Source organism: Lagenorhynchus albirostris, chromosome 3 (assembly GCF_949774975.1).
Source record: "Lagenorhynchus albirostris chromosome 3, mLagAlb1.1, whole genome shotgun sequence".
NCBI classification, from domain to species: domain Eukaryota; kingdom Metazoa; phylum Chordata; class Mammalia; order Artiodactyla; family Delphinidae; genus Lagenorhynchus; species Lagenorhynchus albirostris.
In genome coordinates this window covers 33,657,924-33,946,281 of record NC_083097.1, presented here as the reverse complement: position 1 = coordinate 33,946,281, position 288,358 = coordinate 33,657,924, and the positions used below count along the sequence as shown (strand labels likewise).

The window sequence follows — 288,358 nt, the reverse complement described above, 5'->3', positions numbered from 1 at the left end:
TGGTAGGGGCAGAAGTGTGAAGCTGTGGAAGAGAGGAGCCTATAAAACTTGCAGTTCAGTGTTGGACAGGCAGCTGGCATGGAGCAGCTGAAAACCCTGGTTAGTCTGGCCTGTTGGTTACTTGGAGGACAGTTAAAGGAGCTTCTACTAATTCATATATTCCAAATTTCTCAACATGCTTTTTCAAATAATGTCTCATTTTTAATCAGAGAATTCCTGATGATCTCTCTGAGCTCAGACATGATTAAGCCTATTTTGTCAAGGAAAAACCAAAGGCACAGAGAGGCTAAATTAGACCCAAAGTCAGACAGTTTGGGTCAAACAAGAACTGTGCAGCAGCTCTGATAATTCCTCAAGCTCTCTGCCATCTTGCCTTCTTTATCCTCTTCTGGGCTTTTACCATGTGTGAAGGAAAAGGGGAAACTTAACCTATTATAAAAACCTTAAAACTATTGATAAAGAGACCACATGGAAATTTGTGAGAACTTCAGGTCAGTATTGTAGCTTGGTTTCACTCGACTCCTGATCATATATGTCAGAGGTATGAATGCATTTGGGGACCACAGGGTTTAGAGAGTTAAGATCCTCTGGGCATCTTAGGTAGCATCCTCCTCTTTATAAAAATAACAGCATATGTACACACACACACACACACACACACACACACACACACACACACATGCAAATGCACACACGTCTCCGTGTTTGGAAAAGAAATTAAAATTATAATCCAAACTGAGAGACAACAAAATATTCTACATCAAGATAAAGGAAAGAAATATCCCATCTCATATACTTTCTCTCAACAACGTTGGCAGGAAGATCAATGAAGGGAGTCACAGAAAAAGAAAGAAAATCATCAATAAAACTGAGCACGCTTTCCTGTCAATGCGGGAGGAGCTGTGTGATAAAGAGACTTCAGGTCATTTGTTGGCCAGGAAGACTTTTAATTCTTTCAATGTGAAAAAGAATTTTGCTTCCTGAAGAAATGAGATGCTGCACACCTCCACTGTTAGTTTTTTCCCTTCCTCTAAGAAATCAACACCTCCAGAAGACCCCCTTGCCCTCAGCACTTAAAAATCGCAATGTTCTCATTTCCGTGTTACTCAAAAACTGTGCAGAGCAGGCAGCATGGGCAGCTGAAGGCCAGTTTGGACTTCCACCTGACGCTTAGTGAGGGAGCAAAGAGTCCTTGCAGGTGAGTCAAATCGGTAGGGAGGGAACAATGCTCTGTGTGCTTGAGAGTTGATGCTCTTTGGAAACAATGTATAGCTTAGGGTCCCTCCTTGACCTAAGCGTGGATTTATTTACAAAAGCCAAAGGCCACACAGAAACCAAAGAAAAACGAGCCCATGTCAATGGAAATCTTAGTATCTGAGACTTTACCATCAGCTATAGGTCTCCATGTTCATGAAAATTCTGAGCCAAATTTCACCAGATGGAATGAGGGTCCTAACAGAGAGTAATAATAGGGAATGGAAATGCATAGCAGCAAAGAAGAAAACCTACCAATTTTCTAAATCTTTATTTTTGCCTCTAACATAAACTTCCTTCCCTACCAAACCTCTTGCCTGATATACCTGCCTACAGCCCTCCTTTGACAATTACTTGCTTACAGAGGCCACTGTGGTTCTGTGGATGCCTGATTAGTCAGATCCAGTCCAGGGACTAGACTGTGTTTCATCCAGGAGGCTCAGGATGTCAGCTCCAGGTTTAATTCAACCAGTCTAAAGCTTCTGTGGATGAGCCTGAACAAAAGCAAAGATAACCAAGATTTCCACTTCCATATAATATATCCAAGTGTTCTTCCTTCTATTTTAATCTCCCTTCCTCTCATACACACTATTCAATTGCTCATCTTAGGTCAAGCATCATTTCCTTATAGATCTTCCTTATATTTCTCAGTTGGATTTTTTTGGTGATATGATCTCCTGGAACTTTATTTTTTCAAAACACCTATCTCTGCCTTTAATTATAAACCCATCACTATGATTGTTTGATTAGTGTCTGTTTTCCCACTATTAGGGGACTACTGCTGTTTTCATTCCATTTTTTTCCACATAACATCCTAATATCTAGAATATCATAGGGATAAATAGCCACATTTGGGAGTTGCATTCCTTCATTGATTATTCTTATAAGAAAAATCTGACTTTCAAGCCATTATCCTCCCAAATCCATTCACACCATTGTCGTCACTGACATCCATATTGCTAAACAGAATAGACAGTATTTTGGTCCTCATCTGCCTTGCCCTCTCAGCAGCATTCAACAGTGTTGACCTTTTTCTGCACATTCGTTCTTTCCCTGGCTTCCAAGACACAGCGCTGTCTGGTTTAGCTTCTACCTCTCTGGCTGCTGCCCTCTATTTTTGGCAGGCTCCTGCCTTTGCATGGACTTTAAATGTAGTTCCTCAAGGCTCAGATCTGTCCCTTCACCTCATGCTACACTCTCCTGCTGGGGAATCTCACCCATACCCATAGCATCAATGATTCCCCCATAGGCTAATAACAAATTTAAATCTTTATCACAGACTTCTCCACTGAGTTTTAGACTTGAATATTCAAATTCCTATGTGTCTATTTTGTTTGGCTGTCTTAAAGAGACTATAAATTCAACATATGCAGAGAGGAATTCTTGAGTCATCACCATAGCTTCCCTACAACTAACATCTTCTAGTATTTTCTATTTCAGTTAAGGCACCAATATCTATTCTCTCATGCAAACTATAAACCTAAGAATTATACTTGGCAGTTCTCATAACTTACCCACAATATGCAATATCATCCATTTTATGTGCTTAAAATGTCTCAAGTTCATCCACTTCTCTCCATTTCCACCTCTAGCACTTTGGTCAAAATTCCCATTCTCTTTCACCCAAACTACTATAATAACCTCATAAATTGTCTATTCTCTTGACCACCATGCCTCTCCAAATTCATTCTCCACAGAGAAACCAAAATTAACTTCTTTTCCAAATCCAGACCTGATTTTGTCACACCACCCCCTGCTAAAACCTATCAAAGACTTGCCACTGCTTATAAAATAAGAGAAAAATCCTTTGAAAGCCCTTTATGACCCTACACAGTCTGCCACACAGCCATCTCTCTGGCTGTACGTTTTCCATGCCCTTGTTTCCCTGGCTTTCTTACAGTTCCAAGAAAGTCACACATTACCTCTCTTTTGACCATGTTTATGCCTGCTATTGCCTTTGCTTCAAACACACTCCCTTTTCTCTTCCCATTTTACTGTTCATAACCTTCCTGGCTACATCAATTTTCTTGATTATATGCTTTCTCTTCAATAGCACTAATAACAGCAGCAATTCTATGTGTACAGTGTGTTTTTTTGATTAATGTCTGTCTGCTCCACAAGACTAGAAGCTCTGAGAGCATGGGATCTGGGTCAAATTTTTCTCAACCCACTATCCCCAGAACCTATGGCGGTGCTGGGAAATCATAGTCGCTCAATAAATGTTTGAATAACAAATGAGCAAAAATTTCACCAATTCCATTTTCTTTAGTTCTCTGAACTTAGCAGCAGTTCTAGGTTGGAAAACGACAGCTCCTAGAGCTAGAAAGGACCTTTCAGATGGACTATTTCATGACAACATATTTGGAAAAGCCAAAATGAATGCTCTAACTCCAAAAGATAAATGAGAACTTTTCACCACTGCCTTTTCTCCTAAATTCAAACTTATCACTTGAAATCCATGGTGTGCATTGTTCTTATCTTCATTTTCTTTTGATTCAGATACCTTGGAACTCTTAAAAGGCAATTGTCAACCAGGACAAAAACAGTTGGGATCTGAATGCATTTGCATGTCTCCAGAAGAAGACTGTGGGTAAGAGATACTCTATGGACTCTGTTTAGAAATGGAAAACCAGTCTAGTGTAACCAACTTAATGGAGGAGCTAGGCTTCTTGAACCATGAACACAAAGCATATTAATTCTTCACATAACCAATACTCCCTATGCTCTGTTGAATTCTTCCTTCCCCACTTGGTAGCAAGCTTTCTTAATTGCCTCTCACCCTTGTCCACTAAGTTTGCATGGCTTTTGTTACTAAAACAGTCTCATTCTGCGGGCACGAGCTGCAACTATCAGTGCGGACCCCAGAGACGGGCATGAAGCGCTAAGGCTGCTGCTGCCGCCACCAAGAATCCTATGTGCGAGCACAGGTCACTATGCACATCTCCTGTCCTGGGAGCCTGTGCAGCCCGCCACTGCCAGGGTCCCATGATCGAGGGACAACTTCCCCGAGAGAATACAAGGTGTGCCTCAGGCTGGTGCAACATCATGCCAGCCTCTGCCACCACAGGCTCGCCCCTCATTCTGTACCCCCCCCCCGTCGCCCCAGCCTGAGTGAGCCAGAGCACCATAATCAGCCACTCGTTTAACTCCGGCCTGTCTGGGTGAAGAACAGATGCCAGAAGGCAACATACATGAAGAGGTGGGGCCAAATCCAAAGCTGAACCCCAGGAGCTGTGCAAACAAACGAGAGAAAGGGAAATTTCTCCCAGCAGCCTAAGGAGCAGCGGATTAAATCTCCACAATCAACTTGATGTACCTGCATCTATGGAATACCTGAATAGACAAGGAATCATCCCAAAATTGAGGAGGTGGACTTTGGGAACAACCGTAGACTTGGGGATTGCTGTATGTGACTGACTAGTTTCTGCTTTTTATGTTTATCTTAGTATAATTTTTAGTGCTTGTTATCATTGGTGGATTTGTTTATTGGTTTGGTTGCTCCCTTTTTTTTATTACTTTTTAAATTTTATTAATATTTTTATTTTAAAAACATTTTTATTTTATTTTATTTTTTTCTTTGTTTCCTTTTTTTCTCCCTTTTCTTCTGAGCCATGTGGCTGACAGGGTCTTGCTGCTCCAGCCGGGGGTAAGGCCTGAGCCTCAGAGGTGGGAGAGCTGAGTTCAGGACATTGAACCACCAGACACCTCCCAGCACCATGTAATATCAATAGGCGAGAGCTCTCCCAGAGATCTCTGCCTCAGTCCTAAGACCCAGCTCCACCCAACGGCCAGCAAGCTCCAGTGCTGGACACCTCATGCCAAACAACTAGCAAGACAGGAACACAACCCCAACCCATTAGCAAAGAGGCTGCCTAAAATCATACTAAGTTCACAGACACCCTAAAACACACTGCTGGAGCAGCCCTGCCCACCAGAAAGACAAGATCCAGCCTCATCCACCAGAACACAGGCACCAGTCCCCTCCATCAGGAAGCCTACACAACCCACTGAACCAACCTCACCCACTGGTGGCAGACACCAAAAAGAACGGGAACTACAAACCTGCAGTCTGGGAGAAAGAGACCCCAAACACAGTAAGTTAAACAAAATGAGAAGACAGAGAAATATGCAGCAGATGAAGTAGCAAGGTAAAAACCCAGCAGACCAAACAAATGAAGAGGACATAGACAGTATACCTGAAAAAGAATTCAGAGTAATAATAGTAAAGATGATCCAAAATCTTGGAAATATAATGGAGAAAATACAAAACATTTAACAAGGATCTAGAAAAATTAAAGAGCAAACAAGCAATGATGAACAACACAATAAATGAAATTAAAAATACTATAGAAGGAATCAATAGCAGAATAACTGAGGTAGAAGAATGGATAAGTGACCTGGAAGATAAAATAGTGGAAATAACTACCACAGAGCAGAATAAAGAAAAAAGAATGAAAAGAACTGAAGACAGTCTCAGGGACCTCTGGGACAACATTAAATGCACCAGCATTTGAACTATATGTGTCCCAGAAGAAGAAGAAGAAGAAAAAAAAAAAGGGTCTGAGAAAACATTTGAAGGGATTATAGTTGAAAACTTCCCGAACATAGCAAAGGAAATAAAGTCCAGGAAGCACAGAGAGTCCCATACAGGATAAATCCAAGGAGAAACATGCCAAGACACATATTAACAAACTATCGAAAATTAAATACAAAGAAAAAATAATAAAAGCAGTAAGGGAAAAGCAACAAATAACATACAAGGTATCCCCATAAGGTTAAGAGCTAAATTTTCAGCAGAAATTCTGCAAGCCAGAAGTGGCAGGACATTTTTAAGGGATAAAAGGGAAAAACCTACAACCAAGATTACTCTACCGAGCAAGGATCTCATTCAGATTGGATGGAGAAATTAAAACCTTTACAGACAAGCAAAAGCTAAGATAATTCAGCACCACCAAACCAGCTTTACAACAAATGCTAACGGAATTTCTCTAAGTGGGAAACACAAGAGAAAGAAAAGGACCTACAATAACAAACTCCAAACAGTTAGGAAAATGATAATAGGAACATACATATTGATAACTACCTTAAATGTAAATGGATTAAATGATCCAAACAAAAGACATAGACTGGCTGAATGGATACAAAAACAAGACCCATATATATGCTGTCTACAAGAGACCCACTTCACCCCTCAGGACACATACAGACAAAGTGAGGGGATGGAAAGAGATATTACATGCAAATGGAAATCAAAAGAAAGATGGAGTACCAATTCTCATATTAGACAAAATAGACTTTAAAATGAAGACTATTACAAGAGACAAAGAAGGACACTACATAATGATCAAGGGATCACTCCAAGAAGAAGATATAACAATTGTAAATATTTATGCACTCAACAGAGGAACACCTCAATACGTAAGGCAAATGCTAACAGCCATAAAAGGGGAAATAGACAGTAACACAATCATAGTAGGGGATTTTAACATCCCACTTTCACCAATGGACAGATGATCCAAAATGAAAATAAATAAGGAAAAACAAGATTTAAATGACACAGTAAACAAAATGGACTTAATTTATATTTATAGGATATTCCTTCCAAACACAATAGAATACACTTTCTTCTCAAGTGCTCACGGAATATTCTCCAGGATAGACCATACCTTGGGTCACAAAACAAGCCTTGGTAAATTTAAGAAAATTGAAAACATATCAAGTATCTTTTCCGACCACAATGTTATGAGACTAGATACCAATTACAGGAAAAAAACTATAAAAAATACAAACACATGGAGGCTAAACAATACACTACTAAATAATCAAGAAATCACTGAAGAAATCAAAGAGGAAATCAAAAAATACTTAGAAACAAATGACGATGAAAACATGATGATCCAAAACCTACGGGATGCAGCAAAAGCAGTTCTAAGAGGGAAGTTTATAGCAATACAAGCCTACCTCAAGAAACAAGAAACAACTCAAATAAACAACATAATCTTACACCAAAAGCAATTACAGAAAGAAGAACAAAAACACCAGTTAGCAGAAGGAAAGAAATCTTAAAGATTACATCAGAAATAAATGAAATAGACATGAAGGAAACAATAGCAAAGATCAATAAAACTAAAAGCTGGTTATTTGAGAAGATAAACAAAATTGATAAACCATTAGCCAGACTCATCAAGAAAAAAAGGGAGAAAACTCAAGTCAAAAGAATTAGAAATGAAAAAGGAGAGATAACAACTGACACTGCAGAAATACAAAGGATCATGAGAGATTATGACAAGCAGCTATATGCCAATAAAATGGACAATCTGGAAGAAATGGACAAATTCTTAGGAAAGCACAACATCCCAAAACTGAACAAGGAAGAAATAGAAAATATAAACAGACCAATCACAGGCACTGAAACTGAAACTGTGATTAAAAATCTTCCAACAAACAAAAGTCCAGGACCAGATGGCTTCACAGGCAAATTCTATCAAACATTTACAGAAGAGCTAACACTTATCCTTCTCAAACTGGTCCAAAATATAGCAGAGGGACGAACACTCCCAAACTCACTCTACGAGGCCACCATCACCCTGATACCAAAACCAGACAAAGATGTCACAAAATAAGAAAACTACAGGCCAATATCACTGATGAACATAGATGCAAAAATCCTCAATGTAATACTAGCAAACAGAATACAGCAGCACATTAAAAGGATCATACCCCATGATCAGGTGGGGTTTATCCCAGGAATGCAAGGATTCTTCAAAATACGCAAATCAGTCAATGTGATACACCATATTAACAAAATGAAAGATAAAACAACACGATAATCTCAATAGATGCAGGAAAAGCTTTCGACAAAATTCAACACCCATTTATGACAAAAAAAAAACCCTCCAGAAAGTAGGCATAGAGGGAACTTACCTCAACATAATAAAGATCATATATGACAAATCCATAGCCAATATCATTCTCAATCATGAAAAACTGAAACCATTTCCTCTAAGATCAGGAACAAGTGAAGGTTGCCCACTCTCACCACTATTATTCAACATAGTTTTGGAAGTTTTAGCCACAGCAATAAGAGAAGAAAAAGAAATAAAAGGAATCAAAATCGGAAAAGAAGAAGCAAAACTGTCACTGTTTGCAAATGAAATGACACTATACTTAGAGAATCCTAAAGATGCTACTAGAAAATGACTAGAGCTAATCAATGAATTTGGTAAAGTAGCGGGATACTACTTTAATGCACAGAAATCTCTTGCATTCCTATACACTAATGATGAAAAATCTGAAAGAGAAATTAAGGAAACACTCCCATTTACCATTGCAACAAAAAGAATAAAATACCTAGGAATAAACCTACCTAAGGAGACAAAACACCTGTATGCAGAAAACTATAAGACACTGATGAGAGAAACTAAAGATGATACAAACAGATGGAGAGATTTACCATGTTCTTGGATTGGAAGAATCAATATTGTGAAAAGGACTATACTACCCAAAGCAATCTACAGATTCAATGCAATCCCTATCAAACCACCAACGGCATTTTTCACAGAACAAGAAAAAAAAATTCACAATTTGTATGAAAACACAAAAGACCTTGAATAGACAAAGCAAACTTGAGAAAGAAAAATGGAGCTGGAGGAATCAGGCTCCCTGACTTCAGATTATACTACAAAGCTACAGTAATCAATACAGTATAGTACTGGCACAAAAACAGAAATATAGATCAATGGAACAGGATAGAAAGCCCAGAGATAAACCCACGCACATATGGTCACCTTATCTTTGGTAAAGGAGGCAAGAATATACAATGGAGAAAAGACAGCCTCTTCAATAAGCGGTGCTGGGAAAATTGGACAGCTACATGTAAAAGAATGAAATTAGAACACTCCCTAACACCATACACAAAAATAAACTCAAAATGGATTAAAGACCTAAATGTAAGGCCAGACACTGTAAAACTCTTGGAGGAAAACATAGGCAGAACACCCTATGACATAAATCACAGCAAGATCCTTTTTGACCCACCTCCTAGAGAAATGGAAATAAAAACAAAAGTAAACAAATGGGTCCTAATGAAACTTCAAAGCTTTTGCACAGCAAAGGAAACTATAAACAAGATGAGAAGACAACCGTCAGAATGGGAGAAAATATTTGCAAATGAAGCAACTGACAAAGGATTAATCTCCAGAATTTACAAGCAGCTCAAAAAAACAAACAACCTAATCCAAAAATGGGCAGAAGACCTAAATAGACATTTCTCCAAAGAAGATATACAGATTGCCAACAAGCACATGAAAGGATGCTCAACATCACTGATCATCAGAGAAATGAAAATCAAAACTACAATGAGGCCTTACCTCACACGGGTCAGAATGGTCATCATCAAGAAATTTACAAACAATAAATCCTGGAGGGGGTGTGGAGAAAAGGGAGCCCTCTTGCACTGTTGGTGGGAATATAAATTGATACAGCCTCTATGGAGAACAGTATAGAGGGTCCTAAAACACTAAAATAGAACTACCATATGACCCAGCTATCCCACTACTGAGCATATACCCTGAGAAAACCATAATTCAAAAAGAGTCATGTACCACAATGTTCATTGAACCTCTATTTACAATAGCCAGGAAAAGGAAGCAACCTAAGTTTCCATCAACAGATGAATGGATAAAGAAGATGTGGCACATATATACAATGGAATATTACTCAGCCATAAAAAGAAATGAAATTGAGTTTTTTGTAGTGAGGTGGATGGACCTAGAGTCTGTCATACAGAGTGAAGTAACTCAGAAAGTGAAAGAGACCGCATGCTGACACATATATATGGAATTAAAAAAAAAAAAAGGTTCTGAAGAATCTAGGGACAGAACAGGAATAAAGACGCAGACGTAGAGAATGTAATTGAGGACACGGGGAGGGGGAAGGGTAAGCTGGGACGAAGTGAGAGAGTGGCATGGACATATATACACTACCAAATGTAAAACAGATAGCTAGTGGGAAGCAGCTGCATAGCCCAGGGAGATCAGCTCTGTGCTCTGTGACCATCTAGAAGGGTGGGATAGGGAGGGTGCGAGGGAGAGGCAAGAGAGAGGGGGTATGGGGGTATACGTATACGTATAGCTGATTCACCCTGTTATACGGCAGAAACTAACACAACATTGTAACGCCATTATACTCCAATAAAGATGTTTTAAAAAAAATAGTCTCATTCTGATGTTAAAGACTCATTCCTGTCCAGTTTAAAATCAAACTCATGTATATCAAAGGCTTTCTCTTCCCCCTAAATATAGGGCAAGTTTGTGCCTCCAAAAGCTTGGAATAGAGAAAGAGGTGTGAGCATGGACTCCACACACACACACACACACACACACACACACACACACACACATCCCTTTGTGAGATTAGTCTTTCATGTGGTGGCAGAGAGCTTGATGAAAAATGATATATCCTTATATGGCTGCCACAACTCTCTGCTGTTATAACTGCCTTTTTTTACATGAACTAACCCTGGCATGTCAAGGGTGCTTATTAACTTAAGGGATGCTTTCAGGGGAATTTAATCCGAAATAACATTAGCTTAAGGTAAAGTTTTGTTTCTCTATCTCACAAAATAAATGTGGGGGAAGGCAGTCTAGGGATGGTCTGGTGATTCTCTCATTTCAGATAGGACTGCTTCTCCTTCCTGCTTTCTGTTCTGCCACTCATTTTTTTTAAATCTAATATTCATAATTTATTTTTTATTGAAGTATAACTGATACTTTACTTATTTATTTTTATCAAAGTAAAGTTTTCTTTTCTGACATTCTTAAATTTATTTCATGATCCAAGACTTCCCTGCTGGAGTACAAAGGAAGGAAGACCAGAAATGGACACAGTCTCTCTTTTTAAGGAGAGTTCCTGGGAAAATTATCATGGCGTCCATCTCATTACTCTTCTCTTATTCACATGGCCCGGTGGACCTGCAAGGGAGGCTACGAAATGCAGTTCTTTGGCTAGAAGCAAAAGCGTTTTTGAATAAAATTAGAGTTACATGACTGAGGGAGAGAATGAATAACGGAGTAGGAAGCCAACAGACTGTGCCCAGCTGTGATATTTCACTTTTTTTTACTTTGAAATATATAAACAATGCAGACTGTTCTAAGGCAATTTTCATCTTTAAAACTGTGTGTCCATAATTGTTACTTTTAAATTTTTCTTCTATTTCTTTGCACCAGCTTTTTTTTTTCACTTTTAACACTGATTCGCTCCCACATTCCTCTGAGCTACAAGTGAACAAACACTTGTAGGGACACATTAATTTGTTTGTTTATTTATTTATGAGAACACTACAGGGTCTTTTTCTGTAACATTCCACTGATAGAATTCAACCCAAGGATGGCTCTATCTACCCTCCTCAGTATTAACCACAAGTGGTCCACTTTGTATGCGCTTCTTGCAGCTGGGGTCCCCTCACCCAGCAAATGGCCTTTTAAGGGAGTACTTAAAATGTTCCCATTGTCCATTTAACCCAGAGGAAACTTCTATCTTCATCTTTGCAATACCCAACCATGAGAATACAGACTGTCCTCTGGAACTGTCTGAATTTCAGCTCAGTCTTACCTCTCTAGCCCCTTTCTATACTCCTCAGTCCTCTTTTATATGGCATTGAGGATGTTTCTGAGAGTGACTGACCCCACAGCTTAAGTTCTCAGAAAGTGGCCTTTTGTTCTCAGCTATGGGCTTCAGTTTCTGGAAACAATTTTACATACTGGTGCACTGATTGTTAACTCTAAAGTTGACATTAGAGAAGAAACTCATATTTGGAGTAATCAAGGGGTTCTTGTCCTCTCAGCAAGAGAAGGACTATGGCTAACCTTTTGTTAGCAGGACCCATCCATTTACTTAGATTTAGCAAGTTACCCAGGGATTAATTGACTTAAAAGCTCATGTTCTTAACCACAATACAAATACACTTACAAAGCTATATAATTATATATATATATAATTATATATATATATAATTATATATAAGACTCTTGTATTACAATTAATAAGTGTTAAAAAGTGTTCAGAGGAGGTACAGGCTACCATCGGCTAGGTCGATCAGGATTAGCTTCAAAATGTAGCCAGGAATTGATCTGGATGCAGATAGGCAGAGAGGAGAGACAATACGACACTGATTGAGTAGGGCTTGGCATGGTAGCAAAGGAACAATAATCTTATTAGTTTAGAAAATTGTCAAATTTTCAGATGATAAAGAGGATGGAAAAATGATTCTAGAAAGAAAAGTTGATTGGGTCAAAATATGGAAGATTTTGATCATCAGAATTTAATAATTCAGACTTTAATTTGAAGGCAATTGGGAGTAGTACCATGCTTAAAGTGAAATTTTAGAAAGAGGAATCCCAATGCATGCCAGATAAAATGAGAGCCTGAAAGGAGAGAAATTGGGGGAAAGAATAGCTGGGTGGTAAGTTAACATCTGAGTTGGCTGCACGCCATCTTTTCTAGTCTTCACATATAAATGCTTGCTTTCCTCTCTTGGACAGCCTTTATTCAGAAGATATCTGTGTGCTTGATACTCGCTCCAGTCATCACTTTACTTCAACCGCTTGTAAGTTTTTGGCCGAGAACTGTTTAAACAATCAGCAACTCCATTTTCTACATATTGGTTCATGCCAAGATGGTCCACAGCTAGAATGGGGTCTTGAAAGGACAAAACTTTCATCCAGTAGCACAAAGAAAGAATCCTGTGGCTATGACACCTGCTACGACTGGGAAAAATGTTCAGGTAAGCTCCAGCAGTGACACATACTAGAAAAGCTCTCACTTAACCTTCATCTCAACTAGTATATCTTACTTGCATTTATACATTCTTTCTTTAAAATAACTTTCCTTAATCAAAAATAATTCTTTTCATTGTAAAAAAAATTTATGAATTGATTGAAATGGAAGGGAAAAGTAGAACCCAGCCCATCCACAATTTTGGTGTAAATCTCTCCAATCTTTTTCTGCACATACATAATCAGTCCCACCCTTAGACCCCAGTTAGAAGAACACCCATCCTGATCTATGCTTTAGGTACTCTTCTTCCCCATCCCCAGCTTTGGAGGGCCTTTATCAAAATTGTCTAAGTTTCCTCTGGCAGTTGGAACCAGCTGGGGCCAGCACAGGTACAGTGCCCTGAGCCTAGACATGGATACCAATTACCAGAAGCATCTGCCTCAAATTTTTTGAAGTCCTCTTGCAGTGCCTGGAATCACCCCAGGTTGGCAGGGTTATATAGGCAGGATGTCTTGAGCCCACACATAGACCCTCATGGGCCAAGGCCCTGTTTCTTCCTTGTGGGACATTCTCCTACCCTCTCCTGCTTTTCTCCCCCACCAGGCATGGGGTCAACCAGATGTTCCAAGGAGCTCTGGGACTCCACCTGTAGAGTCATCCCTCACTCACAGCTAGACCTCGTTCCCAGAGAGAAGCCTGGTGAGCCACTGGCCAGCAAGGTAGTCTTTCTCCAAATTGCTTGAGATCAGACAGCTAGGATGGTGCTGACACTAATTTGAAGTGACTTTAATCATTTATATAAAGAGGCACCCCATTAAAAAATGTCCCTGGGGCCTCACACACCTCACAGGTGGCATTGATTATATTACAAGTATTTTAAAAAATAGGATCATCTACTACATCTTATTTTATATATTGCTGTTTTTCACTAAATATATCATGAAACTATTTCCATGTCATAATATGTTATTCTGCCACACAATTTTCTTTTTTAAATTTAATTTTAATTATTTTTTTATACAGCAGGTTCTTATTAGCAATCCATTTCATACATATTAGTGTATATAAGTCAATCCCAATCTCCAAATTCATCACACCACCACCCCCAACACCGCTTTCCCCCCTTGGTGTCCATATGTTTGTTCTCTACATCTGTGTCTCAATTTCTGCCCTGCAAACCAGTTCATTTCTAGGTTCCACATATATGCGTTAATATACGACATTTGTTTTTCTCTTTCTGACTTACTTCACTCTGTATGACAGTCTCTAGATTAATCCACATCTCTACAAATGACACAATTTCGTTCCTTTTTATGGCTGAGTAATATTCCATTGTATATATGTACCACTTGTCTTTATTGATTCATCTGTCAATGGGCATTTAGGTTGCTTCCATGACCTGGCTCTTGTAAATAGTGTTGCAATGAACATTGGGGTGCATGTGTCTTTTTGAATTATGGTTTTCTCTGGGTATATGCCCAGTAATGGGATTGCTGGGTCATATGGTAATTCTGTTTTTAGTTTTTTAAGGAACCTCCATACTGTTCTCCATAGTGGCTGTATCAATTTACATTCCCACCAACAGTGCAAGAGGGTTCCCTTTTCTCCACACCCTCTCCAGCGTTTGTTGTTTGTAGATTTTCTGATGATGGTGTGAGGTGTGAGGTGACACCTCATTGTAGTTTTGATTTGCATTTCTCTACTAATTAGTGATGCTGAGCAGCTTTTCATGTGCTTATTGGCCATCTGTATGTCTTCTTTGGAGAAATGTCTATTTAGGTCTTCTGCCCATTTTTGGATTGGGTTGTTTGTTGTTTGAATATTGAGCTGCATGAGCAGTTTATATATTTTAGAGATTAATCCTTTGTCCATTGATTCGATGGCAAATATTTTCTCCCATTCTGAGGGTTGTCTTTTCATCTTGTTTGTAGTTTGCTTTGCAAAAGCTTTTAAGTTTCATTACGTCCCATTTGCTTATTTTTGTTTTTATTTCCATTACTCTAGGAGGTGGATCAAAAAAGATCGTGCTGCGATTTATGTCAAAGAGTGCTCTGCCTATGTTTTCCTCTAAGAGTTTTATACTGTCCAGTCTTACATATGGGTCTCTAATCCATTTAGTGTTTGTTTTTGTGTATGGTGTTAGGGAGTGTTCTAATTTCATTCTTTTACATGTAGCTCTCCAGTTTTCCCAGCACAATTTATTGAAGAGGCTGTCTTTTCTGCATTGTATATCCTTTCCTCTTTTTCATAGATTAGTTGACCATAGGTGAGTGGGTTTACCTCTGGGCTTTCTATCCTGTTCCATTGATCTATATTTCTGTTTTTGTGCCAGTACCATACTGTCTTGGTTACTGTAGCTTTGTAGTATAGTCTGAAGTCAGGGAGTCTGATTCCTCCAGCTCCATTTGTTTCCCTCAAGACTGCTTTGGTTATTCGGGGTCTTTTTTGTCTCCATACAAATTTTAAGATTTTTTGTTCTAGTTCTGTAAAAAATGCCATTGCTAATTTGATAGGGATTGCACTGAATCTGTAGATTGCTTTGGGTGGTACAGTCATTTTCATAATATTGATTATTCCAATCCAAGAACATGGTATATCTCTCCATCTGTTAGCATCATCTTTAATTTCTTTCATCAGTGTCTTACAGTTTTGTGCATACAGGTGTTTTGTCTCCCTAGGTAGGTTTATTCCTAGGTATTTTATTCTTTTTGTTGCAATGGTAAATGGGAGTGTTTCCTTAATTTCTCTCTAAGATTTTTCATCATTAGTGTATAGGAATGCAAGAGATTTCTGTGCATTTTGTTTCCCACTACTTTTCCAAATTCATTGATTAGCTCTAGTAGTTTTCTGGTAGCATCTTTATGATTCTCTATGTATAGTATCATGTCATCGGCAAACAGTGACAGTTTTATGTCTTTTTTCCAATTTGGATTCATTATATTTGTTTTTATTCTCTGATTGCCGTGGATAGGACTTCCAAAACTATGTTGAATAATAGTGGCAACAGTGGACATCCTTGTCTTGTTCCTGATTTCAGATGAAATGCTTTCAGTTTTTCACCATTGAGAATAACGTTTGTTGTGGGTTTTTTGTATATAGCCTTTAATATGTTGAGGTAGGTTGCCTCTATGCCCACTTTCTGGAGAGTTTTATCATAAATGGGTGCTGAATTTTGTCAAAGGCTTTTCCTGCATCTATTGAGATGATCATATGGTTTTTATTCTTCAATTTGTTAATATGGTGTATCACATTGTTGATTTGCATATATTGAAGAATCCTTACACCCCTGGGATAAATCCCACTTGATCATGGTGTATGATCCTTTTAATGTGTTGTTGTATTCTGTTTGCTAGTATTTTGTTGAGGATTTTTGCATCTATATTCATCAGTGATATTGGTCTGTAATTTTCTTTTTTTCTAGTATCCTTGTCTGGTTCTGGTATCAGGGTGATGGTGGCCTCATAGAATGAGTTTGGGAGTGTTCCTTCCTCTGCAACTTTTTGAAGGAGTTTGAGAAGGATGGTGTTAGCTCGTCTCTAAATGGTTGATAGAATTCACCTGTGAAGCCATCTGGTCCTGGACTTTTGTTTGTTGGAAGATTTTTAATCAGAGTTTCAATTTCAGTGCTTGTGATTGGTCTGCTCATATTTTCTATTTCTTCCTGGTTAAGTCTTCGAGAGTATAGCTTTCTAAGAATTTGTCCATTTCTGCCAGGTTGTCCATTTTATTGGCATGGAGTTGCTTATAGTAGTCTCTTAGGATGCTTTGTATTTCTGCGGTGTCTGTTAAGACTTCTTTTTCATTTTCTAAATTTATCGATTTCAGTCCTCTCCCTCTTATTCTTGATGACTCTGGCTAATGGTTTATCAATTTTGTTTATCTTCTCAAAGAACCAGCTTTTAGTTTTATTGATCTTTGCTATTGTTTTCTTTGTTTCTATTTCATTTATTTCTGCTCTGGTCTTTATGATTTCTTTCCTTCTGCTAACTTTGGTTTTGTTTGTTCTTCTTTCTCTAGGTATTTTAGGTGTAACGTTAGATTTTTTATTTGAGATTTTTCTTGTTTCTTGAGGTAGGCTTGTATAGCTATAAACTTCCCTCTTAGAACTGCTTTTGCTGAATCCCATAGGTTTTGGATCGTTGTATTTTCATTGTCATTTGGCTCTAGGTATTTTTTGATTTCTTCAGTGAACTCTTGGTTATTTAGTAACGTATTGCTTAGACTCCATGCGTTTGTGTTTTTTACGTTCTGTTCTCTGTAATTGATTTCTAATCTCATAGCGTTGTGGTCAGAAAAGATGCCTGATATGATTTCATTTTTCTTAAATTTACTGAGGCTTGATTTGTGACCAAAGATGTGATATATTCTGGAGAATGTTCCATGTGCACTTGAGAAGAAAGTGTAATCTGCTGTTTTTGGATGGAATTTCTTCTAAATGTCAATTAAATCTACCTGGTCTACTGTATCATTTAAAGCCCTTGCTTTCTTATTAATTTTCTGTTTGGATGATCTGTCCATTGGTGTAAGTGAGGTGTTAAAGTCCCCCACTATTATTGTGTTACTGTCGATTTCCTCTTTTACAGCTGTTAGCAGTTGCCATATGTACTGAGGTTCTCCTGTGTTGGGTGCATGTATAATTGTTGTATCTTCTTCTTGAATTGATCCCTTGATCATTATGTAGTGTCCTTCCTTGTCTCTTGTAACATTCTTTATTTTAAAGTCTATTTTATCTGATAGGAGTAGCACTACTCCAGGTTTCTTTTGATATCCACTTGCATGGAATATCTTTTTCCATCCCCTCAGTTTCAGTCTGTATGTATCCCTAGGTCTGAAGTGGGTCTGTTGTAGACAGCACATATATGGGTCTTGTGTTTGTATCCATTCAGTGAGCCTCTGTCTTTTGGTTGGAGCATTTAATCCATTCACGTTTAAGGTAATTATCAATACATATGTTGCTATTACCATTTTTTAAATTGTTTTGGGGGTGTTTTGGTAGGTCCTTTTCTTCTCTGTGTTTCCCACTTAGAGAAATTCCTTTAGCATTTGTTGTAGAGCTGGTTTTGTGGTGCTGATTTCCCTTAGCTTTTGCTTGTCTGTAAAGCTTTTGATTTCTCCATCGAATCCTAATGGGATCCTTGCTGGGTAGAGTAATCTTGGTTGTAGGTTCTTCCCTTTCATCACTTTAAATATGTCATGCCACTCCCTTCTGGCTTGTAGAGTTTCTGCTGAGAAATCAGCTCTTAACCTTATGGGAGTTACCTTCTATGTTATTTGTCATTTTTCCCTTGCTGCTTTCAATAATTTTTCTTTGTCTTTAAGTTTTGCCAGTTTGATGAGTATGTGTCTCGGTATGTTTCTCCTTGGGTTTATCCTGTATGGGACTCACTGCACTTCCTGGACTTGGGTGGCTATTTTCTTTCCCATGTTAGAGAAGTTTTCAACTATAATCTCTTCAAATATTTTCTCGGGTCCTTTCTCTCTCTCTTCTCCTTCTGAGACCCTATAATGTGAATGTTGTTGTGTTTAATGTTGTCCCAGAGGCCTCTTAGGCTGTCTTCATTTCTTTTCATTCTTTTTTTTTATTCTGCTCCACAACTGTGAATTCCACCTTTCTGTCTTCCAGGTCACTTATCCGTTCTTCTGCATCAGTTATTCTGCTATTCTGATTCCTTCTAGTGTAGTTTTCATTTCAGTTATTGTATTCTTCATCTCTGTTTGTTTGTTCTTTAATTCTTCTAGGTCTTTGTTAAATATTTCTTGCATCTTCCCGTTCTTTGCCTCCATTCTTTTTTGGAGGTCCTGGATCATCTTCACTATCATTATTCTGAATTCTTTTTCTGGAAAGTTGCCTATCTCCACTTCATTTAGTTGTTTTTCTGGGGTGTTATCTTATTCCTTCATCTGGTACATAGCCCTCTGCCTTTTCATCTTGTCTATCTTTCTGTGAATGTGATTTTTGTTCCACAAGCTGCAGGATTGTAGTTATTCTTGCTTCTGCTGTCTGCCCTCTGGTGGATGAGGCCATCTAAGAGGCTTGTGCAAGTTTCCTGATGGGAGGGACTGGTGGTGGGTAGAGCTGGCTGTTGGTCTGGTGGGCAGAGCTCAGTAAAGCTTTAATTCGCTTGTCTGCTGATGGATGGGGCTGGATTCCCTCTGTGTTGGTTGTTTGGCCTGAGGCAACTCAACACTGGAGCCTACCCGGGCTCTTTGTTGGTGCCAATGGCGGACTCTGGTAGGGGTCACACCAAGGAGTATTTCCCTGAATTTCTGCTGCCAGTGTCCTGTCCTTATGGTGAGACCCCCCACCTCTGCAGGAGACCCTCCAACACTAGCAGGTAGGTCTGCTTCAGTTTCCTAAGGAGTCACTGCTCCTTCCCCTGGGTCCCGATGTGCACACTACTTTGTGTGTGCCCTCCAAGAGTGGAGTCTCTGTTTCCCCCAGTCGCGTCAAAGTCCTGAAATCAAATCCTGCTAGCCTTCAAAGTCTGATTCTCTAGGAATTTCTCCGCCTTTCCTAGGTTAGGAAGACTGACGTGGGGCTCAGAACCTTCACTCCAGTGGGTTGATTTCTGTGGTATAAGTATTCTCCAGTTTGTGAGTCACCCACCCTGCAGTTACGGGATTTGATTTTATTGTGATTGCGCCCCTCCTACCATCTCACTGTGGCTTCTCCTTTTGTCTTTGGATGTGGGGTATCTTTTTTGGTGAGTTGCAGTGTCTTCCTGTTGAAGATTGTTCAGCAGTTAGTTGTGATTCCAGTGCTCTCACAAGAGGGAGTGAGAGCACGTCCTTCTACTTCACCATCTTGAACAAACCTGTGACTGGCCTCTTTCCACATAATGTTCAATGTCTGCAAAAGCCTATATGGACATTCTGTGATTTACTTAATCAATCTCCTGTTAGTCCTTCAGATTTTTCCCAAGATTTTGCTATTATAAGCAGTGTTGTAATAGACAAATCTATCACAGATAGATCTATACTCTAAGACCATTTCTTTAGGCTATACCTTAGAAAATGGAATTTCTAGATAAATATTATTTTAAAATATAAAGTCTTTCTTGGTACAATGTATCAACTTGCTTTCTAGAAACGTTTTTATCATATTAAATTCATATTGGCCATGCGTCATAAAGACTGCCTTCCATACCCTCACCAAAACTTGGAACTGTTACCCCTTTATAGCTCTGCCTATTTGATACTTAAGAGGTAGCATTACCTTTCCATTTTCTGTAAGTGTATTGCCTATAGGCATTTCATTTGTGAATTGCTTAAAAACAGAAACTTCACAGCAGTACCTCCGTCTAAGATGAAATTGGAACCTGAAATAGTACAATTAAGCTTCATATAATACATAAATATGGGTTGAAGAATAGGATTTAACAGAACTCAAATAAGCAGCTAGATTTCCCTTATGGCACATCTTCAAAAACTCATCTGAAATCAAGGCATAAATTAAGCAATGGAAAATTATGGAATTGCTAACATCCAACTTTTGCCGAAACCACGTTACTTTTCAAAAACAAAGACAAAAACCTTATTATTACCCTTAGCTTCTCTTTCACTTTTCAAACCAATATTCTTCAACTCAGTCCTTGAAAAGGGGAGAGACCTTATAACCCACATCTAGGTTCTTCCTGATCCACTTAAAACTGATTATCAAGACCCAGCTCCCTTGATGGGTGGTGGGATTGAATCCATGACAGAGGGTCACCATGGGTGGCACAGTCAGCAGGCCATCTGATGGTGGCAACTCAGCAGGTCAGTGTCTGGGGGTTCTGACCTTCAACCATATCGAAACAAGGCAATTTCATGTAAGAGACTGCAAACTAGGGCCAGACATGTACAGTGCCCAACTCTAATCATTATTAAATCATCACGTAGGTAAACATTACTACTCATTTTTTTGCTGCCTGACCCACACCATTATCCAACTGACACCTCTCTCAGAGAAAATAATTTGCAGTAGACAAGAGTTGAAAATACTATGCAACTGTGTATTTATTTAAATAGTGTATTTAAAATATAACTTTTTCTCTAAAAATTATAATGTACAAACATTATTGTCAAATATACATACAGAAAATAAAAGGGATTTGGACAGCAGGGAGGATAAATGGTTCCTGTCTGTACCACAATAGGTAGTACAGGTATTTGGGGATGTGTTTAGTGTTAGCATCTGTTTTCCTTAATTATCATGGAGAAAGAACTTCATGGAACTCTTCTACTGCAAAGAGCTTCTTTTTTTTTTTTTCCTTTTCCCACAAATAATTCTTTCCAAGCCTGTCTAACAATAGGTGGCTTATGATTTAGTCAAAATCTACCTTTACCATTAGCCCTTTGCAGGACGTATATCTAAATACCACAATTCCTAGGAGTCTAAGTTTGTCTTTAAAAAAGAACATAAAGAGAGAAACACCCAGCTCTACCCACCGCCAGTCCCTCCCATCAGGAAATTTGCACAAGCCTCTTAGATAGCCTCATCCACCAGAGGGCAGACAGCAGAAGCAAGAAGAACTACAATCCTGCAGCCTGTGAAACAAAAACCACATTCGCAGAAAGATAAGATGAAAAGGCAGAGGGCTATGTACCAGATGAAGGAAGAAAATAAAACCCCAGAAAAACAACTAAATGAAGTGGAGATACACAACCTTCCAGAAAAAGAATTCAGAATAATGATAGTGAAGATGATCCGGGACCTCCAAAAAACAATGGAGGCAAAGATCAAGAAGATGCAAGAAATGATTAACAAAGGCCTAGAAGAATTAAAGAACAAACAAACAGAGATGAACAATATCATAACTGAAATGAAAAATACACTAGAAGGAATCAATAGCAGAATAACTGAGGCAGAAGAAGATAAGTGACCTGAAAGACAGAATGGTGGAATTCACTGCTGTAGAACAGAATAAAGAAAAAAGAATGAAAACAAATGAAGACAGCCTAAGAGACCTCTGGGACAACATTAAACGCAACAACATTCACGTCATAGGGTCCCAGAAGGAGAAGAGAGAGAGAAAGGACCCGAGAAAATATTTGAAGAGATTATAGTTGAAAACTTCCCTAACATGGGAAAGAAAATAGCCACCCAAGTCCAGGAAGTGCAGTGAGTCCCATACAGGATAAACCCAAGGGGAAACACACCGAGACACATACTCATCAAACTGGCAAAACTTAAAGACAAAGAAAAATTATTGAAAGCAGCAAGGGAAAAATGACAAATAACATAGAAGGTAACTCCCATAAGGTTAAGAGCTGATTTCTCAGCAGAAACTCTACAAGCCAGAAGGGAGTGGCATGACATATTTAAAGTGATGAAAGGGAAGAACCTACAACCAAGATTACTCTACCCAGCAAGGATCCCATTAGGATTCGATGGAGAAATCAAAAGCTTTACAGACAAGCAAAAGCTAAGGGAAATCAGCACCACAAAACCAGCTCTAGAACAAAGGCTAAAGGAACTTCTCTAAGTGGGAAACAAAAGAGAAGAAAAGGACCTACAAAAGCAAACCCAAAACAATTAAGAAAATGGTCATAGGTACATACATATCAATAATTACCTTAAACGTGAATGGATTAAATGCTCCAACCAAAAGACACAGGCTTGCGGAATGGATGCAAAAAGAAGACCCATATATATGCTGTCTACAACAGACCCACTTCAGACCTAGGGACACATACAGACTGAAACTGAGGGGATGGAAAAAGATATTCCATGCAAATGGATATCAAAAAAAAAGCTGGAGTAGCGCTACTCCTATCGGATAAAATAGACTATAAAATAAAGAATGTTACAAGAGACATGGTAGAGCACTACATAATGATCAAGGGATCAATTCAAGAAGAAGATATAACAATTATATATGCAACCAACACAGGAGCATCTCAATACATAAGGCAACTGCTAACAGCTGTAAAAGAGGAAATCGACAGTAACACATAATAGTGAGGGATTTTAACACCTCATTTTCACCAGTGGACAGATCATCCTAAATGAAAATAAAAAAGGAAACAGAAGCTTTAAATGACACAATAGACCAGATGGATTTAATTGATATTTATAGGACATTCCATCCAAAAACAGCAGATTACACTTTCTTCTCAAGTGCGCACAGAACGTTCTCCAGGATAGATGACATCTTGGGTCACAAATCAAGCCTCAGTAAATTTAAGAAAACTGAAATCATATCAGGCATCTTTTCTGACCCTGACGCTATGAGATTAGAAATTAATTTCAGGGGAAAAAACGTAAAAAAGACAAACACATGGAGAAGTTACCTAATAAACAAGAGATCACTGAAGAAATCAAAGAGGAAATCAAAAACTACCTAGAGGCAAATGACAATGAAAACACGATGATCCAAAACCTATGGGATGCAGCAAAAGCAGTTCTAAGAGGGAAGTTTATAGCTATACAAGCCTACCTCAAGAAACAAGAAAAATCTCAAATAAAAAATCTAACCTTACACCTAAAGGAACAAGAGAAGGAAGAACAAACAAAACCCAAAGTTAGCAGAAGGAAAGAAATCATAAACATCAGAGCAGAAATAAATGAAATAGAAACAAAGAAAACAATAGCAAAGATCAATAAAACTAAAAGCTGGTTCTTTGAGAAGATAAACAAAATTGATAAACCATTAGCCAGACTCATCAAGATAAAGAGGGAGAGGACTCAAATCAGTAAAATTAGAAATGACAAAGGAGAGTTACAAAAGACACCACAGAAATACAAAGCATCCTAAGAGACTACTAAAAGCAACTCCATGCCAATAAAATGGACAACCTGGAAGAAATGGAAAAATTCTTAGAAAGCAATAACCTTCGAAGACTTAACCAGGAAGAAATAGAAAATATGAACAGACCAATCACAAGTAATGAAATTGAAACTGTGATTAAAAATCTTCCAACAAACAAAAGTCCAGGACCAGATGGCTTCACAGGTGAATTCTATCAAACATTTAGAGAAGAGGTAACACCCATCCTTCTCAAACTCTTCCAAAAAATTGAGGAGGAAGGAACACTCCCAAACTCATTCTATGAGGCCACCGTCACCCTGATACCAAAACCAGACAAAGATACTACAAAAACAGAAAATTACAGACCAATGTCACTGATGAATATAGATGCAAAAATCCTCAACAAAATACTAGCAAACAGAATACAACAACACATTAAAAGGATCATACACCATGATCAAGTAGGATGTATTGCAGGGATGCAAGGATTCTTCAATATACGCAAATCAATCAATGTGATACACCATATTAACAAACTGAAGAATAAAAACCATATGATCATCTCAATAGATGCAGAAAAAGCTTTTGACAAAATTCAACACCGGCTTATGATAAAAACTCTCCAGAAAGTGGGCATAGAGGGAACCTACCTCAACATAATAAAGGCCATATACGACAAACCCACAGCAAACATCATTCTCAATGGTAAAAAACTGAAAGCATTTCCTCCAAGATCAGGAATAAGACAAGGATGTCCACTCTCACCACTATTATTCAACATACGTTTGGAAGTCCTAGCCTCGTCAGAGAAGAAAAAGAAATAAAAGGAATACAAATTGGAAAAGAAGAAGTAAAACTGTCACTGTTTGCAGATGACATGATACATAGAGAATGCTAAAGATGCCACCAGAAAACTACTAGAGCTAATCAATGAATTTGGTAAAGTAGCAGGATACAAAATTAATGGACAGAAATCTCTTGCATTCCTATACACTGATGAAAAATCTTAGAGAGAAATTAAGAAAACACTCCCATTTACCACTGCAACAAAAAGAATAAAATACCTAGGAATAAACCTAGCTAAGGAGACAAAAGACCTGTATGCAGAAAACTATAAGACACTGATGAAAGAAGTTAACAATGATACTAACAGATGGAGAGATATACCATGTTCTTGGATTGGAAGAATCAATATTGTGAAAATGAATCTACTACCCAAAGCAATCTACACATTCAGTTCAATCCCTATCAAATTACCAATGGCACTTTTTACGGAACTAGAACAAAAAATCCTAAAATTTGTATGGACACACAAAAGACCCCAAATAGCCAAAGCAATCTTGAGAACGAAAAACGGAGCTGGAGGAATCAGACTTACTGACTTCGGACTATACTACAAAGCTACAGAAATCAAGACAATATGGTACTGGCACAAAAACAGAAATATAGATCAATGGAAAAGGATAGAAAGCCCAGAGGTAAACCCATGCACCTATGGTCGACTAATCTATGACAAAGGACGCAAGGATATACAGTGGAGAAAAGACAGTCTCTTCCATAAGTGGTGCTGGGAAAACTGGATGGCTACATGTAAAAGAATGACATTAGAACACTCCCTAACACCATACACAAAAATAAACTCACAATGGATTAGAGGCCTAAATGCAAGACCAAACACTATAAAACTCTTAAAGGAAAACATATGAAGAACACTCTTTGACATAAATCAAAGCAAGATCTTTTTTAATCCACCTTCTAGAGTGATGGAAATAGAAACAAAAATAAACAAATGGGACCTAATGAAACTTAAAAGCTTTTGCACAGCAAAGAAACCATAAACAAGACACAAGGACAATCCTCCGAATGGGAGAAAATATTTGCAAACGAATCAACGGACAAAGGATTAGTCTCCAAAATACATAAACAGCTCATGCAGCTCAATATTAAAAAAAAACAAACAACCCAATCCAAAAATGGGCAGAAGACCTAAATAGACAGTTCTCCAAAGAAGACATACAGATGGTCAAGAAGCACATGAAAAGCTGCTCAACATCACTAATTATTAGAGAAATGCAAATCAAAACTACAAAGAGGTATCACCTCACACCAGTTAGAATGGGCTTCATCAGAAAATCTACAAACAACAAATGCTGGAGAGGGTGTGGAGAAAAGGGAACCCTCTTGCACTGTTGGTGGGAATGTAAATTGATACATCCACTATGGAGAACAGTATGGAGGTTCCTTAAAAAACTAAAAATAGAATTACCATATGACCCTGCAATCTCACTACTGGGCATATACCCAGAGAAAACCATAATTCAAAAAGACACATGCACCCCAATGTTCATTGCAGCACTGTTTACAATAGCCCTGTCATGGAAACAACCTAAATGCCCATCGACAGATGAATGGATAAAGAAGATGTGGTACATATATACAATGGAATATTACACAGCCATAAAAAGGAAAGAAACTGGGTCATTTGTTGAGACATGGATGGATCTAGAGATTGTCATACAGAGTGAAGTAAGTCAGAACGAGAAAAACAAATATCGTATAGTAACGCATATATGTGGAACCTAGAAAAATGGTACAGATGAACCAGTTTGCAGGGCAGAAATTGAGACTCAGATGTAGAGAACAAATGTATGGACACCAAGGGTGGAAAGCCGCGGGGGGGTGGGGGTGTGATGTGATGAGTTGGGTGATTGGGATTGACATGTATACACTGATGTGTATAAAATTGATGACTAATAAGAACCTACTATATAAAAAAAAATAAGGCTTCCCTGGTGGCACAGTGGTTGAGAGTCCGCCTGCCGATGCAGGGGACACGGGTTCGTGCCCCGGTCCGGGAAGATCCCACATGCCGTGAAGCAGCTAGGCCCGTGAGCCATGGCCGCTGAGCCTGCGCGTCCGGAGCCTGTGCTCCGCAATGGGAGAGGCCCCAACAGTGAGAGGCCCGCATACCGCAAAAAAAAAAAAAAAAAAAAGATAAAACCTATTTATTAGGTTTATAGACATGTGTGCAATTAAAAAAAAAAAAACTACTGTTACCTTCAGAAAAAAAAATAAAAGAACATAAAAAGTTTGAATACTTACCAATACTGGTCAAGTTAGCAGAATGTCTTGGGGTAATCATACTAAAACATGAACATTTCTTAATGAGAGATTTAAGTCATTTAAAATATCCTTTGGGGCTTCCCTGGTGGCACATTGGTTGAGAGTCCGCCGGCCGATGCAGGGGACACGGGTTCGTGCCCCGGTCCGGGAAGATCCCACATGCCGTGGAGCGGCTGGGCCCGTGAGCCATGGCCGCTGAGCCTGCACGTCCGGAGCCTGTGCTCTGCAACGGGAGAGGCCACAACAGTGAGAGGCCCGTGTACCGCAAAATAAATAAATGTATAAATAAATAAAATATCCTTTGATCCTACACACAGTTAGAAAACTGAAAGCCTTTTTCCCCCTAAAGATATGGTCTGCCTGTGCCAGCCTTCTTAGTTGGTGAGCAAAAGTCAGTGTCACAGAGATTTCCGTTCCTGTAGCACTACAGAACAGAGTCAGTGTACAAACCACAGCATTTATAAAGAGAGGAAACTAAAAATGTATTTTATACCCAACCCACTCATGGCAAATTGGGATATTACTAATTTTGGATTGAATTGAATGTCACCTTGATTAAATTGTGTTCTTGATTACATTTTGTACTACTTTGTTACTCTTTTCCTTCTCTATCAAAAATGAAATGATAAAAAGTTTAAAATGGAACTCCAAAGTGACATGAAGTTCACTTTGCAAAACTTAGAACACAGAAGCCTCCCCAAGGAGCCTACTTTTATAGCTATGAAATGTTTTATCTAAATTTCAAAAATATCCAGGATCAACCAACAGGAGGGGAAAATGTATTCAGTAAACATCCATTTAGTATCCAATACGCCAAAGTCACTGTACATAGTAAGGTGAGAGGTGTGATGATAAAGGAGCTTTGTACCCTCGAATTGTTCAGTTTGGGGAGTTAATTTTCACAGCTTTTCAAATGATTACATGAATAACTTTAATATAAGACAGTATGTGACAAGAGCGGTAAGAGAGGTAAATACCTTCTGGCCAGGAAGGGTTTCATAAGGATGGAAACAAGAATTAGTGGAGGTGACAGGAAGGGCCTTTTCATGCTAATAATCTGAAAATCATCTTGCTAAAAGTATTTAAGCTATAACCATACTACAAGAGTGGTGACCATGGCCTTTCCACAAGCCTGGGGAACTGACATCCTCTCTAGAGGTAGAACAGTCTCCTGTCCTTCACCAAACCCTATAGTTTCCAACAACAAACAAGACTCTCCCCATCTAGAATTTCTCTAGCTGGTTGGCAAAGGTGTAAAAGGGAAATTCACGCCTGTTCATGAACTATTTCCTACTGAGGACAGGAAGCTTATACGCTTAATGATCATCTCCCCATTCCCTTTCCCTATTTTCTCCCATCAGTTGAGACACGTGGGAAAGAACTGATACCTGCCCCAAAGAGACTAGAGCCTGATTCTCAGGCTGACTCAGATATTTTGGCAACATAAATTATCACAGATCCACCAAATACATTTCTTTTTGAATACTTATACCTGCACCCTCAAATTCAGAATTGAAATCAATTGATGAAGCAGAATTAATTGAGCACCTTGTTAACAACTGAATGGGATAAACAGATGGAAGAACCACAGTTACTGCTCTCTAACAAAGCACTTATAACTGTCTTGGGAGAAAGACATATGAAAAGCTAACTAACAAGAAAGTATGAAAACATCAGAGGTAGTGCTGACAAATTTACACCATTAAAGTTTATTTAAAGGAAACATCCGTCGGGGTATGTGCCTATAAAATGCTTCATGAAAGAGGTGAGGCTTGTAGACATCAGACATGTGGGGAACTGGAAAGAGCACATCAGTCCGGCAAAGGAAGGGGCTAGTGTGGGCAAAGGACACAACCTGGAACACCTTCGGGGTCTTGTTTGGGAAAGAGAGAGGGAGTCACTCTACCTGGGACAGAGAAAGCAGAAAAGATAATGTTGTGCAGGGATGTTGAGGCCATCTGTGGAGGACCTTGAACTTTGACTAAAACATGTGTATGTATAAATGAGCCTATATCCATTTACTTAAAACTGGTTTAATATGCTTGGCTTTGGTAACTTTACCCCTAAATGATCATTTTAAAACTCTTTCATGAACACAAGATTTATATGAATTATGAAGTGTTGGGGTGGTTTTGAAACCAGGCCTTATAAAAGTATCACCCAATTTAACTGCTTATTAAAAATCCAGATCCCTAGTCATAACCCAGGAATATTCTAGAAAGAAATTTAAAATGTGACACAGAGTTATGTTAAAGGAGTTCAGGCTTGCGAGTCATTCACGATTTAAAATATGCCTCTACCACTTACTAATTGTGGGACCATAGGCATATCACTTAGCCTCTCTGAGCTGAGTTTCTTCATCTGTAGAATTAGTATAATGCCATATAGTTCATATGTTTATTGTGAGAATTAAATGAAATAAATCACACAAAGCACTTGGCCTAGTGTGTGGTTTCATGGTGGAGGCTCAATAAATGATACCTTATATAACTGTTCCCAGGTGGTGCCCATGAGAAAAGAACGTGAAGGACAGACTGAAGACATTGTGTAAATGGATTGATTGGATGTGGGCAGTGAGTGAGAGGAAGGTGTCAGAGGTAGCCCAGCTCTTGCACCTTACTGACTTACCAGTGCCCTCTCCTCTCTTATACCCAGATCACTCCATTCAGCCACAGTTGGGTCATTGCCTTTGTTCCAGCATTCTCACTCATTGCCACCAAAGTGCTCACTGCTCTGGGGACAAGTTAGGTAAAATCAAGCCTTAAAGCACTGTGGTGAGTCACACTGTCTCTCTCATTGCAGCTGCCACCTCCAAGTGTGTCTGCCTATTGCCCTCCCAGTGCTTCAAGAGTGGAGACCAGCTCTTCTGCGTCAAAATGGGATCATCAATGAGCCAGAGAACAGTGAACATCTGTGAAGTAGGAGCTGTCAGGTGTGCCAACAGGAAAGTGGAAATACTGCATCCCGGGAGGTGTTAGACCTAACACAGTTACTGATAAACAGATTTACTGCCCCAAAATAATCCCTACAAAAGGACACTCTTGAACCAACAGCAGACTGTCATACCCAGGAGTTACCAACATAAATCCTTTTGTGTTCATTTCACATTATTGTTCTCCCTGCCTCCCATGTCTTCTCCCCTGTCCAGTTCCCATCCATGATGCTCTGTAGCATACCCCTAGGTAATAACGTCCACATCAATCTAATAAATTCTTCTGTTCATGTTGCACTAAAATGATGGGACTTCTGAGGACCTTATGAAGCCTATGGTATTAAGCATCCTGACAAGTAGAAATCAGAACAAAAACTGTAATTTTCTTCAATGAATCAATAAGCATAGAAATCTACAACAACTTGTATAACACATTCTTGAAAACCAACCTTCATGCATTCACTCAACAAATAATTGTGAATGTCTACAATGTTCCCAGTACTGTTCAAGGTGCTGGGGAATCAGCAGTGACTAAAACATACAAAAGCCCTTGCCTTCATAAAGCTCACATTCATGTGGAGGAGGACATACAGAACATAAAATAAGCAAATAAAATATATGGTATGTTTGATGGTGATAATTGCTATGGAGAAGATAATGCAAGGAAAGGTGAGTCCCATCCTTAATCCTCGTCTTACACGAGGAAATATTCTATAGTTAATAAGCATCACAGTAAGGATGATTGGACTCAAGTGGAAGTTGCCTTGCTTGAAGTAGTTAATAAACTTCTGGAGTTTTCTCCTTAGGAGACTCTCTTTGCCTCAGCTAAAGTGCATCAGAAAGCTTTTAAGCTAAAGTGTGTGATGGATGGAAAATCATAAGAGAACTTCAAAGGAATAATTTTTAAGGTAAGGCATATCTTTCGTATTAGGCCATACCAAGTAGACACCCACTTCTTAGAGTATCATTTTGAATTGAGGAAGAGAAACATCTTTGGAACAGCAGTTCTCAAACACGAGTGCACATTGGAATCGCTTGGAGCACTTGCTAATATAGATGCCTGCGACCTAGCCCCAGTTTCTGGTTCAGCAGTTCTGGGGTGGGGCCTGAGAATCTATATTTCTAACAACTTTCCATGTGGGACTGCTCATGATGATCAGAGGTGTCGCATTGTGAGAACACTTAGCCTAGAAATGGAGTCATCAAACAGCTAATACAACTACTGAAATAATGATCTCAAAACTTTAGCCAGCCAATCTCCAAGCAGGTGAGTGGAAGCAGATTCCCTTCCTCTAAAACTCACTGGGATGCCCAGCTAATGGAAGGGGTCTATGAGTCACAGCCACCTGGCAGCACCCTCTTTAGACCTTATACATTAAATCTCACTCCTCCATCTCATTAATCATAAGATCTTGGCAAAAATATAAAACATCTTGGAATATCAAAGGCTAAGTATGAGGAAGGGAAAAACCAAGAAAGAGAAAACACATTTTCCTGGTGTGACGGCAATTGAGTGGGAATTGATCTTTGCCCAGGAGTCAGTGACGCATCTTTTCCCCAGTCATGCCACCCTACACCCCTCTCACTACAAAAATGGTGCAGGCCACTCTTGTAAGCTTCGTGCCTTCAGCACTCCCAAGACGCCAAAGTGAGGGCAAAGTTTAGGCATGAAATATTCCCACATTCAAAGGAGAACCACCAACAACTGAGTCAAGACACTTTGCTCAGGACTGACGATTCTCACACCAGCTCCACACCTTTCCGGGCTGTACAGCAAGACTAGGGGTGGGAGGGGAGCCATAGGGAGCTGCGGGCGCAGGAAGGCAGTGCTCATAGTAAGAGTCCTGTTATCTCCCTCAAGTCCTTTTCTTCTCCTTGCTGAGGAGGAGGATGCTGTAAGTATCCACTGAAGCCAGGCAACCAAAGCCTTGAAAGAATCATTTGTTAGGGCACCGACATCCAGGATATACAGTGCTGCCCTCGACGGCTGGAGGCTGTGGAATCAGAGCTGCCACTGGTGAGCAGGTTGCTGGAGGAGTTTCTGGGAGGCATGGATTCACACCGGGAGAGTTCTCTCTTACAGGAGCACAAGACCACTTCCTGCCTAGGGCATGCTGAAGGCAGGATGATGACAGAGTGGTCTGCACTGTTTCCATAGTGACAAGGGAGTGCTGTGGCATGACTGGGAAAAAGATGGATGCAGCCCTTTCTCCATCTCAGTCCCAGGGTGTAAGGAAAGAATGGAGAACTTTGGTGGTTCCCATGGCTCCCTAGGAAGGAGCAGAGAGAAGAGGAAAAGCAGGTGCTCTGAGGCCACCCTGCATCTTGGACATGAACCTACGGGAAGCATCAAATGGAGACTTAGCTGTCTCTCTCACAGGAAGTTCTGGGGGACAGTGTTGGTAGGAGAAAAGCAAACACCACCCCAGGGAGACACAGGGGCCACCAATAACACAGGACCAGATTCACTGAGAACAAGACCAAAGGGGACACCCCATCACTGACTCCTGCCGTCTCTCTGAGTCCACTTCTTTCCAACACCAGATCCAGCAGATGCAGGGGACAAGGTGTCCTAGAATGAGACATGCCTCTCCATCACTTCTATGAGGGGTAGGAAATTTGCGAGAACAATCCTCATCAAGACCCCAAGTCCTCTGACCCAGAAGCCTGGCTGACACTGGAGGTGGGGAAAGAGATGAGATGTAAATTGGATATAAGATTAGAGACTTAAACTGGACTGACTTTTTAAAATAGTGACTGACCAGCAATCCATGTGATCTGTCTCAGACTTAATTGAGGCAAGAGAAGACAGGGATTTGGCAGAACCTAGAGAAAACCATGACTATTATTAGCTTGCTGGGGCTACCATAACAAAGTACCACAACCTGTGTGGCTTAAAATAACAGAAACATATTGTCTCATGGTTCTGGAGGCCAGAAATCTGAAATCAATCTGTCCACCAGGCCACGTTCCTTCTGAAGACTCTAGGAGAGGATTCTTCCCTGCCCCTCTGGCTTTTGGTGTTTGCCGGAAATCCTTGCCATTCCTTGGTTTGCAGATGCATCACTCCAGTCTTTGCCTCCATTACCTCATGGCCACCTTCACTGCCTTCCTTCTGTGCATGTCTGTCTGCCCAAATGTGCATCATCTTATGAGGAGAGCAGCCTTGTTGGATTAGTGTCCACTCTAATGACCTCATCGTAATTAGATTACATCTGCAAAGACCCTATTTCTAAATAGGTTTACATTCGCAGGTACCAGGGGTTTGGACTTCAACTTATCTTTTACTGCAGACACAATTCAACTCACAGCACTGTGACTGGGAAAAAAATGTTTCCTGTTTATACCCCATAATATAATCGAAGGTTTATACCAGCTATTGCATTCATATTGTTTGATTAAAATCAGTCAAGCTTGCTTGTTTGCTTTAAAGTATTTTATTCTTTAACTTGTAGCAATCTTCCTTTTTAATGGTCATGTTTGCTTTAAAGTATTTTATTCTTTAACTTGTAGCAATCTTCCTTTTTAATGGTCATTGGTTTAATTGGTCATTGGTTTTTACCACTTTAGTTACCTTTGTTTCAAAGGATTTTTTTAGTGCAGGAATCCATTAAAGTTTGCATTAGGCTAATTTGTATACCATTTACCCGTTGAATTTTTCACACTTTGACATTAATATTTTTTAACGTTTTTATTGGAGTATAATTGCTTTACAACCTTGTGTTAGTTTTTGTATAACAAAGTGAATCAGCTATATGACATTAATATTAATATCGCAATTTAGTACAGTAAGTGTTAAGAGCTAGTGATAAAATTGTCATCATGAAGCAGAGCGCAAAACTGAAACATATTAAATACCTGGAATTTGGACCTAGAATCTCCTGCACTGTCCTAGAAGATTAAACAAATTCTAGATCAAAGGTAAAATCTTCATCCTCTTAGGCTATTAGAGATGAATGCTAAGCTTTGGTGCCTGTAGCTTAAATAACTGGAAACCAACTCAGGTCTTTTTTTTAACATGGATTTTAATTTTTGTTGATTTTGCAAGATATTGACAAAATAAATGAGACCCCAGTTTAAAGAACTTTATAAATAGATGCGCTATATATCTCAGATGTCCTAGAAGCACAGAGTTCTAAGACTGTGCTTTTTTCCAGTCTTCTGGTGGGGTGATATTCAAGTTTAAATGATGATTTCCTCTTTTTGGCGGTCTTCAGTAAAGCTCAGTAAATTTTAGACTAAATTGTTACTCTTTCTACAAAAGCCTGCAACTCCCACAACCAACATTCCTTAGAGTTAAAGACTGAGATCTTCTGTTGTTTCCAGAAGAGCACCCACAAGCTAAACAGAACCCACATCCCTTCCTAAATTCTGAGTAACAAGAATCTGACATATCATGATGGCTCTGGTTGGTGTTGGGAACCAAATACCCTGAGGCTTGATTAACTGGATTCTGAATGACTGGCTGTCTCCAAGGTCACCTTCATTCTTTTGGGATATATTGTGTGTGGAATCAATGAGGCATCCAGTTTTTAACCAAATAAATGGCCTGCAAAATTATACTTGTATCCATTTTATTTTATGAGCATGAGACAGGCCACTGCTACACTATTTGTCTTCTTAATAAGTTCTAGCTACACAGCTTCAGCCCCATGTGTCAAATATCAGTTAGCAGAGGTACGTGTCACCAGTCAAGGGACTCCAAAGGACGGATGGTACATTGAAAATCATGCTCACAAAGATTTATATAGAAGATGTTCATCACATTATTTATAATAGCAAAAAAATGACAGAGCCTAAACGTCCAATAATAAATTATGCCCCCTTTATATGAGTATGTCAGTATGAGACCACTGACAAGCATCTTTTAAAAAAGATTTTAAAGGACATAATAAAGTGAAAAGTCAGGCTGCAATACTATATATACTGAGAGTTGTGTAAACTGTGTGTATACACATGCCTTTAAAAACAATGACTGGGAGAACGAATCTCTGGAATTTGGAGTTATTTTTATTTTCTTATTTATGTTTTTCTGCATTTGCTAGATTTTCTACAGTCAGCATGCATTTTTTTAAAAATCTTTTTTGTTTTTATTCCAGTCATGAAGGTAACACAAGCTTATTGCAAAAACTTTAGAAAATACAGTACAAAATTTATTCTTTAATAAGTTATTTTCATTTTGATTTGTTCTCGTGCTCACACATTTGTTATTTGTTGTTGTTTGTTGTTAAATATATTATTCAGCATGCATTTTTTAAATATAATCAGTCATGAAAATCATTCTTAAATCTTCTCTTCTACTTAGGTAGAAAAAACACATAGCTAATTCTGCTTGTTTAGAAAATTGATAGCAAATAGGCCTTGGAGTTCAAGCCAGCTCAACTGGTCTGGATTGGCATGCGTAAAGCAGGTAGTAGCTTTCAGCCAGACATGTGAACCTCACACGGATGCATTCATTCATTCAAAGCATTGTCTGAATACCTGCTAAGTCACAGGGTTAGACCTATAATTGTGCAAAGATTTTGGACGTACTTACAGTACACTGGGAAGATTTTAAAGATATAATTAAATCAGTATTATACAAAATAGAAAGCTATTTAAAAATTACAGGTACAAATAACATCTTTAGGGAATTAAAAAAACTGGACAGTTAATAAAATAAAATCAAGCCTAAATTCTCAAAGTTTTGTTACAGTTGGAGACACTGAGTAGCTGTTTGAACTTGGACAAACATCTGAGACTGTTTCCTCATATGAAAACCAGACGATACCAGCCAACTCACTCTATTTGTGCTGAGGATTGGCTAGAGTGTACTATATATTTGTATATATATATACACACACACATACATACACACAGCAACTACTAAAGAGCCTAGAATGAAATGTGCATTCAACTATTCAAATACTATTATTATTATTACTATTATTATTTAACACCAATGGAGAAGAGTGGCTGGACTTCTCCCTTTATTTCCTGTCACATGAGACACTTCCCCTATTGCCATTCTTGCCATTGAAGCTTGATTTATTAAAGAGTCCATGGACTGACTTAGATTGTTCAGGGGCGAGAAATGGCTGGAGTATTCAGACTAAATATTCAGACTAAGTTTTCAGACTAAGTTGATTAAATGTACTTGTTCACTGTGCTTGCACAGGCATGACCACAATTATCAAAATCAGCAATAAAGGTTTTAAGTTCTCTTTAGAATGAATCACCCTTTATACCAAATAAATGGAGATGGCCCAACATTTACAATCAAAAACCTAACAATCTATGATATCAAGCAATGTGGACAGAAGACCCATGATTAGAAAGTGAAGAGGAAATTAGACTGGGCAGCTGGAAATACACTCCAAGGATTACTTGCTTGATACCACCCTTCCAGTATGCAGTGACACACAGATTTGAAAAAGGCTACATTTTTACCTAACATGAGGGAAAAGCCATACCGCAGTTCAAGTCATGAGATGAGATTTTCTGTCCTTGCTGAAGCTGTATTTGTAGTCATACCAGGGTATAGAGCACCACCCTAACTGAAGCATTTCCATTTTGGTTATAACAACTGAGGACTAATTGTTCCTTAGGGCATGTCTCCCCTCCCGTTGAAAGACAGTGATACACACTGGTACATTGTTGCAGTTGTCAAAAATACTGCTCACCAGTGTTGCTGGCTCTCCATCTCCCAGGGACTTGGCAGGAACATACTTCTTGGCCCCCATGGGTTAGAGTGTCATGTAATTGGTTCTGACAAATAAAATGACTAGAAGTACATGTGTAGCTTCTGGACAAAACGTGTAATTGCTGGCGTGAAGTTTCCCCCAAGCCCCCTTTTCCCTGTGGCACATTTGAAATGCTGGCTCCCCCGTCAACCTGAGTCCCTGAGTCAGTAGCATGAGCAGAGTCCTCTATACTCCATTCAACTTCTATGGGTATATGGCATGAACAAAATATAAACGTTTCTGAGATTGGGGTTGGGGGGGTATATTTGTTACACTGTTATCTAGCCTACTTGTCTGATATTAACTGTAACAGATGACATGATGACCTGGGAAGCTGATCTCTTTCACTTGTGCAAATTTCGGTTTTCCTATGGGCATTACTGAGTAAATAGGAATTGTACTGCTGTGAACATGGCCTATAATCACTAGTATGCTTGGGACAAAAATACAGAAGAAATTAAAATTAGGAAAAGGGAGTGATTATACTTAGTTCTTAAATACATTCTTTTTTTTTTTTTTTTTTTTTTTTTGCGGTACACGGGCCTCTCACTGTTGTGCCCTCTCCCGTTGCAGAGCACAGGCTCCAGACGCACAGGCTCAGTGGCCATGGCTCACGGGCCCAGCTGCTCCGCGGCATATGGGATCCTCCCGGACTGGGGCACGAACCCATGTCCCCTAGCATCGACAGGCGGACTCTCAACCACTGCGCCACCAGGGAAGCCCCTTAAATACATTCTTAATTGCATCTATCATTTTATAGAGAAATTGATTAGTGGAAAATTAAAATTGAAAGAAAATAAATCCTTACATAGAGAGTTTACCTGCTAAGACTATAAAGAAACATAAATGCAAAAATGGTGAACACACTTTTAACAAACTCCTTACTATACTTGGGAAGTTTTTTAGACTCTTAGAAACACTTATTATTTTAAAAAGCATTTCAAAGTTAATTATATCTACTTCATCTTTCTTGATTACCAAATCATTACTATTATGTTTCATGTCAATTGCTTATCAAAACTACATTCTAAAGAACTTCAGGCATTTGCTAATGATGCAGATATACAAAAATGGATTTTTCATTCTAATTTCTAATGCTTGGATATAACAAAATCTAACTAGTATACTGTAGCACAGGGGTCCCCAACCTGTCCGCAGCCTGTTAGGAACCGGGCCGCACAGCAGGAGGTAAGCAGCAGGCAAGGGAGCATAGGTAGCTTCATCTGCCGCTCCCCATGGCTCCCCGTCGCTCACATTACTGCCTGAACTGTCACTCACATTACCACCTGAACCATTCCCTGCCCGCCAACCCCGTGGAAAAATTGTCTTCCATGAAACCAGTTCCTGGTGTCAAAAAGGTTGGGGACCGCTGCTGTAGCAGGTAGTATTTATTGCCCCTCCTCCCACATTTTTTCAGCTCCCAGCCAATGGCCAGTATTTCAGGAGAGGCTGGTGCCAGTCCCAACACCAGACCCAAGAAGTTAACCACAATTGGTTTAAGTCAGTTAATGGGGGTTCCATTTCCCTTCCACAGGTGGTTTGGACATGGGCAAGTGATGCAAATCTGATGAATGAGCGGTGAGGAGAATCTTCTGGAGGGCTTCTTAGAAGGAGTTCTCACTCTCCAAGAGTTCCCAGGAAAAGATGGTCTCTTCTGAATGTTGCCATGTCTGAATGTGATGCTGGAAACTACTGCAGCCATCTTGCCACCATGAGAAGGTTTCCATTTGTGGTCTAGGCCAACCTATGGAAGAGGCTCCAATAGAGGTTTTTGTGGTCTCTTAGACCAAAACTTTTGTGGACCCTTGTGGGATCACTGAGCCACTGAATTACCCAACTCTGGAGCATCCATGCTGCTGGTCTTCCTCTTATAAAATAATACAATTTCTCTATAGCTTAAGCTATTTTTGAGTTGGGTGTTCTACTACTTGTAGCCAAAGGTATCCTGATTCAGAAATTAGGTTTGCTGTACCTTCATGATGCTGGTAGATTGATAATACGTTTTTCTTTTAAATGACTATAACTTGTTTTTAATAAATGGAGAATTCTCTCTCTTGGTTGATGATGCTTAACCTGCATCTAACAAAAAGAAGATGAACCTTCAGAAATGGGAACTCATAAGGCAACAATTTAAGTGTATAATAAATTTCTTCATTATTTCTTAGAAAACCAAAGTCGCCTCTAAAGCTTCCCAGCCAACCAGTAATTAATTGTAGGCCTGTTGAGCGCTCAGTGACATGTTTAATTCTCTGAGGTGAAAGGGAGACCTAAAGCTTACTCAGCCACTACTGGGTGCCAGAATCATCGCGTAAGTATTTTATTAGGCCTCACAGCCCCCCGAAGACATAGGTAGTTAGAGATGAGGAGACTAAAGATCAGAGGCCAGAGCTACTTACCAAAAGTCTATACCTCATAAAAAGCAGGGACAGACTCCAAACTTGGCCAGTCTAACTCAAGAACCAGGGGCCAACGGTACTGTATCAGTGCTAAATGTATTGATTTTATAATTATACTGTGGTTATTGTAGTGGTTATAGAGATTGCTGCAAATCTTCGACACTCTTCCATTAAGATATGGGTTCTACAATTGTCCATCAGCAGATGAGTGGATGAACAAACTGTAGTATATACTACATACAATGGAATATTATTCAGCTTTTTTTTTTTTTTTTTTTTTTTTTTGCGGTACGCGGGCCTCTCACTGTTGTGGCCTCTCCCGTTGCGGAGCGCAGGCTCCGGACGCGCAGGCTCAGCGGCCATGGCTCACGGGCCCAGCCGCTCCGCGGCATGTGGGATCTTCCCAGACCGGGGCATGAACCCGTGTCCCCTGCATCGGCAGGCGGACTCTCAACCACTGCACCACCAGGGAAGCCCTTATTCAGCTTTTAAAAGGAAAGAAATTCTGACTATATGCTACAACTTGGATTAACCTTGAAGACATTATGCTGAGTGAAATAAAACAAACATTGTATGATTCTGCTTGTATGAGTTTCTTCTAATAGTCAAATTCATTGAGATAGAAAGTAAAATAGTGGTTGCCAAGGGCTGGGAAGAGGAAGGAATAAGGAGTTATTTGTTTTACAGGTACATAGTTTGAGATGGGAAGACGGAAAATTTCTGGAGATGGATGGTGGTGACGGTTGCACAAAAATGTGAATGTATTTAATGCCACTAAACCATACACTTAAAAATAGTTAAAATGGTAAATTGTATGTTTTGCATATCTTACCCCAAAAATTAATAAATAAACATAAATTAAAAAGATGTGGGTTCTAATCTCCCTACGCTTGAATTTTGGCAGACTTCTGACTACTTTCATTAAGGAAGTAGAGCAAAAGTGACGTTATGTGACTCTGAGGCTGTCCAAAAAAGGCCCTGACGCTTTCACATTGTTCACAGAAACACTCATTCTTAGTGCCCTGAACTGCCATAGCAGACGCCCAATAGCACTGAGGCAACCCAAGTAAGGAAACCCAGTGAGGAAACCAAGACACAAAGAGGCCACATGTAGGGTCCTGGTCAGCAGTCACAACTTAACCCAGATGTTGAGATAACCAGTCCAGACACCAGACATGTGAATGAAGAAAGTTCTAGGTAGTTCCAGATTCCAGTGTTTAAGACATCTCCAGAGGTTTGAGTCTTCCCCCTTGAGGCTCCAGACAGTGTAAAGCAGAGGCAAGCCATCTCCACTGTTCTCACTCCAAATTCCTGACCCACGGAATCCATAAGCAATACAAAATAGCTGTTGTTTTACACCATTAAGTTGGAACTGGTTTGTCATATAGCAGTAGATAACTAGAATAATTATGCACGAGAATGTCTCTGTCTCAGGAAATATACATTGAAGTACATAAGAATAAAGGATATGATGTCCACGTCTTACTTTCAAATGGTTCAGGGGTGCGAAATATATATATGAATATAGAATATATATATTCCCTCACATATATATTAAAGAATTATAAAAGTGGCAAAATGTTAACAATTGGTGAATCTGGTTGGTGAAATGTGTATCGAGTTCTTAGAGATGTTCTGTAAGTTTGAAACTGTTTAAAAATAAATGTAAAAAGAGAGAAGCCATGGGCTTCCCACCATTACACGTATGAGACATCATACCTTATAAAATCATAGTAAAAACCCAAAGCAATATCTAATTTTTTGTTGTCACATGATACAAACCACTTCATTCCATTTCTGCACATCAATCTCATTCTGGAAGGGAGATATTCAGAAGTAAAACAGAGCTTCTTTTTCACCTCAGAGTAAGAGACAACCACGTAAGCAGAACACAGCATTGTGGTCTGATCTGGAACATAGGACGTATTTTAACATGTACCCATTTTCTATCCAAAATATGGCTTTGTAAAACTGTAACATGCAATTATGGTGTGCTCTCCAAAATGTTTGTTTGAATAAGTGTTTAAAAGATAACAGGCACCTAAGAAACTGAGTAGGGTCTCCCACTCTCCAAAGGAGAGTTGGGTGCTCTTATAAAGCCAAAAACCTAGGTGAGAGCAGATTAAAAAAGCAAACAAAAAGAGCTCGATTCTATTTAACTATAAACAAGAATCAGTTAGTACTCTGCCTGGCTGATGGCAGCTAATCATTCCACACTGAGCATTAGCGATCACAGCCCTGATTGCTCACGAGCCTCTCATTATGGGGCCTGAGTAGACAGAGGGAAAGAGCAGAGCTCTGGGGTTGAATTTCACTTTGTGGACGCTGTCTTCTTCATCCGATCAATATGCCCATTTTACTCAAGACCAGAGATCTCATTTTTCAGATTGTTGTGACTTTCTGCTCTTCTGTCTAAACAATGGCTGTAGTCTTTGGAGGACTTTACTGCTTGCCTCCCTTCCCAAAGAGAGTGGCTGGGCAGGAGCAAAGAAGGAGGATCGGGTCCAAGCCCAGTATCTTCTGTCTGTTAATGCAAGGGTACCAGAATCAATGACCATAAGACATGTTTTCGTGGAGCTATGGGCAACTGAACTGAGAGTAACTCAGGAGTGTGGCTTCTGGGTCCTCAGTCACTGGAAGCCATCCCCTTAACACCACAGGATTGGCCAATAACACTAAGAAAGTCTCAATTGTGCCTTTGTTTTCACCGGGTGCTGCCTCTATAACAAATTAGCATAAACTTGGTGGCTTAAAATGACATACATTTATTATTTTATGGTCTGAGAGTCAGAAGACCAAAATGGATCTCAGCTAAGAGCAAGTCTGCATTCCTTCTTGTGGCTCTAGGGGCAAATCCCTTTCCTTGTCATTTACAGCTTCTAGAGATCATCTGCCTTCCTAGGCATGTGGTTCCCTTCCACCACCTTTAAACCCAGAAATCTCATCACTCCAACCTCTGCTTCTGTCATCACATTCTCCTCCTTATCTCTCTTTTCTCTTCTCACTTTCTCTTATCAGAACCCTCGTAATTACATTAGTCCCACCCAGATAATCCAGGATCATCTCCCCATTTCAAGATACTTAACCTAATCACATCTGCAAAGTCCCTTTGTACAAGTAAGGTAACACAGTCAGAGGTTCTGGAGATCGGGACAGACAGCTTTGGGGAGTCATAGTTCTGTCTGCCACATCTGGTATACCCCACATGTCATTAGCCATAACAGATCAGAGTTCTCCATGAACTTGGAAGTTGTTTTTTTTTTTTTTAATTAAAAAAATCATTTTACAAAGCAGAAGACCAACATCATTCCTGCAAATAGTAAGGATACCCTGCCCTCTTTGCTCCTGACCCCATAACAAGGGACCACAGTTGCTAGAACCTTCCAAAATACTTGGATTTGAATATTATCAAGACTGTCTCCCTATCTCATATTTAAATTTCTATAAGCATTCTGCTTTATTCTCTATCTCCACAGATGAGCTCTATCCCATAGTAGAAAACATGATAGCCAGATTTTAAGGAAATAATGAGTAGATAAAACTTGGCTCTCTGAGTCTCAAGTTAAAACCCCAAGAAAGACTCTCATTAATCCTGCTTCAGGGAACTTCCCTGGTAGTGCAGTGGTTAAGACTCCACCCTCCCAATGCAGGGGGCCCAGGTTCGATTACTGGTCAGGGAACTAAATCCCACATGCATGCCATAACTAAGGTGCCTGCCTGCCGTAACTAAGACCTGGCACAACCAAATAATAAATAAATAAATAAATCCTGCTTCAGTAAGATGGCTACCTCTAGACCAATCAACTGTGATCAAAGAGCAAGGTCATGTAGAGCAAAGCAGCTCTGGCACTAGCACTCTGGAAGAGAGAGAGAGGTGGGGGGGTAGGGGCACAATCCCCTTGAGATTGGATACCATAACTAATACAGCAGTGCAATGTCACAACAAGCTTCGAAAACGATACCTCCCTCAGAAAGTGGAGACACTGTTACCACAATAAGAAATCTCCTAGCAGTGGTTCCCCAACCTGGTAATCATCAAAATCATTTGGAGAGCTTTTTAAAAATATTGACTCCCAGGACTTCCCTGGTGGCGCAATGGTTAAGAATCTGCCCGCCAATGCAGGGGCCACCAGTTCGATCCCTGGTCCGGGAAGATCTCACATGCCATGGAGCAACTAAGCCCATGCCCCACAACTACTGAGTCTGTGCTCTAGAGCCTGCAAGCCACAACTACTGAGCCCACGTGCCACAACTACTGACGTCCACGTGCCTAGAGCCCGTGCTCTGCAACAAGAGAAGCCACCGCAATGAGAAGCCCGTGCACTGCAACAAAGAGTAGTCCCCGCTCACCACAACTAGAGAAAGCCCACACACAGCAATGAAGACCCATCCCAACCAACAATAAATAAATTAATTAAAATATATATATATTGACTCCCAAGTCCCACCTCCATCTACTAAAATAGAATCTCCAGAACTTAAATAAAAGCACACATTCAATTAAAAGCCCAATCAGGAAAACTCTTTCAGATCTGGGCTGAGGCAGGCAATTTATAACAGGAATCATATTACCTACCTGTTCTGAGTCCTTGGACACTGGTGCTAATCCAAACTCTATCCCTCACCCACTTTCTTACACCCACTTTAAAGCCTCCACACCTTTCCCAGGTTTGTACCAGTGCAATAAGATCACTTGGCTACCTGAACCTTTCTCTGAAAGTTTGTTCCCTTACAGATTGTGCTCAAGTCCTCCACCTTGGCTGGATGCACTGGCTGACTCTAGCTTTAAGCTCAGGAATCACAGAAATCCACACCCACTGGTTAAGGGAACTATTTCATTCCTACCCATTTCCTCTAGAATGTTTACTGCTCTAAAATAGCAAGGAATGGAGGAAAAATGAGGAGAGAAAAATGGTGGAGAGTAAAATGAAAGTACTATGACAGTCTGCGATGAAAGAGAAAAGAATGTGTCATTGTAGGCAATTTAGGCACAAAAACAGAGATACAGACCAACGGAACAGGACAGAAAGCCCTGAGATAAACCCATGCATATATGGTCACCTTATCTTTGGTAAAGGAGGCAAGAATATATAATGGAGAAAAGACAGCCTCTTCAATAAGTGGTGCTGGGAAAACTGGACAGCTACATGTAAAAGAATGAAGTTAGAACACTCCCTAACACCATACACAAAAATAAACTCAAAATGGATTAAAGACCTAAATGTAAGGCCAGACACTATAAAACTCTTAGAGAAAAACATAGGCAGAACACTCTATGACATAAATCACAGCAAGATCCTTTTTGACCCACCTCCTAGAGAAATGGAAATAAAAACAAAAATAAACAAATGGGACCTAATGAAACTTAAAAGCTTTTGCACAGCAAAGGAAACCATAAGTAAGATGAATAGACGACCATCAGAATCGGAGAAAATATTTGCAAATGAAGAAACTGACGAAGGATTAATCTCCAAAATATATAAGCAGCTCATGTAGCTCAATATCAAAAAAACAAACAGGGTTTCCCTGGTGGCGCAGTGGTTGAGAGTTCGCCTGCCGATGCAAGGGACATGGGTTTGTGCCCCGGTCCGGGAAGATCCCACATGCCACGGAGCGGCCAGGCCCGTGAGCCATGGCCGCTGAGCCTGCGTGTCCAGAGCCTGTGCTCCGCAACGGGAGAGGCCACAACAGTGAGAGGCCCGCGTACCGCAAAAAAACCCAAACAGACAAACAAGCCAATCCAAAAGTGGGCAGAAGGCCAAAACAGACATTTCTCCAAAGAAGATATACAGATTGTCAACAAACACATGAAAGAATGTTCAACAACACTAATCATTAGAGAAATGCAAATCAAAACTACAATAAGGTATCACCTCACACCAGTCAGAATGGCCATCATCAAAAAATCTACAAACAATAAATGCTGGAGAGGGTGTGGAGAAAAGGGAACCCTCTTGCACTGTTGGTGGGAATGTAAATTGATATAGCCACTACGGAGAACAGTATGGAGGTTCCTTAAAAAACTAAAAATAGAGCTACCATATGATCCTGCAATCCCACTACTGGGCATATATGCTGAGAAAACCATAATTCAAAAAGAGTCATGTACCACAATGTTCATTGCAGCTCTATTTACCAATAGCCAGGACATGGAAGCAACCTAATTGTCCATCGACAGATGAATGGATAAAGAAGATGTGGCACATATATACAATGGAAGAAACGAAATTGAGTTATTTGTAGTGAGGTGGATGGACCTAGAGTCTGTCATGCAGAGTGAAGTAAGTCAGAAAGAGAAAAACAAATACCATATGCTAACACATATATATGGGATCTTAAAAAAAAAAAAAAAACTGGTTCTGAAAAAGGACAGGAATAAAGACACAGATGTAGAGAATGGACTTGAGGGCACAGGGAGGGGGAAGGGTAAGCTGGGACGAAGTGAGAGAGTGGCATAGACATATATACACTACCAAATGTAAAATAAATCATGGGAAGAAGCCACATAGCACAGGGAGATCATCCTGGTGTTTTGTGACCACCTAGAGGGGTGGGATAGGGAGGGTGGGAGGGAGACGCAAGGGGGAAGGGATATGGGGATACGTGTATAGTATAGCTGATTCACTTTGTTATAAAGCAGAAACTAACACACCATTGTAAAGCAATTATACTCCAATAAAGATGTTAAATAAGAAAAAAGAGCAGCCACAAAAAAGGCATTGCTAACTTCCACACTATCAGTAATAAGAAAGACTAGTAACCAAGTGTGAAGACAGTTGTTTGTCTTTTTAAAATATATTATGGCAAGAAAAATCATAAGTATAATGTAAGTTCTCAAATTAAATAAAATGTTGATTCACGCTGCTACTAAAAAAAAAAAAATTAATGGTTTTACAGTTAATGGAGATTTAGAATCAAGGAAATACTTTGATCCCCCAGGCCATTCATTCCTCAGCAACAGGAGTTTTAGAAGGCTTAAGGCCTATTCCTGGCCTCCCACTTGGATAGTAAAATTTAGTTTTCCTTAGATCCATTTTGTGAAGTCCTTGCGAAATCGCCAGTTTCTCTCTCTCCCTCCCCCGCTCTTTTGCTCTCTCCAGCCTGTAAAAATCTTTTTGAAAGTCAGGTGTGCTTGTCAGCGTCACTCTAGCTTCTGGCTTTGTGAAAAGATGAAATGTTCCTTTTTTTCACTATTCCCTGGAACTGTCTCAATAGTTTAGGAATATTTAAAACTTAAGATATGAAAAAAATGTACCTTTGAAAACTTTTTTTTTTCAGTGTCTCCTATGCTTACTGAGCTATTTAAACATTTCACTTCTTTCTGCATCATCTTTTTACAACTATGTAGTCCTAGAATTATTTCCTTTTTATCTAAATTTTAAAAGTTATTAACATAGAAGTCTGTAGAATATTTGTATAATTCTTTTCTGTTCCTCTGTATATATAATGCTCCTGGTGTATTCCTAATTTTGTTTGCTGAGTTTCACCTTTTTTTCTTAATTAGACCAGTTAATGGATCATCTATTCTTTCTCATTTTTTAGGAAAACACAATTTTTTTCTGCATTTTCATTTACTAATGTCTTTCTATACTTATGAATGAATTTCTTCTGCTTTCCTTTGGTTTATATTTCTTATTATTTGCTTCTTGAGTTGACTGCTGGATTCATTTATTTCATTTTTTCTTGTCTAGTAAATGGCTGGTAATCTGGGGAAAAAAAAAAAAAAGGTAGGCAATTTCTCCTCTAACTCAAAAGTTGGTGCCAAGATCACCTGTACTGAAATCATCTCAAGTAGTGCTACTCAAAATGCTTGTCTGTGAATTATTTATTGTGGTCTCCAAGAAGATAATGAGCTAGCACCAAATGTAAATCAACAAACTGCTTCCTTTATCCACAAAGTCTTGCTTAAAAAAAATAAAATAAAAAAGTAGGCTAAACTAAGCAGTGTAATTAGCAATAAAGTTCACATGCATTCTGTCGTAGACTCTTTGTCCCATGAAAACCAGCAAAAATCGGTTCTCAGAAGGCACTTCAAGTATACTTGACTTAGGGTACTTGTTTAAATAATAACAGCAACAACAACAATAATAATATACTGAATGTTTACTATATGTTTCAGTGTTATATATATTGTAAGTTTTATGAGTTGTCTACTAAAATTGATAGCACTATATATGAGGAAAGGAGCTATACTAAAATCCTTCGTAGTAAACCTCAAAATAACTGGCACAGAGCTACTGATACAGCAAGTGATCAAAATATACTTAATTGAATAAAGTAAAAGCATAAGAGAAATAAAGAAAATGTTGGACTAGAAATATAAATTTAGAAGTTATCTACCAGTGACACAAAAAAACCATATAAGTAAATAATTTCCCTAAGAGAATAAAGCCCAATTTTCTTTTTTGAATTATTCATCCACTAATTCTTTTTAGTATTTATTCATTCAATTGAGAGCTTACTAGAAGCATTATTAGGGACAAACATGACTCTTACTCATGGAGCATAAATTATTATGGAAAAAACAGAAAATAAATGATTAAGTATTAATAAGTAAGTTATTACAAACTGCGATGAGATCCAAAGAACTGGAAGAAGCCAGACAGCACGTGAAGTCTGAGGGCAAGTGGAGCAGACAATGAGAACAGCCCAGGTAAAGACCCTGAGACGAGAAAGGCACTGGGGCCTTTCCAAGAAGTGAGGCTAATTTAACTATTGCTTTCAAGTAGGTTGGAGGCCAATATGCTGTTGAAAACAAAAGAAAAGCCAGACAAATTTTAAATTATATATTAAGGCGTAAGAAAGCTGTAGAAGCAACAAGGACCAAACGGGATAACATTTCAGAGAAGGAACTTTCAAGAGGTGAGCTGAGGATTTGCTTCTGTCCCCGGGGACACATGCTGATCCTGACATTGGCTACATGCCAAAAATCAGGGTGAGGACAGGCAGGGGGCGAATGCTGGGAGACAGAGAAACCAGTGGGATCTTTTGGTTGTGCAGGATGGAGTGATAAAACTGGAGAAGTGAACGGCCTCAGGCACATGGCCACTTTCTCCCTCAAAACACTGACATTCCAAAGATACAGAACAGGAGGCTAAAACATTAAACTGAGACCTTAGAAAAGCAGAGGGATTTCTTGCAGTCTCCCAGTGCTTAGGAGCAAAAGACCTGGGAGGAAAAGAACAAGTAAGAGTCAGGAGCCCTTGAGGGAATGATGAGATGACCCTGGCAATATCTTACCACATTTTACATGAGGGCATGTGCCAATACGGAAACATCAGCACTTCTAGAAACTGAAAATCCAGGCTGGTTCCTGGCAGTGTCACAGGTGGGGTATGGAAAAGCCAGCAGAACTTTCAGCAGTCCTGTAGGCTAGGAGAGTGACAAAAATGGAGATTTACGGGCTTCAGCACAGAGTAAGTCTCTCCCTCAAGACATCTGTCAATTCTGAAGCTTCATGGGGTAGGAGGCTAAAGAGCTAAGCCCAAAACCTCTCAAAATAGCCTCAAATTAGATTGCAGTGATGGCTGCACAACTCTGTAAATATACTGAATTCCACTGTACACTTAATGTGGGTGAATTTTACAGCTCAAAAAAAGCTATTAAATAAAAAACTCTCAAAATCAGAGTAGAAATTCCACACCATATCTCTCCACTGAGAAGATGCAGTTCCACAAGACACTCATTAAGAAGCCCCAGAAGACCAAGTCCTAAGAACAGGGGTGACCTGGGATAAACTGTAATCCAACCTCAACCAAGCTCAGTCAATGAGTAGACTAAGGTCATCAGTGCTGCCCTCTATCTCCCTAGCAAAGAAAAGAGTGAAAGTTCCTTGATGAGTTATAGCATTAACTGGAGCCTCTACATTTTTTAAAATATATATATACACTGGGCTTCCCTGGTGGCGCAGTGGTTGGGAGTCCACCTGCCAATGCAAGGAACACGGGTTCGTGCCCCGGTCCGGGAGGATCCCACATGCCATGGAGCGGCTGGGCCCGTGAGCCATGGCCACTGAGCCTGCGTGTCCGGAGCCTGTGCTCCGCGAGAGGCCACAACAGTGAGAGGCCCGCGTACTGCCAAAAAAAAAAAATATATATATATATATATATATATAGTCTAATATTTAACTAAAAATTACTAGACAGGATCGTATAATGGTTATAAAACCAATAACCAAGAGAAAAAAGTAGACAATAAATACAGACTGTCATGTGACCCAGATATTGAAGTTAGGACATAGGACATTTAAATAAGTATGATCATTATAAGTATCATTATTATGATAAGATCATAATTTTATTTTATTATTATTTACATTATTATAAATAATGTATATATTATGTATATATAAATTATATATTATATATTATAAATAATGTATATATAAATTATATATTATTTACATTATTATTATAAGATCATTATAAGTATTATAATAAGTATCAACAAAATACTTTTAAAATAGAGAAATAAGGCCAATGTGGCTGGACCATACAAGAGAATGAAATATAAGATTGAAGATACAAGCAGGGGCTGATCATTCAGGGTCTTTTAAGCCATGGTAGAAAGTCTTAATTTTATTCTAAGTCATAGTTTTAAGTAAGAAAGCAAAACAACCCAATTTGCATTTAAAAAAGAAGAATCAAGGTAATCATCTAAAAAGCTATAGCTCTAACCCAGCTAAGAGATGATGGTAGCTTCGACTGGGATTGCTGTAGAAGATCTGGAGAGAAGGAGCGAGATTCAAGATATATTTTGGAGGTAGAAGCTACAGGACTTGCTCATGGTTTGAATGTAATGGATCAAAGAAAGAAAGATAGCAAAGATCTCTCAGGTTTCTGACTTGAGCAAGATGGAGTAGAATGATAGTAGAATAGGTTAGGGAGCGGAGGGAAGTTCCATAGAAGCTGGGAGGCTTTCCTAAGATTACCAACTAGTCAGTAGCAAAACAAGGACTAGAATCCAAGTCTCTTGATTCTTACTCCAGTACTTTCTACCATAGTGAACTTACTTTCCTCTAGGAATTCTTTTCAGTACTATGATGTCTGTCTGTTTTACATAGACAGTGAAGAGTGTGTTTAGAAGTCTAGTGTCCAAGAGTAGTCAAATATTAATTTTGAAGCTTTAAACATGGGTGGAAAATGCCAGTGCTTTCAGAGCCAGGACATAAGATGGGTAAAGATTGGGTTTTGTGCTAATAGAGAATGGGGGGAGGGCTCTTTTGATGAACCTGCAGCATATACACCACCTACAGCCATTCAAATTCAATTTTTAAAACATTTTTAATTACTCTCATGCCAATGAAAACATATTTATATGCAGTTTACCAACTCCCGCTAATTAGATGCAAATATTTTTGGTAACACCTTATTTTGCCTTTGAACATGAGCAAAAGATAGGAGAGTTCCGTTCAAGGACTTTACTCTTGTCTAGCCACTTATTGGAAATGACAACGTGTTTCTAATTGCATGAATATTTATATGTAAAATAGAAGTCTAAGGTTTATTCCATAAACAAACAAAGAACTAAAAGAAGGCCATGCCTAAACCAGTGATGATAATGTATTGTGATCCAGCGACCATGATTAATCCAACCTTTTACAACCAAAATCCAAAAATCAGTTAACTGGATTATCTTGCCTGATGCACTTATTGTTCTCCTGAGATATGATACCGGGAACCCTCAACCTCATCACTTAGGAACAGACAACAGAAAGAGGAAGAAAAGCATGATTACAAAACGGAAGCTGCCAGTGATGTACTAACATACGGGTATTCAATAAGAAAGCAATGGGAAAAAATTGTGACATAAAAAAACCTAGTTTGTACCTATTTCATGAAATTGTTTAATGCCTCAAGAAAATGTTTAATTTTTGTATGTTTCAATTGGGAAGACATTCAGCTTAAATGTTTCTAGCCAGTTTTATAATTTCTAAACTCATTCATATAGAACCAAATTTGGCAGGATATCAGTGTAGTGTGTTTTTCACAAAATTCCTGAATGTCTTTTATATGTTTAATTTTTGAAAATGTATTTAATGAAAGGACAAAAATTCAATTCATTATATAATCCACAAAGCAAAATAATTAAATAAAAATGAAACATCTTGAAAGCATATGACCCACAGGATTGTCATTATCAAGTTAATATTTTAGAATTTTTATTATCACTTTTGCATCTGTTTTTTCATAACATTTTATCTTTTGGGGGGGAGCTCTCAATATATCTGTTGTGACTTGATGAATTTATTTCCTTCCACTCATTAATAAAAGTGAGCAATTTGATTGATCTATTTCTTCTGCTGTTTTGTTATAAACAGTAACTTTACTGTGATTATATAAACATGACTGTTTCCCTTCATCTGCTTCCAAAAATATATGAATGAACATCAAAAGTATTGTTGTGCATGTAGAAAATCAAAAGCTGTCTTGCCGACAGTTTGTATGAAAATAATCTAAGAATTTACGTGATGACAATCTTAATGGGAGCCTACACAGCACTAATTACTAGTATTATTTCTACTGTTACTATTACTACCACTGATAATAACAGCAATACTTTACCCTAGTCAAGGTAGTATATAAGATTTTCCATTAAATAAACAACTTTAAAATAAACACATAACAATGAAAAATAAAATATTTGCATATGTTTTAAAAGTTGTATTTGTGCTTAAAATGATATTAACCAGGTATTCATGAACCAGAAAGAGAATTACACTGGGTTAGGACCCCAGACCTACTAAACTTGAGGATGGAACCAAACCAAACATCTACATCAATTTCTGGCTGATTAGAAATTATAACGTCACATACATTTTAGACAACCAGGGTTAGTTTTGTGGCATGAATTCAAAGACCAGCAGAGGCTTCTTGTCTCAACAAAGTCTTTTTTTTTTTTTTTTAAAGCCCATCCTATCTGGAGAGAGTAGTAGCATTTGAGACCCCAAACTTGGGTCAAGCTAGCCTGTTGGCTTACAAAATGGGTCTTTGATATTCTCCCAGCATAGTGGATCCATGTTACCAAAGTAAGGTCTGGTTCCACAATGAGGATCCAGCATACGGGGTAAAGCCAACTGGAAAATATTAATATAGAGACATGCGTGAGGCAAGGAAGAAAGGAAACACATACAAGTGCACACACACATACACATACATCCTATACAAGTTAAACTTGCAAGTAAAAATGTCAAAGCACATGAGAATAATAAACATCATAAAGCTCAACAAAACAAGAAATTACTCTAAAATAATAGCAAATACTAAAACATTCTTCTAAGGACTTTAAAATCTCCATAAAGAGGAGGGGAGTGGGGAGAGGAGAATAATAATAAAGTCAACAACAAAATAATAGCAGCTAAAATGAACTGAGTACCTCTGCCACAATTCTCAAGTGGACTGATTCATTTACTGTAACAAATCAATGAGGAGAATAAAGGAAAAAATACAATTTTTACCTGGACCCCATTCTTCCACTAAAAGTAATGCTTAACTTCTCAACTTCTTGACTTTGGAATCAGCAAACACCTCAAGGAAAACAAAAATGTTGCCAAATACTGAACACTCCTTTGTGAACTTTCTCCCCTGAATCTCACTCTCACCTCTATAAGACAAAATCAATCATCATGAAACAATGACCAGAAGACAGGAATCAAGATTTAGTAGAGCAAGAGGAAAACAAATCACAAAAATGAAAAATACAATCACTGAAATAAGAAAAGACAGAATAAGGATCTAACTGACGGGATAACTGGGGAATTGGAGGATAACAGTCAAGAATTTTCCTGGAATGAAATGTAGAGCATAAATAAAGATAAAAACTTAGAAGATGTGAGAGAAGGAGAATAGATGAGAAGCTCCAACATATACCTGACCATTTTCCAAAATTAAAGACTAGAGAATATGGCTAATAATTTTCCTGAATTAAAGGAAGACAGAAATTATCAGAAAGAAAACTCTTGGTGCACAACAGAACAAATCATAACAAGCCTATGCCTATGAGTTTGATTATAATAAGAGTGACATTTCTATAGCACTGCACTGTCTGACATAGGAGTTCTGCTTCTAGCAATGGCAATGAGGACAGCTGGGAAATCTGGATAGTTTGTTAACAAGATTTATATGAAAGCATCAGAGAGCTACCAAGGGGATGAGGATCTGTGGTATCAAGATCCATGCAAAGAGCAGAGGCACAGAAGCCAGCGCCTCCCGTTAAGATAACTGCCAACTCTGAAAATGGCAGCTGAGGGGTTGAGAAGCTGAGCAAAACTTTAGAGCAATTTGTGATGTTACTGCAGTTGAGTTCAGGGATCACAAAAAAAGAGAGCACTGCTAAATATGCCAGGCTTTTGATTGAGCCTGTGAAGAGCTACACCCTAAGAACAATGCTGAATTAGACCACATATAGTTCCTCATGGTCCAACTGCTAAAAACTAAAGACAGAAAAAATCTTTAATGTCATTATGAAAGAAAAAAAGACCCTCCAAGTAGTAACAATTAACCTTACGGCTTAATTCTAAACAGAAATAATGGAAGTCAAAGACAAGAGAATTGTGAAAGGACAGAAAGAAAACATCTATTAATATAGAATTCTATATACAAAAAATACCTTTTGAAAATAAAATGATGTAATTATATTTTCTAAGAAACAAACTGAGATAATTCATCATTAGCAGACTACACTAAAAGAAATAACAAAAGCTGTTCTTTAGATAGAAGGAAAATGATTGAGGTGGAAAAGCTAATATGTGGGTAAGTGAATATAGACTACATAACATGTGTGAGGATTGAATAAAACATGAAGAAAAATAAAGAGAAAATATATGAAAACAACACTACATAATTGGAGAAAAGGGTAAATAAGGTTAAAATGTTCTAAGGTCCTTGTACTGTCTAGAAAGTGGTAAAAGTATTAATTTATAATATAATTTAATAACTTGAAGATGCAGATTGTAATCTCTAAATCCATATTTACTAAATAATAGTAAAAACATATATAACTAACAAGGTAATAAGTGGTATCATGATTAAAACTACAATTTTAAAAAAGTCAAAAGGAGCAAAAGGAATTAAGAATAGTTAAGACAAGGAGAAAGATAATAACACGATAAATTTAAAAGTATATCAGTAATTACATTAAATTTCAAACAACTATATTGTGTCAGTTTGAGCCTTCCTGGAAGCAGGCACCAAGATGGAATGAGAGGTACAAAGATTCATTGACAAAAATAAAAGAGGAGAGGAAACAGTATGCAGAGAGAATCTCAGATCACAATGCAGATCTGACACCTGTGAAAATAGTAGGGGGAAGGAAGGATTGCAGAAGAAGCTCCTCAGACTGCAGTGCAGCTCGGCGAGAGTCTCAGCCAGGCTGACGTGGAGCCCACAGCAAAGACTGCCCGTTATATGGACAGAAAGTCTTGGCTCCTTTACCCTTGCCATGCTTACTCATTGCTGGGAGCCGCCCAAGTAAGGATGACTTTGGGCTGAAGGCAGGGAATTGGATCTACCCAAAGTAGCTGGAGGCTGTCAGCTAATTACACTCCTTGTGGCAGCTTCTCTTTTAAAGACAGATCCGACAACATACCTCTCAGATGCCACAGTCCCCCATCTGTCCTGTGCAGATCCACTTCCACACTTATTCAAAGACCACCTTCTCGTGGGCCTTTCGTCCTGAGGTAAACACGGAAGAAGACGAACGACAGCCCCTGTCATTACTTTTGATCTGGGGGTGACAACTGGCACTCATTTTCTCTCTGCTCTGCTTTGCATTTTCAATTCCCCTCATCCTCAGCCATCACCTGCAGGTTTTAGTGCTATGTGGTAATATTACCCAAAGCCTCATTCTGGAAAGGTCTGAGACCCTGGTAATCATCACCTTTCCTGTTCAGGATTGCTGCTTTTGTCAATTCACAATTACAGTTGGGTAAGGGAGTAACAAAATGGACCCAATTGGATCACTTGGATTCTATACATACCCTTTCCTGCCCCCACTGTGTATAAGCAGCCCTACCTAATGGATCCCAGCTGTATCATTTTGATCCCTACAGTCTCGATCCTGGATGTATCATTCCCATCTTATGATGGACTGCTTCTGGGTCTCTCCGGCTTTAGATCTGACAGAACCTAGATCATAACAGCAAATAAGGGATGGTCACCCGGTACCCATGGTCAAGTGTTCTACCAGGACTCATTAACACTCCAGGAGCTGTTTCTCAAAAAGTGTAATTCTCCACCACACATGACTTTGTCTTTCTCTAGAACACCAGAGTCCTGGATTGTAATTCTTCCAGTGGGGCTTGTCATAAACTCCATAATGAATCGTTTTTACCTTAGACTCTTCAATACCATAGTGTTGACTAGATCATATGGCCCAATGGACAAAGGTGTTTGTGTCAAGGCTGTCAGCCTTCCATGTTACTGTATGTGAGCTAGAGCACAATTCCTAGGTACTGAATGTGCACCTCCAGAGCCTGAAAATGACCATCAGGTAGTGTCCAGCAACTTGTCTTTTACTTTGGATATTCTGACACATCTCTGACTACATCCTCTAAAAACGTCACTGAAGTGTCAAGTCCCTGAATCTCTATAAGATTTATCTCTCATCCTCTGAAGTACCAAGGCTTCAAGCATGCTAGTTACCTCTTGCTCATCTTGCTCAATCAGCGTGGCATCATCAGTGTGGTGTTCTGTGGGATATTCAGATGATACAGGTGGTCCAGATCTCTTTGAAGGATGTTGTGACAGAAGATGAGAGAATTACATAGCCCTGAGGCAAAACTTTAAATGAATTGTCTACATGGATGCAAATTGTTTCTATTCCATTGAAAATGGAAAAGAACACATTCACCCAATAAAAGGCCACATAGTATGTACCTGAGACTTTATTATTCTGGTCTACAAATGATGTCATGTCTGGCATGGCAGATGCAATTGGGACTCCTACAAGGATAAGAGTGCAGGAGTCTATACTCACCAGCATCCATCAGATTTCTTCAGGGGCTGGACTGGCTAATTAGAGGGATAGGTTAGATACAACCACCCAGGCATCTTTTAGATCTTTATGTCCAACATGAATATCCATCCCCCCTTCCAGGATTTTATATTTAACATCTTGTTCAAGGTTTAACACAATTCAGAGTCTTAAACTTGCCCTTCCCCATCATAGTAGCTGTCAACCCACAGGCCAAAAACACAATGTGAGGATTACTCTAACTGCCAAGTGTGTCGATTCCAATCAGTGACAAGGAATGGACCTGTTGTAAGGCAGGCTTTGGCCAGGACTCCATTTATTACTTAGCTCTCGCGTGTCTCCACTCTAACAAGAAAGATTCAATGATGCTTTGAGTCTCTGTATCAACTCAGACCCTGTGTCCTACGGTCCTCAAAATATTTGACATCCCTATTTTCACAGTGTATAGTGACCTGAATAAATGGCTGTAAGTCCTTTGGAGAAGGACTAGAGGTACTTTTATAGTATGCATTTGCCATGGCTTTGTAAGTTCCTTCCTTTTGACCTGACCACCCCTTGATTCATTGAGTTCCAGATCTGAAAATGGGCTCATCAAGGAAAAGTTGGCTGAGCAAGGGATCATGACATTTTATTGGGCAACTGTCCCCACCCTCTTGCTCCTCTATTGTTTTTTAGTTTTTTATGTGCATCTCAAACTTCTTTAAACATAGGATTACTTCATGAAAGAATAAAGCAAACTCAAAACCCATTGATAAAACCTGAAGTAAATAAAGAAGGGAGGATTTTTTTTTTCTCTTGAGACAACAGATTACAGGTCAAAAAAAGTTCATGCTCCAGAAGATTCAGAGAAAGAAGAGAGGTGAGGACACATATCAGCTTTTACTTGCTGCATGAGAAGCCATTCCAAAACTTAGTGACTTCAAACAATAATCACTTGTATTTTTCCCACAAAGATATAGTTTGGCTTGATGGTTTCTACATTGGTCTTGCCTGGGCTCACACATGTGGCTACATTCATCATGTGAGCATATTCCACATCGATCAAATTTCCCCTCCTTTGCTAGAAGTACTCCTCTGTTCTTGCCTTCTTCTGATAGTAGAATGAAGCAGCACCCTCACTGGCTGCCCCTCTTGGGCAGATGGTCTTAATGAGTGGAGTGTTCTCTGGGTCCACCTATGCAATGCAGTCTTCTGGTGGATCTGCTGACCTCACATAATACATCTCCTCCAGCAGGCATAACTCCCTCAGCCTTTTTGCTTCCTCTACAATCTGCCTCAGCAACTCAAGCATTTCAGTTTCACTCAGCGTGAGCTACTACTTTCTCCAGGCTTTTAATAACCAATCCAGCAGTTAACTTGCCCCCATTTTCTGGGGTCCTTGGCGGGGTGTTAAATCCCATGTTTGAGAAAGTGCTCCTAAAACACTGAATTCTTGCTTATGTTGTCTTACATTCCAACAACTAGTTCAAAAACCCTAAGGGATAACACTTTAAAACCTTTAAAAATATATCAGCTACAAAATAAAGTACTTACCACTGAAATGGTTTGACACCTGTGAATTTTTTTAAAACACTCAATAGAAAAGTAAAGGAAATAAAATGCGCGTGTGGAAAGTGATAGATGAAATTAGAATACCAAAATGTTGATAAGTACTGAAGCTGGTTGATAGACTTATGAAGGCCTATGTGTGGTCCTTATTACATGTTTTCTTTTTTTGTGAGTATGTTTGAAATTTTCCAAAATAAAAAGATAAACAGCAACAAGGAATTTGAGAGCTTCAGATTTTTTATTTTCCTATGGAGTTTCAAGATGAAAACATTTTTGGATATTTTTATAGAAGGCAGGAAGGAAGGTTTAAATATAATGGAAGTGGGCAACATGAGAGAGAAGGAGAAAGCCAAGGAAGAGAAGGGGAGAAGGAAGAGACAGAGAGGGAGGAAGGGAAATCTGACATATAATAGGGGATGGAGATCCAAAACTTAAATGTAACTTAAACACTGCCCATTGGACATTCCTTTTTCACAGAGCTGCGGTCTCTGGGAATTATATGCCTTGAGAAGATGCTGTGTGTGAGGGCTCTTCTCAGTCTCATAGGTGACCACACGGCCTTTGGAAGATGAGAAACTGGTGTTCTGAAATCTCCAAGAGCCTCAGGCATGCTACCTTGAGGTACTATGTCTATGTTTAACGTGTGAAATAACTCGCTTTGCATAAGGGATTCTAATTTGGAGTCAGGTTGAGAACCACTGGATTAAGGGATAGAGGTGTAGGCACTGCCCTTCACTGGGAGGCTACGTCGAATTATGATTAGGAGCATTATTTTGGAGTCAGACAGGCTTGTGTTTGGATATAATCCTGCTATTCTTAGCAAGTCATGTAACTTCTCTAGGCCTCACTTTTCTTGGTTGTCAGGTATAAATAGCGATACCTACTTCATAAAGTTGTGAGCAGTGAATATAATACGATGTGCTATTGTTTGAAAAACATCTAACTCTACTTCCTAGATAAGTGTTCAATGAAGGGTAGCATTGCTACTTTACAAAAGGTTCGTGAAGCCAGAAAAGCCTTCAAATTTCCAGAGGAAAAAGTCTCTAATTATGAAAGAGCATTACAGATGAGTAGGGGAGATTTGGGTTGTTGTTTTTTTTTTTAAATAAATCTATGTATTTATTTATTTTTGGCTGAGTTGGGTCTTCGTTGCTGCACGCGGGTTTTCTCTAGTTGTGGCGAGCGGGGGTTACTCCTCGATGCTGTGCAAGGGCTTCTCATTGCAGTGGCTTCTCTTGTTGTGGATCATGAGCTCTAGGTTCGTGGGCTTCAGTATTTGTGGCTCACAGGCTCTAGAGCGCAGGCTCAGTAGTTGTGGCGCACCGGCTTAGTTGCTCCGTGGCATCTGGGATCTTCTCAGACCAGGGCTCGAATCCATTGGCAGGCAGATTCTTAACCACTGCGCCAGCAGGGAAGTCCTTTGAGGGGTTTTCATAGGAACCCTCAAATTACACAGGAGGCGGCATTAATCCCCATGGTTCTAAGTCTGACATCCTCCTCTTTCCACACATGCCTATATAAGGTTACAGAAAGGGGCATTTCAAAAATGTATGAGAGGGACTTCCCTGGTGGTGCAGTGGTTAAGAATCCGCCTGTCAATCCTGGGGACATGGGTTCAAGCCCTAGTCCGGGAAGATCCCACATGCCTTGGGGCAACTATGCCTTGGGGCAACTAAGCCCTGTGCGCCACAACTACTGAGCCTGCACTCTAGAGCCCGCGAGCCAAAACTACTGAGCCCGCATGCCACAACTACTGAAACCTGCACGCCTAGAGCCCGTGCTCCGCAACAAGAGAAGCCACTGTAATGAGAAGCCCGTGCACCGCAACGAAGAGTAGCCCCCGCTCGCCGCAACTAGAGAAAGCCTGCATGCAGCAACGAAGACCCAACGCAGCCAAAAATAATTTTTTTTTAAAAATGTATGAGAAAATGCAAATCAAGAGCACAATGATAAACAAATGTACCTCATATTGTTAGGAAAAATTACTCTGACAATACTGAATGTGAAAGAATAGCTATATCATTGGGATTGTTTATCTACTGCTGATGCGGTATAATTGTGACACTTGGGAAAATACATTGGTATTATATTGGGTAGCTGAGCAGCCATATACCTTACTATCTAGCAATTCCACTCCTAGGGTTGTAACCAGGAGAAATTCCTGCACGTTTTACCTAAAGACATGAAAAAAGTTCATATCATTTCTAGGTTGTAATTAAAAACAACAACAACAAAAAACCTGGAAATAGCCAGGGTGCTAAAAAAAAATTGTAAAAGATTTAGAAAATATGGGCAAAAATAAAGAAAAATCATAATTACATTGTCTTCAGTATTTTTCCTACGTATAAATACAATTTAATGGGATAATACTACACATAGTTTTAGGTCCTGTCCTTCTTAGTTCACATATGAGTTGATATTAAGCTGGAATGCACAGTACAAACATTTCAGTTACTAAAATATTGAAATATTTCCATAGTGGTTGGAAATAGTTGCTACCCCGAGGCTTCCATATGCCCCTCTTGAATTTGGTGTGGCTCCACCCAAGAACTCACTCAGACTCCCTCACATTTCAGAAACTAGAGGAATGTGTCCGACACTGCCAGAGGGTTCCACAACTCTACTGCAGCACAAATACATTAGTACTTGTGCCGCACCAGCAGCATCTGTGCCATACTATACTTCTACCATGCCATGTAGGACTTTTAAATTTTAAAAATGTTTATAATGTCCATGCTGTGGTCATGCCGTAATTTATTCAATTTTTCCCTTATTTTTTAACAATTTTTAAATATTTTTATTTTGTAAATATTACCGTGATAAGCATCTTTGTTTCACTGCTTCTTTGGGAGACTGTGACTAGGTCACACAAGGATGAACAATGCTGAAGCCCTTGGTATATGCTTTCTAACCTTGGTGATGCTATTTAAATACGGCACTGGGTTGACTTGAAAAGAAACTTATATAACAAAGGAACCTCAAAGGCTAAAAGATCCTGAAAATGTGAGACTCCCGAATGAGGGTTTTCCTGACATAGATACAGCACTTTAACCTTTAAAAAGAACTTTCTCATTATATATTGTTTCATTTCATACTCAAAACAATTCTGTAGAAGATATTACCATTGGTAATGTGTTCCAAACGTATCAGTTAATAATCTATATAGCTGAGATTAAAACAGGCCTTGTGAATGAATGCATGTGCACTCTCCTTATTCCACAGCTTTCAACTTGATATAATATTGTATATATATGTGGATCAATACTAACCCTTTTTAAATGAATGTTGCCGAAGTTTTACTCTCATACTTGTGCTTAAGTTTGATATTACCGGAAAAAAGCCACTAAGAACAAGTTCTGACTTTAACCAGATAATGGCCTTACCATCCTTAAAGTCAGATGACTTTTCTTCCATACACATAAATAATTTCCAAGTGCTGATGAGTTTAGACAAAATGTCACGGATAATTTTCACCTCTAATATAATAAAAGTGATTGTGTTACTCCTGCTCAGCACTGGAATAAAAATTGCAGTGCTCCAGGAAAGGAAAGTATGATAACAGATCTAACGATTCTAGTAGAGAGGATGTATGTCCCCAGAGTTATTTTTTCACTTTGAGCAGAACTTTCATTTGGGCTCATCCTTCTATTCTGCCTCAACTGTACAAACTGGCATCCTTTCATAGCCAAAGCCCGTTTTCCTAGCACTGAAAATATTCCTGCTAGAAACTAATATATTTTTTTGTTTGTTTCTTTGATGGGAATTTGATACGGCCCGTGACAATTCTGCCATGACAACAAATTTGATTCCATCCTGTTCTGTAATGTCAGTTTGGTTGCAAGCATACCACCTCATGCACTCCCAGCATGCAGCATCTCTCTGTTATTTCAGTCTGCTGCAGGATCAGAGAACACTGTGGTGTGTCTGTAATTCATGTTTATTTTTAGGGTTATATGGCTTTCATTAGAAATCACAAATCTATCTTAACCCAGTTTAGACTTGTGTTCTGACAAAAAAATGTTCTTTGTCAGGAGAGTTTTCAGTGAGCAGGCTTTGAAAAATAATTGAAGGAATTATTCTTGGGGAGATATGATGATGGTAGAAAATGTTCATCTGCATCCCTCTTGTAAGATTATAAGAGTCCTTCTAGGTAGTTAATTCATGCCACCAAACAATATCAGGTGAGGGTTTCATTAAAGATAGAGATTATAAAATGAATCTGATAAATAAACCACAGTTCCATAAAGCAAGATGAAGAGATATTTGAAAGAAAGCATGTTTGAAGAGGGAGGAACTAGCACTTATTAAGTGCCTACCAGGTTCCAAGCACTTTCTACAGCATAAGTAGATATTGTTACCATCCCCATTTTAAAGTTAACAAAACTGAGCAAATAAAGAGCAGAGCCAATGTGTGAATCCAAGTCTGTTTAAATTCCAAAACCATTTATTTTTTCAGCCTTGAGAACTGTAGTGCACCTGTTGAATGAGAGTGTAATCTATCTCTTAGTGATAGATTGCCTTAATGCTCCCAAATTTTCACCGCTTCCTGTACAACCACCCTTTGCCATGTAGCTCCCAGTTTTTTACTACTTCCTGCATATACACCCTCTGCCAGGTAACTTTATAGGGCCCTCTCACTATAGCTGGAGAGTAAACTCCACATCTCAAGTCTGGTCTCAGCCATGTGACTTGCTTTGGCCCATGGGATATTACTAGACATAATGCAAGCAGGCACTTTAAAGCATTTGCAAGATTGGGTTTGCCTTCTTGTACCTCTGCTAGAACCATGAGAAAGACTCACTGGTCCAGAGGGAGGATGAGAAAAACATGAAACAAATCCACCCAGCCTGGATCAGCTGAACCCAGCAAACTGCAGACACATATGCAAATGTAGCCAAGACAAGCAGAACCACCCAGTCATACTCTGCCTAACTCAGCCACCCTCAGCCAACCTATAGACCTGTGAAAATAAATCCCATTGTTTTAAACCACTGAGCTCTGGGGTGATTTGTTACACAGCAGTTTTGTGGCAATAGCTGACTAATCTACCCCCCAAACCTGTCCCAACATAGCACAGGAATTGGGTTGTATTTTTCTTTTTAATCCTGCAGGTTGCAAAACCTACAAAAGAGTGAATGTTGCTTCTATGCACAATGAAGGAAAATCCTTCAGTCAAACAATTATTCCTAGAAATATTCCCTAAGAGTTCTTAAAATATTAAAATGTTAGCCACACTACACAGTTAAGCAATTATGAAATAATAAGTATCAAGATCAGCAGTCGTTTGACTTCACAGAATATAATCAACATTCCAGGGATAAGGGTGATGTGTTTCTAAGAGACACTGGCCAGCTATGATTCTGAAAGCAGGGGTTATGTAAAAATTTCAACCTATGAAAATCACACTTTAAATACAATAACTGTAGGGAAAGTTTAACTAGTTTTTATCTTTTATTCCTACAGTTTCATAGAGTCTCTCTTCCTCCAAAGAACTTACTTAATGTAAGTAAGAGAAAAATGACTTTATGTAAGAGAAAAATGACTATGTGAAGATAAACAGATTAGTTATATTTTCTCTTTTTGCTTATTATTGCCCCTTATACTAACACCCAGGGCATGCTTTTATTTTGCATATTCTTTAGTGTCTGAAGGCCACTTATTAGGATAAGACTTTTTACCCATGATTTGAGACTCAACTCCAATTTTTGCTCTTTAATAAAGAGTTCCATAGATTGTTCTCTTTCTAGCCTAATGACTTGCCAACTAGCCAAAAATAATCTCTGTCCCAGAGTTCTCCCCTGGAAATTTATTTGCACTTTTTTTAGTAGTTTTTTGATACTTTCCAGTTGGATTTTGAGGTATTTTTGTGCATTCTGACCCATCTGCAATACAACAGGTCATAAATTGAATTGCCTCCAAACACCAGAAGGGTAATGATGAGCAAAGAGAGTTGACAAATGGCAATTCTGGGTGGTGGAGTTCCTGGCTATCTGAAAGAGCACATCTCTTCTGAAGGGTGGAAGCTATACTCGGGTCCACTTAATTTTTGCCAATAGGGAAATATAGGCTCAGAAGAAAAATCTATCAAATTTAAGATTTGAGAATCCAGATTTTTCTATAAACTTGTCCACTTTTATGTGAAAATCACCGACTTTAAATGTTGTGGTAGAGATTTCATTATGGTTCTGAATTACACACCCACTGCCTTGTGGTGTAGTGTAATTCCTATCCCCACTGAGGAAGGGCTTGGCCATGTGGCTTGCTCCAATTAGTGATCATTGTATTCCATGTCTAACCAGAGCTGTAAACATGCCACTGTAGCCCCTGATCTTAAAATGAAAGACACATGGAAGAAACCCCTGACCTGCCACCTAAAGCAGAACCACCCCAGCTGACCTGCAGACTCAGGAGCAGGAAACATAGATGTTTGTGGTTGCATGTCCATGAGATTTCCAGGTTGTATTCTACCCAACATTACTGTACCTGAAATATCACTGAAACATTTGGCCGTAAATTTAAAGAAGACAAAAAGCTTCTCCTTTAATACTCAAGCACCAACCCTAGCTCTCTTTGTGTATCTTTTGTTTTGAGGGAAACACTAAGGGATTCCGAAGAATATGCCACTCAGAAATGTAGCTTATTAGCTTCCTGGCATCACAGTTATGACTTTTAGGCCTGCTCTATTAATATACCAATTAATCTTTACACCAGTCTAGCTCTCTACCAAAAAAGCTGTGTAGTCCATATGAATAGAAAATAGCTCAGGGATGTGTCTGTCCCAAGCCATACTCTCTGCTTCTTTCACAGAAGTCTTGTTGAGCTGCCAAAATGATAATAGACCTCATCAAGAGCATCCCAACAGTCAGTGCTCAGCAGAAATTGAACAGGAGGATGCTGGGAAATTACCACTGCTGTGCCAAGATGCTGGGTGTAAATTAAAAGAAGCAGGTTTTTCCTGAAGGAGAGTAAGGTCCAAAATAAAGTAGCACTTCTGGATTATACATAAGCCAGGATATTTTAGTTAACTATGGTTTCTATTTTTAGGGTTTCCATTCTGAACCCTAATTTTTTTCTTATTTTCTTATTAATACTATTAATATCTTATGGCTATTGCTCTCACAAAACCTCACTCAGTTCCCTGCCTCCTGGGCTAATTGCTCCCTTTCTACACTGCTGCCTCCTCCATGACACCCATAAATATCAATTAAGTCCATCTTGTTTAATGTATCATTTAAAGCTTGTGTTTCCTTATTTATTTTCATTTTGGATGATCTCTCCATTGGTGAAAGTGGGATGTTAAAGTCCCCTACTATTATTGTGCTACTGTCAATTTCCCCTTTTATGGCTGTTAGCATTTGCCTTATATATTGAGGTGCTCCTCTGCTGTGTGCATTAATATTTACAATTGTTATATCTTCTTCTTGGATTGGTCCCTTGATCATTATGTAGTGTCCTTCTTTGTCTTTTGCAATAGTCTTTATTTTAAAGTCTATTTTTTTCTGATATGAGAATTGCTACTCCACATTTCTTTTTTTCTTTTTTTTTTAAGCAGAGGTCTTCTTAGAGGCCCATATGATTTAAATTTATTTATTTATTTACTTATGGCTGTGTTGGGTCTTCATTTCTGTGCGAGGGCTTTCTCTAGTTGTGGCAAGCGGGGGCCACTCTTCATCACGGTGTGCGGGCCTCTCACTATCGCGGCCTTTGTTGTTGCAGAGCACAGGCTCCAGACGCGCAGGCTCAGTAATTGTGGCTCACGGGCCCAGCTGCTCCACGGCATGTGGGATCTTCCCAGACCAGGGCTCGAACCCGTGTCCCCTGCATTAGCAGGTAGACTCTCAATAACTGCGCCACCAGTGAAGCCCTCCACCTTTCTTCTGATTTCCATTTGCATGGAATATCTTTTTCCATCCCCTCACTTTCAATCTGTATGTGTCTCTAGGTCTGAAGTGGGTCTCTTGTAGACAGCAAATATATGGGTCTTGTTTTTGTGTCCATTCAGCCAGTCTATGTCTTTTGGTGGGAACATTTAATCCATTTACATTTAAGGTAATTATCAATATCTATGTTCCTATTACCATTTTCTTAATTGTTTTATGTTTGTTATTGTAAGTCTTCCCTTCTCTTATGTTTCCTGCCTAGATAAATTCCTTTAGCATTTGTTGTAGAGCTGGTTGGGTGATGCTGAATTCTCTTAACTCTTGTTTCTCTGTAAAGTTTTTAATTTCTCCATCGAATTTGAATGAGATCCTTTCTGGGTAGAGTAATCTTCTTTGTAGGTTTTTCCCTTCCATCACTTTAAATATGTCCTGCCACTCCCTCCTGGCTTGCAAAGTTTCTGCTGAAAGGTCAGTTGTTAACCTTATGGGGATTCCCTTGTATGTTATCTGTTGCTTTTCCCTTGCTGCTTTTAATATTTTTTCTTTGTACTTACTTTTTGATAGTTTGATTAATGTGTGTCTTGGCCTGTTTCTCCTTGAATTTATCCTGTATGGGACTCTCTGTGCTTCCTAGACTTAATTGACTATTTCCTTACCCATATTAGGGAAGTTTTCAACTATAATCTCTTCAAATATTTTCTCAGTCCCCTTTTTTTCTCTTCTTCTTCTGGGACCCTTATAATTCAGATGTTGGTGCGTTTAATGTTGTCCCAGAGGTCTCTGAGATTCTCCTCAGTTCTATTCATTCTTTTCTTTATTCTGCTCTGTGGTAGTTATTTCCACTATTTTATCTTCCAGGTCATTTATCTGTTCTTCTGTCTCAGTTATTCTGCTATTGATTCCTTCTAGAGAATTTTTAATTTCACTTATTGTGTTGCTCATCATTGTTTGTTTTCTCTTTAGTTCTTCTAGGTCTCTGTTATATGTTTCTTGTATTTTCTCCATTCTATATCCAAAATTTTGGATCATCTCTACTATCATTACTCTGAATTCTTTTTCAGGTAGACTGCCTATTTCCTCTTCATTTGTTTGGTCTGGTGGGTTTTTACCTTGCTCCTTCAACTGCTGCATATTTCTCTGTCTTCTCATTTTGCTTAACTTACTGTGTTTGGGGTCTCCTTTTCACAGGCTGCAGGTTCATAGTTCCCGTTGTTTTTGGTGTCTGCTCCTAGTGGGTAAGATTGGTTCAGTGGATTGTGTAGGCTTCCTTTTGGAGGGGACTGGTACCTGTTTTTCCTGTAGATGAGGCTGGATCTTGTCTTTCTCGTGCGCAGAACTATGTCTGGTGATGTGTTTTGGGGTGTCTGTAAACTTATTATGATTTTAGGCAGCCTCTCTGCTAATGGGTGGGATTGTGTTCCTGTCTTGCTAGTTATTTGGCATGGGGGTCCAGCACTGTAGCTTGCTGGTCATTGAGTGGAGTTGGGTCTTAGCATTAAGATGAGATCTCTGGGAGAGCTTTCACCGTTTGATAGTACATGGGGCTGTGTGGTCTCTGGTGGACCAATGTCCCAAACTCCACTCTCCCACCTCAGAGGCTCAGGCCTGACACCTGGCCGGAGCACCAAGACCCTGTCAGCCATACAGCTCAGAAGAAAGGGGAGAAAAAAAAAAGAAAGAATAAAATAAAGTTATTAAAATGGAAAAAATTATAAAATTTTTAAAAAGTAATTAAAAAAATAAAGAGAGAAAGAAAGAAGAGAGCAACCAAACCAAAAAACAAATCCACCAATGATAACAGGCACTAAAAACTATACTAAAAAAAAAAAAGGACAGGGCCCTAGGACGAATGGCAAAAGCAAGGCTATACACACAAAATCACACAAAGAAGCATACACATACACACTCACAAAAAGAGAAAAAGGAAAAATATATATAAAGGAAGAGAGCAACCAAATCAATAAACAAATCTACCAATGATAATAAGCTCTAAATTCTAAACTCAGATAAACATAAAACCAGAAACAAATTAGATGCAGAAAGCAAACCCCAAGTCTACAGTTGCTCCCAAAGTCCGCCACCTCAGTTTTGGGATGATTCGTTGTCTAGTCATGTATTCCAGAGATGCAGGGTACATCAAGTCGATTGCAGACATTTAATCCTCTGCTCCTGAGACTGCTGGGAGAAATTTCCCTTTCTCTTCTTTGTTCGCACAGCTCCTGGGGTTCAGCTTTAGATTTTGCCCCGCCTCTGTGTGTAGCTCGCCTGAGGGTGTCTGTTCTTCATTGAGATAGGACAGGGTTAAAGTAGCAGCTGACTGGGGGCTCTGGCTCACTCAGGCCGGGGGAGGGAGAGGTATGGAATGCAGGGCGAGCCTTCGGCAGAGTCCAGCGTGACGTTGCAATAGCCTGAGGCGCATCATGTTTTCTCCCAGGGAAGTTGTCCCTGCATTATGGGACACGGGCAGTGGCAGGCTGCAAAGGTTCTCGGGAGGGGAGGTGTGGATAGTGACCTGTGCTCGCACACAGTCTTCTTGGTGGCTGCAATAGCAGCCTTAGCATCTCATGCAGTCTCTGGGGTCTGCACTGATAGCCGCAGCTTGCATTCGTCTCTGGAGCTCGTTTAGGCAGTGCTCTGAATTCGCTCTCCTTGCACACCCCAAAACAATGGTCTCTTGCCTCTTAGGCATTTCCAGACTTTTTCCCAGACTCCCTCCCAGCTAGCTGTGGTGCACTAGCCCCCTTCAAGTTGTGTTCACGCAGCCAACCCCAGTCCTCTCCCTGGGATCTGACCTCCAAAGCTGGAGCCTCAGCTCCCAGCCCCCACCTGCACCAGCGGATGAGCATACAAGCCTCTCAGGCTGGTGAGTGCTGGTCAGCACCCATCCTCTCTGAGGGAATCTGTTTTGCCCTGTGCATCCCTGTTGCTGTGCTCTCCTCCACGGCTCCGAAGCTTCCCCCCTCCACCACCTGCAGTTTCTGCCTGCGAAGGGGATTCCTAGTGTGTGGAAACTCTTCCTCCTTCAAAGCTCCCTCCCAGAGGTGCAGGTCCCATCTATATTCTTTTGTCTCTGTTTTTCCTTTTTTCTTTTACCCTACCCAGGTACTTGGGAAGTTTCTTGCCTTTTGGGAAGTCTGAGGTCTTCTGCCAGCATTCAATAGGTGTTCTGTAGGAGTTGTTCCACATGTAGATGTAGTTTTGATGTATTTGTTTGGAGGAAGGTGATCTCCACATCTTACTCCCCCGCCATCTTGAAGGCGCCCAGTCAACAAAATTTTTAAACACTCAATCAATCCATTTTCCAACTCATGTTGAGCACCTGCTGGTTTCACTAAAGAAATTAAGGAAGGGAATTTTTCCTGAAGTCAGGAGATGTGAGCAAGTTGCCATGTCAGTGGAAGCCTTGGCCTCCTCAACAGTAAAATGTAGTTAAAAATAGATGCCCTTCTTTACCTTGTGGGGCTTTGATGAGATGAGGTATGTGTAAGCATTGGAAAGATGACAACGTACACTATATAAGCCAAAGACATGAGAAGCAAGGTATCCCCTGAACACACTGGGCATGGGATGTTTTAAAGACTCTGAAAGTCTTGCTGTCTTCATGACTTTACTCCTGCCTCAAATCTCAGAATTATCCAGCTTATCATGATACCTGAAATTTGCACACTTGTCACTTTCAGGGGTCTCAAGAAGTCCCCCTGAAAATACACAGATCTACCCTCTTATCGGTAACATCTGAACCTTGAGGGCAGATGCAGAGAGAAATTTATTGGATTATTCCATTCTGATCTTGCCAAGTGGAAGGCATACCTTAGAGAATGGGATATGACATAAGTAAATTTGGACTGAATTCAAGCTTGAACTACTTATGTGCTTGGGTAGGACACAAGGAGGATAGACATTAGAATCGGTCCCAAAAGGAAAATGTGAAGGCAGTACTATAGAGAAACTTCCTCTACTTAACCACTTGACTCAATTCTAGATCATAAAGACTAAGTTTGCCTTTGAAATTTAATTATCTTTCTTTCCAAGTCCCTTTCATTATATCCTCTGTCAGCCTTGGTTTCCTCATTCGTGAAATAAGAATAGTAATGCCCACTTTATAGTTCTGTTGGAGGATTAGACATTAAAATAATTAAATACACCAAGGTATTGTATCTAGCATCTAGTATGTGCTCAATAAACCTACTTTCCTCCCCTTGTACGCTCTGTGAAATTTTACTGTCTGATGTTTTGATTAGGGGTGCAGAAGGAAGAATGAGCATAAAGGGGAAAAGAAAAAGTGAAAATGAGAACTAGGCTCATAGAGAATCACTTTGATAGATATGGACAGTCATGAATAAATGTACAATCTTTATAAAACAAAACAAAAGCATTAGGAGTGCCTTAAAGAGCATAGTTTTATTTCAACTGAGCAATTAACAAAAACTCTCACAACCATATAGTCAAGAGAGAAAACTATGTAATGGATACATACAGGGAGAAAAATTCATAGAATTATTGAGAATCAATCCTCAAATAGGTGGTTTATCAATGTCAATAAAGACAGAATAATCTAGGGTCCAGCCTCAAATTTCAATTCCTGCGTGATTTTCCTTGCTCCATCTGTCCCATTTCTAGAAAGTGACTCTCCAAATTCTCCCTATAGGCAGTCCAGAACCAGACCCCTTTCCCAAGCCAATCTTGACAGCAGAACATACACCAACTTCTTGTTGTAACCTCACGTGGCAGAAAGAGGGCTAGAGACCTCTCTGGGGTCTCTTTTATAAGGGCCCTTATACCATTTATGAGGGCTCCACCCTCATGACCTAATTACCTCCCAAAGGCTCCACTACCTAATACTACCATATTGGGGGTTAGAATTTCAACATATGAATTTTTTTAATTTATTTTACTGAAGTATAGTTGATTTACAATGTTGTGTTAATTTCTGCTGTACAGCAAAGTGATTCAGAGATATATATATATATATATATATATATATATATATATTCTTTCTCATATTCTTTTCCATTATGGTTTACCACCAGATATTGAATATAGTTCCCTGTGCTATATAGTAAGACCTTGTTGTTTATCCATTCTATATATAATAGTTTGCATCTTAATCCCAAACTCCCAATCCATCTTCCTCCCATCTCCCTCCCCCTTGGCAACCACAAGTCTGTTTTCTATTTCTGCTTTGTAAATAAGTTCATTTGTGTCATATTCTAGATTCCACATATAAGTGATATCATACAGTATTTTTCTTTCCCTTCCTGACTTATTTCACTTAGTAAAATAATCTCTAGGTCCATCCTCAACATATGAATTTTGAAGGACCACAAATATTCAGTCCATAACACTGACACTCTTATCCCTCAAGGTCTTCTTCCAATGAGACCAAGATCTCAAGAACTAGGAGTAAATCTTGGGCACCAGGGTAGCAGTCCTCAAAATGCAGTGCTAGACCCACTCCCTTCCCCATGCAGTCCATCTGTAAACCGATATGACCCTGTTTTCCATTAATCATTATTCTGCTCTCTTCCTTCTAGTAGCTGAGTTTTGTCCATTGGGTTGGGGTTATTGAGGCCTTCAGGCTCCTGCTGTGCTCCTCTCTGGGACAGTCCCTGGTCCTCACAAACTCAATTCTCCTTCCTGCTGACAAGTATGTCTCTCCTCGTGTCATATGTAGCTATGATTTGTTCTATATTTGTATGTCACCTGAAATCCCAGGATCCAGAAGTCAGCTCACCTACCTGGGTAAGTGTAAGCTTATTTTCTTAGTTCTCTAAAAATATTTATCCTTCATCTCAACAAATATGTCTCTGGTCCCTTAATATTCTCTCCCTAGTGGCTGGCCAGTGTTATCAATTCCTAAATATTCCTGTGGGGGGGATATCCAATTTATAGGCTCTAAAATATTTTTAAATGTTTATTTTAATTTATTCATTCAACAAATATTTATTGAGCACTTATTATATGCCTAGCACTATTTTAGGAACTAGAAACAGAGAAATGAATAAGCAAGTAGAATTCCTTGCCTTCATTTAAGGTAGATATATTTAATTTAATTTTTTTCTAAAAACTAGGAAGTATATTCAGTAAGTTAGGAGACAAAATGATCAAAGTAAATTATAATGATAAACCAAAATAAATAAGACTATATTTAACAAAGTAATACATTTGGGGATTGGCTTTTAAAACTCCTTTGCACAAATGTAAGTTGGGGGAGATCTGGTATGCTGGCAGTTCAAGTGAAAAAGCTTCTGTGAGTTAATTACAGCATAGAAACCCAATGTAATGGAGCTGCTAACAACTACCAAAAAACAAAACAAAACAAAAAATCCTTAAATCTTATGCTGAAGTAAGAGAAATTCAATGTTCACATCAATATGAAATATTGTTATCAGTTACAGACAGTAAAGAGGGGCTTTTAAACACTAGAAAGTATTCAGAAGAAAATGAGAAGGATGGTAAGAAAGGTGGAAACCATGTTATTGGAAGAACTATTTAAGAGAACATTTAGAGAATTTCCTAGAAAACAGAAAATCTGTGAGGTGTAGAATGGTTCTGGAAACCTTTCCAAATATTTGATATACTATCATATGGAAGCAAGAACAGAATTTTCCTACTACAAAGGACAGATCTGCAGCAAACATAGGCTTTCCAAAACCAAAGAAATGGACTCATCAGATGGGCTTTCTAATGATTTGGAGTTGTGTCAAAATGGTATAGTCTAGCTGTGTGGAAGCAGTAAAGTTCCTGTCCCTGGGTTTCCCAGCAGAGGCCAAGTTGCCACCTGATAAGAACTGAAAGAGTGAGGAGGAGAGTAGGAGTCCTGCAGTAGACGTAGGTGAGCCTGGACAACCACCTAACATCCCTTCCAATTATAAGGTTGTCTCATACATACATGCTATTCCACCATATGCCAAAGGAAGGAGAGATATTCCCAGACAATAGCAAAATACGCAGCGAAGCCTGATGATCCTCCTGCAGTGGAGAAAGCTAAATCTAACAACAATGCAGTCAGCACAAATTGAGGCAAAATGGCCCTTGTGAGAATTTCTAGTTCAGTCGCTTAAATAAAACTGTCTAAATTTAGATGTGCATATGGTACTCATTTAATAAATCTTATAAGTGACATTTCTTGACAAGCAAGGGAAATATTTAAGTTCCAACTTCAGAGCTACAAATATGTCTAAATACTGTAACTTGTGAATGAGATACTTTGCCAATTTTTAATGCAAATAAGGTATATACATACACACACAGACACAAACATGTAGACATACACACATGCTTTTAAAAGTATGCCTTCTTATGTTGTATAGTTTATCTTTATAAAGCAAATGTTTACAGTTTAAATTGTACAGTTTACAGTTGCTGTCTTTAAGCTTATTTTCTCTTCTTTTCCTTAGTATTGTCTTTTCTACTGCACTAATGTTTTGTAGATTGGGAAAAACAATTATCCTGATATAGCCCACATGTTGTTAAGTTACAGTAGGCAGTAGCAGATTTTGATTCATGTTGGCCTTAAAATCATATGCAATATTGTTATATATAAAAATATGTATTTTTATCGTTCAGATAACCAAAACATATTTGTCATATATATCTGTTTTCCACCCAGGTTCCTGGCTCAGGGCTTCTAAAACCCTTGGAATTTCCTAAGTATTAAGAGTGATAAAGAAGTTTTTGTTATGTTAATAAGGTGACTTTTGGAAAGCATCAAAGGATGGGACTAATTGCCAATAGAGCCAGCTTAAGATCGGAACTTTCAGGCCATGACCTCTGCAGATGGGAGAGGGGTTGGAGATTGAATTCAATCACCATTGGTCAACAATTTAATCAATGAAGCGTAAGCAATAAAGCCTCCATAAAAACCCAAGAGGGCAGGGTTCAGTAAGTTTCCGGGTGGGTGAACACTGGGAGATGTGGGCAGAATGATGCACTTGGGGAGGGCATGGAAGTTCCATGCCCTTTCCCCATACCTTGCCCTATGCATCTCTTTCATATGGCTGTTCCTGAGTTATAGCTTTTTGTAATAAACTGGTGATCCAGTAATAAAATGTTTCACTAAGTTTCCGTGAGCTGCTCTAGTAAATTAGCGGAACCCGAGGAGGGGTTCATGGGAACCTCCAATCTATAGCTCGTAGGTCAGAAGCACAGGTGATAACCTGGGCTTGTGACTGGCATGTAAAGTGGGGAGTGGGGTGTGGGGCAGTCTTGGGACTGAACCCTTTACCTGTGGAATCTGATGCTATCTTTGGGTAGCTATTGTTAGAGGTGGATTGAACTCTTGAACAGAGAATCCAGCCAAAGGGGAAAACTTCATAATTCATGGGACTCAGTACTTAGAAAGGCATCACCTCAGTAATGGGGCCAAATTAGACATACATTAAGGTTGCCTGGTCCCCACACCTTATAAAACTTAAAAGCAAGCTCAGAAAGGATCAAATTGTTTCCAAGTGACTTAGCTGTGTCACAGGACAAAGTTCAAAAATATTCAACACTTGACAAGAAAAAGTTAATAATGCCCATCATCTAATGGGGAAAAAAACACATTCAAAGAAACAGGAAAATATGACCGATAAGAGAAATAAAAATAATCAATAAAGAGAAACAGACTTAGAAATCACACAGTTTAGGTTGTAAAATGATCTGTGTATTTGCTTTTGTTGAATTAATATCCTATCAGGAAGCAGTGAGGATTTAAGGAATATTATTTGACAAAATATAATATAAATGAGAAATGCTTAAGAAGTAACTACTATTGAGTAACAATTAGATTGATTATATCATGAGTGTGATTATTTCATAAAGAGTCCTGGAAAAACACATTTTCTTAAAATCAGAAACCATACTCTTAAAACTTCAATAAGCATAATGCTGCTGGAATAATGTGGCCTGATTAGTCTGTTTTCTGTTTACGTTATAAATTGAACAAGAACAAGAACAACACAAACAAAATAACAATAACTTAATGAAAACTTGATGCCATGCCTTTCCCTTGCATTACCCATTTAATCTTCTCACTTAACCATTTTATAGAAGATAAAAGTGAACCTTGGGTAGATCAAGTAACTTTATTGCTAAACATCTCCCATATTTATTAATGAATATATCTACTTTTCTATTTTAGTCAGCACAAAGTGCTGTCATGGGCTCCAGTTTCCTCTACTTGAACTGTGTGTTCATCTCTGTGCACTACAGAAGCAGAGGAAGAATTACATACATCAACACAAGGACCAGCCATGAAAGTTAGGTTTGTTTCTCAATCCTGGATCCAGAGTATGGTCTTGTGATTTGCCTTCTTTCCAGCAAAAATTCCTACTCATATTTGAGTGTGACTTGTAACCAGAAATTTTATTATTTGAAATTTTACCTAACAGTTTACTATCACTTGATTAAAATGTTTTGAACAGTTTTATTTAATAAGTTGTTTTTAAAAAATTAATTGAACAACTGTAGAATTTTTTTTTTTTTTTTTTAGCGGTACGCAGGCCTCTCACTGTTGTGGTCTCTGCCGTTGCAGAGCACAGGCTCCGGACGCACAGACTCAGCGGCCATGGCTCACGGGCCTAGTCACTCCGAGGCATGTGGGATCCTCCCGCACTGGGGCACGAACCCGCATCCCCTGCATCGGCAGGCGGACTCTCAACCACTGCGCCACCAGGGAAGCCCAACTGTAGAATTTTAAAAGTTTCTTAGTCTAATGTGAATATATCCACATTTTTGAGAGAGTATCATTGACATATATACGCTACCAAATGTAAAATGGATGGCTAGTGGGAAGCTGCTGCATAGCACAGGGAGATCAGCTCGATGCTTTGTGATGACCTAGAGGGGTGGGATAGGGAGGGTGGGAGGGAGGCTCAAGAGGGAGGGGATATGGGGATATATGTATACGTATAGCTGATTCACTTTGTTGTACAGCAGAAGCTAATACAACATTGTAAAGCAATTATACTCCAATAGAGATATAAAAAAAAAGATACCCACATTTTTACAGCATACCTAGAAGCCACTGAAACCATCAAAATCATGAATTAGAAATGTTTTTAATCTTATAAAAATAATAAAATTACTTATTACAAAAAACAACAGAAACGTGATTGTTTCTTCAAAAACAAAAGAGTTTTCTTTCTAAATATAAGATAATCACCCATAGGCAATGGAATTGTCTCTTTTTTAAAGTATTTTTAATTTATTTTCTCTGAAGTAAAAAATAATCATTACAAAAATTAATAAAGCAAAACTTAGAAATATTTGTTGGAGATATAAGAGCACAATGAATGAAACAGCTGAAAAGAATATTGTATTTCTAGAACTATTTTTCTACTCCTTAAAAATATACTGATGATTGTTTCTTCTAAGATTTGTATACTTATGCAGTTACAGGACCCAAGTAATTCATTCTGAAATGCTGTGGTAATGAAAGAATCTTACTTTGAATTATCTAGAAACCATTAAAGGTGAACTCCTCAGCCAAAAAGATGATGTTTCATTTCTCACTAATGCAACCTGAGGGTCCAAGAGGTCACTGAGACAGTTAAGACCTAGTCCTTCTAAAATCTCTGACTAGGGTTGAATAAGCTTCAGAAAGCAGAAAACCAACTCTCATGATGCCAGGCCACCAGGCATGGTGTTCAGAGGTACAAAGGTCTCCTGTCTCTTCTCTCACTACTCCAAATTACAAAGTCAGGCTGTGTTCTTCTCCTGACACCTGTTAGTAATGAAGCTAGAAATGCCTAATATGAGAGGCTTTGGGGAAACAATTTGCTAGAAAATTACTTACTCATCTGCAGAGGCTTGAATTATTTATCACTTGAGAGTGAAACCACTTTATAAATCCATCAGCAAGTTCCCTTGTCAAGACTAAATTCTTAAGCTTCTTCTGAATTCCTGAGGGATGACTTTAAAACCATAGCCTCAATTTTAAAATGCAGCATACTTAATAATATACAGGAGAGTAACTGCTGTTTATACATGTTTCAGATTAGCAATTCATAGCTCATGTCTCTTGAGGATTATTAATCAAGAATCATTAACTGAGGCTCAAGTCATTTTATGAGGCTTTGTGAAACTACATTCATGTGTCTTCCTTTGCTGTCCACAGTGCTGGTTGCCTTGTATTCAATCCCTAGATGCTCCTCCAACTTCCTCTCCCTACATCACTGTCTGCTGCTATCAGTGCAAGGAAGAAGGAAGTCTCCATGCTGGGTTTATGTGGGGAAGAGTATCAGAAATTCCCTATCCACAAAAGGGCACAGTCCATACAATTCATTTATAAGTTTGTTGTTTAGGGATTAAAAACAACAGTATACCTGGTTTTGGTATCACTGAGAAAGTGAAAACAAAGTTGCTTCATGCAGGGAATGATTTTTATGTTAACTAACCTGATCATTTCATCTTTGCAACTGAAAACTCAAACTCCGTCCAGAGAGACTGATTTTTCCCAGAGTAATACAACTAGTTTGTAGCACAATTTAGACACAATCCAAGATTCTGAACTCCAAATCTCATACTGTTTCTTCATTTTATTTGTTTCCTATATGAATTTTGCTCTGAAGAAAAATAAGTATTTTGAATATATATTTTATCATAGTATCATGGCTGAACACTGTACACTTGCTTTGAATAGCAGTCTAAATTTTGGTAAATAAATAGAAAAAAATAGAAAAAATCAAAATGTTATTATTTATGTTCACTATTCATATTGATGAAGAAATAGGTTAATTAGAGGTTAATAGGTTAATTAGAGGGTCTGCTGTCTTCTACTTAGAGAAAGAAGATGAGTTTCTCCGTATGTTGTCCAGAGGCCTCATCTCTACTTTCAAAGACCATCTCAAGCACTACCCTTGTGCTCTGTGGACAGAATTCACAATTCGTTATGCTCTTTGTTTATGCCTTAGCATAATTATCGCTACTCTGGATCATTTCTCAGTTCTGTCAGTGGACTGGCTTCTCCCCATAGACTGCAAATTCCTTGAGGTTAGGACGTGACCTCTCATGATGGTACATCCATGCACCTCCATCACGGGGCTTCTTGCCCAACAAGTAGTCAGTAAATGTGTGTTGAATTGAACCACGCTTACTATACTGGACATCATTCTTTTGTTGTTATTGTTTACTACAAGAAGAAAAAGCAAAGAAAGAGGAAGAGAAACAGGAAGAGAGGAAGAGAGACCAGAGAGGAGGAGAGAAGCAAAGAGAAGACAGGAGAGAGAGGAGAGGGAGGAGGGAGGAAGGAAAGAGGAAGGGAAAATAAAAAGAGGAAAATGGGAGCCCACTTACAACAGAGGCATATTTAATCTACTTCTGTATGAAAGTGCCATCTCATATTTACTGCCTGTTTATGTACTAGAGTACGAGGAAGTAGGCTTATATCATGAAACAAACCCAAAAAATCAGAGCCTAATTTCATTTTTAATACCTTTTATAAAATCCAGCACTTCTTCTAAAGAATAAAAAGATTCATGTTAAGGTTTAAGTGAATTGTACTCTATGATGAAACCATTAAAACCGCTAAAATTTAAAATTTTATTTTCACAAAATGTAAATTTCTATATTTTGATAATATTTTCATATATCTATTCTCCCATAGTTTTATATTTTTCCTTTACTGCCTTATTAGTATTCTTGTCCGATAACACTGCATTTGGGAACATAGTACTCCTAGGGTTGGGTAGTATCGTTTGACAAGTCACACTGAAAGCAAGTGGTTACACTATACCCAGGGAGACACCTCAGTTCTTTAGCAAGTTGAATATCAACTCCCCTGCAATCATATATCTAGAAACAATACTTCATTAGTTAGCACCTGCCATCCTATTAGCTTTGAGAATTAGGGTTTAGCATGCTTCTAGGGCTTCAGAGAAATCAAACCCATATTGTGCTAGCTTAGCATAAAGAGTAGGAAATAATGGGAAAATGACTTTTAAAAAAATCTATCTGCAATATTACCTTATGAAAAGAGTGGTTGATGGGTAAATTGCTTTATCTGAAAGAATATTTAGCAAAAAAGATGTTTTGATTGCCCTGATGAATAAATTACAAAGTCAGTATAAATCAATCATCTCCTAGCTTCCCAAATCTCTATGAAATTGAGAAAATCTTTATGTACAGACACTCGAAAAAATCATTTGTCACAATTCACGAAAAGAGTAAGAAATTGATTATAATAATCACCTAAATGGCTGGCTTTCTTAGTATTGATTCTGTACATTGTTCTTTAAGATTCTAAGGGTACATCATTTCCAACATTTTTATTTCCCTATAAGACATTAAGAGATTCGGGTTACCTCTCTGACCCACTAATTCGTGGTCTATTCTCCAGCGGGTGAGTGAGTCACGGTTCTGGAGATGAGCAGCTGCTGTTCTTGCCCAAACACAATGAACACCCTTCAAGTAAGTGTTAAATTCTCAATTATCGACTAGTGGGTGACTGCACAAGGATCTTGGCCAGTGCCTCTCAGACTTTAGTGAACCTAAGGTTCACTAGGGGTACTCATTAAAAACACAAATTCCAAACCCCGCTGTAATTTACCAGGTGTGAGGTATCCCTGGGAATGGATATTTTAAATACGGACACCAGATTAAATAAGGACAACTGTTACAAGACACTTGTGGGCCACACTCTGAGAAACAGTGATGCTGACTTGGGAAGCTGAAAATGTTTTTAACCACCAGCCTATTGAAGACCTCTGTAATAGATCCAGAGCAAAGTATCTATGAAAAGGAAGATGAGTCCAAAGGTTTAGTTGGAAGCAGTTAACCTTTGAATCGGAAATATCCTTAATGAAGGGAAGATGACAGCTGGAGAAGAAGCAGCAGCTGAGAACAGTCATGAGCCCCTCTCCTTGGCACCTTTCACACCCAGACCTATAGATTGCTGGTACCCAGTTCCTACTCTCTCTGACATCTGCCACCTTAACATACAATCTGGACATACATTGGAAATTGTACATAGATTTAGGATTGGGGTGGGGGGGAGTTGAGAACAGATTGAAGTACTAGTAAAGTTGAAAGCATTATAGCCAAGAGGTCTAGATAAAGAATGATTTGAAAACAAGAAGAGAGAATGGAGTCAGAGAAAAAAGCCTGAGCCTGGAGTGAGGGCAGCATCCAGATCAAATCAGGGATAGGGGACATAGCGAGGGAGGCTGAGAAAGCGAGGGAGGCTGAGAAGGCGGGGGAGGCTGAGAAAGCGGGGAGGCTGAGAAGGCGGGGGAGGCTGAGAAGGCGAGGGGGGCTGAGAAGGCGAGGGGGGCTGAGAAGGCGAGGGGGGCTGAGAAGGCAGGGGAGGCTGAGAAGGCGGGGGAGGCTGAGAAGGCTGGGGAGGCTGAGAAGGCGAGGGGGGCTGAGAAGGCGAGGGGGGCTGAGAAGGCGGGGGAGGCTGAGAAGGCGAGGGGGGCTGAGAAGGCGGGGGGGCTGAGAAGGCGGGGGAGGCTGAGAAGGCGGGGGAGGCTGAGAAGGCGAGGGGGGCTGAGAAGGCGAGGGGGGCTGAGAAGGCGGGGGAGGCTGAGAAGGCAGGGGAGGCTGAGAAGGCGAGGGGGGCTGAGAAGGCGAGGGGGGCTGAGAAGGCGAGGGGGGCTGAGAAGGCGGGGGAGGCTGAGAAGGCGAGGGGGGCTGAGAAGGCGGGGGAGGCTGAGAAGGCGGGGGAGGCTGAGAAGGTCTTGCTTTGCTGCTGTCAGTTGGAGGTTCCATTCAACTGCCCCTGACGGGCATTCCGGTCCACTGAGCATGCCCAGTTTGTGGACTGACTTTCACCAAGTAGAACAATCAACAAGATCACCATAAAGGCTTGACCAACACCAGCCCAGTAAAGTGACCACTGAAAGCCATTCCCAAATCTGTGATCAATGGACCCAGGCTTAGGGAGAAGAACTCCTTTGGTCTACCAAAATTGTTTGAGTTTCAGTCTCTAATTTCTTCCTTCTCAGATACTCTGGTCTCCACCAAAGGGACACTATTCAGTGAGATGAAGCCATTTTGTTGGTCAGCAGGAGCTCAGAAGCAAGAAAATGTCCTCGTGGTAGAATACAGCATCATCTTTCTCAGCAGCAGCCCATCACTGGAAGCTTCCAGATCATTGTGCCAATCAAGTGGTGGAGGGACTTTCATTTAAAGACCCTTATGTGAACCTTATGTGAGAAACTTGCCAACCTGCTTCTTCGATTTGTTAGCCTTATTATTTCTGATACTTAGGTGCTGTCTCTTAGAGAGCCTGAAACAGCCAAGACATGGCCAAGGACACAGAGGAATCTGCAGGTGAGCATCGTCGGATCCTGAGGAATTAGGTGTTTTGTGTCTGTGTGACGATATGCATATGTGAGGTGAGGAATGGTGTACATCACTGAGGGAGATCTGTACACCTTAAAAGGTTTTTGAAAAGCTATGCTAAAGCAAGATTGTTTCTCTCTACTCTCCCTTTATTCCAAAATAATAAAATCACATGGATTGTAAAGGACCAATGATGATTATGTCCTACCTTCCTTAAAAACGTATAGTCTACTCGAGGAGAAAGTGGGGCTACAACACAAAGAAAGGCAGTTTCTTATTTAATCTTCAATACTGGCAGAGTCCTTTGGAAATATTCTGCTTTGCCAAAAAAGACTGTTCTAAAGGGTTTTATGTTGTTTGATTTGGAGGCTTGTGGAAAATCACTACATCGAGAAATATCTCTTCTACCAACTTGCCATGTGGTGTGAAATTGCTCAATTCCCTGGACTCAAATATGTGTTTTCAGTTTTCCAACAAGCTTTATTCAAATAATTCCTGGAAGGTACAAGTCAAAAATATTTAGATCGTTATCAGAAAAGAACAAGGTTGCATGAGCATGATACCAGAAGAGGGACCTGAGAGGGCCAGAAGGGAAGTCAGAGAGAAAGAGGATGTGAGTAAATAAGTTGGGGGGTGGGGGCAATGAGGAAGGAGGTGGAAAATAACAAGCTCTATTACACTCTTGCCCTCCCCTACTCAAGTCAGGTGTAAGGAATTCAGTTCATGGAATCTGAGAGCTGAGCCTGTCTCAAGAGGATATAGGGTGATGCCTACATGACTGGAGAGATAAACAGGGATCTAGCATCTTTTATCTTCCCCTCCACATTTAATTCAGGTTTTGAAACATACTAAGCATCTTCTATTTTCAAGTATGTCAATTATAAGAAATATGAATAAGACACAGTTTCTGCCATCAAAGAGGTGGCAGTCAAGAGGAAGAGAAGAGTAGGAGAAAGGGAGAAGGGGAGAGAGGAAAGAAGGAGAGAGAAGGAAAGAGAGGAGAGAGAGAGAAGGAGAAAGAGAGAAGGACAGAATGAGAAGGAGAGAGAGGTAACCATAGCATAGTAATTCACAGGAGGGCATTTCAGCATGTTCTTAATTCTTCTTTTCCTGCCCATTTTAGAGATTTTTGGAGAGATTAACCTCACTCTCGGCATGCTGAACAAGGAAGATAATATTAGCAAGGTAAGGAAAATAGAGAAAAGTCTCTTCCCCATTCACTTTTTCTAATCCAGTTAATGCAACATTTCATCTACATCGTTCTTTGCTTCAACTTCCCCTTTTCTCTCCTGCTTCCTAAGTGGCATTCAGTTTTTCAGAAAATGCAGTTTTAATGGAAGTCATTGTAATGTTTAAACAATGATATTTGGCATTTGAGGATTCAGAGTATCCAACTGTAGAAGCTAGCAAAAGAATGCCCCCTTACGTAACCTTACACAGATAGATGTGGAAAAAGGGAGATGTCAGACTTACAACCATGTGGATTAGAGCCTCCTCCTGTGGAATTTGAGGGTTAGCAGACATTTGGTCCTGTCCAAAATATGTCAAAGACTTTTTGGTGTGGACCAAATGTCTTATGAACGTTTTGGACAGGACCAAATGTCCTGTAAGGAATTTGAGGGCTCCTATGAAAATCCCCAAATATCTCCCCCTACTCATCTATAATGCTGTTTCACAATTAGAGATTTATTTCTCTGAATCTGAAGGCTTTTCTGGCTTCAGCAACCTTTTGTAAAATAACAACAGTTACTGTTCATTGAACACTTACCTAAGGCTGGAGAGAGCTAGATGCTTCCTAAACAATAGTGCATTGTATTATGTTCACTCCTCACAACATTATGATGTAGGTATTGTTATTTCCATTTGACAACTAAGAAAAGTGAGGCCCAGAGAAGTTACAAGCCTAAGAACAGCAGGATTAAATCCAAACACAAGCCTGTCTGACTCCAAAATAATGCTCCTAATCATTATTCAACATAGCTTCCCTGTGAAGGGCAATGCCTACACCTTTATCCCTTAATCCAGTGGTTCTCAACCCTGACTCCAAATTAGAATCCCTTATGCAAAGCTAGTTATTTCACATGTTAAACATAGGCATAGTACCTCAAGGTAGCATGCCTGAGGCTCTTGGAGATTTCAGGACACCAGTCTCTCATCTTCCAAAGGCCATGTGGCCACCTAAGAGACTGAGAAGAGCCCTCACACACCAGCACCTGCCAAGCCATATAATTGCCAGAGGCTGCAGCTCTGTGGAAAAGGATTTACAACTTCTTCTCCACAAAGGCATGAACGAAGGAAGGGCCTGTAAATCCCCTTTAGGAACAAGTTTCATAACTTAGCAGCCTCTTTGGGAATCGCATTGCATTCCTTAATGCCATAGTCACTCTCTGGTAGTAAGAGCAACAATTGGGTTTTCCATTGCCCTGAGTGCCCTACAACAGTGAATTTCAAGAGACTTTAGTATGTTGGGTAGCCCACGCCTACCTTCAGTTAGATTTTGCCATAGAAATGTAGTCAAATTAAAATAGGTTTTAGAATGAACTTTGCTTTACCTATAAGCCTTTGATTCCTAAGGATAAATATTATGTTAAGGAAGTCCCACTTAGGATATATAAAATCCATTGTGTAGTAGAGATATGTTGCTTAGTTTAACGGTGTTATTCATTTGGATTTTATCTGACTCCTTTAGTTTTGCAACTCAAATTTCTGTGTGTAACCTTATATGTTCACAGGAAGACATTTATGGTCATCTCACTTCCGTTATTCAGAATACTGACATCTTGGACCATGCAACTGTCCAAAGGCTGATTTATTACGCTTCTAAGGACATGAGAGACGACAATGTAAGTTTGATCCTTGATGATGAGTCAGTGTCAGGACCAGCAACAGGTCTTTACCTAACCCAACTGCACCCATGCAGACACCCATAAACTTTTCTACATCACTGCCAGGACCACAGGTCACTTTTATTAGATCTTCATGGTAACCTGGATACAGTTACAGCACATATTATTTACCCCAACACCCCAACACAGATGAGGAAACCGAGGTAGAGTTAAGAAAGTCTTTAGGAGTAATATTCCATCCACTTGTAGATGAGGAAGTTGGTGCTTAGAGAGGTTGTTTGCAAAGTAATACAGCTATCTATTGACAGAACAAATAACTAGAACCAAAGTTTCTTGGCTCCCGTATGAATTCTTATCTCTTCTCATGCCTACTTGTCTATATCTACTAGACATTGTATCTGAAAAATTATTTGTAGAAATAATTTGAGTCTTAAAATAATGTTATTTCCTTCCAGAAAGAATTTTTACTTGTTTACCTGCCAAGGGCACAATCTATGATTAATTTCAGGGCTTGAGATTTTTCCAGGCAAATTCTGTGACTCAACGTTGTACTACAGTCTATGGAGAGCCTATTTAACCTTTCATATCAATGCAGCCCTTTGAGGTCTTAGCCAAAAAGATAAGAGGTGAGATGACCAGGATCTCACCATTGGTTGGCTACAAAGCAGCCTCAAAAGCAGGGCTTATCTCTCTGGATTTCCAGTCTTGTCCAGCTCTCAACTGAGTAATTCATTCCACCTTATATTGTGATCTCTTTGATGTTTCTATGAGTATATTTTTTACAGCACTTTTTATTTTCCTGAGCAGGAAAGTTGATCAAATTGACCTTGTTCACTATTACCAAAAGCAGAAGTCCCTCCAAATATCTCCAACATCAAGGATAATTAGATCAAGACAATACTAAAACCCAAATCTCTAGCTAGCTTTGGGTTTTTCTAGCCCAAATCCTAGCCCATTTTTCGTTCTCCATTCCCTTCAGTAATTCATATCACTTCAACATAAAACGTAAATCTTATGTTCACGGTACCTGATTAATTAACAAGAAAACATGTATTGCCCCAAGTTTATAAGAGTCCTATTAAAACCTGGCTTTGAGGTGCTTTTGAATTACCTCTGCTTTCCCAGCTACTGACACCTACCCTAGAGTCTTACACGCTGGGTTTGTAACAGCCCGTTCTCCCTCTATTGAAAAGGTAAGGAACTTATAAATATTATGTAAACTATCAATATTTCCCCTCTGCTGACTCATTCCGCTCTTCCTAGCTGTTATTGTTATTTTCCTTTTCTTCCACAGATCCTCAGAGAAATAAGAATGCTAACTGGGGAGGTGTTGGTGTCTCTCGCTGCACATGATTTCAACTCTGTGATGTGTGAAGTACAAAGTAACTTCAGGATCCTGGAGCTACCAAATGAATTCGTGGTGCTTGCCCTGGCTGAACTGGCAACGAGCTACGGTACGGAGGGAATAGTGTCCACATTTTCCCTGGGAAACAATCATTCTAATTGTGTAAACCCAAATGGGAGCAAGCAGCAGAAGGGAGAGGATCTCTCCCTTCTTTTATACTAAAGAATACTGATAGCGGCATTTGGGCTGTTGTTTATGAGCATAGATGAGTCTGTTGGCCAGTCACGGGTCCACACTGCTCTGAATTTGTCTGGACTCTCTCCCACCCTCATGTTTCCTTTCGTCTGGCTTTGTGTTTGCAGAAGCACATTTTCCACAAGCCGTATTCTGCAAACCACTCAACTCCTACATGAAGTAAGGGTTTCCTAGGATGTTCTTTTCTAAACCACTTTATTTAACAGATATTTATTGAGCACCTATCACCTGTGCTAGGCCCTGGGGATACAGGCAAGTTCTGGTGGGAGGGACGAACATAAATAATTATTCAAGTAAGTAATTGCTACTAAGCAACAGGTACAGATGGCCGTATAGCCAGTACCTTATCTTAAGGTACTCTAACTACAGATTGATTCTCTAACTACAGCCTGGCATTACAGTGGGGGAGGGATAGAGAACAACTTCCCGCTGCACCTCTTCTGCCTCCCCTATGAAGCCTTGAAATGCTTATCGATTCCTCACTGCAGTGTCCCAAAGCATTCCCTTCATGATGATGACCCTGCTCACCATGCAAACCATGCTCTGGCTGGCCGAGGAGGAAAGGATGAAGGGAGCCTTCTGTATCGGTGGGTATCCCCGTGGTTTCCTCTTTGTTAAGACCAGACTATGAATGGAGCAAATGTCTTATTTTTCCCTTTACCCCAGTCTTGTCCTTTCTAGTAATAGTAGCTACCATTTACTGAGTGCCTACCACACGGAAGGCCTTCTTCAGGAGTTATCTCTGTCAATCCTCACAGCAGTTCTGCGAAGTACTATTAGCCCATTTTACAGATGAGAAACTGAGGGTCATGGAGGTTAAGCGATTTTCTCAGGGTGGTGACAGTCAGTGAGATGGAGAGATGGCATCCAGGTCTACATGACCACCCAGTCCACATTCTTCCCACTGTCTTACACCAGGTCCATTTATACTAGCCTCCTTCTTCAATTGGATCACACTTTTCAAAAACGATTATGAGAGCTTATGAGCTCTTAGCCATAGGCTAAATTTTGGCATCTCTTTGTAATGCAATATTGTGAAAGTGATAAGTAAACAATCTAACCAAAATACAAGCAATTATACAATCAAGGAAAATGGGTAAACAAGCTATGGTCACAAATCCCTCTACCCCAAAACTGAAATACATCTACGGTAATCAACAATCTACAGAGAAAAACATGCCCTTGAGTTCCTGGAAAAAGCATTTTCAGCACAGTGAGAGACTTCTTGGATGAGTCTGAAGACCAGGACTCTTTTCTCCGATCAGTCACTGAGCCATCAGGTGATTCTGCCCTTCTCTCAACCTCAATTTCACCTCTAAAAACAACAAATGAAGTGATTGCTAAGACCCCTTCCACCTCTGACATCCCCAGCACTACTCTTTTATAATGTTTTAAAGCCTATACTGTTAGGAATATCTTCTTTATCTATCAACCAAGTCTTTTCTATTCTATTTTACCCATTTCCTCTTGTCTGTCCTCAATAAAGGTAATATTTGTATCTGATAAATATTGAGAATTTACCACGTGCCTGGGTACTGCCTTGGGTATTTTAAGATTATTATTTCATTTAACCCTCATAGCGACCCCATTAGGTGGCTAACATTTTCTGTTCATTTTACAGATGAGAAATTGAGGCTTAGAAAGGTTAAACAGCTTGCCTGCAATCACACAGCTGGTACGTGGCAGAGACACGTACAGTCAGACTCAAGGACTCAAACTACTATACTAGATTAGCCCACTTTTCAATATTTTTTATTTTCCCTACTTACTATCACAGCAAACATTGTGTCCCAGCAAAAAAATATTGGTGCCACTAAGTGCATTTCTACCTCCAATATTAATAACCAAGAAGGTAAAAGAAAATAAAATCAGAAATCATCGTGGCAATGAATAAGGGAATTCTCATCTGTGTGTTATAAATTTATCTAAGTGCGCTTTAGTCTTAAAGCAACTTTGCCCGACTGCCAGTAAAGAAAAGGTATAAAATTTAATAGCCATCCATCTAGCTATGTGTTCAATCAATCAGCAAATAAACAGACATTGTGCTTGTTGTTTCAGATACCATCAACGAACCAGGCACCATCCCTTCTCATTATAGGGCAGTGCAAGACACACACACATACACACACACACACACACACACACACACACGCAAAATGGATTTGACAAAATGTAACATGAGATTATCAGAGAGAGTTTGGAGGGGATAGGAATAAACCAAAACTGACCAGCTCTAAAGCTAAGATACTTGGGATCTTTTCCATAGAGTTATTTGTAGATGAGGTATTCTTGAGAGAGTAAACTACAGTTTTTTTTTACTATCTAATGAAAGGGATAGCATGAGGGGCTGAAGGAAAAAATATTATTTAATGCACTTGATGCAAATATATATGTGATATATATGATATTTTTGCAGGCCCAAGATTTTTTAATTTTATTAAAGTAAAACATACATGGAGAAAAACATAAAAATCAAAAATATACAGGTTGATGAATTGTCACGAAGTAGCTCATCCATTTGACCAAAACTCAGGAAAAAATTTGGACACTACTAACTCCCTAGAAGTCCCCATCTTTTCTCCCAGTCATCACCTCTCTACCCTTTCCAAGGGTAACCACAATCTTGAATTCTAACACCGTAGATTAGCTTTGCCTATTTGTGAGATTCATACGTTTTGTGTACCTGTAGTCCATTTTCATTTCTGTACACTATTACATGTCTATACTACAATTTTTCCATTCTACCTGTTGATAGAATGGAAATTCTACCAAATATTTGGATCATTTTTTTTGTCTGAGGCTATTACAAAAATAATTGAATGGAACATTCTTGTACAAGATTTTTAGTGCCCCTATGTATGCATATCTAGTGCCCATATATATACCTTGGAGTGGAATTTCTGGGTCATAGACAAAGCATATTCAACTTTGGTTGATAATGCCAAACAGTTTTCTAAAGTGTTTGTAATCAATTCACACTCTCACCAGCAGAATGTAAAAACATCAGCTGCCCCTTAGTCCTGTCAACACTTGACATTGACTATCTGAAATTTTAGCAATTCCAGATGGTATGTTGTAGTATTTCATTATGGTTTTAATTTACAGTTCACTAAAGTGGCTTGAACACTTTTTATATATTTACTTGGTGCAGTCAAAAGATTTTATGGAAACTATTACACATTTGCTAATCATCAGTACATTTTTTTCAAATTACATTATGGTCCTACCTACCTTGATATTTTTCTCAGTCTGTGGTTGTTTTTTAAATGCAGCCCTTGAGAAGTTCAGCAGAGCCATTTACAAGTATGTCAACCACTGGAGAGACTTCCCCTACCCCAGATTGGATGCTAGTCGCCTGACAAAATCTTCATTATGTTCCGGTATATCATGGACAAGTGGGCCACCACGACCTTGCCCACACAAGTGAGTGAGGTTCAGCATGCCTCCAGCTAGCTCTCCTGGCATACTGGTTGAACTTCCTCTTCTCTTTTTGACATGATAATTCATCTTAGTTCTGTTGGAAAGCTGTGGGTTGTATCTTATCATGTTTATAAAATCTTTTGTTTTTCCTGTTTCAAATCACTATTTACTCATTATTTCAACTAATATTTATTGAGTCCCCATGACATGCCAGACATCATTCCCATACTGGGGATACAGCAGAGATTAAACAGACCCAAATCCCCACTCTCATGGAACAGACATGCCAAAGTGTGCAGAGAACAATAACTAACTAAAATGAGCAAAATATATGGAATTTTAGCTACCATATTTGGGCTGTCACTGATTAGGGAAAACACCAGTCCAGAGAAATTTCCTGTGTCTGTGAATATCACAATGCATTAAAATGATATCTAAAGAAGGAGCGTGTCTGCTTCAAAATACTGTAATGACTTATAAAGAATAGATTACAAAGTGCATTCACATATATAATCCCATCCTTATTTTGCTTAATTGCTATGATTTTTTTTTTTTCCCGTACACGGGCCTCTCACCATTGTGGCCTCTCCCGTCGCGGAGCACAGGCTCCGGACGCGCAGGCCCAGCGGCCATGGCTCACGGAGGGCCCAGCCACTCTGCGGCATCTTCCAGGACCGGGGCACGAACCCGTGTCCCCTGCATCGGCAGGCGGACTCTCAACCACGGCGCCACCAGGGAAGCTCCAGCTATGATTTTTTAAAGTAGGTGAAATTATATTCTATTTCAATCTCTTTATTGCTATATTATAAAAGATTTAACACTTAGCTACCTTCTCTAGTTCAGTTTCTTTTCTATATTTTGAGCTTTTAAAGCATTCATTTTTTAACATGCTGGGATAGTTAAATCATTAGCAAACATGAAATTTTTAAAATATTCTGAGGAAGTCTTTTCTTCAAGCCACTTGAAAAACAAAATTCAATGCAAATTTGCTGACTACTTTCCTAGCCTACCACAGGAAGTTAGGCAAGTAACAAGAAGGTGCACAAAGTAATAAGGGAGCACAGGGAGAGAAGCACTTAACCCCTGGCGAGCACTGGAAAGGCCATGGCATTGGAACTGAGCTTGCAACCCATGAAGTCATCACTACAGGAGACATGCAGTCCCTAAAGAGGGGATAAAACCCACTGGAGCATAGGTTAGGGATGGGATAACGTGATACTTGAGTGAGTCCAGTGGGAGAAGGGGAAGTGTGGAGAGGAAAGGGGATATAAAGAGGCAGAAATAAACTCAGAAGGTGGTCTTGGCCACATAATAAAGAATGCTACACAGTACTTTTTTTTTTAAGAAGTAAGAAACCTTGGGGGACTTCTCTGGTGGTCCAGTGATTAAGACTTCACATTCCAGCGCAGGGGTGCGAGTTCGATCCCTGGTCAGGGAGCTAAGATCCCACATGCCTCGCGGCCAAAAAACCAAAACATAAAACAGAAGTAATATTGTAACAAATTCCATAAAGACTTTAAAAATGATCCACATCAAAAAAACTTTAAAAAACCAAAAGAAAAGAAACCTCAGAAAGGCTTAAGCAAGAAGAATGAGATCTTAGAAACTAAGAAAGGAGTGATTTTCAAGAAGCAGAGACAGATCTACAGAGGACATTGCTATGGTGCTCAAGAAAGAAAAATCTTGAACCGTGTCTACTGCATAGAAATGTGGTAGAACAATTCTTCCAGCTGACACACAGTGTTGAGTGAAATAAATGGTTATTGTTATTAGCCACTAAGTTTTGACATGGTTTGCTGTATAGCAAAATTTAGCTAATAGGAAAAAAAGCACTTATTAGGTAGAAAAAGCAGAATACAGAACTATAGATTAAATGGTATCCATTTTTAAGAAATTAAAATACATAAGAAAAAGATAGGAAAGAATAGGTCAAATAAAGAAATAACTTATTAAAAATACACCAGACAGTGCTTATCTATGAGTACTGTGGGTACTGTGTTTTCTGCTTCCTCCTAATTTTTGTGATTTCTACATTTTTTTAAATAAATTTATTTATTTAATTTATTTATTTATTTTCGGCTGCGTTGGGTCTTCACTGCCGCGCACGGGCTGGTTGCGACAAGTGGGGGCTTCTCTTGTTGCGGTGCACGGGCTTCTCATTGCAGTGGCTTCTCTTGTTGCAGAGCACGGGCTCTAGGCACGCGGGCTTCAGTAGTTGTGGCATGTGGGCTCAGCAGTTGTGGCTCGCGGGCTCTAGAGCACAGGCTCAGTAGTTGTGGCGCACAGGCTTTGTTGCTCCGCAGCATGTGGGATCTTCCCGGTCCAGGGATCAAACCCGTGTCCCCTGCATTGACAGGCGGATTCTTAACCACTGTGCTACCAGGGAAGCCCATGATTTCTACATTTTATCATCAATATATTGCATTTATATTTTGTACTGGTTCATTTTTCATGTCGTGTGGAAGCCAGATGACAGTGGATTGAGAAATAAAGGGGAGGTGGGGAGTGGAGGTAAAAATGGTAGACCACTCCTTCCAAAAGCTTTGCTCTGCGAGAAAGGAAAGAGAAACAGAATTGGATGAGGATAACAGTGGGGCTAAAATGATACGGAATCAAAGAATTTTTTTTAATATAAGGGAAATTTTAAATTTGTTAATATAGTAAAAGAAAGTGACCATTAGAGAGAGGTTAAAGAAATAGAAGAGCGGGACAAATATTGAAATGAGCATCAATATAGATAGAGATGTAGATACAAATAGAACTCTCCTTCATACAATGATCTTAACCTAAACATTGTTTGAAGAAACCTTGCTCGGTTGAAAGCAGTGAGGAAAGTTTCTTGGGGGGTTATCTAAAGCTTCTGGTATACTGAGAAATGTACAAAAAGCATAGTGAAGTGTGAGAAACGGTATTTGTTTGCTGCCTCTGCAGATTTTGGCCATCATTAAGGCTCACGGCCCCACAGTGAGCCTGCTGCTGCATCGGGAAGACCTCTGTGAATACGCCCTGGGCCAGGTCCCTTGGCTCCTGAAGCAGTATAAAGACAAAGAGATTGATTTCCACGTCACTCAGGTGAGAGCCACACCCACAAGAAACCGATTCTGACAGCTGACCAGCAATCATCCTGGAGGATGTTAATTTTCAAGAGCGGGGGGGGGGGGGGGTCAAGGAACTCAAACACGTGTTTGGGCAGCCGAACTTAAATACCTCTTGGGAAATATGAGGTAGAGAAGCGGTCGGTGGCATAGCTGGATGGTGGAAACTCCAGAAGGAATTTCTGTTCAAGCCGCTGGGGAACTAAACAAGGTAGAGGAGCAGAATCACTAAAGACAACTGGTAACCACAGAAAGGTGATGGGTTTGTTCTCCTCACAAAAGGTAGTGAGTAATGATTTGCTTTCCACATCCTGTGCTGTTGCTCCGTAGGCAGCCTCCAGCTAACCTTAGAGAGCTTCCATTCCAGAGTCTAAGACAGATAGTGACTGCGGCAGTCCTTTATGACGTTAGCCTTCCAAAGGCCTTGAGGAAGACCATCTTTATCAATTTACTCCACCAGGTAAGAAGACCATGTTGTCAGATCTGATTGTTTCATTTTCAACAGCTTTCTCTTTTTAACATCTACCACCTGAGTTTTTTCTTCTCATTCAGGTGTGCAGAGTTCTAGATCCTCCAGTAAAGGAAAATGAAGTCAAAGCTTCAGACTGTTTCCTCATTCTAGGTAGGACCCAGCATCCAGAGGGTTTTTAATTAAAATGTCTCCAAGTGATGATGACGACAAGGATGAAGTGCGTGCAAACTGTCACATCTGTTACTTTCACACCTACACACAAAATGTTTCTTCAACTCAAAGTATTCTGTGCCTTTCCCTATCTTCCCTGCTCCCAAGAAGAGTGCAGCTGGTAGAGTGACCAGTCATCCTGATCTGTCCGGGACTAAAGGACTTCCAGGAAAATAGAACTTTCAGTTCTAAAACCAGAAAAGTCTCAGACATATTTTGGATATTAACTCCTTACTGGATATAAGGTTGGCAAATATTTTTGCCCATTCCATATGTTTTCTTTTCATTTTGTTGGTGGTTTCCTTGTCTGAGAAGAAGGCTTTTGGCTTCTTTGATGTAATCCCACTTGTTTATTTTTGCTTTTGTTGCCTCTGCTTTGGGTATCAAATTCAAAAAAATTCACTGCCAAGACCAATGTCAAAGAGCTTCTTCCTATGTTTTGTTCTAGGAGTTTTACAGTTTCAGGTCTTATGTTCAAGTCTTAAATCCATTTTGCTTTAATTTGCATGTTTGGTGTAAGGTAGGAATTCGATTTCATTCTTTGGCAAGCGGCTGTCCAGTTTTCCCAGCACCGTTTATTGAAGAGACTATTCTTTCCCCATTGTTTATTCTTGGCTCCTTTGTTGCAAATTAATTGACTATATATGCATGGGTTTATTTCCAGGCAAACCTGTAAGAGTTGGCAACCCTAAGGCTAGGAAATGCTTTTTTCTTTGCATTTGAGATTATTTGAAACTCTATCAAACCCCAGTCATCTTTTTTCCTCCTTGTCATTTCTTAGTATCTATCCCTTGTCTCTCTCTCCCTCCTTCACTCTCTCCCTTTTGTTCTTGCTTTCACATCACGATCCCACCCATCACCTGGTTAGAATACCGGACACAGGTTGTCGAGGAAGCACCAAGTTCCCAGGGTCAGGATACCAAACTATACTCTAATATAGTCCCTCAGGGCAAGAGACAAGAGCAATCCTAGACCTCCCACACCTGCACCCTCCCAAAATATGTCATTTCCTCGACTTCACGGCATACCTTTCTAGTATGGTCTAGTTCTCTCCTAACTGACCACCTCTGTTTCTATAGCTTCCACTTCTCTATGCCCCAGCCTAATTAAGTTCTTCACTTTATCTCTAACATTTCCAACCCAAACCTCTCTACTCCATCCAGGTCTTTCTTCACTCTTCCCTGCTTCCTTCTTACCCTTGCAAGTCACCAGCTGCACAGCTGGTGAAGCATCACTTTGATCTCTGCCTCCATGTTCACAAGGCTTCCCTCTGTGGCTCTGTCTGTATCTTCTATCCATTTATTATAAAGACACCAGTCATATTGATTTAAGACAACCTCATCTTAACTTGATTTCATCTACAAAGAACCTAATTTCCAAATAAGGTTACATTCACAGGTATGAACAGACGTGGGTCTAGCTCTCTTAGTGACCAAACTGTTTAATTAATTCTGTGATACTAAAGAAGTATGGACATAATAAAATCTGGTTACCAACCAAAGAGTGACTTTGACAATCCTCATGGAATGATCCTCTTCCCATTCACAAGTATTTTACCTAAGGTGAAAATGAGTTCTTATGACTCCAGTATTTCTTAAACCCACAGCCCATTCCAGCCCTGCAGACCTGATAGAATTTTTTGATGAACAAATGAGAAGTAATAATGAAGCCACTCGAATGGGAATCTTGACTTTGTTAAGATCGGCTATCAGTGCTGAAGGTAAGCAGTAAAGATGACAGCAGACTTGTTTATTTTGTACCAAAAAGCAAACTGAAACTTGTGCATTGTCTCTAATTCTATCCCATGTCTTTGGGAAATTTATAGAGCATCATATTCAGGTGAAGCTTGGTTTTCTCAGTTGTCTACAACCTACTACTTCTAAACAGGCATTTCCAGTTACCTCTCTTCTTTCATGATATTTACGGATGCACCCACTAAATCAGTAGAATATTTGAGAATTGAATCTAGAATTTAAAAGAGCTAGTAAACTGGTTAAGTAGCCTGATAAACAGGGAGTGGGTGGGAAGAATGTACAATATTCTAAAAATTAGTACATTTAGAAGAGGAGAATTTAATAAATTTTCATATTTCATTAATTCCAAAAGGCACATATTTTCACAGTATCAGAATGCATCTTATAATTGATAGCATCTTTAATTATCATCAGCCACTAGAGTTTTTCACTTGGCACAATATGAGATAATGATGCCTCATAAAATTATATCTTGGATTCAATAAAATATGACAATTCATTTTTCCACAGCATTGTAATAGTTTTTTTAACACCTTTATTACAGTATAACTGCTTTACAATGGTGTGTTAGTTTCCACTTTATAACAAAGTGAATAATTATAATAGTTTTTTAAAATTCAGTTTACCCTGGGATTTACTGAAGACTTGGCAGAAGAAACATGAAGTTGTCTACGAAATTTAAAGCCAATCCATTAGGCATGATGTATTGAATCCACTTAAGAATCTAACATTTTAAACAAGGTGAAACAAAATGTAACAGAGAACAAAAAAAAAGCAATAAACATGTGTAAAGAGTTGGAAAAGGAGAATGTAGGAGGGAACTGAATAACATAAAACGTTAAGGACCAGAGACTTTGCAACTATGTACCATAACTCTTTGCAACTATGTACCATAACTCTAATGGGTTTTCATCATTTCTAGAACATACTGTAGTCCTTCTGAAGTGGGTTTCTCAATTTCTCCCTCTGTCTTTCAGAGCCCAAGTTGAGGGATCACATCACTTGAATAGAAAAAACAGTCAAAGTCGTCATGGGCGACCTCAGTATTAAAGTAAGAGAATTAATGGGGACTTTTATTTGGATAATGATAGTTTTAGGAGTAAATGAAATGGTTTTGACTGTTTAAGAATCTGCTTATGAGATTGCTTTATAAAGAATTCAGTTATCAATTCTACTTTTAAAAGAACTCCATCTTTCCCCAAAAGATAAACTCTATCGAAGTAAAGTTCTAAAGCACATTCAGTTCAAGGGCTTCTCAGTAGAAAGAAAAAGATTTTTGCCCAGAGCATCACTCTGCCATGCTCTTCAAAAAGTTTTAAATTTAATTAGTTGAAAACTTAATTGTTAATTATAAAGATAATACTTCTTCCTCCAAAAAATAATAACCCCTGAACCCTGTTCTGAGCAGAGACATCCTATTTTCCAATCAGGAAGCACCTAGAGCAAGTCTTGCACACAATAGATTTGTCATTATTTCCTGATTATTTGATTAAAGTATTCCACGTTGGAAAAGACATAGAACTTAAATGGGAACAATTTTTAAAATTAGCAGTTGTAGTATTATTTGTATGAAAACCATATTTTGTTTGGATCAAAGCCCTACACAGAAGCCAATGAAGAGGAAAAAATTCCCCTAAGAGGCTTTGGTCACCAATAACTATGTTTAAAATAACCAAAGCTATGCAATAAATAACAATGGAGTGATTATATATAAAAACCTGACCCAGTAACTGACCAAGCCAATCAAAGAATTGCTAGGATTTAGGGTAGAATAAAAGAGCACAGAAACTTTAAGGAAGGCCAGTTAATCAGGCAAAAATAAAGAGAAAATATACCTCTTTCTCCTTAATTAGGGAGATTACTGAGTCCCTGTATGCTAATTGTTAATTGCCACCTTGTGGCCCTTCCTCCCTGTGCAAAATTATTTTCTTCCCACCCTCCATTAAAAGACCCGTTCACTAAGGAATTAGATCTGAGATTTCTATCCTCCAGGGAAGCAATCCAATAAATTAATTGAAGCCAAATTATTAAAATCTGTGACACAGGTTCATAACTCTTTATTCGAATCCATAGAGCCAGACTTATTTCAGAATTCACAACTTCCCAGATTTCAGAAAAACATTACTGTGACAGTAGCCCACAATCAAACCTATTAATATTTTTTCAAGAACATGTATGCATATCACACTACATGAAAGAGGTAGGGCTTCCCTGGTGGTGGCAGTGGTTGAGAGTCCGCCTGCCGATGCAGGGGACAGGGATCCGGGAAGATCCCACATGCCGCGGAGCGGCTGGGCCCGTCAGCCATGGCCGCTGAGCCTGCGCGTCCGGAGCCTGTGCTCCGCAACGGGAGAGGCCACAACAGTGAGAGGCCCGCGTACCGCAAATAATAATAATAATAAATTTTTAAAATAAATAAATAAGAGGTAAAGACTACAAATAGCTTTAAAACAGTTCAGTTTGGGTTTTGCTACCAATGAGTTGGCACCAAATTTAAGAAACAAAATTCCAGTTTTCAGAGTCATTTAGTTTGAATTTGTGGATAAGGAATTGTGGAACTTTATTTCAGTGTGGTATCTTTCACTGAGGATTTTTAAAGCGAGGCCATGTTTTAGCCCAAAGTTACTAATGTTTCATAATATATAGTAATAGAGAATATGTCTTGGGAACTAGGAAGAAAGATTTTGGTTAAAGAGAGCTTTGCCAGTGACACTTAAATCATAACCTGTAGATTACTTCCCGCTCCATATATTACAGTAAGATCATTCAATTTATACTCTTTTTTGGAAAGATTCCACTGAATGATCCATGAAGGTTACAGAATAGGAGAATCTAATTTCTATTCAGAGTAAAATGTTGTGAATGCGTTTTCCTTACTCTAGGTGAGGAATTCCGCCCTTCTCCTCATCCAAACCATGTGTGAAAAACGCTACATTGAAGCCCAGGAAGGCTGGCCACTGATTGACTACATCTTCTCGCAGTTTGCAATGTCCAACAAGAATCTGGTACGAAGAGGGCGCCATTTTGAGTGCTGCCCTGTAGCAAGTTCAGTTGACTCAACTGGATTTTTAAAAAATATCTGTGGTCCAAGTTAGAAACTGACTTAGAGGTTACATTTCAGCCTTACCACTTTCACTAATAAATTTGTCAGCTTCTAGTGTGCTCGGTTTTCTTTCAGTGATACCCTTTTTAACTTACAATAAACCCAAGGTAGGTTAAATCAGTTTTTCCTAAAAAGGAGGAAACCTGGCCTCAAAAGCTTGGGGGTGGTTTGGAGACAGGCAGAGAAAGTGAATTGTTTCTAGAAAACAAGAAACATCCATACTTGTTACACCGGTTCCTTTGGATGAAGAGCCTGAAAAACATGTGCTTAAGATCTCAGTAATCTTAGCAAATTCATTGTAGCTGAAATTACAGTCCACTCCACTAGGAAGCAGTGTCATTGGAAATTTTTGCCCCAGAGATAAAAAGGGGAAAGGCCTGAGGGAGGAAAGGAGTAACTGCAGTCCAAGGATCCTCACAATGTTTGTTTTTCTGCTTCAGCCAGGGGTGTTTTTTTCTAACCCATTCCTCCAAAGAGCACTTTATAACAGGATTAGATACTGGAGACCAAGATTGCTGGATTCCACAAGCCCTTTAAGTTGAGTGACTGCATCCTCCACCCCAGAGGCTAAGAACACCTCCAAGTAAGGTCAGAGGCGACCGACAGCAAGGATTATGAACAAGTCACCTATTTCATCTTTCTTAAAGAGAAACCAATAAAACCTAACTCCCAGGAGACCGAAAAGGGAGAGAAAGGTATCCAAGAAACAAGCCTGGAGGTCTTAAAAACCCTGGACCCACTGATCATTGGAATGCCTCAGGTAAGGGGTCTTTTGTAACCACTCATAGTTAATTTGATCACCTTTCTAAAGCTCTGAACATTTAGGAGTAAAGATACGAGTTGGTACTCCATGTGTCATCAGCTTTTTGATGCTCTGACTAGAGGAATTATGTTGGGACGCTCAGTGCCAGCACATAATAGTTGCTCAAAAACAGGTGTAAAATTAGCTAAATAATCTTTTATATCTGGATGGCAAATGGCAGTTTATAAGCATCTTAATATATTATTTTTCTTCTTCCCCTGACATACTTAGACACATACTGTAAGTGGTGATTCTAACACAGTGAATGCTAAACTTTCCCCATTTATCTGGGAAGGTGTTAAAAGCACACATTCTCAGACCTCACTTGAGGCCTAATATAACCTGAACCTCAAGGGGATGAGCCTTAGAATCTGCATTTTGCTTAAGCAAAACAACCTGGAAAAGGATTTAATGGCCAGAAATACATGGCACAGCCAGGAGACAATCAGAAGGCCAGTTTAAGGGGATCACAGGCTTTGTCTAGGATGGTTTTTTAAGGTGTGGGTTTTGGATTACCGGGGCTGTTTATTTAAAATGCACATTTTCAGGCCACATGCCAGACCTAAATGAATCAGCGTATCTGGACATGGGGCCCATAAATCTGCATGCAAATAAAGTCCAACATTTCTGATGCATATTAAAGTTTGGGGAATTCTGATCTAGTAGTGAATGATGAAAGAGTAGTATAAGGCCAGACTCTGAAGGGTCTGAAATGCCAAATTCCTTCCTTGTCCTTGATAAGCCAATGAAAATTTTAAGCAAAGGCTAAACATTTTAAATGATAACTGTAGGAAATCAGTGTGTCGACACTGATTTAAGAGTAGACACTGATTTTAGAGTAGACTAAGCACAAAGAGTCTATATATGAGATGAGATGAGATTCATAGGGACTGGAACTGGGTCATAATAGTAGGAAGGGCGTGAGAAATCTTACAATTTAAGAAAGACTAGGGGGCTTCCCTGGTGGCGCAGTGGTTGAGAGTCCGCCTGCAGATGCAGGGGACACGGGTTCGTGTCCCGGTCCGGGAAGATCTCACATGCCGCGGAGCGGCTGGGCCCGTGAGCCATGGCCACTGAGCCTGCGTGTCCGGAGCCTGTGCTCCGCGCAACGGGAGAGGCCACAACAGTGAGAGGCCCGCGTACCACAAAAAAAAAGAAAGACTAGGCTTGGGACTTCCCTGGTGGCACAGTGGTTGAGAATCTGCCTGCCAGTGCAGGGGACACGGGTTCGAGCCCTGGTCTGGGAAGATCCCACATGCCTCAGAGCAACTAAGCCCATACGCCACAACTACTGAGCCTGTGCTCTAGAATCCATGCTCTGCAACAAGAGAAGCCATTGCAGTGAGAAGCCCGCGCACCACAACGAAGACCCAACACAGCCAAAAAATAAATAAGTAAAAAAATAAAATTGTTTTTTTAAAAAAAGAAAAGGATTAGGCTTAGTCTTGGTGATTAAATACAGATGCCAAGACAAAGGGAGGAGTCCAAGTGGACACCTAAGTTTCCATTAGAGGATCAGCAGATCAGCACCTGGGGACTTCCCTGGTGATCCAGTGGTTAGGACTTGGCGCTTTCACTGCGGGGGCCCTGTGTTCAATTCCTGGTAAAGGAACTAAGATTCCGCAAGCCATGTGGTATGGCCAAAAATAAATAAATAAATAAATTGAAAAAGAAGAAGGAGAAGATTAGCACCTGGAGCACAGCCAGCAGCAGCAGCGCAGTCGCCATCCACTCCCCGTCATTCTCACTCTGGACAGTTCCACTCGAGTCTTGGAGTTTGGAGAAATATTTGGGGGCATTTTTGGTTGTCATATTGACAAGGGGTTTAACGGCACTTGGTGAGTGGAGCCCAGCCCTCCCTGCAGTGACCCACAATGACGACTTGTCCTGTCCCAAATTCCAGCAGCAACCTCACGGAGAAACACTGACCAACACTCACTGCAAGTGGCACCTGAAAGTGAATGTGCTGTGCAGAGACTGTGTTTCATGATTTCATTTTGATTTGGCCTGAAGAGCAAAATAATCACACGTGAGAGAAAGTTTTCTAAATTAGAGGGAAACACACGGAGAGGACCAAAGAGGAATAATGAAAAAGAATAAGCAATCCTTGCATCTTGCCTTGTGTTTTCCACAGGTGCTATGGCCAAGAATCCTGACTCTTGTTACCACAAGAGTCAGAATATACAGGAATGTTGTATATATACGCAGAATATATGGGAATATACGGGAACGCTGAAATACCTGTTTAATATCATCAGAATTCTGTTTATGGCAGAGGAGAGGAAGAAGAATAATGCCAAGGAGTCAACAGCACTTGTCATCTCTACAGGAGCTGGTGTGTACATTCAAAAACAAAGCACAGCATTTCTCTTATGAGAGACTAGTTTCCGGAAAGGCTACAGGGCTTTGCTTGTAAACCCAAGCCCCATCTGATTTTTTCTAGGCCCCATAGCAGTAATGAAAATTGCTTTCTCTTTCTAGTGAAACTTCCTTCACCACAACAGCTACTGGCCAGACTTCTGGTGAGTGAGTTATGAAAAACCAATGTGGTATGAATTTAAACCAATATAGACAATTCAGCTCCAAATAAATGATAATAAAAATTACATAGATATTCCAAAACAAAAGAAACACTAAAATGGCATAATAAATGTTCTGCTATACTAATGACTCTGATGAAGATTTATTATTCACAAGATTATCTTCTCACTCTGAAATGTCTGTTAAACTTCATTTATGATTTTTTAAATAAACATAGACTGGATCTGATCCATAAGAACCATTCAAACAAATTCCACATCTGTTGTTTAGATTTCTCTCTCTCTCTTTCTGGCCATATATGTGCTTGAGCACTATTTCCACATGCCCTTATTTAATTAATAGATATATCTAAGTGTTGGTATGTTTCATTTATTTTTGGTTGATGGTTTCCATATATTTTTACACTTTTATCCTCAGAAGAAAATTGGGCAGATGGATTGTCTAAGTATTAGCTTTGATCTAGAATAAGTAAGAACAGACTGTGATGGTTTGTTAAAAGATTATCTAATGAAGGATTCAAGAGAATCCAGAACAGTGATAAAAAGGAAAAGGTAGGTGAGCCTTCTAAGTATCCCTGAGTTGATTAACAATTTTTCTTCCTTCCTCCAGGTAATATCTATGCTTGCCAGTTTAGGGAAATTACATGGGGTCGGTGCAATAGGACTTTTGAAGATATTGCCTGAGATGATTCACCCAAATTTGGTAGAGCTATGGAAAACACGCATACCTGAGCTCCTGCAGCCTCTGGAAGGTACAAAGGAGTGGGATCAGGTCTTTATCCACGGAGGCAAGAACACAAGGAAATGAGGCACCACTTCTATGTCTTAAGCCATTAATGTTCACATTAGGCAGTAAAAACAATGAACTTGACATGCAAGGTAGACCGCTCTATTTTGTCCTGGACTCCTTATGTTCTATTTCTCTACCAAATACTTATATTGATATTTTAAGAGGACCAGGTGTGTTACATATTTAGCAGGAACTTTTACTTTTGCTCTGGTCTTTTTTTTGTATTTAGAGAAGTTCTCTTTTGGTATTGTTCTAAAAAGTTATTATTCATCCATGCTAGAATATTAAGATATGGTAATTCAGTAGTTACTGTTGAAATTGGCAAAAAGCCTGGATTTTTATCGTGGATTGAAGACCCTCTGTCCGGCTGACTAGCAATTTAGGATTGCCAACATAGTAAATTTAATCTGAAATAACCATCCTGCATAGGGAGAAAGCTTGAAATGGAACAGTAGCAGTCAGTGCTGACCTGGATACTGGGCTGGGTTTTTTTTTTTTTTTTTTTGGCACTTACTGCATCAATTTCTATTTCTAGGAAAGAACACTAGTATCGTGCTGTGGGAGACCATGCTGCTTCAGGTAAAGCTGGCTCCTAGACTAATTGTTGATGATGGGGTGATGAAATCACCGAAAGTTACCCATCTTTATGAAAAAGAATTAGATTCCAAAGGACAGGAAACAACATTTCCTTTTCTTGAGAAAATCACTAGACTGTTAGACATGATCACATAAGAAGTTTAGGCTCTTTAAATCACAATTTGAACAATAATCTTTAGTCTTCAATTTGATTCAGAATTTAAGACAGTTTTGAAGATATCACTTACTAATATTTTTCTTACTAATATTTTTTTCCCTGTCTTTCTTAAATCTTCTCTAATTTTCAGTTTTTTTCCTCTCCTTGCAATTGCATTATTTCACCATTCATAAAAAGAAACAGAGATTAACATAATTTCCACTTCTTTGCTCCTGAATACAACTCCATTTCCTCCTCTATCTGCTTCTCACTATCCTTTTCCTGATGTCTAAACACCAAAAGGCCATGTTGTATCCCTTCTCCAGAAGAGAATCTTTCTCTCATCCATAACTTTTTGGACCTTGACAACCCAACAGTGCCACAGACAATGTCAAATCCCCAAGAGTAAATTGCAGACAGGAGTTGGACATTGGCTTTACAGAGAGCATTTTGATTTCAGGAGCCCACAGGAGATCAAGGAACCCATGGGCAGGGAGCTTTTAATCCAGCAGAGTTTTGGTTCATAAGCCACCTATACAGGAATTAACTATGGCTTCTTTATTTTTTTTTAATTGAAGTATAGTTGATTTACAATGTTATGTTAATTACTGCTGCACAGCAAAGTGATTCAGTTATACATATATATACATTCTTTTTCTTAACATTCTTTTCTGTTACAGTTTATCATAGGATATTGAATATAGTTCCCTGTGCTGTACAGTAGGGCCTCGTTGTTCATCCATTCTGTATATAAAAGCTTCCATCTGCTCACCCCGACCTCCCACTCCATCCCTCCCCCAAGCGCCACCTGCTTGGCAACAGCCAGTCTGTCCTCTATGTCTGTGATTCTGTTTCTGTTTCATAGATAGGTTCACTTGTGTCCTATTTTAGATTCCATACATAAGTGATATCATATGATATTTGTCTTTCTCTTTCTGACTTACTTCACTTAGTATGATCATCTCTAGTTGCATCCATGTTGCTGCAAATGGCATTATTTTGTTTCTTTTTATGGCTGAGTAATATTCCATTGTATATATGTACCGCATCTTCTTTATCCATTCCTCTGTCGATGGACGTTTAGGTCGCTTCCATGACCTCCCTATTGTAAATGGTGCTGCTATGAACATAGGGGTGCATGTATTTTTTTGAATTATAGTTTTGTCTGGATATATGCCCAGGAGTGGGATTGCTGGATCATATAGTAACTCTATTTTTTGTTTTCTGAGGAAACTCCATACTGTTTTCCACCAACTTACATTCCCACCAACAGTGTAGGAAGGGTCCCTTTTCTCCACACACTCTCTGGCATTTGTTATTTGTAGACTTTTGAATGATGGCCATTCTAACCAGTGTGAGGTGGTACCTCACTGTAGTTTGTTTCTGTTTTTTTGTGGGGTTTTTCTGTATTTATTACTATTTATTATAGAATAGGTAACTCTTTTATTTAGAGAAAGTTCAGGGTATTTTTAATGGTTTTTAAATTTATATTTAAAAAAATACCTGTCAAATGTTTTTGAAGAATTTGATTATAAAATTTGTTAGATTTTTAAAATATTTTAATTTTATTGGATTATAGCTGATTTACAATGTTGTATTAGTTTCAGGTGTACAGCAAAGTGATTCAATTATTCGTATACATATATTCATTCTTTTTTTAGATTCTTTTCTCATATAGGTTATCACAGAATATTGGGAAGAGTTCCCTGTGCTATACAGTAGGTCCGTGTTGGTCATCGATCTTAAATATAGTAGTGTGCGTGTGTTCATCCCAATCTCCTGATTTATCCCTCCCCCTCCCCCCCAAATCCTTTGGTAACCATAAGTTTGTTTTTGGTATACATAAGTCTGCTTTTGTAAATAAGTTCATTTGTACCTTTTTTTAAAATTAGATTCCACATATGAGTGATATCGTATGATATTTGTCTTTCTCTGTCTGACTTACTTCACTTAGTTTGATCATCTGTAGGTCCATCCATGTTGCTGCCAATGGCATTATTTCATTCTTTTGTATGGCTGAGTAATATTCCATTGTATATATGTACCACATCTTCTTGATCCATTTCTCTGTTGATGGACATTTAGGGTTGATTCGTATTTCGCTAATAATTAGCAGTGTTGAGCATCTTTTCATGTGAACTATGGCTTCTTTAAAATGTCAGATTTCAGTGACCTCTCCACAGCACCCCACCCCCAACACCCCCCTTCCAGAATCAGAATCTCTAGGTGGGGTACCTGCGAGCTCACAGGTCTTAATGATACCCACAGTGAATCTTATCCCATATGAGGTTTGAAAGCAACGGCTCTATGCTTCCTGGTCCTTAACTCTTGGATCCACCTCTCCTCCTATATTCAGGCTTCTTTTATCTTCCCCTCCCTCTCTCAAAATTTTTATCTTATTTTCCCCTGCTACCATTTTTTTTCTTTTCTTTTCTTTTTTAATTTTTTTTATTTTTAGCTGCATTGGGTCTTTGTTGCTGCGCGCGGGCTTTCTCTAGTTGCGGCAAGCGGGGGCTACTCTTTGTTGTGGTGCGCAGGCTTCTCATTGCAGTGGCTTCTCTTGTTACAGAGCACCGGCTCTAGGCGCACGGGTTTCAGTAATTGTGGCACGTGGCCTCAGTAGTTGTGGCCCACAGGCTCTAGAGCACAGGCTCAGTAGTCATGGTGCATGAGCTTAGTTGCTCCGCAGCATGTGGGATCTTCCCTGACCAGGGCTTGAACCCGTGTCCCCTGCATTGGCAGGCGGATTCTTAACCACTGAGCCACCAGGGAAGCCCCCCTGTTACCATTTTTAAATAACTGTTCTTACTAGGAAGGAAGGTTCTTTCTTGAGAAGCCTTGAGAACAGTTCTTTTCCTTCCTCCAATCTTGAGTATACTTCTTGGCTTCTTTTTCCAAACTGTCTGCATTTGCTTTCTTCCCTTATACTGCCAAGGTTGTACAATTTTTTTCTCTTCAAAGGATCCACTCAATGAGTTTCTATTAAGAAAATGAATACAAATCTTTTCATTGGTTTTGACATTGTGTTCTTTCCAAGCTTAAGGTAGAGAAAACACAGGAGAAATTGTAGATTTTAGAAACTGCAAATGGATTTTGTCCTCCAGAAAGACAAAAACACCTTTTTATGTATTGTTCAATGAAGAGGGACATGGGTTCAGACAACTGATTGTGGCCCTGGCTCAAAATAATTGATGAAATGAGGAATATTTCACTACTGGAGTTGAAGTTGGCAACTTGTGCTTGTATATCTAATTGGTTCTTCAAGGCATTTAATTCACTATTCCAAAAATGTCCCTTTTTCTTAGTATGGTGTAAAGCAAACTAACTTTGACAAATGGCGTTTTTTTCCAAATCTACCCAAACCTTGAAAGATGTTAACTTCAATTTTAAGTTTCAGATTGGATGAGTTCCTATTTTACGTTTTTTGGCAATTTTTATTTAAAAGGAAAAAGGAAGGCACTTACACGGAGTTACTTGCCCTTCCTGTGCATCTAATTCTTAATGGGAATTCGGAACAGGTTGTTATGAGAAAAGGAATAATCCCATGTAATATATACTTTATGCTTTTAGAATACATTGTAACAAAAAAGCACCAAGAGGGCTTCCCTGGTGGCGCAGTGGTTGGGAGTCCGCCTGCCGATGCAGGGGACATGGGTTCGTGCCCTGGTCCGGGAGGATCCCGCATGCCGCGGAGCCGCTGGGCCCATGAGCCATGGCCGTTGAGCCTGCGCATTCGGAGCCTGTGCTCCGCAACGGGAGAGGCCACAGCACTGAGAGGCCCGCGTACCGCAAAAAAAAAAAAAGCACCAAGAAAGCACATTAAACCGTCACATTAGTATCTGACTTTCACCTCCTACAACAGTTGCTCAAAGAGTCGTTATGGAAGATCAATGACGTAGCCTGGACCATTCAACTGAGTCGGGATTTCAACCAGCAAATGGACAGTTACGGCAACACCTCTGTTGAGAAGGTTGGTTTTTTAGCTCAGAGACCTTAGCTTCTACTTTATGAACAAAAGGAGGGAGAAATGGTTAGAAAAATGCTCCCTTCTCTTCACCTTACATTTGACCAAAAGTTACAGGGCCACACCTATCTGCAAGGAAAACTGCCGAGTATAGCGCCTTCAAGATAAATACATGCCTAACTAAAATTCAGGGGTTCTGTTCTAGAGAAGGAAGAAAAATGGATACTGGAAGGCAAATAGCAGCCCCTACCATAGCACTAGTTTAATGCAGCTTATGCCTTGGTTTACATTGGGCCAGTCTTGTGAGGCTGGCTACGAGAAATAATCTACTACAATTTTTTAAAAACTTGAAAAAAAAGAATGCTCAAAGGCCACTTCTTTCATTCCTCTCTCTCCACATGACCTCTACCAAACCCTCCACATTGTAACCATCCATTCCAAATGGGGTTTGAATCCAGCTTCTGCTACTTACTGCTTATGTAGCTTTAGGTAAATTTTTTAACCTCTCTGGAGCCTCAGTATACTCACCAACAAAATGGAAATTTTATCTACCTCTGAGGATTGTAGTGTTACGAGGGTTCAATGAGATAAAGTATATAAAGTCCCAAGTGAAGTGCCTGGCACATGGCATGTGTTTAATAAAAAGTAGAGACTTCCGGGAAGATGGCGGAAGAGTAAGATGCGGAGATCACCTTCCTCTCCACAGATACACCAGAAATATATCTACGCGTGGAACAACTCCTCCGGAGCACCTACTGAACCATGGCAGAAGACCTCAGACCTCCCAAAAGGCAAGGAACCCCCCACGTACCTGGTTAGGGCAAAAGAAAAAACTAAACAGAGACAAAAGGATAGGGACGGGTCCTGCACCAGCGGGAGAGAGCTGTGAAGGAGGAAAAGTGTCCACACACTAGGAAGCCCCTTCGCGGGTGGAGACTTCGGGAGGCGGAGTGGGGGAGCTTGGGAGCCGCGGAGGAGAGCACAGCAACAGGGGTGCGGAGGGCAAAGCGGACAGATTCCAGCGCAGAGGATCGGGCCGACCGGCACTCACCAGCCGAGAGGCTTGTGTGCTCGCCCGCCGGGGCGGGCGGGACTGGGAGCTGAGGCTCCGGCTTTTGTCGGAGCGCCGGGAGAGGACTGAGGTTGGCGGCGTGAACACAGCCTGCAGGGCGTTGGTGCGCAGCGGCTGGCCGGGAGAGAGTCCGGGGAGGGGTCTGGACCTGCCGAAGAGGCAAGAGACTTTTACGTCCCTCTTTGTTTCCTGGTGCACGAGGAGAGGGGATTAAGAACGCTGCTTGAGAGAGCTCCAGGGACGGGCGCGAGCCGCGGCTAAGAGTGCGGAGCCCAGAGACGGACATGGGACGCTGAGGCCGCTGCTGCCGCAGCCAGGAGGCCTGTGTGCGAACACAGGTCACTAGCCACACGCCCTTCCGGGGAGCCTGTGCAGCCCGCCACTGCCAGGGTCCCGGGATCCGCGGACGGCTCCCCCGGGAGAGCGCTCGGCTCGCCTCAGGCTGCAGCGTCACGCCGGCCTCTGCCGCTGCAGGCCCGCCCCGCACTCCGTGACCCTCCCTATCCCCCGGCCTGGGTGAGCCAGAGCCTCCGAATCAGCGGCTCCTTTAACCCCGTCCTGTCTGAGCAAAGAACAGACGCCCTCCGGCGACCTACACGCACAGGCGGGGCCAAATCTAAAGCTGAGCCCCTGGGAACTGTGAGAACAAAGAAGAGAAAGGGAAATCTCTCCCAACAGGCTCAGAAGCAGCGGATTAAAGCTCCACAATCAACTTGATATACCCTGCATCTGTGGAATACTTGAATAGACAACGAATCATCCCAAATTAAGGAGCCCTGTGGATGAAAGGCTCTTGGTGCTGCAGCCAGGAGTCAGTGCTGTGCCTCTGAGGTGGGAGAGCCAATTTCAGGACACTGGTCCACAAGAGGCCTCGCAGCTGCACATAATATCAAAAGCAAAAATCTCGGAGAGATCTCCATCTCAACGCCAGCACCCAGCTTCACTCAACAACCAGCAAGCTACAGTGCTGGACATCCTATGCCAAACAACTAGCAAGACAGGAACACAACCCCACCCATTAGCAGAGAGGCTGCCCAAAATCATAATACGTCTACAGACACCCCAAAACACACCACCAGACGTGGACCTGCCCACCAGAAAGACAAGATCCAGCCTCATCCACCAGAACACAGGCACTAGTACCCTCCACCAGGAAGCCTACACAACCCACTGAACCAACCTTAGCCACTGGGGACAGACACAAAAAACAACAGGAACTACGAACCTTCAGCCTGCAAAAAAGGAGACCCCAAACACAGTAAGATAAGCAAAATGAAAAGACAGAAAAACACACAGCAGATGAAGGAGCAAGATAAAAACCCACCAGACCTAACAAAGGAAGAGGAAATAGGCAGTCTACCTGAAAAAGAATTCAGAATAATGATAGTAAGGTTGATCCGAAATCTTGGAGATAGAATGGACAATAGAATGGACAAATTGCAAGAATCAGTTAACAAGGACCTAGAAGAACTAAAGATGAAACAAGCAACGATGAACAACACAATAAATGAAATTAAAAGTACTCTAGATGGGATCAATAGCAGAATAACTGAGGCAGAAGAACGGATAAGTGACCTGGAAGATAAAATAGTGGCAATAACTACTGCAGAGCAGAAAAAAGAAAAAAGAATGAAAAGAACTGAGGACAGTCTCAGAGACCTCTGGGACAACATTAAACGCACCAACATTCGAATTATAGGGGTTCCAGAAGAAGAAGAGAAAAAGAAAGGGACTGAGAAAATATTTGAAGAGATTATAGTTGAAAACTTCCCTAATATGGGAAAGGAAATAGTTAATCAAGTCCAGGAAGCACAGAGAGTCCCATACAGGAAAAATCCAAGGAGAAATATGCCAAGACACATATTAATCAAACTGTCAAAAATTAAATACAAAGAAAACATATTAAAAGCAGCAAGGGAAAAACAACAAATAACACACAAGGGAATCCCCATAAGGTTAACAGCTGATCTTTCAGCAGAAACTCTGCAAGCCAGAAGGGAGTGGCAGGACATATTGAAAGTGATGAAGGAGAAAAACCTGCAACCAAGATTACTCTACCCAGCAAGGATCTCATTCAGATTTGATGGAGAAATTAAAACCTTTACAGACAAGCAAAAGCTGAGAGAGTTCAGCACCACCAAACCAGCTCTACAACAACTGCTAAAGGAACTTCTCTAGGCAAGAAACACAAAAGAAGGAAAGGACCTACAATAACGAACCCAAAACAATTAAGAAAATGGGAATAGGAACACACATATCGATAATTACCTTAAATGTAAATGGACTAAATGCTCCCACCAAAAGACACAGATTGGCTGAATGGATACAAAAACAAGACCCATATATTTGCTGTCTACAAGAGACCCACTTCAGACCTAGAGACACATACAGACTGAAAGTAAGGGGATGGAAAAAGGTATTTCATGCAAATGGAAACCAAAAGAAAGCTGGAGTAGCAATTCTCATATCAGACAAAATAGACTTTAAAACAAAGACTATTAGAAGAGACAAAGAAGGACACTACATAATGATCAAGGGATCGATCCAAGAGGAAGATATAACAATTGTAAATATTTATGCACCCAACATAGGTGCACCTCAATACATAAGGCAAATACTGACAACCATAAAAGGGGAAATCGACAATAACACATTCATAGTAGGGGACTTTAACACCCCACTTTCACCAATGGACAGATCATCCAAAATGAAAATAAATAAGGAAACACAAGCTTTAAATGATACATTAAACGAGATGGAGTTAATTGATATTTATAGGACATTCCATCCAAAAACAACAGAATACACATTTTTCTCAAGTGCTCATGGAACATTCTCCAGGATAGATCATATCTTGGGTCACAAATCAAGCCTTGGTAAATTTAAGAAAATTGAAATTGTATCAAGTATCTTTTCTGACCACAACGCCATGAGACTAGATATCAATTACAGGAAAAGATCTGTAAAAAATACAAACACATGGAGGCTAAACAATACACTACTTAATAATGAAGTGATCACTGAAGAAATCAAAGAGGAAATCAAAAAATACCTAGAAACAAATGACAATGGAGACACAACGACCCAAAACCTGTGGGATGCAGCAAAAGCAGTTCTAAGGGGGAAGTTTATAGCAATACAAGCCCACCTTAAGAAGCAGGAAACATCTCGAATAAACAACCTAACCTTGCACCTCAAGCAATTGGAGAAAGAAGAACAAAAAAACCCCAAAGCTAGCAGAAGGAAAGAAATCATAAAAATCAGATCAGAAATAAATGAAAAAGAAATGAAGGAAACAATAGCAAAGATCAATAAAACTAAAAGCTGGTTCTTTGAGAAGATAAACAAAATAGATAAACCACTAGCCAGACTCATCAAGAAAAAAAGGGAGAAGACTCAAATCAATAGAATTAGAAATGAAAAAGGAGAGGTAACAACTGACACTGCAGAAATAAAAGAGATCATGAGAGATTACTACAAGCAACTCTATGCCAATAAAATGGACAATCTGGAAGAAATGGACAAATTCTTAGAAATGCACAACCTGCCAAGACTGAATCAGGAAGAAATAGAAAATATGAACAGACCAATCACAAGCACTGAAATTGAAACTGTGATTAAAAATCTTCCAACAAAGAAAAGCCCAGGACCAGATGGCTTCACAGGCGAATTCTATCAAACATTTAGAGAAGAGCTAACACCTATCCTTCTGAAACTCTTCCAAAATATAGCAGAGGGAGGAAAACTCCCAAACTCCTTCTACGAGGCCACCATCACCTTGATACCAAAACCAGACAAGGATGTCACAAAGAAAGAAAACTACAGGCCAATATCACTGATGAACATAGATGCAAAAATCCTCAACAAAATACTAGCAAACAGAATCCAACAGCACATTAAAAGGATCATACACCATGATCAAGTGGGGTTTATTCCAGGAATGCAAGGATTCTTCAATATACGCAAATCTATCAATGTGATAAACCATATTAACAAACTGAAGGAGAAAAACCATATGATCATCTCAATAGATGCAGAGAAAGCTTTTGACAAAATTCAACACCCATTTATGATAAAAACCCTGCAGAAAGTAGGCATAGAGGGAACTTTCCTCAACATAATAAAGGCCATATATGACAAGCCCACAGCAAACATCATCCTCAATGGTGAAAAACTGAAAGCATTTCCACTAAGATCAGGAACAAGACAAGGTTGCCCACTCTCACCACTCTTATTCAACATAGTTTTGGAAGTTTTAGCCACAGCAATCAGAGAAGAAAAGGAAATAAAAGGAATCCAAATCGGAAAAGAAGAAGTAAAGCTGTCACTGTTTGCAGATGACATGATCCTATACATAGAGAACCCTAAAGATGCTACCAGAAAACTACTAGAGCTAATCAATGAATTTGGTAAAGTGGCAGGATACAAAATTAATGCACAGAAATCTCTGGCATTCCTATATACTAATGATGAAAAATCTGAAAGTGAAATCAAGAAAACACTCCCATTTACCATTGCAACAAAAAGAATAAAATATCTAGGAATAAACCTACCTAAGGAGACAAAAGATCTGTATGCAGAAAATTATAAGACACTGATGAAAGAAATTAAAGATGATACAAATAGATGGAGAGGTATACCATGTTCTTGAATTGGAAGAATCAACATTTTGAAAATGACTCTACTACCCAAAGCATTCTACAGATTCAATGCAATCCCTATCAAACTACCACTGGCATTTTTCACAGAACTAGAACAAAAAATTTCACAATTTGTATGGAATCACAAAAGACCCCGAATAGCCAAAGCAATCTTGAGAAAGAAAAACGCAGCTGGAGGAATCAGGCTCCCTGACTTCAGAGTATACTACAAAGCTACAGTAATCAAGACAGTATGGTAATGGCACAAAAACAGAAATATAGGTCAATGGAACAGGATAGAAAGCCCAGAGATAAACCCATGCACATATGGTCACCTTATCTTTGACAAAGGAGGCAGAAATGTACAGTGGAGAAAGGACAGCCTATTCAATAAGTGGTGCTGGGAAAACTGGACAGCTACATGTAAAAGTATGAGATTAGATCACTCCCTAACACCATACACAAAAATAAGCTCAAAATGGATTAAAGACCTAAATGTAAGGCCAGAAACTATCAAACTCTTAGAGGAAAACATAGGCAGAACACTCTATGACATAAATCACAGCAAGGTCCTTTTTGACCCACCTCCTAGAGAAATGGAAATAAAAACAAAAGTAAACAAATGGGACCTAATGAAACTTAAAAGCTTTTGCACAGCAAAGGAAACCATAAAGAAGACCAAAAGACAACCCTCAGAATGGGAGAAAATATTTGCAAATGAAGCAACGGACAAAGGATTAATCTCCAAAATTTATAAGCAGCTCATGCAGCTTAATAACAAAAAACCAAACAACCCAATCCAAAAATGGGCAGAAGACCTAAATAGACATTTCTCCAAAGAAGATATACAGAGTGCCAACAAACACATGAAAGAATGCTCAACATCACTAATCATGAGAGAAATGCAAATCAAAACTACAATGAGATATCATCTCACACCAGTCAGAATGGCCATCATCAAAAAATCTAGAAACAATAAATGCTGGAGAGGGTGTGGAGAAAAGGGAACCCTCTTACACTGTTGGTGGGAATGTAAATTGATACAGCCACTGTGGAGAACAGTATGGAGGTTCCTTAAAAAGCTACAAATAGAACTACCATAGGACCCAGCAATCCCACTACTGGGCATATACCCTGAGAAAACCATAATTCAAAAAGAGTCATGTACCAAAATGTTCATTGCAGCTCTATTTACAATAGCCCAGAGATGGAAACAACCTAAGTGTCCATCATCGGATGAATGGATAAAGAAGATGTGGCACATATATACAATGGAATATTACTCAGCCATAAAAAGAGACGAAATTGAGCTATTTGTAATGAGGTGGATAGACCTAGAGTCTGTCATACAGAGTGAAGTAAGTCAGAAAGAGAGAGACAAATACCGCATGCTAACACATATATATGGAATTTAAAAAAAAATGTCATGAAAAACCTAGGGGTGAAACAGGAATAAAGACACAGACTTACTAGAGAATGGACTTGAGGCTATGGGGAGGGGGAAGGGTAAACGGTGACAAAGCGATAAAGAGGCATGGACATATATACACTACCAAAAGTAAGGTAGTTAGCTAGTGGGAAGCAGCCGCATAGCACAGGGAGATCAGCTCGGTGCTTTGTGACCGCCTGGAGGGGTGGGATAGGGAGGGTGGGAGGGAGGGAGACGCAAGCGGGAAGAGATATGGGAATATATGTATATATATAACTGATTCATTTTGTTGTGAAGCTGAAACTAACATACCATTGTAAAGCAATTATACTCCAATAAAGATGTTAAAAAATAAATAAATAAAAAATAAATAAAATTAAAAAAATAAAAAGTAGATGGTGGTTATCATTGTGGTTATAGTATTCCTAATTTTTTTTCTGAAAAAACATTTCCTAAGTCATTAAGTGTTCCCAGTATTAAGTGTCTCTTCCCCCAAATTCTTTATTAGCAACCTCTAACTCTTCTATGTAATTTTCAAAATTCCTCTCACTGATTGACTCTCTAATTTGGTACAGAGTACTGATTCTCCAAATTGGTCTATCCAGCCTGCAGACCCACCCATCAGAAAAATTTGGTGAGCAATGACTCATCTTCTTATACACGAACTAGCCTCGTGCATCTCAGGTAGTACCATTCATCCAACAGCTTCCAAACCCACAAGATTAGTCCAAGATAATGGTTGTATGAGTAGGCAGAGCAATTCAAGCAATGAGCTGCTTAGATGGCTCTAAACCTTTACACTTAACACCAGTAAAGTAAGTGTACCAACTAGCTTTAGAAGCATAACAAACTACCCCTGCTGGCTTAAAATAACAGGCACCTAGTTAGCTTACAATTTTGCAAGTTGACAGTTTGAGTTGGGCTCAACTGGGCAGTCTTCTGATCTCAACTAGCCTCACTGCAGTGCACTGGGGATTGGCTGGTCTGGGATGATCTTAACTAGGACAGCTTTTTTCTGCTACTTGCAGTCCCTCATCCTCCAGCAGGCTAGCCCAGGCTTGCTCTCATGGTGGGGGCAATGAAGTATGCAATATCTCCTGAGGTCTAAGCTCAGAAGGGGCATACTATTGCTTCTACCAATTCCATTGACAAAAGCAAGTCACAAGACCAGCCCAGATGCAAGGAATGGAGAAATAGAGTCGTCTTGATAGGAGCTGCAAACTCCCATAGCAGGGAGGCGTGGATAGAGGTGGGATAGAAAGGTTATGGCTATTTTTGCAATCAATGACATTTTTTCCCCAATTCTGGGTTTCTGATTTCTGGGATTCCTAGCCAAGTCCCCAAGTAAGAATGCACTATACATTGAACCTGACCAAATTCAGCAGAGAAGCAACAGATCAGCAGTACTGGGGGCCACTAAGGCTAGCTAGCCCTTCACACGTAAGTCATATTTCCCCCTGATCAAATCAGTTTTTTCTCAGCACAAGACTTTTCCAGACTCTTTCCTGTCCTTCTCCCAAGATGGAGTTAAATAGACTCTAGCAGCTTTGACCCCAATTAATATTTACTCCAGTTCTGTCGACAGTTTTCCTCATTATGATTCCATGATCATGGGGGTCTTCTGCCTGGACAACCGAGAGTGAAGTGGCTGCTACCTTGTCAGATTCTTACTCTGGTTTTACTCTTACTCTGGTAGTTCTTCCACCTGTTTTATCACCTTAGGTCCCCCCTCATCCCAAGTCAGACTAATGCGTACAATTTCTCCTGAATGTACTAATTTAACTTCATTTGTTACTACTAGATTTTCCTTTCCTCCTGTGCCATACATCCTTTCTGATCAATAATGACCACTCCATATCGGAGCTCTGCAGGGTCCTTAGAGTGGACTTCCAACTGGCCACTTTACTCTCCTGTGTGTAACAAGATGGACAGTCTAAATAAAGAGATGCCAATCTGGTATTACATAGCTATATATACACACATGTTCATATACCTATTTACATCTAGGAGTGTGCTATACTGTTCAAACACAAGCCACTGAGGGGCTGCCCCACACCTCCAGGCATAGCTCTACATCATACATGGCCTCTAACAAAAGATGACAGGAAGACACGACTTTCCTACTTGCCTTTTCTCCATCCCGACACTGCAGAAGTAACCAGGGTAGGGCTGGCATAATGAATCCAACATTCTCACCACCTGTAAGGGAGATGGAAGCCACAGAATGATTCCCCACATGCTCCGCCTCCAGTGTTCCTCCATGGGGTGCTTTCCCTCCCCAGTTTAGAGTTCCGTACTAAAGACACAATGCGTATGCAAAAGTTCCTATGTGAATTTTCTTTTTCACTCCTAATACCATTCTGGCAGCACTTCTGGACAACTCACTCTACTCCTGGGAGAGAGATAATAGTAGAGCATACAAAGTATTATTTTCAAAATTACTATACTCTAAATCTCCTAAACTATAAACTAAGTCAATATACTGTGGAGTTTGAGAATATCTGATGACATTATCTTCAAAATTACCCAATTTTATTGAGCATGTTAATGCAATGAGCACTTATTAGCTACCAGTGACTGTCCACTGGAAATAATCAATAAGACCCTCTGCAACCAAGAACTGAAATTCTGAGCATAGAGACAAATAAGAAAATTAAAAATTACAGTAGAGTGAAAGGTATTATGATGGTGGAGCACATGGCATAGAGGAGAGCAGAAGAACACAGGTGGAGGACAGAGCCTTGGCGGGGGGGCGGGGCGGGGGGGACACTTTGAAGAGACAGTATAGGAAAGTACATGGTTAGTAAGCAGTCATAAGTTACCTCAATGTCTTTTCTTCAAATGACTGTTTTAACTCTTTCCATTTTTCATCAGTCTTGCTTTCCAACCTTTAACTGTGTTGCTTGTCCTTTGTTTTCCAGAAATTTCTTTGGAAAGCCTTGGGAACCACCTTAGCATCCTGCCAAGACACAGACTTTGTAAGCTCACAGATTAAGGAAGCTCTGGCTGCTCCCAACCACCTGGGGGATCAACGCCAGGTGGGACCCCTTTCTTTCAATTTCCTCTCATGATAATGGTAATGAATTCCTTCTGGAAAACCTCTGACAGTTCTTATGTTAATGTCTTACTCATTCAGAATTATCCATGCATTCAAGAGAGTCCAACAGAATTTTTCAGAAAAATGAAACTTCCTTATTTAAATATCAGTGCTTCATTATCTAACCAGGTTTGTGAAAATATTGAAAAATGAATTTTAATCACTCACTTAACAAGAGTATTTTAAATATATTTTGACCTTGGCTTTATAACTTAAGAGTATGATTGTAAGTATCAAAATCATTAAACTTGTAAGCTGAAAGTAAGCTTATATACGATTGGTTTTCCACCTAGAGAAAATATAAGTATAACCTGAAGAGCTTTTGCAAAGTGTTTTTGCCTCTTCCCTACCCTAGCCTAAGCTGGAGAGCATATGTGAATGTGGAAGAAAAAGGAGAATGTCTGTTTAAAAAAAAACAAAAACAAAACTCTGCAAGGCTAATAAAGACCAGCTAGTAAAAAATATATTTTCATAGTCTGTCTTGTTATATACTCTTCTCAGAAATTCTCAGATGTTTAGGATCCTTTCCCCATCGTAAATGGCTAGAAACCACTAGACTTACTGAACTTTTGAAACTGTTCCTTCTCAGATATTCAGTCATCACATTTCTCATTGGCATTATTCCTAGCACCATTTTTCCCATCCTAATTGCCCTTTTAGTTCTGCTCTGGGCTAGGAAACAATGTCAGTTTATTTCAGATATAAGCATACAATATGGCCGTCATTCAACGTCTGAGGGGTTCACAAACTTTAAAAGATGAACTTTGTGACATCCATTTGAGCTTCTCAAATTCCTCTTTTACTTAACTTTACTTCAAGTTCTTGAGTGTGTCCCACACACTCAAGTCACTTAGTGAATGACCTCTGGATGGGTAAGGTGTTAACGCGTAACTTTCTTAGTCTCACTGAGCCTGCTGGCCTTCCATCTCCCGAGCATGACTCTCTCTCCCTCAGGTGACACCTGAGCTCTGATTCTGATGTCAGACTAGCTGGATTCAAATCTTGCCTCTACAACATGCTACCTACAACCCTCAGGTTCTTCCAAGTAAAATAAGGGAAAATAGAACCCTTCTCAAAGTCTTATTCATGGAGAGTGCTTAGTGAACAGTTTCAGGAGAAGAGAGCTGAGGTTGCAACTGTGAGGAACTGGAGAGGGAAAATGGACTCAGGGAAAGATGTAGGACATCTGTGCAGATTTGAGGGCCCCACTGGGGGTTGAAATCATCTTCTACTGGCACCTATTTTCTCCGTGGGGTCACTTTTTTTTCCAGTAGCCTCCTGCAGATGACGTGTAGGGATAGGTGATCGGCAAATGGGGGGTCAGATTTATCCAGGGCTTTGCCAGACTTACATGATAGAAGGACAGTGGGACATAGGTGGAAAAGTAGGGGAAGGAGTTAAGACATTAGGAAGATGGGTTGGGAGAGGAGAAACACGGAGCACTGTGGCGTGACAGGACCCAGAGACTGAAAGACACAGGTTTATATCTTAGGCCATGACCAAGGAACACAGAGACATCAGGCCACAAGCCTTTAAAGATCTCTTCCAAGCATCTTCTGACAATGGAGAGTATGTGGCCTGGTATCTGAGGACTAAGAACAGTGCTGGTTGAGACCTTGGTGACAGTGGTCATGGTGGTTCTAGCCGGGTTATACAATCAGATGAAATGTAACAGGACTCATAAACAAACTGCCATGAAGGTACAGTGGTGAAGTGAGCCTCGAGCAAGAGAGGTGGGAAGAATGTGGGCAAGGGGGGAATATGACCACAGAGCATGAAACAGGAGCTACCAGATTTCAACATTTTAGCCACTTGAGATATAGTAAGCGTTCAGCAGGAGAGGGATCCTATAGAAATGACAGTCAACTCTAGCTCAAAAAAACCTCCACTGGCTTCCCACTAGTCTAAGATTAGAAATCCAAATGACTGGCTGTGGCCTGAAAGGCCCTACTCAGACCAACCCCCACTTCCTCTCTCACCTCATCCTGCACTTCCCCTTGATTGTTCCTTCTGCCCTCCTCGGTGGACCTCAGGGCCTTTGCACTTACTCCATCTGTTTAGAATTCTGCTTCCCAGGTAGTCCAATGGCTCAGTCTCTTGCTTATTTCAGGACTCTTCTCCATGTCACCCTTGTATTGAGGCCTTCTCTGGGCACCCTATTTATATTGCCAACTCCCCCCAGTGTGCAGCTTTTACTCTTTTTTTTTTTGCTTTTCTTATCTCCAAAGCACTTATCACCTTCTGACATACTATACATTTACATTTACATGCTTACCAAATTTATGTGTTCACTTTATGTCACTTCTCAGTCACTTCCCCGTCACTTCCCCTGGCTGCACACTCAAAAGGTTGGGGAGTTTGATGTGTTTTGTTCAATCCTGTATCCCCTGCACCTAGAAGAGTTCCTGACACATAATGGGTGCTCAGTATATATTTGTTGAATAGATGAATAAACTCAAAATGTCCTATCTTCTAATTTTAGGGAATAACATGTATCGTAGTATACTGTGCCAAGAACCACTTTGAAATTGTTTTAAAAGTTCTTAAAACATTCCAAGATCGGGAAAAGTTTTTCATGAATCGATGCAAGGTAAAAAGAAGAATTTGCTCCTCCAAAGCCCTTGGTCATTGCAAAGGCAAATGACACTGACTGCTTCAGTGAATATCCTTTCTCCATATTATACTTGCTCCCGTCCCCAGGTCTTTATTCCAGGTCAGAACTGTCCGAACCCAGGCCCTGAAGAATGACCAGCTAGGTAACAAGTCTCCTCCACTTTCTGTCACTAACGCTGACCTGGGAGGCCCTAAGAAGCTCCGTGTGTGCCTAGGTTTGTCCCAGCTGCTCAGGCCTCATGGAGAGTTTCCATTGTGTACACTCTGCTTCCCCTAAAGGAGAAGAATTTAATGAGTAAAAATTAATGCAAGCCTTCTCACAGGTACCTCTCTTAACGCCTGATAGATCCACAACACCGTCCTGTGTGTTTAAATTTATATAGGTAAGAGTGTCAGCTTTAGACTAATTGTAATAATCTCAGTCCCATTTCTTAACTCCCTAGTGGCCCACAGAATTAAGAAAAAATATGAGAGAAAAAGAAACTCCTTCAGTCATATTTTTTATGTCTCTCTTTCCTCCTCTTCAGGGTAGTTTCTCTGGGAAAAACAGCCTGACCAAGACTGATGTCATGGTAATCTATGGAGCCGTGGCCCTCCATGCTCCCAAGAGGCAGCTCCTCTCCAGGCTTGATCAAGACATTGTATCCCAAGCCGTTTCTTTATGGCCAGTGCTCTCAGGTAACAACCAACACAGGGCCACCTCGATTTCCAAGGCTGGGGTTCCCAAAACTTGGAGGGACTCAGCTCTTGGAAATCTTCATGCTCAAAGGACACAGACCAAAGGAAAGATAGGGTATGGTATAGTATGTTTGGAGGATGAGAACTTACGGAAAGAGAACATTTTATTATGAAACAGAGTTGAGTGATTTGTTTCTTTCTTAAGACCTTGGGCAGTTCACATCCCACCACTCCCGCATTGCCTTCCTAGACCAGTTGTACCCACCATGATCTCACCCTCATTTAAACTTAAAGCAATGACTCCTGTACTACTTTAGGGCAGCTGGCTTATTACTTCCCTGTAATAGTCTCTGATGAGCTGCTAATGGTAGCTGTTTAACCTTTTATAGGGTAATACTTATAAGCCATCTAAAAGAGTGTCTCACAAATAGTAAGAGCCATTTATGTATTTTTAAGTGAATAAAATGCATCACTTGTCAATCTACTCAATCCACCTCAAGTTGTACTAATTTCCCCCTCCACCATCATCCCAGCCACGCTGACCATCCTTGACACTCCTCAACATGCCAAGGATGCTTCTGCCTCGGAACCACAAAACCGAGTTGGAATTCATCCAATCATTTCTGTCCCCCATAGCACTTTTTGTATCTTTAATAAAATGCTTTCTACAGGTTGTCAGTTCAACCACTTTGCTGATTAGTACCAAGTTAGCCACCTAAGACCCACCTAGCCATCAAGTTGAAAATATGGCTTCCCAGAGTCATTATCCAGGGAGGTTGCCTCAGTGAGTCTGGGGTGGGGTCTGCCATTTGTATTTTGTAAAGGTTTATGAATGATTCTTATTCACAGCCAGGTTTAGGGGTTTTCGTTGATTACCTGCACATCTGCTTCTCCCATTAGATTGACAGCACCTTGATGTTAGGGATTGTACACTATGTTCCTTTATCTCCTCTTCTGTGTCCTCCACAAACCACCTATTTGATAAATCTGTGCTCTTGACATTTATTCATGTGTGTAGGTGAGAAGAATGGACTCATAGGGAGCTCACGGTATTGTAGATATAGGTACATGCTAGTGGAAGGATGTAGGGCAGTGATCCTCACACCTCAGCTGCATGAGAATTACCTGGAAAGCCTGTTAAAAATGGAGATCCCTAATGAATCAGTCTTCAGGGATGGATCACTGAATCTGTAATTTTAACACCTTCCTCAAAAAGTGATTCTGACATACCCAAAATTTGATAAGCAATGATGAGAACTGAAAACAAAATTTTCAAAGACGTTTTATGTTACATTAATATTTAGTCCATCATTGAGGAAAATCATTATAAAAATAAAAAAGGAAAGAGACAAAGATGTTTCAGATAAAGATCACTGGACACTTTGAGGTCAGTTCTGCTATAAGGCAACATCTGCACAAGATAGTACCAGAAAAACCACAGGGATTATGGGGGAAATGGGGTGAGAGGAACAACATTCAAAAAAACCCCATCAATGACACATTAAAAAAAAACGGAATTAAATTTTCAAAAGTAATTTAAAAAACATTTAGGAAATATATAAATACTACCAAGAAATGACGGCACGTTTCCTTGAAAAACACCTGAAGTCAGCTGTGCAATTTATGAGCTACTATGAAATGGTGGTGGGAAAGAGGGTTATCTGAAATCTGACAAACAGCTGTAATGCCAGACTTGAATGAGAGCAGCTCATCACACACAGTAAACGAAGGCAGCTGACGGATATTCGAGGTATGTGCACAAGTCTTCCTATGCGGCTCAGTTCAACTGTTGCACCTTTTTGCTCTCACGGACAAAACTGTTCATAAGCAAACTCAAAATTCAGAATATGCTAAAAGTATTCCCTCATGTATCAATTTCGTTGAAAAAAATTTGCATTTTCAACACAGGCGTTGTCGCAGAACTAACTATATCTCAATTCCAAAGTCAGCTGCCCTATTAACTTTCATTTTATAACTTTTCACCGCTTTTTCTGCCAAGAGCTTTAAACCCTTTTTCTTACCAAAGTTACCAAAGTCTGATAGAGCCTCTTTAAAATGAGAAGGCTGAAGCCCAAAGGCTTGACATCTTTATGCTGCTTTCTGTAGTTTAGTCATGATTCACCCAGGGCAAAGAATCTACCAGTGTACAGGGTCTCCCTTTGAAACTGGGGGAGGGAGGCAACAGCTCCCACCAGTTGGAAGGACTCGGCATCCTGCTTCACTGTTGTCCTTCAGGTTGATGGGTCGGTCTTTTTGTTGGGATGAGGGAACTCTAACTGCTGCTCTAGTGTCTGCTTCTGCCTTTGATTTTTTTCAGGTTCTGGGCATGGCTGTGATGAACAAGGTATGCAGCATATGTGATATATTTGAATACCTGTGTTTGAGTATAAATATATTTGAATACAAATTATGCTCCCTGGAAGTACAGTAAGCATAAATGTTCTCTTGATTTGATTCCACAGGAAAAGATCCCAAAATATAACTAATTAATCCAGTTCTGAAGCCAGGAACCCTGAACCTAATTTAAGACAGAATAAGGAGCTGTATTTGGTTCTAGGTGGTTTGGAAGTTAGACTGTAAACTAGAACAGTGTTCTTAGAACTGTGGGTTGTAAACCACCCGTAGATCATGAAATCAATTTAATATATCTAATAGATCAAAACCAGCAAAATGTTTGTAATGAAATAAAAGAGAAATAGAAGAGTACATTGCACATAGCAATAATAAATATCATAAAACTTTTATTTCAGTTATGTATTTTATATATATATATTCACTATATTGTGCATGTAAGTACTGGGTAGAATCGTAAACTGTTTCCTATTTTGATTTCTGATCAAAAATGTCTGAAAGCCACTGCTCTAGAGAAACCTCAGTTTATGATGGGAGCTGGAGGGGCTGGAGATTGACCTTAGTTTCTCAACTTCCCTGCAACTTGGATCCGAGACTAAGGTGGAGATGGCAAAAGGAGCAGAGTGTCACTCCTGTTTGGGCACATATTTCAACCCTATTTGTAGAGCCGGGTGTGGTGCCTAAGACCCTGGCTTGCACTGTGAGTCATTCTGCTTTAGGACATGGATCTGCAGATGAGTTTTATAAGAAGTATCACGGAAACTGGCATTGCTGTCCAAGATGCTGAGGATGAGAAGTTCAAGTTTTCCTACAAGGAGGTGCTGCTGAGTTACATGCTGGTGAGTGTGCAGGGAGGACATGGGCAAAACCCTGAGAAGTTCATTACCAAGAGTGCAGGTAATGGGTAAAACTTGCCGGTCCCGAAGAACAGACCTTGGGCGTATTTCCGCCTGAGGGTGCCCAACGGTCCGATGAGGTTTCCACCTCTTTGTGTCTAGAAACTCCCCTGGTCCTTCCTGAGACAGTTTACCTCCTTGTCTGTGTTGCAGGACTTCATCAGGGATGAGCCCCTGGATTCCTTGGCTAGCCCTGTTCGGTGGAAAGTCTTAATCGCCATCAGATAGATACCTCAGGTAGAGAATTTTTTGTTTGTTCTCATTGAAAAAATATTTCCTCCCCCATATCCTCATTCTGATCAACTGACTTATCGATCGGTGCAGACTCTAGTGCACCGATCAAACATGAACACAGTTCATCAATAGGTTATTTCAAATGGGGGCTTTTTCTCTTTCCAGAGTGACAGAATTGACTGAGAGCCTGATCATTTGTTGACTCACAGGGACTAGCGGAGCTGCTTACAAGAGTCAGACTTATTGATATATGAGGACTGAAACTTCTGTGCAAAAATAATTTATCTTGGCCTGTAGGCAAATTTTAATCGTCCCATTAGAAATATATGAAACTCTTAATCACACCCTAGTTTGGTTAGCAGCAATAAGCCTGAAGAAGATAATAATTTTAAGCACTTTTTAAAATAGTATTTTTCCCCTGCAGTAAAAGAAATAGAAGTTCACTGTTAAAACCTGGAAACTATAGAAAGTTTTTAAAAATGATAAAAATCATCCCAATCCTCCCCCCCTTATTATCAACATTTTGGTATATTTCCAGGTCTTTATTTCTAGTCTTCCATGTTGGTTACAGAGTTGAGATTCTACTCTGCATATGATTTTTTTATCCTGTTTTTTTTTTCTCACCTCATCTTACATATTCCAATGTTATTACCAACTCTTCACAGACATCAGTCGTTTTTTATTAATTTTTTAAATTTTTGATTGTGGTAAAGTATACATGTTTATCATCTGAGCCATTTTTAAGTGTACAGTTCAGTGTGTTAAGTACTTTTACATTGTCGTGCAAAGCAATCTCCAGAACTCTTTTCATCTTGCAAAACTGAAGCTCTGTACCCATTAAACAACTCTTCATTCCCTCCTTCCACCAGCTCTGGCAGCTACCATTCTACTTTCTGTCTCTGTGAATTTTATACTTTAGGTAACTCATGTAAGTGGCATCATACAGTATTTATCTTTTGACACCTGGCTTAGTTCCCTTAGAACAATGTCTTCAGGGTCCATCCATGTTGTAGCGTGAATCAGAATATCACTCCTTTTTTAAGGCTGAACAATATTCCATTCTATGTGTATACCATATTTTGTTAATCCATTCATCTGTTGGACGTTCATCTGATGGGTGTTTTTCACATTTTGGCTATTGTAAATAACGCTACTATGAACATGGGTGCACAGATATTTCTTCCAGACCCTGCTTTTAATTATTTGGGGTATATACCCATAAGTGGGCCTGTTGGATCATATGTCAAGCCTATTTTTATCTTTAGAGTAACCACCATACTGTTTTCTCTGGCAGTGACACTATTTTACATTCCCACCATCAGTGCACAAGGGTTCTAATTTTTCTGTATCCTTGCCATCACTTTGTTATTTTCTGTTTGTTTGTTTTTACAGTAGCCATCCTAATGGGTATGAGATGGTATCTCATTGTGGCTTTGAGTTGCCGTTCCCTAATGATTAATGACTTCCAGCCTCTTTTCATAGCCTTATTGCCTATTTGTATATCTTCTTTGGAAAAATGTCTGTTCAATCCTTTGTCCCTTTTTTTTGGTTCTTTCTTTTTGTTGTTGCTGAGTTGTAGGAGTTATTTATATATTTTATATTCTTTCTATTCTCTATAAGGTTATTAACCCCTTATTAGATATATGATTTGCAAATATCTTCTCTCATTCCATAGGTTGTCTTTTACTCTAAATTGTGTTCTTGATGCACAGAAGTTTTTAATTTTGAGGTAGGCCCATTTGTCTATTTGTACTTTCATCATCTGTGCTTTTAGTGTCATATCCAAGAAATCATTTCCAAATCCAATATCATTCCCCTCTGAATGGTCTTGGAACCCTTGTTGGAAATCATCTGACCATATATACTAGAGTTTATTTCTGGGATCTCTATTGTATTCCATTGGTCTGTATGTCTGTTTATTTATGCCAATACTATACTGGTTTGATTGCTGTGGTCGTGTAATAAGTTTTGAAACCAGGAAGTGTGAGATCTCCAACTTTGTTCTTTTTCAAGATTGTTTTGGATACTTGGGGTCACTTGAGATTCCACATGAGTTTTAGGATGGATTTTTCTATTTCTTCAAAAAGTGTCATTGGGATTCTGATAGGAACTCCATTAAATCTGTAGACTGCTTTGTATGGACATCTTAACAATAATAAATACTCAAATCCAAGGACATGGAATGTCTTTCTCTTTATTTGTGTCTTCTTTAATTTCCTTCAGCAACATTTTGTGGTTTTCAGTGTACAAGTCTTTCACCTTCTTGGTTATTCCTAAGTATTTTATTCTTTCTGATGCTATTGTAAATGGAACTGTTAATTTCTTTTTTTGATGATTCATTGTTTAAGTGTATAAAAATGCAACTGATTTTTGTGTGTTGATTTTGTATTCCGCAACTTTTTTTTTTTGAGGCTGCGTTGGGTCTTTGTTGCTGTGCATGGGCTTTCTCTAGTTGCATCAAGCAGCGGCTATTCTTTGTTGTGGTATACGGGTTTCTCACCGCGGTGGCTTCTCTTGTTGTGGAGAACGGGCTCTAGGCACATAGGCTTCAATAGTTGCAGCACGTGGGCTCAGTAGTTGTGGCACTCAGGCCCTAAAGCACAGGCTCAGTAGTTGTGGCACACAGGCTTAGTTGCTCCACGGCACGTGGGATCTTCCCGGACCAGGGCTTGAACCCTTGTCCCCTGCATTGGCAGGAGGATGCTTAACCACTGAGCCACCAGGGAAGTCCCTGTATTCTGCAACTTTGATGAATTTGCTTATTAGTTTTAATATTTTTTGTAGATTCTTTAGGATTCTCTATGTATAAGATCATGTCATCTGCAGACAGAGATAATTTACTTCACCTTTCCAATCTGGATGCCTTTTATTTATTTTTCTTATCTAATTGCTCTGGCTGGAACTTCCAGTATTATGTTAAATAGAAGTGGCATCTTTGTCTTGTTCCTGATCTTAGAGGGAAAGTTTTCAGTCTTTCACCATTGTGCATGATGTTAGCTGTAGGCTTTTCATATGTGGCATTTATTATGTTGAGGTAACAAACATCATTTTTAATGGCTGCCTAATATCTTGGTACATAGATATGCCTCATATTGTTACATTTAATTATTAATCAACCTCCTATTGCTACATTTAATTATTTCTTGTTTTTAAAAACTATAAGTAATACTTTGGTGAACACCCTTGTGCAAAAAGTGTTCTCTGAACTTCTAATTATAAAAGTTGACAATTCGTTTCAATAAATATTATTGACTTGCATCCATGTATCAGACACTGAGCTAGGTTCTAAAAGGACAATGTTGAACAAAATACGGCCTTGCTCTGAAGGAGTTTTAGTCAACTAGGGGAAATAAATGCAAAACACATTCACATAATTTCTCTAAAACTCGATAAGAAGCAAAATAAGGGAAGGCACAAGTTGCCATGTTTACAAAGATGAGGGAGGTTTAAAGAAAGTGCAAATAAATCTTGAAGATCAATTAAGAATTAACCAGGCTCCAGAACAGTATTGTCAAGTAGAAATAAAGTATAATACAAGTTACATATGTCAGTTAAAATTTTCTAGTAGCCACTTTTAAACGTGTAAAAAGAAACAAGTTAAATTAATTTTAATAATTAATTTTAATCTAATATATTCAGTATATTATTTCAAGTATTTAAAATAAAGAATAAGATAATTTACATGATTTTCATACTAAATCTTCAAAATCCAGTGTGTTTTACAATTACAGCCTATTTTAAATCAAACCAGCCACAACTCAAGTGTTCAATAGCCACATGTTGCTAATGGCTATCCTCACATGGACAGGACACCTGTAGAACTTGCAAACTAATCTCTAATGGCAGAAAGCAAATCAGTCGTTGCCTTGGGCCAGGGTAGAGGAAGAGACGAGCTGCAAAGAAGCATGAGGAAAAACTGGGGGATGATAGCAATGTTCTATATTGATTATAGTGGTGGTTCCATGAGTATAAAACCCATTTGATTGCACACTTTAATGGATGCAGCGGTTGTGCATAAATTATAGCTCAATAAGTTGAGTTTTTTAAACAGCCAGCCAGACGGTAAGGATGAGAAGATTGTTCAGCATCTATCAACACATTTAACACTTTCAATAGAGTTGTCCCAGCTGTTACTGACTTTTACTCTCCAGTGAGAGAACCAATTTCACCTTTCTCTGACAGTGTCATCATTTTTAACTTCTTTGTTAATTTGGTTGCTGACAAGTGGTATTGTATTGTCTTAATTTACACTTATTTAATAACAAATGGAGTTTCTCATGTTTATTGAACATTTACATTTTTCCAAGTTATGTCCAGGTTTGTTTATATCCTCGTAATGTCTATAGTATATGTCAGAAAGAAAGAAAGAGAGAGAGGAAGGAAAGAAAGGAACAAAAGAAGGAAGATTCCATTATCATTTATTCACTTGTGCATTTATAAGAACCTATAGTATGTGTGACATTACATATAACATGAGAGGACATATGAAATTTATAAAACTCACTGCTCCAAACTTAGAATCAATCTCTCTCTCTCTCTCTCTCTCTCTCTATCACACACACACACACACACACACGCACACACAGTCAAGTGCTGAAGAAAACAAGTAGATTAATGTTAGATCATATAGTAAAGGGTAAAGTAATGCAAAGCAAGTGATGGTTTGTTTATCACTCTAATAAATTAGACCTGAAGCGTGTGGACTATGCCCACCGCTACAGTCTGGTTCTATGTCCCCAATCTCTCTCTACTTCCATCACCACCTCCCTCAACATCCCAGCCCATCAGAAATGTACCTGACCCCTTCAGCCCCTTCAGACTGGCAGTTCTTGGGCATTCTACTGGGTTATGTTTTGTTTGTCAACATAATATCCACTCCTCCCCGTGGTTCTCGTTTCAGTAAACTGAAACCTCAGCTCTCACTGAATGACCATCTTAATATTCTTGAGGAGAACATCCGGAAGCTGCTGCCCCTTCCACCTCTGGAAAAACTCAAAAATGAGGGCAAGACAGACAAGGACACGGAGCACATTCATGTATGAGAGGGCGAGGCCCGAGGGGAGTGCAGAGTGGAGTAGAATGAATGAACTTGCTCCCCTCGGCCTGACCCTCACACTCACTTTGATTTCAGTTTCTCTACGAACGATCCATGGATGCTCTGGGGAAGCTGCTGAGGACCATGATGTGGGATAACGTGAAAGCAGAGGACTGTCAAGAAATGGTCAACGTGAGTAGGGCCACTGCTCAAACTGACTCCCATAGTCCCTAATCGGTGCTCCAAGGCACCCTCCAAACTCTGCCTCATCCTCGTCACAGGGACTCGTCCAGCCCGACCCACGTGGCCCACCAGGTAGGGCCAGCCCACTTAAAAAGGGTTTGTGGGGAGGCCAGCACCCTGTTCCAGAGGAGGCAGAGCGAGAGCCAGAGAACGAGAGCGAATGAATACGAGGATACTAAGGAAAGACTTTTACTTTCTGACCAACAGCTTCTCCGAATGTGGCTTGTTTCACAAAAAGAGTGGGAAAGGGAAAGAGCCTTCCAGATCACCACGAAAGTGCTGACAAACGATAGTGAGGTAAGGAAGTCCCTAAAATGGATGGATGGCATTGCCTGCTAACAGCAGGGACCCCTGAGGCCGCTGGAATCCAAAACTCGTGCGTGACGGTTCTCCAGTCCCGGGTGGGGTCTTTCCGGAGAACCACCAGCGAGGTCTGTCCTAACCCAGAGCATCTTTGCTCGCTTGCTCACTTACTTGACCACTGCCCTTAAAGTCCAAGAGTCCATTCTATTCTAAGGGCCTGCACGGAAGGAACAAGGGACTTAATATCCAGCGTTGAGACTATCCTGGGACATCGTCAAGCCACCCCGTCCCCTTGGGGTCCCCCTTTGTCCCGCAGGCACCAGAGAACTTTAAAATCGGCTCACTCCTCGGCCTCCTGGTTCCTCACTCCTGTGACACCCTGCCCTCCATCCGCCAGGCGGCTGCTAGCTCGGCTATTAGTCTGTTCTGCATAAAAGGTGAGGGAAGGATGTGAAACTCACAGATGCAGAGAAGATACCTGTTTTCTTTTGTTCTCAGCTTTTCTCCTCGTCCATCTATCTCTCTCCTTCCTCCTCTCTCTCTCTTTCTCCTCCCCCAGTTCAGCCATTTCTGAGTTCTGATACCTTAATTATGTCACACAATTTGTCTCTCTTTTAGATCCTTTTTCCTCAGTGGCTCTGCTTTCTGGTTTTTTAAAATAAAGATAACACCACCAGAGCATGATAAAGAGTCATTAAAGCAGGTAAAATGTTTTGAGAGAGTCTGATTTAAATCACACAGCAATTGGGCATATTAGCAAAGCTTTCTCTATCACACGGCTTTCTTCCAGAGGAAATTGCACTATTATTATGGTGCTAAAGTGCGTTTCAGAGTTTCCTAAGAGAGATAACTTTGTGGAGGTTTTTCCAGCTTGCATAGCAGGACCTCTGTCTGCTCTGCCAGGACACGTGAGTAACTGTCAATGTCAGGAAATATAAGGAATTTTTAAACATCAGTCTCAGGCTGAAACCAACACTCAGGGCTTCCTGATTAAATCCAGGTTAAATAAGCAGGTGTTTGGCCGAGCTGGGCCCTGCATCGTATGCACAGTTCTCTGCAGACCAGGTGCAGCCAGGAACACTCAGCCAGGTTGACTGCAGCTCATGCCCACCCTCGGCTCCTCACTCTTAGGTACTCGGCAAACATTTCTTGAATGACTTTTCATGTGTCAGGCACTGTTCTGATGCTGGAAGCACAGAGATATTATAATTCTAAGATTCGCATAAGAAAAGTCTGTTAGGTTTGCTGTGCAAAAGCTTTTGAGCCAAAAGGTGGAATTTGGTTGGGGGCAGAGGGTAGAGTCAGTCAAAAAGGCCAAACTATTCAACAGAGCCCGAACAGGTTTCTTGGGCTATGGGACAGTCAAGGGACAGTCCCTTGGGATATGGGAAGATAATTCATGAAGGGTATATGCTTTTACCAAAGCCAGGAAAAAAAAAATGAATTAAGGAAGTGAGAACTAAAGGACCATTTTAATAAGAGAAGAAATGTGCCAGAGAGGGGCCTCACAGGAAGAAAGGAATTAGAATTCTATTATTGTTCTACCCATTCTCCCTTTAGTGTCCCTTATTTTCCTGAAACATGCAAAGTTCAGGTCCTTAAATATTCTTTGTTAACAAGAAATCCCATACTTCATTATTCACGGTAACTCTTTTTCTTGGTTGACCAAATAAATATGGTAGAGAGAGAGAAAAATGATGATGATTATTGTTTTTTTACTAGATAGAAGTAACTAGTGTGATACTAAATTAAATACCCATTTAATACTCATGGGTGTTATTCAGTCAGCTGTTAAAGCAGATGAGGGATCTGAGGTTAAGAAATTTACCAGTTGCTTGGACAATTGAAAGCAGTGGAGCTGGACTTTGAGCCCAGGTCGTCTGCCCATTGGCTAGGCTGCCTTCCAGAGTGGTTCAGGTGTGCGTTTCCACAATTACTATACTCCATTCAAACAACAAACAGAATATCATTACCGTTTAGGTCTGCATTTACAAATTGATATCAACAGTCACTTAACACAGTTGCTGATGTTCCTATTACAATGGTTGCCTTACCATTTCCTCCAAAGTGGCTCAGTGCAGAATGGAGCTCCAACAGAGACAGCAGTATAGCAGAGGAGTAAGAGCCTGGGCATTGGTGTCAGACCAGGGTTCAGGTTCCAGCTCTCCTATCTTTACTAACTGCGTGATCCAGCCAAATGGCTTTACACCTCTCTGCCTCAGCTTTCTCAACTGCAAATAACCTCAGATCATTTTTAGGAGCAATGAGATCATTACATGCAGAGTATTTAGCATGCTGCTGGCATGCAGAAACTACTCAATCAGTGTTTGATCTTATGCTCACCATCTAATCAGACAGGCTTCAGTGGGTTTGTTAAAGGCATCCAGCAGCTGAATTAGTGTCACATCAAAATACAGACAGCTTCTTCAACCCCTATCAGCTCTTTGAACTCCTATGCCACCCTTCGTTGATTGTAGGCATTCGCCTGGAAGTGGAAAGACTACAGGATTTGCAGGAAGGGCTGCAATGTGATGATGTGCAGGTCCAGATCAAGATTTCCTCCAAAATAGCAAAGGTGAAAGATATGGACGACTGGCCAAGGGATGTAAGGATGATTCCGGGTTGATTTCCACATGAGTCAGCTGTGTACACCCCGCTACCCAGGAGGGCAACAGCCTAGCCATTCTAGCTGAATGAAAGACCTTTGTCCACTCATTTATTAACTCTGGGTCCATGTGCACAGGCAACACCTGCTACTGATCATTTCATACTCTGGGAAACCTGGGGAACCAAGTGGCCCTCTCCAGGGTGAGGGAGGCAGTGGGGTGAAATGGAAGGAACAGGACTTTGGGGTCGATCAGACGCACTCCGTGTGCACTGCTTGAAGTGTGTGCACTGGGTGATCAGTCTCATCTTAAAAAAAAAAATGCATAACCTCCCTCTCAGAGCTGTTGTGAGGACTGGTCTATCAAGTCATTCATTTATTCATTCGCCTAATATGCCCTGTGCACCTACCACATGCCACACTTTTTTCTAGGCTCTAAGGATAGGAACGCCTGCCCTCATTGAGCTTGCATCCTAGTAGATGGAGCAGCCAGATAAATATGATGTCAGGTAGTGACAACTGAGAAAAATAAAATCAAGGAAGGGAATAAAGAGTACGGGAGGGGTGATCCCCTAGGAAGACCTCTCTGAAAGGGAGAACCATGAAGACATCTAGAAAAGAACATTCCAGGCAGATGGAAACAGCATGTGCAAAGGCCCTGAGGTGGAGAAAGAAGTGGGTCATGAGATCCAAGAGACAGCCCAGAGCTGACTGAAGTGCCTTCCAGGACTTGTTAAGGATCTTGGCTTTTATTCCAATTGGAATCAAAAGCCAGCAGAGGGTTTTGAACAGAAGAGTCAAGACCACTAGGTACACTGTGGCAGCTGTGAAATGTACAAGGGCACCCTTGTGTGAGGCAGCATCATTCCTAACGTGGACATTATAGGTTTATATGTGTATTATGGCAGTTACCCACAGAGGGCAGTAAAGGGTCCAACAAACTCAGTCACTGTGACAATAACAGAGAACTCTCTCGAGAACAGGGCACTTTTCCTAATTTGCAAAAGCTCCTTATGGGCTAGTGGTGGTTCTGCGAGGAGGAATGTGATTGGACTTATATTTTCTGAAGGGTCATCGGGCTGCCATGTTAGACTAAACTATAGGCTGGCAAGACTGAAACTAGTGAGGTTAGTTTGAAGGAAACTGTAAGAATCTACATATGAGATTAGGTGGCCTGGACTAAGGAGGCAGCAGCGGGGATGAGAAGGTGATGAGGACATAGGAGACAAGCCCGTGGGGGACAGGGAGGGAGCATATATCAAATGCCTAAGAAAGTGTCTGATGCATGAGAGGTGCTCGAAAACATGAATTCCCTTTCTTCCTTTCTTCCTAAGCCAATATCCATCCCAATATGAAAAAAAAAACATAACTGTTGAGCTTGGACCCAGGCAGGCATTTCGTGTTATACAGAACAGAGGCACGAGTCTAGGCCTTGATCTTGGAGCCATGGTAACTCAGAAACCGGCTGGGATATGCAACTACTCGTGAAAAGGAACTCATTTCCTCTCAAAGATGGTTCTACCAAACATCATCGGGCCATTTAATACTGGAGGAAGTCGGTTGTGAACAGGAATGTTTTCATACACACAAACTCATAATCATGACCATCTTGCTTGGCTAAAGCCCCAGATAATGCTCCTGGACTTTACTCAAACTTCTAACTTTTCACCTCCCCTGCCTGCCTTTTCATTCATACACACGGAGAGACATATACAACCAAACATTGTGTGTAGTTCTTGTTTAGAGACCAAAATTGCAAAGTTTTTCTTTTCTTCACTTGTTATTGACTACTCTTGATCTTGAAACATGCAAAAGCAAAAGACAGCGTTCATAATAATTCACCCTCTGTGTGAAGTAAGTCAGAAAGAGAAAAACAAATACCATATGCTAACACATATATATGGAATCTAAAAAAAACCAAAAAGGTTCTGAAGAACCTAGGGGCAGGACAGGAATAAAGACACAGACGTAGAGAATGGACTTAAGGACACGGGGAGGGGGAAGGGTAAGCTGGGATGAAGTGAGAGAGTGGCATGGACATATATACACTACCGAATGTAAAACAGCTAGTGGGAAGCAGCCGCATAGCACAGGTAGATCAGCTCGGTGCTTTGTGACTACCTAGAGGGGTGGGATAGGGAGGGTGGGAGGGAGGGAGACGCAAGAGGGAGGAGATATGGGGATATATGTATATGTATAGCTGCTGATTCACTTTGTTATACAGCAGAAACAAAGCATTGTAAAGCAATTATACTCCAATAAAGATGTTAAAAATAATAAGAAGAATTCACCCTCTGTATGGATGCTGTGAGGCACCGGGTATTCAGCACAGCACTTAGTACACAGTGATAGATTTCCTGAATTTTCAAGCCTAGCTATTCTTTGGCAGACACAAGACTTAATTCTATGATACATGAAATGTATGTGAAAGTACTTTACAACATATCAAATGGCATATAAACATTATGCATTATTTTTCCTTTATGGGGTATGATGTAACTTCATGTTTGGAGAGGAAATTGCCTTGGCAGGCCTGAAATTTAATAAATAATGAAATGATCAAGAGATCAAGGGAAGTTTACTTAAAGTTGAAAGGTGGTGTCTATGTCCTATTTTAGTATTCTCTCTGGTTTCTATGGCCCCAGTCACATGCTAACTTTGTGGAAATCCCAGTGGTTTCTATTATCCTAAAACCAAGAATAGGTGTCCAGATATGAAGTGAGGTGGCTGATGACATGAGTCTTTCTGGTTCATTCTCAGATTGTCAGTAGACTCATTCCAAGTGAAGAAATGCTCATGTTCCTGGGGGAAACCCCGGACGGTCTGGAGAGCCTCAACCCCACGTGTACAAAGGCATGTGGCATCTGGATGATCGCTGCCCTGAAGGAGCAGGGAGCTGCTTTAGAAGATCAGGTGAACCAAGAGCCAAGCTGACAACTGAGCGGAATTCTAACACTTCTGAAATGCCAATACCAGAAGCAGGTCGCCACTTCTCAGTTGGTCCTCTGATGGGCCACAGGCGGGAGTGCGCACGGCCTCAAGAGGCCTCAACAGAGACCCAAGTTGCGTGTGGACAGCCAGGCTCACACTGAGTGCCTGTCTAGGCACTCAATTGCTTCTCTAGTCTGTGATGATAAGAACTTTACAGACTGCCACTCTCTGGTCAGGGGCATGTGGATCATGGAAAACTGGGTTGTGAGGTCTGCAAGGATGAGCGTGACCTTGTAAACGAATGCCTTTAAGATGGCCACTGAGGGCCAAGAGAATTTTCTAATCCCACTGCCACTCTGCGAGCTGCTCTTGAACACCCCTTAGGTATTTTCTGGTAAAGAAGGCTGTCATTGGGGAATTGACTGAAAGAAAAGTCTCAGTCCCTCCTACCAACTGGACAGCAGAGAGAACAGGATTTAAATTCAGGAAGCCTGGTTAAGAGCTCCAAACGGAGATACTCTGTTCTCTCTCTTAAAGTCAGAAACAGAACACCAGCAGTTCAGAGATTGAGGAGGAAAAGAATCTTTAACTCAATAAAGGCTTTCCAAGGGGAACAGGAGGAGGAAGTTATGGTCCCCATAGCCCAGAATCAACCACCCTAAATTTAAAATTTTTCCAAAGCATGGCTTTTAGAAATGACCTCTGTGCTAATTACTGTCCAATCAGCTTTTTTCAAAATCATTCATTGAGTACATACTACGTGGCAGGCCCTGGGCCAGTCATGAGAGAATCAAAGGTTAATAGATTTGGAATGTCCATGTATTTGTGTGTTTAGCATAAAAGGGGAAGTTGTTCACACACTAAGTAAAGGCTTATAAGAGGGACCTAAATCCTCTCCAAAAATCACTGAAATGGGACTGTGTGGTATTCATGTTTGCAGGATATTTATGATTAAGGAATTATAATTCTGAGAAAATATTATATTTACCTAAAAGTGTCTATCCAAAGTAAGCGGAAAAAATTTCCACTAGAAGCAAATGTTCTTTAGCATGGAGACATGCCCTTGCCCATGTCAAAAGCCAGATGTGTAATATCATTCCCCACTGCACACAGATTAACACCCAAACTCAGAAAGGTGGCCCTCAATGCCCTTTAGCACCTGGCTTCATCTTTCCTATCAAGTTATCTTCCTTTTATCACCTTCGTTCTTTCTTTGCTCCAAACTGGACCATTCTCCTATTCCATAAACCTTTTCCACATTTGCCTCTACCATGCTCTCATGACATTTTTCTATATAGAGTTTATGTTTTTACAGCCATCACATTCACAGCAAAATGGAGCTGAAGGTACAGAGTTCCCGTATACCTCCTGCCTCCACACTACCCACATCCCACATCACAGTGGTACATTTGCTACAATCGATGAACGCACATTGACACATCATATAATCACCCAAAAGTCTCAGTTTACGTTAGGGTTTAGTCTTGGTGTTGACAAATGTCTAATGACACGTGTTCACCACTGTAGTATCATAAAGCTTAGTTTCACTGCTCTCTAAACCCTCTGTGCTCTATTCTCATGGTGTCTGATTTTACATCTTTACCTGTGCTCTTCCTTCTGATGAGGATGACCTTCCCCACCATCTCCTCCTTGCCTTTTGGAATTGCTATATATCCTTTGAGACCCAGACCAGATGTCCCTCCACAGTAACCTCAGTTACTTCTGGATTCCCCTATCAGTCCTGTACCTCTTGTACACCATTTGCCATACAGAGCCTTCTGCATAGCCCTTGGGTATATGGCTGATGTCCTTTATGAGACCACCCATTCCTTTTGAGAAAGGGCTACATCTTATTCATCCCTGGTAAATGCCCCACAGTGCCCAACACAGCACCTGGCATAATGCAGCCTTTCACTAAATGTTTGCTAAATTGATTTAAGAATAAATGCCCAATTTATCGATAATCGTCCTGAGCAAGAGATAGGCCATGTGTAGAATCAATTGCTTTTTTAACATTATTTCTAATTCATCAACCACCGCCTACAATATGCTGACCGTACGTGACCTAAGCCATCCATGTAGAGGAAAACTGGCAACTCAGTGTTTGATTTGGCTTTTTCTTTTTAGCTGTCGGAGATCTTGGGCATAATTTACCATCACATGCCGGTCCTCAGACAAAAGGAGGAAAGTTTTCAGTTTATGTTGGAAGCCATCTCCCAAATAGCCAGCTTTCACACGGATGCAGTTGTTGCCAACCTTTTACAGAAGCCTCTGCCCTTTGACAGGTAGATTCTAACTGAGTTGGTCCCTTTTCCTAGGGAAGGCCACTCTGTAAGGTATTGGGGAAGAATCTGTGGTTTGAGAGAAAGATAGCAAACAAAAGTTGAAAACACCTCACCTGAATAATTTCAAAAATGGTGTTTGAATCACAGGTAATGGTTTTCCAAGTATTTTTCAAATATATGTCCTCACTGGATGATGAGAGTTTTAGGAGTGTGTGTGTGTGTGTGTGTGTGTGTGTGTGTGTTTATTTAATAGGAATAAGTGAGTATTAGAAAGTGAATACTTCTTCCCTTTCTGGTTGCCTAACATGAATCTATATGAGAGGTTTCTGTCTTGATGGACATTAGCAAACCTCAGCAACCCAAGGCCAGAATGCTAGATTGTTAAATAAAACATCCTTATTATCCCAGGCATGCTGGCATGTCCATCCGTCCTTGCAACTGTGATTAGTCATAATGTGGTTTTAGAGTGGATCAGATGAAAAAGCTCACATCCCAAGGAGTAGAGCCTTATCGGCTTCCTGCCGTGCTTCCCTAGTGAGACAAAGACACCGTGGAAGGCTCTGGCTGAGATCCCAGCCTCCAGTGGCAAACTCTTGCGAGCCTTAAGAGACAAACTGGAGAATGAGTTAGAAGATGACCTCCCGGGGACAGAGGCGATCTCCGTGAGTTGGACAAACTGCCACCTGCCCGGGATGCCGCCCCACTCCATCCCACCTGGCACTGGGTGATGTAGCATTAATCGCACTTCTTCCCCTCTCATACCCCGGGTTTAAATCAATTCCAGTTTATATTGGACAAATATGGCAGTGATTTTGTCTGCAGCTGATCATGTTCAGAAGGAAATTTCTCATCAGCCCAAAGAAAATCTGTGTCTCTGTATTTCCAAATTAGTCTTCAAGATATCCACTTGTTATTGAAAGACCCCAATACTGGTGCCCCCTGGAGTTTGGAGTCGCCCCACACGGTAGCCCTGAGAGAGAAACACAGCAGGAGTTAAGAAGTTTCCAGACAAATAAATCCTCCCTTTTCTATGTGCTTTTACCGCAAGTGTGGTCAACCTGGAAAGCAATCCTTTGTAGAGAAAACAAACTGGAAGATCAGCCCTGCCTGACCACAGGGTCCTTTCTCCCCTCAGGTGGCCTGTGCAATTTGTGAAGTGGTGTCGACAGGCACCCCTGTCGCAGGCCTGTACCCAAAGCTGTTCGCCCTTTTCCTGAAGCTGGTCAGCTGCACACTGGGCCAGAAGATGCCCACGTCGACCCTAACCCGCCGCCGGCGGGTGATGCAGCAAGGGGAGCGGCAGCAGATCGCAGACCCCTGCAGGTAAACAGCCAGGCAGAGAGGGACTTCCAGAGCAGTCCTGACCCGACTCCAGAAGGGGCTGGCATGGCCTCAACTACCCGTGAAGAAACAAGGCCCCTCCATCCTTGAGCCTCGTAGCTCTTCTTCCCTGGGTACCCGGCATAGTTGCCCAGAACGGTCATACAACGAATAAGCAGTTATGTCCTCTTCCCTAGAGGGCCCAATCCGCTTCCTTTGTTTTCTTTCAATGAGACCTTTCAAGGAAAGTTGGAATTCTGTGATTTTCAAGGCCACCAAGGAAAGAATATAAAATAAAAATAAATACCACATTTCCTCAAAGCTAAGACTTCTCCAGTTGAAGGAAGCAACATTATTTCGTGTAACATTGAGAAAGGAAAAAAAAAAAGAGTCCCAATTAAGTCATGAATCAGTGCTTTCTTATACTATTAAATTTGCATTTTATATTGATCCAAAAAGCTCTTTGAGGATTAGTAGGTATAGTTATCCTTTATCACACTGCTCTGCTTTCCTGTTTTTTTGCATTAACTTTTTGTTCCGATGTCAAATCAACCTTTTTTTTTTTTTTTTTTTTGCGGTACACGGGCCTCTCACTGTTGTGGCCTCTCCCATAGCGGAGCACAGGCTCCGGACGTGCAGGCTCAGCGGCCATGGCTCACGGGCCCAGCCGCTCCACGGCATGTGGGATCTTCCCGGACCAGGGCACGAACCCGTGTCCCCTGCGTCGGCAGGCAGACTCTCAACCACTGAGCCACCAGGGAAGCCCCCAAATCAACCTTTTTAAAGACATTTTAAATAGCAGTTAGGCTCAGCACATGTAGTTCCAATAGTACATGTAACTTTACTAAAATGCCCACAGCTCAGAGCCATACCTAAATCCATGCATGTACACGCATTGTATACACAGGCAACAGCAACTGCATCACAACTACTGTCTGGCCAACAATTGCAACGCACTGTCCATTGCGAGATGCATCCTGATTTCCAAGGTGCTGTTTTGTTTTAGAATCAGTGAAACAACCTCCATTCATCCAGGAGTGAGCGAACATTGTAGGGAACATTTTTTTAAAAAAGAAACACAATGTGCTATATTTATTCTGTAGAATACAGTGTTTACGAGTGACCAGATCCACACATATCAATACAGAGCCCCAAGACATAATAAGTGAAAATACAGAATACAGACAGCTTGATGATATTTATTAAGGACTTGGGGATTCACACTTCCTTGCATGGTACTGACTGACTTTTGTGGTGCCAACTGTCTCCTTCAGGCTCTCGACTACAACTCTGAAGTGTGTGCAGGCCCAGGCCACGAAAGAAGGGCTGGCCAGAGAATCTGACGACGGGGACAACATGTGGACCCTCCTCAGCAGTCCCAGTAGGCACCACACAGGAGTCTGTGCACTGGCCAGGTAATGTGCAGATACTCCAGAACTGGATACGAAGGAAAACACTGAAGACAAAGTAAAAATGCAACGCAGGCAACTTCACTGACAGCAATTGATTCAGTAAGGACTTAGAGTCCAGGAGAAAAAAACAGGGAGGAAAGAGCAAAGGGGTTGGGAAGAGACAGTAGGATCAGCCCCAAACTCACCAACCCCGCAGAAATTAGTGATACAATGAACACTTTTAGGCAAACTACACTTCAGTCGGGCACTTGGATAGGCTATTATAAAGTTAAGCCTTGGTGCTCTTTCCTTTTTAACATTCCTTTTTGGATCATTTAGTTTCCTGACAGAGAAACAGAACTAAAGTGTCTTCCACTGTTTAGAAAGAAAAAAGCCTCTGCTACAGTGGGAGCCTTGGTTTTCTAGGAGCATGGCAGCGTGGCAACACAGACTCATTCCGGACATCACGGAACAACTCTTCCCATCCCTGACCTCCTCCTCGGAGAACTACCGGATAACGGGCGCAGCTTCCTTCTCTGAGGCAAGGGAGCACAGCCATCCCAGCAGGCTCGTTCGGACCCAGTGGCGTATTTCTCTCAGGAGTTCAGTGGGAATTTGAGCCACAGAAGAGGGACCGTCTCTGGGATCTTTGGCAATGGAGAGATCCAGCTATTGCCAGAGACACAGTACCTGAGCAGAGAGAGGGAGAAAGAGAGAGGAAAAAGAACCCAGCCTCATCCTCTTCCTGCCCTGTGGTCTGCAGACATCAACTCCCAAGACAGAGAAGGGTAGAGAATCAACCTGGAAGGGACAAAACAAAATGCAACCAACAAATATATTATGGTCCTTTCAAACTCTGGGATAAAGGCTGACCCAGCCAATGCAGAGAAGGAAATTGTCAGTAACTCCTGTTTTCCCTGCTCCATGTTTCCATTTAGATTAGAAATACCTTCTTCACTAGGTATTTTGGTTCTCATCACCACATAACCTTGACCTGTGGGGTGCTCACTTCCAGAGCTTAGTTCCCGCCAGACATTTGAATTCACCCGAGGGCTCCCTCCTCTGCCCCACAAGCAGCTGGGGCCCTACTCTTTAATCATAGCTATAATGCCTTTGGAACTCTCCTGAAGGGCGGCCCTCCCCTGAACTAAAGGGGAGGAGTGTGTCGCTTTCGGCTCAGGAAGGAGCCAATCCTTCGGAAGCACGGGAATCTACGGGACGTGCTGATCTTGATGGATCAGGGTGCCTGGGGCTCCAACGCCATTCTGAGGCAAATGGCCATCCGGGGGCTCGGTAACAGCGCTTCTGGAGCCCCTCACAAGGTAAAAGGAGTTTGGGGGGCTTGCAAAATAGTCCATCTAAGTAGAGTTTTAAAACCCACACCCTGTGGTTGCATAGAAATTAAGTGAAAATCCAAATAAGTCGCTGAAGTGGTGGCTCTTGGGTTGAAGGACATGTGACCCTCAAAGAATGTCAATCCCCTCATCTGGGGTCTCCTACCCTATTCCAGATACACATAGAACAATTTTCGAGATTAAGAGACCTTATTTCAAAATAGTAAAGAAGCACAAGCAGATAAAGTTAGAATCTATCGTCAGAGGCCTCTATCACCTGGCCCGCACCGAGGTCGTCTGTGAAAGCTTGAAGGCTCTAAAAAAGATCCTGGAGCTGCTCACAGACCGAGATGTAAGCTTCTACTTCAAAGAAATAGTGCTGCAAACAAGAACCTTCTTTGAAGACGTAAGTGAGCCTGTTCAGGAATCTTCCCTCCCCAGAAGTGAGTGCAGGTAGTGCTTATAGCAGAAAGAGGTTCAGGTAGTGCTTGTAGCAGACCAGCTTGGTGTCCATTTGCATGCCTTGGCCTGCCCTAGAAATCACCTGCCCCAGAGGTCACCTGTCCCAGGGATCACCTGTCCCACAGATCACCTGTCCCACAGATCACCTGCCCCAGAGGTCACCTGCCCCAGAGATCACCTGCCCCAGAAGTCACCTGTTCAATTCCTATGCAGCCTGTTGGCTTCCTGTGTGTCTGCCTGAGGGTATTCTCTGGCCCAGGAATCATGATTGGTTTGAGCAAGGTGGGCCGGATGTGTTGGGAAAGGACCCTCAAACAACAAGAAAAGAGAGTTTGTAGATAAACTCCCTGGCTTCCTCAACCCCTCAGAAGGATGGTGCTCCACTTGCCCATAGGGGTACCACACTCACTAATGTTCCCTTTCGTAGCTCTCCTCTCTTGCCTATCATGCTTCCTGGGCCCACCTCCCAGATAAGTGACTTACACCTAAATCCCCATCTCAAAGTCTGCTGCTGGGATGAACCGGTTTGCAGGGTACAAATAGAGACATAGATGTAGAGAACAAACGTATGGACACCAAGGCGGGAAACGGGGTCGGGCGGATGAACTGGGAGATTGGGATGGACATATATACACTAATATGTATAAAATAGAGAACTAATAAGCTGCTGTATAAAAAATAAATAAAGTTCAAAAATTCAAAAAAAGGAAAAAGAAAGTCTGCTGTTGGGGGTACACAGCTTATGACAGTACTCCCTACAGGGCTAGATGTTATTGCCTCCAACACTACCTTTTCCACGTGCAAGATTTCAAAGACTCAAAATGCTCGCGCAGTTGATTTCATCCAGGAGTCAGTATACTGCCCCATGGCTCATCGGCCAGATTCGACCTGGAGCATCTTTTTGTAAATGAAGTGTTATTGGAACACAGCCATGCTCATTGGTTACATATTATCTATGGCAGCTTTCACACTTCATCCCGCAGAGCTGATTAGTTGTTACAGAAACCGTGTGGCCCGCAAAGTCTAAATTATTCACTGTTTGGCCTTTTACGGAAAAAATTTGTCAACCCCTGACATGGTTTATAGCCCTCATTTAAAAAAAGATCAGTTGGGCTTCCCTGGTGGCGCAGTGGTTGAGAGTCCGCCTGCCGATGCAGGGGACACGGGTTCGTGCCCCGGTCCGGGAAGATCCCACATACCGTGGAGCGGCTGGGTCTGTGAGCCATGGCCGCTGAGCCTGCGTGTCCGGAGCCTGTGCTCTCCAACGGGAGAGGCCACAACAGTGAGAGGCCCACGTACCGCAAAAAAAGATCAGTCAACAACAATCCTAGGCAAAGGAAGGTCATTTTTCTTTATACCTTCTGGGAAACCAGATTTTATTATTTCGTTTTGGTTTATTCACTGACATCAATGTAAAAAATCTATTTCATATCTAACTTAAACCTATTTTTTATGATCTAAACCTGCCTGCTCCTGTTATGTGGTTAGAGGAGATGGAAATTTCTGGCTGCCTCCTCCAATGCATCCTTCTTAAACATTAAGGCTCTATTAAATTACCTATTCACCTGATAGTCTCCAGACTGAAAAGTCCTTATTTCCTTCATTATTTACCATAAACCTAATTTTTCAGCTCCTTAAATATTTTACAAGCCAGTGACTGTGTTGTATCCCTAAATGAGACCTGAGAAGTATTAAATAGAATCTAAAGAAAAATTGCCTCTCAAATCCAATCTTTTCCTATTTATTCACTCCAGATTTTTTTAATCTTGCCATTTCTTCCTGACTCTTTAGCAATTTATTAACTACACCAACCTCCAGACTGCAGTCTGCAACACTCGCCCTCAGTCAAACGTCCTCCAGCACTGTATTTTTCAGTTTCTCTCGTTTCTGTACTAGCCTAAACCTGGCCTTTGAGAGCAGTGTTCTGCTGGTTTCCAACTATTTTCTCCAGTGTACCAATATTTACTTTTAATTCTCATCTTGTCCCCAAAAATACTTACTGGGCTCTCACTCAATTTAGTATCTTCTGTAAAATAATGAAGATGTTCTTTTTTTCATTACACAAATAATTGATGACAATCTTTAACAACAAAGGGTTAAAGTCAGCCCTACAGAGCCCCATCTGTTAGGTTTCCCTGGACTGTTGCTGATCCAATGATAGTAACTCTCTTGGATCTGAGCCTCCAATAATCACAAGTCAATCTACAAGTTTTGTGGTCAAGAGAATATTTCTCAGTCGTAATGCATAAGAAAAAAAAGAACAACTAAAGTCTATCTGGTTGTTAGGTTAGACCTTTCGCATTCCTAATAGGTATCGATTTCATCACATTTGCATAAACGTAAAGTTTGACAAAAATTGAGTCTTAGTCATGACATGCTATTTACAGTCCTGTAACGCTCTCTTTCTGCAAATATATTCAACTATGATACTTTGCCCCTATATTTTCCTGTAGATTCAGCATACAATTCTGTAATCTCTAAGTTTTCCCTTTCTTCTCTTCAATATTTAAGTACTTTGTTGAAAATCTAAAAATATGGCTACACTTTGAACAAGTGGTAGAACAGAAAGTACTGGCTGCTGCCCCGTGCTCTAGGACCTGCTTACTGCTATTTCCCACGCTGGCCCCTGAGTAAAACTTTAATCTCTCTCCCAGCACCCAAAACACTTTACCCCTTCTCTTTTCTGTTTTTTCATCATCCCGACTGGTTGATTCTCCCTTGACCTATCATTAGGTCTTTGATTTTAGAAAATTCAGAGGACTCTTTTTAAGTAAATACCTCTCTACCTTTTAGATACTTTGTTACTGGTTTGCTTTCTTTTTCTAAAAAGAGACCTTTAAAATATATACCTTGACCTTACTCCTAGTACATTTAAAGAACAGTTCTACTTACACTTCCCTTCTATGAGGTCACATCTCATGTTATTCAATTAACTTTTCTAGCCTTTTCCTAACAAGCCATCTTTATTCTTTTATGGAAGATCTTTGTTAACTTCCTTTTTCATGGCATTTTTGTGTATGTGCCCACTTCTCACACATTTTATTTTGCCATTGAAACAAACTCCTCTATCTTCTCCCCCTCATATTCATAGGAGTGCTTTTTTATTGGCCCTTGTTTGTTGCTAATCTGAATAATATTCTGGGGAATTCCCTGGTGGTCCAGTGGTTAGGGCTCTGCGCTTCCACTGCAGTGGGCATGGGTTCGATCCCTGGTCAGAGAACTAAGATCCTACATGCCGCGAGGCGCAGCCAAAAAATTTTTTTTTAATTTTTTAAATAAATAAATAATATTCTGCTACTCAGAATGGCTTTTCCTCTCATCCCTCTGCCTTTCTACGAGTATTTGAAACTAGTTTTCTAGATACCCCCCAAAAAAAAGAATACTTCCAGAAAATTCACCAGAACTCTGAACCATATCAACGAAGTGTCTGAGATAATAGAAGGCCATCTTTCTCCACCACCTTACCCTTTGGCTCTAAAAAGCATTGCCATACTCTGGTTCCTCTTCACATCACATACATCCTTCATCTTTTACTAAAAAGCACTGCCCACCCTCCTGGACAACAAGCAAGGCAGTTCCATAACTTCACATACAAGAGTAGGGCTAAGCACTTGTTTGTTTATCTGCTCTCTCTCTCTCAGACACAAGGCCCACATTTCTGAGCTTCCTGTAACCCCTTTGGAAAGTATTTGGGATCTTGGAGAAGAGTCCTAGGCCTTGGGCAATTTAGATCAGAGGCCCCATAACTCCAGGCTAATGACGCAATCAGGCTAATTTGTACAAAGCACAGAACAAACAAGCGCCCTCCCCGGCCTTGTGCTGCCAGCACTCCCTGTTTATTACTCCTGTGGTCACATTTCCCCACTAGCTCGTCAGAGTCAGAAACCAAGTCTCCAGCTCTAAATTCATGTCGTGTGGGTAGAGAGCTGCTGGGAAATGAAAGGCATTCTTGGGACACCCAGGGGCTATGCCAAAGGTGCGCCAGGGCTCCAGCCTGCCTCTACGGAAGTGGGAAAGGGCGGGTAAGGTAGGGGTACCAGCTGGGAATGGCCTGTGTGGAGGACTCACCCACAACACGTATCTGTCAGCACAGGAGCAGGAATGATGTGAGGCTGACTGCCGTCCTCTTATTTGAGAATCTGGCATCCCTAACAGGAAGAAGGTGGAAGATTTTTTTTTGCTGAAGAAATAAAAAAGAGCATGATTTCATTCCTTCTCCACCTCTGGGATCCCAATCCCAGGATTAGAACTGTAAGCGGCCCTTGTACAGACACCTGCACCTCCTCCTCTCCCCATGGCCAAGAGGGTGCCAGGAAGCCCGGTCTAGCTGGACCGGAAGCCAGGTCTGAAGGCACCACTCGCAAATGAACCTGAAAACCAATTTTCCCATCCTGGGTGCTCTTTTGCCATCACTTCCCGAGTTTGCGCTTCCATCTTTGAAACTGGGAAGGTGGCAGCACTGTCTGTAAAGCCCTCACATCACTGACTTTTACTGCTCCTTTCCCAACACACAACCAGTCAGTGTGTCTTCCCATCTGGAAGGGGAGCCAACATTATGGACTGTGTTGCAGGAAACTGTTTTTCAGGCTTGCCGTGATGTCCTGATCATCTGCATTCCTTTTCTGGGCCTCCAGGAACTCTATGGGGTATTAGATCATCTCCTTGATGGTCAGGATCTACCAAGGGCCAGGGATTTCTACAGGCAATTCTGTGTGAAGCTGGTGAGTGTGCAGTAGGTGCTGCTTCCAAAAACATGCAGGCCAAGAGTCCAGGCAAATCCCAGAAGGCAAAGAGCATAGCAAGGAATCCCAGCCAGAGCCAGAACCATCTGGGAAGGACAGCAGTGATTCTGGGTATCCTGTCACATCACCTTCTGCTCTGTCCCCAAGTCCCAACTGGGATCTGTTCTCGATTCCTGAAACTCATCTGTTGATTAGCCCTATAAGCCCCAGTGCCACCCTGATTAAATTTAGAATGAACTAGCCATAACACACCTTCCAACAGAACAATTAATGGCTGTATGCGTGCTCACTCCTTTAGATGTGAGCACACATCTAAAGGGCCTATAGGATGCTGAATTTCGTAAAGTGTCGCTTCTCAGTTGCCCTCTTTTCTTTTTTAATTTTATTGAAGTATACACCTACACTTTACATTATTGTGTTAATTTCTGCTGTACAGCAAAGTGACTCAATTTTACATATATATATTCTCTTCATATTCTTTTCTATTATGGTTTATCACAGGATATTGAATACAGTTCCCTGTGCTATACAGTAGGACCTCGTTGTTTATCCATCCTATATAAGAGTTTGCATCAGCTACCCCAAACTTCCAGTCCTTCCCTCCCCTCCCCCCTCCCCCTTTCAGTTGCCCTCTTTGTAACACACATCTCTTCCAGGCAAAGAAAAACCAAGAAATCCTGTGGATCCTCCACACACACTCATTCACCTTCTTCAGCAGCAGCTGGGAGCTGATCAGGAGCGTGGCCACCAAACTCACAGGTGAGGGCACGTCCACGCTCTCCACTCACAGGTCTGCTCTCTGCCATCCAGTTTTGCTTTGCCTGGAAGCTACCCCAGCGTGAATGCCGATATGACTGGGAAGACCAAAAAAAAAAAAAAAAAAAAAAAAGAAAACAGGAAAGCCAGAAAGAATTCATTTTACATCTTACAACATCTTCCCTCAAAAGAACCTGTTCTCTTTGCAGACTTACAGTAACAGCTTCTGAATTGCCAACACTCACTTTCTTTCCATCAGACCATTCTACATGAAGGACCTACTGGGTCCTTCATGCTTCTTCTGGTTCCAAGTCATTGCTCCTTCTTTTCCCCAAGTCTTTGATCCAAGCCTGCTGCCCCTGCCTAAGTGTTTTCCTTTGCATCATCCCTTAATATAAACCATAGTCAACCTTCTAAGCTCAGTTCGAGCTGACAGCTTTAGCAGCAATGTGATACTAGTGGAAAGTGTGTGGGCGTGGGGACCAGCGGACCTTGGCTCTGCTGTGTAATTCTGGACAAGTCACTTAATTTCTCTGTGCTGCCTCTCTGTCTGATCTATAAAATAAAAGAGGAAAGTAAGTGAATCTCTGAGGATCCTTCTATTAGGAAATTCTAAGTCTTATCATGAAACCCATTCCAACTAATCCAGCCCCCAGCAAATAGGCCCACTTGGTTGGCCACATTTAAGATTGAGTTAAAACCTAAGGACTCTTACTGGATCATGTAGAGGATCCCCCTAACTACACTGTAACTTTTTGGAAGACAGGGACCATAGTTTATTCACGTTTGAAACCCTGACAACTGGCGCCCCCTGGAGGACACGGTGTGAGTTTTCCCAAATACATGGTGGGTGAGGGACCACTTCCAGACGTGGCACTCAAGACCCCATAGACATCACCCTCACATCATCCTGGGGGTGCAAAGGGAGTCTATAGCTTGTGCATTCACTAGCTAGATCACTTAACTTCTTACCAGGTGCAGTGTGCCCCGACCTGCTTTCTGTGGCCTGTTCCTCTACAGTGAAATCAGTAACTTTCTCTCCTGTTGATTTTAGCTGCCATTGTTCTCAATTTGACCTACCAATATGTGGAGTTAATAGACAGAGAACAGCTGACCACACGCGAGTACCAGCCCTAGCTTCTGCCCAGGGCACTGTTACATTCTTAGAGAAAGAGAAACTAATGCTGCTCCAAGTCCCATGTCAGCCGTAAAATCGTAGTGGAAAATCGCAGTGCACCCCATTATCAATCATCTCTGACGCTCCCTAGATACTGGAATTTCTCCAGAGTGTAAGGTGACCCCCAGCTCCATCCCACTGCAGGCATCATTCCCAACAGACTTCGATTTTCCAATTGTTTATAAACCTACTGCTCACAAGGTCAGGATCTTCTCTTCCCTTATCTCAGTGTTAAAATAAATGCTCAATTTGTGGATCCAAATCCTACCTCTTAGGGTAAAACGTGAGCATGGGGGCCTGAGCCCCACCCAGCACTGACCCTAAGTGGGAGCCTTCCTGTGCTGCACAGCTTGGGCCTTGGCTTTCTTCATTCACTGGACATTGCTATTCTCTCCATTTCAGGTCTCCAAGCACTTCGAAAAGACCCCTGCATGAGTGTCGAGAGAGCAGCCGAAGCTGCCTTGCAGACCCTCTCGAGAAGGTGCAAAGAGATGAGCATCCATCCGTAAACCATCAGGGAATAAACCGCTAGACCTTTTCTACAACTGACTCTTGTCTTCATCCTCATAACTCACAAACTTGCAACATCTTGAGGAACGAGACGGCACCTAGTGTGGGGATGTTGAAGTGGTGGTATCTTCCTTACCCTCCAGGCTCTCCCTGGTGGCTTCTGTTAGCAAAAACCACGCCCACCAATTCACTTGAGGAATAACTTGTGATTTGAGCGGTGACAGCCCCACGGCTTTGCATAGGACAGCCCTCTATCTTGGGAAGCTTACATCCCAGCAGATATCAAAAAATGACAGAACATGAAACAATTCTGCCACCATTAAGAGGAGAACCACTGCCATTTCCCACATGGAGCCGTTTTGTCTCATATCTTTGCCAGCTTTGGCTTATTACTCACACTCTTTTCTCTCTAAAGAACAGTCTTACGACAAACTTTAACCTGTCTGTTCTTAAGCTGTAATTTACGTGTCGAGACTGTGCCAGGTACTTTTCTACAAAAGCCCCTTTCTGACATTCTATTAAATCTCATAGTTCCCTTTCCATTTTTATCCTAGAACATTGATCCCTTTGAACTGTGTGTATGCGGGTGCGCATGTGTTAACCTTCGTAGCATCTGAACAATAACTCTTCACTCTTATTTCACAATGCACACCTGAAAGGTTACATACAGGCAATCATGTACAGACAAAGAAGTTTCTAACACAGAGCCTGGGACTCATTTAACACCACCGCTATCAGGATCATTCATGAGCAACATTATTTTTTTGCTATTATTTTTATCTTATTGACATTTAAATTTCAAACACTGAACTCAAGTATATGCTGGCCCTTTGTTCAGATTTTTGAAATAAAGATAAATGGACAGACAGCTTTAAGGGTGCAATGTATTTAACACTGCATGTTAAATAATTAGAGAAAATCTAAGGGGTGGCATAACTATATACCTTTATACACAAGTATAAGTATAGAGACAAGCCATGCAATTGGAGGAAAAGACCTGTTCAGGATCGAACAGAGAGGTCCTTGGCTGCTGACAGAATCTCCCCTTAACTTCAGACTTGAGCAAAACCAGGAGTCTGTCAGTATACAGAAACCACTGAATTCAGGACAAACAGTAACAGGATATTAAGGAATTGGCTCTAGCCAGTTGGGATTGTGGAGGCCAGTCTGAAGTAAGCAGGGTTGGCTGGAGGCTGGAAATGCTGCAGCTCAAGTCGAGGATCTGTAGATTAGAACAGCAGTCTAGAGACAGAATGGTTAGTGCATTCTTCAAAGATCCCCAGTTTTCCAAACAAGTTCTAAGATGCTTTACTCAAACAGCGGCAACTTATTAAACTGATGTTCCTCTTTATAAATCCCTATTACCTATATTCTAACCCCTTCATCCCCAAGCTCTTTGGAAAAGCATCTTTTCTTTCTACAAAACATTTTAAGAACCAAAGGAATCTTTTAGGTCAGAGATTTTAGGCCAGAGTCCCATTTATTCATTCACTTAACTAATATTTGTTGACTGCCTATAATCTACAAAGCACTGTTATAGCCACTGGGGCTACAATCGTTGAGGAGAAAAATTCTACCCTCGTGGAGCTTATTCTCTATGACATCTGTGTAGAAATTCCTCCTGATGGTTACGTACCCCCCTCCCACAGTGAACAGAAATGCCCTGTGCAATCAATACAACAGTTCAGAAGTAACAGTGTAACTTCCAAGCCAAGGTCATCGTATTGCACTCTCTTGAATCACTCACTCTGGGGAAAGCCAGCTGCCAACATAAGGACACTCAAGTGGCCCAAAAAGAGGTCCATGTGGCCAAGAATTGATGCCTCCTGCAAACAAGCAGAGCTAACTTACTAGGCTCGTTAATGAGCCATCTTGGAAATGGATCCATGAGCCCCGGGTAAAGCCTTCAGATGACTGAAGCCTCAGTTGACACACTGACTGGACTATGGGATAAAAGACAGACTGCCCAATTAAATTTGAATTTCAGGTGAACGATGAGTAATTTTTTTAGTAAAAGTATGCCCTGATTATTGCATGGCGCACACTTCTACTAAAGAATTATTTATCATTTTTCTAAAATTCAATTTTAACTGAGCATTTTATATTTTTATTTGCTAAATCAAGCAACCCCAGTGCAGTCTAACGGGAGTCCTGGGCCGGAATCACTAAGCTAAACCACCCTTGAATTCCTGAACCACAAAACTGTATGAAATAATAAATCCATGTTGTCTTAAGGCACTAAGCTTTAAGGTAATTTGCTACGCACCAGTGGATAACTATTACACAGAAAGTCTGTGATTCCACTCAAAGTTGTATGCAACTTTCTGTGCAGAATTGCATAGGTGTATTTTCTGGGTAATGGCTTTGATTAAATTCTTAATGGAGTCAGAAGCTATTCCCAAGCATAACATACATGAAACAGAGCAAGAAAAAGAAGGCAAGAGACGCAGGTTTAGTTGACCTCTTTGGCGGGTTAAGTCAAATGACATTTCCAATAGAACTTTCTGCAATGACGGAAATGTTCTATATCTGCACTGGCCAATATGGTGGCCACCAGCCACGTGTGGCAACTGAACACTTGGAATGTGGCTAGTCCATCGGAGGAATTAAGCTTTTAATTTTAAGTTTAAGTAGCCATATGTAGCTAGTAGCTACAGTATTGCACAAGACGATATCAGAACATGGGGCAAAGAGTCGGAACAGAATTTGGGCTGAGCCACGCAGGACTATAGGACGTTCTCAAAAAGTATAAATTCACTGACACAAGACCTTGTCTGATACTTCTTTATATATCCATCCCCACTATTACTCTCCACCCATCCTAGCAACCAGCAGAGCCTTCCTTATCATTGCTTTGTGGAAATTAGGTAGAACGGCCCCGAAACACGCATCACAGCTAAATCGTTGTCTAAACCCTAATCTTGGAAGGATTCACCCTGACAAGAATTTCCGAGTCTCTTTTTATCATATTCCAGCTTCACCCCTTACTAGCTGTGTGACTTGGTAAAATCATTTTACCTCTCTGTACTTCAATTTCCACATCTGTAAATTGGGATCATAATTATCTACCTCAAGGTGCTATTGTGAAGATTAAATGTATTAATGTACATGTAAAGCACTTAGAAACCCCGCACAGAATCATTTTTAAGCAAATGTTAACTATACAATGTATATAGTAACTGTAAGGCGAGGCAGGGGAACGCAATCAGACTCACAGCTTGCATCAGACCGAAACTTTCCGGACCACCCAGTTCCAGAAACTGACCTGGAGACTTTCCAGACCACCCAGTTCCAGGAACTGACCTGGAGACTTTCCACTCGGCCCAGCCTTCCCGCCTTTCGAGGGGCGGGACTAGTGGTCCCGAGACTGATGCAACCGGCACCAGATATTCCCACGATACCCGAAAAGACCACCAAATAAGGAATACCCTGCGCCCTCCCGGATTCGCCACACCCCTTTCCCTTCTTCCCCTATAAATTCTGCCCAAACCCTCGCCCGGGCGTGACTTCTCTGGCCCCTTTCTCTCGGACCAGTGAACCTCGCCCGGGAGCGTTCCCAAATAAAGCTTGTTTAAGCTCTCCTCCGTTTCTTGGTGCCGTTCCTTACAGTAACAAATGTATTATTAGAATCACAAATTTTAACATAAACTCAGCGACTTGCACATAAAGCCAGCTGATTATCCTTACCCCACGTGGCCACGTTCCTGGCTCGGCGAACGTTGCTGCGCTTCTTGAGAGGATGTAGACAAGGCGGCCCCTCTAGTCAGAGGATCCCAGCTCAGCTGCTCTGGCGGCCTCTTACTGACTGCAATTCCCCATCGCAGCCTTCTTACTTGCTGTCTTATCATACAGAATAAGCCACAGTCAGGCTGTGTGACAGGGGAAATTTAGACCTATTTGCTCTCCCCAGCAATTATTTCTCGTAATGCCGCCCAACCACTACCTTCCGCTCTCAAAGAGTTGCCCCCCCCGCCCCCCCCTTGATGCCTCTCTTTCCGTCAGTCCTCCACTGGCCTCCATGGTTCATCTCTATGGTTCAAACACAGCCATGTTACTTGGGGCAGAGAGACTTACTGAGGGTCTTAGGGAAAAAGAGTTCCAGAGAAAAATTATGTTCAAGAACTCGTGAACAAATTACAGATTTGTTTATCATTGTTACTCCTGCTGCTTGCCTCACTATTATTTGCACATGTAATTGGTTTTCAACTTGTGTTTACTTTAGGATAGAGATTCAACGATGTTCACAGACTGCTTAATGGGCCAGCGCTACTTTGAAGCGCTCTGAATCACATTATTTTGCAATTCAGCGCTCTGCCCTTTAACCCAACAATGAGAGCCAGTGTTCTGCTGGTAAATCAGGGACGTTTAGCTTGGCTGACCTTGCTAAGAAGGCAGTTTTACCAGAAAAGAGGAAAATAAAAAATCACAGATGGGAAGAAAGAAATAGGCTTCCAAAGAAAGAAGCCAGGGGGATCGCTTCTTGGAATTGTCCCCTTGCCGCCATAGTTTTAAAAGTTAAAATCAAGACCAGGCACTTCTTCTGGAGACCTCAAGAGACTCCAAGATTGCAGCAAATTACTTTCTAAAAGTGTTTTATTATCACTTGATTTAGTCCCCAACTCTGCCACTCTCCTTCAGATTACCTAAGTATAAAAGTAGAGAATGCATGTCAGTCACACATGGTAGCATCCTGTGAGCTAATCAGGAGATTTGATCTACACCCCTGACAGAAAGCAACTCTGACAAGCAATCTTCTATAGCTGCAGTCTGGGAATTATCATTTCTTGGAATTTCTCTTTCTTTCTAATTTACTGCAGGTGTCCCTAAGACTGGGACAGTAGAAAACATGGGTAGAGTCAGGAGCAACATGAGGGAAAGACAGTGGGGTTCATTACAAAAATGTACGTGTGTTTGCGTACATATGAAAATCACCAAGTCATGACCTGAGAAATGGCGTTTACTTCTTAACTCTACTCTGTCAAACTTTATTTACTCAAAAAAAAATCTTACTTATTTGTATTCCTTCTGGACACACCATCCTGGATTTTATTTATTGAATTATGTGGTTATCCTGAAAGCAAGATAAATTTGGAGAGCACGATTTTCTACATATATGTGACTCATAGTTTCTTTTTCAATTTGGGAGCCACTGAAAAACACAAGATAAGAAATCCTTCCTTCTACCCTACCTACCACTTCCTCCAAATATTCTGAGGTAAATCTTGAGGATTAAATTGACCAATGCCCTAATACTTCAATTGAACATTGGTCAAAAAGAAGCTCAGTCTTAAAAATGGGAAACCTAGAGAATTGCTTATTAGTCTGCAGGACAGTTTAACCAGGACTTTTAAAATTTTTCTGGGAAAGATGGGAGAGTTGAAATTTATCTTTACCTTGAGTCCAGTGGAATTATAAGAAAGTCATTAATTATCCCACATCCAACCCTCAGTGACTCTGCTTAGGGCTGGGATGGTAAGAATGTGCCAGACCCGTGGATGGAGGTAGACAGGCCTGTGGGGCTATTATCCAGTCTGTAACTTCCATAGAGGATGGAATGGAGCCCCGTGACAATAGCAGAAAGGTGTTACTAAGAGATGAAGATGGCTAAATAGCAAAGGGCCAAATATTGAATGACAAATCAGGTTACACTATATCTGGAAGACCCTGGGTAGCCAGAAGAAGTTCTTGAACAAGGTAATAAAATAATAACTTAGTATTTTAGCATGTAATTACCAGAGTAGATAAACTGGTAAGTCAGACAGTAGGTGATAGACTTTTGGACTCAGGAGCTATTATAAAAAGAAATGACAGGGTTGTAAATTACTAGTAAGGAGATTGAATCAGTAATCAGAAACCTCCCAACAAACAAAAGTCTAGGGCCAGATGTCTTCTCCAGTGAATGCTACCAAACATTTAAAGGAGAGTCAATACCAATCTTTCTCAAAAGCTTCCAAAAACTAGAACACTTCCAAACTCATTTTATGAGGCCTGCATTACCCCGATACCAAAAGCAGACAAGGATGCTACAAGACAGGAAAGTTACAGACCAATATCCCTGATGAATATAGATGCAAAAGTCCTCAGCAAAATATTAGCAAATCAAGTTCAACAGTATATTAAAAGGATCATACACCATGATATGCTTGAGTGAGATTTATGGCATAACTTAGTTCATAGGAATCTAGATCAACTTTCTCTTCTATGAAATATCATGTCAACCAACTGCATCGATGACATGCGGATTGGACCTAGTGAACAAGAAATAGCAACTACTCTAGACTTACTGGTAAGATATTTGTATGTTAGAGGTTGGGAAATAAATCTGACTAAACTGAGAGTATCTCAGTGAAATTTCTAGGGGTCCAATGGTGTGGGGCCATGTGGACACATCCCATCTACAGTGAAGGATAAGTTGTTGCATCCTGCCACTCCTACAACCAAGAAAAGCACAACGTCTAGTGGGCCTCTCACTTCACAGCAAAAAAAAAAAAAAAAAAAGTGCTACAACAGGCCTTAGTATTTTGGAGCCAAGCCCTGCCATCCTTTGCAAATAAATACTCTTCTTTAAAGAAACAACTCTTGGCTTGCTACTAGGCCTTAGTAGAGACTGAACACTTAATTGTGGGCCACCAAGTTACCATGTGAGCTGAGCTGCCCATCATGAACAGGATGTTATCTGACCCACCATGCCAGAAATTTGGACATGCACAGCGGCACTCCATCATCGAATAGAAGTGATGTATATGTGATTGGCCTGAGCAGGCCAAAGTGCATAAGTAAGTTATGTGAAGAAGTGATGCAAATGCCTATAATCCTTACTCCTGCTACACTGCCTTCTCTCACCCATGTTCACCTATGGCCCCATGGTACACGATGAGCGCCATGATCAGCCGACAAAGGAAGAGAGAACTCATGCCTGGTTTACAGATGGGTCTGCACAATATGCAACCACCACCCATGAGCAGACAGCGGTGACACTACAGCCCCTTCTCTGAAAACAGCAGTGAAGGGAAATCCTCCCAGTGGACAGAACTTTGAGCAGGGCACCTCACTGTCCACTTTGCTTGGAAGGAGCAGTGGTCAGACGTGCGATTATATACAGATTCCTGGGCTGTGTCCCATGATTTGGCTGGATGGTCAGAGACTTGGAAAGACATGATTGGAAAATTGGTACCAAGAAAATATAGGGAAGAGGAACATGGATAGACCTCTCTGAATTTTCAAAAAATAGGAAGATATTTGTGTCCCATGTAAATATTCACCAAAATGTGACCCCAGCCCCAGAGAGCTTTCATAATCAAGTAGAGAGAATGACTTGTTCTGTGGAACCAGTCAGCCTCTTTCCCCAGCCATTCCCATCATAACCCCATGGGCTCATGAACGAAGTGGCCATCGTGGCAGGGCTAGACGTCACGCTTAGACTCAGCAACATGGAGTTCCACTCACTAAGGCTGACCTGGCCACAGCCACCACTGAGTGACCAGTCTGCCAGCAGCAGAGACTAACACTGAGTCCTCAATATAGCACCATTCCCCAGGGTGATCAGCTAGCTACCTGATGGCACATTGATTACATTGAACAAAACATCTAGTATGGAAGGGGTAGTGTTTTGTTCTCACTGAAATTGACACTAAGCGTGCATATGGATTTGCCTTCTCTGCATCCAATGCTTCTGCTAAGACTACCATCTGTGGACTTACAGAATGCCTTATCCACACATCATTGCTTCCAATCTAGGAACTCACTTCACAGCAAGTGCTGCAATGGGCACGTGCTCATGGAATCCACTGGTGTACCATGTTCCTCACCATCCTGAGACAGCTGGTTTGACAGCATAGTGGACTGGCCTTTTGAAGATTTAGTTACAGTGCCAGCTAGGTGGCAATACCTTGCAGGGCTGGGGCAAGAATCTGCAGAAGATTGTATGTGCTCTGAATCAGCATCCAATGTATAGTGCTCTTTCTCCCATCCACTGTTCAGAAATCCAAGAACCAAGGGATGGAAATGCGAGTGGCACCACTCACCCACTGGCGTCACTCACTGTTATTATCCCTAGTAATCCATTAGCAAAACTTTTGCTTTCTGCTCCCATGATCTTATGCTCTGCTGGCCTGGAAGTCTTAGTTCCAGAGGGTGAATGCTTCCACCAGGAGACACAAAAATGATTCCATTGAATGGGAAGTTAAGACTGCCACCTGGCCGCATTGGGCTCTTCAGGCCTCTGAATCAACAGGCAAGGAAGGAAGTAACTGGGCTGACTGGAGTGACTGATCCTGACTACCGAGGGGAAATTGGACTACTGCTCCATAGTGGAGGGAAGGAAGAGCATGTCTGGGATACAGGAGATCCTTTAGGGCCTCTCTTAGTGATACCACGCCCTGTGATTAAGGTCAATGGAAAACAGCAACATCCCAATCCAGGCAGGACTACTAATGGCCCAGACCTTTCAGGAATGAAGGTGTGGGTCACTGCATCATGTAAAGAACCACCAGTAGCTGAGGTGCTTGCCGAAGGCAAAGGGAATACAGATTTTGTAGCTGAAGAAGAGAGTTAAAATACCAGCTACAACCACGTGACCAGTTGTATAAATGAGGACTGTAATTGTCCTGAATATTTCCTCTTTATTTTGTTATGAATTTGTGTGTGTATATTAAGCAAATATCATTTTTTTCTTTCCTCTCTTATTTCCTTATCATGCAACATAAGATTATTTACTTTATATCATAGTATTTAAGTATTGTTCATTTTACATCATAGTATTTAAGTTACAGGATATCAAGGGGAAGTGTAAACATCCCTCAAGTTCTCAACCCCTTCTTCTGGGGAAAGGGTTAGTATGTTTTCAGTTGTATGTAAGATAGTTGTATCATGTGAGATGGAATTCTGACCTTATTATTATCTTTATTTGGAGATTAAGTATGGTTTATAGAAATGTGTATGGGGGTTAATAAGTTAAGCCAAGTTAATAAGGGGTGGACTTGAGATGATTAATTTTCTGTGTCAACTTGACTGGGCTGTAGGATGCCCAGGTATCTAGTTAAACATTTTTTCTGAGTGTGTGTGTGACGGTGTTTCCAGAAGAGATTGACATTTGAATTGGTGGACTGAGTAAAGCAGATTGCCATCCCCAATGTAGGTAAGGATCAGTCAATCCATCGAGGACCCAAATAGAACAAAAAACAAAGGAAGTTTGAATTCTCTCTCTCTCTCTCTACCTAATTGCTTGAGCTGAGACTGGTCTCCTCGTGACCTTGGAATGAGGCTTAAACCATTGGCACTCCTGGTTCTCAGGCCTTCGGAGTTGAACTGGAATTTACACCAGGGGTTTTCTGGATCTGTAGCTTGGAATGGTAGATCATAGGACTTCTTAGCTTTCATAATCACATGAGCCAATTCCTTATAATAAATTATATATATATAATTATAGGGTTCTCTGAAGAACCCTAACTAATACACTCTACCTATATGTACAATATTTATATACACTACTTCTAAAATCAAATGAAGACTGAAGTAGCTATATTAATACCAGACAAAGTAGACTTCAAAACAAAGAATATATCAAAGAGACATTTGATTGGCAACAAATGGGTCAATTTATCAAGAGGACATAATAATCCTAAAAGTTTATTCACCTAAATCTACACAAAGTTAGAGATTTCAATACTCTCAGTAACTGATAGAACAAGCAGTCTGAAGATCAATAAGGATACAGAAGACTTGAACAACACTACCATGTTGAACTTACTGACATGTGTGGAACACCCCACTGAACAACAGAAAGCAACTACTTTGCAAGTACACATGGAACAGTCACCAAAATAGACCATATTCTGGGCCATAAAACAAATCTGTACAAATTTAAAAGGATTGAAATCATACAAAATATGTTCTCTAATCACAGTGGAATTGAACTAGAAATCAATAACAGGAAGATGTCTTGAAATCTCCAAAATATTTAGAGAATTAAATGTTATTCAAGAAAGAACAAGCCAGTGTTTATTAAATCTCCATATCCTCAAGATCAAAATCTTGGCAGTCCCATTCCTAGGTGAGTATACCCCTAGACCCATCCAAACACACACACACACACACACACACACACACACACACACAGTAGATTCATGGAGCATTAGAGCTTTAAAAATTTATTTCAATCCATTTTAAAATATCAGTTTGAGAAATTCATCATATTTATATAGCTGAATCTTTCTGAAAAGTTATGGAAATTAACTACTGTGTTTTTATTTCAGTAACCAAATCTTATCTTGAATGTTGGCTTATTTTTGAATAGGACCAAGTATTGCAAAAAATTTAGAACCTGTTAACGTCCTATATCAACAAGAAGTTCTATTACCGTCTTCAACATATCAGAATAGTGGTTAAGAGTATGATCTACTGAACCAAAGGGCTTGGATTTGAATCCTGTTTCCTCCATTTGTTATCTGTGTGAAGTTGAGTAAATCACTTACTTAGCTTCTCTATGCCTCCATTTCCTCATTTGTAAAGTGAGGCTAATAATAGTACTTATTCCTAGTGTCCTTGAGCTGATTGAATGAGTTAATATAGGTAAAGTGCTCCCAGCAGGTTTAGGTTTAAATATTAATGTTGCTCTTTTCCTGTATTTGTGTCTTTGCAATCCACAGCCCAAGACTAAGTTCCAATGTTCCTGCTCAGAAGAGATGGTATATCCTAGCCTGAGTTGCTTGGGACTTGTATTAGGCATTTAAAACACTGTCATTATAATGTGAGAGAAAAATGTCTCCTAGAATATGTAGGGAGAATATATCATGTTCCATAAATTTACTTTGCTCTCTTTACGTTATTTGCCAAGATTGCCAAAGGGCAAGCTCGTGAGATAAGATTCCTCACCAACCCATTGGATGAAGCAACAGGTTTGACCAATAAATTACAGTAACTTATGGTCCCTTCTATGGGCTAAATGTGTCCCCTCAAAATTCATATGTTGAAGCCTTAATCCCCAAGGTGATGGTATTTGGAGATGGAACCTTTGGGAGGTAATTAGGTTTAGATGAGGTCAGAGGTCATAAGGGTAGCACCCCCATGATAGGATTAGTGCTCTTATAAGAGGAAGAGACCAGAGCTCCCTCTGTTTCCACGATGTGAAGATACAGCAAGAAAGCAGCTGTCTGAAAACCAGGAAGAAGGCCCTCACCAGACACCCAATTTACTGGGACCTTGATCTTGGACTTCCCAGTCTCCAGGACTGTGAGAAATAAATGTTGTTTAAACCATCCAGTCCATGGTGTTTTGTTATAGCAGCCAGAACTAAGACATTCTTGTTCTCTCTCACACCAACATGGGAAAGACTGTTGATCACAGATTAGAATTCCCAGTCTGCGTTCCAGGGAACTGTTAGCTGCAGCCACCCCCGCTGTTAGAAGCAGGAAAAACAATCTCTTAATAAGCCAGCATCCCAAGATCAACTTTTCCAGAACTTAGCCTTGCTTGTCAATATCATTTTGATCTCAGGAATTTCTGTTTCTTCCTTAAATCCTCTGCCTCATTCTCTATTGCAATTCTCAAGAGCGAGCATCCTCACCCTCCATCAATCTTCCACAGGGGACATGAGACAAAATCTCCTAACTGTATTCAAAAGCAAAAAGGGAGAGAATTAAGAGGCCCACACTTCCATGGCACAAAAGATTAGTATTTCAGAATACCTGCCCTGTGGGTGTCTCAAGAGAACACTCCCACACTGCACATGAACCTGCCCCTGCCTGGCAAGACACAACTCAAACATAACAGCCACGTGTCCACAGGACAGTAAAGGGGCCAGCACTCTAGTGAAACGAGATGAGCACCACCCTGGGAGGCAGAAGAGCCATTTCTACAGTAAACCAGCTATGTCACAATGGATAATAACTGTAAAATGGCCGTTTTATTGAGTATATACAGCCAGTGTCCTGAGTCACAGCGGGCACAGAACCATATCGTCAAGTCCCTGCCCTCACTAGTCCAGAGGAGGCTTGTAGACCAGATCTCCTCAAAGGTGGCTTTCTCTCACATTTAATGAATCTGTGCACCACGTCCGTGGGAAACAGCCAATCACTGCATTTTTAAGAGACTCCAGACACTTAGGAAGTCTCCTCATCATCCTACCAAAGTATTTAATCCACAATCATCCCATTAGAGAGCTTGTCCAGGTTTACATCACACCTGACATCAGCAATTCCCCCCTCAACACCCCGGTGCTCAGTGTCTGTGCAGAGAAGAGTTTCTGGACTTAGAGTCCAGTGGGGGCCCTTTATGAACTACCGTTATGGTACACACTGGGGATGCATATGATCTAATAACACACCAATCCTGAGACTTTCATGTTAATCAGTTTCTCCTGAGGGTGTCTGGTAAAACTTTCCCTTGATGAGAAAATTCCACTTCACTATTACAGAAAATTCCTTTGACCTGTCTGTGTTCCCAGCCCACTTGGTCAGCTGATTATTGCATAACAGACCCTCATCCAGCAGCACATCTGCTTTATTCTCTCAATCAATTGCTTCTCTGTCTTGAGCATCATTGATCTGTTATGTACTTGAGGCCCCTCCCCTGGGATTCAGTACCAGCCCCCTCTCATAGGGATGCACGGAAATAACAGTGATAACAGAGTAGTTCTTAATGTTTGTCCTTTCACAGGAAATTGTCCTCAGCCTGTGAATCAAAAAGAACATTTTATTGTTCCTTCTTGTGCCCACCTTTTCACCTTCAGCCCACCCCTTCTGAAACGACAGTTTTCCCATCTAGTCTTGTTAACCCTTGGATGAAAAAAGCAAATTTTTTTACATGATTGATGTTTTGAGGATAAAGCTGGAGCTTTGCCTGACAGGAATAAATAAAAAGACAAATTGTAGGCACTATGGTGGTCACAGCAGGGACTCCTATCATGCCATCAGCTTCCTTGTCCCCAAATGTGTGAACTGCCTGAAAGACCAAGGTAATTGAAAAGCATGCATATACCTCGGGTTTCTCAGATATTAACGGAAATTGCCTCCTACTGCGGTTGCTTTCTGGCTCAGTGATCTGAAAGAGAAGAGGTCATTCCATTCCTAGCTAAAGTATTGAATACACTTTAACTAGTCCATCAAGGAAGAAAAGTCTCAGTGGACTGGTAGGTAGCAGGACTAATGCAGCGGCTCAATTCTGCCACTCTTGTACTAAGGATGCTCCAATCTTCCCCTCCCTCCCTCCCTCCCTCCCTTCTTTTCATTTCTCTTCTCTCCTCTGTGTCTCCTCCTCCTCTCCTACCTCGGAGAAAGAAAGAGTCGTAGATACACCTGAAAACCCTAAGTATGTAACATCTTCCTTTATCTTCAAATTTAAGATGACCACCTTCACTAGCTATTATGCTCATTTTACAAATAATCCAAACGCCTGTGGTGGGTCAGTATGTGTGTGAGTATGAGGGTGTAAGAAATGTTGGTAGGTATAGAAAAAAATATAGAACAAATGATAAACTGTGGGGTCGGTCCAAACATATTGATGAATCCACATATCTTAACCAAAAGGAAAAGTGATTAATAATTTATGTGCAGCTGTTTCAGGGAATGTTGAGTAAACCAGCTGCTCAGCACCTGCAGCTCTGAGTGGCTACTTAACAGGATGGACTCACAAGTCCCATATGAAGCTGAGATTAGCAATGACCTGCCTAGCTGAGAGGGGGAGCTCTCAATCAAATGAGCCCGTTACCTGGCTTGTTGCTAGGCAACTCAAGAGTTCCAGCTCAAGAGTTCGCGTCCCCACTGTACCCCACCTGAATACCAAGAAAATTCCCTCTGTTTCAAGGGACTTACAATCACCCTGGACTGTTGCTGTTGGGAGGGAGGTTCCATACAGAGCAGTTAAGATGGGGCTCAGTAAATCTCAGGGCATTGATAAGCAGCACTTCTGTTGGTCAATTATTAGGAAATGTGTAGAGTGTCACAAGAAGGCACACTCCGATGCAATTAGAACTTCCAAAGCAGCGTCTCTGCCCAGGTGACTTACAGTGTCCACTTAAAATGTGAGTGATGGCCAGTAGGATGTGACTGAGCTCCCATGGAGCTCCCTGAAACTGGTCAACAATGCACCAGCTGATTCCCTCCTCTCCCTCTGTCCCCTGCTAGGTCCAGATGACTTTAACTTCAGCACTTTCTGCCTTCTCTTCCAAGGCTAGATCCCATCCCATCCCAGTCCACCTGGGCTGAGGCAGACGGAAGGGCAGATGGGGACATTCTCACACTCCCTCTGCTCTCATTGCAGTCAATTTTCATGGCATAAACAGTCCTCCCAGCTTTCCTCAAAGCCTTCTCTTCAGATGTTCAAGAACTTATTTTGGAAGTTTCAAAACGCGTTTGAAGTCTTAATGTTGAAAGTTACTTTCTTCTTGCAGCCCTGCTGCCACGATCCTAATTCGCGCATAGACAATGTGAAGGTCTCTGTCCAACTAGAGGAAAGGTCAAGTATAAGGATGTTCGGAAAACTTAAAAAGGCATGAAATTTCGTATTTCAAGACAGCAACTCTCTGCAACCTCATTCACTGGTCCCCTCCTTCTCCACCAACTATTCACTCATCCCTTGGATAGACCTGGAGGACATGATGCTGAATGAAATAAGCCAAATACAAAAAGATAAATACTGTATCTCACTTTTAGGAGGTATATAAAACAGTCAAACTCATGGAGCAGAGTAGAATGGTGGTTGCCAGGGGCTAGGGGCAGGGGGAAATGGGGAAGTGATGGTCAAAAGATATCAAATTTCAGTTATGCAAGGTAAATGAGTTCTAGAGATCTACTGTATAGCACAGCGCCTGTAGCTATCAATGCTATAATGTACACTTAACATTTTCTAACAGGAAAGATCTTATGTTAAGTGTTCTTACCATAATAATAATAATAATGAGGGTGGGAGGAAACTTTGGGAGATGTTGGATATGTTTATGGTCTGGATGGTGGTGATGGTTTCACAGATGTATACTTATCCCCAAACTCATGTACAGCTCTTTACATGTCAATCATACCTCGATAAAGTAGTTCGAAAATTTTAAAAATATAAAAAAGAGCACATTAGCCATCCTTCATGGAAAGTCTTTAAAATTAAACATAACACAGATTTTAAAATTCCAAAGTATAGTATCTTTAATGAGTTTTTTAATCATTGTCATTTAAACTAAAGTTTCATTGAAATGTATCAGAAAAATACAGAGATATTATTTGTATATAAAAGCATATTTTAAATTCCATTGACGCCCACTCATTTCATCAACTACAGCTGTTATTTTGTTTTGATGAAAGATGAATAGGGAATAAACAGAGCGCTAATGTCTCAAATGGATCTACCTGTAGGGCCCCCTGAAAAATCTAAGTACGTATCCACGTTAGAGAACACTTCCCCCAAATACGCAATCACTCAATAGCTCAGGCATGAATGATGCTTCCTACAAAAGGAAAGGGGAGGAGGGGGACAAATTACAGGTCTTGTGTTTGGAAAACACAAGAAAAGCTCCAGAGAGAAGCCTCAATTGTAAATACTTGTTCTCAGACAAGAAAGTAGAAGGTGCCCCTGTGACCGTAACATGATGGATTCCACTCTGATAGCAGTGATTCAACCTCCTGACAAGATTAGGGAGCTCTAGGTGTGGTGCTTGGCATGGAATCATTGTATCTGTCTTTTTCCATTCAAGGTCCCCTTTGTATTCAGTTTCACTGAGCCGAAGCCAGCCTCTCTAAACTTTCTGTTTTCATAATCAATTTGTAGGGTGTGTTCTGGTCGGTTCTTTTAATCATACTAAAAAGAATCATAGAGCATTCAGATTTCTCTAGTCCAACCCTCTAATTTTCAGATTAAAAAAAAGTCAAGGTCCAGAGAAGTCAGCAATTTTTCCAAGAACATACAGCTCCTTCAAAGGTTCATCAATATCCTTCAGCCTGACTGACATTTAAAAAGAGAAGAAAAAGAGGATCTGGATTCAGGTTTGGGAGAACAAAGGCTTGTGTAATTATGCAGGGCCTGGGGATTGGGAGAAGTGGACCCGGAGTGGAAGGAGAAAGAATGGGCCTGCGTGCTGAGAAGCTGTCTACAGGACCGGGCGTGCAGAGGTTTTAACTCGGCCACGCGGCTGCGAGCAGGCCCACCGGCGCCGGGAGCTACGGGGCTTCGGCGGCGCAGGGCCGGATGCTGGTGACGGAGATGCTCTGACCTCGGCACCTCAGGACGCCGGCCTCACACTCTGTCATCGTCTGCTCCCTGCCATTCGCCTCCACGCAGACGCTGAACCCTGTTTCCTCGCACTCCGAGGCGGCTCTGCAGACACATTTGCTGCTCTGGGCTGGAAAAAGAAGCGAGAGAGGCTTGGTGGCCCATGGTGGAGGTGGGGAAGACAAGGCGCATCACGTCCAAAGTCGTGATGTTTGGTAATTGGAGAGCTATAGACGCTCCTGCCTCGCGTGATGCAATCAATTACCCTCCCCTCTCCCGGACCCCCAGGAAAAGCTGCAGGATTGGGCAAGGGAGGCATTTCACTCCACTCCGACAGAATAAGCAGGTTTTGAGGCTGCTGCCAGGCTTCCTATCAATGGGACCCCCGCGGAGCGGTTCTCTCCTCCACGAGCTGCACAGGGGGGGCCCAAACCCCCGGTGTGACCCCTCAACGCCCAGACCAAATGCAGAGACCTCAGCAAAACGCCGGGCTGCAAGGCTCAAACAGAGGGAGACAAAAGAAGAATTAACTTGCTTTGAGAGAGAGAGGGCATGAGATGCAAAAGGCCTCATGCCCCATAAAGACCCATCAGAAACGAGTCGGGGAGGAAAGCCGTGTGTGCGCTGAAGGTGCGAGGCTGGAACACACCAGCCAGGCGTCCCCAGAAGGAGGGTAACCAGGTCTGCCAGACCACTGTGGTGACTGCCAAACCGAAAGTGACCCAGACGTGCCTATATGTGTCATCGTCTCTGCTGCAGATGGGACGGGAGTGAGGGGAAAGGTGCCCAGCGGGTACCGGCCAGGAAAAGGAGGGCCTGAGGATCTATCTAGCAGAGACCTTACAGATCAAGATCGCACAGTCCGGCTCCCAACTTGACAGATGGGGAAACTGAGGACGGTGACTTGGCTCTGGCGACCCAACCCTTCCCCCCCGCGGAGGAGGGCTGGCCAGTGCTGGTTGTCAAGATCACTGTTAAGTGCTACCTGGACACAGCACCAGCAAGTATGGAATCACAGCTTGAGAATGTAGTACCTCCTTTTCTATTCTCTTCACATCCTTCTGATTGCTTCTAGGAGAAAGTGTCAGCTTGGCACAGGTGTGCTTTCAACACACCCCTGACACTTGCTAAACACCCTTTATCACAAGGAAGCTTCATCCTCCAAGCTTTGAGCAGCATCTGGCTAGAATCTCCTACCTTGTTTTGTTTCATTGTATGTATTTTCATGGTTACCTAATATTTATGGCAAGGGACATTTCCTATTAAAGAGGTGATATAACGTTTCTTCTTTTAAAAATTGTTATTTTTATGGGAGTCTGTTTCTTTTTGAATGAGTACCTAATATGGCTAATACAAGGACAGAGCAAAAATCATGAAGGTGGAACGTGATGTTTGGGAGGACATTCAGACCATCAGGGAGAGTTCTTGATCGACCCCCTCCCCGGGGAAGGCAGTCAGGGAGGATAGTTCATGCTCAGACCAGTCGGAGTCTTTGATATCCTCAGGGATGTGCTTTGATCTGCCGCTAAACTAGAAAACTTCACTTCTATTACTTGAGCATTTTTGTAGCTACAAATATGAAATGCCCCTTACCGTCACATTTTCCCCATAGTGGACACACACCGCAAGCTTTCTCAGCTGAGGCAGGTAGAGTACAGCTCTCCCTACCAGCAACAGTGTAATTTCTACCCTGACATTGGAGAACATGCATCTTGCAAACTGTCAGAGGCAGTATCCTTTTGCTTCTCTCATCTCGAGCACACACATCCAAGGAGGATCTGAAACAAATTTTTTAAATTACTTTATTTACAAGATTTTCTTTCTTCAAAGCTGAGAATGAGAAGTGAAAGGTGAGGCTCTGGGTTCGATGACTCAGATGTTGTCACCTACAGCAAAAAGATGGAACAGAAATGCAAATGCCCCTCATTACTAGGGCCCAACCCCCTCCAATCTTCAAAATGAACATATTTTGCTCTTTGTTTACTCACAAGTTTTACAAGCTTAGATATCTAGTGTCAATGTAGTTTCATCTAGAACAGATCGGATACAGCAAATTAGAAGAGAAGGCAACGTCTGCTAGCCACAGATGGTAGACTGACGACAAAGAAGGAGACAGAAAATTAGCAAAGGTCAAAACACTCAGAGGAATGGGAGTCAAATGGGACCACTGGCTGCAGAAGAAAATATCTCCTCCCAAGCCAGCAGCCCTGAGAGTTCAGGTCCATATTATAGCATTATCCACAGCTGATGACTGAATCCTCAAGGGAAAATGAACTCTATTTTTCAATGCTATTTTTAGAGTATCTACGTTTACAAAATAGTTTAGAAATATCTCCATAAAATGGGTTACTTTTTTTCGTATGCATTGGTGTTAAAATAGTGCCAACTATTTGAAATGTCACTAATAAAAACAACCACATTTCTGAATGCTGATGGGTAAGGAAACAATTACTGTAGCGAAACCCTAGACAGCAAGGCTTTTTTGAATAGTAAACAGAATCTATATTTACTTATATATATTTAGCTCTAATGTTTACTTCTCTGACCAAGAGTTAAATTTATTTGGACATTTACATAACAGAAACAAATCCTACTATTTCTTTTTTATCTGTTTATTTAAACTTTACATAGAAGTACGCAGAACAGCTTAAAGGGCAGAGAACTTAAAAGGCCATCTATCTTGTTATCAGTGTCTGATGTTAAAACTCTTACCATATTTATAAACAGGCTGCAGATAAACTCAATGAATCAGAGAAGTTGGAAAGAGGATGAAAGTGAGTCAAAGCAAACAATGATTAATAGAGAATAACAGCGCAGTCAGAAGATTCTGGGCTGACCATTTCCACTTATGCTATTCAGTTTTATGTTCTCCTTCACATGAGAAGTTACTTCTTATAAGATACCACCATAGTCATCATTACCCAATGTAGGTGTTCAAGGAGATGTGTTTTGGTGACCATACTAATTGAAAGCCAAGTAATTGGCTAATAATTTGTGTTTTGATTCTTAACCTTAAAGATGGCCAGTAAGTCCTGGGCACTGGATATCTTCCATTTGCCTCTCCAGATTCACCCTCCACTCTTCTCCACCCTGCCTGGGAGGCTGACACGTATGGACCACATCAATAGACTTCCTTGTCCTCTAGCTTCAGGGGTGTTTGATCAATGGGGGAGTCTGGCAAGAGACTGGAGGGAGAGAAGAGGGTACAATGGGGGGTTTTATTCCCCTGGCTCACTGCTGGGGATCTCTGAGGGCCCCAAATGAGGGACTCAACTCTTCCTCGACTAGCGCTCTGTCAACAGGTTTTCATAAGTGCTCCTCTCTCACACCTCCTGGCTTGGGCACAGAGATACTATAAACCCGAACTGCTACCAGTCCAGGAGTACTGCCCCGTGGCTTGCAGTTTTCTTTACTCTGCCCACATTTCTGTAAATAGTTCCACCAGTAAACCTCCTCTTGTCTCAATTTAATCATGCCCTCTGTATCCAACAACCAGTAATTACTCCAGATATCTTTCTACAGTGGAGTGATTTCAAGTGCGGTGGTGTTCTTAGAATGCAAATCTAGAAATAAACATATTTCAAGAATCAGAAAAGCGGCTGCATTTGTTTCTCTTGGTATCTTTAAGAGGTTATGTCTCATGGGAACTTCAGCCCTAATCTCCTCAAGCTCTAAATCCTCAGGTGACGGTTTTGTCATTTTGCCCCATTTTATGTAGAGAACAAGCGGTCTCAAGCAGTCCTTCAGCCTTTCTCACCAGCCAGATTAGATCACTGCCTAACACCACCAATGGTCAGCCCTGGTGACCCAGGCAAATAACAAGCAGCAAATGGACTGGACTGAAATGCAAAGACCCTTAACCCATGGTAAGTAACACCTTTGAGCTAACAGAGACTAGCAACTAAGAAATCATCCCATCTATTTTTTTTAATTTAATTATTATTTGTTAACTTTTTATTTTATATTGGGGTATAGTTTATTAACAATGTTGTGTTAGTTTCAGGTGTACAGCAAAGTGATTCAGTTATACATATACATGTATCTATTCTTTTTCAAATTCTTTTCCCATTTAGGTTGTTACATAATACTGAGCAGAGTTCCCTGTGCTATGCAGTAGGTCCTTGTTGGTTACCTATTTTAAATATAGCAGTGTGTACATGTCAATCCCAAACTCCCTAACTATCCATCCTCTGCACCCTTTCCCCCCGGTAACCATAAGTTCGTTCTCTAAGTCCGTGAGTCTGTTTCTATTTTGTAGATAAGTTCATTTGTATCCGTTTTTTTTTTAGATTCCGCATATAAGTGATATCATACGATATTTGTCTCTCTCTGACTGACTTCAGTTAGTATGACAATCTCTAGGTCCATCCATGTTGCTTCAAATGGCATTAAGAAGTCATCCCATCTATTTTAAATAAAACAGAGAAGAAGACAGAGCTTACCCACATTCATAAGGCATTTTACAAACACATCTTGAATTCTGCAGTTTCTCCCAGCGCTGACATTCAGGCACTTCCGGTGCCAAAGGGGCATCTAAAAGAAAACGATAATGGAGAGGCAATTATTAGGTGAAAAGCTTCTTCAGAGCAAACAAGGTATTATTTTAATTGTTGAACCAGGCTCTGTAATATTCTCAACTGCAACAAGTTTGTACAGTAAAAAATAAAGCTATAAAGCATTTTACAAGAGCTAGAGCATTCCTAGGACCACCCAATTTCATTGGTCATAATAGCTACCATTTCTTGAGCATTTACTCTTGGCCCTGCCCTTTTTATACATTGTGATATTTAATCCCCTTAATAAGTGCCCGTTTAAGAGATGAGGAAACTAAGAGACAGAAAAGTTAGGAAATTCATGCTAGTTAACAAATTGGCCAAGCCAGGATTGAAGTCCATGTTTGTCTGAATTGAAGGCCCATAGAGTAGGCTCCCTTTCATCAAGTACATGGGGGTTTAAAAACTGTTATGTGGACGTATTTTGCCCACTATGCCTATAATGAGACAGAAAGCATACCATCACTTGACCTATACAAGAAGAACTCTCAGTATCTCAAGGACAACTATAATAACCTCTTACATGTAAATGTCCAAGTGGTCTCCCCTCAACAGTGACTAAATGTCTGGAGGTACTTACATTAATAAAATCCTTTCCTTTATTTTATGTTTCCTACAAACTGATAGAAAGCCAATCATCATTCCAGTTTTGACAGGAAAACACTTTGGTCCAACTTACAAGAGCATAATTTGCCACGGCCTAGGCTATGCCTGCCTACAATGTGAACAGTCTACACAACCCTGCAATTTCCACCTCCTGCCAGCTTCATTACAATGGAATTCAGTGGCATATACTTTTGCATCATAAAACTAGCTACCTGCTGGATATATCTATAAAGGTCATTTGTCTGAAGGATGTGTTTTTATGGGTGCACAAACTATGGAATACTTCCTTACTTCGGAAAACATAAGAGCTTTAGACATGACAGGAAAATCTCATGAACAAGGAAGGCATAAACTTGTAAAAATGGTAGAAAGGTGAAGTATGCCTGCCGTGTCCAGCAAGGTCTCTAGCAAGTACTTATTCTTTAAACATTTTTCTTTGAAATGGTATTATCTTTTATTTCTTTTTACACAGCAGGTGCTTGTTAGTCATCAATTTTATACATATCAGTGTATACATGTCAATCCCAATCGCCCAATTTGAAATGGTATTATCTTAAATGCAACGTAGTATCCTGAATTGGATCCTAGACCATGAAAAGGATATAGGTGGAAAAACTGTGATGTATGAATAGAGTCTGTAGGGTAGTCAATAGTATGGTACTATTTAATATTAATGTTTTGGTTTTGACCAACTAAATTGTGTCAAGGTATGTAAGGTGTTAATATTATGGGAAGATGGGTAAAGGGTATATGGAAACTATACTTGCAAATTTTCTGAAATCCTAAGTAATTCCAAAATAAAATATTTTAATGGTATTATCTAGATCAATGCTTCGCAACCAGGGGCAAATGTTTGCCCCTGGGGACATCTGGCAATGTCAACAGACATTTTTGGTTGTCACCCCTGTGAGACGCTACTGGCATCTAGTGAGCAGAGACCAGGGATTCTGCCAAACATCTGATAAGGCACAGGACAGGCTCCCACAACAAAGAATTATCAGGGCTCAAATTCCAGTAGTGCTGGGGTTGGGAAAGTCTGATCTAAATGGACCAAAACTGAAGTTCAGTGATTAAGCCATGTACATTAGTTCTGCATTATTATTAGCAGTTTATTTGCTAACCGTTCATAAGGATTGAATTTCAGATTTTAAATATTTTCTAAAAGTTATTATAATTTCTTTGCGGAAAATCGCTTGTAGAATTACCTACACCAAAGACTTTTGCATTTAAAAAGAATATAGCTTTGTTATCTTCATGGCTTGACTAACCAAGTAAACACACTCTTAGGACCCACCTACAGTATGTACATTTACTATTTTAAAATCAAATATCTTCCCATCAAGACTAAGTACTGATGCGGGTGCAGATAAATAACGGGCTAGTGTTTAATGGACACAGAGTTTCAGTTCGGGAAGATGGAAAAGCTCTGGAGACGGAGGACAATGATGGTTGAACAATAATGGGAATGTACTTAATGCTACTGAACTGCACATTTTTAAATGGTTAAAATGGTAAATTGTATGTTGTGTATATTTTACCACAATATAAAAAAGACTAAATACTTGTACATCAGGTATTTTCAAACTCTGGAGGCTGACAAACCTGGAACTTTTGGTTCCATAGGCTTATGTTAAGGGTAGTTATTATTGTTATCTAAGTCTTCTGAAAAACACACAGATCTGAAAAACATCCTTAATTAAAACCTTAATAGGATTTGCTACTGAGTGGGAGAAAATTCATACCAAATGTGTTATAAAGTGACTGAAAAAGACATTTCAGAAAAAAACAAGTATATAAAGTATATAATCTCATTTGGAAGAAAAGAGCAACCTCATCAACTGTACATTGTTCTCCTTAATTTTAGCATTATTGGTACAGGTCCATTACTTTATCCCAAATAAACTCATAGTTATACCTCAGTGCATGTAGAAAACAAAGCAGCTGTCTCTGCTCTGACAGCTACAGAACATGTGAGAACAGGCAGGGCAGCCATTCCACTGGACACGCAGCCCTCCCATTCTGTCCTCTGTGATCTATTTAACACAATCAGTCACAGAGTGCTCTCTTTTCAATTGTGAAGATCTAATTCACCTAATATTACTATTCATGGAATCAACTACTTCATCTTCACTATAGAAGAAAAATTTCAGCATCGAATTAAAAATTATATACTCAAGAAATAAGAATATCATATAAAATAGAATGCAAGTGCGATTTTCTTCTTGTTTTTAATTGTTACAAACATAATATTTTCCATTTCTTAAAAAAAATGTAAAGAAAGAGGAAGTTATTCTGAAAACAAATCTATCCCATTTTAAGTATCTCTAAAAGAAATAGTTTGGCTTTCTAAATCTCTTCCTGCCTTAGTTTCTTAAAAGACCATTTTATACCAATGGACTTATTTACAAAACAGAAATAGAGTCACAGATGTAGAAAACAAACTTACGGTTATCAGGGGGAAAGGGGGGAGAGGGATAAATTGGGAGATTGGGATTGACATATACACACTACTATGTATAAAACAGATAACAAATAAGGACCTACTGTACAGCACCGGGAACTCTACTTAATACTCTGTAATGGCTTATATGGGAAAAGAATCCAAATAAGAGTGGATATATGTATATGTATAACTGATTCTCTTTGCTGTACACCCGAAACTAACACAACATTGTAAATCAACTATACTCCAATAAAAAATTTTTTTAAAAACTATTTTAATTTGCCATGTGTTCAAAATACTGGATATTTGGATTTCTACCTATAAGAACAACTTCACAAACCACACTACTTTTCCTTCAATAACTCTGCTTTGCAGGGTTATATGTAAGTGCTTTTATATTTTCAATTTCAATACCACTAATAAACTCTAAGAGCCCAAAAACAAAACATACAGAATTTTATATAAATTATGATCTCAACTCTATAGTTCATAAAAGTACATTTTTAAAAATCAGGAGGAAACCAGAAATCAGCTTTTAGAAATTCTTTATTTTCTTGGCACCTTAACAAATATAAAACTAATCTTTGATATGAAGGATTTAAGTTAAAATTTCAGAATCACCAGGGCTATTCTTGCCTTTCCTTGAATTCTGTGAGTCTATCTGTGCCATGTGCAAAAAAGTCTGTTACCCACTCTATGAACTGACCTTCTTGTAGCAGGGCAGGGATGGAGGGAGTGATTCCGCTTTGGAGGTTCAGTGCCTTGAGGAACTGCCGCAAGGACTCTCATTCCCTGAGTGTACGTGTCCTTGGACAGACCCAAGAGCCACTCACCTTTTTGCACACACTGGACGTTCTTCATCTCAGGGCTCCACTTAAGGCTGGATCCGCAGAGAAATGTCGAAGGACCTTCTAAGGACCTGCCACCTGAACAGGAAAAGGTCACCTTCTCACCAACGGTGTAGAAAGGTTTGTGGGGATGACTCTGTATGCCATCCATCAGTGCAGGTAGAACGCAGGCAATTTCTAAAGAGAAAAGAGAGAAGAATACAAGGGTCACTGCTTTCCTAAACCATCTTTTAAAAAAAAAATGACAGCCTTGAATGGTGCTGATACACTTGTTCCACTTTTTCTAATTAGAGGACAAGGAGGAAGAGGCGAGTTCACTCTTAGGATGCCCTGAAAGACATATCCCAACATGCCTGGCATGTTAATGACATGAATGACTGAAGGCCAAAACAGTTCCCATTCTCTCACCCCTGCCCTCAAAGCCATGTGACAACTTAAAATGAATAAGCCTTTTAGAGTCCTGAAGTCCAGCCTGCTGTTAAAACCAGATTTTTTACAGCTGCTACTTCTTGTCTGGTGAAGTCCCACCAGAAATTTCCCAAGAGCTGTGTTCATTTGCATATCATTAGCATGTACCCAATTAGATATTTTGCCATCTGAAATCTTTAAAGAACCACCTTTAACCTTGCAACCATAAAAGTGTTAAATCATTTTTGGTTTCCCAGTTCTATCTTTTCTTATTCCATCACATTCATTAGCTCAAATCTTCTACTTGAAAAAACAAGAAGAATGAGAAACATGCATAGTCATGGAAGGCGAGTCAGAATTCATGATTAAAAAAAAAATCTTGCCAATCTCTCTAGTGGACTTTGGACAATATTCTACAAAGTACTGCTTTATTTCTGCACCATTTTAATCAGACAATCCATTCATTCATTCAAAATCAGCATTTATTGAGTGTCTATATTTTGCCAAATATGCTGTGTGCTACTAGGGACACAAAACACTAGTCACATAATCTGCCTTCAGAAAGCTAATAATTTAGCTTCAGATTTGTTTATTTCTGGCCATGACACATTTGCTGGTTTCACACGAATGCTCCCACTAAGACATATAGAAAGGCTGTACAAAGTTAAAGAAAGAGTATTTCTGAGAGCAACAGACAACAATCAGAGCAATGGAAATTTGAAGGCCCAAGACTCTAGAAAAAGGGAAGTCTAAAGTAGTGATTACAACGTTTGGTAATGCTTCTGTCCTTGAGGTTATTTGTAAAGTTGAAAAAAAACATTTTTTTTTAATGTGCTGAAGGGCTGCTAAACTAAGGAGGAAGCTGCAACTCAGAGGCTGAATAGCTGCATAGAGTTTTTAGCAGTCTCACAGGGCTAGGAGACCAAAAATTAGAGTCCAGTCCTGTTTCAAAGGAGGAGGCTCAGTAGAAACCCCATACTTTCCCTTATGATCCCTTAATGGATACCTAAGATAAAGGTAAAGCAGACATAAACAAGCCTTGTTCTTGCCAGAAACAAACCTAAATCTTTTCTAGAGGAAGATAACATCATCCATATGTAATTTTTTTACATATAAATCTGGCATTCAACCAAAACTAATCTAACATTCAAAAATACAATAGAGGGGCTTCCCTGGTGGTGCAGTGGTTGAGAGTCCACCTGCTGATACAGAGGACACGGGTTCGTGCCCTGGTCCGGGAAGATCCTACATGCTGCGGAGCGGCTGGGCCCGTGAGCCATGGCCGCTGAGCCTGCGCATCCAGAGCCTGTGCTCCGCAACGGGAGAGGCCACAACAGTGAGAGGCCCGCGTACCGCAAAAAAAAAAAAAAAAAAAAAAACAGTAGAAACATCTACAGCAGATCCAGATGATGGGGTTAACAGACATGGACCATGAAATAACTATGATTAATATGTTGGAAAAATGAAATTAGAAGATGGAGAATATCAACAGAGAATTAGAAAGTATAGAAAAGTAGACAAATGGAATATCTAGAATTGGAAAATGAAATTAAGAACTCAGTAGACGGGCTTCCCTGGTGGCGCAGTGGTTAAGAATCTGCCTGCCAATGCAGGGGACACGGGCTCGAACCCTGGTCCAGGAAGATCCCACATGCCATGGAGCAACTAAGCCCATGCACCACAACTACTGAGCCTGTGCTCTAGAGTCTGCGAGCCACAACTACTGATCCCATGTGCCACAACTACTGAAGCCCGCATGCCTAGAGCCCATGCTCCGCAACAAGAGAAGCCACCACAATGAGAAGCCCACTCAAGGAAGAGTAGCCCCCGCTTGCTGCAGCTAGAGAAAGACCGCACACAACAACGAAGACCCAACGCAGCCAAAAAGAAATAAATAAATTAAAAAAAAAAGAACTCAGTAGAGTTCTTGAAAGCAGATTGTCACAACTGTACAGAGAATTAATAAACTGGAATATAGATCAATAGAAAATATTTAAAATGAAACAGAGAGAGAAAAATTGATGTAAAACAAAGAAATGTAGAGAATTCCCTGGCAATCCAGTGGTTAGGACTTGGCACTTTCACTGTCTTGGGCCTGGGTTCGATCCCTGGTTGGGGAACTAAGATCCTGCAAGACACAGGGCATGGCAAAAAAAACCAAAACAAAACAAAGAAATATATATATATATACACACACACACGTATGTATATGTATATACATTCTAAAAAATGTATAATTTGTGTCTCATGAGGAGACGTGAGCAAGAATGAGACAGAGCAATATTTGAGGACAAAGGTGAAGAATTTTCTAAAACTGACAAAAGACATTAAAGCATAGGTTCAAGAGTGCTTTGAAGATCAACCAGGACAAAGACAAAGAAAATCACACCTAGGCACATCAGAGTAGAGTTGCTTCTGGAAAAGAAAAAAAAATAAAAAATCTTAAAAGCAACCAGACCAAAAAAATACGATTTCCAAAGGAGAAACAATAAACTTGAAAGCTGACTTCTCACTAAAAAACAATGAAGTCAGAAGGCAATGTAATAAAATCTTTAAAGGTTTTAAAGAAAATAACTGCTAACTTAAAATTCCTTATCCAGTAAAACTATCCTTCAAAAGTAAAGATAAAATAAAAACGTTTTAGATGAACAAATACTGGGACAACTTTTCACCAGTAGATACACAATAAAGAAAAAGAAGCTTTTCAAGCAGAAGTATCTTATTAATCTTTTAAAAGAACTAAAGTTTGGTTTTAATACTCTTAGCTAGGGAATATTTATATTCTATTTTGGCAATATTGATAGTTTATTTCTTCCCAAGGACTCTAGGGCAGAGAGACAGAAAGACAGACAGAAACAGAGAGAACAAGAGGAGACCTTACAAATCAGTAAGAAAAAGACTAACAAACCAACAGAAAAAATGCCCAAAAGATTAGACAGCCACTTCACCAAAAAAAGTATCCAAATACCCAATAAATATATGAAAACAGGCTTAACATCATTAGTCATCAGAAGAAATACAAATTTAGAAATACAAATTAAAAAATAAGATATTGCTACACACTCACCAGTATAGCTAAAAAAAAAAAAATTAAGATAGACAATATCAAGTGTAGGTGAGGACACAGAGCAATCTTGACTTCTCAGATTCTGTCCGGGATGTACAACCACTTGAAGACTGGTAGCGTCTACTAACTCTAAATGTATGTATACCTGACAACTCAGAACTTTTACTAATATGTATGTACTCAAGAGAATAAAATGTACCTGTGTGCACTAGGACTTTCCTCATATAGCCTAGACCAACTGATATAGGATAAATACATCCCTGTAGTGCTGTCTATCCATCTGCTGAAGAATCTTATATTGTAGCACAGCTGAGATAGAAACCAGAAAATAGCGTTAGGGTGATACAACATGCAGAAGCACTTACTCAGATGCTATATCTAAACAAAATAGGATCAAAAGCATTTAAGGAAGTAGATTGTGGTAAATCCCTGGTAATTAAACTCTAAAGAACATCCTGATGGTCTTAACCAGAACTGAACTCCCTGACCCATTCTAATTTGCACCAGAAACTTTAAAATTGCAATAAAATGTGCCTCACCTAACAGGAGCACTAACAACTAGAGAAAGCTGAGGGGTTTTTCAAGATATTCCTGAAATTTGGACAGGATCATATAAGCCTTTCAGGAAAAGGAGATCAAGACATGGGCATACGGTAAGTGGTTATTTATCCTGATTTATTCCTTTCCACACTATTCTTTCATCTTGAATTATATACTATAATCAAGGCCACTCACTCTGACAATGCATTTTCCCAACAAGCCACTGTAAATTTTCTCCACATCTGGCAACAGGGTCTCCAACAAGAGAGTATCCTTCATTGCAAGTATACACTATGTTTTTCCCAACAGGAAACATGGCACCTTCATCCTAAACAGAAATAAAAGATGGAGAAAGGAAGAATATCTCTTTTGCATTAACAAAATGTTTTTTTAGATATATTCAGCCTATAAATCATGACTTCTTTAATCATCAGGCAATCTACATTCAAATAACTCATTTTGGAAATTGTCTGTAAAATTATTTTTTCCTGTAGAGTCCCAGCCAACAATACTGGTACCACCATTAATTGAAATAAAGCTATTAATGCCACTGTACTATAATTTATTGACAGCTCCCCAAAACCAAGCATTATACTAAACATTTTACTAAAATTACGTTAGTGGACACTACTCAAGTAACTTCTATTATACTTTCAGGAAAGCATCGGATTTTGGAAATGTCCTTATCAGTCACCTCTTCCTAGTGAGGTGTTATGGGCTGTCCATTGGCAATATTGACCAATAAATGTCATTATGAACAGGCAGAAATGTTCAAATGTCCTATCAACATGTTCACGAAAGTTTGAGCTTCCCACTGATGACTTTCAGGGGAAGCATGATGTTGATCTTCACCCACTACCCTCCCCAGCCCCTTCACTGTAAGGGAAGTGACGCTGAGGCTGAGTCAGATTCAAGGACATGTCATTAGCCTATAATGCCAGGAGGTGAGATTTCATTGGGAAGCAAGGAAGAATCTGAAGTCTGAGCCTTGAGGGAGTCATCATTCTTGTTTGGTGTCTCTCTTGGTTCCTTTCCTTATCCATCTAGTTCTCGGCTACTCAAGAAGATGGGGAAGAAAACTGGCCTGGGAGAGGGCGTGGAGCTGGACCAGCTCTGCTGTAGGCAATAGAACAAAATTCTGTGGCACCTTCTTCTCACAGACAGTCTTGCTCTTCCTGGCCCAGTCTGGCTCCATCATGAGAATTGGTAGGAAAAAGAGCACCCAGATTGGCATTGTGATTTGAAGAAAATGGGGAAAGATATTTGATCTGCCTTGGTTCTAGCCCCTAGGCCTTCCACTGCCTTGCAGAAGGGACTTCTATATGAGAAAGTCTAACTCAACAGTGTCTAAACCTGGCCGTCTCTGTCAAAACCATTAGTAACAATTAAAAAAAAAAAACAACTCTCAGGCTCTACACTAAACTTACAAAATGAGGAAAAAAAAAAAGGAGAACAAGGGGCAAGCAGCAATCTATTGTTAAGTTTCCTGGGTGCCTATGATGTAGCCAGTCCACGGGACAGTGTTTGGAACCCCCAGCTCCTTACAGGACACCACATGCACTACAGTTGAAGACAGCAGCTTCGTGGTTTGCTGAAGTCTATGAGTCTGCCTGGCCTCATTCTATAAGCATATTTCCTTCAGGAACTTCATGGATTGTGGTGGGATAATATGAGTGTTAGAGAGTCTAGGTTCACTTTCTCTCTCTCTCCATACACACACACATACACATCTCCCAACAGTACCTACATTTGGGGAAATTTCAGCAAACAAACACTCAGTGAGTATATGTTCAAGGGTCTGGCATTTGAGAGGCAAATTCTTCACGGAGAAACCAAGGCTGGTGGCACTGAGAAAATCCTGATGAACAATAGCTCCTATGTACCATGAAGAGATACTTCCTGGTGTTTGGAGCCAAAGCCTCATCGTAAGAAGTAGTGAGAAGAGCACACAAATTAATATGGCCCCAAAGCCATGTTAATTTCCCAGAATGACAAATGGCAGATGACTTGTGCTCCCTCCTGAACAAGAAAATTGCTCAAGTATAATACAGTGACCCATATCTCACCAGACACTGGCTAAATGTCTTACTGGCCCCTGGAATAAACCTAATGCTTTACCCCAACCCTTGTATTTATGAAAAATTTAAAAAGACTCCTTGCAGTGAAAAGAACCAGGTAAGTTCTCTATGCTGAAAAACTTGCTTATAGATTCCTACTTTCGTGTTCAGAATGGAAATGTTTAGCTACCCTCTGGCATGATTACATTTCTAATTCATTGGGTGGCAATATTGATTTCCTCCTGAAGATATATTACCTCCTGAAGAATTCTAACCACCTTGGGCCAAAGAAGAAAACTCACAAACTAAAATCCTCACTGCTAAACTAAAATGCACACTAAAATGTTTTTGGCACTGTTTCATCATGGAAGGAGGAAGCAGATTATGACATCAGTAGAGAGCTATAACTTGGAATGAACAGTGTATGTAAAGGAAAAAAGTATCTTTTATAACCAACTTGAACATATCCGTCTTTCAAGGCAGGAGGTGATGGACAGAATTCTGTTGGAACCAAAGGCAAAGGAAAACAATGTGGTTCAAGCAATCTGAAAGGAAAAGGAAACAAAACATAATTAACATGATGGATTTTCCACAATTTAACAAATATTTTACAGCACAGTGAATTTTTCATTTGCAGCTGAAGTAAGTAGTGGACACTGCTCTGTGATGTGATGTTTTTGTCATTCTCAGAATAAAATATCTGATCACATCCCATGATAGAAAACACATATCAACTCACGCTTCCAAAAGATAACTACCAGATCAGTAGTATGGAAAACAAACAAAGAAAAGAGAAAGAAATAGAGCCATTGGACAACACATGTGATTTATGTGATTCCTACAGGTCACCTGTCTCACACCCACTTTTTCTCCTGCTATTTGGTTCTTAAATACCTTTAACACAAAATTAATTCTGTATTGAAAATAAGGTAATTCAAGTTTGTGATCCTGCGAGAGGTAACACAAAATAATAACTATTTTTGACTGAGTGCTTACTATGTGCTAGGCATCGTGACAGATGTTCGGCAAATGTGCCTCAGCTCAATTCACACTCACAGTAACTCCATGAGATATGTGGAGAAAGGCTCAGGAAGTTTGAATAACTTGTCCAAGGTTATAGAGTAAAAAATACCAGGGCTAGATTCATGTCTAGTTAAGCTCCTAAAATCATGCTATTTCTACCTCTCACAAGGCAATCTCTAGGGGAGCTCACAGTAATTGAAACCGAGCAGGGCCCTGTGGGGCTCCAAGGCACAGAGGCCTTTTTTCATTCCCCATTTCTTGTAGGCAAGACTCCAGCCTCCATGACCTTCCCTGAGTTCCAAAGGGCAGATGTGAACAGTTGCTAATCAAGGGAGAAGCATCCAAGCAACCACCTGAGGCGACATTAAAGGGACCAGAGAGACTTCCCTGGTGGTACAGTGGTTAAGAATTCACCCTCCAACGCAGGGGACTTGGCGTTTGATCCCTGGTCAGGGAACTAGATCCTACATGCTGCAACTAAGGAGCACACATGCTGCAACTAAGACCTGGTACAACAAGGATAAATTAAATAAATACAACTTAAAAATAAATGTTTTAAAAAAATTTTTTTAATGTTTCATTGCTGAATCATACCCCTGGGTTAGAGTTCTTTATGCCACACCCCACTCTTTAATACTGTGCTTATTAACCTTTTCTGATCAGGTATTGGCAAAAATTCTAGAAAGATAATTTGAAGATCATGTGAGTTGAGGAAATGTGTAAGATGCTTGGGTGTCTGGTATTAGCATAGGGAGGTGATGTGCCTTATTCCTGGGTCTTGGGTGCCTCATAATCCAACAATAACCAATATCTCCTGGCTGAGGAAGCTGGCAAACATATGAGATTCTGGTAGGAGGAGAATGTTGCCTTCAAGGGCACAGATCTCTGGGAAGATGAGGGTCTCTGAGGAGACCTCTCCCTCCGTGGGCATATTTCCTCTGCCTGTAGACATAAAGCTGGATGGACAGCAGCATCCTAAGGGAAGCACTGAGAGAATTCTCACTCTTCTTGGTGCTCAGAGGAGAGGAAATATCCTCTTCTTCCTTAGTACAAAAAGGAAAATTATGCTTATACTTCACATCTGAGTTTCCTCAGTGTGTGGCAAGAATGTAAGGAACTCAGCTCAGAAGGCGGCAACATTCACAGGCTATTTGTAAGGCTTCCCCTCAGATGTCCTGTTTCTGGAGTGGAGATAATACTGGTGTAGAGTGACCTCAGAGGCACTGCTGAAAATCATTGTTTAATGATAGATGTCATTGTTATCATGATTATGATGCCAAAATCTCGGCATCTCTGTACACCAATGCCGAATCAAATCTCAGAGACAGAGTTTTGGGTGAAGTAGAAAAGGATAGCTTTTGTACTTTGCCAGGCAAAGGGGGATACAGCGAGCTCCTGCCTTGAAAAACTATGTGTGTTCCCCCGCCATCCCTGCCAGAGGATTTGATGAGGGGTTTATAACAACAGTCCAAGGGTGGGGTTTCTGACAAGATCAGGGTGTGTGCAGGGCTTGTCCTCCCTCGTCTCCAGTAGTCGGGCTCCTAATCTTTTCTTTTTTTTTTTTTTTTTTTGCGGTACGCGGGCCTCTCACTGTTGTGGCCTCTCCCGTTGCGGAGCACAGGCTCCGGACGCGCAGGCTCAGCGGCCATGGACCACGGGCCCAGCCGCTCCGTGGCATGTGGGATCTTCCAGGACTTGGGCACAAAGCCGTGTCCGCTGCATCGGCAGGCGGACTCTCAACCACTGCGCCACCAGGCAAGCCCGGGCTCCTAATCTTGATGAGCTTCTCTGGTCCCTCCTACCAGAATCCCATATGTTTGCCAGCTTCCTCAGCCAAGACATATTCGTTATTGTTGGATTACAAAGCACCCTAGGAATAAGGAACAAGGCATCTCACCTCCCTATGCTAATACCAGATACCCAATCATCTTACACATTTCAACTCACATGACCTTCAAATTATCTTTCTAAAATATTTGCCAATACCTGATCAGAAAAGGTTAATAAGGACAGTATTGAAGAGTGGGGTGTGGCATAAACAACTCTAACCCAGGGGTATGATTCAGCAACGAAGCTTTTTTTTTTTAATATTGATTAATTGATTGATTTTTGGTTGCGTCGGGTCTTAGTTGCCCTGTGGCATGTGGGATCTTAGTTGCCGACCAGGGATCGAACCCGCAATCCCCTGCATTGGAAGGCGGATTCTCAACCACTGGACAACCAGAGAAGTCCAGCAATGAAGCATTTTTGAAGATAGCTTTTGCAAGGTCCTGGCAAACAGGAAGTTAGTATCAGACACCTGGGCTAATCAGTGAAGATGTTAGCTGTCTCAAATGTATGCTTCATGCTTAGTCCAAAGTAAATAAATAAGAGGGAGTGGGGGCTTCCTTGGTGGCACAGTGTTTGAGAGTCCGCCTGCCGATGCAGGGGACAGGGATCCGGGAAGATCCCACATGCCGCGGAGCGGCTGGGCCCGTGAGTCATGGCCGCTGAGCCTGCGCGTCCAGAGCCTGTGCTCCGCAATGGGAGAGGCCACAGCAGTGAGAGGCCCGCGTGCCGCAAAAAAAAAAAAAAAAAAGAGGGAGTGGTATATCTGAAAAATAATGCAACTATTAGTGAATGCCTACTATATGCCAGGCACAGTACAAATCACTTTATATTCTTAACCTCAGGCAATATCCTATTATCATTGTATCTACTCTTTTTATCCTAACTTGCCCAAGTTCACAGAGCAAGTACGTGGCAGGTCTGCCTGATGCCAAAGCTGCTGCTCGCATCCACTGAAGCAGACTGCCTTCCAGTTCCCCACCCTTTTGTAACACCTGCGTCAGGAAAGCTTGAAGCACACAAGTGCAAACTGGCCACAATACGCCTCTCCTTCAACTGACCCCAATGCTAAGAGCACAGCACTCCCTGATAAAAATCACCATTTAAGGTTTAAATCTTTCAATAGCAGCAGTCGTGCATTCCGTGCTTACTGCAGAGGGCACTGAGTTTTACATAATTGCCAGGAGGTCTGGTCTCTATTACCGCAAATGCTCCAACTCCTGGTCTTCGCATTGTCTGGTTTCTGACGTTTCTCCAATGCAGGATTTCCCACCCTCACTGGGAGGTGGGTTATTGCATTCTCGGCTCCTTGTTTTCTTCCCTTGAACGCAGGGGCCCCAAGAGGACCAGCAGCTCCACCCTCCATCAACCCCTCCTGTAAATAAGAGAGACATGGTTCAGAGAGTACTTGGAGAGGAAGATTTCAGAGTTCAGTGAGCTAAGCTTCCTACTATGTGGTTATTGGGGGAGGGGACGATCTGGGGTTTGTTACCTTCACTCTGTTCACTGAGGTCTCCACGGTGGCCAGACTGTCTCTGCACACTGACTAGGATTGCCCGTATTAAGGCTGCATTAACGAACTTCTTGCAATACTACCTTAAATTTGTTTATTATTTTACAACGGTTTCAAAGCACTTTCACATGCATTTTATCATTCATTTACTTCTCACAAGAACGAATGGAGGTGACCAAGAGGTCTGTTAACATTCTCATTTGATAGGTGTGGAATCCAAGACAAAGTGGTTAAGTGATATGCACAATGCTGTAATGGTGGGCAAGAACCATATCCAGACTGTAACCTGGTCTTATGGCTGAGTCCAGGCTCTTTTTATCACCCCACAGTCTCTTAGTAAGGCAAATAAGTTCCTAATGTTAAAGCAGTGATTGGGCATGAGAAGAGCATAGTCTATTGCAGTGGTCCCCAACCTTTTTGGCACCAGGGACCGGTTTCATGGAAGACAATGTTTCCACGGACTGGGGAGGAGGGGACGGTTTGGGGATGGTTCAAGAGCATCACATTTATTGTGCACTTTATTTCTATTATTATTACATTGTAATATATAATGAAATAATTATACAACTCACCATAATGCACAGTCAGTGGGAGCCCTGAGCTTGTTCTCACTTGCCACTCACTGATAGGGTTTTGATCTGAGTCTACAAGCAATTGATTTATTATGGTCTCTGTGCAGTCGAACCTCTCTGCTAATGATGATTTGTATTTGCAGCCGCTCCCCAGCACTAGCATCTCCCCCTCAGCTCCCCCTCAGATCATCAGGCGTTAGATTCTCATAAGGAGCGCACAACCTAGATCCCTCACATGCACAGTTCATGCTGTGAGGGTTTGCGCTCCTATGAGAATCTAATGCCGCTGCTGATCTGACCGGATGCAGAGCTCAGGTGGTAATGAGAGCGATGGGGAGCAGCTGTAAATACAGATGAAGCTTCGCTCCCTCGCCTGCCACTCACCTCCTGCTGTGCAGCCCGGTTCCTAACAGGCCATGGACCGGTACTGGTCCGTGGCCCGGGGGTTGGGGACCCCTGGTCTACTGGGTACTCTAGGCTGCCAACCCCAGGGCTGGTGCTGTACAAGATGAGGAAATATGTAAGTAGGAAAAATGCTTCTACCTCCTGTCAGCACCCTTCTTCAATCTACAGGCACCTCCTCAACTTGCTCTGGCCACCTTCTACCTCAGGGCTGGTTCACAGCTCACAGGTTTTAGTATTTTTCCCATCATATTCCTTGGAGGACATTAGAGAGAATTTGAAGCATATTCTAAGAGCTTTGCTTTCCTAGTTAGAAACTGATCTCAGGAACTATTCCCCCAAAGCATTACTTCTGATAATAAATGGGTGTGTTTACTGCTCCTTAGCTATTTCTACTGTGTGACCTACATCCCTCTTCCCTCCACAGCCACTCCTCAGTATCACACACAAAAAAACTAAAATAATTTTTCCCATGATCTTCCTTACCCTTTCTTCCACAATTAGAAATCGAGTTAATAATATAGTCCCCTGAGTACGTTAATAGTAGGTAATAAGAGCTTGAGGTATTATGACTGCTACTCCACTCATCAACAGCAGGGGGAGCTTCCATTTTATCAAATAGCTGTAAATCTAAGCCTCAAAGGAATGAATCGCAGTGGTGGCATTTTAGTTTACCAGGACAGGCCACTTGGGGAGACATTTGGAGGCAAGGATGCTTTCTTGATGCTTGTCTATAAGCAGCCGTGGTTTAGTCATGTACTTATTCATTTATCAAACATTTATTAAGTGACTTTATGAATCAAGCACTATGTCAGGCTGTGGGAATAAACAAAGGAATCAGACAGTTCCGAATTTAAGAAGCTTTCTAGAGGAGAGAGACACACAAATGAATATAAAAATAAATATACACAAATCATCTCATACTTTGCCTACTCATAAAGTGAACTTCACATACTAAATACTTAAAACACCAAATGCACTGTTGAGCACACAGCCAATGTTCAACAAATATTTGTGAATGATTGATTGGTGGGACATAACACAAAATAGAAATAGAGGTGTTTCCAAGAGCTTGCCACCAGAAAGGTTAGTCAGTGCAGACACAAGCTCTGTAGACCTAAGTTATGACAAAACCTTACTGAGATGACTATGGAAGGATGGAAGGTGTTTTAGGCATAAATCTGTTCTAATGGAGAGTGGAGAGTAGAAGGCAGTTCTGTTAGTTCAGATGGGAAAATAGAGAGATAGCAAAGGACCCGACCTCAGTAGCTACAACCTGGAGGTGGACTAGGGAGGGAGAGACAAATTCAAAGCCTTATGAGACTTCCCCTTCTCCATACCCGAGGAAGCACACTCTCAGAGGCCAGAGGGAAAGGGTAATTCCCTTTTCATTGTGTCCAGCATAACTTGAGAGAATGCAGCACACTGACCTGCTTGATCCCCTACGAGGGCTCCTTGTTCACACGCCACACCAAACGTGTATGGTTTGCAATGGCACTCACACTGGGTCCCCTTCACAGTGGCCATGCCACCATTTTGACAAGGCCGGCAATGACAGGGGTCAAATTCATCGAGATATTCCTCAATGGCCCGTTTCAGGTATAGCCTTTTCACAGAGGCACAGGGTACTTCCTTTACCAGCTCATACAAAGGTGTCAGCTACACAGATAAAGACATCACGGTCAGTAATCAGGGTTTGGAGCGAGAATATTTTCCTTTCAGCATTTTGGCTCAATCTCCACTAAAACAAAATCAAAAGCCACTCTTATCTTAATTCCAACTATTTCTTGTTCAAATAAAAAGAGAAAGCAATTCACTACCTTTACAAGACAAACCTAGGGAACATTAGAAACAGATAGGGAGGGAATTTTTTTTGTATTTTGTGTGCATACATAAAATTTTAAAAAACCAACAGGATGTTCATTTTCTAGTTACTGAAAGATTATTTTGAAGACAACACATTTCCACTCCTGCAGAGGATAGAAGAAAAGGAAATGCACTTAAATTAGAGTAAAGAAGCAAATGCAATTAAATTTGAGATTAAATATCCTGACTCTGAGATACTTAACATATCTCTCTAATGGAGACTATGATTCTCTATCCCTGAAGCAATTTAAAACAGGTAGGCATTATCGCTCTGTGTTGGACAGTTCTGATGAAGAGCAACTTCAAGACCGGAGATGGATTGGCTAAGCTCTAACAATCTGCTCTCCCAGGAACAAAAAGGCTCTCATTTGTAGCCTTTGCCAATTTCTGCAGTGTAACTACTCTCACCATGGCCAGTTTCAGGCTACCACCATGATGTCCCTGAGCACGGAACTGGGAAGAGACCTGCACCATTGGCTCTTGAGAGAGTCTGAGTGAGTTGGCTAGAGCACCACTGCGAGTACGGAGATTAGCTCAAAGGGTCACATTGCCCTCCATCTCTGCCCAAGCTCTTCTGAACTGAACAGCATTGCATGGTTATCTACCTGTAACATGTCTCTTCTTTCTCTGAAAGGAAAGGTCCTGTCCAACTAATAAGTTAACATAGCTATGACAGTTACAGTCCTATGTGGGAAAGCACATAGTTGAGAATGGAAAAGAATGTCTGTTTTTTACCCTAAACAACAATTTAGGATTTTTAAAGATTTGTATGAGATACTGACAATGAAAATAGATCATTTTGAATATTAATGAATGACACTTTAAGGTAAGACTTCGCAGGAAAAACTGCCCCTCCCACTGTCGCTGTTATTGGGACGCAACTGGGCTTAGTATGGTGTCAGGAGTGTACCTGAGGAGCACTCGTAACTTTTGAGTTTGTAAATGTGTCCAAGTTTCTTAATCTCAAAAGTCAGGTTGGGGCTTCCCTGGTGGCGCAGTGGTTGAGAGTCTGCCTGCCGATGCAGGGGACGCGGGTTCGTGTCCTGGTCTGGGAAGATCCCACATGCCGCAGAGCGGCTGGGCCCGTGAGCCGTGGCCGCTGAGCCTGCGTGTCCGGAGCCTGTGCTCCGCAGCGGGAGAGGCCACAACAGTGAGAGGCCCGTGTACCGCAAAAAAAAAACCCAAAAAAAAGACACGTCAGGTTGGACCTGGGACACTGCCTGACTCCTGTGGCAGGGAATAGATTATAGAATCACTTTTGCTATAACATGTATTTTGAAAATGTGAATTTGTTCCATTGAGATTGAGATATTAAAAAATAAAATGAGTATATCATAAATTTTGTGTTCTCTTATGTACAATTTTGTCCATAAGAAACACGGGGTGAACACAGAAAACTGCACACAACTGAACCAAGCTGCATAAGAATACACAAAACACCCACACACAAGCACACATCTCAAACACCCATCTAGTTCACCACCTGTATAAGAAACCACACCAACCACAAATGGTGTTACGACTGTCTGTCATTTCTGATAGCGCTCCTTCTACCACTTCACAAGAATTCACCATCTGTAACCTCCCATCACCCAGCAAGCTTCAGATCCTCTCCTAGGTAACGTGCCACCTTTATCGTAGTCCGTGCATTCCTTAACAATTTAACATGTATAAAACTGCTACTGTTTTTATTGGTGCCTCTTTTTTTTTTTAATGAGTGTCACAAAAGTTTTTGAGTGTTGTGTTCCTAACACATCTTTTCCCATAAGCCCTGTGGTCTTTATTGTGCAATTTTGCCTAGCTCTCTGATTTTTAGGAACACATATGTTGTGTTATAAAAGAACTGACTGTGCCGATAAAACATCCTAAAATTCTGCCAGCCAAATTGATTCTATCTTTTTAGAACTAATTTGCATGACCAGGAGCCTACAAGCCATGGCCACAGGAAGAAAGGTGATCTGACAAATGTAACACTAGGCAAGCCCTTAAATGCCTTCCTCTTGCAAGAATCTATAACTCCTCTGAATCAGGGACCAAGGAAAACATAATCAAATTTAGGTCAAAAGCTTGAAATGCAAATTTTAGCATTAATTTCTCTTGGGATTTACAAGACATTTAACCTTTACAACTGAAATATGGACATACAAGATAATGAAACTTGTTTCCTATTATGTATGCATTCATTTTACTATACAAAACATAACTGGGATACAGAAAACGCTAATTACAGCCTTCTCTGTTTAACCACCTTAATTTAATCTCATTTTCCCAGTGCAAATAAATATGACTGCTTTCTGGTGCTTTCAACAGAGTGTCACATACCTTTTGTTTTATGATTTGTGGAAGTTCAGTCACAGATCCTGCCCAGCGAGAATATCTCAACTTGTTTCCAGCAGGGTTGTCCAGTTCCAGGTAACTAAGGCCAGACACAAGGCCAGGACGTCCCCCTTTGACAAATGGGACCCCTCGTAACACATTGCCCTGAGTTCCTACTCAAGGAGAAATCAAACGAAATAAGTCTGGATGCACAAATGAAATGAGAATGAGCATATGAAATTGAAAGTCAATGAAGTAACACAACCCATTCAACTGTATGACATTCTGGAAAAGGCAAAACTATGGAGAGAGTAAAAATACCTGTGATTGCCAGGAAGTGGGGTAGGAGGGATTTTTAATATTTTTAGTGGATTTTTAGGATCTTTAGAGGACTTTTAGGGCAGTGAAATTGCTCTGTATACTATAATGGATACATGTCATTATGCCTTTCTCCGAACCCACAGAATGTACAAGAGTGAACCCTCATGTAAACTATGGACTTTGGGTGATTATTATGTGTCAGTGTAGGTTCATCAGTTGTAACAAATGGACCACTAAGGCCTGGATGCTGATAACGGAGGAGGCTGTGCCTGCGGGGACAGCAGGGATATAGGGATTCTCTGTACTTTTTGCTCAATTGTTCTGTGGATCTAAAACTACTCAAAAAAATAATATCTATTAAGAGAGAAAAGAAAAAAGACACAACCATTACCTAACAGTAGATGATTATTAAGAAATTATTATTCATATTCTTAATGTTATTAGTGTAAGAAGAAAATTTGTTATACAGGTGACTATCTTGTTTCTTAGAAGATACATGCATGTATTTAAGGATGAAACATCATGACATCTGAAACTTCCAAATGGTTCAGCAAATATCACAAATATTTTAAATATATATTTATGCATTGCTAAACAGTCAACATTATAAATACTATATGTAGATATATATATATCAAAACATCAAAATAATAATTATTGCATGTAAGAGGTGGGTACGTTGGCGTTTTTTACTATGTTTTTTCAACTTTTCTGTATGTTTGAAAATTTTCATAAGAAAATGTTGGAAGGAAAAAGTTCATTGCATCTGGAATACTAACAGTAACCAAAATGCTGTTAACAGGCATATATTAACACATAAAAAGTGTTCTAAAATGTTTGAATACTAATCAAATCCTTTTTCTCATTTCTGTGCCTTATAATTTCAGAAATATTTTCATCTCCGTGTCTAATTGATTTCCACACTGGTCATGACGGGAAGTTCCTAACTTGCTGATCAGACTTACGTTTTCATTTCCTTTTTTTAATTAAATTTTGCAATTTCATAACACTTTCATAAAATTTTGCAAATTCAAAAATTACACTTTTATCATCAGAAGTTATTTAAGTCTCATATTTTTAAAGAACTGCCTGAGTGCTTCCTCATCTTCCTTGTTAGTTACATTTTAAGATGCAAATAGTCACACTTTTAACGCAGTGTATTGCCAAGTTCAGTCCCTGAACTACTGGAATCAGAATCACCTAGAATGACTGCAGATTTCTGAGCTCCAGCCAAGACATAGGACGTAGCTGAGAGAAAAGTCAAGTACTCAGCATTTGAACAGGCTGGCCCCGGTAATCCTCTTGCATACCAAAATTTGAGAATCACCACCTAAACTGACATGCTTGTTTACAAACTACAGAGTCTAAGAAATCAGCTTTTATATTTATTTTTAAGCCTGTAGCCTCTCTCTCTACACCTCAGTGAGCTCTGTGCTCCAGCTGGCCCTCTTCCCCTAGACAATCAGCCTGGGGCAACAGTGAAGGGCCCAGATTGTGAAGCCAGACATTGGAATCTTGTGCCTGACCCCAACTGTGGTCTTGGGCAACCTTTCTGTGCCTCAGTGTCCCTGTTGGTAAAATGGAAATATGAATAATACCCAGTTCTTAGGTAGGAGTACATTGGTTAATTTTTGTAAATCACTTAAAATTGTGCTGGGCACATCATAAGTGCTACATGTTTGTGAAACATAAAATAAAATAAGATAAAACAAAGCAAAATTAAAATAAAATAAAATCAGAAAGCAGCTTCCAATCACCAGCCCAACTGATAACTGATGTCAACAACTTCTCAAAGCTCCCACTTTCATTTCTATTTCCAGATCAGTGTATTTCCATGTTGTTCAGAAACTTGTCCTCCTCCTTTGTCATGTCAGGTCCAAGAAGACAGGCACTTTTCCTGGCATATTCACTGCTGTATCACCAGTGCCTAGAACAATTTCTGCGTGCACTATAGGTTCCGTAAATAGTTGATGAATAAAGTAAGTGAATGAGGAATTAAGCCTGGCTTAACACTCTGTCTCCCTCCTTCTTGCAGTCATCTACTAAAGGATCCTCACTTCCTCAATGAGGACTTTAGCACCTGGGTCAGTCTTCTCCTTCATCCCAATTTCTGCCATCACCCCAAGAGAACTTGAGCTCTAATGCTGCTCCATGGCTTCACACAATGCACCACAGTCTCATTTCCATCCCTACTACACTAAGAATCTCTTCATTTTAAGGCAATTAAGTCTTAATCACCAAATCCAGTGAAGTCTTCAGACCTCCTCTTACGTCACTTCGCTGTAGCATTTCTCGCTGTCGATTTCTTCTCCTCTACCTTCCATGTTACTCATCTTTTCTGGTTCTTATCCTATCAGATTATTCCTTTTCAGTCCCTCTTCTTTCGCTGCAACTTTATATTTGTCATCTTTCATTTAATCACTCCCTGTATTAACGGCATCCCTTGCCATCAGGATGAAACCCAAACTCCCTAACACGGCATCTAGACACAGTCTAAATCAGCTTACCCTTCCAGTTCCTTCTTCAATCACTCAAGGCTAACACACCACCTCCCGCACTCTGCCACCACCGTCACCACCACCACCATGCACCAAAGACTTCTAACTGCACTGAGCACCCATGTCACAGAGTGAAACTGAAGCTTCTCCTCTTGCTGTCATTTTTCTAGGCTTGTTTGTCAACCTTCCTCACAGGAAACAAAGATGGTGTTCACTGAGGACATAGTTACAGTACACAGAGGTACCCAGTGAAGTTTCCACTCTGCATGATGGATCACCGCCATGACATATGACAGAGAGATCAGAGGTAAAAATAACCAAGTATTTCAAAAACACAAAATAGAACACCCGCTAGAATTTCAAAGGCCCTTGGAGACCAGGAATTAACCACAAGAAAGAGGGATGGAGGTAAGTTTGTAATGAAAATTACCCCCTTCTCATTTACCTGCAGCCGATTTTAAGGCCTCTTCCATCTCCTTGCATGCGTGCTCTGATGATTTAAACAAAAACTTGATATGTGAAGAAGCACATTTCTTCTTCTTCTCTGAACCAAAAGCTGGGGGGAAAAATTTTAAAGGTGCTTAGTTTCCACATTTGTTGAAAATCTCCTTTGAGATGCTGGCCAGGTGTGAGAGTGGCATAAGAGGTTGTTTCCTATCACTGGGGCCATATAATCAAAAATATGCTATACGTACATTTTCAAGTGCTCTAGAAGGGTCAAGGGGCAGAAAAAGTGATATTTGATGTTTGTTATAAACAAAATAAGATACATGCATTATATTTAGGGGTAAAGCATCACATGTCTGAAAATTACATTCAAATGGATCAGCTGCTCTTGGCTTCTATTAACTTTGACCAGAGGGTGGGGGTGGGTGAAACAGTGGAGGGAGCAAAAACTGAGCACTTCACAGAGTGATACCTTTTACCCAACTGCAGTCAGCTTCTCAGGCATAAGGCAAATAGGTAAAAGTAGATGTGCAATGGCCTCCAGCCCACCCACGGGAGACCCCAAAAGCTGGGTTCTGGTTCTACAGCAATTAATTCCTAAAATCTTAGTTCTAGTGCCTCAGTCTCTCCATCTTTAACATCTCCGGTTTCTACATTTTCTTCCTATGACATATAATCTTAGATGGTTACAATTTCTACTCATTATCAAATGGAGTTTTGCCAATGCATTTTTTTAAAAGAGGATAGAAAATAATAAAGGGTAGAAATATATTTTTATATAATTTTACTAACTATATTATTACAAACTCAGTATTTCTTAAAGAACAATTGGGGGCATATAACATATCCCAGAATCCTTGATTAATTTCACTTAAAACTTTTAAGAATAAAAACTGCTCAAGAGTAAAATTTTTACTCAAAATTTTTTTACCAACTCAGAAAGCTTAAAAAAAAATCCTCTTCGTTTCTTTTTAAGCGTTAAAGAAAAAAAAAATGGTCATGAAACTGAGTTTAGATCAAGCCCCTTTCTGGATTAATTCCTCAAAGAAATATTCCCTCTGTTGTTGCTACACAAACCTGTGCTTGTGCATTCATTCCCAACCTGCTGAGGTTGGAAAAGCTCACATTCTAATTAAATTTTAATTGGTAAAAATTAAGCCCAATAGAAAAAAAAAAAAGTCAATGGAAACACAGAAAAATATTGTAGTTCACTCACAAGAGAAGGCTACAAGACCTCCTCTGAATCTCAGGTAAGCAGTCTTACTCTCCTTCAAGGTGGTAAGAAAGTCTCGACTGAAGAGTAAGATGCTAACAAGATGATTTGGGATAGAGAAGCAAGTGTGGCCACGAGCTTCAGGACAAAGTTGGAAAGGAGCAGGTTGGACTTGGAACGTAAATAAGCCAAAAGGTCTCTGGAAAGGAGGAATGGATACTAGGACACACACTCTTCTCCAACATGGCAGCAGCTGGTGAGGAACATCCTCTCACTGTGAAGTCAACCAAGTATGAACTCAGTAGCGTGCCCTGAGTCTAACAAAAAGCAGGCAATTCCTGCAGCAACATAGCGTAAGGAAAAAGCTAAGTTGATGCTGGAGCCAGTTAGACCGGCTTACAATCGGTATGCCCTTGGATTTCACTCGGTAGCAGTGAGGATTATTGCTAACATAGGTAACCTGCCTGTCTAGAAGAAGGCATCCAATAAATTTAAGCTATTGTTACAACTTTTAGGGAGTAAGCAAACTCACGATATCCAGAGCAGATTTTTTTAAAAGGAATGTGAGTGGTAAAGAACAGAGGTAAATAAGAAAGGACTTCATTGAAACGTTTTGATTTCTGCAATATCAGTAAACTCCTCATTAGTTTTCCTCGAGGAATATTACTTAATCTGAGAAACGGGGAAGATTAAGAAGTATTCTAAAAATCCAATCAACACCCTCTAGAGATAGCAATAATGATAATGGCTTAACTCTCACTTCAGGGTACTATCCAAAAGAGTAGGCAGGCTTTTTCTTAAACCCTGGAAGATTCTGAGTAGAGTATAACAGATTCTTGCAATTTTGGATTCTTTTGCAATTTAATCTCTATTTGTCATATTTCAAAGCTCTAAAGTTTAACTACTAATTAAAATCTCTGCGATGCTTGTATATAACAATATTTTTAATACTCTACCGCTTTGTTTGATTTTTTCTGAGTCCAAATAAAAGATAACTTTGTATTCTCCTCCTAAGGACCCAGACTGAAGATAATGTGTCCCATACTGGTCGATCAGTCTTCGATAGGCGCTGTAATCATACAGAGACGGAAGGTAGGAGAGTTCCTTCCAGAATGACTCAGCAAGTTGTAAAAAGTCGGGATTGTTATTGATAAACTGAGCCACTTCAACAGTGTTCTGAAGAACCAACAACTGATAACTCTATAGGAAGAAGAAAGAGTAAAAGGAGTTTTAGGATGAAGACTAAAAGGCAATGGAAATAGTTCCTTGTCCAATGTCTCCATCAATAGCCACCTCCATCAATGCAGACTAAATGAATTTTTATTTTGGATGCATAATGAGGTCTCTTCTGGGCCCACCCACTTGAAGCAATCTAAGGAATTTTCAGAATCCCAAACAGAAATAACATCTGAGTGATGACATGGTAACTGGTTTTATACACACCTTTTAAAACCCCCAAGACCAAGTTGTTATGCCCTCCTCAACTAGGAAAAAAGATTCAACATTGTTAACTGCTAAATAATCTCACAAACAGGGATATAATATCCCTAGAGTCCACAATCGTAACAATGACTTATAGGTAAGGTGACCATATAATTTATCTCCCATACTGGAGTATTTACAGGGTAAGCTACTTTATAATGAGGTCTTTAAACCCTTCCTAAGCATCTTTTCATGTCCAAGACAGAGCTACCTTACACCAAATCCTCACTTATGTGAACAATATAATATGGGTATAATAAATGTTTTTACAGCTCATATTTCCACAATCAACTTCTTAGTCATAAAACAAAATTATATTCCTTTATACCTCGCTTATGTGATCTATTAATCAAGTTACTGACTTTAAGAATGAGATGAATTATGTATATTATGAATGATGATCAGCCTGAAAAATTCTTCAGCAGTAAGTGTGAATCAATTAGAACAATTCATTTCAACTGTTCAGGTTGCCCATGATGAAAGTTTTAGTATCTCAGTACAACAGAGTATCTAAAATTAAGGCTTTTAACCTCCTCGGATGAAAATGTTGGTATCTCCAAAGTAATAAAGTATTTTAACATCTTTTATTTTCATGCACCTTCTTTAAAAAACTCTAGTATTAGTGTTTCGGAAGCACATTTCATTGGATTTTTGAAATTGTATATAATACTTAAAATAGTAGCATCAGTAATCATGAATTAGAGATTTAGGCTAGTTGTAACTAGAAGATTTGAAAGTAATAAGTTTTTTTTTAGATTTTTAAATAAGAACAGATACTTCAATGAGAAAATAAAAAGTGTAAATAAATGTATTATCAAAGAGAATTAACAAGACAAAAACCATACCTTTTAAAGAAATATATTGGATTATCTCTTTGAAGAAGATACTATGCCCTAATTAAAAAATGAAAGCTGATTCTTTTAGTAAATGCACTTCTGTTAATGTTAGAAATACCTAAACCAGTAAAATATGGAAAAGTTAACTAATATATTTCATACTAACCTTTTCCTTAAGGATTTTTTCAGTACCTGAAGAGGAACTGTACGAAGAAGATGAAGAACTAAAAAAGAGGAAGCGTCCTCGACTAGATGATGAATGTTCTGTTGATGTATGTTTTACATAAGACCAGGTACTATTGTAAAATTCATAATTAAAATCATTATTTATTTTCACCTATAAAGAAAATGAAAAAGTTAGATCTCTGGGGCTTTGTTTTTGAAATGTTCTATGTGATCCAGTAGTGGATTTAAATTTCTAATTCTGTTCGACTTGAACAAATGTTAAGATTGGAATTGTTTTTCCTATGCTAGACGGTAGAAGAAAAAGTCATCCCAAACAAATTTAAAAACAGACAACAGGATAGTCACATGTGGTTGAGAAGGGACAGCTCCAGCATTCATGAAGACTACTATTTCTTTATCCTTTATTTTGTCCTAGATCAAGTGTCAAAATGAAATGCCCACAGAGGACTGGCAAGTAATATAAATGTTGGAAGCATCCAGTGGAAGGCGGGGTAATGAAGAAGTGAGCACACACCCTGTCTAAAAGGGTCTAAAAGGTACCCAACACTCAAATCCATCCGACAGTCCTATACATTACTACAGGTTCTAGCACTGACAGATACCTGATTTTTCAAGAAAAGAGATATATCTGAATCTTCATGAAAAAATCTTAAGTTTTTTTAAATCATAGGCAACTATCTTGCTAAAAATGTCAGTCACCATGAGAATAAAACAACATGAAATATGACTCTCAGTCTGTTCTATATAAATATTCAGATCAGTAACTCTCCTTTCACAAGTATTTGTGTTTTTATTATATGTCCATACACATCTGTATTTGAGATCAAAGTATAAATAAACACAGAGAAAATTTAAATGATGAATATGATACATTTTAAAAATAAAGCTAAAATCTAAAAAAGAGTGAATATATGTATATGTATAACAGATTCACTTTGCTGTACACCTGAAATTAACACAACATTGTAAATCAACTATACCCCAATAAAAATTTTTTTAAAAATGCTAAAAAGAAAATAGAATATTATGCAGCCATCGTAAAGGATGAGTGTGAGGACAAATTGTTCATGTTAAATGAAGAAGCAAGTGTAAATGCGATATTTACAAATCCTATTAACCACAAATATGCAAGTATATGCCCAGTCAAAAAAAGACTAGAAGGAAATTCAACAAAATGCCAGAAAATATTAAAAATACTTTCATCACTACCCATGTTAAAAATTAGGCATTCATGCTAGAAGAAAGACAGAAGAGAAGAAAAAATAGATTTAACCATACCTTTTATTCCAACATTATTTTCATTATATTATGAAATTGGTTTGTTTAAAAGTCAAACGCAAAAATTCAGCTCAAGTCAAAATGAAGAATATATTATTATTCTTAACTACAAAGAGGACATTATTATTATTGAATACAAAGAGGACATTTTTTTTTAATTACTTTATTTTATTTATTTATTTATTTTTTTTTTTTTTTTTGCAGCACGCGGGCCTCTCACTGACGCGGCCTCTCCCGTTGCGGAGCACAGGCTCCTGACGCGCAGGCTCAGCGGCCATGGCTCACGGGCCCAGCTGCTCCACGGTATGTGGGATCCTCCCGGAGCAAGGCACGAACGGGGCTTCCCTGGTGGCGCAGTGGTTGAGAGTCCACCTGCCGATGTAGGGGACACAGGTTCGTGCCCCGGTCTGGGAGGATCCCACATGCCGCGGAGCGGCTGGACCCGTGAGCCATGGCCGCGCATCAGGAGCCTGTGCTCCGCAACGGGAGAGGCCCGCATACCGCAAAAATAATAATAATAAATAAATAAAAATGTACTAGAGATTTCTAGAGTCACTAGATAGTGTCTCAGTCCTATTTGGTTTTGGACAGACACAGAATTTAGTTTTTTCTCTCAAGGAAGAAAAGTTACCTACCTTTCTTTCAATGCAAAAAAAAAAAAAAAAATAGCCTATTTTTTTCTCTTCTTCAGGTGTACAATTCAAATACTTGATTCATGATTTATGCAGATAAGCCTCTTAAGAACTTTAGTTCAGCGTCTCCTCACTCCCATGTACTCTACACATAGCCACAAGAATCCTTTCTCAAGGTAGTGTGATCTTAAATTTTCTTTAATACCCTCTTCCTTCCAGCTAAGATCCTGAAATTTCCCCACACTGAGTCTTCCTCTGAAGTCACAAATTCAAACATCCTACACTCTGACATCTCTTACTCTGTTGACACTCATTCTATTATTGCCATATCTATTATTCAACCTCATAGAGACAGCCCTTCAACTTACTTTCCCTTCTCTTTCCCTATCAGCACCTTCATTTTGTCACTTCCTTCATGTTGTAGTTATGCTTCATGGCTCATGACTTATTATTCTCTTGCCAATGAACCTAACTCCTGCCAATGAACCTTGCCTAGGTATATTCTGCCACCATATTTGCCAGGCAAAAACTCAACCTTTGTTCAGTGCTCGCAGCCAGGCACCTTAGCACTGCTATAGAAAAATCACACAACTATCGATTGGTGTTACTGTAAGTCCATTCATAATTTCCAACCTCAGTGGAATCCTCAATACATTCCAGCAACCCTAAATGTCTAGCCAATTCTTTCTCCCATTCCCTACAGTATCTATTTCAAAAGTTCTGCACCCATCTCAATCCCCCAATCTTACAATCATTTCCTTCACTCTCAGAAGATAAACTTCTTTCTTTACAAACATTCCCACTATCAGACACAGACTTCTTACACTTCTGACTAACAAATTTACAGACTTACGAATGTCTTTCACTTCCTTTCCTGTGCAGGTGTTCCTCCCCCTGTCTAAGGCTAATTTCTCTGTCTTTTTTCTGTATTGCATTCCCTCTCACCTCTTTTTTTTTTTTAACATCTTTATTGGAGTATAATTGCTTTACAATGATGTGTTAGTTTCTGCTTTACAACAAAATGAATCAGTTATATATATACATATGTTCCCATATCTCCTCCCTCTTGCGTCTCCCTCCCTCCCACCCTCCCTATCCCACCCTTCCAGGCGATCACAAAGCACCAAGCTAATCTCCCTGTGCTATGCAGCTGCTTCCCACTAGCTATCTACCTTATTACCTTTGGTAGTGTATATACGTCCATGCCTCTCTCTCGCTTTGTCACAGCTTACACTTCCCCCTCCCCATATCCTCAAGTCCATTCTCTAGTAGGTCTGTGTCTTTATTCCTGTCTTACCCCTAGGTTCTTCATGACATTTTTTTTTTCTTAACCCTCTCACCTCTTCAAAGGACTAATTAAATTGACTGATTACTCCCTGTCTTACAGCTTCAACTTTTCTTTCTCTACTGGCTCATTCCTATCAACGCTTATACATATTCTAACCCCACCTAAGTACAGTGTGCTGCAAGGGCTCTGAGCCACACTTCTAGGGTTCAGACCCCATAGTTGTCGTCTACTACCTCTGTGATTGTAGGTAAATTACTCAGCATTCTTTTTTTTTTTTTTGTGAGCCCAGCCGCTCCCGGCATGTGGGATCCTCCCGGACTGGGCAGAACCCGCGTCCCCTGCATCAGCAGGCAGACTCTCAACCACTGTGCCACCAGGGAGGCCCCTACTAAGCATTCTTTGTCTCAGTTTCCTCATCTGTAAAAATAGTAGATGACAGTACCTACATACTTAGGTTATTATTAAAAAAAAGTTCTATTTAAAGCACTTGAAACGTGCTTAGTATATAAAAGGTTCTTAATATATGTGAGCTACTTTTATTATCATTCAAATTATTTTCTATTAACAAAGTAGATTTAGAAATCTCAGATATCTAGACACATACCAACAGAGGAAGCAGAGGATCAGATAACTAAGCATTAGTTAAAATTGCCTTTAGAATACGTTTTTGTTATTCATTTGATATACATATAGGATCTTGCTTTAAAAAATATAATGAAGTATACTAAGTGAACTAATCAGAGAAAAACAAACATCACATATCATTTATATGCGGAATCTAAAAAAAGGATACAAATGAACTTGTTTACAAAACAGAAACAGACTCACAGACATAGAAAACAAACTTATGGTTACCAAAGGGGAAGGAGAGGGAGGGATAAATCAGGAGTTTGGGATTAGCAGATACAAACTACTATGTATAAAATAGATAAACAACAAGGTCCTACTGTATAGCACAGGGAACTATATTCAATATCTTGTAATAAACTGTAATGGAAAAGACTCTGAAACAGAATATATATATATATATATGAATCACTTTGCTGTACATCAGAAACTAACACAACATTGTAAATCAACTATACTTCAATAAAAATTTTTTAATATAATGAATTATATTCAAGATCAAAACAGGAGGATCCAGGAAGTTATTTTCTCCACCTTAATCTTTACTCACTCCCATCTGCAACTCATTACATGCTGAGAATAAACAAGGCAGTCTTTCAGCATCTCCCAGGCTAAACTAAGCAGGGTGGCACCTTCCCAAAGTGACCGGGGAGCTGGAATGTGCTTATGTTTCAAAGGCTTCCTTGTGGTATGAAAAGTATGAGCAAACAGAGAGTGTGCATGGCATCAAAGTGAGTGGCTTACTCAATAAGCAACTGGGTTTGTCCTGGGTAAACCACCATGCTGATTTCCAAAACAGAGATTAGAAGAGAGATGGACTGATTATTCTGTTTTATGTTTATTTACTAACATTTATGTTCCAACAAGCCAAAAGTCATGTTCCACCTGTAGAGGCCTGAATCCCCAGTGGCTCCCCTTCTATTTGAACTGAGGAGGACATTGACCGCCTCCATATTCGCACCTGGGTTTCCCACTGCAGTGACTGACTCACTGCCTATTGCTTCCACCTCACTTCCCTTCGGCTGGATCCTAAATAACAGGCTATAATTTCCCTCTACCTCTGACAAACACCTTCACATGCAGTGACTGGCAAGGCATTTCAGATGTCAATCCAAAAACCAAGCCATGCTGTAGAAGACGAACGTCAGAATTATGCTTTTATTAAATTATTTTTCTTCTTCAGAAGCTGCAGGTTTCCAGCATGTCTCCTTTCCAACCATGCCAGAAATTCTCTCCCTTATTACTTCCTCTGTTCTGTAACTTTCTAAATTTGACTACATACACACACACACACACACACACACACATATATATGCATATATATATACATATATGCAATTCTCCCCCTTATAATTATGAAAGAATTATCAACACATCCTCTTAGTAATATGAGGAGAAAAAATTCTCTTTATATGCCTATCTCACATTCTCCCTTCTGGCCAAAGGGTAAATTACAATATAGGTTTTTCACCAAGCAGAATTTAGAGTCAAAAAAGCAGTTAATACAACACATTGGGAGAGTAAAATATACTAGAAAAATGAAGGGCTGTGAAATCTGACAGACTGGATCCAAGCTCTACTGCTTATTGATTTGGTGACTTGAAGCAAGTCTGCTGAAGTCCTCTGAGCCTCAATTTCTATATATATAAAACAGTAAAATATTACTTACTTTCCACAGATGTCGTGAGGATTAAAATTACACAAATTGCCTAAAATAGTGCAGATGCCACAGGAAATATTCAAAAATTGGTAGCTATGATTATTTTTCAAGTCAGTTCCACTTTCTACTTTCATGATTCAGTAACTCTTAAATGTAATTTAATTCCATTATAAGTCGGAGGTTGGTGGGTTTGCTCCTCATAATCAGAACTGCTTTCTGAAGATGACTAATGTTGGTAAACTAAAGCCCCTTCCTTCTGAATATCCTAATAGTTTTGGTTTACAAATTTGGGAGTCATCAGTAAGGAGGGCTGAACTGGAAATTTTTGAGCTCTGGGAAGATGGGAGGAAAGGCATGAGAGAGGAGATCTTGGAAGAGATGAGCAAGAAAGAGGCTAAAACAGGATGAGACCAGAAACTTCTTTTGGCTTAGGTTGTGGAAGGACAGACAATTTAAGATAGAGCATCTCAACTGTTTTCGTCGGATGCATTGGCACTATGAGGTAGACAATCTCTCCTCTGTGTTCCCTCTAAATCTTCAGGAATTTCCCCTAAAGCCATTACTGTTTTGTGTGAGTAGATTTTGTGTTGAAATCAATCAACAGGATGAGTTTACGTGTGTATGACAGAAACAGCCTGCAAGAAGCAGAAGCCTGCAGAGGAAACCTTGAGACCATAAACAAAATTTTAAAGTGTGGCAGTGTGGATGCGGGCAAGGATGTGGAACACAGGCCACTCTTCCACACTGCTGGTGGGGTATATAGATTGGTCATATATAGGTTTTGGAAACTTTAGTGAAGTGTAACCTAAACATAGCCTATAAAGCAGCAATTCGAGTTCCTGGTGTCTGCACTAGAGAAGCTCATTTGTATGATTAATACAAAATATAAGATAGTGGTTGTATGGGCAGTACAGGTAGAGAAGATGTGACAGAGAGAGGGAGATAGGAGCCTTTAAGTCGCTGGTAATATTCTATTTCTTGAGGTGGGTGGTGGGCATATATAGTCCTGTTTGTATTATTAGTTTTCTCCAAAGTGCAAGTATATGTTATTCACAGGCTTTTGTACATAGAAATATTTCATAATTAAAAAAAAAACATTTTTAGGTAAGGTGACACTGTGGCAGTGGTTAGGAGACTATCACAACCAGTCATGAGCAGGTCCTTGGGTTTTAACACCCACACAGGGACAGACCATCAGGTTCTAGACCCACATGGAGTATGGAGTTCAAAATGGGACAATGGATATTTCAGCTTGAATGACATAAATTAAAAGTATCATTGCCCTATAACACAGATTTAAAGAATATATATTCCTAAATAGTGAATGTAACATAAAAGAAGAAGACTCACAGATATAGAGAACAAACTGGTGGAAAGGAGGGGGGCAATATAGGGGTGAGGGGGTGGGAGGTACACACCACTGTGTGTAAGATGGGCTCAAGGATGTATTGTACAACACGGGGAATAGAGCCAATATTTTGCAGTAACTGTAAATGGAAAGTAAGCTTTAAAAATTGTATTAAAAAATTTTAAGAAAAAATAAAACATTTCTTAAAAAAAGAAAATGTATTCTTTTTAAGTCTATATAAGACATTTCTAAGAATTGACCACATATGAGGCCACAAGTAAATTCTCAACAAAATACCAAAAAAAACAATATCATATAAATAACGATCTCTGGCAACAATTCACAGATTAGAAAGAAATCAAATCAATGTAATTAAGTACCTGGAATGTATAGGAGAGGATATTTCCGCTCAGTCTGTAGAAATCTCTCCCATCCCCGCTAAACACCTTTCTGCATTGACCACCAAAACTTTTAGTGTTGAGGACTTTGTTCCTAAACTGGCCTGTGAGCGCATTGTAACTGTTTTTAAAAAAATGAAAGAAGAAAAGGCTGTTAAAAACTAGAAACACCACTTGCTGAAACAGGCATCATTAGAGAACTCTAGATATTCTTGAAATACATTACAATTAAACATCTCTGGGAGAGCTCAAATAAAAAGCCTCCTAGAGCACACTATGCATTACCCAACTCCCCCTGCTTGCTATAATGGTTAAAACTAATAGCTGGGGAAACCCAACATCCTTTTAGCCTAAGAACTTATTTAGGAAACATACAGCCCTTTTGTATCTATGGCAACAGCTGGTTTTGAATTGAATCTATAGAAAAAACCAAACAATTAAGATTACTCTTGAAGAGAGAGAACTCTCTACAATGATTTACAACTAGTCGGCCTCTTAGCATGCTAACTGGTATACTCTATAAAGTAACTTTACCATTTTTCCATTAATGAATTTCATAGTAGTATAGAAAAATCACATCTAAGCAAAGAGATTATCTTAAAACCTTGAAACTTTAACTTGGGTCTGACCGTTAAAAGTTTTTCAGAATTCTTTTTAAAAAGGCTAACAGGATTGCCTCAACTTCACTTGAAAGTTCCCAGCTAGTTTAGGTGATTACTTTTCAGTCTGAGTGTTCCAACACACTTTCTCTCTTCTTCCGCTGCTCTCATTCTGTTGTCTCTTCGTTCCCTTAAGTAGCCCCACATCATTGAATTAGTTCTCCCCCCTTCCTTCCCATAGGGGGACTGACTGGCCAGGATTTCCCAGGTCTGAAGGATTTCCTTAGATGCAGATGAAGGATTTCAGTGCTAAACCCAACAGTTAAGGGACAACTTGTCCCTCTATGCTTTACCACATATATTTACAGGTATATAGATAGGAATTTTTAAATTGTTTCAGGATGTGGCAAAGAGCTGTAAGCAAAGTCTTGACTATTAGGTGATTTGTTATTAGCCTTACCAAACCACAAAATAAAACACAACAAAATAAAAACTAGAACCCATCGATGTGTACAGGAAGACACCCAACACCTTACCCCTGTCCAGTAAGTTCTATGTTGGGAGGAGGTTTATCGAGGTCACAGGAAGGCCTGCTTTCTGAGTCCTCACACCTGTCTTCATCAGCACTGTCCTCTTCACAGTCAGAATCCCCATTGCAAACTAAAGATCTGCTGATGCACTGACCTGAACACAAGAAAAGCCACCACACAAAAATAAAAGAGGTGAAAAGGAAAACGCTACTTGGGATCAAAAGATTTCACCCTGCACCCTCAACACAACACTGATACTCTAATGTGAGTTTGATATACACCCTCAGTGCCCAGGCAAGGACTGCTGATTATTTTGGTCCTCATTTTTCAACATGCAAATTGATTCTGACCTTGGCTGGACACAAAATTGAAAATAGAACCTGAATTCAAATTCCAGGCTCTCACCCATAGCCATTAAGCACTTGGTCTGAATTCTCCAAAATCACTCAATGCCAATCAATCACTGGGAAGACAGATTGACTTCCTGCCCTTCAACTTTCCATTTCTCTTCTGTAATCACTGACCAAGATGCCAAAGTGCTGTCTTTCTTGGTGATTTAGATATATATGCTTTGAGAGCATGAGAACTGGATTAAAAGATTAAAATTCGACATTTCTTTAGCACCTTCTCTGTTCAGGACACTCTTGGGTGTTGGGATACAAATATGAATAAAAAGGGTATTCACCAGGGTTTTCATATACTTTACAATCTAATAGGAAAGAGTATGAAGTTAGATCATTACAATTCAGCAATGTAATTGTGATAGATATAAGCCCACGGTACCAGAAGCACAAGGAAGCACTAGAGGGTACCAGATGATCTAGCCCCGGCCTCCCTCCGCATTATATCCAACCATTCTCTTACTAGCTTCCTACGCCCTAGTCATACTGGATCACTTACATAAATCAAAGACCAACCTTTTTGCCATCTCCACTGACTTTGCACCTACAGTTCTTCAAAAATCAAATCACACGTTACCTCCTCTCAGAAACCACCCTTGCCCCACAAGCTACAATGTATGGCCTTCATTTGTGCCCTTATAGTATGCATGGCACAAAACTGTCCTGATAGCACATTCCACTATGCTGTCTCTTGATCCAATGCAGCAAACATTTGTTGAGAGTCTACTATGTACCACACACTCCAGATGCAAAAATAAAAGAAATATAATACACACCTTCAAGGAGTTCAGTCTACCAAAAGATATCCAGGGCAACAAATACTTCAGATTACAGATGATACAATGTACATAGAGAACACAGAAAAGTAATCTGTTAAATAGCTCTATCAGTTGGGCTTTTAGGATAGGTCTCCCTAAGGCGGCATCATCTGATTTGGGTTTTGAAAGTACAATAGGAGTTTGACAGGTATTGTTAAAAAACACGTCTAACACAGGAAATATTTATGTACTATTTTGCCCACAAAACTTTAAGAATTTTGAGGGAAGAGGCTATGTGTTTCATTCTACATCCACAACCCTCATTTCTGTATCTGGAACATAACAAGAATAATAAATGTTTGCTGAAAGTTGTTGAATTAACCTTTCTGCACAAATGCAACATAGACAATAGGTCAAATATTATTCAATCCAAAACTGTTTCATTTCCCCAATGCATAGAGATGACCCGTATTGCTCCTTGATTAACTAATTAGAGTTGCTTTTCTTGTAAAAATAAAAATAATTTGGGCAGTAATATTGTTTCTGCCCAATTTCAGTCTTCATTCCAGACTCATTCCACATCTTCACCAAAAATGCAATGTCAAGAACTGCTTGGGTCTGTCAATAGCCATATTTCTTTTTCAAAGAAGCAAAGAGTATCCCCACCTTTATTACCAGATGACACCCATGCATTTAAAAGAATGACAGTTAAGTGTGTAACTAATATGCCAATAAAAATCCAACTGATTTGGGGGAAAATTAACTTATAGGCTAATATAAATGCAGTACAATTCAACAAATACATACTGAGCAAATTAAACAAATAGCATTTGAACTTACACTCTGCGTGCCGAACCTATGGGAAGCAAATACCTGAAAAACACCTGAAACGTTCTCCACATCCCTCTTCTGTTGGACATCCTCGTGTAGGTTCACACGATTGTGGTTCAAAAGCACTTCCAACACAGGGATGGCCGCCATACTGCCCATAAACAGCAACTGACCGCCTGCGAGTCTAAATACAAACCAAATAGCTTTTTAATATCTCCAGTTTCCTTTATCTGAGAAATAAAATCTGGGATAAATTAATACAATTGGAGAAATAATGTTTGTAAAATTGTTCTGGTGTACTACAGAAGTAAAGCCTACAAAATCAATGCACCCAGAAACCCACTTGTCTTTGAGTACAGTGACACCTGGGTTATTATTTATAGAGCACTCCCAGTTATATATTTACTCTTAGGGTTGAATGAAAAAAAAAATAGTGAATCTTTAAGAAAGTATGCTGGATAGACCAGATCACAACACAAAATGACTAATTTTTTGCCAAAGCAATGTACCAAGAGCTAATTAGAAAAGGTGAAGTGAATTTTGCTGGAGAAAGAGTAAGCATATTGGGAAGGGAAGTTAAGATGAACAGGAGTAAGGGAAACCTTTAGAAAAGTGGTGGTAATTAATTTGAGCTGAACCTTAAGCCTTCCTCAGGAAGGCAAGGTGAGGCAAAACAATCCAGAGAGACATATATGCTAACATGGAAGTCAAATTTACAAAACAGAAGCCTAAGTGGTCCACAGGTGAAGGTACATCTACAATGATACTTTACTGGACAACCAAAATTACTGACCTCTGAAATGGGAAAGATGTCAAAGGCCTATCTTAGGGTGGGGTGAGGTAGGAGGGGGTAGAAAAAAATTTGAGGAAATCTCTAAGGCAAATGAGAAAACTAATTCATTCTAAAATTCATTTACTCAATATGAAGACATGTATCTAATGTTTAAACAAAAAGAAAGATCTGCAAAATCATTTTCCTCCCCAAAGGCAATCAAAGGTGCATCTTTTAAGCCTCTTCCTATAGTCAACTCTTACCAGTTAATAAAAATGCACAAAATCTGAGATTCCAGAGAATTTAAACCTTTAGCAGCAGGGAAGACTAGATATACAAACCAAAGTTGAATCTATTCATTCATCCTAAATTGGAACAAAGGGTCACAGATATGTAATTTGAACTCTGAACAGGTTTGCAACAGCCTGGGGCTTTCACTGCGTCTAAGCAGAGGAGTCATAGAGAAGTATGAGTGAGGAATGGAACTCAGTACAGTTTCTTAGTAAGTTTTTGGTTTCTGTATTTAATTGATGAAGACACCTCTTATACGTGGCTTAGTAACATTGTGCTTTTCTGAAGTTCCAAAGCATAGATTGCGTTGTCGTATAAGTAATGTTTTCCTTCTCCATAGACACCAGGATGACCTTGATGGCTGTCTGCTCTCAGGGTCTCATTCTCACCTATCAAATTCTGATCTTATGACCCCTTTTTCATTTTCACTTGTCTTCTTCTGGGTGAAAATTCTGTTTTTATAATCTAAGCATGATGACCTTCACACAAAAAAATTACTCATATGAAAAATACCTTCGATCTACCTCTATTTAATGTTCTTTCTTAACTTGTTTTTAAACTATAAAAATGTTTTCTGAAGTGGGTGTTTGTTTGACTTTTGTTTTGTTATTCATGTACCTGTTTGCCTGTAATCAGAGTTGTCATCTAATATTATATTTGCCAGAAACCAAATCCTAGTTACTTGTGTAACTTGTTTTGTAAATACCCCTCATGTAGATACTAAATAAGAAAAATGAGCATAATGACGATGCTTCAAAACACAAGTTATCTTCTATAATATGGTTCTGTTATTCTAATAATTTTAAAATGATTTTAAGTGCACATTTTTATCTAAACTGAACCACCTTTAAAATCTTTTACAAATATTAAATCATGTTGTACACCTGAAACTAATATAATGTTATATGTCAATTGTATCTCAATACAAAAAAAAAAATTTAGCCATTCAAATGTTCAGAACCTTTGAAACCAACATTGTATTTTTGGAATTTATCCTAAGATGATTATCAGAAAAAAGACATATCTATGTGCAAAAATGTTCACTAAAGGTTTATTCATAATAACAAAATATATAAATAACCTAAATCTCAAACAATAGGAAGTGGATAAATAAAATTGGTATATACATATAATGGAACATAATTCAGCTGTCAAAATTCACGCTGATAGTATAATGTTAAGTTAAAATAGAATATAAAATCATGATCAAATAATCCTATTTTAAAAATCATAAGCACATAGAAAGAAAATAAATTGAGGAAACACCCAAATGCCAGTCAGTAGAACTCTAATTAAATTTTTTAAATGTACATTCGTACAATAAAATGCCATGTAGCTATTCAAAAAGAATAAAGCAGATCTGTGCTTACATGGAATAAAAAGGAAAAGAAGAGAAATTGAAAGAGTAAATACTAAAATGCTGACATATTGGTTTCTTCTAAATGGTAGAATTATAAGTAGTGTTTTCTTTATTTATATAGAAATAAACCATTTTATTTCATTTATAAAACTATAAATCATTTTCTCCAATGATTGATTTATAATAAGGAAAAAAACGGACATTTTTAGAAGTACTCTATAATCTCTCAGTCAAGTCTGGTATTTTATTTATATTACTTTTGTATTAAACTTTAAAAATGTTTGACTTTCCATGGTCATTCACTATTAGTTAGGTAAAGCGAAGCAGCTATTTTGCTACTCTTTAGTGTTTGTTTCAAATGAAAAGAAAAGTTGAATCCAGTAAATATGAAATTTTGAATTATCTACTAACTTCATGATATTCTTATTTCTCTGATAGTGAAAGAGTTAGTGAGTTGCTTTTAGTGTCTCTCCTATGTATATTTCTAGGCTCAAATGTAAGATTTAGAAAAGTCCTACAAGAAAAATGAGAATGCAGAAATTTTTTATTACAATATTAAGTATGAAATAAATCATACTTTTTCCCTTCAAAATTACTAATTACATTTTCAAAAAATAAAACAACATTCAAAAGTTAATGCCATTGTGTCCACACCTAAGCTATTTCTACATATAAATAGTAAATACAAAGTTTTCACATGGTCCTACCTGAGTCTTGGTACAACCATTGCATTCTGACCAAGGGGCATAGGAAGCCCACTGGCAATTGACTGGCGAGGAGGCACTGTCATAGTGTCAAATTGTCCATCATGAAGCCGACAGAAAGGTAGGAGAGAAGACAAAAAATTGGCAAGAATAGTCAAAAATTGCTTCACAATTTTTTTCCTAAGAGGCACCAAGAGGATCCCAAAATATATAAAAATATATGTGGGAAGGACTCACTTTTTCAGAGATTTATTAAATTTCATTTATGAAATATCTAGAATGTACCAGGCACTATTTAGACACTAGAGCTATATACATAAAAGAGATAGGATACTGGCAATTGGTAGAGGGGAGGATGAAGACACAGATGTGTAAACAAATAATCATAACACAATAATCATGATCCTTTGTACAGTAGAGCTAATGAGACAGATTTCCTAACAGAAATGTGTACAGTATAATGCGTTGTGGAAATACACATAAGAGAGTGTCTAAAGTTGGGAGGCTAAGTGAGAACATATAAAAGGAAGGTATTATGGCCTTTGACAGGATTTTGGACGATGAATTGAAGAGCTATACAGAAATTTAACTGAGAGACAACAAGCTCTAAAACGACCGTATGAGAAGTAGGAAACCAAAATCTGGCAAAGGCTAAATGGACGAGAATTGAGTTTTACGTGTTCCCCCTGTTTATCTAGGTCACTTCTCAAGCACACACCCAAGTACAGTAGCGTCAAGTTGAGCTCAAAGAATTCCACCCAATAAAATACATGTGGAAGATGGCAAGCTGACTCTCTTACAATGCTTAACTCTGGCTGTGTCCAAGAGGTCATGTTGCTTAGTCCAAAGAGATTAAGGAAGCCTTACCTAAAACCACACTTTACAAGGGGTAGAGGAACCAGGACTCCTGCTTTCTGGACTTTGAGTACATTCCTAACCTGGGAGACATCTCAGGTCAAGGTGATTCCTGCTTAGTTAAGCATAGCACTGCCAGGTGCTGCAGATAAGGAGTGCCGTTTGTGGCTCAGGTGCCCTTATGGGGCTAATCTTGCTAACCTGTCATCTTGATATGGCATCAGTGATCCAAATGCCTTAGTGTTTTTGACCTTTAAACAATCTGAACTTAATGCTATGTGTCTATTTTGTCTCCCAGAGACAGGCAGAGGCCTTCCCCAAACACCGAGGCTTGGGAAGGGAAGCTCGCTTGGCCTCACCTCCTCTGTGCACCCTGTCCAGTCCCCTCACAGAGCCCTTATCACACCTGCATTGAAATCAACTCTTTCAGGATCTCAATCACCCCCTCTACTCTCAGTACCGTCTGGCTCCTCTGTGTCCCAGTCACTGGCACATCTCCAGACACATGTTCTGACAGTTCGATGAGGTAAACCGACCTGGTCCTCTCCCATCAGACAGTGAAAGCAAAGCAAGGCCGTGAGTAAATGATGCTGGCTTTTTTCCAGGTCTCAAGAGCCGATAAACCTATTTTCTTAAAAAAACTCTCAACTTTTAAAATCCCAAAGACTATTTTGCAAAGATTACATTTAAAAATCAAATTCTGCTCTAAGATGTGTAAGTCAGCTGCCATTCCCTGAATTGCAGGTAAAACCATGGTACTGGGAGAAGCAGGAAACCTTGAGGTGTTTTTAGTCTTCAGGTTTCTTCCTTATAGGGAATAAAATAACGTAAAATAAGAATAAGAATAAAACACACTTTCTCTATAATTGCCTTTTCTAAAAAAGGGAAAGAAAAAAAGTGTTGAAGGGTTAAACATGCTCAGGCTGCAATGTAAAAATCAGACCATAGTTAAGAATTTCCTTAAAATAAAAGAAATGATTGTTAATGATTTCCACACACAATCCAAAAAATTCTCACCTTGAAAAAACTTGGAACTCTCCTATAAATCCCACCAAGAAGAATAAACTTATTGCCTAGGAGGGGAAAAAAAAACAATAAAGCAATATTTTAGTTAGCATTGCTTTAATGAGTCAAAAGTGAATACATCTGTACAAGTCAAGATTTGTGAGTTGGGAATAGAAAGAGTGAAAGAACCATGGAGAAGCCTTGATGATTCTGCTTGACTTTTAAGTTTTCATTTTACATAAAAATTTAATACAATTCTCTTATTTATTTATTTATTTTTTTGGCCGCATTGGGTCTTTTATTGCTGCACATGGGCTTTCTCTAGTTGTGGAGAGCAGGGGCTACTCTTCGTTGCGGTGTGTGGACTTCTGATTGCAGTGGCTGCTCTTGCTGCAGAGCACGGCCTCTAGGCACGCGGGCTTCAGTAGTTGTGGTGCACGGGCTTAGTTGCTCCACGGCATGTGGGATCTTCCCGGGCCAGGCCTCAAACCCGTGTCCCCTGTATTGGCAGGCAGATTTTCAACTACTGCGCCACCAGGGAAGTCTCTAATACATTTCTCTTGAGTTCACCTCCCATTATTCATTTCTGGAAAGACAACTAGGGGCTAGGTGATGTCATTGACAAATAAATTGAAAAGACTCCCCAGAGTTAAAAGTTCACAAACATTTCTTTAGGGTCCCATCATCTTTTAATTCCCTACTCCACTCTCTTCTCTAACTTTGGTACCCATGTGGACACCAGAGAAGAGAATGCCTGGAAAGAAGAACAGTTTCAAGGGCTGAGAAGCTAAAAGAGAAATAGCTTCCTAAATGGAAAAATCAAAAGTGGAGGTACATTCCTAGCCAGAGATGCCATGATACTCATCACAGTCCTTAGCTCTGCGGGTGGTTCCTTCAGTCTTTAAAACACCACAGAGGCCTTTTATAATCACATTCATGTGATAGCAGCAGCCTAAATATTGAGCATCTGACAGGTTATGAAACTGTATGTAAAATGTGATTACATTTTGTTTGAAAATCAAATATGTATTGAAAATAAATCTATAAAGAAACATAACAAGGAGAATAGTTCATTTCTGGTTGTGAAATCATAGGTGACTTTTATTATTTTATTTTCATTTCTATGTATTTTCCTACTTTGACAACTGAAGGTGAAAGGAAATACAATTCAAATCTGTACTGGAGACTCCTTAAAAATACCAAACACATTCAATTCATAACCCAGTAAAAAAAGTCCTTAAATCATCTTACCTCACATTTTACCAGGCCAATGTTCTTTCTCTTCTCTTGATCTCCCCAAACCTCTTTTCTCTCAGGGTAGCTGTGGAATGGCTTCCCAACACTTTTTCCAGATGCTTCTACTCACCTTCCTAGAACACCCATCCTCTTATTAGGTATCTTTTTTTCAGTTGTAAAATCCTAGTTGCCTACTTCTGCCTTTTACAGCCTTACAGAGTTTTCAGCCTATAATCTGACTAACATATAACCAAAAGGGCAGAGAGGTTCCAACAGCTGTGGGCGCCCTGGAAATGGGGACAGTGGTGGGAGAGGCTATGGATACTTTTCTGATTTTTCAACAAACACGTGAAGCACATAATGGAAAGCAACACCTTTTAAACGTTGGGTGATTTTTTTTTAATTATAAACTGCAGTGGGTTGTTTCTTTTCAACAATATGTCTTTTTTTGTACTGTGTCAACTCATTTTTCCTGCCCTTGGGCCAGGCTATCTCATAGCTCTTTTAGTCACTCCCAGGCATTCTGGAACAATCTAACAGTCACATTTCAATGTATCATCCAATTTTAAATGTCTATCCTGCTCCCAGGTCCTGCGGGAGGGGTGGGGTCTACTTCAAAATTCCTCTGCTTTATTCTCCTTCTTCTCTTCCCCACCTCCCCAGGATGCCTGTCTTCTCCAGAGTCAGCGCAGCACGAGTGAGAGGGGCAAAAGCCAAAAGGATCTTGCTTGCCCGACGCAGCTGGAGTCCAGTGCTGGTAAATCAGGGTGTGTTGGGTGTTTGAATGCCAATTCTTTATCTCTCGTGGTGTTTTTGTCATTCTTTGGATATCCCTCCTTTGGGAATCTACAACCACTGTTTTCTGGCACAAATGATTCGTCTCTTTGTTCAGCTCTCTTGAGTCTCACCAGTGCCTGCTTCCTGATGCTGTCTGCTGGGGTTGCTTCATCCTGCAGGCGTCTCCCAGGCAGAGTCCCTGACAACCCAAGTCTGGCCCCTTTCTAAAGGTCCACATCTGGTCCATGGGATACCTGCACACATCCTTGCCCTGTCAAACTCTGGATGTCAGGATGTAACCAATACTGCTGTGTTGACTTACTTGCTCACCACAGGGCAGTGAACCAGCCTATGCCTTTAGATTTTCTCAAACGTGAGTAGGGTATCATTCCCTATACACCCTCGTGCTCCAAGGGACACAATAGTGCATACTTTTGAGGATGGAGACGGCCAAAGGGTCACAAAACAAATTTAGGGCTACTCTTTTGGTATTGCAATAATACCACATTGAATGTACAATATCTCACTTTAAAATGTGAGGGTACTGAGCACCTATTATTATTGGCCTTTGACTCTCAGGCAAAACAGGCATCGTGAAAAAATCCATTTTAACATTCTATTACATATTTTTTTTAATGTCAACGAAGTTTTAAGGGATATACTTTTTCATCAGAAAAGATAACCTTGCCACCATCTTTCTTGTATATATATTATAACCCATGAAGATGTGCTTATCACAAGTTCATGAGTTATACAAGCTGAATCTCTTAACCAAAAGAATGTCTTGAAAATTTGCTAGCTGAGTACCTGAAAACTGAAGCAGTTATCATTCCTTGCCTTTGGAAAGAGTATCTCATCAAATGGACAAGATAGAACAATTATAAATTAATAAACAAATTAATGACAGATATAGACATACATCTGAGTTAACTCTATAAAAGAATTGCTTAGTTGAAAAGATATCGTATCTTTGCAGTGTGTAATGTAGCTAAGCTGGGACTACATTTCCCAGAATTCTCTTCTCTTCTTTCTTATGACTGAATGAGCATTAGCTCTACCTCCTTCCTCTAAAGTGTTTCAGCTACAACCATTGTCTCTATGCTTCTAATTTCTCCACATCTGGTCCTTTACATTTGTCTGTTGAATCATGAGCCCATTTGAGGTAAAAAAAAAAAACATTAATTTCTGTAGCATACACTGGGTTCCAAATTCCAAGAGAAAAAAGTATGGAAAAATCAAATCTAATTTCTTAGCATGCCCTAATTAATATCTTGATCAATAAATTTAGAACATAGGGCACCAAACAGATGAAGAAGAAGGTAGATTTTAAAATCAATTTACTTACATCTTTATCAGAAGTAGACATCAATTTGCAACACTTTTAGCGATAAAGAAATGCAAAAGGGCACAATAATATGATTTGAGTACTTTGTAGCCATTAGAAGCACGTTATAGATTGAACAATGACAGGAGAACATGCTTATGATATAGTGAGCAAAAAGATTCAGATCTAGATTGATAGCAATTTCATAAAATATATTTTGTACATGCTCATATAAAAGTCTGAAAAGAAATAGATTAAAATGTTAATAGTGGTTATCTCTGAGTGGAGAAATAATCGATATTATCTTCTCTTTGAACTTATTTTTGCCAAGATGGTAGTATTAGAATCTGGAAAAAGACATTTTTTTAAAGGCACAAACACCATCACAGTATAATTGACAGAAGACAGCTGATAACATCAGATAAGCTCTGGGTGTGGCGAGGAAGCCGAAAAGCCCTCATCTGAGACATCTCTGTGCCTGACCACATCCCAGCACCATGTGAATCATGCTTTAGGTTTACAAACCCCAGGTTCATCTCAGTCCATGGAAGAGAAAGTGAAGGTCTGGACCACAGCCAGCTCAGAGGGAAACACTTTTTGCTCTAAAGGCCTGAAACACTTCAGACCCAGTTATCTCCTATCCAAGGGATACAAAGAGAATGAAAAGAATTCTGGGACCACCTCTCTGAATTTAGTTCACATGAATGGTGGGGGGGCGGGCCGCGGGGGAGAAAAAAGAATACTTCCTCTTAAAAGGCCAGACCTGAAAACCACTTCTAGTGGTGTCTTCATAGCCTAAGTTTACCTTCTCTGAAATGTATCACAAAAGCATACCCTTCAGATTTACTGTAAAAATATGAATCTCTACTTTCAAACATAGGTGAGAACTCTGCATGCAACTCACAAAGAAATCATTTCTTTATTTGTTGATATTTTATCAACCAACTGAAAGATAAAAGTAAATATGTTACCCCAGCAGAAAAATGTCATAATAATCAATGATCCATCTTTAAGCACAAAACAATTATTAAGATGTCTCATCATAAAATAAGTAAGGAAATTGATTGATGGTTAATACTAATATTAGGTGAAAGTATACTAGCTAGATGACTCTAGGAAATGCATCCTATTCTTTTTGAGCTAACAAGCATTTTAAATTTTTAAATAAAAATACAAGATAGAGTGATAGAGATTAGATTATATCCTAATTCTAACTTTGTATGGTTACTTGATGTTCTAGCATCATAACATTAAACAAATTAACTTTATGATTTGTGTGTAATTTTCAATAACTTAATTAAATGTAATTTCACCCATGAGTTACTCAAGACCCGCCTCTCACTCCGCCTCCAAAGCCCCTGGAAAGTGAGCGTAGATTCAGTATTGCAAATCGGTGGCATAGTGATGACAAAAGCAATCTAGCAGCTGACAGGGCTGAGAAATTATTGTTCCAGCATTATAATGTAAAATGTTTAAAGTTTAAATACAAACCTCTACAATAATAAAATTGTAATAGCAGGTTCAACTTATTTTTGCATCCCAGAATTCTAGTCTATGATAGTGATTTCTGTCTTCAGTCCTGCATTTCTTTATCCTTAACATTTGGCCATTTTCCATTAGACCAATATGTGTTTTTGGTAAACCTTTAGTTTCATTCCATTTATCTGTATCTTCTACTCTCACAAGCCTTATCTTCTCATCCAGATTCCAAACTCTAAAGTTGCAAGTCTCCAAATTCACTTTTCTATAAAGCTGTTAGATAAGTCAGATCATGGGGGTTCATTGCGTGACTCCAAATCAAACAAACAAAATCCGTGGGAGGGAATTTTTCCCTAAGGAATAACAATTGTATTATTGTATTTTATTTCTTAATGGCTTTCTTGGGACTTTCATAAATATTGTCTCCAATCTCTGATTCCCAGACCTCTAAACCAATAAATTAACTGCAAGAAAAGAAAAACAAATTCACTTTGGCTGAATTGTTAACTATATTTAATTAAGGATTTTTTTAAAGTCACCCTCGGAGATTTCTCTTTCCTATTTTCCCATGTATTCTCTTTTTTTTTTTTTTTTTTGAGTTATTTAAGTTAAGCCTTACTCCCTTTTGAGTTAGCTTTGTTCACAAAAATAATGAAGTTATCTTACCTTCATGTTTGGGAAAACATTCAGGGCAGAAGACAGAAGGAAAATTTCCTCCTCCAGTGCCCAGTGAATTTTCAACAGGAGGAAGAGCCCAGCAGTCTACTCCTCGCCTGTCTCTCCCTGCTGGGGATTCACTTGGCACTCATATATAGAGCAAGTGGTTCCAAGACTTAGCTGTGACCCCAACCAGGTTCTCTGGGGACACGGAGAGCCTGCCCTGTACTTAGTCTGTGTCTTGAAACCAGATGCATCTTATCAATTTACCCAGGCCTTAGCTACAGTCAGCTGGGACTGTTTGGAAGTGTAGTTCTGAGAAAACATCTGTAAATCAAGAAAAGCAGCAAATGTTCTCACTTCAGTGTTTAAGTGATTTTCAACCAAAGGAGACTCTGTGTAAGGCAAGGCATAAGCCTCCTTCCCGTTTCAATCTACCACGCCAAGCAGATGTTTTCATGATTCTCTAAAAGGGTGTTATACAACAGACTTTGAGATTAAACACTTTGTGGAAGAAAAAATTTAAATGCAATGCTGTCACTCAAAATGTAAATGGAACATTCTGGAGTGGAATCCCCCCAAAATATATATATCCTAACACAATATAATGCACATCCCTTCATGCTTGACTTTCAATGATCAAATGATCATTGAATGATCAAAAAGAGCATCTTTTTTTGCAAACATATTTAAAGGCATCACTAATTTCCCCAAGAACAGCCCTTAATCCTATGATATTCAGATCACTCTGTTGGAAAATTCTTGTCACAGTCATCAACCATGTCTCTGTTCTCTTCTTCAGTTGCCTTGTCTTATTCTGTCAGATCTTCACTTTCCATGGCTTTGCATTGATTCTAGCACTTCTCCAACATCATTTTCATAGATTTCACAAAAGGCTGCATTTTTGCAAGATTTCAGATTTTCTATTAAAGTTGAGCTACAGTTTTTGTTTTTTTTTTTTTGGTTTGGTTTGGGTTTTTTTGTGAGCTACAGTTTTATTTGCATGGCTTGGCCAAATATTCTGAAACTTGCTGTTAGGGCATTATGGGTAGGAGTGACAGAAGTGTGAAGGAGGAAAGGAAATTTGAACTGAGAATAACTTTATAACTAAACATTCCATTCGTGAATATTTTCCAGTTTTAATATTTTTTCTTTTTATATCCAAAAAATTTGAATAATAAAGAACGACCCCCACCCTCCGTTTATAAATTAATGGTGGTCTTCCAGAGGAAAAACTTCCACATCTTTTGTTCAAACTGTTAGTGCTTTGTGTGGGAAAAAAATTTGCCACAGAGAAGATGATGTCTGATTCCTGAAAGAGTTCTTTTTTTTAATTCAACTCCAGTTGCATGAATTCCAGACGTCATGGGCTCTCCTTAAACACTCAATGTACAATTCCACATTCAGTGGCTGTCTTAGTTTGGGTTCCCCCAGAAGCAGATCTGAGACAAGAATTCAATTGCAAGTAGTCTTTTTTTTTTTAGTTTTTTTGGTTTGGGGGTTTCTTGTGTTTTGGGGGTTGTTTTGTGAAGTGAAAGCACTGTTGAGGGATAAGAAAGTGAGACTGGGAAGGAAAGGAAGTCAATACAAGGTACTTTAACATGCAAGATACTGAGGCAATTATAGCTCAGTCCCAATGAGGAAATCTGGGAGACATTGTAGAGCACATCTCAGAGTTATTCCAACGAGGGAGTAAGGCTATATTTACCAACACCCTGTTTATCATTGGTTAAGGGTGGCTTCTGGACTCATCAACTCTTTGACACTTCCAGCTTGAACTGGGGGTAGGTTGAGAACACATCTGTAGCCAGGAAAGAAAGAAAAAAAAGACTTCCAGTAGAAAGGTGCAGGTATTTTCAGTATTTGCAAGATATAGGCAGGACACCACCAGCACCTGCCACAGTAGTTTTTTCATTCATTCATGCATGCGCTCATTAATTTGTTCATTCTAAATTCAACAAATATTTACAAAGGTTGCATAATATGATAGGCTAGGGGCTTTGACAGATGGGATGCTTGAGCAACATCCTTCTTTATTTTCATCGTTTACATGCTGTAAAGGTCATAGTAGCCCATTTATAGAGTTTCCTTAGTCTAGAGGATGAGTCACACACATACAGATGTATCTGCGATAATTTAGAACTTGCATTGTTTGGCTTCCAGAGATTGTATGCCAGAAATTAAATCTAAAAAGTTTACAAAAACTTCCTTTCACCAAGTGCTTTGCACTTGCCCCTCTCCACAGCTTTGCTCTCATATGAACAGTGTTTTTTCTTTCTGGAATTTCAATGGAGGAGCCATTGGAACAAAGGTTTCAAATATAGGTGGGAGCCACACTGTGGGAAATTTGACTGCCGGAAAAAGTTGTGTAGACTTTATTCAAAGGACAATGGGAACTCGCTCCCTGGAAGTTTTAAGGAAAGAATCAAAGTGATGTTTTAGGATGATTTACACACTGGTAGTGTGCAGGCTACATGGAAAGGACAAGGAGAGGAAACAGGAAGTGTGATTTGGATTTTATTTCAGTAATCAGACAAGGGGCAATCAAGGCCTCATTTGAGAAGAGAAAGACGAAGGACCAGAGGGTTCACCAGACTTAGTGATTAAACATAATCACATATCAGATTGACTGAGAAAATTGGAAGAATTTAAGAACAAATCAATGAAGGAGGGAAATAGGAAGTTGATGAGAAAGAGGTAGTTTTAGAAACGGGACATTTTTATTTTGAAGAAAATATCCAACACATAACTGGAAATGTAGATCTCTTTGGGACAAAATATCTTGGCATGAGGGAGAGAGGTTACAGAAGAAGGAAAACCAAAACAATTCATTGTCAAGCCAATTGAGGGGAATTTCAAGGAACGGCCAGTCAACATAGACAAGTGCCACATGGAGGTCAAAGAGTAGTACTAAGGGAAGCCCACACCACACAGCAATTAAAACATTGTGGATAAACTGAAGGCAAAGTTTCCCCACAGATTTTCCACTCTAGTCCTACAAGACAATTCAAGAAGAGATAATTAATTTCGTGGTTGAGTGAGTATAACAAGCTGTGTATGTTATAGAGCAGGGTTTCTCAATCTCTGAATTGCTGACCTTTTGGGCTTGATCATTCTTTGTTGGTGGAGTGGCGGGGGTTGGGGGGGGAGCTGTTCTGTGCGTAGACGGTCAGCAGCATCACTGGTGTCTACCCATTCGATGGCTATAACACCCTTCCCCAGTCATGACAATCAAAAATGTCTCCAGGGCTTCCCCGGTGGCGCAGTGGTTGAGAGTCCGCCTGCCAATGCAAGGGACACGGGTTCATGCCCCGGTCTGGGAAGATCCCACATGCCGCGGAGCGGCTGGGCCCGTGAGCCATGGCCGCTGAGCCTGCGCGTCTGGAGCCTGTGCTCCGCAACGGGAGAGGCGACAACAGTGCGAGGCCCGCGTACGGCAAAAAAAAAAAAAAAAAAAAAAATGTCTCCAGACAATGTCAAATGTCCCCTGGAGGCAAAATCACCACCCTCCACTGAGAACCACTGTTAGAGTATCTACCCCTAGCAAATCCCCAGCCTTAGATTCACAAAGAGCAATGCACAGGGTAATGTCAATTAAATGTTCTGAAAGTTCTACAGCAAGTAAAACTTTTTAAAACTTTTTAAAACCAGAATTTCCCAAATTCATGTGACCACAGAACTTTTTTTTTCTTTTTCTTTCTTTTTTTTTTTAAATTAATTTTTTATTTTTGGCTGCGTTGGGTCTTTGTTGCTGCACGCAGGCTTTCTCTAGTTGCGGCAAGCGGGGGCTACTCTTAGCTGCAATACGCGGGCTTCTCATTGCAGTGGCTACTCTTGTTGCGGAGCATGGGCTCTAGGTGCACGGGTTTCAGTAGTTGTGACATGTGGGCTCAGTAGTTGTGGCACATAGGTTCAGTAGTTGTGGCTCACGGTCTCTAGAGCACAGGCTCAGTAGGAGTGGCACACGGGGTCAGTTGCTCCATGGCACATAGGCTCTTCCGGACCAGGGCTCAAACCTGTATCCCCTGCATTGGCAGGCAGATTCTTAACCACTGTGCCACCAGGGAAGTCCCAGAACTTTTATTTTTAACAACCCCAAAACTGGTACATGTGACAGGCTTTGGCAAATTGTGTCTGAGCCAACACTGAATCAGTAGAAGGGGAAGCAGATTTCTGCCAGACTGTGGAAGAGTCTGCAAGGACCCAGTCCTCTCCCCTTCTGCTGCAGAGACACACTCCCTGTTCCCCACTAGTCCCCACTTCCTGAAGTAGCACTTCAAAAACTGTTACTGTCCCCAGACCCTAATGAAACTGTTAGACCACTGATGATATCAAGAAGCTGTTCTGGTCCATCTTGGAGAGATACTAGAAAACATTTTAACAAGCCTATTTCATTTACGAGTTATTTTGTTTTGTTCTGAATTGTTCCAACATATTCCACTTACTCTGGGACATACGAGGAACACACTCGGGAAGGATAAAACCTCCTTTTTTCTGTTAAGTCTGATAAAGTCAGAATTGAAACCGCCAGAGGCTGGAGTAAAGAAGCAACAGCACCCCCTAGTGGCAAGCATGCTCCAGTCCCTAGAGTTAAACAACAGCGTTAGGCTCTGGAGTCAAACCACTCAGAGGGAATGAGAAACATGGAATCGTCTTAGACTCCCAGTCAAGGGCTTGTTAAGCTAATAAGTACTCCAGATGGTATCTCTTTTTCCATTAAATTGTCACTGTGTGAATAGTTTGAGAAAGAAAAATGGCTGCTAGGCAATGACTTAGCTAAAGGAAGATTTCAGCAAAATTATTGTTAATGCTTTATAATTACACCTTTGTCATTACACCTAAATACTGTGATTTGTGCATTAATTTTTTTCTAATAAGACAGTTTATTCCAATATTATTTGTATAATTTTTACTTTTCTATTTTTTTAACATCTTTATTGGAGTATAATTGCTTTGCAATGATGTGTTAGTTTCTGCTTTATAACAAAGTGAATCAGTTATACATATACATATGTTCCCATATCTCTTCCCTCTTGCGTCTCCCTCCCACCCTCCCTATCCCACCCCTCTAGGTAGTCACAAAGCACCGAGCTGATCTCCCTGTGCTATGCGGCTGCTTCCCACTAGCTATCTATTTTACGTTTGGTAGTGTATATATGTCCATGCCACTCTCTCACTTTGTCCCAGCTTACCCTTGTGCATTAAAGTGAGGTCACTAGATGAGTATTCTCTGCTGGCATCAAGTCCTTCATAAGAATGTTGTTTTAGGTTTAAATATTAAGTAGTATGAACAGGGCTTCACACTTCCCTTTTAGGTAAGATATGCTTGCCCTTTACAACACTGGACACATTTTGCCCTGGTGGTCCTGATGGCTGCAGATGGCAAGGATCAAATGACAATCAGAAGGCGATAAGACATTTTGTCATGATGGTTTTCAATAGTGGCAGGCACTTGCTAAATTTAGGAGAGGACCCGGATTTGTTTGGGTTTCTAGCTATCATCTGGGTTTTTCAGTTCTTTGCAGTACGTGGCAGGAGCCTGCAAGTCTAAGAAACATTTCAGTTGGTTTATACTTGAATGAAGTCAAACAGCTCTGAGAAAGCAGATACGAAATGCAAAGATTTCCATGGCTCTACAACTGTATTGGGTAAAATCCTGCAGAGGAAGTGTGAATATCAAAGGGCAAGGTCATTTATTTGCTCTTCACTTTAAACTTGTGGTGCCCAAGTAAAAAAAGGTGGTTTGTTTTTTTTTCTCAGACTAAGACTTCAGCATATTATACCCTAAAATGAAAATCAATCACTTTCAGAAAATGTCAGTCTATCCCATAATTTTAAACACTACCTCCTTAAACTGTCTTTAAACAGATATATTTTGATATCAGGTTCATCATTACATACTCCACAGGTCAAGAAAGAGTAAAGAATGAGTGATGGAAAGGAGTAAAATCCTGAATTGTACAAATTTTTCAAATGTTTGTGATAAAATCTTAGAAACCAATGGAAAACAGTTGTAAACACAACAACTAGAGACTTTTCCTTAAAAGTAGGACTTTCCCCGAAAGCAATAAAGGGTACTAGTTTGTGTTTCACTAGTACAAATATGTGCTCTAAAGGTTGACAGTCTTTGTTCAAAATCTTGAGAAAGTTGCTTAGCCTCTTTGATCCTCTTGTTCCCTTATCGGAAAAGTGGAAATAATATTATCTAACTCAAAGGGTTGTTACATTAATGAACCCGAGTAAAGCAATTAGACAGCACCTGGAATATAGTAAGCTTAGTCCAATAAATGTGAGCTAGCATACAAAAGGTTAGAGACAACCCAAATATTCATCAGCAGTGGCTTGGTTAAGTAACTTGTACAGTATACACATTAAAAGAAATATTTTGCAGCTATTAAAAAAAAACTGAAGGAGTTTTCTATGCACTGATATGGAAAGATCTACAAAATACACTGTTAAGAAGAAAAAGAAAGATACAGACCAATAAGTTACTTTGGAGTTAAAAGGATGAAGGAGAATAAGAATACATTTGGGGGAGGGGGGTCTCTGCACCATCCCCAGGTGCAATGGTGCTTCTCTGGGTTTGTGGGGCTCACTGAGTGCCCAGGGAAAGTCAGGAGCACAGCTCTGCACCAGCTGTGGAAGTGGACTGTGCTTCAGTTTGGTCTATGTACCCAGATGATTTTCATCCACCTTGGGTAGTTATGCCCTTTGATAATCAGCACTGCTATATGTTTTATATGAAAGTTGTTAAGGAAGTCCATTCTAAGAGTTCTCATCACAAGGAAAAAAAATTTTTTTCTGTTTCTTTAATTTTGTATCTATATGAGATGAGGGATGTTCACTAAACTTATTGTGATAATTATTTCATGATGTATGTAAGTCAAATCATTATGCTGTACACCTCAAACTTATACAGTGCTGTGAATCAATTATATCTTAATAAAACAGAAGAAAAAAAGTTTAAGCAATTAATTCAAAAAGAATACTTTCATACTTCTTTGTATTTGCTGAAAAAACTCTGAAAGGATACATGAGAAACTAATAAAAATTATTATCTGACAGGGGATACATGGAGAAGAGGACTAGGTTGTCGACTGAAAAAAAAAACAAAACGCACAACCTAGAAGTGGAGAATTACATTTTATTCAGAGGATCTTCTAAGGGCTTAAGCCTGGAAGACAGCCTCCCAGAGCACCCTCAGGCACTGCTCCAAGGAGGCAGAGGGGAGCCAGGATATACAGGAGTTTTGCAACAGAAACCAGACAGCTGGAACATCAAAAGATTACTGTTAATGAAGAAAACCAGACATCTCAAGTTATTGAATTTAGCGCTGTTCTGTGTATGGGAAGATGCAAGAGTCTGGGCTCACTGAAATCATTCCTTTGCCATGCACCTTAGCTACCTAGGGCCAGTATCCTGCTTTTCTCCATGCTGAATACCCTCAGGGTACACAGTTGGGAGGTGGCTGCAGTGGCTGCTGGCTTGGTGGCTGCAACATCCTTTGTTTACTGATAACATTTTTCACCCACAAGGTGAAAAGATGGAAACAGGTTAGATTGAAAAAGAGATGGAACTAAGACTTTACACCTTATACTTGCTTATATTTTTAATATGTTAACGAATGCATTACTTATTCGCAAAAGAAATTTTAAATTATTTAATTTTATTTTGTTAGCTGCTATAACTTTTTTATTCACAATGCAATAAGATAAGCATCCTAAAGATGCTCTGTCTTTTGTATGTCTGCTTGTTTGTTGGTTCTTTTGTTTGAAGGAACCAGAGTATATTGTGATGATACACAGAGCCATGATAGAAACAGGAATCTTATTGAAATGCTTCATGGGCACCAGGGGCAAAAGGATGGTCTGGATGCAAGGTAGGTCCGGTGATTCATAGATCTTCACTTTAATGCACTGCTGGTATAGTTCCTTGATATTTACGTGACCGTGTTTCCAATGTATGCTCTTTAACAGTGAGTATATGGGACTTCCCTCGTGGTGCAGTGGTTGAGAATCCGCCTGCTAATGCAGGGGATATGGGTTCGAGCCCTGGTCCAGGAAGATCCCACATGCCCCGGAGCAACAAAGCCCGTGCGCCACGACTACTGAGCCTGCGCTCTAGAGCCTGCGAGCCACAACTACTGAGCCTGCATGCCACAACTACTGAAACCCGCGCGCCTAGAGCCTGTGCTCCACAACAAGAGAAGCCACCGTGATGAGAAGCCCGCGCACGGCAACGAAGAGTAGCCCCCACTCACCTCAACTAAAGAAAGCCCGCGGGCAGCAGCGAAGACCCAGTGCAGCCAAATATAAATAAATAAATAAGCAAATTTATTAAAAAAAACAGTGATGGGGATATTTGTATAGCTGAATCACTTTGTTATAAAGCAGAAACTAACACACCATTGTAAAGCAATTATACTCCAATAAAGATGTTAAAAAAAAAAGTGAGCGTATGAGTGAAGTGCACTGATGGTATGTATTTAAATATACATTTAGATGTAACAAGTTACTTGTACTCGTAAAGAAATTAGTTTCACTCTCTTTTTTCTCCTTCTTCAGCTTCTACTAGTATGAACCTGCTTCTCGGGAGAAAATGTGGCTTGCCAGAAAGACCATCAGACAAATCTTGTCTCAAATGTAGGCTTTACTGTTTGCTATCTGAGTTATACTCTTAAGCTTCAATTTTCTTACCTAAAGGATAATGAAACCTTCTTTATAGGGTCGATGAAATCAAGATATATAAAATACACACTGCAGCATCTTGAACACATATAGTCTTCCACACCCTCCCCACCCATGGGCAATAAGTCCAGAAGGAACCTAATTAATAATTACCAGGGAGATTACCAACTATCTGACGTTAGATTCTTATGAGTCTGTGAAGATAGTTACTGGGGAACCTAGGGCTACTTTACCGGTCTAAGTTTATATGATCTAAAATGAGAATGTACAGGCTTATCAAAGTATCAAGACCCTTTTCTTTAGACTGAAATTATATCAACTAGCATTGCGATAGTAATGGTACAGTTCACGCAATGGGAAAGGCCAGTTGACAGTTGCATTACTATAACTTTGATTAGGCAAACAGTGAAACCAGTTATGTTAATAAATGCTTTTATTGTCAAAAATTCTTTCAAAACCTGTGGTCCAATGCAGGGTGAAATGAAGAGGGCACCTCATTTGTGAAAATATCAGGAAGAACTTGGCAGAACATTTAGCACTTAGAGTCAGTAGAGGTTAGCGGCTTCTCCCATCAAAACTAAAGTGGGGAAACCTCAAAATGGGAAGTAGCCTTTCAACACTGTCCAAACACAGGAAGTAACCTCTCAGTTCACAGGGGAAATTGAGCAACTCTCTTGAATTGTATAAAACAGACCCACGAAAATGGACGTACTTAATGTTTGCTCTGAAGTGTGTCTAAAACTGCCATTTACTTTTCCCCCAGAATAGACCCTATGTTTTTAGGTAGCAGGTTGAGAAACACATATTTTAACAGGATGGGCACATACATAAATGAATCCGTGCAATACAAGGTGATGAGGCACCTCAGAATCATTCTTGACTTTTTCTTCCTTCTCACTACCTCCCACACCCAATTAGTCAACAAGTTCTGTAGAACATACTTCGAGTTAGACACCCCTTCACTCTGTTCTACTGTCAGTGCAGAGCCAAGCCCTCCATATCTTTTACTCCTTATCTTCTGTCTGGTATATTTGCTTATTGGGATATAATTCACACAGCATAAAACTCACCCTTTTAAAATGTATAATTCCGTGATTTTAAAAATATTCACATGAGTGTGAAGCCATCACCACTCTCTACAGAAATCCTGTAACCCTTAGCAGTCACTCCCTATTTTCCACAGCCTTCTAGGTCCTGGAAACAACTAATCTACTTTCTGTCTCCATGAATTTACCTCTTCTAGACACTTTATATAAATAGAATCATACAACAAGTGGCTTTTTGTTTCTGACTTCTTCACTTAGCACAATGTTTTCAAGGTTCACCCATGTTGTGGCATGTATCAGTACTTTATTCCTTTTCATGGATGAATAATATTCTATGGCTGTACTGCATTTTGTTTATGCATTCATCAGTTCATGGATATTTGAGTTGTTTCACTTTGGGGCTATTATAAATAATGCTGCTATGAACATTCGTATAGAAGTTTTTATATGGACACATGTCTCCATGTCTTTTGAGACTATACCTAAGAGCAGAATTACTGAGTCATATGGTAACTCTTTGCTTAACATTTTGGGGAACTACCAAACTGTTTTCAAAAACAGCTGCACCATTTTACATTCCCACCAACAATGTAGGAAGGTTTTAATTTCTCCACAACTTCAGCAACACTTCTTACTGTCCAACTTTTTACTTACAGCCATCTGAAAGGGTACAAAATGGTATCTCACTGTGGCTTTGATTTTTATTTCTCTAATAACTAATAATATTGAGCATCTTTTCATGTGCCTTTTGGCCATATGTATTTCTTCTTTGGAGTAATGTCCTTTATACATTTTCTTAATTTGGTTTCTTGTTTTTTTGTTATTGAGTTCTAAGAGTTCTTTACATATTTTAGTTACTAGACCCTTATCAGATATATAATTTACAAATATTTTCTCCCATTCTATAGGTCATTTTTCACTTTCTTGATAGTGTCCTTTCATGGACAAAAGTTTCTAGTTTAGATGAAGTCCAATATATCTAATTTTTTTGTTCTTCCCTTGCTTTTGGTGTCATAGCTAAGAATCCACTGTCAAATCCAAGGTCATGAAAATTTAGCCCTATATTTTATCAAAGAGTTTCATAGCTCTTTTTAGGTCTTCATTCATTTTGAGTTAATTTTGTATATGGTCTGAGGTAGGAGTCCAACTTCATTCTTTTGCCTATGGATATACAGTTGTCCTAGTACCATTTGTTAAAGAAACTTTTTTTTTTTTTCGGTATGCGGGCCTCTCAGTGTTGTGGCCTCTCCCGTTGCGGAGCACAGGCTCCGGACACGCAGGCTCAGCTGCCGTGGCTCACGGGCCCAACCGCTCTGCGGCATGTGGGATCTTCCCAGACCGGGGCACGAACCCATGTCCCCTGCATCGGCAGGCGGACTCTCAACCACTGCGCCACCAGGGAAGCCCTAAGGAGACTTTTATTTACCCATTGAATTGTCTCAACATCCTTGTTGAAAATCCTCATCTTAGGAGGAAAACTTATTTTATTCCTTTACCATTAAATGTGATTTTAGGGCTTCCTTGGTGGCGCAGTGGTTGAGAGTCTGCCTGCCGATGCAGGGGACACGGGTTCGTGCCCCGGTCTGGGAAGATCCCACACGCCGCGGAGTGGCTGGGCCCGTGCGCCACGGCCGCTGAGCCTGCGCGTCCGGAGCCTGGGCTCCGCCACGGGAGAGGTCACAACAGTGAGAGGCCCGCGTACCGCAAAAAAAAAAAAAAAGAAAAAAAAAAGTGATTTTGTTGTGGGTTTTTCATAAATTCTCTTTATCATGTTGGAGAAGTTCCCTTCTACTCCTATTTTGTTAAGTATTTATATCATGAAATGGTGCATCTCACCTGCATCTACAGAGATGGTTGCGGGCTTTCTGTCCTTTATTGCTTTAATATGATATATTGCTTTTACTGATGTTCATATGTTGAACCAACCTTGCATTCCTGGAATAAACCCTCATTTGGCCATGGTATGTACTCCTTTCTATATGTTGTCAGATTCAGTTTACTAGTATTTTCTTGAGGAACTTTGTATCTATACTAATAAGGGATATTGTTCTGTAGCTTTCTTTTCTTGTTATATCTTTCTCTGGTTTTCATGTCAGAGTAATACTGGCCTCCTAGAGTGAGTTGGAACATGTTCCCTCCTCTTCAATTTTTGGGAAAATTTTGTGAAGGATTGGAAGGACTCCATCTATGTCACCTTACCCCCCTATTAGTAAACATTTGTATAAGTAACCATTTGTGTTTGTTTGGGGTGTCTTTCCAGTGTTTCTTTCATGCAAATGTAAGAAATACAAATATATGTTCTTATGATTGCATGGATGAAAAGAGAGAAGAAAGATGAAACAGTTATCCACAAGTCTTTCAGTGTAAGAAATCTTTGATTCTTACAGTCAAAACTACCCTTGCCAATTCTCCCCATTCCACCCTGTCAATTATCCTTAATATATATGTCAAAACCGCAACGCTTATTAAATTCAGTCTGCCTGTTCTCTTCCTGTACCCCGTGATTGGTCTTACTTTAAAGTGATGATTATGAACCTCAAGTGGGCCTTTAAATGGTAATCACACTACTTTGCCTAGTCCATTCAATTGTTCATCCTGACTATTTCACACTTCTTTTTCTAAACCTTTTTCCACAAATTCACTCTCTGGTAATAACCTTCTTCTCTACCTCCCTGAGAAAACTGAACCAAAAGAGAGAGCTTCCACATACCCTCACTGAACCAATGTATTTTCTCTCTGGTTAGTGTGTTGCTTCTTTATAGTCCTAACTCAGTAGCTAGAAATTCTACCTCACGTTTCTCTGCTAGAGTCCTGAAGAGAAGAAAGATAACTTTGGACTCATACTGAGTCTTTTTTGATCTCTAGAATCCCTGAGATGCTTATCAGAGAACATTGGTTCAGAATACTCTCAGGCAGGCATTCTAAACAAGAAAGGAGCCTCTGCCCCAACCTCAGACCTGGAACTAAACTGGAACTAAACTGGTGTCTTTTGGGGCAATGGGATGGATGTGAAGATGGGTGAGTTGATGCTAACAAGATTTTGTGTGTGTGTGTGTGCTTTAAATATTTGTTTGGGGAAGGGGGTCACACACTTCTACTCAATTAAGAGAAACATTTATACAGTCCAGGTCTTTTATTTTCTTTACACCCATTATGCCATGAATTCATAGGGAATGGGCTCCAACAGTTCAGGCTCTTTTCCATTGGTTCTAACGACGTGTGCTTCTCTGGGTGGAGCAGGCTGGCGCTTCAGCTGAACCCAAGTACCTTTCTCTTTGGCTTCCTTCTTTTACTGATTATTTTCCTTCACCCGTTTCAGGAAGCTATCTTGGCTCTTAGAGTGCTTTATATGCTTGATACGCACATTAATTCTCTTGGCAAGAATCTTGCCCTTAACTTGTTTGTTTACAATGATGCCAACAGCATGCTGGGTAACATTGTAGACTCTCCCAGTTTTGCCATGGTAACATTTGTGGGGCATTCCTTTTGGAACAGCGCCCATTCCCTTGATATCTACAATATCACCTTTCTTGTAGATTTGCATGTATGTGGCCAAAGGAACAACTCCATGTTTTCTAAAAGGCCTAGAGAACATGTAGCGGGTGCCCCTCCTCTTTCCCTCTGTGTTGGTCATTTTGGCGAATTACGGGAAGATGGCGGTTCCAGCTGAAAAGCCTAACAAGATTTTAAGTGGCAGGAACAGAGCTCTCTCTTAGCCCCATAAGGCTTAGTAGAATCAATACTGGGCTTAACCAGTGTTTGTCTTGCATGTCTATGCCCTATGACATTCCTCTCTTATTTGTCTTGTCATGAATCTTTCTTTACTGGTTTTTACTTAATATTGATAAATTGGGATGCTAGGGATAGGTAGGGGGTGCAATGGGGAAAGCTGGTGCATACAACTTAGACTGAAAAAATCCAGGAATTCTTACACTGACTTGTTGATAACTATTTCATACTTACTTTCCCCCTCATAGTTTCAAGATCTACTATCTCACATTTGTTCTTAATCAACTGCTTTCTTATTTCATTGAAAAAATGGAATCAATTATAAAGGACTTCCACACACTCCCACTGTGCAACGATGCACCTACCAGCATCTAAGCCCAAATACTCTGTCTTACCCTTTGTTACCACAGGTGAACTCTGCGTGTTACTGAGGCCAACTCCTCCAACTGTTGACCAAATTCCATCTTGTTCACTCACATTTAGAACCTGCAGAGCCAGCGTTCATTACCCTTAAAAACTCTGCTTAGAAACAGTCCTGCACTCAGTGAGATCACATCCCCACTCTCTTTTACCATTAAGCATTGCATGATGGAGTGATTATGTGACCCTTGTTCCAGCAGAGATATTTAAGTGTTTCCCCAAACAAGTACATTTCCAAGACCCAATGATTCTCTGCATTTGGGCCCAACGTAGGTACTCAGAGCATTTTGCAGAATGAATAACATTCACAGACACAACCCCAGATCCCAGGGTTCAACTCCAGCCAGAGAGTTTCTAACTCTCTCAGGAAAAGTTTTGCCTAGCGTTTGATTCATTATTGATGAATGCCCCCAATAAAGTACAATAAAGTATGTTGATTAGGCCTATTTCAAGAAGAAAGCTTATTATCCTTTTAAATCCAATAGGTTCCCCACACCTTACACCAGAGGAACTTTTTTCCACTCTCATAACAACTAAGCACTCTGCTGAGTGATACGCCCCTTTGGTTAAAAAAAGAGAAGATAAAATTGACCCTCTACTTACCCTAAGTTTCTTCAGCAAGAGTATAAAAAATATGATGCTGCCCATAAATAAAATTGAATTTCTAAAACGTTTTATATTCTATGTGAAAGCATCTTTCAAAAATATATGGGAAAAAGATGCCACTCATGATTTAAGCTCCCAGGTAATGAAAGGAGCTATTGAGCCTAATTCTTCTAGGATAAATTCAAGACATTAAAGCAGTATTTCTCATGAATTAGTGGCAACATTAGGTCATTGAAAAAACTTTTCCATGTGTCCCAGCCTCTGTCATCTGCCCTCTCTTTTTTCACTTCTTTTTCAACCCCAAAAAAATTCCCCCACGTCAATTTTCAGGCATATTTTCCAGATACCCTTAACCCCAATATTTATCTCTCATGACACCTGAAATTACAACTTTAACAATTTATTCTTTGCTTCAAACCATCCTCCCCCAGGCTGGACAACTTAAAAGTCCTACTTGAAAGAATACTGACTATGTAGAGGGAAAGAGAAAAGAAAGGTAAGGAAAAGATATAAGAAAGAAATTAAGCATATTAGCCTTTCAGTCTGTGTCAGGGCTGAGCCAGTGATACCAACATTCCTGGATCTCAAAGCACCAACTCTGGCCTTACAAGCTCCTCCAGCCCATTCTGCTGCCATGAGTAAATAGGTCACCTCCTGTCTTTGTATAGTGACAGATGGTAACTAGACTTATCATGGTGACGATTTTGAAATGTATAGAATATGGAATCACTATGTTGTACACCAGGAACTAACATAGTGTTATAGGTCAATTATACTTCAAGAATAAACAAACAAAAGAACTCATAGAAAAAGATATCAGATTTATGGTTACCAGAGTCAGGGGATGGGGGAGGAGGAATTGAATGAAGGCAGTCAAAAGGTACAAACTTCGTGTTATAAGATAAATAAGTATCAGGCATGTGATGTACAATGTGATTAATATAATTAACACTGCTGTGTGTTATATATGAAAGTCATTAAAAGAGTAAATTCTAAGAGTTCTCATCACAAGAAAAAAAAGTTTTTTTCTTTTTCTTTTATTTTGTATCTTTAGGAGATGATGGATGTTTGCTAAACTTGTGATAATCTTTTCATAATGTATATAAGTCAAATAATTATGCTGTACACCTTAAACTTATACAGTGCCTTATGTCAATTATGTTTCAATAAAACTGGAATAAAAAAAGGTTAAAAGTTGGGACTTCCCTGGCAGTTCAGTGGTTAAGAGTCCGTGCTTCCACTGCAGGGGACACAGGTTCGATCTCTGGACGTAGAACTAAGATCCCGCATGCCACACAGCACGGCCGGAAAAAAAAAAAAGGTTAAAACTTGAAAGGTCGTCTACTTTACAAGGGGTTTCTTGACTGCAGCATCACCGCTGCCATCTCCAAGGCTGCAGTGGTCCGATCAAGTGGGCGAAGCTGCAGCATGGGAACAGAGAGGTTACTGCTAACTCCTTCTACAAAGGCAGAGTGGACTGTATATTCCATCTTCCCAAAGAGTAGGAGTATGTTCCTTCTGGAAGGGCACCATGACAAGTGTCAACAGATGTTTCCTTACTTGAGCCCTTCACTTTGCTTGAAGGATAACTACAAGCAGAGGTTCTGAGGAGGAATACAAGCACACACAGCACCAAGGCATTTTGGTCCTTCGTGCAACGGCTGTAGCCACTTCACTCTTCTTCTTCCCCTCATCAGATTTTCCCAGAACCCAATTTGTATCTGATGTTGGAAAATCTGCCAAGGCAGCAGAATTTAAAAGCCTAGGTGGTTTCCTACCCCCGTGATACTGTGAGCCAATTGTTGATGTTGTAATGTGGGCACAAAGGAGTTGATGTTGTGTCTCCTGGGGTCCTTGAATGCCGGAGGAAGATTTTCAGAAATGCAGGCGGGGACATCCCTGGTGGTGCAGTGGTTAAGAATCTGCCCGCCAATACAGGGGACATGGGTTCGAGCCCTGGTCCAGGAAGATCCCACATGCCACAGAGCAACGAAGCCCGTGCGCCACAACTACTGAGCCTGTGCTCTAGAGCTTGTGAGCCACAACTACTGAGCCTGTGCTCTAGAGCTTGTGAGCCACAACTACTGAGCCCGCGTGCCACAACTACTGACAGCCATGCACCTACAGACTGTGCTCTGCAACGAGAGAAGCCACCGTAATGAGAAGCCCGTGCACGGCAACAAAGAGTAGCCCCTGCTTGCTGCAACTAGAGACAGCCCACGTGCAGCAACGAAGACCCAATGCAGCCAATAAATAAGTAAATAAATAAATAATAAGTTCTTTAAAAAGAAAAATGCAGGCACATAAGCCTTTTTCTAGGCACTTTATTCAAAATTCTTAGGAGCTGCATGGAGCCCCTGTGTTTGTCCTGTACGATAAATTGAAGAAAGCCATCTAGATGCTGTCTAACTAGAAATGGAAACCAAGGGAATCATGTAGAGTACTCATCATACTTACCATATGAAACACTGGCCTTTGAGAAATTTCTGGTGTCTTTTTATCCAAGGCAGGTTGCTAGGGAAAGCTCTAGAAACAAGAATCAATTATGATCACACCCAACCACTGGCTCTGATGCTTCTACATACTGACTATTTCAGTTTAGGCAGGGAAAGAATAACTGTAATTTGGGGTCTAGATATAAGGCAGCTCAGCCAATTGGATTTAAAGATAATCTAATTGAAATACTATTCTGTAAGACCTCAAATTACGTTCAAGTATTTATCTTGACAAATTATGTTTTCCATTTGAACTTAAGTCCTACATACCATTTTGCACAATTGAATATTTTCAGTTATGCTCTACATTGGACATTCTGTTGTAGAAAAATAAATACACAGAACACACTTTAGAAAACATCTATTGAAAAGGAAAGCACAAGTTATGAAAGAAAAGCTACCTTACTTATCACCTCACACTGGTCAGAATGGCTATTCTCAAAAAGACAAGAAATAACAGGTGCTGGTGAGGATGTGGAAAAAATTGGTGCAGCCACTATGAAGAACAGTATGGAAAATTCCTTTAAAAACTAAAAGTAGAGCTACCTTATGATCCAGCAATCCCACTCCTAGGCATATATCCAGAAAAGATGAAAACTCTAATTCGAAAAGGTACATTCACCCCAATGTTCATAACAGCAGTATTTACAATAGCCAAGACATGCAACCTAAGTGTCCACCAACAGATGAATGGATAAAGAAGATGTGGTGTATGTATATATATATATATATTATATATATATATTTATATATATACATACAATGGAATATTACTCAACCATAGAAAAATGAAGTATTGCCATATGCAGCAACATGGATGGACTTAGAGAATATCATACTAAGTGAAGTAAGTCAGACAAAGACAAACATTACATGATATCACTTATATGTGGAATCTAAAAAATGGTACAAATGAATCTATATACGAAACAAAAACAGACTCACAGACTTATGAAACAAACTTATGGTTACCAAAGGGGAAAAGGAAAGAGGGATGAATTAGGAGTATGGTATTAACAGATACAAACTACTGTACATATAATAGATAAGCTACAAGGATTTACTGTATAACACAGAAAACTATATTCAATATCTTATAATAACCTATAATGGAAAATAATCTGAATATATATATATATATGTATATATATATGAATCACTTTGCTGTACACCTGAAACTAACACAATATTGTAAATTAACTATACTTCAATCAATAAATAAAATATTATGAAATGCAAAAGGAGAAAAAGAATAAAGAAAAGAAACGCTACTTTACTTACCATTTTGCCTATAGTTGACCTTGGATGAGAGAACTCTTTCTTATTTCTCTCTTGGCTCTTCCAAATGAGAAAATATATGTGAAAGTATCCATTCAGGTGCCTGGCACATTGCCAGAAATAAATAAATACTCTTTTCCCTTAAGCGTTATCTCCTCAGCTCACCGAGCATTGCTATGGAACATAATAAAACCCAGAGTAAGGTACAAAAATAGCAACCTTTGGAACACTAACTAGAAATTATGAGTAGTAAACTATACACGGATGACTTGAAATAATTGATGTTACTCCACCTAACGTCTATTTAGTTAACTGGATCAGAGACTGCTTCTGGTCCCTTTATGTTCGTTCTCCCCTTGTTATATAGTAATGGAACTCTGATGTTGAACTGGACACACTATGACTTGAAATAAAGACTACATGTTATAATCTCCCTTGCAGTTAGGTGAGGCCATATTGCTAACTTCTGGCCAAAGTGATATTAGCAAAGGTGGTGTGTGCAACTTCCTGGAAGAGGCCTATTCCAGCCCCTCCCCCTAAACACAACAAAACCCCAAGCCTCTCTCTCCCTGCTCTCTCAAGCCATTTTTGGACCAGCTGGAAAGCCTGCCCAGGTCTTTTTTCCCCCAGAAAGCTTCACTACGTATTCTGATACTCTCTTGATACGTGTATGCATCATCAGTTTTGATGTCCAAACCAAATTTTGGGGTGGAGGTCCATTTATGAGGGTATATAAATACATAATGGAGCTTTCTGAGGATCTACTTTTTTGGGGGTATCTACATGTTTAGCAAGATCCCAGGAAGTTTCATAACCACTAAAACTTGGGAAGCACTACTCTGAAGTGTACAAATTATACAGAAGAGCAAAACAATAGTAAGCTAACATGGCACAGTCAAAAAGAAGAAAAAAGGAGCAAGAAAATCTTCTGGTCTCTCAATCTAGGTGTCAAATGTTTGCTGAGAAGTTAATATGAGCTGTCTTATAGGCCTCAGGAGATAACAGTGAACATAATAGAGAAAACTCCTGCCCTCACGGGGCTTATGCTTCATATGAGTGTGAAGACATTACAATGCAATTGAGAATTTTCAATGGAAGTGTTGAGTGGGAAGGATGCTTGCCTCTGTCACTGTGCCTAGTCAATCTTTTATTGTTAAATAATAAAGGTAAGTAAAAAGACATTGCATTGTAAATTTGGCTTCATGGCATGGATTTCACAGAGTACTAAGTTTTTCTCCCCGTTAGTTTAAACTTTTCTTGAGTAGAAACCACAAAATATAACTTACACTCAAACTATCTTTATCTTATTTATTGTACCATTGATTATGAAGCTAAGATTGAGGACTTTATTGCCTCATGTTCCATTTTTTAAAAGCTGAGTTTATCACTCTTTTAGAGGCAGAAATCCAAATGTAGTTTTTTGCTACATAAATATCTGTTAGTAAAAAATATGAAAGAGTATTTAATTTGCATAGCATCTTCCAGTTCTAGGCCAAAATATTTTAAACAAACCTCTTAGAATATCAGTCATTATTCGTTATTATTACCAGTGTATTTAGAACTACACCATTATTTTTAAGCACCTTCAAAGAACCACATTGCATAGATGTAGTAACATCATTTACTTAAGCATGCTGGGTTTTTCTAGTCCTTTATAAACAAGGTGAGATTATACATCTTATTCAAAGATATATACATCAAAAAAGTTACAGATAGTTTATTTTTACTTTTTAAATAAGCAATCAAATTGCCTTCCCAAAAGACTGCGATAATTTATACTCTCACCAGCAGTGGAAATGCTTTTCTAGCCAACACCTCTATTAACATTAATTTTTAAAACTGTCATTGGTTGAATGACAGTTGAATTATTTGTAAATTTTAGCTATGTACGTTAGCCTCCATCCCCTAGAAACAAAAATAACTGACCTCTAAATACATCTACTTTTTAGCCTCTATATTTAATATGTATTAAGTTGTTTAAAGAAAATTTTTCCAATTAACTAAAGAAATAATTTTAATTATACAAAGTTTAATATGTCAGCCCTAGATTAGAGTTGGACGGATGTGGTTTTAAATATCTATAGTCATTGATGTGTTAGCATTCAAAAGATCCAGAAGATGGCAGTATAATGATGTTTTCCCTAAATTTTAGAGAAAAATTTAAGCAGGAAAATCTGAAAATATAGATTCTTCCCATTTTTATTTTCTCTTTTCTTAAAATGTTGCAAGATCACTAGATGTAAGGCACTAAGGAATGTGTAGAGGAGACCTCACACTTACAGGAAAGAGAAGTCATAATGGGTGGAACGCACAGCAGACAGGGAATTTGAGGACTCTCCCTTCAAATTTCAGCCCTTTGGGCCAGGACACTCTAAACCTACACTTTCCTGTAGGTGAAATCATCTAGCAACACCCTCCCCTCAAGACTATTACGAAGACTAAATGAGATAAAATATATAAACCCGTGCAGCACTGAGAATGTAATGAGCATTTTGGTTTTAATTTTTAAAATCCTCCTCTGTTATAGATATCTACTGAAATATGCATGGTTGAAATAATATGGCATCTTGGGGCTTCCCTGGTGGCGCAGTGGTTGAGAGTCCGCCTGCCGATGCAGGGGACTCGGGTTTGTGACCCGGTCTGGTAAGACCCCACATGCCGCGGAGCGGCTGGGCCCGTGAGCCATGGCCGCTGAGCCTGCGCGTGCGGAGCCTGTGCTCCGCAACGGGAGAGGCCACAACAGAGAGAGGCCCGCATACCGCAAAAAATAAATAAAATAAAATAAATAATATGGCATCTTAAATTTGCTTTTAAATGCTTTTTTAAAAAAGAAAAATGTTGAGATTAAAAAAAGATTGACAAGTTATTGATAATTTTTGGAGTTGCTATGATAAGATTAAGGGGATTTGTGATACTACTCTATTTGTTTATATGTGTTAAAATTGCCATGTGTATACACCATGTGTGTATACCTCAGTCTGGCTGAGATTCAGAGACTGGGCTGCAGGGCGGCAGCAGCGGACGCAGAGAGGGCAGGTAGAACGCTACTGCAGTGGTGCAGTGGTCCACGTAGGAGGTGATGGTGGCTTAGATTGGACTAGTGGGAGTGGAGATCTTAGAGAAGTGGATGGACTCAGAATGTTGTGGAGATAAAATTGACAAGACTTCTTGGTGATTTGGGATGGAGGGAGGTGGAGGGAAGACACTGCCAGAAGTCCTGGGTTTGGGCATTATTATAATTAAGGGAGTGGGCTATGGAGGAGGGTTGCAAGTTTGGGAAGGGTTGTCTTTTGCCCATGATAAGTTTGAGATTTCTATCAGGCATGCTATGGAAATGTTAAGTAAACAACTGGATGGAGTTCATAACACAGGTCAGGACTAGAAATGTAGATTGTGGGGAGCGGGTGGCGGGGGGGACTTTGCAGGCAAAGTCATGTAGATAACACTCACAGTCAGGGGACTGAGTGATGTCACCAAAGAAATGAAGAAATAGAGAGGGAACCTCAGGATAGATGTGCAGAGACTGAGCAAAGGAGAAGCCAACAGAGGATTGATCTCCCCGTCTGTATAATAGGACTGTCTTAGGGCTATTGCAAGGAGTATATAGGCTTTTTGTATGTAACACCCCTTGTGGCACATAGTAGGGCTTCAATAGCCATTATTCCTCTTTGCCCCATTCGTTTTTCACAGAGGGCCTCTCCTCCTACTTCCCTGGGGAAAGCAGAAAACAAAGGCCATCAGGTGGCAATACCATCAACTTCCAGTTTCCCCCACAATTCAAACCTACCTGCAAGTCTATCATTCATTCCCTCTTCCTTCCAGTGTCCCAAGAAGACAAATTTCCTTTTCTTTTCAAAGTTCATTTTTCCCAGCTGCCAATTCTATCCCTCCTACCTCTTCTGGGACATTGTCCTACCAATTATGACATTCTGTCTTATACTTTCTATTCTTTCCCCTTTACAGATTCTTCCTCTCAGTAACTCTGTAAGCATGAGTTCATTCCATCTTTAAAAAAAAAAAGTCTTCCTTATTTCTTTTAGTGATTTTTCTCTAAAAAGTGCTGCTCAATTTTCATTGTGCGTATGAGATACAAATGAACTTATTTACAAAACAGAAATAGACCCGCAGGCATAGAAAACAAACTTATGGTTACCAAAGGGGAAAGGGGGAGAGGGATAAATTAGGAGGTTGGGATTAACATATACATATACTACTATATATAAAACATATAAATAACAAGGACCTAGTGCATAGCACAGGGAACTATACTCAATATTTTGTAATAACTTATAATGGAAAAGAAACTGAAAAGAATATATATATATGTATATATATATATATATCACTTTGCTGTACTTCAGAAACTAACACAACATTGTAAGTCAACTATATTTCAATTAAAAAAAATCAACTGACCATAAATGTAAAAAAAATTTGTTGTGCATATGAAATATCAAGGGATATTGTTAGCATGCAGATTTCGATTCATTAGGTGGTTGCAGAGTTGAGGTTCTGCTGATGCTGATACCACTGGTCCACAGGCCACACTTCGAGTAGTGGTTCTCAACCTTGACTGTGTGTCGTTATCACCTAGAGAGCTTTAAAGAATGCCGATATCTGGGTGCCACTCCCAGAGATCTCTGTATCTTTGACACAGGCTGTGGGCTCAGCATCAGGATTTTTAAAAATCTCCCCTGATGATTCTAATATGCAGACAATATTGAGAACTCCTGCTATCCAGAGGGTAGAATTATGAGGGACTTTCTACACCATATATTTCTATATTGTTTGAACTTTTTGTCAAATATTATGTTACCTTGGACTTAAAAAAAAAAAAAAGAATTAGAAGAAGAATGAGGATGGGACTTCCCTGGCGGTCCAGTGGTTAAGACTCCACATTTCCAGTGCTTCCACTGTAGAGGACATGGGTTGGGTCCCTGGTCAGGGAACTAAGATCCCACATGCCATGCAGCACAGCCAAAAAAAATAAAGAAGAAGAAGAAGAATGAGGAGGAGAAGGAAAAGGAAGGGAGAAGAGAAGAAAAAAGGGGGGAGGGTGAGGAAGGAAAAATTTTCTTGATCCAGTAGGTACAGCACTTTCCTTTAAAATCAAATTTCTTGAAGTGTCCACTTCTTCACTTTCCATTCACATCTCAACCCTCCCCAGTCTGGCTTCTGTGCCCTTTTCTCCCTAAAGCTGTACTGACAAAAACCACACAACGCAACGGGTTACGTCTCAGTTCTCACCTTACTAATCTTTGGCCAATGTTGCAAGAGGTCCCAGGAACCTAAAGCAATATCCCAGCACACACCATATCATTAATGATTTTTTTCTTCTTTCTTGTGGGCTACAAATGAGAATAGTAAATTATGAATGATTCCTCATTGTCATTAAGCAAGGAACACAGCTGACACCTGGCAACAGATGAAATATGCATGCATGCAAAGCTCTTGTTAAAAAAATACCTCCACATCCAAAATTAATGTCCATCCTAAAGGAACTAAAAGAGTCAAAACATTTCTCCCTTTTTGGAGCAGACTCTCAAGAATTATAGCAAAGCTTCCCTGGGTCTGCTTTCTCACAAAGGGGGAGAGGGAGAAGTAGGTGTGTCGAAGACTGCTCAGACACTGAAAGAAGAAGAAACAGTTTTCACAAATAACTTGTGCCAGTTCAGGTCCTCCAGGAAGCAGACGCTAAGATAGAATTCAAGTCCGTGAAAAGTCTGTGACACAGAAAGGGAGGAGGGCGCAGAAGTGGGGAGAGCTCATACTGCCTGCAGGTCAGACAAGGCAAGAAAGAAGGGAGTGGGGACTGGTGAGGGAGAGCATAGGACTACAGTGCAGCTCAGAGAAAGTCTCAGCCAGGCCAACAAGGAGCCCCAGAGCCAAGACTGCCTGGCAGGGTCCCCACACGTGGGAAGGACTGGCCCGGCTCCGGGACCCTCACCATGCTGAGTCCCTGACTCGGAAGAGCCTGCCCAGAGTGCGGTCTCTGGACCACCGCGGTGGGTCCCTACAGAGGGCTCTTGGCCGGCAACTCTGCTCACAGCAGGATCCCCAGCAGCGCACTCCCAGTTTGCCCAGGACTGCACTCGGCTGGTTAGTATTGGAATAATTTTAATATGGTTTCGGCAGAATAAAGAGGCAACAGAATAATCCTTTGACAGTTCTATCTCTTCGTTTCTGAAACTTTCATCTCATTCCTTATCTTAAAAACACCAAAAGTAGGTCTAGTCTAAAAGTAAGGAAATTGGCCCTAATTTGATAAGACAGTCTCTGCTGACTTCCTGAAACACCCCACCCAGAGCTTCCCCATCCAGTCCTCCTCTGTATACATCACTGATCCTCTGCCTGTCCCTTAAATTCTGCCCTTCCTCAAGCTGCGCTTGTCACTCTGTCCACACTACCTGGGCTACTTTTGTGATGGAATGATATTTGAAGTATTAACTGATGCAGTTTTTTATTAATAATATTTCCTCCTCTCTTGCATGATCCCTTCACCCATCCAATTATGGGAAGTGTGAGAGATACTAAAGACATGCGGTATTCGAATCTCTCTTTGGGTTTTATTGCTCACCTGGGGCCTAGGGGTAGGGTTGGGGGTTTACCCAGAACTGGGGATAAGGGGCAGGGGCCCTCTGGACGATATGCACGTCTCAGTATCTTCATCTATTCTCCTTTCTCTCTGCTTCTGCATCCCAGAGAAATTGATCTGGTCTGCGAGGCATAGAGAGGCAGGGCTGTCAAATCAGGACCCGAGCCAAAAAGTATAGTGCATTAATCACTAGTAAAGTTGTCTTCCATTAGTGACAGAATGATACTACATATACAGGTGACACAGGACAAAAGGAAGAAAGAATTGGGGCTTGAGCAAAAAATCAAGTCTTAGCCATGGAACAAAGAGAAAGAAGCACATTTTGAAAAATAAAAGGATGTCTTTTAGATTTAATCAGATACAAAACTTGCAGGCAAAATGAGAAGTGCTCGATACAGAAGCCTATAGGTAAAACAGCTCTAATCTTTTTTTTAAATTTATTTTTGGCTGCATTGGGTCTTCATTGCTGTGCGCAGGCTTTCTCTAGCTGCGGCGAGCGGGGGCTACTCTTCGTTGCGGTGCACGGGCTTCTTATTGCGGTGGCTTCTTTTGTGGAACATGGGCTCTAGGGCGTGCGGGCTTCAGTAGCTGTGGAGCACAGGCTTAGTTGCTCTGCGGCACGTGGGATCTTCCCCAACCAGGGCTCAAACCTGTGTCCCCTGCACTGGCAGGTGGATTTTTTTTTTAACATCTTTATTGGAGTATAATTGCTTTACAATGTTGTGTTAGCTTCTGCTGTAAAACAAAGTGAATCAGCTATACCTATAGCAGTCAAATTCTTAACCACTGCATCACCAGGGAAGCCCAAAACAGCCCTAATCTTAAACAGCTAAAAGTTTCTACCTCATTATCATATTACACCAGCTTTTCAGTGCCAGATTTTCCAGCAGAAGAGGAATAATGAGTTTAATAAGAATGATAATGAGGAGAAATTATCCCAGCCTGGATTTCTGGCCCAGATGAAAATATCTTTCTCTGAGCACCGGAAAAAACAGGTTTGCAGCCCAGTCTGGATCTGGGTTTTTCAGAATGTGGCCCCAGGATCTTCTGCCTCAGTGAGTTCCTGTTAAGAGGCTATTGCATAGACCTACTCCAGACCTCCTGAGTCAGAATCTCTGCAGGGAGCCCCAACAATATACAACTTTAACAACCACCCGAGTGATTTTTACACACACTCTAATTATGAAACCTCTGCTTTAAAATTTAAGAAGATTTGCGCAAAGGGCGTGAAGAATGTTAACACCTTGGATTAAAGAGACAGTCTATTTTATAGTCCCATTATAGAGTAATAGAAAACTTTATGGCTCTTGTGCAGTCTAGGGTCAGGAGCAGGCAATACCCAGACCAGATTACAATGGCAACCTTATATTATTTAAAAGAGTAGATACTCTAAAATCCTCTCTTCATTGCAGCGCCATTCAAAATCTTCTCTTCAGACAGTTGAAGCTGGAAAACGGGAGAGGGTTTGAGTCGGTGGCTCTTTCCCCTCTGTGGGACATGGAGAGAGTAGCTGCGATAGATGACAGGGCCTCGGTCCCTGCCACCTCCTGAAAAGACTTGCAAGTGCGCTGCACCTCAAAGCGGGCAGTGATGGAAATGCTAGAACTGGTGGCAGCTCTGCGCAAAACCTCGGGGACGCGCTGCCAGAGGAGATTCGGGAGCCCCTGCTGCAAGATGCGCAGTGGACTTCTGAATCAGCTGTGCAAGAGAATGTCAACATTCATGGGCAAGCATGGCAGGAAGCTTCAGACAATTGCTTACGGATTCTGATATCAAAGTCCTTGAAAACCAGTTTGATGAAATCACAGTCCATGTAGCCACAAAACAGTAAGCAGTATCCCAGAAAGATCCTTCAATGTGTCATTAAAATCATAAAAGCAAAACAAGAAATTCTGAAGCAGTACTAACCTGTTGTACATCCACTGGACCTAAAATATGGCCCTGATCCAGCCCCTCGTATGGAAAACTTGAAATGCAGAGAAGAAACAATATCTAAGGAGATGAGTGAAGCTACGAAGTCCTTGCCTGCATTAATTGAACAAGGAGATGGATTTTTCCCAAGTTTTAAAGATGCAGCCTATTATCCGGCTCCAGAAAGTCCACCAAGAAGTCTTCTTCGGGTTGTTATAGGAAACCAGATGTTAAACCTGAGAGCTTTATAGCACAAGTAAAAACCACACCAGTGGAGACTTCTGCTAGGAAAACCACTGACTTGGTACTGAGAAGGAAGGGAACTAAAGACTGCCGCCAGAGAAAATGGTATCCGTTGAGGCCAAAGAGAATCAGTCTTGATACATAGCTCTTTCTGTTTATCTTGGGAGTTGAAATTAGGCACTATCAACATTTAGATTACAGCTTAATGCCTAGACAGGACTTCAATTAAAACAACAGATAACTAGTGACTCCTTTATACAAATATAGTAGCTCTATGCTGGGGTATGATGTAATATTGTGTTTCTTCCCTCACCTTTTCATCTATAGTCAATGAAAAGCATATTTTTTTAAATATTTACACAAAGTCTGTCAATGGTCATTAAGAGTGTAAATTTTTACTGTCCTTAAATACCATCAACACTTGGCTGCCTTACAGGTTGTTGTTGTTTTTAATAAATTTATTTATTTATTTATTTTTACATCTTTATTGGAGTATAATTGCTTTACAATGGTGTGTTAGTTTCTGCTTTATAACAAAGTGAATCAGTTATACATATACATATGTTCCCATATCTCTTCCCTCTTGCGTCTCCCTCCCTCCCACCCTCCCTATCCCACCCCTCTAGGTGGTCACAAAGCACCAAGCTGATCTCCCTGTGCTATGTCTGCTTCCCACTAGCTATCTATTTTACGTTTGGTAGCGTATACATGTCCATGCCACTCTCTCACTTCTTCGTCACAGCTTACCCTTCCCCCTCCCCATATCCTCAAGTCCATTCTCTAGTAGGTCTGTGTCTTTATTTATTTATTTTTGGCTGGGTTGGGCCTTTGTTGCTGCACGCGGGCTTTCTCTAGTTGCTGCGAGCAGGGGCTACTCTTCGTTGTGGTGTGCGGGCTTCTCAATGTGGTGACTCCGCGGCATGTGGGATCTTCCCGGACCACGCTCGAACCCGTGTCCCCTGCATTGGTAGGCGGATTCCTAACCACTGTGTCACCAGGGAAGTCCCAGCCTTACAGCTTTTTGTGGAATTTCAGAAGTAACGTGTTTCATTGTGTTTCCTGGATATACATCTTTCTTTAAAAAAGAGCTGTGTAGGGACTTCCCTTTAATTAGCACTTAAAGGACTTCCCTTTAATTAGGACTTCCCTTTAATTAGCACTTAAAGCCACCCATTAAATCAGATGCCTGAATCCTCAGCAGTCAGTGCCATGTTTATCCTCCCCAACACACACTTTGTTTACATGGGTCCTATATAGCAAATATTGGAAAAGGAACTATACCTTAATCACAAAAGGAGACTACAAAGAATTCCAAGACATGAGGAAATGAAGGAGGTCACCATGAATGCAGGTAAAACCTAGATGTATGAGACTAATAAGGATTTATGAGACAATTTTGTCCCTGTGGCCAGTCTTTGTGTCACATTGGAGTACACTCCAGCATTGAAACAAAGAACACACTTTTTAATGCTAAAAAAGAAACAATCTTTATTTGCTTTCTTGTTCAAAATGTAAATTGATTTAAGGTGTTTAAGAAAGGATTTTCAGGTGTTGAAAAAGATAAATCATTGGGTAGACTCTTCAATCGGCTAACAGCAAAAAAAAAGTCACGTACAAATTGAATGTTTTCAACTTAGTTAAATTGTACACGTGGCTAAACAAATGGTTCTGAATTTTTGCATTTGACTTAAAACAATCAAGACTTGGGACTTCCCTGGTGGTCCAGTGGTGAAGAATCAGGGGGCAGGTTCAATCCCTGGTCAGGGAAATAGATCCCACATACCACAACTAAGAGCCTGCATGCTGCAACTAGAAGATCCCGCATGCTGCAACTAAAAGATCCCACATGCTGCAACTAAGATCCCGCACGCGGCAGTGAAGATCCCACATGCTTCAGCTAAGACCCGGCGTAGCCAAATAAGTAGATAAATATTTTTTTAAAAATCAGACTTGTGCATTATACAATAACACCCTTCCACTATATTTCATGTCCTGAATGCAGACTTCCTTTTTTTTTTTTTTGCGGTACTCGGGCCTCTCACTGCTGTGGCCTCTCCCGTTGCGGAGCACAGGCTCCGGACGCGCAGGCTCAGCGGCCATGGCTCACGGACCCAGCCGCCCCGCGGCACGTGGGATCCTCCCGGACCGGGGCACGAACCCGCGTCCCCTGCATCGGCAGGCTGACTCTCAACCACTGCGCCACCAGGGAAGCCCCATCCTTTTCTTTTTTTTTTAATCAATTATTTTATTTTTGGCTGCGTTGGGTCTTTGTTGCTGCGCGCAGGCTTTCTCTAGTTGCAGCGAGCAGGGGCTACTTTTCGTTGCGGGGCGTGGGCTTCTCACTGCGGTGGCTTCTCTAGTTGCAGAGCATGGGCTCTAGACGCGCAGGCTTCAGTAGTTGTGGCTCACCAGCTCTAGAGCAGGGGCTTAGTAGCTGTGGCGCACAGGCTTAGTTGCTCTGCGGCATGTGGGATCTTCAGAGACCAGGGCTCGAACCCGGGTTCCCTGCATTGGCAGGAGGATTCTTAACCACTGCACCACCAGGGAAGCCCCAGACTTTCTTAAGACATCTGGAAAACCAATATTTCATCCCATTTATACTGCCTGCCCCTAACACTATGTTTGACTTTGCCACAGCAACCCTGGTACAGACGCAAAAATGTAATAGAGTACTGTCTGTAAATTCATTAACAGAAAAAATACATGAAAATGTTATTAGTGAGTCAGAGGACTATATTACTAGCTACTCTAAGTGATGAAATTACAGATTACTTTTTTTTTTTTTGGCCACACTGCACAGCATGTGGTACCTTAGTTCCCCAGATGGAACCCGCACCCCCTGCATTGGAAGTGTGAAGTCTTAACCACTGGACCACCAGGGTTAAGGGTTACTTTTATGTTCCTTTCTTCTTTGTCTATTCCTGCATTTTCAAAACCATGTATAATGAGCTTATAGTTTTACAATAGGGAGGAACCACACAGATTTACAGGATCTCACAGCTATAGTAGGATTCTCATTCTGTTTCCATGTCTTCTCAGTTCTGAGTCCAATGACTCACCCATAATAGATGCTCGATAAATAAATATGAGAGAAGGAAGAAAGTAAACAAGAGGAAAAAAGGAAGAATGGAATGGAAAGAAGAATCTGTTGGTTAACCTCTGTTTGCCCCTCTGGATCCATTCTCCACCCTACTCTGAACCCTAAAAGGCTGACCTACATGAACAGCCTAGATGGCCTCCTTGTTCTGTTTTCTGGTTGGGTTTGGTCAAGGGGGTGTACTGGCAGATCAGAGGTAAGGAATAGATATTTAACAGTAAGTCTCCTACATAACGAACCTTCAAGTTGAGAACTTTCAAAGATGCGAACGTAGGACTTCCCTGGTGGCACAGTGGTTAAGAATCCGCCTGCCAATGCAGGGGACGTGGGTTTGATCCCTGGTATGGGAAGATCCCACGTGCCGAGGAGCAACTAAGCCCGTGCACCACAACTACTGAGCCCGCGAACCACAACTGCTGAAGCCCACGCACTCGTGCTGCAACTACTGAAGCCTGTGCTCCTAGAGCCCATGCTCTGCAACAAGAGAAGCCACCGCAATTAGAAGCCCGCACACTGCCTTGAAGAGTAGCCCCCGTTCGCCGCAGCTAGAGACAGTCAGAGGGCAGCAACAAAGACCCAGCACAGCCAAAAAATAAATATATAAATAAATAATTTTTTTAAAAAAAACAAAAAACAAAGATGCGAACGTGCATCCGGTTCCAGCAAGGCTGTGCCATCAGCGTCAGGCGTGAGTGAAATGGCAGCTCGCCCTCCATCTCCTATTGCTGAGGATCCTTCAGCTCTACCATCTCCCACCTCCTCTCCCTCCTCCAGTCAGTAACTCTTCTTGCCTGTTCACTCGATGCCAGTTCCTTATGCCAGCTGTTGTACTGTACTACTGAACTTTTCATGGTACAGTATTATAAGATTAAAAATGTTTTATTTTTTGTGTTTGTTTCTTATGTATTATTTGTGTGAAAAGTATTATAAACCAATTACGGTACAGTACTATATAGCAGATTGTGTTTGTTGGGTACCTAGGCTAACTTTGTTGGACTTACGAACGTGCTCTCAGAACAGAACTCATTCATTTGTAGGGGACTTACTGTATTCCCTGGAATACCTCCCTGTGGGTCACTGCAACCACCCAGACCCAAGACCCTTCCCACACAGCTCCTCTGATCAGGGAAAGCACTCCCCCCACCTTCCCTTGAGACCTTGGAGTAGTAATGTGCCTTGCTTTTACTAGATCCGGGGTACTGCACTCTCCTTTGTACTGTTTTTACATATTGCCTAGCCCTTTATAAATAGTCCGTTTATTAAACTCTCCTGAAATTGTATAATTTGAATGTACCATATATATATTATTAACCCCAGGCTGATACAGAATCTATTAGTGACAATAACCCAACAAGTTCTGTCCTCCAGGAACTAATCTTGAAGAAGGATATAGAGAAAAGTTTTTAAAAACAGCACTACTGGGCTTCCCTGGTGGCGCAGTGGTTGAGAATCCGCCTGCCGATGCAGGGGACACGGGTTCGTGCACCGGTCCGGGAAGATCCCACATGCCGCGGAGAGGCTGGGCCCATGAGCCATGGCCGCTGAGCCTGCGCGTCCGGAGCCTGTGCTCCGCAACGGGAGAGGCCATGACAGTGAGAGGCCCGCATACCGCAAAAAAAAAAAAAAAAAAAACACTATTATTGCTCATTTCAAAAGTTTAAACAACAAAAAGGTTATTTTTGTGAGAAACTTCACTTTTACACCAAAGATTTTGTAGTTTTGAACCTAATAGTTTATTATTATGCTTTTTTGCCTGCCAGAAGACAAAAATTCATATGCATAGTCCTCTATTTCTTTCTTCACCCTTACAGTAACCTTGAGAGAGACTGAACACCTTCTAAATACTCAATATTGATTGTTTAATACATGCACAAATGAAGGATACCTATTGTCATATGGAAATGTTTAATTAAACATTTTTAAGAGATTAATTATTCCTTTTCAAAGATCATTTCTCATCTTTTTGTTAATAGGATTTTTTTGTGTATCTTTGAAGACAATTTTTGATTTTTTTTTACCCAGAAAAGACGTGGGCCTATTTTAGTACTTAAAACTAATGTTAATTTTATAAAAGTTACAGATTCAAAAAGCAGGGCTCTTTATTCAACTTACAAACCCTATTATTTTATTTCTAAATCTAGTGAATTTTAACATCTTTCTTTAAAGTAGACTTTTAGATGTTGCAAGAATAAAATTAAGATAATATCCATGAAGTCTTTGGAGACCCTTGTAACAGAGATATTAGATAAATGTTTCATTCTACTGAGAAGCTAGAGCAATCTGCTAAAACCCCACAAAATTTATTTTTTTTAATTAATTAATTAATTTTTTGGCTGTGTTGGGTCTTCGTTTCTGTGCGAGGGCTTTTTCTAATTGTGGCAAGCGAGGGTCACTCTTCATCGCGGTGCGCGGGCCTCTCGCTATCGCGGCCTCTCTCGTTGTGGAGCACAGGCTCCAGACGCGCAGGCTCAGTAATTGTGGCTCACGGGCCCAGTTGCTCTGCAGAATATGGGATCTTCCCAGACCAGGGCTCGAACCCGTGTCCCCTGCATTGGCAGGCAGATTCCCAACCACTGCGCCACCAGGGAAGCCCAAAATTTATTTTTTAATTGTAGAAATTTGAAAGCTATTTGGTTTCTGTTATAATTATAATACTTAGATTAAACACACAAAAATCAAATTAAAGTTAAACTTATTTGCTAAAAATAAATAAATAAATAAAGTGGTCTTTTATTAATATTTGGTGTCACTCACAAACTTGGTTAATTAAACCTCACTTAAATATTTTAAATTTAATATTCCTTCTACTTACTGCTTCTAACTAGGAGAACTTAACCAAATGTTTAGAATAATGTATCTAATAAATTAAAGTTGAGAATTATGTGAATCTTAAGTTCTCTTAAACATTTCAATGCTTTTTACAAACTGTGTAAACCTATCTTAATCTTTTCAACTTAAAAAAAATCAGAACTCTAAAATTAAAAATTCGATTATACATTTTAAGTTAGAGTCATGAGGCTAATATATCAGATCCTCTAATTAGCCAAATTATCTTAACCACTACAAACATTTAAAATATGAAACATACACAGATCATTCCCAAAGTTAAGGCAAAATAATTAATTTCGTTGGTTGTTAGTTCATTATTTCTATATGTAAGGGTCAATTGAGTTTTATCATCCGAGCAATTTGGGGCTATTATCACAAGCAAGTTGATTTAAACATTCCAAACAAACAAGGTTACCTGCTTAGCAGCTGATATCAAACCAAAAATGTTTGACCAAAACACCTCTAGAGCAGCCAACATCTAGGGCAGTTTTTCTTGCAACACTGACGCAACTTGCGCCCTATTTTATGGTCACTTTGCAACTAAAGGCATCATCCCCACTCTTTTCCAAGTGAAATTGTCTTACAGCCCCCATTCCCTGGATTCAGGTTATATATTACCTAATACTCAAGGTTGTATTCAATTTGTTTATTTACTGCTTGATTCTATTCTTTACTCTTTTCGTATTTTTCCTTTTTTTTAGGGACACAATTCTTATAGATATTTTTATGATATCCAATTAGGCTGTGCATATCTTGCTATCTGTGTCATGCTAATGATAGTACTCTTTTACCATCACTGCCACTCTTCTTCAGGTTACTATATATATGATAGGAAAGGCCTGGGCAAAGGATACATTTCATAGGTCTCCAGAGTAAGGACTTTAATGCTTCCCTACCCTCTTGGGCCCTGCTCTTGGGCCATATGCCTTAGCCTGAGAAGGACCAGTCAGAAATGACTTGGGTTGAGTGGGTCTGGGCTGGGAAGGCCTAGAGTGGGAGGATTGGGGCTGGCATGGCTTGGGCTGAGTGGGTCTGGATGGAGAAGGTTTAGCTTGGGAGGTCTAGGGCTGAGAAGGCTTAGATTGGGAGGACTGGGACTTGGAGGGCTGGTGCTGAGTGGATTTGTCTGAATGAGTTTGGGTTGAGAGCACACAGTTGAGAGGGTTGTGCTGCGACTGCTTGGCCTGGCACGACTTGGGCTGATTGGATTTGAACTGAGAGCTGAGCATAAATTTGCTGTTGGACATAGGATTGAATCCCATTTGGAAAGATGGATTTGAAGGCCCACCTCGTGTCTTCAGCTTAGCTCCTTGCTGAGAGGCAGTCTCTATGGGTTTTTGTATGGCTCCTGCTGCTTGAAATGCTTGATGGTGAGGATTTTCAATATGGGATTTTGTTCTCATGAATTTTCTAATTGCCTCATTTGGCCGTGTTCCCTAGGCACAGACTTGCCTAGGCTGTGACTTCCCAACCGCTCTTGCTGGCTGTGAACCCAGGGAACGGAGGTGACCTCCCTGGGAGTCCACTTCCCCAGATCTTTCAAGGGCTCCCATTTTCTGTGGTCTCTCAGACCAGGCCTGTACATGCTGAGAAATGGGTCTTGGTGGTCTCCCAAAAGTTTTATCCATGTGACGTCCCTGAGCAGTTCTTGAAAATTTCATAAATCTTTCACCTGAATAAAATCTCTGAGGTTGGAATTATTGAATCCCAAAACTTTACCCGGACTATGGGCCCTTGTATTCTGAAAGGGTGAAGGATGGAAACTCTGAGACCTCTGCTCTAACCAAAACTGGGAGACCATAACCCAGGGGGCTGTCAAAGAAACACGGTTAAAATTACCTCCATTTCTGGTTGGTAAAGGACAGCAGTTTTTCAGAAGAGGCATGAATACTGGGGTGAGATGGAAATTCTGAAGATTTGGGCTGATCTCACATCTAGCCTCAGCCTCTCTTACTGACATCTAAGCGGGGCTTTCAGATGAGCTTTTTGGCTGACTGTGTCTTTGTGGTCCCTCATCTTCAGCTGTTCCAGCCAAGTTTTCAGTAGGGGAAACTTGAATCCCCTGCATGTTCTCAAAGTCGTGGTCTCTCTGTATCCCCAACTCCCTGTCCAGGGGTGCAATGTCCTCCACAGACATACATCTGAGTGAAGAGGACATCACTTCTTTCAGGGCAGCTTGAAGACCCTCCATGTTCCTCCCTGTCTCTCCAGCTTCCTCCTCCTCCCAAAACAGCAGCTGTGATGGCTTCAACTTCAGGATCCTCTGGGAAATCTGAGCCTCCTCATTTCCCCTGGCCTGTGGACTGAGGCAAAGTAGCATCTTTCAGTGGCAGCTTCTCCTAAAAACATTAGCAAGTCCCATTCCTTCTCACCTAAGCAGTCAATGAAAAAAAAACACAGCAGAGGAAACTTCCATCAAGAAACCAAACTGTGTCCAAAAACTTTCTAGATCCCCACGAAGGTTGGCCACAGCAACAGCTTTCTGGAAAAAACTGGGGTTTTCCTTTAGACCATCACTATCAGGAAAACTCCATGTTACCTCAACCAGGCCATCAGAGATCTGCTGGGGAAGCACCAGAACAGGCAAATCCTGATGGAGAAAGAGTTTGTGTGATTTCAGGTGGGCAGGGCTGAGCAGTGTGTTGAGGATTCTGGACTTGGAGAAGTATCCTAGACGCACAAAAGAGATGACAGGCATCTTCATGAGAGTCAGAAATTTTCTGTATCCCCTGTAGGCCTCCCTGAAGACTGCATTGACTGCTCCTTCACAATGTCCTTAATGGCCCCCAGCATTAAAATGCTTTTGTGCTTTTCTGCATCTGGCAGTAGCAAGGAGGGCAAACTGGCACTGATACGTGTTTGACATGACTTCACGTCGCAAAGAGCTATCTGAATACAGCACAGAGGCACAAAGGACATGAAGGGAATTAATGGTTTCTGTTTGTCTAATTTCCAAATTCTCTACTCCAGTCAAAAATTCCCCTTTGCTGGGGCTTCCCTGGTGGCACAGTGGTTGAGAGTCCGCCTGCCGATGCAGGGCACACGGGTTCATGCCCCGGTCCGGGAAGATTCCACATGCCGTGGAGCGGCTGGGCCCGTGAGCCATGGCCGCTGAGCCTGCACGTCCGGAGCCTGTGCTCCGCAACGGGAGAGGCCACAACAGTGAGAAGCGCGCGTACCGCAAAAAAAAAAAAAAAAAAAAAAAAAGTCCCCTTTGCTATCTTCACCCAGAACCTGTGTCTGAGGACTGAATCTCTGACTGTCATATCCAGTGCTTGAACTTTCATCAGGAAGTTCCAGGCTAAGTCACCTGGAGTCTCAGTCACCCACCTACATCCTCAGTCTAAGAAGAATTGTTTAACGAAATCTGGCAGAAGCTTTCTGTTTGTATCCGGGTTTAAACAGGACAGGACATCTTTAAACAGTTTTTTCTTTCTGTAGGAAATAAGATAGTCAGGGAATGTCGTGTTCAGCATCTAAGCTTCCTTCAATGACTTTTTAAATTAAATAAGTTATTGACATTTTCATTGGAAAAAAAAAGATGAAACAATACAAGTTCTCTTTCATTGCTCTGTCAATTCTATTTCCTTCTAAGAGATGTGTCAATATCGTATGGTGTGTTTCCTTCCCATCCTTTTTCTATGCAAGTACATAAGTATGTTTGCATATGTAGAAATACACAGTTTGGTTTAATGGATGCTATTTTATTTTATAAATGATATTATACTGAATGATTCTTCTTCGGTATAAAACTTTTTACTCAGTGGTATTCCTTGCAAATTCTTCCAAGTAAGTATATATAGACACCTACTTAATTCATTTTAGCTAATCCGTTGTACTTCATGGTTTGGAAGAACCATTATTTATTTAACAATTGTCTACTGGTGATCATTTAGGTTTTCCAATTTTTTGGGCTAATGTTTGTATGCAGCAATGAAAAACCCTGTTAAAGCTTCATTACACACATGTATGAGGAATTCTCTAGGTTGATACCAACTTATTTCCTAAATGTTAACTCTTGCTAAAGTTTGGAGAAATGGAACATTTTGTTATCACTGAACTTTTCTCAGAATTTACATGTTGTACCTAATTTCTCCTGATGTCATTTTCTAATTTATCTTCTAGCCACTTCTTGGGAATACGGAGACAGTGCTTAGTAGAGAAAGAAAATCAGAGAGCATTCTCTGCTCCTGATGGATAGCAAATTCGCATAAGATTCTTGGATCCCCTATAAAAATAGCCTAGAAGAAACAGTAGAAGTGAGAGAAAGTATGGATTTCACGAATTAACAAAAGTAAGGATTCCCTGGTGGCGCAGTGGTTAAAAATCCGCCTGCCAATGCAAGGAACACAGGTTCGAGCCCTGGTCCAGGAAGATCCCACATGCCGCGGAGCAACTAAGCCCGTGCGCCACAGCTACTGAGCCTGCGTGCCTAGAGCCCGTGCTCTGCAAACAAGAGAAGCCACCACAATGAGAAGCCTATGCACTGCAACGGAGAGAAGCCCCCACTGGCTGCAACTAGACAAAGCCCACGCACAGCAACAAAGACCCAATACAGCCAAAAAATAAATAAAATTAAAAAAAAAAAAGAATTAACAAAAGTAACTCTAAGAAATCCTTGGATGGTCTGAAAGTTGCTTGAACTGATATATATGATGGATAAAAAGGTGAGGGAGGAGTTAAGGCCAGCATGAAGGAGTCCCAGAGGAGGCACTGAGAAGATGGGTTGCAGAAAGCATTTGATTTCTGCTCTTGCCTATCCCCTGCTTTTCCTTTGGACAACCATCCTCTGCTTCCTCAGCACAGAAATCAGTACTCACACAGCCCAAGCCAGATGCCTAACGTTGACAAGGTAATAGCAGGCTACTGTGGAGCAGTACAGGGATATACCTAATAAGCATAGAGATGGATGAAAAATTAAGAAGCAATAATGTCTAGAACCCAATACCATTTATGTAAATTAAAAATTCATGAAAATAGCCCATGTGAGGCAAAAAAAAAATGATCAGAGATTTTAGCTGCCACCCACTGAAAGGAGACTGAGTTTTGAATTTGAGTCCAGTCAGGTTAATTGAGAACTAAACCAACGAAAAACACCCAAGATACTTTGGAGAATTTCACAATCCAGAGTCTCTATAACTGATCATACACAATGCATAGGACAAAATCCAAAGTTACGAGACATAGGAAGAAACAGGAAATGTAACGCACACTTGATCAATGGAGACCCACTCCAGGATGACCCAGATGTTGGATTTAGCATATAAGAATTTTAAAGCAGCTCTCTTAACTATTTTCAAGAATGTACAATAAAATAAACCCATAATGAATGATTAAATAGCAATTCTCAGGGGGAAAAAAAAGCATTTAAAAATTGAAATTCTAGAATTAAAAGTGACAATACATGAATTTTTTCAAAAATCAGTAGATGGACTGAAAAGGAGATTGGAAATGACAGAAGAAAAATTCAGTGTACTTAAAGATATAGCAGTAGAAATGACCCAATCTAAAGAATAAAGAGAAAATTAAAAAAAAAAAAAATGAATGGAGCCTCAGGGACCTCAGGAAAGATATCAGAAACTCTAACATACATGTACTTGGAGTCTCAAAAAGAGAGGAGGGAGCAAGTGGGACAGAAAAATATTTGGATAAATAACAGCTGAGAATTTTCCAAATTTGGAAAAAAAATTCCAAATTTATAGATTCACAAACCCTATAGAAGATGAAAACAAAGAAAAGCACACCTAAGCATTGTAAGGCCAACTGGCCCGAGGCAGGGGAACACAATCAGATTTACAGGTTGCATCAGAACGAAATTCTCCGGACCACCCAGTTCCAGAAACTGCCCTGGAGACATTCCGGACCACCCAGTTCCAGGAACTGACCTGGGGATTTTGAAACCAGCCCAGCCTTCCCGCCTTTCGAGGGGCAGGACTAACCGTCCCCCAGGATACCCTAAAAGACCACCAAATAAGGAATACCCTGCGCCCTCCCAGCTTCACCACACCCCTTTCCCTTCTTCCCCTATAAAATCTTGCCCACTCGCCCGGGCGCGACTTCTCTGGCCCCTTTTCTCTCGGACCAGTGAACCTCGCCCGGGAGCGCTCCCTAATAAAGCTCACCTGAAGCTTTCCTCTGTTTCGTGGTGCCGTTTGTTAAGATCCGACCTTACCGCAGAAAAAAATTTTAAGAAAAAAATTTTGAAATCAACCAGAAGAAAAGTAACACAACACTTAAGGGGGAACAATGATAAAATGACAAGACTTAGCATCAGAAACAATGCAAGCCAAATGACATGAATGACATCCATAAAACACTGAAGGCAAAAAATCTCCAATCTGAAATTCATTACAGCAAAAATATTCTGGATTGAAGGCAAAATAAAGACGTTTCAATAAACAAAAAATAAATAAAATTCTTCAGGATAACAGGAAATAACATCAAATTAAGACCTGGATCTTCAGGAAGAAGAAAGGGCAGAGGAAATGGTAAATATATGGGTTCCTACCATCGACTGACCCCAACTAGTATAAGCTAGAAGGGAAGGGAGTTGATTGATATAGTCTATATACAAGTTGACCTTATACATTGCAGAGCACACGGGCAACGCCTTAAGTCTTCCTGAGACTTTGACTTGAGACACAATGATGGGCCTGGGGGGCATAAAATTTAACATGACAAAAAGCATTAAGATCCTTGTCCTTTGACTCAGATGCATTTGGATTCCCCCGCCACCCCCACCCCCACCCCCACCCCCACCCCCCACCCCACCCCCCAGCCCCCCACCTCCCCCCCCACCCCCAGTTCCTAGCTGCATAGACAAATATTACAGAGGAAAGAGAGAGAGGATAGCCACATGCCTCCAGTCAACTACAGTGGATTGGTAACCATTAGAACTATATTGCAGGTCATAACTACATTATTATTGAGATTTTTCTTGACCTATTTTCTTAAAGGTGTTAAATTGATTGCAAAAATAGCCCCAATTAATGGCTTTCTGGCATCGATACTTTTTGCAATACTACTTCACAAGAGGTGGAGTCTATTTTTCCCCAACCCTTGAATTCGAATTAGCTTTGTGACTTGCTTTTGCCAACAGGGTGTGGCAGAATTGTATGTGTGCGTTATGGGTTGAATTGTATCCCCCCCAAAGAGATATGTTGATGTTCCCAGTACTTCAGAATGTGGTCTTACTTGTGAATAAGGTCTTTACAGAGGTCATCAAGCTAAAATGAGATCATTAGGGTGGGCCCTAATGCAATCTGATCAGTGTCCTTATAAAAAGAGGAAATTTGAAAACAGAGACATGCACCAAGAAGATGGTCTACAAGCCAAAGAACACCTCAGGCTACCAGAAGCTGCGAGAGAGGGCTGGAACAGCTGCTTCCCTAGTGTCTTCAGAGAGAGTATGACCCTACCAACACCTCGGTTTCAGTCTTCTGGCCTCCATATCTGTGAAACAATGTATTTCCCATTGTTCTAAGCCACCATTTTGTGGCAGCCCTAGGAAACCTATCATACAGATGGCGTGATAGTTCTGAGCCTAAGCCTAAAAATGCCTTCACTACTCTCTCTCTGTCTCTCTCTGACTACTCTCCCTCACCATAAGAATATGCCTCGCGGAGTCTGAGAACAAGTCCAGACTAGCTTGCTAGATGAGAGATGAGCCTATGCCAGCTGACCACAGATATAGGAGTAAACCCAGCGAAGACCAGAAGAACTGCTCTGCCAACTACAGACACATGAACAATTAGACACTCTTACGGTTTTAAGTGACCCTAATTTTGAGATGCTACGTTGAGATACTATTATTGTGATAAATAAATGATACAGAAAAATCATGTAAAACGAAACAATATCATGCAAGAAACACATAATATTAGAATGTTACCTATGGGGGCTTCCCTGGTGGCGCAGTGGTTGAGAGTCCGCCTGCCGATGCAGGGGACACGGTTCGTGCCCTGGTCCGGGAGGATCCCATGTGCCGCGGAGCGGCTGGGCCCATGAGCCATAGCCGCTGAGCCTGCGCGTCCGGAGCCTGTGCTCCGCAACGGGAGAGGTCACAGCAGTGAGAGGCCTGCGTACCGCAAAAAAGAAAAAAGAATTACCTGTGGAGGAAGGTGAATGGGAAATAGAGAAAAAAATGAAATAGATGAACAAAAGGGGCTTTTTGCAGAATAATGAGGGTAGTATGCAATGACTAATTAATTCAACCCTATGCAACAACTGTAATATATTTAAAAAATTAAGAATGAGGTCTAAAAGCAACTACATATTGGGAAGGTATGGGGGTGGGACAAGAGCTGTGTTATGGGTTGAATTATGTACCCCTCAAATTCGTATGTTGAAATCCTAAGCCCCAGTACCTCAGAATGTAATGGTATTTGGAAATGGGGTCACATGGTAGATGTAATTAGTTAAGATGAGGTCATTATGGTGAGTCCTAACCTAATATGACTGGTATTCTTATAAAAAGGGGAAATTTGAACATAGAGACATGAACCCAGGAAGACAACCATGTGAAGATGAACGCAGATTGTGGGGGTAGGGTGAGGGGGGCGAGGGTGGAGGGGATGCTTCTACAAGCCAAAGAAGCCCAAAGATTTCCAGAAAACTACCAGAAGCTAGGAACAGATTCTTCTTTACAGCTTTCCAAAGGAACCAACCCTAGAGACACCTTGATTTCAGACTTCCAGCCTCCAAACTGTAGGACAATACGTTTCAATTGTTATTGTTTAAGCTACCAAGTTTGTGGTGCTATTTTGTTACAGCAGCCCTAGTAACCATGTCAAGGTGTGCTGAGGAGGAAATTACTCTTTTCTGACCCATAACTGGATTATGAATTCCCAGGATTTGGACTGAATGTGAGTTGGTAGTTACCTTCCCCTTCTGTACTCAGAACTTGGTGATGTTTATTTTCCCAGAAAATATCTCTCCAAATTAAGCATTTCTCATATTTTTAATTTTCATTGAGAAATATTCAAGACTTCCTCATCAAAATGGCAATATTTGGACTGGATCAAGACAAGCTTTATTTTGGGATTTTATCCATTTATCACAAATTCCTCTCCTGTGCCCACTTCAATAGTCAGGTTCATAACCCCCATATTCCATTGGTCACAAAGGAGCTAAAATGATTAAAAAGGCTTAATCTGAGGAACAGAAGGTAACAGCTAAAATTAGTGGTTATATGTATGATGGAGGTGACTGCAGAAACCTTTAAGTTGATAGTCAATATTTACTTTAGCTTATACTGTCCGCTGTTCCTAGGTCCTGGGTTTTCCTCCCCGTCAACACTCACCTCTGAGGAAATTCCAAGTTAGAGAGGTCCAAGAAATTTTTGTGTAGCTGCTTTTCTGCTGCCATCTGGTGCCTTTCCTCAGCCCCTCTCCCCATTATGTCATGGCAACCTGAAAATAAGTTGTTGCCTAAGTAACTATACACACATCATTCCCATACCTTCCATACTTTTCTCCTCTTCCTCCTCCAATGACATGCCAGTTTCTGAATCCTCATAATTCTGTTCTTCATCAGAGAACTCCATGGTTTCAGAATACAAAGAGTCCTCTTTGCTGTCATAGATAATGCACTCTGGGTCATCATAAGCATCCTCTTCCGGGGGTGTCTGCATCTTCAGAGTACCCAACAGATTCTAGATATTCCTCTTTTCCTAAGAGTAAAGAATCATCTGGCTCCTCATATCTCTGTTCATCCTGTAAATACTCAATAGTTGCTGGAAATTCACATTCAACATTCTCAACCAATTGCAGAGATGTGAATTTTGGTGTGTTGTATTCCTTCTCATTTTCCCTTGAGGACCAAGCAGTTTCCCGATAACCAGCCTTCTTGTCCGTGAAAGACTCAGAGGTTTCCAAATCCAAGTGTTCTTTCTCTTTGAAGGACATGGTGATCTCAGGATTCTCAGGCTCTTTCTCTCCAAGAATAAAAAATACCTTCCCTGCTTACCCCCACAGGTTGCGGTGGCTCTATATACTCATGTTTTAAAAGTTCTGGAAAGAATAGGAAAGGTTGGGGGATTTTTATTTTCTTTTTTTGAAATTAACAGATGTTATATAATAACTTGACTTTCCATGACCTCAAAGCATCATCTCCTTTATTTCACTGTATAACAGGAATACCTACCACCTCCTACATAAATGGCAACGACTCAACTGTCAGAACTTCCTCCCACTGAAAAATATCAGATCACACTCCTGCCTTGCTCAAAAGTTCGAGTCTTTCACAGCAAACTCAAAGGGTAAATAAGTGAAATAGAAAACTTGAATCCTGTGTTTACTTGTGGATTTACTGTGACCCCAAACCAGCTCAGACTACATAAGGCCATTGCTAATGAAATCTGATCCTAATAATTTCTAATCAAGAAGCAAATAGCTCTGATTTGGAATAAGTCCTGGAAATAACAAGACCTATTTCTCTAAGCATACGGGTCCTGTACTACATTAGAGACCATTAACATTAATCTTTTTATCTGAGCCTCTGCCTCTCTAACATCTCTTAAAATAATCTTCACTATTTTTTAGAAAAGGAGCTACACCTGTCTCTGGTAGTAATTTACAAAACTGCTAAACAATTCATTCTGGAAGAAGTGCGCCCTCATTTGCCACTAATTATCTTTGAACGTTGAAAAATTAGAATTTGATTTGCTCCAGAAAACTTAAGTTCTGCTGGCATTCTTCTCACAGAGAAAACGAAGTTGTGGACTTTCCTGGTGGTGCAGTGGTTAAGAATCCGCCTGCTAATACAGGGGACACAGGTTTGATCCCTGGTCCGGGAAGATCCCACATGCCGCAGAGCAACTAAGTTCGTGCGCCACAACTACTGAGCCTGCGCTCTAGAGCCTGCGAGCCACAACTACTGAAGCCCGCACGTATAGAGCCTGTGCTCCTCAACAAGAGAAGCCACTGCAGTGAGAAGCCCATGCACCGCAATGAAGAATAACCCCCGCTCGACGTAACTAGAGAAAACCCATGCGCAGCAACGAAGACCCAACACAGCCAAAAATAAATTAAAAAAAAAAAATGAAGTTGCTAATCTACTACATATGTGTGTTAAAAATTATTTTTCCTATATTTTCAAAATGGCTATACTAAGTGAAAGATGCAGCTTTTGGTCTTGAGGTTGTTAATACCCATGAATTCACTTACTTCATAAGGAAATCCTGATGTGTCACTAACAGTAGTCTCTTTCCAACTATGAGTATTTCAGAATGTCACTGCCAGAATAATAAGTTTATACTACCACTAAAACAAGTGCAGGTTTTGGGGACATTCCCTGGTGGTGCAGCATGTAAGACTCCATGCTCCCAATGCAGGGGGCCCAGATTTGATCCCTGGTCAGGGAACTAGATCCCACATTCATGCTGCACCTAAGAGTTAGCATGCCACAACTAAGGAGCCCACCTGCCACAACTAAGACCCAGTACAACCAAATAAAATAAATAAATATTTAAAAAAAAACACAAAAACAATTGCAGCTTTTGGATTGAGTTTGAACAAAAAATTATAAATCCCCTAAAACAATAAGATACATCATTCCCTGCATTTTAAATCTTGGACACTTTTCCCTTTTATCATATTTCAGTGAAAATTATCTCCAGGAGAATGACAAATGAAAATAAAAGGTAAAATTTTTCTTTTTTTCAGGAAATCTGCCTCCTCCCTCTCAGCCCAAAAAAGTGTAGAAATTTAACTTACCGTGATTTAAGTCCCAAATGGTAGCTGACTCTGAAAAAGTACTAAGTAGGGCTTCCCTGGTGGCGCAGTGGTTGAGAATCTGCCTGCCAATGCAGGGGACACGGGTTCGAGCCCTGGTCTGGGAAGAGCCCGTGAGCCACAACTACTGAGCCTGCGCATCTGGAGCCTGTGCTCCGCAACAAGAGAGGCCGCGATAGTGAGAGGCCCGCACACCGCAATGAAGAGTGGCCTCCACTTGCCGCAACTAGAGAAAGCCCTCGCACAGAAACGAAGACCCAACACAGCCAAAAAGAAATAAATATTAAAAAAAAAAAGTACTAAGTAAACAGTTGACAAAAAGCTGACCGCTTACTTCTCCCTTTTTCTGTACCAAAATTAATAGCTTCCAACTTTTCTTCATGGGATCTGTAATATTCTCCAGAATCTCATACTCTTCCTCAGAAATTAGCCTCTGAGAGGTTAATGTATCTAAGATACAATCAGGATCTTGTTGGAGGAGTTCAAGTAACTTTTTTCATTCTTTTTCTATGATTTCTGAGGGAACACTCCCAGTAGCCAATGTTCCTGTTCTCTGCAGAGTAGGAAATGAACTATGAAATAGTTCCAATGCATAAATACAAGTTTGGGGGGAGTTTTTTTGTTTTTGTTTTGTTTTTTTTTAAGGCAAAGAGTAATTCTATTTGGCAAAGATTAATTATGTCAATGATGCCTAGTGTTGGAGAGGGTGGATAGAAACAAGCCAAAGCAGAGGGGGAACCCAGCCCTCAGCCCCCACGGACCCTGGCTCCCTGTAGGTTATTTATCGTTTTTTGACGACTTGACTCAGTTTCATATGACTTAGCCCCTGAGAACTCCTCTGAGAAGCCTCTCTTGAACTTCAGATTGGACTAGGTATTCTCTACTCTGGGCTCTATCTGCGATAATAAGAATGTGAATTGATTAACCGTTTTGGAGAGAAATCTGTCAATATGCAGCAATAAATAAATAAATGTGACCGATAAAAATCAAAATTCATACCATTCAGTGCAGTAATCCCACTGCACTGAATAGGAAATTATCTTATGGAAATAATCAGACAAATGCCCAAAGATGTATGTGCAAGAATCTGCATTACAACATTTTTATAACAGCAGAAAATTGAAAATAACTCAAATATCCACAAATTGGGGGTTTATGGAACAAATGTTGATACATCAACAATGGTGTTACCTAATCAGGTCTGGCTGTTCACCACTGAAAAAATCAATACTTGAGGGACTTCCCTGGCTGCACAGTGGTTAAGAATCTGCCTGCCAATGCAGGAGACACAGGTTCGATCCCTGGTCTGGGAAGATACCACATGCCCGTGCGCCACAACTACTGAGCCTGCGCTCTAGAGCCCACGAGCCACAACTACTGAGCCCACGTGCCACAACTGCTGAAGCCTGTGCGCCTAGATCCCATGCTCCACAACAAGAGAAGCCACTGCAATGAGAAGCCCGTGCACTGCAACGAAAAGTAGCCCCTGCTCACTGCAACTTCACTGCGCAGCAATGAAGACCCAACACAGCCATAAATAAATAAATAAATAAAGGTTAAAAAATATATATGCGAGAGAGAGAGAGATAGAGAGAGAGACAGATGTTGTTAGGAAAGTTGCTTTTAATCAGAATGCTGGCAATCTGGGGAGATGGTGGACTCAGTGTCCCCAAAATCCACCTCTGAAACTTATGCTTGGCCATGAAAGTTTTTATAGGGAAAAAGGGAAGTAATCTCAATCATTGAGATAGGGGGTGGGAGTCGCCATCCCCCACTGTGTGCAGACTTGTATGCAGGCTTGTCAACTTCCTGTGATTTTTCTTCAGATGCTATCTTGTTCACACAGTTTGTTTGCAAGATTACTGAAGGGGAAGCTAGGGAAGAGATCTGGTCATCTGTTAATTACTTATTCTTCATTTCAGTTTCTTTGATCTATAGAAAGAACCAACAGATTAGGCAACGTATTGTATGATCAAGATTTGAAAAGCATGCTAGGGCTGGAGATGAGTAGAGCATGGGGGTGCCTGGTTTCAGGTTAGTGACAAGGCAAAAGGGGCCTCCTGCAGAGAGGTCTTTCCTGCAAAAAGCTTTCTCCTGCCAAAAGCTGCTTACAAATCCCCACTTGTCAGAACATCATTCCATTTCTACGAGATCATGGGCGAAGGTCTGTCTTCTGTAACTTCTTCATTCTGACAAAGGGCACCATATTCTTAGAGTAGAAGATGTCAGCACGGGTTTGCAGCATCTCTTTGCTGACAATTTTAGTTGCCCACTTACATATGCAGGCAGAACAAGCTACAGTTATTTTGATGCCCACCAATATATAGATTATTATGAGCAATAGTGTTAATCCCATTCTCTTAAGGCCAGTTCTTGGAATTGTACTAGCCATAGATTCAGTACTGCTCAAGTTAGAGCAGCTTATGTCATGGCTACAATCTAGTCATCATGCAATTAGCTTTTCCCCTCTGGTGGCAGTTATAGTATCTGTAAAACAACTCAGCAATGTGCATCAGACACGGAGTCTGTGACTCTATTGTCCTAATCATTAATGGCTTGAGCTTGCTGTTTTGCGACTCAGGGAGGCCTGGGAGACTTCAGCTTTTCTATAAACAAGAGGTAGGAGACATGAAGGAGCCTTTGTGCTTGGGGTGGGGTGGGAGTGGGGTGCAGAGTTCTGCTCAGTTCCAATGCAATACCAAAATGAAGTTAAAAGTGATGAAGTAGGGACTTCCCTCGCAGTCCAGTGGTTAAGACTTTGCCTTCCAATGCAGGGGGTGCGAGTTCGATCCCTGGTCAGGGAGCTAAGACCCCACATGACTCACGGCCAAAAAACCAAAACATAAAAGAGAAGCAGTATTGTAACAAATTCAATAAAGCCTTTAAATAGATAAATAAATAAAAGTACAAAAGCTACAAAACCGTCTGCCCTCATCCCATATACCACAAAAAAAAAAAAGAAAAAAAAGGATGACATAAATCTACACATATTGACAAGTAGTGATACCCATGATATATTATGGAAAATGGCAAGTTATAGATCCCATTTTTATTTAAAAAGTTAATATGTGTATAGTGTATGTATACAATATGTGTATATACATATACATTATATTTAAAAGAAGACAGCCAGGAAAGAGATACTCCAATTGTAACACTGGTATCTCTGGTGATACGATTACAGTGGTATTCATACCTTCTACTTTAAATATTTCTATTTATTTTAATAGTTTACATTTTTTGTCTTGTTAGCTGACTTTAATTTTTTTAAAACTATCTAGTTGGGGGCTTCCCTGGTGGCGCAGTGGTTGAGAGTCCGCCTGCCGATGCAGGGGACACGGGTTCGTGCCCCGGTCCGGGAGGATCCCACATGCTGCGGAGCGGCTGGGCCCGTGAGCCATGGCCGCTGAGTCTGCGCGTCCGGAGCCTGTGCTCCGCAACGGGAGAGGCCACAGCAGTGAGAGGCCCGCGTACCGCAAAACAATAAAAAAAAACAAAAAAAAAAACTATCTAGTTGGTTTTTATTTTCAGTTATAGTTCACAAGAACCTGAAAACAATCTAAATAACTATCAACAGGACTGGATGAGTAAACTGTGGTATCTCATATAATGTAATATACAGCATTGAAAAAGAATGAACTTCAGTGACCCACAGTATACATAAATAAATCATAACAATATTAAGGGGAAATTTTAAGTCCCCAAATATTATATGTTGCATGACACCCTTTTCGAAAAGCTCAAAATAATGTAAATACAGACACATACACACACATTTTAGGAATACACATGGAATCGGTATAATTATATAAAATGAGAAGTACGGAAATGGGCTTCAGAAGGATGGCTACCTTGGTTAGGGGAGGCTAGGGATGGGATGGGATTGGAGGACAGGGAAATCATGGAGTTAGACATAGGATATCATCTGGGAATGAGTTTATAGGTGTTTATTAAATTATTAAAGGTAAATAGTTAAACGTGTAAGTGAAAGCAGGCCATGCATGGACCAATGCTGAGCATAACAAAGGAAAATGATTTATTAAATTCTGGCGTCCCTAAGGTTGAAAAAGAATATGAGAATCCATATATGACATTAAAAATTAACTTTAGGTTGAGAGTTTTAAAATGTGTCACAAAGGTATGGGTTTCAAGAGATGTATCCCACCTAATACTAACAGTTTGATTGGCAATGTTAGTAGGTTTGCCAATCTTTTTTTTTAATTCAACTTGGTTGGTAAGGTATTCTAATAACCAGCTTCTCAAACCCCATCTCCTCCCCACTGCTCCCCATAAATACCCTCCTCTCCCACAAGAACCTGCTCCAGGAGATCTCAAAGCTGATGGGAAGAAAAGTGTTTATTTGAAGTTGCATATTTCACAGTAAAATGTAAATTTAGGGGAGGAAGTTTAAATTCAGTTCCTTGGTAACAGGAAATCTGCATCGCACACACTTTGAATGCAAATGGAAGTGAACAGGAAGGGGGCAGGGCAAAACCTTTAAAAGAATAACATAGCCCGAGGACATGACATAAACTAATTAGAACCAAATAGGTCCAAGATGGTAGACTAGTCTAATTCCACTAGACCTTGAGTCTCAGTATATGCTCATTGTAACACATCTGCAAGCTAAATGACACACCCATAGGCGCCATGACAGTTCCAAGGCCAACCATAAAGGTCAAAAAGTAGGCCTGGGCTTCCCTGGTGGCACAGTGGTTAAGAATCTGCCTGCCAATGCAGAAGACACAGGTCTGGGTCCTGGTCCGGGAAGATTCACATGCCGCGGAGCAATTAACCCCGTGAGCCACAACTACTGAGCGCGTGTGCTGCAACTACTGAAGCCCGCGCACCTAGAGCCTGTGCTCCACAAGAGAAGCCACCGCAGTGAGAAGCCCGCGCACCGCAACGAAGAGTAGCCCCCGCTCGCCGCAACTAGAGAAAGCCCGCACACGGCAACGACCAAAGCAGCCAAAAATAAATACATATTTATTTTTAAAAAAGTAGGCCCAATTCCTAGAAATCCCCACCCCTTCCCCCAAATAGCTGGAATACTCCTCCTACTCATTAGCCTATGAAACTACCCACCCCTAAAAAACCTGACAACCCCATACCCTGGTGCCTTTCTCGCCTTCTGATATGGCTCACACTCTGTGGAGTGCGTTTCTCTCTAAAAATATCAACTTCTTACCTATCACTTTGTCGCTCACTGGATTCTTTCTGTGATGAGACATCAAGAAAAGACCGTGGGTCTAAATCCTGAGACCAGGTGTGTGATCTCAGTTAAAACACCGCGGGTTCAAGTCCCAATCTGGGTTTTGGCTGGGTTCGAGTCCCAATCTGAGTTACACGGTTTCAGAAGTGAGCTGGGGGAAGGGTGGCCAGGAGATGAAGATTTGAAAATACATCCCTCTGGGCTTCCCTGGTGGCGCAGTGGTTGAGAGTCCGCCTGCCGATGCAGGGGACACGGGTTCGTGCACCGGTCCGGGAAGATCCCACATGCCGTGGAGTGGCTGGGCCCGTGAGCCATGGCCGCTGAGCCTGCGCGTCTGGAGCCTGTGCTGCGCAACGGGAGAGGCCACAACAGTGCGAGGTCCGTATGCCGCAAAAAATAAAAAATAAAAAAAGAAAATATATCCCTCACATCAAATACAGTGAAACAGGTGTAAAAATTTTGTTTGCAGCTAGGAGTTTAAATTATGTGATTTTTTTTTAAAGAGAAAAGTCAGCACTAATTTCACCTATTGTAGGAAAAGAAGGCAGGTCAAGTCAAGAGACCTGAACTATATCAGAATAACAGATGCAAGATTTATGAACTCTCTATTATTCTCTGTCAAAAGGCAAAACACCGTAAGTAACAGCAGAGATTGCAACAGGGAAGACCCAATTTTGACTCCATGTTGGATCTGTTTCTTTGACTTTAGCATTTACTTTTCGTAGCTTTTGTTATTATAATCATACATAATGGACTGCCTCAGGGAACCCTACCCACCTGTGAATGGCTGCAAGAAAAAAGAAATTAACCATCCCCTCCCGGAGGCTGGTCATTCCAGAAGATGTTTATCCTTTTCACTTTACTTCCTCCCCGCATCTCCCTCTCTATTCTGCCTTTTTACTTTACTTCCCTCTCTGATTCTATGAAAGAAACTGGCATCCAGACCCCGCTAAGATGGTTTTTTGGGGACCCTAGTCCACCATCTTTTCAGTCCGCCAGCTTTCCAAATAAAGTCGTATTCTTTGCCTCAACACCTCGTCTCCCAGTTTATTGGCCTGTCGTGCGGCGAGCAGAGTGAGCTTGGACTCTGTAACAAGATCATCTGTTTCAGAAGTCATTCCTGCCGACCTAAACCTGGCATCTGGATAGAAATGATCTCGGCTTGTGGGATCTTCCTGGACCGGGGCACAAACCCGTGTTCCCTGCACCGGCAGGCGGACTCTCAACCACTGCGCCACCAGGGAAGCCCAACACTATAGTGTTTTGAATGAAGTACAGATGTCCAAGCCCCATCCAAAGATGCTGAACCACATTTCCTCACGATAGAGTTCAGGAAACTATTTAACAAGTTCCACGTCTGATTCCTTGACATAACAAGATTGGGGATCAAATCCTTTGCCTCTAAAGTACTATAGTTAGAAAAAACATTATTTGCCTTTCTCTTCATATTCTGAGCCCAGCTCCGTCCTCCTAGCAACCTCTCAGCGATGATCAGCGTCAGCCAAAAGCTTCCGGCGGGACTGCGGAAGAAACTGGCGAAGAACCCCAGTCCCAATCCGAACCCTACACAGACGCCCACCCCGGACCCAGAAAACTGTGAGCCCCGCCCCTCTGAACCTTCTATTGGCCCCGCCTGGCTCGGGATCCTCCTCTCGACTCCACGCACGCTGCAGCAACGGACGCTTGAGAGCGGTGCACCGCGTCCCGCCGGAAGTACTTTCCTGGGCGGAAGCTTCTGAGCGCATATAGCGGAAGTGCCTTCGAATTAGCTCTCTTTGGTCTCGGCGGCAGAAGCGAGATGGTGAGTTGTTTGCGAGGGCTGTCGGAATCGGCTTCCATCCTAGCGCCCTGCGACGCGTTCCTTGCTATCCGTAGGGGCCCGGCAAGGTTTCCGATAAGGGGAGCCGGTGGGCAGGAAAGGGATATGCGGTGGCCCTCGAGAGGCAGAAGAATGGCTCCTATCTGTCTGGGAGTGCGGGGCCTGCAGTCGTGGAGCTGCAGCTGCTCTAGGCACCTTGCTTTTGTCTTACCTTTGGGGAGCCCGCACAGCCCTGTCCGCCTATGGGAAAGGACAGAAGAAGCATAGTTTGAGAGTGGCTCTGTACGCCAAGGAATCGTTGGCGGTGGTCTCTGGGCGGGAGCTCTTAGATTTTGGAGTCGGGGTGGTAGGAAAACCACGTTATCTCGTCTTTTGCATTATATATATATTTTTAATAATGTAGCGGATTTCAAAACACAGCAGCTCTTGCAGGGGGCATTAGATGACGTGAAATTCCGATAGAGGTCTCTGATTTAGCATTTAAGGAAAGTCAGACTTTTCTATGTTTATAGCATTTGAATTCTTAATACATTGCAGTCGATTTGAAAACATGTAAATAAAATAAATACACCACATTTTAAACAAAAAGAAAAGTCAGACTCCCACAGTTTGAGACCTTGTGGTTGTCATGAAATCTTATCAATAGTTTCTTTAACTGAAAACGTAGGAACGTGTGTAGAAATTGCTAGATTGAAGAATCGTCTGTCCCCTTGTAGACGAAGGGAACGTCCTCGTTTGGAAAGCGTCGGAATAAGACGCACACGTTGTGCCGCCGCTGTGGCTCTAAGGCCTACCACCTTCAGAAGTCGACCTGTGGTAAATGTGGCTACCCTGCCAAGAGGAAGAGGAAGTGTAAGTGCATGTTTACTAAACTCTGATAAGAGTGTATCATGGCGTTGAGAATTCTCCCGTGTTTGTTTTGTACCTCATTGGGGCATGACTGAGCATTTGGGGGCCCCTAGCAGAATGGGGCATCTGTATAGCGATGAAGTGGGGTTAAAACCCAAGGCAGGCATTTTTAAGTATATTGACCGACAGAGCTTACAAGGTGTGTGGGGAAAACCGTTTACAACCTTCACCTGAATGTGTGTTTTAGATAACTGGAGTGCTAAAGCTAAAAGACGAAATACCACCGGGACTGGTCGAATGAGGCACCTAAAAATTGTATACCGAAGATTCAGGTACAGTTTTTATGTTTCAGTTGTAGTTGGTTCTGTGAGCTTGCATAATTATCCTCTCAAATACCCTGGTTGGTGGGATGAGGTGTTAGCAAGGGACTTTTTTCTTCTGCCACCATAAGCTTCAGATCAGTTAGTTTAGATCTTGTGAATCTTTCAGTAAACAGTAGTATGAATTATGCATGCTGGGGCTTAGTTGGAGCTAGACTCCAGAAAATGTGATGACATTTGTTAGCATACCTACATTTCACTTTCCTACCAAAATTTGTCAAGATAATCGTGCATAAAGGAGACTTTGGGGTTTTGTGGCTTTGGGCAAGTGTGCTATAGAAAACTGTCAGTTGCTATTGCGTTTGTGTAGAAAGAAATTTTGTAGTCTTGTATTACTTAAAGACAGGCCTTAGAGTTTTAATTTCAGCCCCCATCTAGACGAAACAGAAACTGCATTTTAGTGGTAGCTTTTGAGGGGTTAACCCATGTAAGGTTTCAGCTGAGGTGATTTCTTTGTTGGGGAGGGCGGTTGTCTTGTGCAGTGTAGGATATTTAGCAGAATTTCTGACCTGCTGAATTCCAGGTTTTCAAATTTTAAAAAACCTGAAGACAGTTTGGGGGTTTGTAAACACAACACCCTTAGATGTGCTTGTGTTCATTTGCTAAAGTGACCTTTCTGTGCACTTTGCGCTTCATAATGTGTAAGACTATTATACAGTAGTATAGGCTTAGGATTCAGTGGTCTGCTAGTTCAATGTAAGAGTTAAGAGCATGAAGTGAAGCCAACTTTAACCTGTCTGTCCCTCAAAAGAGGGATAACGGTACACTTCAAGTAGGTGTTAATATTAAATGAGTTACGTTATAGGGTAGTTAAGCAGTTGAGAAAATGTCTACCATTAAACACATTGTTTTTCCTTGGCTAAAGGAAAGTAGGATCTCTGGCTCGTAATTTAAGAACTCGTTTTCACAAATGCCTTAGGAGTCTTAAGTGGTGGGGAAATACTGGCCCAGTGATCAGTACAACCAAATATGTTGCCCTTTTTTCTTTTTTTTCCAATTAAAGTTATCTGTGTTCCTGAAATGGCTACCTTGAAGCAGAAGGAAGTAAATACTGCAGCTTATCAGTGATGTAAAATGAAATGTCTGAACATATGAATTCAATATTGATTTCAGATTTAACTGAGATAAGCTCATAAAAATCTGTTATAGCAAAAATTAAAATGTATGCATTGGCATTGCTGAAGTAACTGTTCTTGTTTTTAACGGTGCAGGCATGGATTCCGTGAAGGAACAACACCCAAACCCAAGAGGGCAGCTGTTGCAGCATCCAGTTCATCTTAAGGATTTCAATTATTAGTCACGCAATAAATGTTCTGGCTTTGAAAAACTGTCTGGTGTGCTAAGGTATTTTTAACAGGCTTGTATCAATGATTTGTATAGGTTTGCGAATGGGACAGCTTAAAATCAGATTTACTTGTTAAGTGGCTGTTTTGGAACAGTAACTTTTGAACTGGGTTGTGATACTGCTTAAGAGGACAAGGAACAAGTAGAGTTCCAGGATTCCTTCAAGCAGACAACACTGGCATATGATATGAAGAATACAGTGAATTTACATAGTACAATTCTTAGTACAACACATATGGATATTTAAAATGTTAGAGTGAGTGAAAGAGCATAACTTAATTTCTTTTAGGAACATCTATGGTCTTTGGGGAGTGGTTATCAATCGTTACGATAGGCTTTGGAGTACCGGTGAGAACGTGAAGGTTAGGAGTTAAATGAACTCTATTTTAGAAAGGTGATTTTTTTCTTTTTTCTTAAAATGTTTACTGGAGTATAGTTGGTTTACAATATTGCGTTAGTTTCTGGGGTATAGCAAAGTGATGCAGCTATACATACACTTTTTCAGATTTTTGGAAAGGTGATCTTAACTGTTGCTCGGCACCTAGGTTATAGGCTGTGCATGCCATTTAAGGTGGTCAGCTAAGTGAAAAACTAAAGCAACCTGCTCAGTGTGAGTCAACAATAAAATATGGAAGAAAGTTTGTAGGGCCACGGGCAAATACAGTGGATTGAGTAGAACGTAAAGGAAGGCCAAGTATAAACTTATATTTGTAGGCTAAAGGCAATGATAAATAGATCCCTGGAATTATTTTAACCCTTAGCTGGGTGATCATTGATTTTCGGTGCTCTGAATTTTTTTGCCTTGCTTTCCCAGTTCTAGTGTTACTGCCATTTGAAATGAAGACAAGGCTGACTTTGTTGGACTGCTGAATGAGAGAATAGAACATTAATTAAACAGCATAAGTGTTGGAACAACTAGCATAAAATAGCAGTGTGGCCAAGCTGTGCTCTCCTAGCTTTTAGCTTCCCATTGTATTAAGTATAACGTCCTTAACCTGACCTTGAAGGGGTCTTCATGATCATCACTGCCTCACCAATCTTACCTTTAGAATGCATTCCCAAAATTCTAGCTAATTCCTTTCCTCCCGCTTTTTTCCTAACTCATCCTTCAGGTCTTAGCTTACATTTAACTTCTACAGAAGCCACTGCTGATCTAAATCTACATTGGGCTTCCTCCCAATATGTGAGGCTCAACATAATGACTTGGTACTCTGTACTTTAGGGGTGCATAATTGAGAGCATGGTTCCTGGATCCAGCTGACATGTGATTTTACTGCTGTGCCTGTGCCGCAGTTGTGAGCTGGAGGTCTTAACATTATGGGCTTCCGAGTTCAGTGAGTGAAGGTGCTTCTACAGTGGCTGCGGCCTAAAGTTGGTATAGTAGGTTCAAGTTTATGAAATTGCTTTTGACCTACAAAAATAGTGGTTTTAATATATTTTGGCTTCAGAGTACTGAAATAATCTAACTTGGTGTTGAGATCTTTCTGAAATCTTCCAGTGTTACTAATGGTTGATTCCTGAGTGATGGAGAGGCCCATTAAGATAGGTAATGCCCAGGATGGAATAAATATTAGGCCTTGAGGTGAATGGGCACTGACCTGAAGACATGGAATTTCTAAATCCTGGGCCAGAAAACAATTGGCACAAAGGGGTTGTGAGAGAGGTGGGCAGTGATGCATTAAGAAAGGCCTGTGTATTTGAGTGTAAGGGGAGCTTATTTCTTGTTTGCCAGTGCCTATGACCGTTGACAGGTTGGGTTTCAGTGGGAAATTGTCTGATGCAATGGTAAGTATCTCCATAGATCTTAGGTGGCTCACGGACCAATTGAGGCTGCTCCAGTCACAGGTAAAATTAATCTTAAGACTCAGGGAGCAGCAGTGTGAGAGAGATGGAGCTGGGTTAACACATTCAGTACAGAATGCAATCAGGTGGATTCAGTTCATTGAATACTAGTTTGCAGGAAGTTCACATCTGACGTATCTCATGTCCTGAGGGTCAGAGTTGGTTTGGACAGTGGGCCTCAATCTGACAAAAGATGCCTAGGGCCAATGCCACAACTAAAGAATTTGTGTTTCTTGGGCAGAGGATACTCAGGACCAGATGTGTGTCACCAAAGGGTATCTGAAGTGAGACCCAGGAACATGTCTTAATGTTTTGTGTGTTTGCTTGGCCTTTCAATCACAGATACTGTGGTTTGTCAGGTCTAGAGAAGGTGAGGGGGTTGGTAAGAATCTAGAGGGGTGAGGATGATCAGATGTGGAAGGTCTTGAGTATTATACTAAGGAGTTTGGACTTTAGCTTGAAGCAATGATAAATCATTGGAAGGTTTTAAGCACACACAATGGCATGATTAGTTATTAGCAAGATTAATACGGTGATGGGAGGTGATGGTATGGATGTGATACGTTTTGAAGCTGGAAAACCAGGCAACAGGTTCTTAAATAGTCTGAAAATCGTGAGGTTGTGGACTAAGGTAGCAGTGGGGCTGGCAGTAGGGGGGATGTCTCTACTGAGAACATGTAAAACTTGAATCAAGGGAGTAGCTTCCAAGCCCCCTCTTCTGTATCAGGCTGTGTGAGGCTTCCATGAGATCACATATATAAAAATATAGCGGGACTTCCCTGGTGGTCGAGTCGTTAAGACTCCATGCTCTCAATTCAGGGGGACTGGGTTCAATCCCTGGTCAGGGAACTAAGATCCCACATACTGCAACTAAGCCTGCGAGCCGCACCGGAGACCCAGAACAGTCAAAAATGAATAAAAAAATAATAATAACTTAAAAAACAGCATTGTGTCTAGTGCGGTAGGCCTCAGAAATATTGGAGGTAGGAATCTTGGATGTTTTGGACTAGGGGGCAAGGAGGTGGTGCATTCACTGGGAGGGAATATAGGGTGGAGGCAACAAGGGGGAAAATTAAAGTTAGGTTTTGTTGCCTGTGCGATACCAAGAGGAAGTACATTGGAAGACGTGAGTAAGCCTGGTGGCCGTTGAAGTGTAAAACCTGGGCTAGAGGTCTGCATTTGGAAGTAATGAACAGAGTTGTGAAAGGGAACTGATTTAGGGGTTAAAATGGTGAAGATAATTTAAATGGAGGTATGAGGTGATGGTGAGACCTGGTAGGCATTTAGAAATGATGAGAAAAAAAGGACTTCCTTTTTTCTTTTTCTCTTTTTTTTTTTTAAGGACTCAGTTTCTTGACTGATGAACTTCAGTAAACCATCCTTGACTCAGTAATGGTTGAAACCATTTGAAAATACAGATACTTAGAAAGAAAAGACAATTTGGAGAGGCTCAAGGAAAGATTTGGGGAGATGTCCATAGGAGACACGAGGAGAGAGAGTGGTTCATTAATTTGTTCAACATAATACATATGATGATGCTACTATGTGCTAGGCAATGTTAGAGATACAGTGGGAGCAACAACCAACATGGTTGAAGTTGACAGTTGACTCTAGTGGTTGCAGAAATAGCCCAGGAAGTAGGATAGGGTTGAAACCAAGTATTGTATGTGGCTGAAGCCAAGGAGAAAAAGATTTTAAAATTAAAAAAAAAAAAAACCTTCCAGGATTTGCAAAATTTAGGTTAGTGTTTACTTCCATAAACCTTGTTTCAATAGAGCAGCAAGAACAAAGCCAACTTGCTAGAGGTTCAGGGGAGATTGGGCAATGAGAAACCAAGAGTTTAAAATTAAATATACTTCTGGAAGAACCTAGATGTTCTATGATTCCCTTTCATTTCTGTTGATACAGTGCCACTTATGAACCAGATCTAGTGACCTCTATGTGCCAGAAGCAGTTCTAGGCCAAGGAGATACAAGTGGAAAACAAGGCAGACAAGGGTCCTTGTCTGACAAAGATTTCAATATAGCGCGCGTGCGTGCGTGCGTGCGTGCGTGTGTGTGTGTTGGGGGTTGACAGACCTAGAACAGGTAAGCAATTTCGGGTAGTGATAAGTGCTGTGAAGACAAAGATATAAAGAGTGTGATAGAGTGGGAGTGGAGGAACCTTTAGAAAGGTGGTCAAGAAAGTTAAATTATGGGAATTCTTTGGCGGTCCAGTGGTTAGGACTCTTCACTGCTGAGGGCCCGGGTTCAATCCTTGGTCAGGGAACTAAGATCCCAACCCTAACTTTTACCAAGTTAAATGATAAGGAGCTTTCTCTTTCTCATTCGTACTACATATGGATTGTATTTCATTCTTTTGTGTTTTTTTTTCCTCAAAACAAAAGGTAGTTCAGATCATAATCTAAGAGAAGCACAGGGCAGAGGCTATCAACCTCAGGAAACAAGAATGGAATCTGAAGCAAAAGCTTCCTTGTATGGTAAGGTAGAGGGATGTCTTGTTCAAAGAAAATACCAGTGAAAAAAAAATGGTTCTCATGTATGCAGGTGGCTTGTAGATTACCACAGGCATGGTATGTTGACTGAGGTAAAAACACAGTTCTTATTTTTGTGTCCTCATCTTTATACAGTGGAAATATGGTCCTGTGCCCCAGGATGAAGACTTGGTCTGACCCTTGTTTTTTTGGGTTATTCACAGATAACAAAAAATATCCTCCAGTCATGATTAGTTGTAAAAAGTTTTATTTCAGTAAGTTATTTTTTTATTTCAAATAAAATTTCCAGTCCTTTGTTATAGTCAAACTTCAAAATTGACTTAACCTTATCTCACATCTTCCAGCTTGGGCCTCCTTTGGGTTGGAGCCAGCAGTGGAGAAGGGGGCATGGTCCCTCTGATCTCAGCCTTCTCCCTGTATACATTCTCTAGGGCTTGTGAGCTGCAGTTGCACTCCTCAGTGGGGTTAAAGAGTAGACAGGAGGAGGAAGGAGAGGTGGGGGGTTGGGGGCTGCTTCTTCCTTGGGTGGGTGGGTAAACAATGTCTGGACCCTGCAGATGATTAAACTTTTCCTCTCTTGGGCATTTGTATGACCTCTCCTGTAGTTCCCATCTTAATTCAGAACAGTCTTTTGTGATTCCTTCCTAGCCCCTAGGATCCAACCTTTTTCTCCTGAGGTTTTCTCTACCTCTGAGGGCCCTACGGACAGGATTCAAAATTATCCCATGCTGTCCCTCTCTCCTGAGTGGCCCACATCTTGTCCACAGGAAACATTCCCACCTCCCTGGCCTGAACAAGTTCTTAAGTGCAGGGAGATCTCAGGTAGCAGCACTTTCCTGGCCCCCCACCAAAACAGTTGCAGGAAGCAAATTTTAAAGCTCTCTGAGTGGTTCCTTTGAAGTTTCCTTCCCTAGGTTTAGAGCTACAAGGTAGTAACCCCCTTTTCCAAGAAGGTTGAGTTGAATACTTAAAACTCTTCAAAGAAATTTCTTTACCAGTCTTTCCCTTGGACCCCTCTATATCCTTGATCTTGCTGAGGATTCTAAAGGCTGTGACCAGATGTAAACTATTATAGAATGGATGAACAACAAGGTCCTACTGTATAGCACAGGGAACTATATTCAGTATCCTCTGATAAACCATAATGGAAAAGAATATTAAAGAATGCATATATATGTATAACTGAACCACTTTGCTGTACAGCAAAAATTAGCTCAACATTGTAAAACAACTACAATTTAAAAAAAATGTTTCTTGTATACATTTCCTGTGTGTGTGTGTGTGTGTGTGTGTGTGTGTGTCTGTCTGTCTGTCTGTCTGTCTGTCTAGTTTGGTACTTCGGGCCCACTGCAGTGAAAGCGCCAAGTCCTAACCACTGGACCACCAGGGAATTCAGAGCCCTAATCTAATAGTGTTGCATTTATATAGCTCTGCAAATAAACATCTAACACATGTAAAAAGTGTGATTTGCCCCCAAAAATGTTTAAAGTGATTTGGACTCTAGAGTTATGTGGAGGAAATTAAGGCCTTTAGGGGAAAGGTCTTTTGTAAAAAAGACAACTGATAAAACGGTATTGGAGAAAGGTCCAACTTCCTTAAGTTACGGCAAGTGGTAGAGGTGGCTGAGGAAGAAGCAAATGGGATTAATACCAGGTGGCCAATAGTTCTGTTTCAGAAACACGACCATCTTGGGCAAATGGGAGGAAGGATGGCTTGTCAGTAAATGGAGTGGAGAGGGCATAGTCAGAGCAGAAACTTTATGGTCCCTGATTTGCAGGGGAGCAGCCCTCAGGAGAAGCAGCTCCCCAAGGTAGGAGAGAGACAGGAAGACTCAGAGGGAAGTACTGTTCAATTAGGATGACTGGAGAGAGAAACCTCTGGGAACATAGATCTCTGAGGTAGCACAGCATGGCACAGTGCTTTTAAATTTGCAAGAGACCTGAGATGATGTAATAAAACTCCTTTATTTTGGAGAGGAACAAACTAAGGCACAGAGAGATGGTGAAAGGTATATATTTTCTTTTTCTGGTAATAAGGATTCTGACAATAGTGTTATTGGAATGCATTTAATTAATACAGACATTGTACAATGTAAGATTCCTTTTGTAGAAAATTTGTCTTTATTAAATAGAATACTTACTCATCTATGGCCTAGGTGTGGAACCACAGTGCTAGTCATACATCATATAGTACAGACATTAACATATGTAATTTTAGCACTGGATTAACTCATTAAAGGTAATAGCAAGCTATTTTACGGTCATAGGGATCAGAGCAAATCTGCCCTTTCCTGATTCCTGCCCTCCCCCCCAAAAAAAAGTCCTATGAGAATATACTACAGTTTTAAATTTTTGAACAGCTCTAAATTTTGAATAAATTTCACATTCATCAGAGACAACTCTTCGAATCTAAGTAGATGAACTATAGGCAGATTTAAAGACTATCACATGGGACTTCCCTAGTGGCGCAGTGGATAAGAATTCCAGTGCAGGGGATACGGGTTCAATCCCTGGTCTGGGAAGATCCCACATGCCGCGGAGCAACTAAGCCCGTGTGCCACAGCTACTGAGCCCTCGCGCCTAGAGCCCATCCTCTGCAACAAGAGAAGCCACCGCAATGTGAAGCCCGCACACCACAACGAAGAGTATCCCCTGCTCTGCACAACTAGAGAAAGCCCACGCAGAGCAACGAATACCCAACACAGCCAAAAAGTAAAAATAAAGTATCACATGATGCCTTTTGGTATTTTTCAATTACTTGAATTTAGACCAATGCTAAAATCTGTGCAGATGCAAGCACAGAAAGTCATTTAGTATTTGCAAACTAAGAAGACTTCAGGGCTTCCCTGGTGGCGCAGTGGTTGAGAGTCCGCCTGCCGATGCAGGGGACACGGGTTCGTGCCCCGGTCCGGGAAGATCCCACATGCCGCGGAGCGGCTGGGCCGCTGAGCCTGCGCGTCCGGAGCCTGTGCTCCACAACTGGAGAGGCCACAACAGTGAGAGGCCCACGAAACGCAAAAAAAAAAAAAAAAAGAAAAAAGAAAACTTCAGTTCTTGCTCAAAACATGGTAATTATATACATATATAAACAGAAATAACATGTAGAGTATAAAAATACAAACATCCAATTAAAATAGCTGGTATACCAGTGAGGGTTCAATGAGGAGACAGAAGTCACATAGTAACTTGAACAGGAAAAGATTAAGGGATTAGGGTAATAAGGGATTGGCTAGGAAAAACTGAAGTGAACTCCTCAGGAAGAGCAGAAATAAGCAGCTACTACTAGAGCAGAGATAGAGCACCCAGGAAGGAGGCCTCCCACCCCCGGAGTTGAGATCCAGATGTCTGAGAAGATGCAGCATAGCTCACTGGATGTTGAAGTGTCTTGTTTCTGGGACTTGCTGGGAAGCCACCAGAAGGGTGATGGGGGGGAACCCATTCATGGGGAGGTGCCTTGTCCAACAATGTTCTGTTCTGAAGCTGCCTGAAGGGGGTCCAGGGAAAGCTTCTGGTCATTAGGGGCACCTAGCCGGTGCACAGGGCAGGAACCTGGCACTGGAGAAGCCACCAACACTGCAGGGGCCTGGCATTGGGAAAGCCCCCATACTGTGGGAGCTTGGTCCTGGAGAAACCATAGGCCTCTTTCTGAATCACCAAGAATCATTTTGATACAGCTTAGAGCTCTTTGTCAGATTCAATATGAGTAAAATCTGTGCTGAATTGGCCAATATAAATGTCTATAAAATGTGCTAGACAAGCATCTAGTAGAAATATAACACGAGCCACAAATGCAAACCACATATGTAGTTGTAAATTTTCTAACAGCCTCATTTAAAAATGTAAAAAAGGTAAAGCTAATTTTAATAGTATTATTTTATTTAAGTTTTGCCCAGCATAGTATTATTTATCTTGTAATCTTGTATCTTATTGTAATCTTGTAATCTTGTATCTTATTTATCTTGTAATCAGTATAAAAATTGAGATATATATATTTTTTCATACTAAGTCTTCAAAATATAGTGTATATTTATACTTTCAACACATCTCAGTTCGGACTAGTTGCATTTCAAATGTTCAACAGCTACGTGTGGCTGGTGGCTATCCTACTGGGTAGCCCAAACCTAAACAATAACAAGTTTAGTGTTTTGGGATTGAGTCATCATTTGGTAAAGTTGTCTTCATCTAAAATAATGCTGGGACTTCCCTGGCGGCGCAGTGGTTAAGACTCCATGCTCACAATGCAGGGGACTCTGGGTTCGATCCCTGGTCAGGGAACTAGATCCCACATGCATGCTGCAACTAAGAGTTCACATACCACAACTAAAGGAGCCCACAGGCCGCAACTAAGGAGCCAGTGCAACAAATAATAAAAATATAAATATTTTTTAAAAAGTAAAATAATGCTGCATTCACCATGTAAGTATATAGGTAAAATCAAAACAGTTGCTAGCTTTTAGGTCAGTTAATTAACTTAAGCCAAGATTTTTACCTGTAAAATGGTACAAAAGTTGTGAAACGGAGCAGGACCCTATGGTCCTTGCCCCCCATGTCCTCAGCCTGCCTTTTGTCTGTGAAAAACTTTAGCCAAAGAATAAGTTTCATCAGAGAAGTGAGAAAATGCAGAAACAAAGGCAGTCCAACAAGACTAAATAATAATAGTTGAGTCACTAAGCAAAGTCAAGGACTTTTAGTTCCCCCTCAAGGGCTATAGATAATATTCTGAGCCATGTCCTGTGAGCTGTCTTATAGATACGGAAACCCTTACCAGGTGGAAGAAGTTAACTACATGATGGCCAGAGTGTAGCCATGACATAAGTTGCCACAATTCCGAGAATTGGCCTCAAGGAAATGGGAACAAACCAACCCTGGAACTGAAGATTAATCGTACTTAAAACAGTCAAGATGACGCTGGTCAGACCACCGATGACCAATTTCAAGATGACTGTCAGAGCTGACTGTATTGTTTCTGCATGTAGCCCCTCCCTCAGCCTATAAAAGCTCTTGCCCCCTGATTGTCAGCTGGGGGGGGAGTTGGCCTTTGGACAGGTATCCGCACCCCCCCACACCCGAGTTGCCGGCGTCCAAAATAAAGCAAAGTTTCCTTTCCACCAACCTTACCTCTTTATTGCTTTGAGTGGCGAGCAGCTGGACCCCACTTTCAGTTACAGTTGTACCTACTTCATAATGTTCGTTGTGAAGTGTTGCTATGAGAATAAAATGGGATGGTGCATATAAAGTGTTCAGCATGGTGCCTGGCACAGGGTAAGAGTCTGATAAATGTTAGTGATCATAATTATTACTATATAGGTAATATTCCTGGATAATGGGTGTCACTGATAATAGCAGGAAGACAAAACCCTATAAGACAAGATGTATCTTGGTGAATTCACCGTGGTCAGTAGTGTCTGCTATATGCTAGAGACTCTACAGCACTGTAGGCTCAGAAATTTGATTTGATCAGAACAAAGAGGGTGGCTTATCTCTCAGGGGAAGCTCTTGTTAACCGAATCAAGATAAATGTATATTCAATAAACTAAATTTTAACAATATTCTATCTACAGATGTAAACTGTACACTGTCTATGTGCTAGCCACTGATCTAGGCATTGGGAATATATCAGTGAACCAAGAAGGGTAGGAAGAGGGGAAAGTGGTCATGCATAAGCCCAAGTCATGTTTAAAACAAAATTACAGTCAACTCATTATTCAGGTAGGGTGGGTTAACCACTGGGGGATTATCTTTGATTGAGGTTCAGAAGTTACTTGTTGTGGATTAGGTTGAAAGGCAGAGGGAGCAGAGAAAGCATGGTCCTGAGATGCCTACCACATGAGCTCAGTTTCAACCTCAAGGCCTTAATTTCTCCATCTACTCAACTTCTCCACCACACCATGCACTTCACCCGCCTCTATGGTTAATCAGCAAACTGATTAATCCAATCCCAGATTAAATTAATAATTGTTTGAAAATAGGCTTGCCAATTGATCAAAAGTATAACTGTCAAACAGGCAGAATGCCCCTGACATTCTGACAAACACTAACTCTGACAGCACTCTTATTTTTGTGTTCTCGAGGAAGCATCTTTCTATAGCTCACATGAACTGACCAAAGAGGAAAGCAGGAAATCTTTGCTTTAACACATAGGCTACAATGCATTGCTCAAGATCCGTATCTTAGAACACAGTGTCAGACAGTGTCTTAGAACACAGCCAAGCACAGCCTAGTTACTTACACTATAAGTCTTACCCAAATGGATCTATACCTGAAACTAGACCCAATTACTAGGGGAAAATGTGGGGAACACTGATCCAGCATTCCCAATTCTAAACATGTACCCTACACAAGCACTATCACAAGGGTACAAAGTTATATGCCCATGGGCATTTGTTGCATTATCTGTAATATAAAAAATAGAAACAACTTAACCCCCTAAGTAGAGGCTGAGTTAAGCAAATTACTGTACCTCTTTACAATGGAATAGCAATACAACTGCTTAAAAACAGAACAAACCAAAAAAAAAAGGCTTTACTATAAAGCTGCAGTAGTCAAGATAGTGTAGTATTGGGACTTCCCTTGTGGCACAGTGGTTAAGAATTTGCCTGCCAATGCAGGGGACATGGGTTCGAGCCTTGGTCCGAGAAGATCCCACATGCCACAGAGCAACTAAGCCTGTGTGCCACAACTACTGAGCCCGCATGTCACAACTGCTGAAGCCCATGTGCCTGGAGCCCATGCTCTGCAACAAGAGAAGCCACCGCAATGAGAAGCCCGCGCACCACAAGGAAGAGTAGCCCCCACTCGCTGCAACTAGGGAAAGCCCATGCGCAGCAACAAAGACCCAATGTATCCAAAAATAAATAAATTTATTTAAAAAAATAAAAACAAGACAGTCCTGGAGAAAATATATGCAAAACATATATGATAAATGACTTGTATTCAGAACTTAATAATTAAAAAATAAATTGCCCAATTTTTAAAATGGGCAGAAGATTTGAATAGGTAGTTCACCAAAGAACAAATATGCATGGCAAATAAACACAGGAAAAGATGTTCAACATTAATATCAGGGAAATGGGGGCTTCCCTGGTGGCGCAGTGGTTGAGAGTCCACCTGCCAATGCAGGGGACACGGGTTCGTGCCGCGGTCCGGGAGGATCCCACATGCCGCGGAGCGGCTGGCCCGTGAGCCATGGCTGCTGAGCCTGCGCGTCCAGAGCCTGTGCTCCACAACGGGAGAGGCCACAACAGTGAGAGGCCCGCGTACCGCAAAAAAAAAAAAAAAGAAAATCAGGGAAATGCAAATTAAAACCACAATGACATAGTACTACACATCTACTAGAATGGCTAAAATAAAACAAATAAATAGATAAAACTGATAATACCAAGTGCTAACGAGGAACAACTGGAATGCTCATTCTTTGCTGGTGGAAATGCAAAATGGTACAGCCACTTTAAAACAAGTTGGCTGTTTCTTAAGGTTAAATATATACCTACTATAACCCCAGCACTCCTACTCCTGAGTATTTATTCAAAAGAAATGAAAATGCAAAGACTTGTATGTGAATGTTCATAACAGCTATTCCTGCTCCAAGAATTAGAAACAATAAAACATCGAAACTAGAGAATGGATAAATATATATATATATATATATTTTTTTTTTTTTTGCCCGAGCCACATGGTTTGTCAGGCCACAGCAGTGAAAGCACTGAGTCCTAACCGCTGGACCGCCAGAGAACTCCCCAAGAATGGATAAATAAATTTTGGTATATCCACACAATGGAATACTATTCAGCAATAAAAAGCAATAAGCTACTGACACATGCAACAACATGGATGAGTCTCAAAAGTGTTATGCTAAGTGAAAGAAGCTGGATGCAAAACACTGTATATTGTATAATTTCTTTATATGACATTCTGAAAAAGGTAAAATTATAGTTACAGAAATTAAAAGGTCACAAGGGAATTTTGGCAGGTGATGCAATTATTCTAAATCTTGATAGTGGTGATGCTTACACAATAGTATACATTTTTTCAAAACATTGAAATCTACACCTAAAAAGAGTGAGTTTTATTTTATGTCAATTACACTTCAAAAAACTTGTCTAAGAAAAAGATGGGAAGTTAGAAGATAATGGAGCAATGACTTCAAAACCCTCAAGGACATTCTTTACAACTTAAAACCCTATGTCCAACCAAACTATAAGGTATAAGGGTAGAATAAAGACATTTTCAAACACATAAGCTCTCAGAAAATTTTACTTCCCTGAGGCTTTCTCATAAAACTACTGGTGAGATTGTTCCACCAAAACCAGGGAGAAAGGACAAAAACAAAAACAAACAACAAAAACGGAAACCACGGCATTAGGAAACAATAAACCCAACATAGGAGAAAGGGAAGGGACTCTCCAGGACAATATTTAAGGGGATTCTCAGAAGAGAACTCTGACACAGGTATAGAAGGCAAACAGCTGAAGCAGGTATGAAAGCTCTAGGAGAGTTCAAGAACCTCAGACTGATAATACACATCACATGTTCCATGTCTTTGAGAGATTTTAGACAACTGGTGCAAGTTCGGGTTGAATCAATAAGTACTTAGAAATCTAAGCAAGTAAAAACCATGACAAAGTATTAATTCCAGGCGAAACAAAAAGCCTTTTATAAAGGTCAATTATAATGTACATAATCCAGTAAGGCGCCTAGAACATTCCCCATGTTAAAATTTCAGAGTCAAGCAATCTAGAAGCATTTCAGTAAAAATAAAATATACTAGACTTAGAAAAAATTCCTAACATATAAAAAACTCCTGAATTCCCGTATAAAACCAACTTAATTTTTGAAATTAAACACTCTACACATGTTATAATGTACTTTAATTGTGCTTTATGTAAGAGAAATAATAGATATAGAGAATATGAGAATTACATTAGTAATTTCACATGATGGTCACACAGGTAAGGAATAATATTCTTTACTAAAAAAAATCAGGTCTTTAACTCTCTTTTCTTTCTTATATAATTTATTAGTTTTAAGGAATCCACCAGGGGCTTCCCTGGTGGTGCAGTGGTTAAGACTCCATGCTCCCGATGCAGGGGGCCTGGGTTTGATCCCAGATCAGGGAACTAGATCCCACATGCATGCCGCAACTAAGAGTTCACATGCCACAACTAAGGAGCCCATGTGCCACAACTAAGGAGCCCATGTGCCACAACTAAGGAGCCCACCTGCCACAACTAAGAAGCCCACATGCTGCAACTAAGGAGCCAGTGAGCCACAACCAAGACATGGCGCAACAAAATAAATAAATAAATATTTTTAAAAAATCCACCAAAGCTATATTACAGCTCAGTTCCTCAGAGTATATCCTCAACACATTTAACAACTATTTTTCTTTTTTTTTTTTTTGGCTGTGCTGCATGGCATGCGGGATCTTAGTTTCCTGACCAGGGATCAAACCACTGCCCCCTGCAGTGGAAGCGGTAAGTCCCTTACATAACTTTTAATAAATCTCTATCATAGTAAGATTCTTTTAGAAAGTATAAAATATTTCAAAATATTTGAAGAAAATATTTTAGAATGGAGACCAATCTTTTTAAACATTTTTAAATAGTTTACATTTTCCTTGTTTCAAAAGCCTTTACGTGTGACAGAAAAGGTATAGATGAACCTTAAGGGAAATTGCTAAGGGAAAGAAGCCAGTCTGAAAATACTACATGCTGTATGATTCCAATTATATGATATTCTGAAAAAGACAAAATTATAGAGACAGGAAAAAGAGGAGAATGGTTGAATGTGTGAAGCAACAGGAGATTTTTTAGGGTAGTGACACTATTCTGTATGATACCATAATAGTGGATACAAAAAAAAAATAGTGGATACATGACATTGTTGAAACCCACAAAAATTTACAGCACAGAGTAAAGCTTAATGTATGCAAATTTTAAAAAATCATATGGAAAGTCGTAGTATAAGGCCTAATATAAAGTCTCAATATTATGTGTTGCCTTAACAGTCATGTTTATTACCTGGGAAAAATGGGAGGGCCTACAATGGCCTATCTGTATATCCCTGTCCCCACTATTGCCATAGATAAGTTCCTCTAGCTAAACCTCTAACTCTCCATACTGAAGGGACCAGGCACACTCAGTGCTGATCCCTGAGTAGTTAGTTTCAGTTCCCTGCCAGCTTGTGGAATTATTCAAACAACTAATCAAATTCTTCACAGGAACCAGAGGGCACCTCATCCTCTTGATACTACAAAACTCTCTCCCACAGCCTCTGGTTGTTCCTTCTGTTCCTGAGTGCGACTTCCGTGTGGCAGTGCCTTCTCTATGTGGTACCCTCCTGCCCGAGAGACTGTGAGTATATGTGCCCAACAGACTGCTGTTGATGTCATCTGTCCTGTGTCGGGTGTTGTGTGTTTGGCTATTCCCCAAACCCTAGGGAGGGAACTCTTCCCTCACCAGCAGGGTGACTAGGAGGCAATTAAAACAGAGGTTGGGGGACCCGAGGATGGAATGCAGATTGTGACACATAATCTGTCTGTATTGAACATATATGAAACGACCTCACTGAAGAGGGTGGAGGAAATAGGTGATTACCTAAGGAAATGGTGGCATTCAAGATTACCACTTGGAAGTGAGTGAAGTCGGTAAAACTAAAGACAAAAGCAACTGCACAAAAGCACTGGACTCAAGTTGATAAAACTGTTATCCACAGGAGTAGGGTTAATAATTCTGATACTTCCATAAATGTACACTCATATTGAGCAATTAGGTAAATAGAAGTTAAATGATGGAAGCTAGGTTTCTCACTGTTGGAGCAGGAATTTACAGATAAGCAATGGGAATGGCTAGAATAATCTATGCGGCAATGAATTAGAGTTGGTTGTATGGATCAGTATGAAGTCATGCGTAGCTTAATATAGACAGGGGTGGTTCCGCATAGAGAAATAGAGAAATGGGTATATTTATTAGTTAGAATACACACATATATTTCCTTGCTCTGTCAGCTGAGAGCATCTAGAAGCAATTACACTCCAAATACCAAATCTTGGGTTCTAATACCACTCTCCAATAAAAGTAACAAGGACATCTTTGAGAAATGGCTGATCCTAGGACCAGGACAGGAAATATACAAGTTCAGCATCTTGTAGTGTCAGTAAGTAAGTGACAGACAAACAAAAAACAAAAACAACATTGATGGGCTTCCCTGGTGGCGCAGTGGTTGAGAGTCCGCCTGCCGATGCAGGGGACATGGGTTCGTGCCCCGGTCCGGGAAGATCCCATCATGCCGCGGAGCGGCTGGGCCCATGAGCCATGGCCACTGAGCCTGCACGTCCGGAGCCTGTGCTCCGCAGTGGGAGAGGTCACAGCAGTGAGAGGCCCGTGTACTGAAAAACAAAACAAAACCAAAAACAAACAGCATTGATGGAGGCATGTCAAAGGGATACAAGAGCCAACTGAAAGAGCACCCAATAACCAAAGCTGGAACAATCTGAGCAATACAATGAAGGAGTATTGGATTATAACTCAGTGTATAAAGTAAATATTCATGAGTCTATACTGCTATAAAGAAATGATCAAATAAATAAATGGGAGAGAAGAGAGAAATCTCCTGTGAAGAATTCCAAATAATTTAAATATCCCACCTTAAAGGAAACGGAGCATAACTCCCCAATCCTTAAGTGTGGACTATGCTTAGTGATTTTCTTTCAAAGAGTACAGTATGGAAAGGAGGAAAAAACAAGTGACATTACTATAGAGAAACCCAAATAGACCTTTGATGTGGTTTGATTAAGATAGACCATTGTTTGTGTTCTTCCTCCCCAAACCCCATAACGCCAATCTAGCCATGAGAAAAACACCCAATTTCAATAGAGGGGCATTCCAGCAAATATCTGACTAATACACCTCAATACTGTCAAAGTCATAAAAAACAAAAACCAAGATATCTGAGAAATTGTCACAGCCAAGAGGAGCCTAAGGAGACATGACAATTAAATGTAATGTGGTATCCTGAATGGGATCCTGGAACAGAAAAAGCACATTAGGTAAAAACTAAAGAAATTGGAATAAAGTATGGACTTTAGTTAATAATAATATAATATCAACACTGGTTTATTTTTCTCATTAATTGTAACAAATGTACCATATAATGTAAGGTGCTAGTAATAGGGGAAGCTGGGCATGAGTATATGAGAACTCTGTAGTATCTTTATATTTTTTCTGTAAATCTAAAGCTGTTCTAAAAATAAAGTCTACTTTAAAAAAAGCATCTGGGAAGCCTAGAGAGTGCTAATATCCAGCAAAGTAAATAATAAATAAATAAGGAACTGAGGGGAAGGAAAATACGTTAATCCAGGGATGAGGTTAGAATACTAACATGCATGCCTTTAGCAACGACGTTCTTGGTTAGAGGTAGGCTGTACATTTGGGTCCGCAGAAGTAAGGAAGCTTTGCATGTCTGTTTCTCATAGCAGCCCTCAGCACCCTCCTGCACTGAGGACAGAGACAGCAGCAGAAGAGCAGACAGACCTGAGCTGGGCTGCTGCCCGGAAGCCAGTCTATAAAGGACACTGCACATCTCGGGGGCTCCAAAACGTCACTCTAATCTTTACTTACCTGAGTTCTTCTTGGAAGGATGCGGCTAAAAAGAACTACTTTGGTAAGTCACTTGGGGTGGGATAAAACCTCCTCACCCCACAAAATGCATGCTTAGATGGCCTGTGGACTGCTGCCTAAGAAGTTAGTGTCTGGGAACAGCAGGGTCTTTGTTTCCTGGGACACCGCTCCAGACATTCTTTATCTCTGCCTTTCCACTTAAATAAACGTTGAATAAATTTTTCAAGAATACTGCTTTGAAGGGAACCAAATTACTAGTTGGAACAGAGAGCCCAATTATTAGCCTATTAAAGGCGTCCACATGTTATCAGCCCCTTGTATTACCAAGTTGAGTAAAAACGAATCTAACAGTAACCAGAGCCAGACAGTCCAACGACCTCTCTCTGATAGTCTCAGATGGTCCAAGGGCACAATTTAGACGATCAGCCTACCCTTCAGGCAACCATCCAAGGACATTATTTCCCTTAACTGATAAGAATAGGGCAGCAAAGAGTTTGGAGTTACATTTTTTTGGTGAATGACTATTCTTCGTGCTGCTGATCACGGACAGATTCAAGTGCCTGATACTTAATGAATCAACTGAGAGGTGGGCAGGGTTGACATTTTCTTATTAAAAGCAAGGAACCCAACCAGGACTAACCCACCACATTTACCTAGAGATGGACCGAGGGAGTCCTTGTGAACAGTGCTAAGATTTTCCCTAGAAAACAGCTCTGGGCCTATTTTTACAAGGGTAATTGAAGCTTAAAATTCATCATCATGAGGGGGTTGCAAAAGTTTTAACCTAAAAATATTTCAAACCAGGAGCTGGGAATCATCAACCCTAGATAAATAGGGGAAAACTATCCGCAAACTAATTTTAATCACTGTAACTTCCTAGAGAATATCTAACATAAATTGGCTTTTTTTCCTGTTTCTTTCATAGGCTCACATTGCTTCTGGATCTTCTTAATTATCCATATTCTCTAAGTGAGCGTTCCGTCCTTGGGTCCCTTAACGCTACAACCTGGGGAGATCTCACCCAAATTCACTGCCCTACTCTGCCATTTGTTTGGTGAGGACACCCAATCTGTA

General features: G+C 40.4%; 5 protein-coding genes, 1 long non-coding RNA gene, 1 other non-coding gene and 2 pseudogenes across 11 annotated transcripts in view; 5 read left to right on the top strand and 4 right to left on the bottom strand.

The window, feature by feature from the left end:
• Positions 1-30,169, top strand: part of C6 (complement C6) — an 84,654-nt gene extending 54,485 nt beyond the window's left edge. The window contains exons 15-17 of the mRNA XM_060146040.1: positions 3,754-3,844; positions 12,795-13,036; positions 29,688-30,169. Coding sequence (XP_060002023.1) covers positions 3,754-3,844; positions 12,795-13,036; positions 29,688-29,863 — 509 coding nt within the window. The 3' untranslated portion in view covers positions 29,864-30,169. The remainder of the gene's footprint in view (positions 1-3,753; positions 3,845-12,794; positions 13,037-29,687) is intronic.
• A 50,392-nt stretch (positions 30,170-80,561) lies between these two features.
• MROH2B (maestro heat like repeat family member 2B) lies at positions 80,562-148,034 on the top strand. Its single transcript, XM_060146295.1, is given in 46 exon segments — positions 80,562-80,589; positions 81,725-81,786; positions 83,334-83,444; positions 84,742-84,901; positions 85,536-85,634; positions 88,320-88,400; positions 88,403-88,470; positions 91,399-91,539; positions 91,930-92,022; positions 92,115-92,184; positions 93,851-93,964; positions 94,976-95,049; positions 96,881-97,003; positions 97,751-97,861; positions 100,038-100,076; positions 100,112-100,238; positions 100,385-100,425; positions 101,054-101,195; positions 101,769-101,812; positions 105,829-105,936; positions 115,993-116,109; positions 118,651-118,758; positions 119,309-119,436; positions 119,438-119,459; positions 121,777-121,803; positions 122,531-122,650; positions 122,861-122,934; positions 127,836-127,977; positions 128,073-128,168; positions 128,427-128,516; positions 128,839-128,959; positions 131,000-131,097; positions 133,888-134,040; positions 136,186-136,343; positions 136,879-137,005; positions 137,479-137,666; positions 138,938-139,078; positions 139,481-139,594; positions 140,229-140,385; positions 140,621-140,794; positions 144,939-145,022; positions 145,024-145,101; positions 145,437-145,571; positions 146,249-146,351; positions 147,403-147,468; positions 147,928-148,034. Coding segments are annotated over 46 exon segments (4,764 nt in total).
• Positions 148,035-164,001: 15,967 nt separating this feature from the next.
• Positions 164,002-216,172, bottom strand: C7 (complement C7). Of its 5 annotated transcripts, none has more exons than XM_060146996.1 (19): positions 216,070-216,172; positions 215,219-215,282; positions 210,600-210,657; positions 208,731-208,806; positions 205,643-205,784; positions 203,617-203,764; positions 202,464-202,602; positions 195,231-195,401; positions 193,703-193,946; positions 191,532-191,642; positions 188,274-188,440; positions 185,516-185,744; positions 182,802-182,973; positions 179,206-179,293; positions 176,887-177,019; positions 172,662-172,853; positions 168,669-168,759; positions 165,820-166,004; positions 164,002-164,356 (listed from the first exon to the last, which is right to left on the bottom strand). In XM_060146996.1, the coding sequence occupies exons 1-19, from the start codon at positions 216,073-216,075 to the stop codon at positions 164,175-164,177; spliced, it is 2,598 nt and encodes an 865-aa protein (XP_060002979.1). In that variant the 5' UTR covers positions 216,076-216,172; the 3' UTR covers positions 164,002-164,174. The 5 variants fall into 5 exon arrangements, with proteins under 5 accessions (XP_060002979.1, XP_060002981.1, XP_060002980.1 ...); XM_060146998.1 differs by having other exon boundaries at positions 188,274-188,311; XM_060147001.1 differs by lacking the exons at positions 164,002-164,356; positions 165,820-166,004 and adding exons at positions 166,058-166,112; positions 166,215-166,256.
• A 12,735-nt stretch (positions 216,173-228,907) lies between these two features.
• LOC132518028 (large ribosomal subunit protein eL21-like) lies at positions 228,908-229,450 on the bottom strand (annotated as a pseudogene).
• A 2,940-nt stretch (positions 229,451-232,390) lies between these two features.
• On the bottom strand, positions 232,391-239,671 carry LOC132518027 (uncharacterized). Its single transcript, XR_009539856.1, has 4 exons — positions 239,569-239,671; positions 234,325-234,495; positions 233,002-233,074; positions 232,391-232,470 (listed from the first exon to the last, which is right to left on the bottom strand). It is a non-coding gene; the product is annotated as an uncharacterized LOC132518027 (long non-coding RNA).
• A 2,274-nt stretch (positions 239,672-241,945) lies between these two features.
• LOC132518292 (kinetochore-associated protein NSL1 homolog) lies at positions 241,946-243,215 on the top strand (annotated as a pseudogene).
• A 7,654-nt stretch (positions 243,216-250,869) lies between these two features.
• On the bottom strand, positions 250,870-267,312 carry CARD6 (caspase recruitment domain family member 6). The gene is given in 11 exon segments (XM_060146293.1): positions 250,870-251,137; positions 251,714-251,829; positions 251,831-251,994; positions 252,224-252,427; positions 256,565-256,569; positions 258,456-258,613; positions 258,615-258,947; positions 258,949-259,006; positions 260,711-260,761; positions 261,038-261,281; positions 267,262-267,312. Coding segments are annotated over 11 exon segments (1,575 nt in total). The 3' UTR covers positions 250,870-250,946.
• Positions 267,313-267,612: 300 nt separating this feature from the next.
• Positions 267,613-270,316, top strand: RPL37 (ribosomal protein L37). The gene is made up of 4 exons (XM_060146039.1): positions 267,613-267,741; positions 268,476-268,611; positions 268,856-268,940; positions 270,200-270,316. Exons 1-4 carry the CDS (start codon positions 267,739-267,741, stop codon positions 270,267-270,269), a joined length of 294 nt encoding a protein of 97 aa, XP_060002022.1. The 5' UTR covers positions 267,613-267,738; the 3' UTR covers positions 270,270-270,316.
• On the top strand, positions 270,044-270,119 carry LOC132518947 (small nucleolar RNA SNORD72). The gene has a single exon (XR_009540060.1). It is a non-coding gene; the product is annotated as a small nucleolar RNA SNORD72 (small nucleolar RNA).
• Positions 270,317-288,358: the final 18,042 nt, after the last annotated feature.

Excerpts from the sequence above, each read along its gene's own strand:
- C7 (XM_060146996.1), bottom strand. Across the intron at positions 208,807-210,599 it reads GAGTTCCAAGTTTTTTCAAG|TGCCTCCTCGCCAGTCAATT; the intron begins GTGAGAATTTTT and ends ACACTATGACAG. Across the intron at positions 195,402-202,463 it reads TCCTCTCCTATACATTCCAG|GTGAAAATAAATAATGATTT; the intron begins GTACTTAATTAC and ends TTTTCTTTATAG.
- RPL37 (XM_060146039.1), top strand. Across the intron at positions 268,612-268,855 it reads TGCCAAGAGGAAGAGGAAGT|ATAACTGGAGTGCTAAAGCT; the intron begins GTAAGTGCATGT and ends TGTGTGTTTTAG. Across the intron at positions 268,941-270,199 it reads ATTGTATACCGAAGATTCAG|GCATGGATTCCGTGAAGGAA; the intron begins GTACAGTTTTTA and ends TTAACGGTGCAG.